At 38.7% G+C, this 288358-nt stretch overlaps 1 protein-coding gene across 1 annotated transcript; it reads right to left on the minus strand.

Annotated features, from left to right (window-relative positions):
- Positions 1-3683: 3683 nt before the first annotated feature.
- Positions 3684-225079, minus strand: SPAG17 (sperm associated antigen 17). Its single transcript, XM_057553166.1, has 48 exons — positions 224993-225079; positions 198320-198460; positions 197629-197712; positions 168157-168288; positions 154678-154864; positions 152975-153169; positions 151102-151283; positions 146849-147010; positions 145561-145651; positions 145239-145351; positions 141143-141280; positions 140941-141054; positions 140190-140340; positions 136533-136760; positions 136219-136437; positions 128868-128929; positions 128228-128341; positions 120704-120858; positions 108565-108746; positions 106896-106987; positions 98233-98472; positions 96598-96709; positions 94355-94510; positions 92886-92999; positions 85081-85256; positions 82999-83116; positions 79201-79379; positions 78452-78611; positions 73621-73838; positions 69566-69710; positions 67733-67887; positions 52411-52599; positions 50618-50763; positions 50383-50513; positions 48467-48594; positions 40071-40253; positions 38994-39107; positions 38412-38457; positions 36344-36443; positions 36078-36125; positions 33459-33558; positions 32627-32729; positions 27348-27479; positions 19344-19480; positions 11460-11644; positions 9417-9477; positions 6523-6667; positions 3684-3823 (listed from the first exon to the last, which is right to left on the minus strand). The coding sequence occupies exons 1-48, from the start codon at positions 225077-225079 to the stop codon at positions 3684-3686; spliced, it is 6690 nt and encodes a 2229-aa protein (XP_057409149.1).
- Between the last annotated feature and the right edge of the window lie 63279 nt (positions 225080-288358).

The raw sequence follows: 288358 nt of genomic DNA on the forward strand, positions 1-288358 counted from the left end.
CAACATCACAAATTATCAGAGCAATGCAAATCAAAACTACAATGAGGTACTACCTCACATCAATCAGAATGTCCATCATCAAAACGTCTACACACAATAAATGCTGGAGAGGATGTGGAGAAAAGGGAACCCTCCTACACTGTTGGTACCACCACTATGGAGAACAGTATGGAGGTTCCTTAAAAGACTAAAAATAGAACTACCATATGATCCAGTAATCCTACTCCCGGGCATATATCTGGAGAAAACCATAATTCAAAAAGATACATGCACCCCAATGTTCATTGCAGCACTATTTACAATAGCTAAGACATGGAAGCAACCTAAAAGTCCATTGACAGATGAATGGATAAAGATGATGTGGTACATACATACAATGGAATATTACTCAGCCGTAAAAAAGAATGAAATAATGCCATTTGCAGCAACATGGATGAACCGAGAGATTATCATCCTAAATGAAGTAAGTCAGACAGAGAAAGACAAATATCATACGATATCACTCATGTGGAATTAATTTAAAAATGATACAAATGAACTTATTTACAAAACAGAAACAGACTTACAGATATCAAAACAAACTTATGGTTTCCAAAGGGGAAATGTGGCAGGGAGGGATAAATCAGGAGCTTGGGATAAACATACATACACTACTATATATAAGGTAGATGACCAACAAGGACCTGCTGTATAGCATAGGGAACTCTACTCAATGTTGTGTAATGACCTGTATGAGAAAAGAATCTAAAAAAGAATAATATATGTATATGTATAACTTAATCACTTTTCTGTACACCTGAAACTAACACAACATTGTACATCAACTATACTCCAGTAAAATTAAAATTAAAAAAAGAAAAGAATGCCATGTGAGGACACACAGGGAGGGAGGCCACGTGACAGCAGAGGCAGAGATTGGGATTGGAGTGACAGCAGCTACAACCCTAGGAACACCAAGGATTCTGTCTACCACCAGAAACTAGGAGAGAGGCATGGAACAAATTCCCTCAGTGCTTCCAGAGGGAACTAACTCTCTAATACCTTGGTTTCAGACCTCCTAAACTGCAAGAGAATAAATATCCATTGTTTTAAGCCACCCAGTGTGGTCATTTGTTACAGCAGCCTCAGGAAACTGATAACAAATTTTGGTATCAGGAAGTGAGGTACTGCTATAGCAAATACCTAAAAATATGGAAGTGGCTTTGGAATCAAGTAATGGGTGAAAGCAGGAAGAATTTTGAGCTACATGATAGAAGAAAGTCTAGATTACCTTGAGGAGACTGTTGGTAGAAATAATGAACAGTAAAAGCACTTTTGGTGAGGGTTCAGAAGGAAGTGATGGGGAAAGTAAAGAATACTAAAGGCATCTTAGAGAATTCCTACATCATGAACAGAATGTTGGTATAAATACGAACATTAAAGGTGCTTTTGCTAAGACCTCAGATGGAAATGAAGAACATGTTATTGGACAGTGGAGGAAGTGATCCTTGTTACGAAGTGGCAGAAAACTTGGCTGAATTGTGTTCTGCTTTTGGGTAAAAAGTAGAACTTATAAACAATGAAATTAGATTTCCAGCTGACGTTTCCAAGCAAAACATGGAAGATGTGTCCTGGTTTCTTGCTGCTTATAGTAAAATACAAGAGGAAAGAGATAAACCGAGGAAGGAAATGGTCAGCAAAAAGGAACCTGAACATGATGATTTGGAAAATTCACAGCCTGTCCATATTGCAGGGAATGCTAAGGCATGCTCTGGAGAGTTCATCAAGGGTGCAGCTGGAAAACCTAGTGGAGAAATTAGGTTTGTGACCATGAGTATAATCAACCATCTCAGCAGAAGCTAGGAACAGAGGTGAGACTATCCAGGAAGGACCTGTGGAGAACCCTCACGTCTAATGGCGTGGATCTCCTTGACATCCACGAAGACTGATGGCTTTTGAGAATGTTCCATTAGCAAAAACTGCCTGCTTGGCATGGGGGACAGAGACAAGAAATGAAGGAAGGCTGCCAGACTTCTGGGCTTCTGTAAGCAGGAAATGGGCTGCCCAGAGGATAAGACTGTATCCCAGGCTAACAACTGAGAGGGTGGGGCCCACAAGGCATCTGTGGGTCTAGAGGGGGGTGCTGATGAAGCCTCTGGCCCAGAGGGCAGATCAAGACACAATTATGCTCAGGTTTTGAAACCTTAGGAAATCTGCCCCTCTGCACTGCAAACACTTAAATCGGTGACTCCTTTATTCTTTCCATTTTCTCCTTTTAAAATGGGAATGTCTTCTTATGCTATTTTGCAAGCTGACAACTTGTTTCTAGTTTCACAAGTCCATAGATGGAGAGGACACCATGATAGGTGAAGACTTTGGGGAATATTGGGATAGAGTGAGTGCATTTTGCATGTGAGATGGGTATGAATTTTGGGGAACCAGAAGGTGGACTGTACTGAGTTTATCCCCACAAAACTCATGTCTACCAGGACTTATGAATGCGATCTTATTTGTAAATAGGGTCTTTACAGATGCAATCAAGTTAAGATGAGGTCATTCAAGATTAGAGTAGCCCCTAAAACCAATGACTATTGTTCTTATAAGGAGAGACATACAGAAATACACAGGGAAGAATGCCATTGGGGACAGAGGCAGAGATCAGAGTGAGTTATAAGCTAAGGAACACCAAGGACTGCTGGCAACCACCAGAAATTAGGAAAGAGGCATAGAACAAATTCTCCCTCAGAGCCTCCAGAAGGAACCAACCCTGCTGACACCTCGATTTCAAATGTCTGGCCCCCCAAACTGCAAGAGAGTAAATATCTATTGTTTTAAGCCACCTGGTCTGTGGTACTTTGTTATGGCAGCCTCAAGACACAAACACAGATTTATTACAGCAGCCCTAGGAAACTAATGCAAGATGCTATTTGCCTTTTTCTCTCATGAGCGTACAGTGGAGTTTTCCAGAGACTATGTGATGTGTGATATGGTGACAGATTGAATACAGAGCAGATGTGAGAATCCAGCTATGTCCTATTAAGCCAGACATTGAAAAGATTTGCAAAAATGTAATACTCCCCTTCTTATTAATTTTTGTTTGGAAAAGTTATTTTTCATTAACAATTTATTTATGGTAATATACTGGGTTTATTTTTTTTAATAAATTATAAGTTTTTCCCAGTTTTAATTCTGATTTGGTAAATATTGATATATATGACCCACATAAATGAAAGGTTTTTGGGGTCCTCAATAATTTTTAAGAATACATGAGGAGTCTTGAGTCCAAAAAATTTAAGAACCACTGGCCTAACTAAATTCTCAAGTCCAAAAGGGCATCCTGCTGTTTGTGTTTGTACCCTTGCTTTTTGGAGAGTCCGATCAACATCAAAAATAGCACTTGAAAGAGTGAATTTTAGAATCACATTGAAGTAGGTTAGATTTTTACTTCTTCAAGATTCTCTCAGCCTCAGTTTCCTTATTTATAAAGTGGGAAAAATATCTATCTTGTAGATAGTATGAGGATTAGATAGTTTATGACTATGAAGGGATAGTTGTTATAATATTTAAAAACAAATGTTTTCATTCCACCAGACTAAGTGGCTCATTGGTTGCTGGCTCAATGAAGATGGGAACAAATGCAAGGTCTAAGGCCTCAAGTTTGAATGGATGACAATCAAATTACAAATTTGTTACTTACCTAACACCTAATGTGGAGAAACTTTACGAGACATGAAGACATGAAGTGCAGAGGAAGAAACTGTAGAAATCTTCTGGACCATAGGATTTTCTTTTCCCTGGGGAAAATCTTTTGGTCTCTTATCATAATTGCTGCTTGTTAAAACTGGTAAAATACCCATTAAGGACTATTATATTCATGAACAAATGATTTGTATATGCAAACTCAGATAACATTTTAGAATTAGAATCTAGCACATTTAGCTCAATTTTAGGTATTTTCTGTCTAATGCAAATTCTACACACCAGGTTTAGGGGATGAAGGATGGCTATTGATCTCCTGTAATTTCTTCTGTTCCCCCTAGAGTATGTTTTCTGCTAAGGGTGACTGGCCTTTCTATAGGTGCCATCAATCACCATAACCAGGTCCCAGACCACATCAACATCCAGATTTCATGGTTTTTTGGTGGGGAGGGGCAGGGGGACAGGCCTTGGGAAATGGACTATGAACTATCATTGTTGTCATTGGAAGTAGAGTAAGGATTTAATAAAACTCTTTTCCCCTCTCTCTGTGCCTGACAGATGGTCTCTATAAGCAAGGAAATAGAAATTTTATTAACATAAATGCAAAATTATTTAATTGCTGTGATCAGCCACAGGGATTCAGTTAGTCTGGATCAGCATCTAATAACTTGTGTGAAGAGGATTTAAGAGGACTTGATTTAATTCCCAGGGTGGGGAAAATTGTTCCCAGTGAGGTCTTCCGTGACCACCCTGCTATAAACTGCAATCCTTAATACTCCCTATACTTCCTTTCCTACTTTACATTTTCTCCCTTGTGCTTATCACCATTGTAGTCCATGTTTCACTTCTTTTGTCTACTGTCTGTCCTCCCACTGGAATGTTAAGTTTACATAAAGGCAGAAATTTGTGTCTTTTGTTCATTGCTGTATCCCCAATGTCTAGCACATTAGAAAAACTTATGATCTTTGAAAGAATGAACAAATGAATCCAACTCCATTTCTATCGAAATCAAGGTCATCTGACACAAGTTCCCCTAAATTTCTTTCACCTCAGAATGTCTGGATCCTTAGCCACCTTTGTTCTCTCCCTTGCCAAGACTAACACTTCAGCTCTGTTCTTGATTATTCTCTTGCCCTCTTTTGGATACTGCTGGTTCAGTCCTCTCATTCATATTTCTAATGTTTCTCTTCTGCTCTACCCTTTCCAGCCCACAAACACACTAAACTGAAAATCTCTCCTTTTCTCTGTTGCCTCCCTGAGGTACTCTCTCAGGTACCATATACTCTTGCTCTTTCCTTTAATAATAAATTGAAAATGTATCCATACTCAATATTTCTGCTTTCTTAACACCCAGCCATTCTTCACGTTCTGCAGTTTGGTTTTTGTCCCAACCAAATCTAGTGATTCTATTTAAATCCGAAGTCTCCTTGATATCTCTATAGCACCTTTCAACTGTGTCCATAGTTTCCTTGAAATTCTTTGAGATATTTCATGTTTTGCTAATTGCTTCTTCTGTCTCCACTGGCGCCTCTTTTTTTCTCCTGCTCCCTAAACAGACTCCAAATTTCTTCTCCTTCCCCATACCTTCTATCATCACCTCTGTAGCTGACACTTAAAATTATTATATCTCCAGCTCTGACTTCTCAATTGAGATCCACTCCTGAATCTCCATGTTTCATTACCTGAGCCCCAAACCTTTCAGATGAACTCTTATGTCCTCTTACATCCTTTTCTCAATGGGTCCCACCTTAGATTTTACAGTACCCCCTGGCAAATGTCTTTCATCCACGTCCCTCTTTCCCAACTATAGTTGCCACACTATAGTTCTTATCCTTACACTTGGCCTGTTGATGTAGCCTTCCAATGGTTCTTTGCATATCCAGTAGCTCTTCTCCTTCAGCATATCCTGTACAATAACACTGGATTCATTTTTATAAAGATATGCTGATTATATCACCCATTGGATCAGAATTTCAGTGATTCACTGTTGCTTATATAATAAAGTCAAGCCAAGGATTCAAAATCTCCCATAACTTGATTCCAACCAACTTTCCCACTATATTACTAATACTCTAATCTCTCAACAAATTGAACTCCCTGCTTCCCCTCCTGAACACCTGGAGACTTCCTATTGCTACACTTTTGTTCATTCTTCCTATTTTAAGTCTCCTTTCATCAAAAGTTTTTGCATTCTATAAGACCCAGCTCAAATATCAAATTGATATGACTGTAACACAAAGTAGTATATGATTCATGCTGTTGGAGTACAATATAGGAATCAAGTGTGAAAACTTTATTTCTGCTACCAGACTATGTAAGTCTTTTAGGATAGAGTCCAATTTTCATTTTTATATTTGATAAAATATTTCATACAGTACCTTGCATATAATAGGTTCTCGATATCTGTATATTCTATCTGCAAGAGACACCAGTATGAAGGAATGTATTGTAATTCAGTGTATATCCATTCAACTTCTATAATAAGGTATCTCCTATCCCCCAACAAGATTACAAGTTGTTTTTTATTTTTATGACAAAGACTTGCTTTTTAAAAAAATTCTGATTGTCTTGATACCCCATAGATGGCCAATAATATTGAGATTTATCCAACTTACAGTCACATGTACTATGTTAGCACTTTGCTAGATGCTTTCAAAGATGAATGAAGATACAAGTCTTTGTCCTAAGAAATTTAACTCTATGGTTTTAAAAAATAGAATAAATGAAGCTACAGAGTACAGATGTGAGGGGATTAGAAAATAGCATTTTGACTTTTGTATTCTCCTTGCTCAAATGTAATTTTTGCACTATATATGACTACTCAAATTGAACTTTAAAGGATATTTGCTTCCACAGGTAAGAACAGGACATCATGCTCAGTCATAATCTCTATATTGTGAAAGATGTGTGCTGATCCCTTGGCACCATCCTCTCCAACAGCCATGGCAAATAACTCCACTTTCAGTTCTGCCTGCAAACCAGCCGCCACCTATAAGACACAATGTAGCTTTAGAATCAGACATGTATGAGTTCAAATCTCGATTTTTAACATGACTGTGGGCAAGTTACTCAAACTCTCTAATCTTGTTTCCTCATCTATAAATTTGGCACAAATGAATGATTGCTGTTCTAGCATTTAGAAGAATTACTTCATGGATTAGTTAGGTTGAATTCCATTGAGTAAGTGGGATCCAGGAAAAATTGCTGAAGGAGAACATCAGGTGCTATTTAGGAAAAAGCATAAGGAAACTAAATGCCAGGATGCTGGAGGGCAAACTTTCATGATGTCTGTAACTGTGCTATTTCTTGAATATCAGTAGCAAGTTTCTATTTATTGTCATCCTTGTAGATAAAGATAAATTTAATCTGAGATAAATATAAGTTTCATCTTAAATTTAATCTAAGAGACTGGGTGAATCCCACAATTCCCCTGCCCTGCCCCTTGGTTTATGGTATTCCTAATGTAGGACCTGCAACGTGGCAAAGCCAGTAGAGGGAGACAGAACTAGTTTAAATGCCAAACTGCTTAGATCTGAAAGCTACGTGGAAGAGGTTTGTACCAACAAAAAAGAAACCTGATATATAAAGAAGAAACACAGCAAGGAATAGGCTTCTTGCCTTGCTCCTTGAAAAGAACACTAGCCAGGAAAGAAAGAGTTGTTTATGTTTCTAAGCTGCCTCTCTAGGAGGTGGGTTAAAAAGCAGACTTGAGAACAGTTATCTGGAAAAAATAAATCAGAAGAAACTACCACATGGAAAGCAGTTAGGTACGAATGGAATTTTTTTTCTTCAATAGAGTTTTATAAATGATAGAATTGAAGAATGTTTCAGTTTTTTCAACAGTGTGCTTGTGAGCATCTATCTGCACACTGGAGAGTATCCAACAGCTCTGTTTTGAGACCCGGGCCCTTAGCCCTCCAAGCCCAACAACCAGAGCAGGGCTGGGGAATGACGACATTCTGCACAAGGGCAGCTGGAGGACTGTTATCACACAGGTTTACCCAGGCTTGGAGTACATTCATTCAGTGTTGGCAACGAACCAAGCTGAACAGTGGTGAGATTTAGATATGGAGAAGTCTAGAGGTTACATTCTTTGCCAGAGCCAAAACCTACTATCAGAAAGAAAAATAAATAAATAAATAACAAACAGTATAGAGTGAGCTTCAAAGAATACAAGCTGGGTTTTTAGTACGTATAAAGGTTCATCCAGCAGTCGTCTGGCTTTTGGCTAATCCCTACTTTAAATGAAAAAGATTTGCTAACTTCCCAGAACAGTGGGAGAAAAGCTTGCTTTAACTGTGTTTTTGCTTTATGTTGTGAAGATTCTGAAATTTTGACACAGTACGACGATGAATTGTTTCGGAGAGGTACTCATGAATTAGTGGATCTAATCCCAAAATGTATTTCTGTTTGGAAATTGCAGCCTGAGTACTACAATTTTATATAGATCATAAGATACGGGAGCTGGAAGAGGGCTAAGAAATGATCAGTCTAAGCTCCTCCTTTTATAGACGAGGAAAGCAAGGTGCAGAGGATTAATTAACCAAAAACATCACTGAGCTGCTTGGTAGCATAGTCAGGACAAGAAGCCAACTTTCTTTGCACTATAGCCAACCGATGCTTCTGTGTCAACGTATAACAACTGTGGCTGCTTTAAGATCTTGGGATTCAGTGAGCACTGTGTGCTGCTTATGGGACTGGACGCCCTTGCTCAGAGTTCCCATGAGCCTTTGGGAACCTCTGGGAACTCCCATGAGTTCCCAGTCCCCATCTGTGACGAATGGTTCATGTACCTACCAGACTTCCTCACATCATCTGTCACTCAATCACACATCTCTCGAGTGCCCACCATGTGTCCTGCTCTGTAAGCTCCTTATGTGTCTCACTCATCTTTAACATCCCCTGTACCCTGGCACTATCACTGGCATATGGGAGGAACTCAAAGCTTGTCAACGAAATGAAAGGCGTGTTAAAACAGCAAGATGATATACTGACCAAGAAATAAAAGTTAAGATTGAAAGTGTGATTTTATTATCTTTTGAGACAAGCGTTTGTTTATAACATACTACACTTCCAAAATTCTAATTTGAAGTAAGTGGCAGTATACACATTTTATACTAAACACCCTATTTGGGGGGATGTATCAAATAAAATCAGAACAGGTTGACATTTTAAAGTTTGTATTTTCAGAGATTTTTGGAGAAATGAGACAGATGGTGATTTTAAATATACTACTATTTCTTAATATGTCATTAAATAATATTCTCTGACAAATACCAAGAGAACAAACCAGATTTACATAAAATATAAACAATGAAATATTTGTTTTTCAAGTGAGTTTTCACTTTGCAGAAGGATTTGTCATAGGATATCTTTAGGTAATCAGTTTACCAAGTGCATGTTAAATCGTATTTAATGTTTTAAAAGGTATTTTCAGACAACTGTATAGAACTGCAGTATTGGGACAAGTGAAGTGAACTTCAGAAATGGTTCCATAGCTGGAAGTTTAACTCTGTTTACACACAGATCTGCTCATGGTTGTTACATGAAGTAAGAGACATCAAGCCACATGTCGAACCAATACCAGGAATCTTTTGTTTATGATACTAGAAAAAGTAGACTTAAACATGGTTTAAACTGAAACAGGTAGAACGACTTAAAAATCACTTGACTGGAAACATATACATATCTGTATGCACACACATGGACACACACAACAGATAGCACATAGGACTTACAGGCCCAGGTTTGTAAGTCACTTTCAGTCCTGTGCTGGGTGGGGGCTGCTTCACCCTAAACCTACCAGGAAAAAAGATGGGAATAAATTGATGCCATAATGAAAAACATGAGCACGAACGAGCTGGGAAGTAATAAAATCAGGAAGGTGTTAATATTCCCTACACAGGAGCAAGGGGTCCAGACTAGTAGAAAAACAACCTAATATCCAGTTGGAAAAAGAATCTGGGGCCTGTTTCACAACTGCCTTTCCAACAGTTTTCATCGGCGTCAAACTGACTCCAACCTGAGTTTCAACCCTTTGTTATCGGATGCTGACGAGCAGCTCGGGTCTGGGCAGAAGGTGGCGAAGGTTTGGCTGGCGCGTGCACTGCAGCGTAGCTGCCAGCGTGAACACACATAGTGACTGCCAGGTCATTAAGCTGAAAAATAAAGGCTCCTTTGGAAAGCAGCAGAGCATGGGAGACAGTCTTTCTCTGCCGTGGTATGGGGTTTGCAAGTTTGGGGAGAAGAGAAACAGAAAAGGCTCAGAAAATGTTGGTTAACTTGAAAAGCCCGGTGCTCACACGTGGTGCCTATTGATCTCTTCCCCTTCCTGTGGTTTGTGGGTTCTGCCTGAAGGTTAAAGACCTGGCGTAAATTAAAATGCCAAGGGAAGCCTACCTCCATCTACCCCACTCCCTCTACCAGCCACTTTGCTGTCTGCCCTGTGGTGGCTGAGTTGAACAAGCTGAGGATTGAAATCTATAAAACTAAAATTCTGTACTGGACACACAGGGTCTGCATGGGTGGTTTTAATTCGTTTGAGGTTGACTCTCCATTTCTCCCCACCCACTTTGTGGCAACAACCTAAAAAAACAATAATGTCTGATCTGGCGGCTTGGGTCCCTCAACAGGTTGTTTGTGAGGAAGTAAATGTGATTCCTGAAGTTGAGAATTCACCTCAATTAAAATGGGACGGTGATCTTTTCAATCAATCAGATGCTCCTGTAGCTTTGCTCCATCTGACTTCCAATCCTGAATTTAGAATCACAAACATTCTCAAACTTGCTACTGACCCTGAGAATAACTCCACACTTGAAATAAACATGTATCCCATTTTTATGGGGGAAAAAACTCGACATAATCCTGAAGCTTAATTCAAAATAGTATAGAGGAGATTTTGTGATTGGGAGTTGTCTTGGCATAGAAATATGGTATATTGACTCAGTGGGAAGGACTGATCTCCCACAAGAAGCAGTGACCACAGCTGTGTTGATAAAGCAAGGTGCTCCAATGAGCTGGTACTCAGGAGATCTGAGATCTACCCTTGCTGTAGCCTACAAGACCTTAAAACAAGTTACTCAGTTTGTTCCTTTATATAATAGTCTCTAAGGTTCTACACACTCTAAAATTCTATTGGTTTTGATCTGAAAATGAAGGGCTAAGGTGACTTTCTTGTAACTTAATGCCAGATACAGTATAGTTCCTATTTGGAGTACAGGCTGTGAGTTAAGGTACTTGTTTATAATTCCAAGTCACATCATCAGAGTCAAAACGACCCTGATGATTAAGGGTTAATTTTTTTTCCTTTTTGCCTCAATTATGCAGAATTAATGTAATTAAAATCATGTTTAGATCACAAAGTGCCAACCACTGTTAGCTGGTATTATAGTTGGTGGTAGATTTGAGAAATAGACTTTCAAGTTTTGTGCATTAGTTATTGTTTTGTGTATTAGTTATTGTAACACTTGTACAACTTCCCTTTCATTTTTTGCTAGTACAGATCAGGTCTTGAGGTGCTTCTAACCAAAGTATGGATAAAAATTAATGGAAAGGCAATGAAATACCTACTCTATAGTTGAGGCTTGGTAAGTACTAATATGTTGAATAATGAATGAATGGATGAATTAGTGAGTAAATGATTGAATGAATGATGTTAAGATTCAAGAGTTCAGGTGTAATTACAATTCAGTTCAATAAACATTCACTGATGTTGGCAACCAAAGAAAAGTCACAGAGTAGGGGAAGGTGATCTGAGCATACACTTGGAGCCTTGGCCTCACCTGCAGAAGTCCACTCCAACATTCTTGAGCTTTACAGTGGTTGCATAGGTGTGTCCTTCTTCGAGCACTCCAAACGTTACTGAGGGTGGGAGAAGATGGAATCCAAAGGGGGATGAATTTACATTATTAATGGCAGCAGATGCAACAGAGGATGTTTTCACTCTTCCTCCAACAGAATCTTGTACCTTGCATTGAGAAAAAAAGCAATAAAGCATAATAAAATGGTTCTATTTTGCATTCCCAAGATAATAAAAAGACTCTGACCCCGCACATCCCCCAACTAGACCATGCAGAAAAGCATGCAAGAAGCTTACCCCACCCTCCAGCCAGCCTACAGCCACTGCACAAGGCAAGGCCTTGCAGCCAACCAAGCCACAGCCAGCTTTGCCCCCAGCATGCCCACAGTAGTAGGCCCTACCACAACAGAAAGGCACCTACAGCCCACATAAGGGCACCCCTTGACTACACAGCTCTGGTGACCAGAGGGGAGCATGCTGCTGGGCCCATGGGACATCTCCTACATGAGGCTTCTTCTCCAAGATTGGGCAATGTAACCATCATTAGAAATAAACACAGAGAATTGGGAAAAATGAGGAGACAGAAGAATATGTTCCAAACAAAGGAACAACACATAACCTCAGAAAAAGAACTAAACAAAGTGGAGGTAAGCAATCTGGCCAATAAAGAGTCAAGATAATGATCATAAAGATGCTCACTAAACTCAGGAGAAGAATGAATGAATATGGTGAAAATTTCAATAAAAAGTTAGAAAAATGAAAAACCAAACAGAGCTGAAGAATACAATAAGTGAAATAAAAACTGCACTAGAAGGAATCAACAGTAGATTAGATGTACAGAGGAATCGATCAGCAATGGATCAGAGGAATGGATCAGACAGTAGTAAAAAATCACCTAAACTGAACAGAAAAAAGAAAAAACAATTTAAAAAAATGAAGACAGTTTAAGAGACCTCTGGGACAATATCAAGCATACTAACATTTGCAAATAGGGGACCCAGATGGAGAGAGAAAGGGGCAGAGAACTTACTTGAAGAAATAATAGCTGAAAACTTCCCTAACCTGGGAAGGAAAACAGACATTCAGGTCCAGGAAGCACAGAGAGTCCCAAACAGGATTAACTCAAAAAGGTCCACACCATGACACATTAAATGAAATTAAAATGGCAATTAAAATGGCAAAAATTAAAGATAAAGAGAGAATCTTAAAGAAGCAAGAGAATAGCAACTAGTTATGTACAAGGGAATACCATAAGACCATCAGCTGACTTTTCAGCAGAAATTGTGCAGACTAGAAGGGAGTGGCATGATATATTCAAAGTGATGAAAGGGAAAAACATACAACCAAGAATATTCTACCTGTTAAGGTTACCATTCATGTTTGAAAGAGAGATAAACAGTTTTACAGACAAAAGCTAAGAGAATTCAGCGCCACTAAACTGGCTTTACAAGAAATGCTAAAGGGACTTCCCTAAGCAGAAAAGAAAAGGCCACAACTAGACATACAAAAATTATGCAAGGAAAAATTTCACTGGTAAAGGCAAACTACTACAGTAAAGGTAGTAGATCAACCACTTATAAAACCAGCAGGACAGAAGGTCAAAGGACAAATGCATAAAATTATATATATCCATAATGAGTAGTTAAGGGATACTCAAAACAAAAAGATGTAAAATATGACATCAAAAACAATAAATGTGTGTGTGGGGAAGATGAAGAGTTGTTAGAATTTAGTCAAACTTAGGAGATTATCAACTTAAAATAATCATATATATGATTATATGTTGTTATATATGAACCTCATGATAGCCACAAACCAAAGACCTGTAATAGATACACACACAAAAAAGAGAAAGGAATCCAAACATAACACTAAAGATAGTAATCAAATCAAAAGGGAAGAGTCTAAAAGAAGAAGGAACAAAAAAGAACTACAAAAACAACATGAAAACAATTAACTAAAAGTCTATAAGTACACACCTATCAATAATTACTTTAATGTAAATGGTCTAAATGCTCCAATCAAAAGACAGAGAGTGGCTTAATGGATAAAAATCAAGACCCATATATATGTTGCTTACAAGAGACTCACTTCATATCTAAAGACACACACAGACTGAAAGTGAAGGGATGGGAAAAGGCATTCCATGTAACTGAAAACAAAAAGAAAGCCCAGGTAGCAATACTTATATCAGAAAAAGTAGATATTAAAACAAAGACTGTAACAAGAGACACAGAAGGACATTATATAATGATGAAGGGATCAATCCAACAAGAAGATATAACAATTGTAAATACATATGAACACAACATAGGAGCACTTAAGTACATAAACAAATATTAACAGACATAAAGGGAGAAATTCACAGTTACATAATAATATATAATAATAGTAGGCAACTTTAATACCCCACTTACATCAACGGACAGATTATCAAGACAGAAAATCAATAACGAAACACTGGCCTATATGACAAGTTATAGTGGATGGACTTAATAGATACATACAGAACGTTTCATCCCTGAACAGCAGAATACACATTCTTTTAAAGTGTACATGGAACATTCTCCAGGATAGATCACATAATAGGCCACAAAACAAGTCTTAACGAAATTGAGAAGACTGAAATCATATCAAGCATCTTTTCCAACCACAACACTATGAGATTAGAAATCAACTACCAGGAAAAAACTGCAGAAAACACAAACATGTAGAGGCTAAACAACATGCTACTAAACAACCAATGGACCACTGCAGAAATCAAACAGGAAAAAATACCTAAAGACAGATAACAACCACACAATGATCCAAACCTATGGGACACAGCAAAAGCCGTTCTAAGAGGGAAGTTTATAGCGATACAAGCTTAACTCAGGAAATAAGAAAAATCTCAAATAAACAACCTAACCTTACATCTAAAGGAACTAGAAAGAGAAGAATAAACAAAACCCAAAGTTAGGAGAAGGAAAGAAATAATAAAGATGAGAATGGAAATAAGTGAAATATAGACCAAAAAACCAATACAAAGACCAATGGAACTAAGAGCTAGTTCTTTGAAAAGATAAACAAAACAAGCCTTTAGCCAGACTCATCAAGAAAAGAGAGAGAGAGAGCCCAAATAAATAAATTCAGAAATGAAAGAGAAGTTACAACCAACACCACAGAAATAAAAATGACCATGAGAGATTACTACAAACAATTATATGCCAATAAAATGGACAACCTAGAAGAAATGGATAAATTTCTAGAAACATAATCTCCTAAGACTGAATTAAGAAGAAATAAAAAATATGAACAGATTGATTACCAGTAATGAAACTTAATCAGTAATTTTAAAAATCCCAACAAAAGTCCAGGATCAGATGGCTTCACAGGTGAATTCTACCACACATTTAAAGAAGAGGTAGCACCTATCATTCTCAAACTATTCCAAAAAATTGAAGAGGAAGGAATGCTTCTGAACTCATTCTATGAGGCTGGCATAAATCTGATGCCAGAACCAGACAAAGATACCACAAAAAGAAAATTATATATCAATATCACTGATAAACATAGATACAAAAATCTTCAATAAAGTGTTAGGAAACCATATTCAGAAATACATTAAAACACTCAAACATCATGATCAAGTGGTATATCAAATTATATGATCATCTCAAAAGATGCAAAAAAGCTTTTGGCAAAATTCAACATCTACGTTTATGATAAAAACTCTTAACAGAGTGAGTATAGAGGCAACATGCCTCAACATAATAAAGGCCATATATAACAAGCCCACAGTTAACATCATACTCAATGATAAAAAGCTGAAAGCATTTCCTCTAAGATCAGGAACAAGAAAAGGATGCCCACTCTTGCCACTTTGACTCAACATAGTACTGGAAGTTTTAGCCACAGCAATCAGACAAGAAAACAAAATAAAAGGACTCCAAATTGGAATGGAAGCAGTTAAACTGTCACTATTTGCAGATGACATGATACTATATATAAAGAATCCTAAAGATGTTACCAAAAAACTATTAGAACTTGGTAATGATCCATATCTTAATAAGAATTTGAGTTACATGAGTATATGCATTTATCAAAACTCAGCAAATACATGCTTAAAATTTGTGCATTTTATTGTATGTATGTATATTATATATCAAAGGAAAAATATAAACAAATATTGAACTCTACTTAGTGATATGTATGTTAGAATATTTAGGGATAAATGTAGTAATCTCTGCAACTTACTTTGAAGTGCACCCAAAACAAGATGGATTAATGGATAGATATAAGGATAGATATGTGATAAAGCAAGTATAATAAAATGTTACTGGTAGAATCTAGAAAAAAATCACACACTATCAGGACTGATAACTTAATTCAGTGAAGTTGAATGTTACAAAATTAATATACAGATATATGTATCTGTTGCATTTTTATACACTAATAATTAACTATCAGAAAGAGAAATTAAGTAAACAATCCCATTTACAATTGCATCAAAAAGAATAAAATACTTAGGAATAAATGTAAACAAAGAGGTAAAAGACTTGTACTCTGAAAACTATAAGGCACTGATGAAAGAAATTGAAGATGACACAAATAAATGGAAAGATATACTGTACTCATGGATTGAAAGAATATTGTTAAAATGACCATACTATCCAAGGCAATCTACAGATTTGATGCAATCCCAATCAAAATACCAAAGGCAATTTTCACAGAAGCAGATCAAATATAACTAGATGATTTAATTCTAAAATGTGTATGGAAACACAAAAGCAATCTTGAGAAAGAACAGAGCTGGAGGTATCATGCTCTTTGACTTCAAACTACACTACAGAGCTATGGTAATCAAAACAGTATGGTACTGGCATAAAAAGAGACACATAGATCAATGGAACAGAATAGAGAGCTCAGAAATAAACCCATGTTTTTATGGTTAGTCAATCTATAACTAAGGAGGCAAGAATTACAATGGGGAAAAGATAGCCTTTTCAATAAATGGTGCTGGGAAAACAGGACAGCTTCACGCAAAATAATCAAACTGGACTACTTTCTCACACCATATACAAAAATACTCAAAATGTATTCAATACTTAAATGTAAGACCCGAAACCATAAAACTAGAATAAAACATAAGCAGTACGCTCTTTGCCATCAATCTTAGTAACTTTTTTTGGATCTGTTTCCTCACACAAGGGAAACAAAAGCAAAAATAAAGAAATGAGACTACATCAAACTAAAAAACTTTTTGCACCATGAAGGAAACTATCAACAAAATGAAAAGGCAGACTACTGAATGGGAAAAGATATTTGCAAACAATATATCTGATAAGGGGTTAATAACCAAAATATACAAAACACTCAAACAGCTTAACATCAAAAAACCAAACAACCCAATTAAAAAATGTTCAGAGGACCTGAGTAAGATTTTTATCAAAGACATAAAGATGGCCAACAGACAACATGAACAGATGCTTAGCATAAAAACATACAAAAAACTCAAACAACTCAACATCAAAAAGCCAAACAACCCAATTAAAAACTGGCCAGAGGACCTCAATAGACTTTTTTCAAAGAAGACATACAGATGGCCAACAGACACATGAAAAGATGCTCAGCAGTAACTAATCAGCAGGTAAATGCCAATCAAAACCACAGTGAGATACTGCCTCACGCCTGTCAGAATGGTTATCGTTGAAAAGACAACAAATAACAAGTGTTGGCGAGGATGTGGAGAAAAGGGAACCCTCATGCACTGTTGATGGGATTGTAAATTGGTGTAGCCATTATGGAAAACAGTATGAAAGGTCCTCAAAAAATTAACAGAAACTACCATATGATCCAGCAATTTCACTTCTGGGTATTTACCTGAAGAAAACAAAAATACTAATTAGAAAGAATATATCCACACAAATATTCATTGCAGAATTGTTTACAATAGCCAAGGTATGGAAGCAACCTATATGTCTAAATGTCCATCGATAGATGAACAGATAAAGAGAATGTGATATATATGTGTGTGTGTGTGTATGTGTATACAGAATATTATTCAGCCATAAAAAAAGAAATCTTGTCATTTGCAACAACATGGATGGATCTAGAGGGAATTATACTAAGCGAAATAATTTTATAAAAAGGCAATACTGTATGATCTCACTTATATGTGGAGTCTAAAAGACAAAACAATCAAAACAAAATGAAAACAGACTCACAGATACAGAGGACAAAAGGGTGGTTGCCAGAAGGGAGGGGATTAGGGGGGACGAAATAGGTGAAGGGGATTAAGAGGTACAAACATCCAGTTACAGAATAAATAAGGCACAGGGATGTAATATAAGAAATATAGTCAATAATACTGTACTAACTTTGTATGGGACAGATGGTTACTAGACTTATGGTGGTGATCATTTCATAATGTATGCAAATGTCAAATCTTTATGTACACCTGAAACTAACATAATATTGTATGTCAACTATATTTCAATTTTAAGAAAAGGCTCCGTCACCAGAAAAAAATAACTGCTTGGTTGGGAGAGGAAATGAACATTTATGGTCTATGTAATCCTTACCACAGCACTGTAAGGAAGTATTTTAGGCTTTGTTTTAAGGATAAAGAAGCTCAAGTTCAGAGAATTGAAAGACAGATAACTTGCTCAAGTGTTAAGTGGCAAAGTTTCAAACTCAAGTTTGCCTGATTCTAAAGTTTGTACTCTTTCTTATGTGCCAGTGATGATCAAACTTTAGCTCCCATCAGAATCACCTGGAGGACTGGTTAAGACACCAACTGCTGACTCCACTCCCAGAGTTTCTCCATTAGTAAGTCTGGGATGGGGTGGAGTAGAGAGTAGGTAGGTGGGGAGGGGAAGTGCCTACAAAGATAAAGAAAACCTGCTCTGGAGAGGAGCACAGTCTACCGAGGACTCCTTAAGATACAAATTGCTGACTCCAACCCCAGAGTGTCTCCATCAGTACATCTGGGATGGGGCCCATGAATTTGCATTTATAACAAGTTCTCAGGTGTTGCCAATGCTGCCAGTCAGGTAATCATGCTTTGAGAACCATTGCCCTACGCTGTTATTTCCTGACCTCACCTGGGAGCCTGTTAAAACTGCAGAATCTCGGGCCCCACACCAGAGCCAATAAGTCGGAATCTATATTTTAACTAAGTCCCCAAATAACTCACATGCACATTAAAGTTTGAGAAGCACTTCTATCACCTGTCACTTATATACACTGCAATACCTTCTCTGATGTAATGAACACAGTGTGCCATGAAATTTCTAAAGGATAACTACCAAAACGTGATCGGTGGGCTCAAGGAAACCTTTACAACAGAACTGAGATGGAATCTTAATCTCAGAGGCGCTGAGGAAGGAGCTTGGTGCTTTTAAAGAACTAAGAGAAGTCCACAACGGGTGAAGTGTAGTGAGTTTGAGACAAGGTGAGGGTAGAGAAGCAAACGGAGCCATGCCTTGGAGTCATGCTAGGTCATCTGGATTTTATCCTAACAATCATGAGAGGGTGCCCAATGATCCCCTCAGCCAACAGTGTGCTGGTAAACTGGCTCTCAGAAAACAGCCTTTATCAGTAGCATTTGCCGATTTCTATGGCATAAGAACTCCCAGCATGGCTGACTGCAAGCTAGTGATGGTTTAACAGCTGGCTCATAAAGTTTCTCTCATGAGTGTATATAAGCTGGCTCCAGCAAAGCACTGCCCTGGGTTTATCTCTGTGTGACCTGAAGGGATTCATGTTGAGATGGTTCTTATATTAAATAGTAGTACACAGTGGCTGGAAATCAATAGCCTCAATCAACCAGGAATACATAAAATGCTAACTGGCTCTGGGAAATTTCTTCCCATGTCTGTTTTACCTTTTTGAGAGGTTGAGACTTGGGCTTGGAACTCAGCAAATAGTGAGGTAACCTCACTTTCTCTTTTCTTGCTTGTCCTGCCACATCCTGCAGCAGTGACTGGGTTGGAATTTTCAGAGGCACACATGATTCTGGTTCTGTTAAGAGAGAACATTGAAATTACACCACGTGGATGTTGCTTCCAAAGACATTCAAGATCATACCAGAGCATAGAAGAACATAGAACCAACTCGGGAAATTTTCTTCTTTCCTTCTTAAAGAGATTATTTACAGGAATAAAGGCTTTTATTAATTCTAGTGTTCTATCTTTGCATTTTACAAAGAGATTTTACCTAAGATTAGTCTTCACAACAATCCTATGAGATGGGCAGGGCAGATGCTATTAGCATCACCTTTTTTTCAATAAATGAGAAAAATCAGATTCTAAGAAATCGAGTGACTTGCCTGTAAATCAACAAGGTGCAGTTCAATAAAATGTTGACTCTCAAAGATTTCTTAAAACTAATGAGGAAAAAAATCTTAAGAATTTCTTTGTTTCAACTAGTAAATTTATAGTTCGAAAAAGTGGTATAGTAATCATAGATAAATTAAGCCAAGGAATTAAATCCCCAGATCACTAAATCTGGTGAAGGAGGGAGTAAAAGTAGATAATCTACACAGCTGCAATTTTATGTATTTCTCCAAATATCCAGGAAGTTTAATAAGAATTGTGTTTTAGATCAGCATATTTAAACATCCTTTCTTGAATTTAAATCATCAAGAGAGGAAAGGGAAGGGAACCAATATCTGAGTGTCCACTGTCTGCAGGCAAGCACCACATGCATGTTTTTACATTTAGCATCTGACTTAGTTCTCATAAAGTCCTCTGAGCTGAAGGTAATGGTAACTGTAATCTTTGTATGTTGAGCATTCTCCCCATTGCCCACCTCCACACCCACCCCTAGCACACACACTTCTAGTGCCACAACATCCCTGGCCCCAGCCATCAGGATGGTACACGACCCAAGCAAAGCCAACACAGGCCCTTCACCTGGATATTTCCTGAAGCTGACCGGGATGATCCCATCTTGTCCATTGGCTTATGGGTCTGGAAGAATCAGAACCTTGGACCTCTCTGATCATGTCCCTGCCACATGGACATAGCTTGTCCTTTGTAGGAGAGGATAAAGCCAAACAGGGCAGCAGTCCCTAATGTTTTGGCACCAGGGACCGGTTTTGTGAAAGACAATTTTTCAATGGACGGCGGTGGCGGGGGTGGGGGGATGGTCGGCGGTAACGCGAGCGATGGGGAGCGGCAGATGAACCTTCACTCGCTTGCCCGCCACTCACCTCCTGCTGTGCGGCCCGGTTCCTAACAGGGGTTTCGGGACCCCTGAAACAGGGACAAGTAAGGATGTGACAACACAGAGGAGGGGAGGATGCCCAGAGAGACAGACAATCAGATGCAAACACTCCCCTGAAAAGCCTGAGTGCCCGCATCCAGTCATCCCTGGGCTAGCGCCATAGCCACTCTTCTGTGGTTTGCTTTTGCGCATCAATAAACACCACCCCACCCACTGGCTTTTTTGTTGTTGTTCAATGGGTTTGAGTTTCAGTTCTCAAATTGAAGAGTCCTGACTAATATAACAGTAGTATCTCTTTTCTACAGATGAGGAAACTCAAGCTAAAAAAACTTGTCCTGGAAACCGAAAAGTGGCAAGGTGGGACGTATACCCAGGCGTGTCAGATTCCACAAGGATCACACTCCTGATAGTGTAAGATAATAGAAAATGAGTATTCGTCTCTGCCCCTGGTTCCTGGCATGGCACTCCTAAATCCCTTGTGATTTCCTAAGTGATAAGGTGTTAGGAGTATCTTTAAATATTTGGTCTTTGACCCTGATTCCTGACACAGAGCTCCTAAATCCCTTGGAAATTCCTGGGTGATAGGTGTATCTTTTGACCTGAATGAAGTGACTCTTGGTGGGCTCCTGGATAGCTTCAGGATGGGGGCTGGTCATCAGGAAAACCAAGCCATGATTAGAAGCTTGGAACTTTCAGCCCCACCCCACCCCCATCTTCTGGGAAGGAGAGGGGACATGGAGATGGAGTTAATCATGCCTACATGATGAAGTCTCCACAAAAGTCCCTACAGCACAGAGTTCGGAGAGCTTCCAAGTTGGTGAGCACATCCACAGGCCGGGAGGGTGGTGCACCACAACACCACAGGGACAGAAGCTACCGTGCTAAACCCTTCCAGACCTTGCCCTGTGTACCTCTTCCTTTGGCTATTCATCTCTGCCATTTATCATGTCGCCTATTATATAATAATATATGAGTTCTGTGAACTGTTCTAGTAAATTATGGAACCATAATAGGAGGTCATGGGAACCCCAATTTATAGCTGATTGGTCAAAAGCACAAGTGACAACCTGTACCTGTGGCTGGCATCTGAAGTGGGTGGTGGGCAGCCTTGTGAGACTGAGCCCTTAACCTGTAGAGTCTGTGCTAACTCTGGTTAGTGTCAGAATTGAATTGTAGGACACTCAGCTGGTGTTGCAGAATTGCTTGGTGTGAGAAAAAAACATGCATATCTGGTCACAGAAGTGTTCCATATGAGTAGTGAGTTTTTTCTAGACAACTACCCAGTGTGTCCCAAATTCACCTGTGCTTCATAATCCCCTGGGCTGACTCCGATAAAATAGAGATTCCCTAGCCATATACCAGATAAGCTGTATTTCAGACCAGAACAGAATCAGAATCTCTGGGAATGGAGCTCAGTGATCAGTGTTCTAATGTATTCTCTTTGGTCACTACTGCCTACATAGGCAACCATTCTAACGACCTGATGTGTCTTTTTGTTTGTATTCTTAGCATATGCATATTACTGTCTTATATGAATGCATTTTACCAGTCTAATGGGTACCAAATAATCTCTCATACTATTATTATTAATAGTAAATACTGATATGGAGTTTCTCATGTGCCAGGCACTGCTGTAAGCATTTTACATATACTAACTAATTTAATCCTCACAACCCTATAATGTATATACCATTATACCCCCTTTACAGAAGAGGAAACAGGAATATATAGAGGGGTTAAAGAGCATGCCCACTGTAACATAGTTATTATATGAGGAGTCAAGTAGAGCCTTACATAAGTTATTATATAAGTCATATTATATATATGTCATTATGTAATTATATATTATATAAGTCATAAGCTATTATATAAGGAGCCAGGTAGAGCCTTAGCTCTGCTGTATACCATACTGTCTCCCATAATAGATGGATTATTATCCACTGAATCCTACCCAGGGCTTCCATAGGGATGGGGGGTGGAGGAGGGAGTACTTGAGGGGCTTGGAACAGCAGCTGGTCACCAGCTGAGACAGAAGTATTTTCATACTTAAACAACTGGGTGACTTCCCTGGTGGTCCAGTGGTAAAGAATCCGCCTTCCAATGCAGGGGACACGGGTTCGATCCCTGGTCGGGGAACTAAGATCCCACATGCCATGGGACAACTAAGCCCGCCCGCCTCAACTACTGAGCTCGCGAGCCTCAACTAGAGAGCCCACACGCTCTGGAACCTGCATGCCACAACTACAGAGACCACGCGCCCTGGAGCCTCCACACCACAACCAGAGAGAGAAAACCCGCACGCCACAACTAGAGAGAAGCCCGGGCACCACAACGAAGAGCTCATGTGCTACAAGGAAAGATCGCGCGTGCTGCAACTAAGACCCAATGAAGCCAAAAATAAATCAATTAAATAAATAAATAAACAAACAAATAAATAAATAATCTTTAAACAACTGGGATGGTCCAACTAGTGGAATCATCTGAAATTACAGCTGAATCCGACACAACTGAAGAACAAGTAATGGTTCCCTGTTTCTATGCTGAGGTCGACTGTGGTATTTATGCACAATAATGTTTTGGTTTTGGTTTTTTGCTTCCTCTCAGAGCATAGCTTTATTTACTTCTTCTCTGAGCACAGCTTCCCTGTAGATGGATTGTATTTCTCTGCCCCGTTGACTCTGAGCTCAGCCTTAAGACTTGCTCTGACCCATAAATATAGGTGGAAGCGGCTGCGCCAGTTCTGAGCAGAGGCTGAGAGCGGCAGTCCGCAATCCATCTCTCTCGATCCTCCTGATTCACCTCTCCTGAGCTCCGACCCTGTGTCCTGAGGACAGCCAGCCACAGAGGGTGGGGCTCCTTCAGCACGGGAGCGGAATACACCTGAGCTCTGCCTGCGGCCGCGGGCGTGCTGAAGAAAAGCTTAACCACTGCCTCCCTGGAGAAAAACCGCCCTGGTTGGTACACTTTGCAAGTGTGTGGCATTTGCTGATTTCTCACGGTGGCTGACTCACGCTCTCAACGTGGTGTCATTGAATGTGGGGCTGGGAAGAGACAGATCTCAGGGGCCTGGTGCCGACTCCAGCACGTGCTGCCTGCAGTCTGGAGCAGGCTGCACAATCAGCTCACAGCCCCCAAAACTGGTTGTTTAGCCACTATAGGATTTATGCAGTGTTATCATAGCGAATGCTGACAAGTTCATTTTTATTTCACCAAATCCAAACCTCCTCTGACTCTCTTTTATTTCCCAAACACTTCTTGTACTATTACCAAATAAGAATACTCTGATCTACTTACAATGGCTCCCAGTTCATTTCTACTCAGGCTTTTGAACACATTCTTTCTTTTTTTTTTTTTTGTATAAAATACTCTTTTCTCTTCCCTACATCTGGAGGGTAGTGTAGTAAACTATAGAGAATTCAGAGTCAAAAACTCATTTTCTGGCCCTGGCGCAGTCCCAGATTTGCTGTATGATTTTAGATGCTGCTTGACTTTCTCTAGGTTTCAGTTTCCTCAAGTGAAATGAGGGTTGTCTCAGGTGATCCAATCTTAAACTTTAAAATCTGTGCAATTGTATTTATTCTTTAAGACCACCTCTCCCATAAAGTTTTCCCCACTGCTTGTGTTAATCTCTTCCTACCCTGAACTTCTTTAAACTTCATTGTTTATATCAAAATTTAATTTACCACTTATAGTAGAATCACATTATTGTCTCTTATTAGCTCAAGTATTTCAGCGTGTAGGGGTGCTGTAGGTGTCCCTCTTGTTTCAAAACAATTTTTTTCCTCCTTCAAACACTCCCATTCCTTTGAATCTCATGCCATCGTACTGTTTTACCTACGACATCTCCAAGTAGTTGTCATTTACTGACCTTCTCAATCATTCCCTTGATTCATTGCAGATCTTGACATCTTGGATGGTCTTCCACTTCATGGCTCTTGGTGACACCCCCTGGATGACCCATCCAACACCCTGTCTGCTCTGATTTTTCCATCACCCTGTTTCTTCATCTCTTCCTCTTCTCCATCTCAGAAATTCCCATGGTCATATCTTTGCCCTTGGCAACACCAATAATTTTACCACTTTCCAAATCTGTTTCAAGCTACCCTCTCTAGATCACTACTTCCTATTCTTCTAGCTTATTACTCTATCATATCTGTCAAGCAATTATTTGACCTTCTTGAGACCTCTAATCAATGGACACTGTCACTTTAAATAATCAGTCACCCTTTCTTGTTTTGCTTTCCTGTTTCTCCGGAATGGATTTTATACTCTTATCGTTATATCCACTCCTTTGCCATCACACTCACTCATCTCCCCAATACCATGTATCTGTATTCTTTCTCCTCTCTCCTGTCACTGTGGATGAGGTGACCCTACTCACATCCGAGGTCAAATCTGCCACTCAGGGTCTGCCCCAAATGTCATGTTCTCTCACCTTCTTTAACACTTTGCTATCCTGCAATCAGGCTCCCTTCTCCTGCATCATAAGTTCTCTCTTCCTACAGAATTATCATCATTTGCAAATCAACATGCTCTAGTATGTCTAATTTTCAAAAAACCTCTCACTTGGCCACACATCTCCCTCCAGCTGCAGTCCCACTACTTTATTCTTTTCCGCAAAACTCTTGGTTACACCTATGTATTCCTGCTGCCGCTGCTTCCTCTTTAGCCATTCTATACATAAGCGGCTTCAGTTGGCTTTGGTCTCCCCCGTGCCCTGGAACTGCTCTTGTCTAGATCACCAGTGATCACTATTGCCCAATTCCATGGTTATTCTTTATCTTACTCGACTTTTGAGGAGCATTTAATATACTCGAAACACTCAGTCATTTTCACACTCCTATTTTTCATCTACCTTGCTGGCTTTTTCTTCTTAGCTGCCCTAACTGGTTCCTCCTCTGCCTGATTTTTACATTCTAGAGTTTGCCTTAGGTTGGTTCTCAAAGCATGACCCTGTTTCAGCAACATCTGCACCATCTGGAAACCTGGTACAACTACGAATTCTCAGCCTCACAACTGGTCACATTAGTTAACTTAGGAATCACCCTTGATTCCTCTTATTTCTCACCCTCGTGTCCAATCGACCAGCAAGCCCTGTTGTCTCTACCTCCAGGATATATTTCCAATTAATTTGCTTCTCACCGTCTCCACCTCGAGCTCCTTAGTCCAGGTCTCTGTCCACACTCACACGTATCTTCTGTTGTTTCCTCCCTGCTTCCACCTTCCCCACTTCTCTCTTCCCTTGCCACGAGCTATTGGCCACACAACTACCAGAGGGATCTTTTTCAAATATAAATTAGTCAGGTAACGACCCTGCTGCTCAAAACCTTCCAGTGGTGTCTGACTACAACTCCACTTAGAATAAAACTCAAAGTTCCCTATGCAGCATCACGGGATCTCACTGCTGTCCCTCTCTCTGACCTCATCTTCTACTTGTTCTGATGCCCATTTTCTTCCAGCTCCATGCCTTATTTTCTGTTTCTTCTCTCCTCAGGGCCTTCATATTTGCTGTTCCCACTATCTGGAATATTCCTTCCTCCCCAGTCTTTGAATGGCTGCCTCCTTCTTGTCCCTCTTGTCTCAGCTCAAATGTCCCTTCACAGAGGGGCCTTCAAACCCCCTAATGGAGTGCTGTCTCTCTGCCCGAGACACTCTCCATACATTATACTGTTACACTATGTGACACCATTTATCATAATCTGAATTTGATGTGTTTACTTATTTATTGTCTAGGTTTGCCCATAGCATGTTCAGCTGTATATGTCTTTGGCTTCTTAATTGCTGTATTTCCATGCCTAGAACAATGCCTGGCATTGAGTAAAATCACCCCCTAAATGAATAAACCTTATAAGAGAGATAAGATTAAAGTCAGGAAGGCAAAAGGCTTGTACAAGGTAAATCCCTAATTCACCCATAAATGTGGCAAGATGCTCCCTCTATAAGAGGTAACTAAGACCCATCAGCAGATTCCCAGCTCACTTTCAATATGGAACATGTCCACAGGAATCAAGGGGTGCAAATGTATCTACACAATTTAAATTACTGTTTTTCTTTCTTTCTTTCTTTTTTTACCACCCATATTTAGTTGAATTAACTGCTGTGAAATCAGTGTAATATGACTCCATGGGAACTAGATATTATTCTGTAGTATTCCACACTTCAGTTTCTGCTACCCCAATAAGACGATGTGCTGTGCAAGACAGAGACTACATCTTACGTTTCTCTTCTAGCACCTGCAGACCAAGGAAGTAATAGGTAAATCTAAGTCCAACTACCAAATCACTGGCTGCTCAAACAAAGCTACCAGGTTCCTGAGTTTCAGTAAATCACACAAGCTCTTAGAACCATGAGGGATAAAATAAAATAATAAATGAATCAAAATAAAATAAAATGAAGAAATAAAATAACAAATCTTAAAAAAAATTTTGTCATCTCTTTCCTTCAGTGCGGGACTTGTAGTCATTCTCAAAATATTTTTTGAGATACTTTGATGTTCTAAGAAGCCTTACGAAGTCCCATAGGTTCAGGATACATGACCCTCTAGAATTTTTTTCTGTAACCTCCAACCATGCCCTCAGCCCCCAGGGCCATCTCCCATACTCCAAAAAGACATGATGTTCAGTGTTGAGAAACAATGAGATGAAGCAAATGACTGCCATACCTTTGATAGATACTGTTAAATTTTCAGTTTGTTTCTGGTTAGCAGACTCCTTGGTACTCGCAGAGTTCTCCGATTTTGGAAGACTAAGCGTATCTGAGGATTCCTGTTCTGAAACTTTATTTTTCTGGGAATCTTAAAAAAAACCCAGAACAAATATTTTAAAGTGATATTCTGGACAATGATACAATGACTACTAATGTTTGTATTACAATGAACAAGGGGCCTTTCCCCCCACCCTCTTTAGAAAGACTAAATGGAAGAAAGCCATGAAGAGGCTGGGATTATCATTATATGACAAATGTTTGCCATTAACAAACAGGACAGTATCTGTAAAACTCAAACTCCCAAGGAGCTAGCTGGTTCTTTCCGGGCCTTATGACCACATAATAGTTGTTACCTTGTTGGCTTATGAAACAGGGACCAGGTAATTTGGCCTACTTTTACTTGGCAAGAGTAACTAAAATGTGATATTTTTTAAAAAGTTTCCACTCTTAAATCCATTTATTACTATGAACATGTAGCTCTTTATTAAAATGCACTCTAAGAAATCAGTGCAATATGAAACAAGTTTTAAATAAATTTATCAAGGACTGGGGATGCAAACACATTTCAACTTGTGTGTACGCCAACCCTGGTTAAATGGTGGTGGCTGCCTGGAGGACTGTGTTGAAAAAATTGTGGCCTCGCCCCCTTTCAAGGGGAGAGTGGGTTTCATTGGTTAGTGTCGTCTGCCCAGGGTGCAGGTGGCAGCACAAGCACCATCAGACTTCATCACATCACATCTACAAGTCATTGTTCCAGCCTTAATCTTTGCTTTGCAAACTCTGTGGTAATTGGCTGTGCTCATTCCAGGCAGCTGAATTTGTGGTATTGTACAGTAGAAAATCCCTCTATCTGGGCATTTTAACCACCCAGTTTGTTAAAGAGAAGCACTAAATTTCATTTCATCCCTAAATTCTTCAACATGCATCTCCTGAAATGAAGACATTCCCCTACAAGTTCACAACACCATCACCAAACCCAAAAAATCTTACAGTAATCCAACAATGCCCTCTCATATAGAGTCTCTAAATCAAACTCATGTAATTCATCCAAAAATTTTCGATAGCTGTTTTTTTCTCAATCCAGCATTCAAAATGAATGTATCACAAGTAGTTTTTATGCCTCTTTTGTCTTTTTTTATTAGAGAACAATCACCTCATCTTCAAAAAAATTTTTAATGACATTTACTTTTTTTTTTAACATCTTGATTGGAGTATAATTGCTTTACATTGTTGTGTTAGTTTCTGCTATATAACAAAGTGAATCAGCTATACGTATACATATATCCCCATAAACCCTCTCTCTTGTGTCTCCCTCCCACCCTCTCTATCCCACCCCTCTAGATGGTCACAAAGCACTGAGCTGATCTCCCTGTGCTATGCAGCTGCTTCCCACTAGCTATCTATTTTACATTTGGTAGTGTATATATGCCAATGGTACTCTCTTACTTTGTCCCAGCTTATACTTCCCCCTCCCCGTGGGTACATCTCTGGGCTTTCTATCCTGTTCCATTGATCTATATTTCTGTTTTTGTGCCAGTACTATACTGTCTTGATTACTGTAGCTTTGTAGTATAGTCTGAAGTCAGGAAGCCTTATTCCTCCAGCTGTTTTTCTTTCTCAAGATTGCTTTGGCTATTCGGGGTCTTTTGTGTTTCCATACAAATTGTGAAATTTTTTGTTCTAGTTCTGTGAAAAATGCCATTGGTAGTTTGATAGAGATTGCATTGAATCTGTAGATTGCTTTGGGTAGTATAGTCATTTTCACAATGTTGATTCTTCCAATCCAAGAATATGGTATATCTCTCCATCTGTTTGTATCATCTTTAATTTCTTTCATCAGTGTCTTATAGTTTTCTGCATACATGTCTTTTGTCTCCTTAGGTAGCTTTATTCCTAGGTATTTTATTCTTTTTGTTGCAATGGTAAATGGGAGTGTTTTCTTAATTTCTCTTTCAGATTTTCCATCGTTAGTGTATAGGAATGCCAGAGATTTCTATGCATTAATTTTGTATCCTGCTACTTTATCAAATTCATTGATTAGCTCTAGTAGTTTTCTGGTAGCATCTTTAGGATTCTCTGTGTATAACATCATGTCATCTGCAAACAGTGACAGTTTTACTTTTTCTTTTCTGATTTGGATTCCTTTTATTTCTTTTTTATCTCTGATTGCTGTGGCTAAAACTTCCAAAACTATGTTGAATAATGGTGGTGAGAGTGGGTAACCTTGTCTTGTTCCTGATCTTAGAAGAAAGTGTGTTCTGTTGGTTTTGGATGGAATGTCCTATAAATATCAATTAAATCTATCTGGACTAATGTCTCATTTAAAGCTTGTGTTTCCTTATTTATTTTCATTTTGGATGATCTGTGCATTGGTGAAAGTGGGGTGTTAAAGTCCCCTATTATTATTGTGTTACTCTCGATTTCCTCTTTTATGGCTGTTAGCATTTGTCTTATGAATTAAGGTACTCCTATGTTGGATGCATAAATATTTACGATTGGTATATCTTCTCCTTGGATTGATCCCTTGATCATTATGTAGTTTCCTTCTTTGTCTCTTGTAATGGTCTTTATTTTAAAGTCTGTTTTGTCTGATATGAGAATTGCTACTCCAGCTTTCTTTTGACTTCCGTTTGCATGGAATATCTTTTTCCATCCCCTCACTTTCAAGTCTGTATGTGTCCCTAGGTCTGAAGCGGGTCTCTTGTAGACAGCATATATATACGGGTCTTGTTTTTGTATCCATTCAGCCAGTCTGTGTCTTTTGGTTGGAGCATTTAATCCATTTGCATTTGAGGTAATTATCGATATGTATGTTCCTATTACCATTTTCTTAATTGTTTGTTATTGTAAGTCTTTTCCTTCTCTTGTGTTTCCTGCCTAGAGAAGTTCCTTTAGCATCTGTTGTAAAGCTGGTTTGGTGGTGCTGAATTCTCTTAGCTTTCGCTTGTCTGTAAAGGTTTTAATTTCTCCGTCGAATCTGAATGAGATCCTTGCTGCATAGAGTAATCTTGGTTGTAGGTTTTTCCTTTTCATCACTTTAAATAAGTCCTGCCACTCCCTTCTGGTTTGCAGAGTTTTTGCTGAAAGATCAGCTGTTATCCTTATGGGGATTCCCCTGTATGTTATTTGTTGCTTTTCCCTTGCTGCTTTTAATATTTTTTCTTTATATTTAACTTTTGATAGTTTGATTAACATGTGTCTTGGCGTGTTTCTCCTTGGACTTATCCTGTATGGGACTCTCTGTGCTTTCTGGACTTGATTGACTATTTCCTTTCCCATATTAGGGAAGTTTTCAACTACAATCTCTTCAGATATTTTCTCAGTCCCTTTCTTTTTCTTCTCTTCTTCTTCTGGGAGCCCTATAATTCGAATGTTGGTGCGTTTAATGTTGTCCCAGAGGTCTCTGAGACTGTCCTCCATTCTTTTTTCTTTATTCTGCTCTGCGGCAGTTATTTCCACTATTCTATCTTCCAGGTCACTTACCCGTTCTTCTGCCTCACTTATTCTGCTATTGATTCCTTCTAGAGAATTTTTAATTTCATTTATTGTGTTGTTCATCATTGTTTGTTTGCTCTTTAGTTCTTCAAGTTCCTTGTTAAACATTTCTTGTATTTTCTCCATTCTATTTCCAAGATTTTGGATCATCTTTACTATCATTATTCTGAATTCTTTTTCAGGTAGACTGCCTATTTCCTCTTCATTTGTTTGGTCTGGTGGGTTTTTACCTTTCTCCTTCATATGCTGCATATTTCTGTGTCTTCTCATTTTGCTTAACTTACTGGGTTTGGGGTCTCCTTTTAGCAGGCTGCAGGTTCATAGTTCCTGTTGTTTTTGGTGTCTGCCCCCAGTCGGTAAGGTTGGTTCAGTGGGTTGTTTAGGCTTCCTGGTGGAGGGGACTGGTCCCTGTGTTCTGGTGGATGAGGCTGGATCTTGTCTTTCTGGTGGGCAGGACCGAGTCCTGTGGTGTGTTTTGGGGTGTCTGTGAACTTAGTATGATTTTAGGCAGCCTCTCTGCTAATGGGTGGGGTTGTGTTCCTGTCTTGCTAGTTGTTTGGCATGGGGTGTCCAGCACTGGAGCTTGCTGGTCTTTGAGTGGAGCTGTCTTAGCATTGAGATGGAGATCTCTGGGAGAGGTCTCACCAATTGATATTATGTGGGACCAGGAGGTCTCTGGTGGTCCAGTGTCCTGAACTCAGCTCTCTCACCTCTGAGGCTCAGGCCTGACACCCGGCCAGAGCACCAAGACCCTGTCAGCCATACAGAATTATCAAGATAGTGGTCACTGGCAAGTGAAACCACAAGAGAATAGGCCCATGCTGTGCCTGGTTCTGCTGAGCAATTTTCAGACATCAGCTCATTCTGGCAACAGGGCGACTGGGTCAGTGAGGCAGGATGGTGTCTGTGAGGTGGGCGGCGCTCAGCAGATGCGAGGCCTGAGGGGCCCTGTTGAAGCCCTCGGGGAAGGCCGACGGCGGCCAGGACTCCGGCCTCCTGTGGCTGCGGCCTCTTTAGCATCTCCTTCCCGGCATCACGTTGCTCTCATTCCTGCTTTGGTGGCCGTGCCTTTACCCTGAGGTTCTTCATGAGGTAAGCATTCCCTGAGGTGATGCGTGAAAAGTGCGGGCCTCGCTGAAGCGTGAAAAACGGGAGTGGAGTCATGGGGCCAATGACATTGACTTTTTTGAAGAGTCTGGGTCAGTTGTCTTATTAAATGTGTCTACATTCTGGTTTATCTGATTGTTTCCTTTTGATTAAATTCAGGTCAAGGATTTTTGGTGAGAATTCTACACAGGTTCTAGGAACAATATTCATAGTGCATTATATGAGAAAACATCTAATGCTAGGTTGTCTCACACATGGTAGAAGTTTGATCACTTGGTTAAGGTGGAAAATGCCATCTCCCTCCATTGTAAAGGCATATTCTACTCCTCATAATTAGCATGAAATACATGAGGTGATACTTCGAGACCATGTAAATGTCCTGTTCTCCAACAACATTTCATTACTCCCTTGATTTTTAAATTAGTCAGGTCTTCTTAATGCTTTTAGGTAAATTTTAAGCACACAGGATGAAAACTAAATTTTATTTACATTTTAGTTTCCTCATATAACTCAGCCAAATCTATAATATATAGGTCACACTGTGTTATGTCATTAGCTGTTACTGAGACAAAAAGTGGTAGGAACTAGTTATGTTCTACATTAACAGGAATAAAAGCTACATGAACATATTACCTGGAGGAAGACTGGATGTATTTTGAACAGCTGTTTTGCTTGCATCCTCGTCTTTCTTGGTAAAAGAAGGCAAGTTTTTGGAAAGGGTGTCCAGATAATTAAACTTAAAGGAAAAATCAAAGATTTATTTTAGACTTACACGTGGCTGAAAGGCAAGTGCTACAAGCATGCTAAGTTGGTAAGCAGTGATAAAAGCATATTTTTTAAGGTCCTGAAAAGAAAGTTTGCAAACTACAAGTTGTTCAAGAAACTGATTAACTCAATTCTGGATTTTGTTAATTAGTCATAATTTCCCATAATTTCTTGTCAGGCAGCCTCTGGTTAATAAAAACATCTGGAATTTTCAAAGAAGCACAAGGAGTTCTCAACACATGAAAATCCTCCCTTTGCTTGAGAGTTTCAAGGTTTCATAGGAGAGGAGAACCATGTTCTCCTTCCATGGGTTTCCAAGAACTCACAATCTCTCAGTGTTGCCTCACCAGCTGATGGGTGAGGACATTTTAATAGAATAAAAACTTCAAAATGGGATTTATCAGTGGATAATCATCATTAGGGAGAATTCAACCCAAAAAAGAGCTTAAAATAGATGGGAGAACGTAATTAATAGTGATAATGCAAGGCAGGGAGGTAGAGCTGTAGGAATACACTGGCAAAGAATTTCCCTCTCACATGCTAGTGAGGACATGATTTGGAGAGTATGGGTTAGTCAATTGGGTTGATGCTTGAAGCAGGAAAGAAACAACATCAAGATAGATAGGTTACATTAAAAGCATAGGCATTGTATCAACTTTTATGAAGACTCATTCAATTTTTGTTAATTACATTCAATTACCTGAGACTGATATAACTTGCTTAGTTCAGATTTGCAGTAGGGCGATATTGTTTTGTTCCTAATTTCCTTTAGATAGTTTTGTGTCTTTTCAATTTCCTTCCTGGTGGATATTTCCATAACGATGTAAAACAAGACACAGAACATTAACAAAAACTGTTATTTTCTTTTGTTTCAGCTCTAAATCCCACAGAAAATGGGGATCACTAACAAAACTGATAAGAATTAACTCAGGCATTTTTTTGTCAGCTTGTTTCAGCTCATTTTCTGCTTCTTCTAGAATCAGTCACATTTCTGACCTCAGAAATTAGACTTTCATGTAAGATAGGAAATAATGATACCAGCTAGTAGTCTGGTTTTACAGTTGATCTCAAAAGGCTACAAACCACATGGATGACCTTTTTGCATGTCTTTCCATTTCTCTGAGGTTTGAATGGCTTATGAATAATGCAATTAATGATCACAAAGTAAAATAAAAACAATCATAATCTTGCTAGCTGACTTTTCATATTAGAAAATGTACTGGGGAGGCAATAGTCCAGCTAAAAACTACACTTCCCAGCCTTCCCTCTATATACGGATAGCCAGTAAGATGTAAACTGAAGTCACTGGGTAAGACTTCAGAAAGCTTTTAAAGAGGGCTAACTCAGCTGGAGGGCTTTCTCTTTGTCCTTGCTTCATCTCTTTTCCTACTTCCTAAAATATGAATGAAATGGCTGTAGCTGCAGCAGTCATTTTGCAACTATGAAGCAAACTTGAGGATGGAAATCATGTGCTAAGAATGATGGAACAGAAAAAAGGAAGGAATCTTAGTTCCTGATGATGATGTGGCACTGCCTGCCATGGACTGCCCACTTCTGACTTCTTTTACATTAGGAAAAATAAACTTCTTTCTTGTAAAGCACTGATTTGGGGGTTGTCCGTTAAATGCAGCCAAACCTAACCCTATCTGAAATAACTTTCATTTTTAAGTGCTTATTGCATGCCAGGGAAACTTTGCAAAGTACTTTACATTTAATCTTACAGTAACTCTATGAGTTACTATTATTATCCCCATTTTATTCGTCAAAAATTCAAGGCATAGAGAAGTAACTAGTAAGAGGTAAAGTCTGAATTAAAATCCAGGTTGCCTGCACCAAAGCCCGTGATCTTGAGAAGTCCTTATGCAAGTCAGCTGTTAGTGAACTGACAGAGATCTTAGATACTCGGTGGTCTAATCATCCTCATTTTATAGATAAGCAAACCGAATTCCTGAAGTAAATTTTACTGAAGTAAAACAACCAGCTGGAATCATACAGTCTGCAAATAATCAAATTGGAGCTGATTCTAGGTCTGCTGGCTCTAAAACCAGTGCTCTTTCTCTTATACTAGATGGTCTCTCTGGAAATACTGGCTGAATGACAATCCTCTTATTTAAACAACTTGAATTTCTCATTAAAATATCTCTACTGCATCACTGGATTCATTCATCAATCTATGGCAGTCTGGCTACTGCCTATCACTCTCTTAAAATTGTTCTCACAAAAGAAATCAATAAACCTTCCAACTGATAAGCACAAATTCCTCTTTTCATTCTCCTTTCTGATTCTTCCATGGCATCTGACATTTGTTGACTACCTTCTATTTCCTTGAAACTTTCTCCTTCCTTAACCCTCCTCCCCTGTGCATTTTCCATGTTGCCAGACCTTCTCTTTCTAGGACACATATCTAATTATGTGTTTCACTTTCTTCTTAAAAAACTTTTGTTGGCTTGCCATTCCTACCTATGGGTTAAAATTCAAAATTGTTAATGTTTCAAAAAATTTTTTAAATGTGAATGGATAACACATGCAAATGTACATAATTCAAAAAGTAGAAAAGAGTACATAATGAAAAGGAAGTCCATCTTGCACTATCCCCTAACCTCTCAGTCTCCTTCTCCACAGGCACTCACTGTCAGCAGGCTCTTGGATATCCTTTCAGGGATATTCTATAGGACAGTATATACTTCTAGTTTGACCTTGTATAGAGGGGTGGCCCATGAGACCTAAGGTCTTATCTCACCACTTCTCCAACACATTCCACAAGGTAGCCCAGACGTTTTTATTAAGAAGCATATTCATCCTGGGAGTCATTCTGGAGAGGAGCCATGCAAATGTGTACAGTGGTACCATATGTACTCCTGTACACTCAATAAATATATCTGGCTTCCTTTCTTTAGGGCAAGAGGGCTGGGGTTGGAATCCTCAGCTAGGATTGAAAGGAAACCAGAGCACATAATGCTTAGAGCACATTCCTCGTGTGCATTATAAGAATCCTTGCATGTTTACAACTATGCTCTGCATTAAGTTCTAGAATATTTATTAGTATATTAGAATTACCAAAGCACAGAGAATACCTGAGAGCTTCCGTGCTTATGAGAGAGAGAGGATCTACCTAATGGTCAAATGGGCTTCCTCAAAAGATAATAACGTCACTGCCCAAAAGATGAATGACTGCTGGGCAGAAATGTAGTAGAATTTAAAGAACATCGGGGAGCCTGGGTGGTAGGACTTTGAAACCCATCCCATTCTAAAATTCTATGACTCCACCAAACTGGGTCTTTCACATGCTTATTTTATGTATAGTTTGGGGTAGAATTACCTCTTTTGAGCTAACTTTTCTTTCCAGTGCTTTGTTGTTTCTTTGTGCCTGTGTAAAAGGAAAGGAAAAAAATATGATGAAAAAGGGCAATGTTCTCAGCTTACAGATGATAAAAGAAAACCCACCCCTGTATGATAAATTGTTAACAGCATGGAAGATGAAAGGCTAATTCCTTGATGTAGTCACCCACTGTATGACACCCGCACCTCTCCATTTCCTCATCATTTCCTTAATACTGATTGGAACACATTATTGGATCAGCTTACCTCCATTTCTTTTCAGAGAAATCTGTCTCAGAGGTTTCTGGTGGACATTCTGTAGTATTAGCCAAAGACTGCTTGAATAAATCGGCTAGGTGGGCTGCAACTTTAAAAACAGATGCATTTAACTTTTATCCTCACTTCTTGACAGCCCAACACACAATCAGTACCTAATTACTCATTTGAGATGTTTTCTAAGAGCCTATATTGAGTCTATCAAGTGATTACTAGAATTTCCATGACCAAGCTATAATATAACAGGAAACCAGGTATCTCTATGAAATACCCTCTTAGAGAACACACATCTTATAGTCAAAATGTAAAATGTAAGTGACACCTCATTTGTCCCACATCACTGGGGGCATCAGTGTTCTACCTAACGGAATTTCTTCACATCTGAAGCACCAAAGCTCAAAAAAATTAAATACTTTATTGAAATTGTTTTTCTAAAAAAATATCTAAAGATCTAAATCTAAGAATATGAATATAATACAACAGTTATTTGATAATTCGGGCAGTGGTTCTCAGAGGTTATTCCAGAGAACATGGTCTTGGCGGGATGTTTAACAGGAGATTAAAAAAGAAAGAAGGTTCCATGTTCCATGGTTCTATGAGTTTGGGAAACACTGATTTTTACAAGGTTAAATATGTTTCATTACTGTAGAGCTTTTCTGGACCCTTAATTAGTTCATGTACCTTGTGGCTGTCTAAGAAAATAAGGCAATATGCAGCATTATGCAAACTTATGTTAGCATAGAACTCACTTTTTTTTTCTGGAGCTGTCTCATAGACTAGTGTTTTAGGAAGTAATTTGGGGAGCAGTGACTTAGGATCACCACTATTAATGTGTCAGGGGCAGCTGTAAACATGCAAGACTGTTTGATTCCTGCATCTGTTTGTCTGTTTGAAAAATACATTAGATTTGTCCTTCACTATTAGGCAGCCTGTGCATTTACCTTACAGTGATTGTTCCCTCACACCAGAGGTTAAAAATTCAAATGCTACAATGTAGGGTCACCAGATAAAGTATAGGGCATCTAGTTAAATTTGAATTTCAGATAAACAACAAAAAATCTTTAGTATAAGTATGCTCCATGTTATTTTGGGACATACTTATAACAAAAAAAAAATTGTTGTTTGTCTGAAATTCAAATTTAACTTGGCCTTCTGTATTTTTATTTGCTAAATCTGGCAACCCTAACATAAGAGGCCACCCAGGAAAAAGAGTGACAACAGAGTGTAAGGACAGGAGACACTGGTGGCTGTGATGGATTCTTTTGTTCATGGCAGTTCTAAAGGGGCAGCTGCTAATCATCTTAAGCTACATGTCACTGTGTGGTAATGGGACATTTCAAGATAAGGAAAATTCAGATACAGAAACAACTAAAGCAACTGTGCAAGACAACACTGTGGGGGACACACAAACACATATGTGGGCTGAATGGAGCCCGTGGCTGCCAGTTTCTGACTTTTGTCATATGACCAAAATAGAAAAGAAAACCCCAAACCACAGAAATTCTCCACTGCTTGTCTTCTGTGAACTATGGAACCATATAACCAAGTTTGTTGGGGCTGTATATATCCCCAAATAAATAAGCTTTCCAAGAGTAGACTGCTTGGGCCACATATAGTGCAAAACAGTGCAAGGTTTTGGTGATACCTGTGTAGTTGCTCCAAAGTTCTGTGTGTGTGTGTGTGTGTGTGTGTGTGTGTGTGTGTGTGTGTGTGTGTGTGTATTGGGAGTAGGGTGTTGGTTGGTTGACTGTTTCCTTCCTGTATGTTTGCTATGTTCTAAATGCAAGTTGAGGCTAACTTAAAAGCCAAATGTCAACTTTTTTCATTCAAAATGTGATAGTTAAAGATAAATTAGAGGCAATCATGGTTTGAAGGATCTCACAATTTAGGCAGGAAAAAAATATATAAATAAATCACTACAATACAACATGGCTAATATGACAACAGAAATATGTACACGGTACTTTGCTATCAGATGAGAGAATAACTGAGAAGTGTATTCAAGATTGTTCCTTTGCAATCTGTAACTATTTTGCAGAAAAATATTAAATATAATTACCTTCAGTAACACAACTTTTTGTAGTTTCCTCCATTTTAGGGAAAGACTGTAATGAAGACAGAATTCCTTAATGATGATGATTATATTACATACAAAATTTACTTTGTTTAGAAGGATTCCTTATGTGATCAAATTGATCTTTTATGGAACTTACTATAAAATGAATTAGTTTTTTAATGCCAATACAAAAAGTGACTTGATTTTTTTTAGTAATTTCTTTCACTTAGCAAATTTCTAAAAATGGAAATCATTTTAAGTGTAGAAATTGATTTTTCTTCCTTCTTCCTATTTCATTCATTAATTCATAAGACATTTCAATGAATGTCAGTTTCTCTGAAGACAATAAAAACTTTTACTTAAGAGCCTTCAGAATTAGTTATGATTTAAGGAAGAGCCTAAAAAGCTTTTGGAAAATTCAATATATATAAGGGATCAGAGTTCCACAGAAATAAGAAATTATAAGGAGGGAGAAAATGCTTCATAGAAGTGGCAGAAACAGCTATTATTTACAATATTTTGTCTCGAAGCATTTAATATTGAAACAATAGTAAAACCACTAGAGTAAAAACATTTCTTTCTCACCATAACTAGCTTGAGGAGATCTGCAGCATTGGCTCTCTCCTCCTCAGTTCTGGAATCTTTAACTGTCATTTCCTGTAGCTCATCTTCTTTCTTTAGAATATGGTTTATATAATCCTAAATCAGTAGAATAAAAGAAATCAATAAAATGCAGAAATATGGTAGAGAGAGACACAGAATAGTCAACATCAGCTTGAAATATTACAAAAAGGTTAAGAATATGTAAGTTTACAAGGCTCAACAACCAGTTACTGGTCAAGCAATCTGGAAAGGCTTTTCATTAATACATTAATAAACAAAGACCTGAAAACTCCAAAAGCAAAGCTTTAAGAGCCACAGGACATTATAATTGTCTGAGGACCTCAGAGAGGCCCAACTTCTCATTCAGTGCTCCAGTGTCCTCATCAATAAAATGGACAGAGTTGGCTTAGATGATTTCTAGAGTCCTTTCCAGGTATAGCCTTTATGATGAGATCTATGAATGTAAGTTACTCAGTTCATGCCTTTGTTTCCAAGAGAAATATACTTTACCTTTTGCATAAATATTTGATCTGTTTTCACAAATAACGGTCCCCTGCTGTAATGCCAGGTATTGGGTATATAACCATAAACAAAACACATATGATACCTGTTCTGAGAGAGCTGACACACTTGACAGTGAGAAGTTATAGATATGCTTATACAGTTAACTATATATGTACAAATTCTTAGACTATTTCCAAAAACCAACAATCCTTTTCTTCCTCGGACAAGTATCAGGTTAATATGCAGTTCTACCTTTTTCCAGAGGTTACTAGATCAGTTTTCCATATAGTGAGAGAGGAGGAGGATGATATTGCAATCACATATAAAAGTTACTTATCTTCTCAATGTCTTTGGGGCCTCAATACTTCCTATACCTTATGGGAACCATTAAGCATTTTCTGCCTTTCAACCTCTTACCCTCTAGAAGATTGACATTTACGTGTTTCATTAGATAAATATTGGCAGAATTACATAATTTCATGTTCCTCAGGAAACCAAGAAGAATGATTGCTCTGTTCCTGATTCTTTTGGGTCAGGTTACCTGAATTCCATTACCTTCAGGGAAATCTGCAGTTTCAATTTCACCTCATTCTTAATGACCTCGTGCTGGATGAACTGGCGTATCTGTAGCACACTGGGGCTCTTCCGTATAGGGGCTGGGGCGCTCACTAACTGTTTGGACCCAACGTCGAGGCCCTTCCAAATCTGAGTGCCAAATGGAGGTCCTGGAGTTTTTTTCTATTAACGAAATAAAGCAAAACAACCACCAAACAAATGAGAATATTTTACCATTAGAATTTTTTTTTCCACCGAGTACTTATTATGTAGACACTGCATGCTAGGAACCACTCGTTAGGGAATACCACAGTGAAAAAATGGATCCCTGCTCTCAAAAAGGTTTGCAAATATAAGGGAAATTGGGAACAGAACTGGGCAAGTTTTCCTCTTTAAATATGTTACTAAGAATAAGGATATTTAAAAATCCTGTTCCCTGATGTCCCACTGGATAGCGTTTAGGGGAATGCTAAGCCATGCTGTTGCCATGGTGATGCAGCAGCAGCATTGTTTATGCCAAATGCATGCAACTATTCCTTAAAATCCACAGGGAGCCTAAGACACTTGGAATTAACAATCTTTAACTTTTTGGTTCCATGTTCATTTTGACCTGGAGAGATCCTTTGAGAGAGAAATCATCCCATAGATCTGGGAGGTCTTTGAGCTCTTTCTAGATTAAGCATGCCACTAGAATCTTCCCAGGATCTCTTGGGCAGAAACATGTGCCTTGAGCAGACTCACATCTCTATGTTCTCTTTGTAATTGATTTTCAGGAGTGGTGTGCTTTGATGTGTTTCATTTTAAATTGCTCTTCAATTTCATTCCTTTTTATAGCTGAGTAATATTCCATTGTATACATGTGCCACATCTCTTTATCCATTCACCTGTTGATGGACATTTAGGTTGCTTCCATGTCCTGGCTATTGAAAATAGTGCTTCAATGAACATTGTGGTACATGTATCTTCTTGAATTATGGTTTTCTCAGGGTATATGCCCAGTAGTGGGATTGCTGGGTCATATGGTAGTTCTGTTTTAGTTTTTTAAGGAACCTCCATACTGCTCTCCATAGTGGCTGTATCAATTTACATTCCCACCAATAGGGCAGGAGGGCTGGGTTCCCTTTTCTCCACTCACTCTCCAGCATTTATGAAAAAAATAAAATAAAACAAAATAAATTGTTCTTCAGTGCCAAATGCCTGGTCAGTGATAACTACTCAGAGGCTTGCCTGGGTGGCCACTCCACTGGGCATAGAAGGTCATAGCTATAGGAGCTGTGAAGAAAGAGAATGAACTTCCTTCATTAATCTCAGGTGTGGTATATTATTTCTCACAGTGCAGTATTTTCAACTTGGAGATAGTTTTAGTAAACCATTTGGTGTGGTCTTTTCATTTTTCAGATAAGGAGTTAGACATGCAGTGTGACTTTTCCCAAATCCCACATTAATAATTGATAGAGCCAAGACTAGAATTCAGATCATCTTCATTCACCATGTTGATTATAGGCAACAAACTGAAATATAGGGTCCTGTGTGCAAGCACAGGTCACTACCCACAACCTGCTGGGAGCCTGTGCATCATGCCAGGGCCAACTTCCCCAGGAGAACACACGGCATGCCTCAGGCTGTTGCAACGTCACGCCAGCCTCTGCTGCTGCAAGCACTCCCAGCATCTCAACTGTGACTACTGTACCCCTCGCTCTCCCCGGCCTGAGTGAGCAAGAGAGCCCTAATTAGCCGCTGCTTTAACCACCTACTCTCTGGCCAGGGAACAGATACCTGAGGGCAGCCTACATGCAGAGATGGGGCCAAAACCAAAGCTGAACCCCAGGAGCTGTGCAAACAAAGAAGAGAAAGGGAAAGCTCTCTGTGCAGCCTCAAGAGCAGCAGACTAAATCCCTGCAATCGACTTGGTAAACCCTGCAACTGTGGAATACCTGAATAGACAACGAGTGCTCCCGAAATTGAGGCAGTGGACTTTGGGGGAAACTGTGGACTTGGGTTTGCTTTCTGCGTTTGATTTGTTTTTGGTTTTATGTTTATCTTAGTTTAGTTTTTAGTGTTTGTTTTCATTTGTGGGTTTGTTTATTGGTTTAGTTGATCTCTTACTTTTTTGTTTCTCTTTCTGTGAGTGTGTGTGTGTGTTTCTTTGTGTGATTTTGTCTGTTTAGTTTTGCTGTTACCATTTCTTTTGGCATTCTGTTTGTTCTTGTTTTTTTTTTTTTCTCTTACTTTTCTTCCATGCCATGCGGCTGTCAAGGCCTTGGTGCTCCAGCTGGGTGTCGGGCCTAAGCCTCTGAGGTGAGAGAGCCGAGTCCAGGATGTTGGACCACCAGAGACCTCCCAGCCCCATGTAATATTAATTGGTGAGAGGTGTCCCAGAGATCTCCATCTCAACACCAAGATCCAGCTGCACCCAACAGCCAGCAAGCTCCAGTGCTGGACGCCGCATGCCAAACAACTAGCAAGACAGGAACACAACCCCATCCATTAGCAGAGAGGCTACATAAAGTCATACTAAGTTCACAGACACTCCAAAACACACCACTGGATGCAGCGCTGCCCACCAGAGGGACAAGCTCCAGCCCCAACCACCAGAACACAGGCAATGGTCCCCTGCACCAGGAAGCCTACACAACCCACTGAACCAACCTCACCCACTGGGGGAAGACACCAGAAATAAAGGAACTAGGAACCTGCAGCCTGAGAAAAGGAGACCCCAAACACAGTAAGTTAAACAAAATGAGAAGACAGAGACGTATGCAACAGACAAGGAGCTAGGTAAAAACCCACCAGACCAAACAAATGAAGAGGAAATAGGCAGTCTACCTGAAAAAGAATTCAGAGTAGTGATAGTAAAAATGATCCAAAATCTCAGAAATACAATGGAGAAAATACAAGAAATGTTTAACAATGACTTAGGAGAACTAAAGAGCAAACAAACAATGATGAACAACACAATAAATGAAATTAAAAATACACTAGAAGGAATCAATAGCAGAATAAGTGAGGCAGAAGAACGGATAAGTGACCTGGAAGATAGAATAGTGGAAATAACTGCCACCTAGCAGAATAAAGAAAAAAGAAAGAAAGGAATTGAGGACAGTCTCAGAGACCTCTGGGACAACATTAAATGCACCAACATTCGAATTATAGGGGCCCCAGAAGAAGAGAAAAAGAAAAGGACTGAGAAAATATTTGAAGAGATTATAGTTGAAAACTTCCCTAATATGGGAAAGGAAACAGTCAGTCAAGTGCAGGAAGCACAGAGACTCCCATACTGGATAAATCCAAGGATAAACATGCCAAGACACATATAATCAAACTATCAAAAATTAAATATAAAGAAAAAATATTAAACGCAGCAAGGGAAAAGCAACATATAACATACAAGGGAATCCCCATAAGGTTAACAGCTGATCTTTCAGCAAGAACTCTGCAAGCCAGAAGGGAGTGGCAGGATATATTAAAGTGATGAAAGGGAAAAACCTACAACCAAGATTACTCTCCCCAGCAAGGGTGTCATTCAGATTCGACAGAGAAATTAAAACCTTTACAGAAAAGCAAAGGCTAAGAGAATTCAGCATCACCAAACCAGCTTTACAACAAATGCTAAAGGAACTTCTCTAGGCAGGAAAAACAAGAGAAGGAAAAGACCTAAAAAACAAACGCCAAACAATTAAGAAAATGGTAACAGGAACATACATATCCATAATTACCTTAAATGCAAATGGATTAAATGCTCCAACCAAAAGACACAGACTGGCTGAATGGATACAAAAACAAGACCCGTATATATGCTGCCTACAAGAGACCCCTTCAGACCTGAGGAAACATACAGACTGAAAGGGAGGGGATGGAAAAAAATATTCCATGCAAATGGAAATCAAAAGAAAGGTGGAGTAGCAATTCTCATATCAGACAAAATAGACTTTAAAATAAAGACTGTTACAAGAGACAAAGGACACTACATAATGATCAAAGGATCAATCCAAGAAGATATGACAATTGTAAAAATTTATGCACCCAACATAGGAGCACCTCAATACATAAGGCAAATGCTAACAGCCATAAAAAGGGAAATCGACAGTGACACAATCATAGTAGGGGACGTTAACACCCCACTTTCACCAATGGACAGGTCATTCTAAATGAAAATAAGTAAGGAAACACAAGCTCTAAATGACACATTAGACCAGATGGACTTAATTGATATTTATAGGAAATTCCATCCAAAACCAACAGAATACACTTTCTTCTCAAGCACACATGGACCATTCTCCAGGATAGATCATATCTTGGGTCACAAATCAAGCCTCAGAAAATTTAAGAAAACTGAAATCTTATCAAGTATCTTTTCTGACCACAATGCTATGAGACAAGATATCAATTACAGGAAAAAAAAACTGTAAAAGTACAAACACATGGAGGCTAAACAATACGCTACTAAACAACCAAGAGATCACTGAAAAAATCAAAGAGGATATCAAAAAATGCCTAGAAACAAATGACAATGAAAACACGATGACCGAAAACCTAAAGGATGAAGCAAAAGCAGTTCTAAGAGGGAAGTTTACAGCAATACAATCCTACCTCAAGAAACAAGAAAAATCTCAAATAAACAACCTAACCTTACACTTAAATCAATTAGAGAAAAAAGAACAGAAAACCCCAAAGCAGAAGGAAAGAAATCATAAAGATCAGATCAGAAATAAATGAAAAAGAAATGAAGGAAACAATAGCAAAGATCAATAAAACTAAAAGCTGGTTCTTTGAGAAGATAAACAAAATTAATAAACCATTAGCCAGACTCATCAAGCAAAACAGGGAGAAGACTCAAATCAACAGAATTAGAAATGTAAAAGAAGTAACAACTGACACTGCAGAAATAAAAAGTATCATGAGAGACTACTACAAGCAACTATATGCCAATAAAATGGACAATCTTTAAGAAATGGACAAATGCTGAGAGAAAAGTACAATCTTCCAAGACTGATCCAGGAAGAAATAGAAAATATGAACAGACCAATCACAAGTAATGAAATTGAAACTGTGATTAAAAATCTTCCAACAAACAAAAGCCCAGACCAGATGGCTTCACAGGTGAATTTTATCAAACATTTAGAGAAGAGCTAACACCTATCCTTCTCAAACTCTTCCAAAATATAGCAGAGGGAGGAACACTCCCAAACTCATTCTACAAGGCCACCATCACCCTGATACCAAAACCAGACAAAGATGTCACAAAAAAAGAAAACTACAGGCCAATATCACTGATGAACATGGATGCAAAAATCCTCAACAAAATACTAGGCAACAGAATCCAGCAGCACATTAAAAGGATCATACACGATGATCAAGTGGGGTTTATCCCAGGAATGCAAGGATTCCTCAATATATGCAAATCAATCAATGTGATACAGCAAGCATATTAACACATTGAGGGATAAAAACCACCTGATAGTCTCAATAGATGCAGAAAAGGCTTTTGACAAAATTCAACACTCATTTATGATAAAAACCCTCCAGAAAGTAGGCATAGTGGGAACTTACCTAAACATAATAAAGGCCATATACGACAAACCCACAGCCAACATCATTCTCAATGGTGAAAAACTGAAACCATTTCCTCTAATATCAGGAACAAGACATTGGTGTCCAGTTTTATCACTATTATTCAACATAGTTTTGGAAGTTTTAGCCACAGCAATCAGAGAAGAAATAAAAGGAATCCAAATCAGAAAAGAATTAAATTTTCACTATTTGCAGATGACATGATACTATACATAGAGAATTCTAAAGATGCTAACAGAAAACTACTAGAGCTAATCAATGAATTTGGTAAAGTAGCAGGATACAAATTAATGCACAGAAATCTCTTGCATTCCTATACACTAGCAACAAAAAATCTGAAAGAGAAATTATGGAAACACTCCCATTTACCACTGTAACAAAATGGATAAAATACCTAGGAATAAACCTACCTAAGGAGACAAAAGACCTGTATGCAGAAAACCATAAGACACTGAAGAAAGAAATCAAAGACGATACAAACAGATGGGGAGATATACTATGTTCTTGGATTGGAAGAATCAACATTGTGAAAATGACTATACTACCCAAAGCAATCTACAGATTCAATGCAATCCCTATCAAACTACCAATGGCATTTTTTACAGAACTAGAGCAAAAAATTTTACAATTTGTATGGAAACACAAAAGATCCTGAATAGCCAAAGCAATCTTGAGAAAGAAAAACAGAGCTGGAGAAATCAAGCTCCCGGACTTCAGACTATACTACAAACTACAGTAACCAAGACAGTATAGTACTGGCACAAAAACAGAAATATAGATCAATGGAACAGGATAGAAAGCCTAGAGATAAACCCATGCACATATGGTCAACTAATCTATGAAAAAGGAGGCAAGAATATACTACGGAGAAAAGATATCCTCTTCAATAAGTGGTGCTGGGAAAACTGGACAGCCACATGCAAAAGAATGAAATTAGAACACTCCCTAACACCATACACAAAAATAAACTCAAAACGGATTAAAAACCTAAATGTAAGGCCAGACTCTATAAAACTCTTAGAGGAAAACATAGGCAGAACGCTTTATGACATAAATCACAGCAAGATCCTTTTTGACCCACCTCCTAGAGTAATGGAAATAAAAACAAAAATAAACAAATGGGGCCTAATGAAAGTTAAAAACTTTTGCACAGCAAAGGAAACCTTAAAAAAGATGAAAAGACAACTCTCAGAATGGGAGGAAATATTTGCAAACGAAGCAACTGACAAAGGATTACTCTCCAAAATATACAAGCAGCTCATGCAGCTCAATATCAAATAAACTAATAACCCTGTCCAAAAGTGGGCGGAAGACCTAAATAGACATTTCTCCAAAGAAGATATACAGATTGCCAACAAACATATGAAAGGATGCTCAACATCACTAATCATTAGAGAAATGCAAATCAAAACCACAATGAGGTATCACCTCACACCGGTCAGAATGGCCATTATCAAAATATCTACATAGAATAAATGCTGGAGAGGGTGTGGAGAAAAGGGAACCCTCTTGAACTGTTGGTGGGAATGTAAATTGATGCAGCTACTATGGAGAACAGCATGTAGGTTCCTTAAAAAACTAAAAATAGAACTCCCATACGACCCAGCAATCCCACTACAGGGCATACACGCTGAGAAAACCATAATTCGAAGAGTCATGTACCACAATGTTCATTGCAGCTCTATTTACAATAGCCAGGACTTGGAAGCAACCTCAGTGTCCATCGACAGATGAATGGATAAAGAAGATGTGGCACATATATACAATGGAATATTACTCAGCCATAAAAAGAAACAAAATTGAGTTATTTGTAGCGAGATGGATGGACCTAGAGTCTGTCATACAGAGTGAAGTAAGTCAGAAAGAGAAAAACAAATACCGTATGCTAACACATATATATGGAATCTAAAAAAAGAAAAATGGTTCTGACGAACCTGGGGGCAGGACAGGAATAAAGACACAGACGTAGAGAATGGACTTGAAGACACGGGTCGGGGTTGGGGGAGGGGAAGCTGGGACGAAGTGAGAGAGTAGCATTGACATATATACACTACCAAATGTAAAATAGATAGCTAGTGGGAAGCAGTTGCATACCATAGGGAGATCAGCTTGCTGCTTTGTGACCACCTAGAGGGGTGGGATAGGGAGGGTGGGAGGGAGGCTCAAGAGGGACAGGATATGGGGATATATGTATACGTATAGCTGATTCACTTTGTTATACAGCAGAAACTAACACAACATTGTAAAGCAATTATACTCCAATAAATTTGTAAAAAAAATGAAATGGCAAATCTGGCAAGATGCAGGACTTTATGATTCTTGCTGAAGATCTTTTCTTTCACTCTTTAAAAACCTTAGGTGGGCCTTTCTCTAAGCTGCCACAATTACAATGCTTACTTTTTAACATTGCAGCTGCAAGTCCCTGTATTTAATATTTCATATTATTCTTACATACTCAGTTTGTGCATTAATAAATTAAGACTTAAGGGAAAGTGAAAGACCTAAGATTGTGTGTTAAAACTAACAAATAAATATTGGGAGAGGGAAGGTTTCTGTATTGCAAAATATCAGTAATGGGTTACTCAAACTGAATATTTTCATACTATAGGAAGACGTTCAAGCCTGCAATGTAGGCTAAAAGAAATAAAACTGAGATAAACCAGTCAGGTATATTTCTCTAAAATCTACAAATATAAAACTCCTTGAGCCCATTAACAATTTACAAAAGAAGGAAAATATGTGAATATACAGGAGAAGAGCTGAACTCTGGTCCATAGGTAGATGGATATGCAAATATAGTTACTTTATAGCAGAAAAATTTATACCTCAACCGAGGGAAATGTCTCCCATGTCCTTGACTGGAGATTAGGAGGAACAATTGTATCTAATTCTTTCTTCATTAGCCATGGTGAAGCTTCATGGAAAGGGCGAAGCACAGTGATGCTCAGGGCACCTGGTTCACAAAGAGTTATCAGAGGATCATTTCTCTTTCAGAAATATTCTGAGAAATTCAATAGGTATTCACCAAATCGAAAACTTTTGAGAAGCCAGACACAATGACCATGCTTAAGGACCTTACAGTCTAACAAGAAAGGAGAGTCTCAGTCATGGTAACACCTAAAAAAGCTGGATTTAGATCACCTGAAAGTACTAATGGACACTTCACTGTCCTTTGGAAACCACAACCAAGTCCTGTCAGTTCTACCACTAAACATTTCTTGAGTTCATCTATCTCTTCCCCATCCAGTGACCCTACCTTAGACTATTCCCCTCAGAGCCATCCTGTTTTGGACTACAACGACAACTAACTTTTCTGCCCACATCTACTCTGAATGAACCTCCCTTTGCAGTCAGGGTGACTGATTATGCTAGCCCATGATGTAAAATCTTCTTTGAGTTCCCATTGCTTATGGGATAAAACAGAGGCCTTAAGGTTTTCTCACCCCTGACTCAACTTGCGCTATTTTCCCTTCTGTACTTTGGCTACTTGAGCCTTTTTTCCCCTACTCTCCAAAGCTTTAAGCTTCCTGCTTGGTATTCTCTCTTCCAAGAAAGCTCCTCCTCCTATTTTAATTAATGCCTACTTATCCAGTAGCTCTTGGCTCCAGTGTTTTCAGGGAAGCCTTCTAGACTATGTCAGGCTCCTCTGTTAGATGTTCTCACAGAATCACATTCCTTTACTTCATAGATCTTATCCCAATTTATAATGATACAGTTATTTGTGTGACTATACATTTAATGCCTATCTCTCTCATTAAAGTCTAAGCTCTGTGAAAGCAGGGTCCATTGCTGTCTTAGCTCACCATTGTATTCCTAACACCCAGCCAGTGTTTGGCACATGGTGGTTTTTCACGTAGATGCTAGTTAAACAACTAACAAAGCAATTTGAGATGAATTCCTATTCTCTTACAGTTCCACACACAGACTGCACAACCAGTCAGAGCTCCCCACTCCCCATATTCACACAGAAAGAGCAAATTTATAACATCATGCAATGTACATTGATACATTCAAAGATACAATTGTACATAGATGCAGGCATATTCATAAATGAGCACAAAATACATCCCACCAACCAGAGAAAAGATAAAAAGGAAACACACACATAAACCTAGATATAGCACATTGCTTTGGTACACAGATAACATGAAAGTTTTTGTTTTCCTGTGTTTAAATACACGTTACATATACAGTGGCTCTTACTTAGTGCAATATATGTCTCTAACCTTTAGTCACACACTAATTTCTTTCAAATTGATGAAAACATGTAAATGCCCAATGAATATAATATGTAACTTATCCTATATTTCAGGCTGATTTTCTAACTGACACGTGAAATGCACTTTCTCCTCTTGTTGTACTAAATTCACCAAGGCAACACATTCAAAATGATAAAAAATGAACTTATGAAAGATAACTCACTTTTTTTTTCCCTACCAAGATGAAACAAACACATAAATAGGAACCTAGGTACATAACTAAACATACCTAACAGATATAAATGCAGATACAAATCTGCTTATAGGTAGGAGGGGGACCATACACAATTTATATAGGTTGATGCTTAGATAAAGCGTGGTACAAACATAAATCACTGTATAAATAGGTTGACATGGCCAGGTGAAAAGTAGAGTTGAAAAGCGAGCAAAGGGAAAAAAGTAGAGACGACACCGGGGTAGATTGGATAGGGAGGATGAGAGCTGGGAAAGGGACACAGCGAGTTCCAGTCTGGATTCTCTACCTGGCTGTTCCTGTACTGGCTCTTGAAGAACGATGGTAGTTGATTCTCCGTATGCCAAGGAGAGGTATTCTTCTATGTCACTGTCCCGAAGAAGTTCCACTCCTGATCCATCAGCATAGATAACAAAAAACCTGTTTGAAGAAATAAAAATCTAATCCCTTGACGTATTCAGCTAAAATGCTCCTTGAACTTGGAACTGAAAATAAAAGTCATGATGTTATTTTTATCATATTACCTGGGGACATGTTCACCATAGATTTGCAGATGATTCTTATGAAGGTGAGTGGATGATAACATGTCATAGCCTTCAGCTTTTGCATTTAAATCATCTTCCAAATTGTTTTCAGGTAGGATAGTTGATGCACTACCATCAGCCATGACCTAAGGGACATAGTATATAAGCAACTAAGAAAAGAGAAATGCCATAAACTTGCATTTCTTTTGATCTCATTTGAGAAAGCAGGTGATCTTTTGGATACTCAGAAAATCAGGGATATTTCTTTGTAAGGAATTGTGCACTAAGTATAGATTGCATTAATAAGAGTGAAAATCTAGTAGCACATCTCCACTTACAAACCACACCTAGACTGTGAAAACAAACAGGAAGACAAACCTGAATACATTCAGAGGAAGGTGACTAGGATGGCAGGGGGCTCACTTATCTTCTGAGGATAAGTTCAGGGAACTGGGAATTTAAACATGGAGGGAAGGCTATTTATGTGACGGCTGTCTTGAAATATTAAGAGTGACAGTATGGATTCTAAGCACAGAATTAGGACTCATGGATATATAGGGAGACAGATTGAGTCTCACTATAAGAACTGTTCTAGCCATTACTACTGTCTAGATATGGTGTGGTCCGGCTGAAAGGCCACTGAAGGGAATGCCCAAGAAGAGCATCAATGTCTAGAATAATGTTTGGCTTGCATGTTTCAACTTAGAGGGTTTGGCCTTTAGGTTTCAATTTCAATTTATTGCACATTGAAATCTCTTAGCAGCCTGAACTCATGCTGTCAAGTCTCACTGACATAGCACAGAAAAACTAAGTTGGATCAGGGCTTGTCTCTATCCCAAACAAAGTTGGGGACTCTGTGGTACGGTTCCAAATCTAAAAAGTAACTTCACTACCCGCCAGCCAACACATGAAATTCCACCGCTGGGTGAGGAGTGAAAAAAAAAGTGCCTAGAGAAGGGGCTGGCAAACATCTTTTTTCAAGGGCCAGATAGTAAATATTTTAGGGTTTGTTGGCTGTGGAGTTCCTGTTGCAACTACTCAACTCTGCCATTATATGCAAAAGCAGCCAGAGATAATATGTAAACAAATGAGCGTGGCTATGTTGCAGTAAAACTTTATAGTGGCACTGAAATTTGAATTTCTTATAATTTTTATGTGTCATGAAATATTCTTCTCCTTTTGATTTCCTCCAACCATTTAAAAATGTAAAATGCAGTCACTCTGCATTTTTAGCTCATGGGCCCATATAAACAAGTGGCCATGGTTTGTCAATGCCTGGCTTAGAGGTAAGAGGAAGGACAGAGAAACAGAAGATGGAGTTCTACCACTGAATAGCTAAGCACCTCTCCAGGCTTCCCAACACCCCATCCTCAGCCTTACTGGAACCCTCACACTAACTGATAGTTCTCACTTTGGATTCTCTGCCTAGTTAAGCAGACTTGCCTGCTGCCCCATGTATTTTCTCTCACTTGAACCCAGATACAGAGCATTTATATCACTCCTCTTTGTTGGCATTATTTTTAGATGGTTAGTAACTTTTTTCCCTTTTGTTCTAATTACTTATTTGGCTTTAGCATTTCAACCATCCTCATTGTTGGACTTGCCATCTGCTAATGAAGTACACTTGAGAATTGAAGATACTGACATTCATTGCTGCTGTCCAAAATATTGGCAGTCAGTGGATAACTAATCCCAAGGCAGCTAAGATAAAATGCTATAGGGGAGCTCTCTTGTGTGAAATATCTCAAAAGCAAAGCCATAGCCTCTCTCTCCATAATAATGATGCACTTTACCTGAAAGGTGTTTCCTTCGGGATCCATGACCTCACAGATAACCTCTGATGTGTGCTTCATGATGTACCTGCTAGCCCTCAGCTGCTCTCGTTTTTGAAAAGGATGGTATATATCACTGCTTGATTCATGGCAATATACAGCTGAACAGTCCCTATCAATATGAAGACAGCCTGTGTTTGGAGGTAACACCTGGAAGGGTAACAGGAAGAGAGATATTATTAAAAATTTCTTGTTTGATTTGAGGGATTTATAAAATCATTTAAGGAGAAAAATTATCCATAGAACCCAGACACAAACTGTGTTTCCAGGAAGAAAACAAGAGAAGACTTAAGTTTTGGGAAGGACCACTTAATAAGGAGTCAAACTGATTAGGATATAATTGCTCCTGTGTCTCATATTTTATCTACTCACTTTAATATTTCTTCCAAGTAATTGCTTTGTGCCTTATTTCAGATGTTTAATATAAAATATTAAAAACATATTTTAACTTAAGTAAACACACTTGGCACTATTCAAAACAATTGGAATCCTTTTATGTTCTTCGGCAAGAAGCATCTCCAAGAGGGTAAAAGCTATGGGACAAATGCTTTTAGAAGCTTTTATTTATCGTTATTCCTATGGTGGCTGACACAGTCCTTAAGTAATAGCTTTTGTATAATGACTTCTGGTTCAGATAGACTCTTTTTTTGAGATATAATTCACATGGCATAAATTCACTATTTTAAAGTGTATATTCAGTGGATTTTGTATATTCAAAAACTTGTGCAAACATTATCACTAATTCCAGACCATTTTCATCACCCACCAAAGAAACCCTGATTCCATCAGCAGTCACTCTGCATCACTCCTGCCCCCTGACAACCACTGATCTGCTGTCTCTATGGATTTGACTATTTCAGACATTTCATATAAATGGAAGCATGTGATATGTGGCCTCTTTTGTCTGGCTTCTTTTACTTAGCATGATGTTTTCAAGATACCTCTATGTTGTAGCATGTATCAATACTTCATTCTGTTTATTTTCACCTGAGTTTAGATGTGTGAGATTTGGAAGTTTGTCTGGTAACATATCCAGACCTCCATAGATTCTATTGTCACTGAGTGCAAGCTTTTTCAATTTAGGTAGTTTGTGGAGATTTGAAACTGAAATCAAGCCTACATTTATTAAACTGAGGAACTCTAAGTTCACAAATTCAGCCATTAAGCCCTCAATTTTCCCATCATTTGATTTGAAATTGTCCCGGACAAGTTCTCGAACAGCTGCCGGGGTTCAGTTCCTCAGCTCCAGATGGATCTTCCTCTTCATGTCCGTGTTTCTCTCTTCCCCCCTCTTCAAACTTAACTTTCCACGGTGGGGGCAGAGCGGGGAGAGGTGTCCCAGCCTGTGCAGTGAGGGCCGTCGGAAGGGGTTGGCTTGTGGCAGACAGATCAAAACTACAATGAGGTATCACTTCACACAGGTCAGAATGGCCATCGCCAAAAGTCTACAAACAATAAATGCTGGAGATGGTGTGGAGAAAAGGGGACCCTCCTACACTGTTGGTGGGAATGTAAATTGGTACAACCACTATGGAGAACAGTATGGAGGTTCCTTCAAAAGCTAAAAATAGAACTACCATATGATCCAGCAATCCCATTCCTGGGCATATATCTGGAGAAAACTATACTTCAAAAAGATGCATGCACCCCAATATTCACTGCAGCACTATTTACAATAGCCAAGACATGGAAACAACCTAAATGTCTACCAACAGAGGAATGGATAAAGAAGATGTGGTACATATATACAATGGAATATTACTCAGCCATAAAAAAGAATGAAATAATGCCATTTGCAGCAACATGCATGGACTTGGAGATTGTTATACTAAGTAAAGTAAGTCAGACAGAGAAAGACAAATATCATTTATATGTGGAATCTAGAAAGAAGATACAAATGAACTTATTAACAAAACAGAAACAGATTCCCAGACTTTGAAAACAAACTTATGGTTATCAAAGGGGAAAGGTTGGAGGAGGGATAAATTAGGAGTTGGGGATTAATATATACACACTAATATATATAAAACAGATAATAAACAAGGACCTACTGTATAGCACAGGGAACTCTACTCAATATTCTGTAATAACCTATATGGGAAAAGAATCTGAGAAAGAAAGAATATATGTATATGTATTCACTTTGCTGTACACCTGAAACTAACACAATATTTTAAATCAACTATACTCTAATAGAAAATAAAAATTAAAATATAAAATAAAAATTGAATTAAAATCAATAAAATCTAAAAAGAACTTCATTCTGCTTTATGGATGAATAATATTCCATTGTATGGATATATCAAATTTTGTTTGTTCATGAGTTGATGGACATTTGAGTTGCTTTCACAGTCTTGTTATTATTAAAAATGCTGTAATCAACATCTGTGTATAAGTTTTGTGTGGATATATGTTTAATTTCCCTTGGATATCTACCCAGGAGTAGAACTGCTGGGTCGTATGAGAACTCTATTTTTAATTTTTGGCAGAACTGCCAAACTGTTTTCCAAAGTGACTGTACCATTATACATTCTCATTAGCAATTAATGAGGGTTTTACATTTCTTCACATCCTCACTAACACTTATTACTATCTGTCTCTTCTATATTTTGGAAGAGTTTGTGAAAGATTGTTCAGTGTTAATTCTTCCATAGATGTTTGGTATAATTTACCAATGAAGCCATCTGGGCCTGGGCTTTGCTGTCTGCAAAGTTTTAAAATTATTAATTCAATCTCTTTACTTGTTTTAGGTCTATTCTGATATTTTATTTTTTCTCGAGTTAGGTTAGGTAGTTTGTGCCTTTCCAGAAATCTATCCATTTTATCTAGGTTATCTAATTTGTTGATGTATAATTGTTCACAGTATTTCTTTATAATCTTTTTTATTTCTGTAAGGTTGGTAGTAATGTCTTCTCTTTCATTTCTAATTTTAGTAATTTGAGTCTTCTCTCTCCCCACCCCTTCTTTCTCTTTCTGTTTGTCTATCTCTCCCTGTAAGTCCAGCTAAAGATTTATCAGAGAACCAACTTCTGGTTTTGCTGATTTTTCTCTATTGTTTTCTATTTTTCATTTATTTCTACTCTAATCTTTACTATTTACTTCCATATGCTTCCTTTGGGTTTAGTTTGCCTTCTTTTTTCTAGTTTCTTAGGGTGGAAAGTTAGGTTATTGATTCAAGATCTTCATTTTTAATATGGGCATTTTGACATTTAAAGCTACATATATATATATACATAGAGAGAGAGAGACATTTAAAGATATATATATGTGTATATATATAGACATTTAAAGCTATATATATATATATATATATATAGCTTTTGCTGCTTCAGTTAAGTTTTGGTATGTTAATTTTATTTTTAGTCATTTTTAGTCATCTCAAAGTATTTTTAAATTTCCTTGTGATTTATTCTTTGTGTTATTTTTCACATATTTGTGCATTTCCCAAACTTCCTTTTGTTATTGATTCCATTGTGTGTTATTTCATTCCGCTGTGGTAGGAGAACATATTTTGTATGATTTCAATCCTTTTTAATCTATTGAGACTTGTTTTGTGGTGTAACACATGGTCTTTCCTGGAGAATGTTCCATTTACACTTGAGCATAATGTATTCTATTACTGAATGGAGTGTTCTATACTTGTCTAGGAGGTCTGCATGGTTTATTCTGCTGATTAAGTCTTTCATTCTCTTGATCTTATCTATTCTTTTATCCATTACTGAAAGTGAGGTACTAATGTCTCCAAATATTATTGTTGAATTGTCTATTTCTCCTTTTAAATATGCCAATTTTTACTATTTAACTGGACATTTTAATTTGTATAGTGCACAACTCTGGAAATACGCATGTGTTTTGGGCTCTGTTGTTAGTGTATAATATGTTTGTAGTTGCCGTCTTCTTGATGGAGTAATCTGTTTATTATTATAACATACCCTCTTTGTTTCTGGTAATATTTTGTTGTAAAGTCTATTTTGTCTGATATTTGTATAGCCACTCAAGTTCCCTTTCAATTACTTATTGCAGGTATATCTTTTTTATCCTTTTACTTTCAACCTATTTGTGTCTTTGACCATAAAGTGTATCTCTTGTTGACAGCATACAGCTGCATCATGCTTTGTAATCCATTCTTCCAATATCTATATTTTGATTGGGTTGTTTAATCCATTTATATTTAATGTAATTACTGATTAGGTCAGATTTGAATCTTCCAAATTTCTATTTGTTTTCTATTTCTTTTTTTTTTAACATCTTGATTGGGGTATGATGGCTTTACATTGTTGTGTTAGTTGCTGCTGTATCACAAAGTGAATCAGCTATACGTATACATATATCCCCATATCCTCTACCTCTTGCATCTCCCTCCCACCCTCCCTATCCCACCCCTCTAGGTGGCCACAAAACACTGAGCTGATCTCCCTGTGCTATGTGGCTGCTTTCCACTAGCTATTTTACATTTGGTAGTGTATATATGTAAATACCACTCTATCACTTTGTCCCAGCTTACCCTTCCCCCACCCCGTATCCTCAAGTCCATTCTCTATGTCTGCATCTTTATTCCTGTCCTGCCACTAGGTTCATCAGAACCATTCTTTTTTTTTTTAGATTCCATGTATATGTGTTAGCATATGGTATTTGTTTTCTCTTTCTGACTTACTTCACTCTGTATGACAGACTCTAGGTCCATCCATCTCGCTACAAATAACTCAATTTCATTTCTTTTTATGAGTGAATAATAGTCCATTGTATATATATATATGCCACATCTTCTTTATCCATTCATCTGTCAATGGACACTTAGGCTGCTTGCAAGTCCTGGCTATTATAAATAGAGCTGCAATGAACATTGTGGTACATGACTCTTTTTGAATTATGGTTTTCTCAGGGTATATGCCCTGTAGTGGGATTGCTGGGTCATATGGGAGTTCTATTTTTAGTTTTCAAAGGAACCTACATGCTGTTCTCCATAGTAGCTGCATCAATTTACATTCCCACCAACAGTGCAAGAGGGTTCGCTTTTCTCGACAACCTCTCCAGCATTTATTCTTTGTAGATATTTTGATAATGGTCATTCTGACCAGTGTGAGGTGATACCTCATTCTGGTTTTGATTTGCATTTCTCTAATGATTAGTGATGTTAAACATCCTTTCATATGTTTGTTGGAAATCTGTATATCTTCTTTGGAGAAATGTCTATTTAGGTCTTCCACCCACTTTTGGACAGGGTTGCTAGTTTATTTAATATTGAGCTGCATGAGCTGCTTGTATATTTTGGAGATTAATCCTCTGTCAGTTGCTTCGTTTGCAAATATTTTCTCCGATTCTGAGGGTTGTCTTTTCATCTTTTTTAAGGTTTCCTTTGCTGTGCAAAAGTTTTTAACTTTCATTAGGCCCCATTTGTTTATTTTTGTTTTTATTTCCATTACTCTAGGAGGTGGGTCAAAAAGGATCTTGTTGTGATTTATGTCATAGAGTGTTCTGTCTATGTTTTCCTCTAAGAGTTTTATAGTGTCTGGCCTTACATTTAGGTTTTTAATCCATTTTGAGTTTATTTTTGTGTATGGTGTTAGGGAGTGTTCCAATTTCATTCTTTTACATGTAGCTGTCCAGTTTTCCGAGCACCACTTATTGAAGAGGATGTCTTTTCTCCATTGTATATTCATGCCCCTTTTATCAAAGATAAGGTGACCATATGTGAATGGGTTTATCTCTGGGCTTTCTATCCTGTCCATTGATCTCTATTTCTGTTTTTGTGCCAGTACCATACTGTCTTGATACTGTAGCTTTGTAGTATAGTCTGAAGTCAGGGAGCCTGATTCCTCCAGCTCCGTTTTTCTTTCTCAAGATTGCTTTGGCTATTCAGGATCTTTTGTGTTTCCATACAGATTGTGAAATTTTTTGTTCTAGTTCTGTGAAAAATGCCATTGGTAGTTTGATAGGGATTGCACTGAATCTGTAGATTGCTTTGGGTAGTATAGTCATTTTAACAACATTGATTCTTCCAATCGAAGAACATGGTATATCTCTCCATCTGTTTGTATCATCTTTAATTTCTTTCATCAGTGTCTTATAGTTTTCTGCATACAGGTCTTTTGTCTCCTTAAGTAAGTTTATTCCTAGGTATTTTATTCTTTTTGCTGCAATGGTAAATGGGAGTGTTTCCTTAATTTCTCTTTCAGATTTTTCATCATTAGTATATAGGAACGCAAGAGATTTCTGTGCATTAATTTTGTATCCTGCTACTTTACCAAAATCATTGATTAGCTCTAGTAGTTTTCTGTTAGCATCTTTAGAATTCTCTATCTATAGTATCATGTCATCTCCAAACAGTGACAATTTTACTTCTTCATTTCAAATTTGGATTTTTTTATTTCTTTTTCTTCTCTAATTGCTGTGGCTAAAACTTCCAGAACTATGTTGAATAATAGTGGTGAGAGTGGGCAACCTGTCTTGTTCCTGATCTTAATAGAAATCGTTTCAATTTTTCAACATTGAGAACAATGTTGGTTGTGGGTTTGTCATGTGTGGCCTTTATTATGTTGAGGTAAGTTCCCTCAATGCCTACTTTCTGGAGAGTTTTTATCATAAATGGATGTTGAATTTTGTCGAAAGCTTTTTCTGCATCTATTGAGATGCTCATATGGGTTTTCTCCTTCAATTTGTTAATATGGTTTATCACATTGATTGTGCATATACTGAAGAATCCTTGCATTCCTGGGATAAACCCCACTTGATCATGGTGTGTGATCCTTTTAATGTGCTGTTGGATTCTGTTTGCTAGTATTCTGTTGAGGATTTTTGCATCTATGTTCACCAGTGATATTAGCTGTAGTTTTCTTTAATTGTGACATCTCTGTCTGGTTTTGGTATCAGGGTGATGGTGGCCTCATATAATGAGTTTGGGAGTGTTCCTCCCTCTGCTACATTTGGAAGTGTTTGAGAAGGAGAGGTGTTAGCTCTTCTCAAAATGTTTGATAGCATTTGCCTGTGAAGCCGTCTGGTCCTGGGCTTTTGTTTGCTGGAATATTTTCTTTTTTTTAAAAACATCTTTACTGGAGTATAATTGCTTTACAATAGTGTGTTAGTTTCTTCTTTATAACAAAGTGAATCAGTTATACATATACATATGTCCCCATATCTCTTCCCTCTTGCATCTCCCTCCCTCCCATCCTCCCTATCTCACCCCTCTAAGTGGTCACAAAGCACCGAGCTGATCTCCCTGTGCTATGCGGCTGCTTCCCACTAGCTATCTATTTTACGTTTGGTAGTGTATATATGTCCATGCCACTCTCTCACTTTGTCCCAACTTACCCTTCCCCCTCCCCATATCCTCAAGTCCATTCTCTAGTAGGTCTGTGTCTTTATTCCCATCTGGTCCCTAGGTTCTTCATGACCATTATTTTTATTATTATTATTTTTAGATTCCATATGTATGTGTTAGCATATGGTATTTGTTTTTCTCTTTCTGACTTACTTCACTCTGTATGACAGACTCTAGGTCCATCCACCTCACTACAAATAACTCAATTTCGTTTCTTTTTATGGCTGAGTAATATTCCATTGTATATATTTGCCACAAATCACAGTTTCAATTTCAGCACTTGTGTTTGTTCTGTATACATTTTCTATTTCTTCCTGGTTCAGTCTCGGAAGGCTGTGCTTTTCTAAAAATCTGTCCATTTTTTCCAGGTTGTCCATTTTCTTGGCATATAGTTGCTTGTAGTAATCTCTCATGATCCTTTGTATTTCTGCAGTGTCAGTTGTTAGTTCTCCTTTTCATTTCTAATTATGTTGATTTGAGTCTTCTCCCTTTTTTTCTTGATGAGTCTGGCTAATGGTTTATCAATTTGTTTATCTACTTAAAGAACAAGCTTTTAGTTTTATTGATCTTTGCTATCGTTTCCTTCATTTCTTTTTCATTTATTTCTGATCTGATCTTTATGATTTCTTTTCTTTGGCTAACTTTGGGGTTTTTCTGTTCTTCTTTCTCTAATTGCTTTAGGTGTAATATTATGTTGTTCATTTGAGATTTTTCGTGTTTCTTGCAGTAGGATTGTATTACCATAAACTTCCCTCTTAGAACAGCTTTTGCTGCATCCCGTAGGTTTTGGGTCGTCATGTTTTCATTGTCCTTTGTTTCTAGGTAATTTTGATTTTGTCTTTGATTTCTTCAGTGATCTCCTGGTTATTTTGTTTAGCCTCCATGTGTTTGTATTTTTTACAGTTTCTTTTCCTGTAATTGCTATCTAGTCTCATAGCGTTGTTGTTGGAAAAGATACTTGATACGAATTCAATTTTCCTAAATTTACCGAGGCCTGATTTGTGACCCAAGATATGATCTATCCTGGAGAATGGTCCATGAGCTCTTGAGAAGAAAGTGTATTCTATTGTTTTTGGATACAATGTTCTATAAATATCAATTAAGTCCATCTTGTTTAAAGTGTCATTTAAGCTTGTGTTTCCTTATTTATTTTCATTTTGGATGAGCTGTCCATTGGTGAAAGTGGGTGTTAAAGTCCCCTACTATGACTGTGCTACTGTCGAATTCCCTTTTTATGGCTGTTAGCATTTGCCTTATGTATTGAGGTCCTGCTATGTTGGGTGCATAAATATTTACAATTGTTATATCTTCTTCTTGGATCGATCCCTTGATCATTATGTAGTGTCCTTCTTTGTCTCTTGTAATAGTCTTTATTTTAAAGTCTATTTTGTCTGACATGAGAATTGCTACTCCACCTTTCTTTTGATTTCCATTTGCATGGAATATCTTTTTCCATCCCCTCCCTTTCAATCTGTATGTTTCCTCAGGTCTGAAGAGGTCTCTTGTAGGCAACATATATATGGGTCTTGTTTTTGTATCCATTCAGCCAGTCTGTGTCTTTTGGTTGGAACATTTAATCCATTTACATTCAAGGTAATTTTCAATATGTATGTTCCTATTACCATTTTCTTAATTGTTTTGGGTTTGTTTTTGTAGGTCATCTCTTCTCTTGTGTTTCCTGCCTAGAGAAGTTCCTTTAGCGTTTGTTGTAAAGCTGGTTTGCTGGTGCTGAATTCTCTTAGCTTTTGCTTGTCTGTAAAGGTTTTAATTTCTCCGTTGAATCTGAATGAGATCCTTGCTGGGTAGAGTAACCTTGGTTGTAGGTCTTTCCCTTTTATCACTTTAAATATGTCCTGCCACTCCCTTCTGGCTTGCAGAGTTTCTGCTGAAAGATCAGCTGTTAACCTTATGGGGATTCCCCTGTATGTTATTTGTTGCTTCTCCCTTGCTGCTTTTAACATTTTTTCTTTATATTTAATTTTTGAGAGTTTGATTAACATGTGTCTTGGCATGTTTCTCCTTGGATTTATCCTGTATGGGACTCTCTGCACTTCCTGGACTTGATTGACTATTTCCTTTCCCATATAGGGAAGTTTTCAACTAATCTCTTCAGATATTTTCTCAGTCCCTTTCTTTTTCTCTTCTTCTTCTGAGACCCCTATAATTCGAATGTTGGTGCATTTAATGTTGTCTCAGAGGTGTCTGAGACTGTCCTCTATTCTTTTCATTCTTTTTTTTTATTCTGCTCTGCGGTAGTTATTTCCACTACTTTAACTTCTAGGTCACTTATCCATTCTTCTGCCTCAGTTATTCTGCTATTGATTCCTTCTAGAGAATTTTTAATTTCACTTACTGTGTTGTTAATCATTGTTTGTTTGCTCTTTAGTTCTTCTAAGTCCTTGTTAAACGTTTCCTGTATTTTCTCCATTCTATTTCCAAGATTTTGGATCATCTTTACTATCATTACTCTGAATTCTTTTTCAGGTAGAATGCCTATTTCCTCTTCATTTGTTTGGTCTGGTGGGTTTTTACCTTGCTCCTTCATGTGCTGCATATTTCTCTGTCTTCTCATTTTGCTTAACTTACTGTGTTTGGGGGTCTCCTTTTTGTAGGCTGCAGGTTCGTAGTTCCTGTTGTTATTGGTGTCTACCCCCAGTGTGTAAGGTTAGTTCAGTGGGTTGTTTTGGCTCCCTGTTGGAAAGGACTGGTGCCTGTGTTCTGGTGGTTGAGACTGGATCTTGTCTTTCTGGTGGGCAGGACCGCGTCCAGTGGTGTGTTTTGTGGTGTCTGTGAACTTATTATGACTTTAAGCAGCCTCTCTGATAATGAGTGGTGTTGTGTTCCTGTCTTGCTAGTTTTTTGGCATGGGGTGTCCAGCACTGGAGCTTGCTGGTCGTTGGAGCTGTGTCTTAGCATTGAGATGGAGATCTCTGGGAGAGTTCTCACCGATTGATATTACAAGGGGCCGGGAGGTCTCTGGTGGTCCAATATCCTGTCCAGAGAGCTCAGGCCTGTCCCGTGTCAGGCCTGAGCTCTCCCACCTCAGAGGCTCAGGCCTGACACCCGGTCGGAGCACCAAGACCCTGTCAGCCACACAGCTTGATGAAGAAGGCTGCAACACGATGATGGCATGGACATAAGTCTCTATTTGTTTTCTATATGTCTTATGTCTCTGGTTTCCCCTCTATTCATCCATTACTGCTTTCTTTTGTTTTAAATAGATATCTTGAAGTGTGCCATTTCAATTCCCTTGTTTCTTTTATATATATTTTTGAGTTGTTTTCTTAGTTTTTCTTGGGTATTACAAACAACATCTCAATTTATAACTATCTAGATTAAATTGATACTAAGAATTTCAATATTATACAAAATCTTTGCTCCATATAGCTCTATTCCTCTTCCCTTCATGTTATTATTATCAAAAATTTCATCTTTATACATTATAAGCACATAAATATACTTTTATAATTATTGCCTTATGCAGTTGACTTTTAAATCCAAATGAAAAAACAAAGTCACAAAAATACATGTATACTGTCTTTTATATTTACCTATGTAGTTACCTTTACCATTGCTCTTTATTTATTTGTGTGTATTTGAGTTACTGTGTAATGTTCTTTCATTTCAGCCTGAAGGATTCCCTTTAGATTTTCTTGTAGGGGATGTCTAAGAGCAATGAATTTTCTCAGTTTTTGTTTTTCTGGAACTATCTTGATTTTTTCATTTTAGAAGGATAATTTTACTGAATGAGTTTTTGTTGATGATTTTTTCTTTAAGTATTTTGAATATGTCATCTCACTGCCTTCTAGACTCCATAGTTTCTGATGAGAAATCAGCTATTAATCTTATTGGAGATCCCTCATATTTGATGAGTCTTTTCTCATTGCTTTCAAGATTCTCTCTTTGTCTTTGACAGTTTGATTATGATGTGTTTAGGTGTGGAACTCTCTGAGTTTATGCTACTTGAAGTTTGTCGAGATTCTTGCATGTATAGACAGTTTTTATCAAATTTGGGAAGTTTTAAGACATTATTTCTTCAAATAATATTTCTGCCCTTCTCTCTTTTCCTTCTCAGACTCTCAATATGCATGTGTTAGTATGCTTTATGGTGTCCCACAGGTCTCTGAGGCTCTGTTCATTTTTCTTCATTTTTTTTTCTCTCTCTTCCTCAGATTGGTTAATCTCAACTGACCTATTTTCAAGTTTGCTGATTATTTCCTCTGGCAGCTAAAATTTGATGTTGAGCCTCATTAGTAAATTTTTCATTACAGTTATTATGCTTTCCAACTCCAGAATTTCTATGTGGTTCTTTTTAAAAAAAAAAATAATTTCTATGTATTGATATTCTATACTTGGCAAAAAACCATTCTCATACTTTGCTTTAGTTCTTTACACAAGGTTTCTCTCAGTTTTTTAAACATAACAGCTGACTTAAATTTCTTTGTCTATTTAAGTGCAAAGTCTGGGTTTCCTCAGGGGTAGTTTCTATTGATTGCTTCCTCCTTCCCCATCCCTGTTTATGGGTCATAATTTTCCTTTTTCCCCCCATGTCTCATAATTTTTTGTTGAAAACTGGACATTTCAAGTAGTATAATGTACAACTCTGGAAATTAGATCCTTTCCCCAGGGCTTGTTATTGTTGCTTTGTTGTTGTTGCTGTTTATTCAGTGATTTCTCTTAACTATTTTTTTAAAGTTTATGTTTACTGTCATGAGTGGGCCTAACATGTTTGTTTGGTTGCTTAGAGGTCTGCTCATAACTGGGCAAATATTTTCTTAAGTACTTTACACTAATAGGTCTTTCAGCTTCTGCTGATGGCTCCATTTGCATATTGACGTATTTTTTCAATGCTCTAGCAGGAAGTTTGTAATTCCACCTTAGCTTCACCCCCTGCTTGTGCAGAGCCTCTTGATCAGCAAGAGTGAAAGATCAGGGCTTTCTGAGTTCTTTTATGGGCATGCACACAGCCCTGTACTTGAGTATGGCTTTCCAGATTCCAGGGAATACCTCAGAGCTTTTCAAAGCCCTCTGTGGACTTCTTGTTCCCCTTCTTTTCCTTTTAACTCTTTTGTTCAGCCTCTTGTTTGTTATTGCCACTTCAACAGCTATAATGTTAAATAATTATCTCTGTTTGGGGAAAAGGCTGTTTTTAGAGAGTGAGCTCAGAGTCGGATCAAATAAAGACTACCCCTGTGAGTGGGTGTTTCCAGGGAACGGCCAGACAGTTCAAACACTGACAATATTTTGTGGAGCTCTAAATCTTTTCTTCTTCTTTCAGTGGCTGCTGGCTTGCTGGCTTTCACTGCTATTTTGCATGTAAGAGCGCTGATTTTCAAGGCTACCATGGAGCTGGGGGAGGGGAGGGGAATATGGCAAGTGAAATCACCACAATTCTTGCTGTTCTTCCCAAGATTCAGTCCTTTTTTTTTTTTTTTGTCTTTAAATAAACAATCCTCAGAATACTGTAATCCTTTGGTTAATTTCTAGACTTCTGAAAAAGTTGATTTTGACAATACTTCCAGGTTTCTAGTTGTTTTTAGGGAGAGTAGATTTTCAGAAGTCCTTACTCCACCCTTCTGGAAGTTTCTCAAACTGACTCTTCACCATTCCCCAGGCCCAGAGAACTCCGCTGGACCTTGATGAGTTCTGAGGCTTCTCTGTGGTTTCAGGCACATTTTAGAGTAGGCACTGGTGGCTGGTTAAATTTTCAGTTTTCCCAGCCTCCACAGGTCCTCATCAAAATGGATCCAAACTGTCAGATTGACTCTGTAATTTACTGAAAGCTGCTCTGGACAGAAAAAGATGGCCTATAACTTCCACAATTAAGACATACCATAGGTGAAGGAACCATATAGAAGAGCCAAAAGGAAAACCTATAAAAAGGAGATGCCCTGCCTTCTAGGAAGTTAATCTGGAGAAACAGCTGTGCTGAAGCATAGAGACTCAACATGAAAAATACAGCAATGACTCATATATGTATGTATGTTAGCAAATAAAATTCTCATGGTTTTACATACCTATACTGCTCAGAATTTACTATAAGATTTGCCTCTTTCAACTGATTTCACACACTGAGTAGAGGAAAAGGCACCCTCCATTATGATGTTTGTTTGTGGTAGTACTGATAAAGACAAGGACTTTTAAAGTCCTTTTCAGTAGTATTCCTAAGAATGCTTCTTACATTTCTCTATCTTCCCCCAAAGGAGTCAGGATCAGACTGGTATAGAAGAGCAGTCAAAAGCTTAGTCTAGCACACACACACATACACAGACACACCTTTCCCCAGAAAGACAGTAGGTCTTCTGGTCTAGGGAAACAGGTTTTAGTTCCTAAACCCAGGGACAGAGAAAGATTTCCCATGGGAGATAACAGACCCATTATTTGTCATCTTGTCTTCTTGAAACCCTCCAGCTGGGTGGATGTTCCCACCCCCACTTGTGGCACATTATAATCATAGAAGATAACAATTGTTACACCCACCTCCTTTTTGATGTTTTGAATAATCTTTTTAGTGCTGCCAAGGTACAATAGTGGCCAATATCAAGCTCTACTCTCTCTTTCATACATTGCCTAAAATCCGGCCTCCCTCATCACACTGCCCAATGTTCTCATGCTGGTGAGTGAGGAAATAAACGACAAATGTGCCAAGTCCAACAGAGGACAGGCAGAAGGTATTTTTGAATGCCAGCTTTCAATTCTATAAAGCCACAGAATTACAAAATAGGTGCAGCTAAACTTACTTAGAGGTTTTTTTTCCAGTTGGGAACTAAGATATGTGTGTTTCTCAATAAGGAGCGATCAAGGTTGATCCTTCCTTAGTCTGTGTTTCAGGAGACTGGGCAAACAAGCGGCTATACAATCGTGTCAGGCACTGAAGGTCTCCAAGTTGGATCTCTTTTCTGTTATGTCTCTTCGTTCAGTGGTAACTGTCATTGGTGCTAAAATTCCTTTGCCCCCATAGTTGTAACGATTAGAGTCTGGGGCCATGATAAAAATAAGGCCTCATCACAGCATCTTAGGAGAGTCTCATCATATCTGGTAGGACATATGATACCGGCATATGGATGCTGCCTAAAAAATTGGACATTCTGAATGCTATATAGGAAAAAAAGCACCCCCTTCTCCAACTGCAACATTTCACAGTCATCTCTCACTTTCAGCACCTTCCTTGCCACACAAGGATCTGCACAGGGTAAAGACGGGGTAGGATAACATTATCGGGAGAGATGGGAGGGATAAACTGGCTTCAACAGCTTTCACAGCAACAAACATTTGTCACTAAGGTCTTTGTCCATCATCTTCTGGCTTCGAGCTCTCAGTATCCTATGACCTTAGATGCGACACCTTGGCACTTGTGTTCCTTCTCCAGCAAGTGGAAAGGCAAAGGCAAATCCTTCTAAGACTGAAGGGACTGCAGGCTGAACCCGGGTGATTGTGTTTAATGGGGAAATGTAAGGAGGCAGAGGAGTTTCTCACAGTGCTCCTCCCCAGCCCTCCAAAGACAAAGCTGTGCTTCAGCTGGGCTAGCTGTCCTTCCATCCTGTGGGGACATGAGGTAGAGTGGGGACAGACTGGAGGTGGCAAGGATGGGAGAGAGAGAATGAATAAGAGGTGGCAGGAGGTGAAGCTGGTCTGGTAGGGACAGGCCAGCACTGAATGCTTCTAACACTCACGGTGCCCATCACCTACCACATAAAGGATCCCCAGCAAATACACTCTGGTTTATAAGCTTGATCCCCAAATACCCAAGAATTTAAAGACAAGCAGGACTATGTTTTTCTGGAATGGATTGTAAAAAGACGGTGAATAAATGAAAAGAGATTGAGAAGCGTGTTCTCAGATCCGCTGAGACAACAGAGCAACAGTCGTGCACGTGGCAGGACTGGTCACTGCCCCCCGAGGAGTGGGTTTTCTTAGTCAAATTGACACTTACCTTTGGCACCCCTCATCCTCCCCCAGACCCACCTGGTACGTTCCCTGTGGCTTTGCGATGATAGACGTCCCATCCCCAAAGGTGGTGCAGCAGCTACTGTCCTCGCAGTTGGTGATGACAGTGGCATAGTGTGAACTTTCAATCCGCATGCACTTCACCTGCCTGGTGATCCTTTGAGGACCTTCGTCTGTGGGCAAATGTAAGGGAAGCAGGTCTGATAGGACGCACACATGGGGAACATGCCTGCCGTCTGACTCTGACTGCGCTCCTGCCTCCTGGCTACCTGGACTCGAAGTCAAGATCCAGTGCTGAGAACTCACTCCTTGGGGCTGGAGTGCGGGCTACTCTCTATGTCAACGTAGTCATTCTTCCAGAATATCTCTTAATTTAGTGTGCTCTTTTGTTCTCACCATTCTTCTTATTTTGAGAAATTGAAAACATCCGGAAAAGCACAAAATATAATTTAACTATTCATGCTCACTAATCAAAATTAACACTTGTTAATATTTTGCCATATTTGCTTCATTTTTAATATGTACATAAGAGAAAAAATACAGATAAAGTTGAAGTTTACTGCTCTCTTTATCTCTGGGTTTATTCCTTTTTCTCACAATCCATTTTTATACTTTTATAAAAATGTATGCATCAAAAACAACATATAGTATTTTGTACACTTTAAATTTGCATAAGTTATATATTACTCTATGTATCATTCTACACCTGAATTTTTAACTTAACAATGTTTTGAGACCTTTAGCCATCTTGATATATATATGTGTGTGTGTAAATAGGTGCATGTATGTGTGTACTTCATTTCCTTTAATTGCTATATAGTACTCCTTTGTAAGCATATACCACATTTTATTTTTCTATTCCGCTGTTGATGGACATTTGTTTTCCCAATATTTTAATATTAAACTTGGTGTTGCAAGTAGCACCCCTATACCTGTTTCCTTGTTCAAGTGTATAAGAGTGTCTTTCTATATATACCCAGAAGTAGAGTTAGTGTATCATATGATATGCACATTTTCAATTTACCAGATATTTTAAAATTGCCCACCCAAGTGGCTCTTTTAATTTTCACTCTAACTAGCAGGGTGGAAATGTTCCTCTTTTTCCAGTCACTTGCCCATTTGTTGCACTTAATTTGGCAATGAAGCATTTAAACAAACTCTGGAATTAAAGAAAAGTGAGTCGGAATAATTTTTATTTAAAAATCTTTTTTAAATTTAGCTTAGGAAGGGTGGTAGGCTTTTAGATAATATGAAAGACTCTGGTTCATTAGTAGCTGCTGCTGGCTTTTCTCTTATATCACCTTTCTGATAATGAGAATTGTCAGAAAGAATTGAAGGAGGACCTACCTGAGGTCACCTATGTATGCAAATTAGATTCCTTAAGGATCAAAGGAAACAGGTCTGAGATCTAATGTGCAGGACAGTTGAGTCATGATTATTAACTTTTAGTTGCTACCAATCCAGGCTGTAAGTTTTTAGTGGTAAAAATGGAAAAGGCACTATTACTATCCATCAGCCAACTAGAGCCGTTATCACTTCCACGTCAGCTTAGGCTAAAGAGCATAATAAAGGGCCTCATTTGGATTGCATGAGTATTCTTTGGTTGACGTGAATTCTTCAAAAAAATTATTTTTCTTATGTGTATTTTCAAAAATCAGTGAGGTTTCTACCTACCTTATTGTAAAGACATAGAATATTGTAATCTACTGGAAAAAGAATTTGAAAAAGAAGAGATACATGTATATGTATAACTGAATCACTCTGCTGTACACCTGAAACTAACACAACATTGTTAATCAACTATACTCCAATATAAAAGAAAAATTTTTAAAAAAGAAAAAAAAAACTTACCTGTCTCTTGATCATCCGGAGAAATAATCTGATCTTCATAAACTTGATAAAAGGTTGTGATTCTGGTACCATCAGCATGATCCACTATCTGAGTACCATCTTTCTTTTCAATGATAATCACTTTGTCTTCTCGAGTTGTCATAACCTGAACATACAAAGGCAGAACACCATTAGTTGGTCAGGTGGTTAATCCCAAGTGTGCTTATTTTTACACCCCATTGATTACCATCAAAATCCTGGTTATTTAGAAGTAAAAGTTTTATCTCATCTACTTGATCTAATATTTATAACAATCCTGGGAGGCAGGCAACGATATCCCCATTTTATGGATGAGGAAATTCAGGCTTAGAGAAGTTACGAAACTTGCTGAAGGTCACTTAGCACGTGCCAGAGCTGATGCTGGACTAAGACTGTCTGACTTCAAAACTGGTGCTTCTTCCATGGTCGCACATTTGTGAGTAAAAAGTGAACGTCAGGACTGATCTGACCCACGTATGTCCAGGAAAATGGTCCCAGGTCCTGCTCCCTTGGAAACTACAGGTTTAAGATAAGCAAGGGACCACTGGTGTCTGTAGTGAGGGTTCTGATGTGGTCTGGTCTCCCCTGAGGAAGCAATGCCAGAGCTTGGATTTTGTGTGTCAGTGCAGGGGGGCAGCATGGGTGAAAGGGTTGCTAGACACAAAGGACCCCAGGGAGCAATGGGCAGAGTGGTGAGAGCAAGGTTAGGAGTGAGGGACCAAACTGGGAAGATTATTAAGGACACAGTCTTTATCCCAAGGCAGGCAAATCAGTAGTAAAGGGTTTTAAGTATGTGGACTAGAGTAAGAAACACAGAAGAAATTCATTTAGTCCTAGCAAGTACTTCAGTCTGAAAGAACACTCAGACCTTTGTATCCTGTAGCTAAATGGTTCACCAGAGAAGCTCTAAACCCCCAGTTGTGTATGTGTGTGTGAAGATGTGGCAGGCATGGAGATGCATAGCCCAGATCTTCCTTCAAGACAGGATTTGCTCCCCAGCTGTGTGGAGTGAAGTTGGCAAACAGCCTCCAGATGTCAGCTCTTCCAGCATCTGCCTCAGCTGCAGAGAGATGCTTTGCCTGACTCACATTGTTCCAGGTGAACTGGGTCCAGTGACTGAGTGAGGCAGGGGTACACCGATATGGTTCCTGCTCCCAGACTTGGGACATTGGGACAGATGACACTGGCTTCTGAGCTCCTGCCAGCTAACCAAGGCTTTGTGGGGTCTGCATCACAGCTCAGCTTCTCCCTCTGTCCAATCCTGCTTTCTCCTCATTCCTTTCACAAATGGTGTCCCTTATAAATATCTTGTACCACAAACTTCATTTCAGTGTTTGCTTCTGGAGACCCCAACTGTCAACAATGTATTAAAATTATATAATGCATATTTTTAAATCATTGTTTTCTAACTTATACTGTCCTAACTGTAAGGGACACAATTTGCACTGAAGTGTCCAGATGGATATGAGAGTAAGTTTGCTAGCTATATTTTGACTCAAGTGTCTAGGGCTTTTGGGAGTAGGTCATAATTACATTTTTATCTTTTTATAGTAGGCAGAAATAACTATAAGAGAGAAGTGCACACTGATCATTATTTTAAGTTCTTATCTTTGGCACTCTCAGCCAGTGGTAGATATAGATATGTATATCTGTCTATCTATCTATATCTATCTATCATCTATCTATCTATCTATCTATCTATCTATCTATCTATCTATCTATCGAATGTGTATAACGAGAAATACTGCTGTAGAATGCAGTGACTGAGAGCATGGACTCTACAGTTAAGCTGTCTGAGTTCAAATTCTGGTTCCACAGCTGGCTGGGTGATTTAGGCAAGTTGCTTACCTTCTCTGGGCCCTAGTTTCCTTATCTGCAAAATGGAGCCAACACTAGTATTCCTCAGAGATGTTATATGAATTAAATGAGATAATGCTGGTAAAGTAATTCACACTTAATTGGTCATCAAGTTAGCAATGATAAATACTAGCTCTTTAACTCGTTTATTTATTTTGGCTGTGCCGCATAGCTTGTGGGATCTTAGTTTCTCAACCAGGGATCGAACTTGGGTCCTTGGCAGTGAAAGTGCAGAGTCCTAACCACTGGACCGCCAGGGAATTCCCTATCTAGTTTAGATATTCACAAATTATTATTTAGAATTATTCCAACATTTTATAACACCACATAACATTGGCATTTTCTGATCACCATAGGGTAAGATAATCATTATTTTTAGTGGTGGCAAGAACACAATAGAAAGAATATTTACTGAACACCTGTTGGTGCTAAATCTGGTATTAATCTTTTCAACTATTTTAGGTAATGACTATTATTTCCATTTTAGGAGTAAAGAAACCTAGATTAGAAACATCCAAAGTCATATATCTAGTAAGAAGTGTAACTTGGGGTTCAAACCCATGATTGCCTCACAGCAAGGTCAGTGCCACTCCTCTAAAATGTGATACTTCATGTCAGATATCATGAAAACACACATCCATTCTCAATTTTGTTTCATATGATTATTGCCCCTTATTTGCATAATGGTTAAGCATATGAGACCTAGAATACAACCTGGGGGTCCACATTCTGAATCTACCACCTGCTGTGTGATCTCGGAAAAATTATTTAGCCTGTCTGTAGCTTAGTTGTCTCATATGTAAAATGGAAACAACAATAGTTTGTTGTGAGAATTAAACAAGTTAGGATGTGGAAAACACCAAGAACAGGGCCTGGCACACAGTGAGTGCTCAATAAATATTATTACTATTGTTGTGATTGCGATTTCACTGTTGGGTGTCTATGCTTGAATCCAGGCTCCTGGATCTTGGTTTGTGCTTCCATAATGGTGCTAGGTATCAGTAAAGGAAATTGAGTGTCATTAACTAAGAAATATTAATCAAATTTGCATATTAAGCCAAATAATCTGTATCAGGGCTGAATTAAAGTGAGTCATTTGAAGTGACCAAAAAAAAAACCATCCTGAGATGATATGTATCTTGAGTCTCACAACAAAGAACTAGCAAACAATGTAAGAGATTATGAAATTATTTCAGAAGTAGGCTGAAGAAGAAAGGAAAACGCATTTGGTTAGATAATGGAATTTATCTCAATAGCAAGCAGACATTTTGCTTTCGACTATCAGCATGTGGTTGTAAACAAGTGCTGGAAGTCCAGAAACCAGAAATAAGGCATGCAGGAAATTCTTTGTCTTGTAAGATTTAGAGGGTGCTGCAAAGCTCCACATAAGATATTAGAGGAATAGCTGAGGAATGGAAAGAGCCCAGTTTTTAGTCCCAACGACTGGTTCTAAACCTGGCTCCAGCACTTCCTGGTCACATTACTTAACTTGCTGAGGTCCAGCTTCCTCATCTGTATAATATACACTGGTGTGAGGCCTGAATGAGAGAATGTATGCAAACCCCCTAACAGAAAGCCTATAGAAAATGCTATTGTGCATCCCAGGGGTTTCCATTTCACATCCACTTGACAGATAAACAAAACCGTTATTTACTATACCACTCATTTGTCACTTTTTCTTAAGTTATAAATAAAATCTTTTTTATAGTTGCTTTGTGGTGGTGTTGAATTTTTGAGTTATTTAATGTGGGCATCTCATTAAATATACCATAAATTATTTGAAGTCAAGGATCATGAACAAATTTCTATAATTCATGTCAGGTACACACAAAAAGTAGGAATAAATCAGAGCCCCTCACTTCTAGAAGATAAGACATATAAACAAATACATTCAACATAAAGAAATATAGGATATCATTAATCATATGTCTTAAAAGTGGAATAGAAAATTCATGATTTGTCTCTCACTTCAAGAATTAGTATTTCATGATACACTATGCTGGTCAAATGAACCACACAATATTTTTAGATTTGGAAAGATGGATCCATCCATTCATCCATACATCCACTACTTAACAAATAGTTATTGAAAATTTATTATTTGACAGGTATTCCTCCATGTGTTGTTTCAGAACCCTAACAATTTAGAAAAATTTGTAATATATAATAGTTTGCCATACCGTTCCATTGACAGGATCTGTGGTTTTAAAGGATAAAAATGGGGCCAAGTCTGCTATTCTTTCTAATCCTTTGGTGCCAATCCGATTTCCTTGAGGTGTAGTTGTAAACCAGGTGCCTAAGTGAACCTCCATAGGAGTTACTGTTTGAATTGTTTCTGGGGGAGGTTCATGGCTTTCATTTTTATGTGCCATTGATGACTGATTTTTCTGACTTTTTCCTGTGGAAGTTCAAGTAAAATCAAATACAACAAATCAATTATACTCCAACAAAAATTTTAAAATTTAAAAAAAAAATTAAAAAATCAAATGCAACAATATAACTATAATATCACTTATATAGAATTATTCATTAAGTTTTAATACAGTGTAGGTTACCTCAGACACATAGAAATTCTAAGTGGTATTCATCAATTATATTATTTCTCAAGAAGCAAAAATTTCAGGTTATAAATATCTTAATCTTGGCACTTGAACCTTGGCTGGATTCCCATCACCTCCCACAAACATACACGTGCCTATACAGCTCACTCTCCATGGCACAATACCCATTCTTGTCAATTTCTGTACACTTTTAGGTCTTGCTTACATCTCCCTAGATTCCAGATTTGGGGTCCTGTACCCTGGTTTTCAAAGCCTCCATTTTCTCCTGTGTATCTCTGAAATTTTCAGATTCCTTTTTTTGACTTATTATATTCTAGTATAATAGAGTATAATTTTAACTCTTCATTCCTCTGATTTTGTCATTTTTTTCAGTCACAGGAAACATCTTTCTTCAGCCCTGGATCTGGAGAACATTACCAATCAAGCATATCCTTTGCCTCTCATATGGAGAGGATTTGTACAGTTTAATTACTACATTGATACTCATCTGATACACATCCCCCTGTCAACCCCTCCCCACCCCCATTCAATTAGAACAGGAAGATAGAACTGAAGAAACCCTCATGGAACCCTGTAAATATTATCTCAATCCCTCTATCAAGGTAGATTTACTCCATTTGTATGAATAATAACGAGTAATCTGTAGGCAAAATTTGCCAGTGTTGCCAAGCCTCGATGATGGAGTAAACTCAGACTGAGAAAAAAATTGCAAAAAATATAGTAAAGGATTGTTGCCTCCAGGAAGATCCTTTAGATTCAGACCATGAAATGTGCATCAGGGCATGGATCTTGGTGTAAGATGCAGACTCAACTAATTGGGGGAACCAAAGAAGACAGATATATTTAGCTAAGCCTTTCCATTGTCCTAAGATTTAATTTGGACCTATTTGTATTTCCAGAGCATTAAAAGAGAACTGAAAGATAGACCTGTAGAAATTATTTAGAATGAAGCTCAGAGAGCCAATGTGATAGAAGTAATGAAAGAGAGGTAAAAGCTCTCTAATACACATTTAATTGGATTTCTAGAAGAAGAAGAGAAAGAAATGGATCATAAACAATATTTGAAAAGATAATATTGAGAAAGTTCCACAAGGAAAGAAAGATACTAATTTACAGATTCAAGAAGCCCAATGTATTCTCACTTGGATAAATAAAAAGAAATCCACACCTAGTTAAATCATATTGATATTATAATAAAAAAGAAAATATTTTAAAGGCAGTTAGATTGTCTAACAACAATTAGACTTACAGCCAACTTTTCAACAGCAACAGTGGAAGCAAGAAAAATATGAAGAATTATTGTCCACATACTGAGAGAAAATACCTGTCAATCTAGAATTCTACACCCGGTGAAATTATTTTTCAAGAATGAGGACAACATAAAGACATTTTCTGAAAATATCTGTTATGCAATAAATAGCTTAAAACTTCCAGTTAAAACACAAAAATGTCTAATTTTTAAAACATACACCTATATGCTGCTCACAAGACACACTTTTAAACACAAATCATAGAAAGTAAAATAAAGTGTGGAAAAAGTTATACTGGAAAAGTATTAAACAATAGCTGATGTAGCTATAATAATATAAGCAAAATCAATATTAGAGTAAAAAAGAATCCTAGAATAAAAAGTCATTGCGTACTGATAAAAAGTTAAATTCCCCATGAAGATAAAACAATTCTAAATTTGTAAGTATCTAAACTCATATCCTCAAAATATATAAAGGCAAATCTGAGAACTATAAAAAAGACACAATTATTTCAGAAAAAAGAAATATGGATTAAACTATAAGGAGTGAAGAGGCTATTCTACCCTTTCAGGAAATTTAAACATACTTCTGCTGAATAAGTTGACATTGTACATTAAAAAGTCCATAAGGATATAGAATAAGAAATGTCAAAGTTTGAATGTGAGGCAAATATGGCCTACTGTCTGTTTTTGTACAGTCTGTGAAGTAATAATTCTTTGTACATTTCTACATAATTAAAAAATCAAAAGAATAATATTTTGTTATGTATGAAAATTATATTAAATTCAAATTTTAGTGACCATATAAAAGTTTTATTGGAACACAACACAGCATGCTCATTTGATTATGTATTTTCTAAGGCTACTTTTACAATAGTAGAGTTAGTAGTTGTGATGGAGACCATATGGCTCCCAGTGTCTAAAATATTTACTATCTTGCCCTTTACAGAGAAGTTTACTGAACCTGGATATAAATTGGACAACACAACTAACAAATTTGATCTAACAGATATAAAGAGAACTCTGTAACCTGCTGTATAAATATATATATATATAAATAAATAAATTAAATTAAATTAAAAAAAAGAGAACTCTGTACTCAATAGCTGTAGGATATATGCAGTTTTCAACTTTTCAAACACAGACAGAATTTTTTTAAAAACTTGACCATATCCATTCCTCTGTCAATGGACATTTAGGTTGCTTCCATGTCCTGGCTATTGTAAACAGTGCTGCAATGAACATTGGGTACATGTATCTTTTCGAATTATGGTTTTCTCCAGATATATGACCAGGAGTGGGATTGCTACTTCATATGATAGTTCTATTTTTAGTTTTTTAAGGAACCTCCATACTGTTCTCCATAGTGGTTTTACCAATTTACATTCCCACTGACAATGTAGGAGAGTTCCCTTTTCTCCACACCTTCTCCAGCATGTATTGTTTGTAGACTTTTTGATGACGGCCATTCTGACCGGTGTGAAGATGTCATACATGTATACCATGGAATATTACTTAGCCATAAAAAAGAATGAAATAATGCCATTTGCAGCAACATGGATGGACCTAGAGATTATCATACTAAGTGAAGTAAGTCAAAGACAAATATCATATGATATCACATATGAAAAGATGCTCAACATTCCTAATCATCAGAGAAATGCAAATCAACCACAATGATGTACTACCTCACACCTCTCAGAATGGCTATCATCAAACAGAACACAAGTAACAAATGTTGGAGAGGATGTGGAGAAAAAGGAACACTTGTACACTGTTGGTGGGAATGCAAATTGGTGCAGTCACTGTGGAAAATGTAATGGAGGTTTCTCAAAAAACTAAAAATAGAACTACCATATGACCTAGTATATCATTTCACTAAATTTTGAGTTATCAAAAAAAGAATTCACTTTGCCTCTATACAATGTTACTGGATACCGTGGTGAGATGTGTGAATCTGAGAGAAAAAGACTAAATCTTAGTCTCACAGATCATTAAAGCCATGTGAGAAATTGAGAAAAATTTGTAATGCCTGAGAGACAGTGTAATTTAGGGGTTAGTTGCCCAGACTCAAATCCGAGCTTTACCACTTACTAGCTGAGAGACTTCAAGGAGGTTAGTTAACCTCTTTGTGTCTCAATTTTCTCATCTGTAAATTGAGATTATTAAGATACACACCTCACAGAGTTGTGTGAGTATTCACTGATTTAATATTTTGAAGTATCCAGAATTGTGCCTGGTACACAAGCACACGTCTCCTATACATACAGATCTCTTAAAATGAAAATGATGAACATCCCACAGTAAACCAAGGAAAGATGTGAATAGAAAATTAACAAAAAGAAAAAAAAAAAAGCAACAAACATCTTTCAATGTTTAATCTCATCAGTAATCAATGAAATGCAAATTAATATAATAATAAGATGCATTAATTGTCTATCAGACTGAGTAACATGAAAAGAATGACAATACCCGGCATTGGCAAGGGTATGAGGAAGCAGACATTTTCATACTGTGCTGGAGGTAGGGGTATAAATTGCAAGTGTCGTGGAGGGGAGCAAGTCTGTAATTTAGATTCTGGCAGACATGGTTGATTGCTTACACAACTCTTCTCCACCTTCCTTTTTCCTTACTAGTAGTACTCATCTCCTGAGAAAAAAGCCAAAAGTTTCAGATGCTGTTTTCCCAGCCTAGGTCCCCAACCAGGTCTAGTCAATGACATATAAGAGGAGACCCACTGGGGGTGGGGGAGACTGGTGTAATCTGGGGCTATTTTCCTCCCTGATAAAGAGAGACACTTGAAAGCTCTTGTGTTCACCCTCTTTCCTTTCTGCTTTGGAAGTTACGACATGAGGCCCTCGTGCCTGGAGCTGATGTGGCCCTCTTGCGATTTCGGGGAAAAGAGTAGGACAGAGAAGCCTACACGGAGACTTGATATCACTGATCACTCACCTAACCCTAAAAGAGTAGTGCAGGCATTAGAGCTAATGTCGTGTCAGAGTACATGATGACGCAGGAAAATGTTTGCTATTTATTACATAGAGATAAAAGCAATTCATGAAACAATGTGTAATGCTGTGATTCCCACAGAAATTTGCATGTATTCAATGAAAAGATAAGTGTAATAATAATAATATTGAGCATTTATTAAGCCCTTGGATTTATTAAATCCATGATAAGTTGAGAGGCTTCGGTTATTACCTTTCTTTGTGATGACAGTCTCTGATGGTGCTGTTTCTGATTTTTGCTGAGAAACCGTGTCCATCAAGTCCCCGCTGTGAGGGCTTGCTGGCGTGTCAGCAGGAAGACCAACAGGCCCTGAATTGGGACTACTGCTCACAGTACCATCTGCGAAGAGAATCTGAAGAAAAAGCAAAAAATTTCAGCATTCTCAGAAACGAGGAAGAAACTGGTTAACAATACTGTGTGTCAAACTGAAATAGGTTAAAAATAACTCAAAGAAATGCTATTTGCCGACATCCAGACTCAGCAGCATAAAGCATGTTATAGAAGGGTAGATTTGGAGCTCAGAGACAACAGATTAATAACCAGCACAATAATATTACTTTGTTTTCCATTTACTTTCTATTTTGTGTCATTTCCTATCTTTTATCAGATTGACTTGTTTTACGTTTTCCCATTCTTCACCCTTCCCCTATGTAATTGGGAAATTATTTACCCTATTTCAATTTTTCTAATGACTACATTTAAAACTTTATCACGTATTTAAATGTTTAGTTTCTATCAATATCTATCTAGTATGTATAGTATGTACAGCATCTAAGGCAGTGTTTTTTCTTCCAACTATATTATTCTTTGCCATTTTAAGGCATCATTCATTTTCAAATGAGTTGTTTCTCTTCTCTTTCATAGTACTGTTCCTCACCTTTAGCTTGTTTGCATTTTATTTTGCAGCAGGAAAGAGTAACTTATCTAACATATTCTTTTACCTGTGTGGATCCATCCAACAGGTATTTGACAACAGTGCCTTGACTGGTGATAACTCTTGATGCCTCCTGCTCCAGAGGTGGCATCACTGTTTTACAGAATTCATAGTGTTTCACCTTCTGGGGGTAGCTCTGTCGGACCATGATGTCCCAAGTGGGTTCCTCGTCTATAACATATTGATCTTAAAAAGAAAAAAGAGCTTACTGAGAACTGTGCAATGCTGTATGGCTGGGATCTTATCTTCCTGCTTCATTGTTTTCATTCTTTTGTCTACATCTGGTTACTAGGGCAGTTTTCATGTCATGACAGATGGCCCAGAGTACTGGTTCTTTGCTGCCTTTCTTATAGTCGCATGTAGTAAATAAGGTCATTTACAAGTACTTAATACATACTTTCTCCATATATAAGCCAGTGTTTCTAATGATGTCCAGAACATTTTAGGGCAAAATTAGGAAGGGAGAGAGTTATTCTGTCTTAGATGTTGCCTTTTCTCCTTATTGGTATTTTTCTCTCACCCTGGATGCACAATGTTCCCCTGGGGTCCCCCAGTTCCCTGGAGCCCCAGGGGAAGTCCCTCACTCAGGCTTGCCCTTCTTAAATCATTTATCATCTTTCAAAGTTAACACAACCCTCTCATCTCTAACCAAGTCCAGATTTTTCTCAGAGTTCTACTCTTAGCTGGCAATCAAGGAGAAAACACCTAATAAATTCCTCCAAAAGAAAGTATTATTATTGAGAATTTCTGGTACACAGCAGCTACTCAGATTTCGCTAACTGAATAATTTCCTCTTCTCCATTAAAAAGTGGTTTAATAACATAAAATCCAATGTCTGTCAGTGATGGAGTCTATTAAAAAATCACAGTCTATTCATTTATGAGATGTTATCTAGATTTTAAAAGAAATACGTTCGATAAATGTGTATCACCTTGAATATCCAAAATAGAGATTGAATAAAAAGGCTATTTGCAGAAAAATATTTACAATAAAATATAATTTATGTAAATTTTGCATTATCTACAACTTAACATTACTTGTTATTATGAAGGCATACATATAGCACATTTGTATAAACCTATTTGCACAAAAATCTAAGTCTTGTTAGTGTTCACTATAGGAGAAAGAGAAGGAATAGACTGTAGAGGGAAATTTGGGGTTACAGCCGTGTCTGTAATTTTAAAAATATATTTTGATTAAAGTGTGACAAAAAGAAATCTTTATTTTGTCTGGTCAGCACATCAGTACTTGTTATATTATGTATTATATTTTTCTGTATTAAAAGTTAAAATAAAATGGCATTGGTTCAGGAGGAAAAAGAAGTGGTTTATTAACATGAAATGACGGTATTTCAAGGACTGTATCAGGCTGGTGGGAAAATATTTTGGAATAAGCACACTTCATGGTACCCTTCAAGTCACAGAAGTAATAATAATATAATAAACATTTGTTGAGATATTTCTATATGTTAATTGCTTTGTGTATTTATTTTATTCAGCCCACCTCAACAACCCTTTAAGGTAGACACTTTCATTTTCCAGAGTTTCCCGATGAATAAATGGAGGCTATCTTCTCCAAGGTCACACAGCTGGTAAGAGCAGAGCTGAGATTTGAACCAAGTCTCTGTGCTTAACTATTTTCTTATGCTGTAAAAACAACCACTGCTACCATGACCAAAAAACAAAAGCAAAAACCTAACATTGGAATAATACTTTCCAAATTAGAAAGTATTTTCTCATTTAATATTTATAGCAACTCTGTTTAGTAGATGACGTTATTTTATAAATGAAGAAATTCAGGTGGGGAGGGGTTATGACTTGTCCAAGGTCACCCTGGCAAGAACTCAAATCTAGGCTCTTTCTTCTTACACCCTGTGACCTTCTCTCCCTTGCCCAAGGCTGACCCTATGAAGACAGTGCTACTTTGATATTTATGCTGTAATTATATTCAGACTTGAATTAGGATAATCATAATATATGGAGGGTTTTAAAAAGATTATTTGTTACAGAGTTATTATTATTATTATTTTTTAAAGGCTCCAACAGCATTTTAAAAACTTTATTTATTTATTTATTTATTTTTGGCTGCATTGTGTCTTTGTTGCTGCACGTGGGTTTTCTCTGATTGTGGCGAGCAGGGGCTACTCTGTTGCGGTGCATGGGCTTCTTATTGCGGTGGCTTCTCTTGTTGCGGAGCACGGACTCTAGAGCTCAGGCTCAGTAGCTGTGGCGCACGGGCTTAGTTGGTACGTGGCATGTGGGATCTTCCTGGACGAGGGATTGAACCCGTGTCCCCTGCATTGGCAGGTGGATTCTTAACCACTGCACCACTAGGGAAGTCCCCAGGCAGAGTTATTATTAACCACATTGTCTACCCTGACATAAAGGTGAAAACATCAGACTAGGAAATGAAACTAATGGAAAAGACCGGTGAAACAAGTATTAAGCTGTGGTTTGCTAACACAATCAAGAAAACAAGCACGGAAACAAATACGTACTTAAACTTAAAAAGAGTATCCCTCTCAGTTCCCTCATAGAATCTGACTTTGGAAGACAGTCAGTGGCCTTCAGTCTTAGCACATACAGTTGGTCCCATCATGGAAAACCTGGATCACTAGGAATCCATGGAAATAGAAACAAGGGTTCATGGTCTATTTTTAATAATTCAGAAAGCCCAGTGAAAAGAAAAATTGAGATGAAATAGATCGACTACAACATCAAGTTTCTTCTCATTTGGCTGGCAAGTGAATACAACATTGAATTATTTTTCAATAAGCATACTCTTTTTCTTTGATACACTTTTTAAATATGGGGTACATAAGGAAATTATAATAAAGAGTATATTTGGTTGTGAAAATAGGATTCACTGATATAATGTAACATTTATCAGATGAAGAAACATGGTCCAAAGACAGTAAGTTACTGAAAGGGCCATACAGTTAATTAGAACTCAAATCCCGGCTCCGTGCTTGCTTTGTTGCCTCTGCTACTTCTACTGAAATAGGGGGTTTTCATTTAAATGATGTTCAAATAAATCACCAATGTGGATGCCCCCCTGCATCAGGTTAATTAAAGGAGTCCTGTTGTACTTATTTATTCATCTTAATATGTTAGGAGCCACGTACAGAATCAACAGAAGTAAGAGACCCTATAAAAGTATATACTGGGGCTTCCCCGGTGGCACAGTGGTTGAGAGTCCGCCTGCCAATGCAGGGAACACGGGTTTGAGCCCTGGTCTGGGAAGATCCCACATGCCGCGGGGCAACTAGGCCCGTGAGCCACAACTATATACTGATACCTGGGAACGAGACTGGTTTTCTTCATCCATTTAACCTGCACTTATCTTTACCTACTCTGTGCTCACTGTCCTTTGTTTTGATCAGACCAGCAAAGTTCTGTTCCTGTGGCCCTTTGTAGAGGAAGGACACAGGACCACACAGTAGTTATTAAGAGCATTGGCTTTGCCACCACTGGACCAAGAATGGCATTTTATCTCTGCCACTTAGGAACTGAGTGACCTGGGGTAAGTTACTGAACCTTCTGATGCCTCGATTTCTTTATTTTGTGAAAGGAAATTATTAGGACTTAGCTTATAGTAGTTGTATTTTGTCATGTATGTTAAGTATTTAGAGTGCCTGGCCCATAGTAAGTGCTCAAAAATGGTGGTCATTATTATTATTAGCCTATTATTCATTATCAACAAGTTTATTTAACTGGTAGGAAAATACACAATTTCAATGGTGATTGAAGTGTTTTCTGTATGACTTTTTTCCCCCTGCCTCCTCATCCTCCTGGCCAGCACTCACCTGGGGACTCTTGCCCAATGAAGGTCACTTGGAGCCCATTGGGGCAAGACACGTTCAGGTTTTGGAAGGTGGGAACATAAAGAGTCTCTTGTAAAACAGGTTCTGGTTCTACTTCTTCCTGTAAATAGTTCAACATGTGAATAATTTCCTGTCATTTTCTAAATGAGATACTGATTTATTATGACTAAACAAAGACTTGCTGAATGCTTAGACTATGACTTGCCCAGGACTAGTGAGCCCTGCAGTGGAGCCCATAAGGATGCATGAGTCTCTACCTTTGTGCAATTGATCTTTTGCCTGTAGAATGGCACCCAGACATATGAAACAGCTAAGTAACAGTACCAAATGGTTAGCACATCTTTCCTCAGAAAAGGGAGATATCAAAGTTAATGAGACTAATTAGGAAAGGATCATGGAGGAGCTGAAGCTTGAACTAGGCCTTGAAAGATGCCTCAGTTTGGACATGTAGGTGTAAGGGCTGACCAAGATCCCCACCACCTTCCTTGTGTGATTCTTACAGTTTGGATGCTAGAGACATTATGCTATTAGGATATGTGTCTTTATTTTTCTATAATGAGCATACATTGCTTTTGTAGTAAGTAAAAATAATAAAAGACAATAACAAAGATTATTTATAAGTTTTAATGAGGGTTTGGGTGTGTCTACTTAACAAATTCTAAATAATTTTATGCTCACTATGCCTGAATCCCTTGTTTGGTTATATGTACTCCAGGTTGAAAATTATTCGGTTACTTCCAGCCCACCCCTAAAGATAATCCTTTCAGTTTTTCCAGTTCACTTGCTTAGCAGCTCGCCACTAAAATCATTCCAACTGATCCCCCAGTGTTGCATCTTTAATTTATTCTCTCTAGTCCTCTATTGTTGATCATTTAGGTTGTTCTGCCTTTGTTATTAATAGAGAATAAAATCTGGATCATTGGCTGAAAATCAATTAAAAACACAAAGCAAAATTAAGAGGTAAAAGCTTATGAAATTCTGTAAAATGAACAATACTGCTCAAAACACAAACATGCCATGACAAATCTATCATTACACTCAAAACCAGTAATTATCCCCCACCCTTTCATTGTCATCAATTTAGAAAAATGTTGGGTGGACCGATTGGTTTGCCACCAAATTGCTTTCAGCTAAATTAATGAGTTACCTGGGGATATTCTACTCAGTACTTGAACATTTTTACTTAAGAGTCAAGTGTCCTAGCTTGAGAAAACTCATCTGGTAAAGCTGTGTAAATATGGTGCAGAGGCTAAGTAACATTCAAACCCCATAACTTTCAAAGGGTCAGGCTCTGAAATCCAGGTCCCTGATCACTTTTTAACACTTTTTTTTCTAATAAGTTGAGAATTTGTACATTGTACAAACTGTACAACTGTACTAGTAAAACTGAAAGAGTCAAGATTTGATCAGTAGTTTCCTTCTTGTCCTTCTTTTAGAACCTCTTTTGATCTATATACTTCTATTAGGAAAATGTTTAGAGTCAAAGAGCTCTCAAGTGTGTGTGTGTGTGTGTGTGTGTGTGTGTGTGTGTGTGTGTGCTTGTTTGCATATGGTGAAGGGTGAGAGGTAGAGGGTGGACTGCTCTTTAACTGGAAGTGGGTTGTCCTTTAGTCTTGCTGAAGTCTTAGTACATCAATATCTAAGTCCAGATCTACCTAACAGAAGTGTTTCCACTATTTAGTTAGAGATCCTTCCCTTCCAATTGTTTTTTATCTCAATGGAATTAAATGCAGTATTGAAAATAAGGAATGGTAGGAACTTGACCATCTAAACAAAGAACATCCAAGATCCAATGTGGGAAAATGGTTGAACTAGTTATTCTGAGTTTGAAATGAATGACCTGAGACAGTTTGTTTAAGACAGTATGTCTCCTGGCGTGGGAATTCAACTCCTGTGTGCAGACCTTTTCTTGTCCATTCAAAACCGAAAGGACAAGGAGTGTTACTGAATCTGCACAGTAAAATATACCCACTGTAATAATACTATTGACATAACTCATGATTTAAAAAAAGTTAACACTGAGGCAGAAGCAGAGTTTGGGAATACATGGCAAGGTCCACTTACCGTTTTCTCTTCTTCCTTTGGGTGCTCCTCTTCTTTAAGAGATTCTTTGGGTTTTTCTTTGCTTTTTGTTTTCCCTTTTTCTTTGCCTTCAGGAATACTCACTACAACAGGAATTACTGTTGGAGTATGTGCTGATGGGATATTCAACATTGCTTCCAAGTTAGGATCCTTATCCTCTATAAAGAGAAAGAGGAGAAATCAAGTAAATTAGACATTTATATTTGATATGTTTGTTAAATAAAATTTACATCTCAAACATTTATGCCACTTGGCAATTTTTACCTTGCTGAGTAGGACTGATCGGTTGGATAGGTTTCAGGGGTAATGTAGTTGATTTCGAAATCAAAATTGTAGCTTAGAAATTTGAGGCACTTAATACTTTGATGTATTTGATTGAGTCATGATTTCACACACTCTTGCCTCCCTATCTAGATTGTCTCCTAATGATAGGGCAGTAACCATCTCTTCATTTTTTTGAGAAATATTTATTGAGGCTCATATGTAAAACGTGTGGAGCAGTGGATAATAATGAAAAAGAAAAATAAAGGACCTTATGAAGTCAAAATAGTCTAAATAAGATCTGTACTAAAATAGTTTCAATACAAGGACATATTAAATAGAAACATAAGGGATACAAACAAGGAAATTTAGAAAAGAAATAGATTATTTCTGGCTGAGATGATAAAAGAAGTTTTCTTATTGAAGACTGATTTTATTCTGGGTTTAATGGATTGTCAGAATTCTAAAAGGAGAGCCAATCCATGGAGAAACTATGTTGGAAACTTCCAAGCATCCCCTTACGTCTTAGGTTATATTCTCTTCTGGGTTCCAGGGTAACATTCCCACCTGGATCTCCTCTTACCTCTTTGGTCATTTTTTTCTCAGTCTCCTTTACTAACTCTTCCTCTTTGTTAAATGTTGGTAGGTCCCAGTTTTTTCCCCCCTTCTCATTACACAACAGATGTTCTCAACTCTGGCTGCCCATAATCATTTTTCATGGAATTAAACGAAATGCTCAGGCCCCCACCTTGACTCTCTGGGGATGAGGCCCAGGCATTTATAGTTGTGAAACACAATCACATGTGATTGTGATACACATTCAGGGCTGAGAGCCTTTATTATCTCTATTAGATCTGAGTATCTTGTTGACTACTGGGGCTCCAGCTGTCATCTACATTTGAATGACTGCAAAATTCACATCTCCGGGCACAAGCTTTCTTCTCAGCCCCAGATCTGTATTTCCAGCTGCTCTTAGACATCTCCCCCTGCTTGTGGTACTGGAGACATTTCAAAATCAGTAAGTCTCTCCTCTTCCAAGCAGATAACCCTCCCTCCTATGTTCTCAACCTCAGTCAATGCCATGACCAATCATGCACTTTGTTTCTCAAGTGAGACATTGAGATTGTATGCATTTTCTCTTTCTGACTCACCCTATACATCCAACCAGTCACAGAGCCCTCAGAAATTTCTCCAAATCATGCCTCTCCTATCTATTTCTACCACCTTAGTTCATATTCTTATTCTCTTGCTTGATTTTTTGTAGCAGTTTCCTAATACCACCACCTCAGTGTACTTTCCAAACTACCACTATGATTATGTTCCTAAAATGAAATCTTTTCATGTCACTTCCCTTTTCATACTTAAAAAACTCTGGCGCTCACAAATCTTATAAGACACACAACGCTCACCCTCCTCCACTCCAGTCACACTCAACTTCTCATTTTTCTGTAAAGATGTCATGCTTTTACCCAATTGTGTATTTATACAAATGGTTCTTACTGTCTAGAATTCCCTTTCCTTGCTGCTTTGTCAGGATAGTTCCTACTCATCTACAAAGTCTCATCTCAGATGCTATGCTTTCTCTCTCAAGTATTTTCTGGCTGTCCCCAGTACTTGGTTTGTATATAATTTCTAGCACTTATGCAGTTATTTCACTATTTATGGTTTCTGTTCCCATTAGACAGTGAATTCTTTGAGTAGATGTAACATGGTTTTATTCATCTTAGTGACTCAGTGCCAGCAAGATGCCTGACTCATAGCAAGTACAGAATATAAATAGTGAATGGCATCTAGTTAGAGGCAGCTGGAAACTCCTCCCTCTCATCCCCATCCATTTACTCAATCAGTAAATATTTACTGAGTACCTACTACTATGTACCATGCATTGGGTAACCAGTGATGAATGAGACATCAGGAACTTGTAATGTAATGAGAAGTTCAGATGAAGAGAACCTCAGGTATTCAGTGTCGTGTGTTAAGTCTGTGATAGGAAAAGTACAGAGCGACAGGGGAACCCAAAAGAAAGGCATTTGCCACAAAACACTTCCATACAAGCTGTACTTTATACAGTTGTCCTTCAGTATACACAGGGGGTTGGTCCCGGGACACCCCATGGATACCAATATCTGTGGATGCTCAAATCCCTTATATAAAATAGTGTAGTATTTATTTGCATATAACCTATGGACATTCTCCCATATACTTTAAATCATTTCTAGATTACTTATAATACCTAATACAATATAAATGCTATAAAATAGTTATTATACTGCATCATTTAGGAAATAATGACAAAAAATAATGACAAAAAATTACATGTTCAGTACAGACAGAATCACGCAACCATCATGGGCTTAACTACATGGCACACGTCAGCAACAACATAACATTATCTTTCTTTCAACACTTACGGACGGCTTTTGTTTAATGACCCAAAAGAGAAATACATGGAATAAAACACAGAATATTTAAAATACATACAGAAAATATAATCATAGAGAAAATATTATTAATTAATTCTCTCTCTCTCTCTCTCTTTCTCTCTCACACACACACACACACACACACACACACACACACAGTGTTAACAATCACCAAAACCCTGGTTCTCCTGTCTTGATTACCCTTGTATGATGATGATGATGATGATGATTGCTATATGGTGTCTATGGTACCGATGTGGCAAGGCGGTGAGATGTGTGGCACTCTAGGTAAGTGGTGAGACATCAGGCTGAGTTAAGTCTTCTGACAGGATGTCAGAAGGATTATCTAGTCAGGAGAACTGGGTTCCAATTGCAGACACTGTCACTTTGGAGGAGACTCAATAATACTAATGTCAGGATATCTGGAGGTTGAGGGCTGAGGATCTTCAAGCATTGAAGTTCTAGGCTTCACAACTGCAGATGCTTTAGTTAGAAACACTGTTATAGGAAGCTGTTTCTTCCTTTTCTTTGCATCATCAAACAAGTCTTGCAATGATTGTTGGCATACTGCTATACCTTGGATACCACAGAGGCTTCAGTCCGTCAAAGGATTGTACTTGAGGATCATATCCTTTAACACTTGCACCTATTGAAAAACCACTGCAATATTTTCACGTGTCCAAATTGATGGCTCTGCTTCCTCTAAATTTTCTGTATTATCATAATCATCTGTAGATGACTTCGGCAGATCTTTGAGTTCCTTGTTGGTAAGGACTCCTCTATACTCTTCTATGTGTTCCTCATGTCCCTAGCTCATGTCAAAGAAGCCTCCTCCCCCCTCACCAACTTCCCTTGCAACATTCAAGATATTCCTGATTTCTACATCAATAGTGGGGAAGCCCCTGAGATCATCGACTACCTCACTCCATAATGGCTTCCAACATGTATTGACTGTCTTAGGCTTTAGGGCACCTACAGCCTCTGTGCAATAAGCACAGTTCCAACCACAATTGTGAAGCTCTTCCATAAATCCACTATTTTTTTTTAATAAATTTATTTATTTACTTATTTTTGGCTGCATTGGGTCTTTGTTGCTGTGCGTGGGCTTTCTCTAGTTGTGGCGAGTGGGGGCTACTCTTCGTTGCGGTGCACAGGCTTCTCATTGTGGTGGCTTCTCTTGTTGCCAAGTGTGGGCTCTAGGCGCGTGGGCTTCAGTAGTTGCAGCACGCGGGCTCAGTAGTTGTGGTGCACGGGCTTAGTTGCTCTGCAGCATGTGGGATCTTCCTGGACCAGGGATGGAACCCGTGTCCCCTGCATTGGCAGGCAGATTCTTAACCACTGCACCACGAGGGAAGTCCCTAAATCCACAATGTTGCAATCAGGGTTAGCACCAAGGGCAGCACGAATCTTCCTGAAGGTGAGGCAGGTATAAGTTGCCTTAATGTCCTTGATGATGCCTTGATTGAGTGGCTGCAGCAGTGATACAGTGTTCGGAGGCAGGAACATCACTTCCACTTCCTTGTCAATGAGGCAGAGAAATTGAGTTAGTTGGGAGCATTGTCAGTTATGAGGAGCACCTTGAATGGTAGCCCCTTCTCTTTGAGGTATTTCTTCATTTCGGGAATGAAGCACTGGTGGAACCATTCCAACAACAAGACGGCTGTCACCCAAGTTTTCCTGTTGTGCTGCCAGAACAGCATAGGCAATTTTTGTTTTTGTTCTTTTGGGCCCAGGAGTTGTTTGCTCATAGACTAGGCTTGATCATGTGACCTGCTGCATTGCCCCATAGCCCGAGAGTAAGGTAAGCTTTCCAGTCCTTGAACCCCAGGGCCTGCTTGGCATTCTGATGGATGTAGGTACGGCTGGGCATCAGCCTGTTTTATCACAATTGAAGACTTGCTCTAGAAGGTAGCCTTTCTCTTCTTGAGCTCTTCTGGGAACACTGATGTTGCTTTGGCACTGGCCGATGTTGATTCTCCTGTGATCTTTAAGTTCTTGAGGGTGTGGCATTTTACCAGCTAACCATCCATCTATTAGTACACTTAAACTCCTTCCTCTCACTCTCCTCACCCCTCACAACAGTGCTCACAGAGGCTAAGTGCTCTTTCATGCATAATTTTGCCATCCAAAGGGACATGTTTCTGTAACATGTCCCCTAGCCACATACAAAATACAAGCACTTTGTAAGCACTTTGTCATCAACCTGCGAGACCATTTTTGCCATTGTAGGGGCAGCTCTAACCCTTCCATGAATTCCGGCTTCTTTCTGCTTTACTGTGAGAATGTTCCATTCGTTCTTAGTGACCTTACATCCCACTTCGGCAAGCCACACGCCACTTTTCAGAAGATCAAAGATTTGTATTTTCTTGTCGAGAGACAGCACTTTCTGCTCCCTCTTGGCGTTTGAGGGATTGTTTTGACCACTTAGCTGCTTTTTGAGAGCCATTTTTCACAGAAACCAAGCATGAACACACAATACAAGTAGCAAACGAACGGGACACCAGACCAGCGATGCTCAGACAATGAGCACCGGAGAGAGTGCAGATCTGTGACGTGATAGGCGGCCACAGTAGGGTGTGCCTACTCATCACTTCATTCACGTGGCTTCAGCATAGTGATCGGCATGGGGCAAATTGGGAGCAAAATTTTGCTTTTTGCAACTTTCTGGAATTTTTTTTTAAATAATATTTTCAATTCAAGGTTGGTCGAATCTGCGAATTCAGAACCCATGGACATGGGATACAGAGGACTGACTGTACTGCACAGTTTGCTTTTCCACAAACGTGTCATGCTTTTATACTACTGAGATTTTGCACATGCTATTCCTGGTATAGAATTCCCTTTCTTTGATTCTTTGCCTAAGCAATTTCCACTCACCTCCAAAGACCCAGTTCACATGGGTGAAGCATTTCTCATAGCAAGTAACCTGTAAGCTGAGTCCTGAAGTATAGGAGGAAGTTCATTGTTGAAAGTGGTGATGTATGTAGCAAGAGAAAGAATTCTGAGCAAGGGGCACAGCATGGGCAATTGGTCAGAGATAAGAGAGAGCACAGTTCATCAAGGAACTGAAAGGCACAAAAAAGACTAGGGTAGCCAAGAGCTGGAGATAACCTAAATGTCCACTGACAGATGACTGGATAAATAAAATGTGCTGTATACATGCAGTGGAATGCTGTTCAGTCTTAAGAAAGAAATTCTGTAATGTGTAACAATGTGGATGATCCTCGAGCACATTATGCTAAGTGAAATAAGCCAGTCATAAAAAAACAAACACTGCATGATTCCACTTATGTGAGGTATCTAAAATAGTTGAATTCATAGAATCAAAGAGTAGAATGGTGGTTGCCAGGGGCTGGGGAGAGAAGGCAATAGGAAGCATAAAGTAATATCATAATCAACGGGCATAAGTTTCAGTTAAGCAAGATCAATAAGCTCTAGAGAGCTGTATATATTGAATTAAGAGGGGGGAATTGAATTGGAAATTTGTTTAGCCGCTAGCAGATAAACGTTCTTAAATATTAGTATTATATGCATCCTTAAGGAATTTATAATATATTTTTTACAAAGACTCATGCCTTCAACTTTTTTAATATACAGGAAGTAAAACATTACTTATTATCTACACTATAAACATTTTCAAGTGCAGTACCTATAAACTGAAATTAGGAACATCTGTATTAAATGGAAAGATTACATATTAATTTAAGGATTAGATCAAGAATAAGTAAATCACTTAGGAAATAGCAGCAACATAGTTGATAGAGAGTAGAATGTAAATATCTTAATGTAAAATAATGATAACCTTGTTCAGTAGGGGTATGGTTTGTTAGTGACTGTGTGTGATTGTGGATTTTAATACATAATTTGTTAGGCAACAAATGACTTTTCCAAGTGCTGATTAAAAATGAATCAACTACAAAATTAAAAGTCAAAACCCCAAATAAAGCAAAAATACTAACAAATTTAATGGGCTCTCTAACTCACTAAAGTACTACAATACTTGGCACAAGGTAAGAAACATGGATTAATGACCCATGGGAATATTGTCTCTAGAGAAATGAAACTACATAGTACGGCAGATAATTGGATCACCACAATTCACATGTAGTTTAAGGTCACACAACATAGGGATTACCTTTTTTTTTTTTTTTTTTTTTTTTTTTAAGATTTCTTTAGTGATTGATTGATTGATTGATTGCTATGTTGGGTCTTCGTTTCTGTGCTAGGGCTTTCTCCAGTTGTGGCAAGTGGGGGCCACTCTTCATCGCGGTTCGCGGGCCTCTCACTATTGTGGCCTCTCTTGTTGCGGAGCACAGGCTCCAGACGCGCAGGCTCAGTAGTTGTGGCTCACGGGCCTAGTTGCTCCACGGCATGTGGGATCTTCCCAGACCAGGGCTCGAACCCGTGTTTCCTGCATTAGCAGGCAGATTCTCAACCACTGCGCCACCAGGGAAGCCCAGGGATTACCTTTTGATTTTATAAAGCTTTTTTTTTTTTTAATCTCTTATGGTTAGATCCCTGTAAAATGCATGAGAACCCACAAGATTTCCTAACTGGTTCTTGGTAAAGTGACAGGTCATTTTGTGGTTTGTAAGGAAATAGCTTCCAGTTGGAGAATTTGTTTATTAAGAGTAGGGTAAATAAATCCTTCAAGATGTCCAATGAATGGCTCCTTTAAGATTAATGTTCTGAAGCACATTGAGGAGTTCCATAAACACAGGATTCATAGAAATATTATTCTGTAGAAAATCAAGAGGATTCTTTGGCAAATCATGTTTTTTTTTTGGTACCAACTAACAGACTTATTTTCATGGGTTAGTTAACAAAGATAACTTATATGTATGTACATGTGGTTATATGTGAGATTATATGTATGAAAAGTGCTGTTTAAAATGTCAAACTATTGTTATTTTCTACATATGAAAGATTATATATGTACATACATATGTACAACACATATGTATGTACACACACATATATTCCCACTGCTCAGGAAATGAGGGGCATTAAATCAGAACATGTTTATCAGCAAGTGAGCTGATGGAGGGTGGGCAGCTGCCCTTGGTCACGGGACACTTATCCTTTCTGTTGTGTTTAATTCACCTGGCGCCATTCCACTCGATCCGTAGTAACTTATTGAGAGGCAGATTCCATTTTCCAAGGTGGCAGAAAAAGATCCAAACTTGCTGACAGCTTTATTCTCTGCATTTGATTCTTCTAAAAGATAAAATCAAATCAAGGACATTTTTGTTTTATCAAAAAGAAATGTAAGCAAAACTCAGTGTGAAGTGGCAATCACCCAAATATGTAAAAGCATGGATATGATTAAGTAAATTATGATATGTACATATACCAATGAATTATTATGAAATCATTAAAAAGTCTTGTTTTTTTAAATCTTTAGATATCTTTTTTTTTAGTCAAAGTATAATTGACTTACAATATTACATTAGTTTCAGGTACACAGCATAGTGGTTTGATATTTTTATAGATTATGTACCATACAGTTATTATAATATTATTTTTAAAAATATTTAATGAATAGGAAACTGATCATCATGAGAAAGTGAAAGAAATACACTGTGAATAGTGGTTGCTGCTGGGGTGGTAGAATTATGAGCAACTGTTGTCTTTTTAAAGTATTCCTATATTTCCTAATTTTTATACTAAACCATATATTCTTATATCAGATAAAACAAAGAAAAGTAATTTTTAAATTTCTGTTTTTAAGTTCTTGGGTACATTCAAACTTGTCAAACATTGTATTCTTACCTTGAATGTAGAAAACACTGCGACTATAACTAAATTTATTAGCAAGATTTAGTTACTGATCTTATTACTTATTACTAACTTGAGTCCAAAAGCATTTTATTAATTAATTCATCTCCATTTGCAGGTATAACCTACACTGGGCAAGAAGCAATTAATTTTTCCAGCTGGTGTTGCCGGGACATGTCAAATGGTGTTATCAGGAAGTTTCATGGTGTATGATCAATGGACATCCACTTGGAACTCTCATCTACAAGCAGGTAGAGATGCTCATGGCCAAATTTAGGATTTTTTTCTTGTTCTTGCAGTTTAAGAAAATTGATACTACATGGAGATCTAAGTGATAGAGCATAGATAGAAACCCTATCATTCACAGTCAATATTGCAGAGAGGCCAAACCTTCAGTAGGAATCAATTAATGAGGACCTGAGTCCTAGAGATTGCACTTGGTACAGTGCATAAAACAAAATTCAGGCCAGAAAGGACATTGCAAACTCAATGTTGCTACAAAAAGGTAGCCAGGCGAGGTAGACTCTGCATGTCAGCTGGAATCAAGAGCTGGGTTCCCAGAGGAGGCGAAACCAAGTAAGCAGCCCACTATAGATGGGCTATGTATACGATGTGTATCCCCTTTACATTAGGGAAAGTGTATATAAACAAGATGGCAAAACACTTCAGTTATCATCTGTAAAAATTACACATGCTACCTACCTTCCAGGGATGCATGTGTTTCTGTTAGGTGGATAGGTTTGAGCTATGGCGGAAGTACTGATACCCACTGCCACAAAGATGCAGCTGCTTACCTTTTTCAAAATGTTGGTCTCCTTCTCTTTCTTCTTTCTCATCTTCTGAAGGATAATCCACTTTTTTCTCCTTTTTCACAATTTTCTTAGGGTCTCTTAAATGAATTAAAAAATTGTGCTTGTCCTTTTTCACTTTCACTTTGATAAAAGTTGGGCCTGGAGAAGAATCATAGGATAGAAAATGGGCTGATTGTGATGCCCCAATTAAGCTCTGTGATAAGACCGTTAAATAATGCAGCATAGCATTTAAGTCAGGGACTAGAAATACCTAGGGATGTCACCACTTTTATAAAAAGATACCTAAAAGAATAAAGTGATGGTGGAATTCCAGGAAGAAACAGCAGGTGGATCAGGGAGATGTTTGCAGACTTTCTGCTCATACCTAAAATCAAATTACAGAAGGGAGAGTAAATTGGCTAAGGTATACCTGTACTCAACTTTATGATCAATCACACATGATGGTTAATGTGAAAGGATTTTGTAATTGATAAAGAATTGCATAAATGTTAGTTACAGTAGTTATTATTGTTAGTAGGAACATATAAGAATTTCCCAAACAACACATTTTCTGCTAGTGTTCTGACTCATTCTTTGTCTCCTCTTCCAGCTTTTTTCTTTTTTTTTTTAGTTGAATGATCATATCTCAAAGTTGATAGAATTAAGATAAAAATATACTTACCATGAACCATCTGAAACATATATATTACATGCATATGCAAATATTGATAAGAGTAAAGAATGGTTACTGAAAATAGAACATAGCATTTTAAAACTTGAGTACAGTGCTTTTCGCAGTTCTGTGACTCTGAGTTCCATTTTTAATTGCTACTATTTGTACCCTACACCCAGGGTTGACATTCAAAATATTAAATATTAAAAAATATGGTAATATAAATAAATATGCACACCTATCTATTAATAAAAATCCCTTTCATGTTTTAAATGTCTTTATTTTTATTTTTATTTTTTGGCTGCACCAAGTGGCCTGGGGGATCTCAGTTCCCTGACCAGGGATGGAAGCCCCGCTCCCTGCAGTGGAAGCACGGAGTCCTCACCACTGGACCGCCAGGGAAGTCCTCCCTTTCATGTTTTAAATAAACAAACCTTATATAATAAAACAGTCTGGCATTTGATATGAGTTGTACCACAAACCATTCTCTAAATAATTTGTAGGCCTTTTCGTTTTAAAAATCATTGGTAGGATCTTTTGTTTGATGTGGCAGTTACTATCTAACGATGCTTGAGCCATGATTCCACATAGGGAATAGCATTCTCACTCTTGTAATGATTTCCTCATTAAATTGATGGTCATTTGATGATAGGAAGGAAGGAAGGGAGGGAAGAAGGGAAGAAGGGAGAAAGGGAGGAAGGAAGGAAGGAAAATTAAGAGAGGGCTGGAGGAAGGGTAGGGAGTGAGAAGGGGTGGGCTGGTGTCACAGGCAGAGTGTGGGTGGGAGGAGCCCTGGCGTCCCTTGTTGGGTTGCATAATCTTGTGGACATTAAACAGGATCCTGCTCACACCCCCTCCCCACTGACTCTTCCCAGCTCTCAGAGACCACAGCTCCCTACTAGACAATAAGCTGTCAAATAAAGCCCAGGTTCTCAAACCCATCCTAAGAAATCTTTAAAGCACAGTGAAAAGAGAAGCTCTACAAGATGTCCCCAATAAGTTCCCTAGAGCCCAGATCTGCTCTTCCTTTGGGGAGAATGAACCATTTCCTTCTTCCAGACTAGGTCCTTCTCAGCTCATGTCCAAGACCTCCCTCCCACTTACTGACTTCTGAATCCAGAGGCAATTTCTTTATAGCAAAAATAACTGGATATCGGCAGCAGGCCCCCAAACTCTGTGCTCCAGAAACCAAATCAGGAATTTGCTCTAAATTCACGGTATGTGCTTAGTTTCTGAGATAACACTATGTGTTGTAATTAACATTATTAAGTAATGATTTGCTTATTGCAGTTACTATTATACTATTTTCCAATCCTATGGAAATATTTTCATATTTTAACAACTAGAATGTTTGTCTTAGTGTGTCCAGGTAACCTCACAGCTGGCCTGTGCCTTGCAGAGGCTATTAGAACAGAAGAGTGTGAAGTCTGAAAGTGGGGAACATTGTGCATAAATGAATCACTGGGGGCACATTACTACTCTCACCTATCATACTCAGGAGTACAAGGCCCCAGGATTATCTGAAATGGGTTAATATCTTCCAAACCATTAACCAGCTGCTTTCAAAATGTACCTTTTTCAAATGTTGTCTTTTCTACTTCAATCTGCCCTCCATCGGAAGGATACAGATAATAATTTGTTCCTGAGATATGGACTGGTGTTTCTCCCATGTTGTATCCACGAAACTAGAAAAGAAAACATCATGCTTTGAGTGTGGAATGGCAATTGACAAAAATTAGGTCATCCATGTGAGCCAGTTAAAGCTGCCATAAGCCTAATTTCTGCTAAATGATTTGTCTGTCACTTTGTAGACTCAGAGGCCAGTGTCCATCTTATCTTTGGCACCTCCTGTAGTGTTATAATGACACGTAGAATTAAAGGAGGTCCATGACTTTAAACTCTGTTCATTGGAGCATCCTCATAACCCAGTGCAAATCAAATCACTGGACTATTGCCAAGGCAGTGTGAAAAGTTATCAATTTCTCTTTCATTGGCTGTTAATTTTCTGTTTAAAGAGAGCTAATATACTGAGGAGTATGGATACTTTACATTTTAGAAGGTCATATGTTAAAGACTTCTTTTTTTTTTTTTTTTTTTTTAACTAAGTGTTGCTTATAGAGAGCTCCAAGTGATACTGATGCATGCTAAAGCTTGAGAACAACTGGCTCAGAGTAGTAACTAGAAAGGACAAGCGCTGTTACTTTTTTTCCCATCTTTTCCTGAGTAGGTTTTTCTCATAAAACGGCTTGAGGGAGAGATTGGCAAAGGGAAGTTTTCACAAAAGCATACAGGCAAGAAACGTGGGTGCATACAGAGAGATAACCCAATGTACTCAGCAAGTCCCATCATCTGAGACAGAAAAAGCCAACCTCTTTGTCCACTATTGTAACTGAGCAGGACCCTATGGGGCCTTCCTGGGACAGACCCCTCCCCCATATCCTCTGCTTTAGCTCCTCTGAAGTACCTAGATAATAGTATTTGAGGCACATTTCCTGAGTTGCCTTACAGATACTAAAACCAGCACCAAATGGAAGAAATGAACTATTGTACTTGATGACCATGAGCACCATAGCCCCCAGACCTACTGGTGCCTAAGGATTGATAATGTTAACCCCTGTGACACTGCCCTGTTACCTCACCATCAACCAATCAGAGAATTCTTCAGGAGATGGTCACATACCCTGCGACTTCCCTCCCTCACTTGGCCTTTAAAAATGCTTTCCTGAAACCCATCGGTAAGTTGGTTGTTTTGAGCACTAGCTGCCCAGGACTCCTTGCTTGGTGCCCTGTGATAAACGCTGCACTCTCCTTCCCCACAACCCGGTGTCAGTAGATTGGAGTTACTGTGTGCAGGCAAGTGGACCCAAGTTTGGTTTGATAACGTGTTGACCTATCACAGTTGCTTATTTACATACACCTAAGTGAATGCTTTTGTGTCAAATTTCCATCTTTACCACCCCTAGAAACCTGGTTTCATGGCACTCAAGAAAAACTGGCCTAAGGGTGTTTCTGTCTTGGTGATCGGCTGCAAAGAAGGTCCTAGGTATCACAGGGTGGACTGCAGGTCTGAGATCTTCTATACTAGAAGAAACCCCAAGTCCTCTGTGGTGGCAGTGAAGACTGAAAACCTTATGTTTCCACAGAAGCTGTGTTCTTCCCCAAACAATTAGGAATGACCCAAAGGAGCTTTTTAGAAAATTGATTTTACCGAGTAAACTATCTCAGGTTCTGGTTCCTGGAGGGGATCCTCTGTTATTTCCGGGATCTTTATTTGCTCTTCTTTCAATTTCTCCTTTAAAAATTCTTTTCTCTTGAAATTCCTACTATCTTCTTTCTCTAGTTTTTCCTTGCCTTTCTTTTTACCAGATTCCTTACTCTTCTTTTCTGCTTTTTTTTCTTCCTTTAAGCGTTCTTCTTCAGCTAACCTATCTTGTTCGTCTTTCCATGCCTGTAAACACATTTAAAAAAAATTAATAGGATTTTGAAACAAATCTGATCCTATTCAGGTTCACTTTGGAGAATATTTAACATGATTTTTATACACTGTATCTCTGATGGATCAAAATACTGAGCTAGAAATTGTGGTGTCATCCTTGACTCTTTCTCTCACCCAACTTCTGTATGCTAAACACTGCCAATGCTCTTCAGAGATCTCTCTTCACTGCAGCTTCTTCTCTCACCCTCTGTTGAAATTTTCTTTACTTCAGGTCTTTTTATCTTTAACCTGAACTATTGCATCAGCCTCTTAGCTGGTCTCCTTGGCTCTTATAATTTTCCACAAGAATCCAATCCCCAGTTTAGGTTCTAAACATGGTTAATCAGCAGTATGGGAGACTAGATGTCCAAAGAAACATTCCTGGCATAAAATATTTCAGAAATGATGGATAAAATATCAAATCATCATTGTAATGCATAGCAGTGCTGGCAGCAAAGTAAAAAATATGAGAAAGCACTAATTCAATGAGGGAAGGAAGCACTGAAAATAGCAGTTTCCCAGGGCTATCTGCCCATCTCTGGAAGCCGAGAACTTGGGTTTTGGGAGTTATAGGGACTAGAGCCAGAACCCAGGAGATCAGAGACCTGTGAATAGCATGGGTATTTTTTTAAAATGACACCTTCACTGAGTGAAGTAGAAAAAAATCTTGCCCCATAGAATAAAATCATGAAACCTAGCCAGCTTCCCTGGCCCTGAGTTAAAGTAGGAGCAGAGAGGGCAGGAGGAAATTGGCCCTGAGAACTCTTAACCACAAGCCTGTCCTCACATAGATTTGTGGTCAAAATGTACATCACCTTAAAAGTATTCTGAAAAGATTGTGGGCAAAATGTGAGTTCACAAAGGAAAATCACAAAATGTGAGGAACTAAGTCAAAATCAAAAACCTGAAGAAGAAACAAGCTCTGAAATTATACTTGCAAAGACTGCAGATATTGGAATTATCAAACAGAGAATATAAAATAAGTATTTTAATATGCTTAAAGAAAGAAAAGGAGGCATCAAAAGTATCAGTAAAAACAAGAGAGTATCAAAAATCAGTGAGTTTGAAGGCCCTATTGGAAATGGAATAGGATTTTTGAAAAGGCAGTATTTGAATAGATAATGGATGAGACATTTCCAGAGCTGATGAAAGATACTAATCCTAAGATTTAGGAAGGCCAGTGAATCAAACCCAGGAAATGATAGTGGTGTGCCGGACCTGGGTCATATTGACTTGGAAGAGTTTACTGTTAAATTTTCAGGAATTTTGCGAGCCAGTTTTAACCACACCCATTATTAAAATCAAATGATACAAATGCACAATAAAATACCATTAAAAACAAAGGCAATAAATACTCAAAACTTACCACTTTCCTAACTATTTTGTTACATTGAACTATGATTTATGCCAGCGGTCCCCAACCTTTTGGGCACCAGGGTCCGGTTTCGTGGAAGACAATTTTTCCATGGACAGGGCTGGGTCGGGGGTGGTTCAGGCGGTAACGCGAGTGACAGTTCAGGCGGTAATGTGAGTGATGGGGAGTGAAAGGGAGCAGCAAATGAAGCTTCCCTCGCTCGCCCGCCCACAGCTCACCTCCTGCTGTGAGGCCCAGTTCCTAACAGGCCACGGACCAGTAGTGGTCCGCGGCCTGGGGGTTGGGGACCCCTGATCTATGCCCTTGGGGTTATCTATGTAAATTGTATCTGTATGGTAGAACTATAACAGTGTGCTACTGCATATTGTTTCCAACTCCGCATACAGTGACATCTTATCAGTAGCTTGAAGTCAGCCATGATGGGAGTATTTACACTACAGAGATCAGCAAATGCTACAAGTCAGGGATTTATTGACTACTCGTTGATTATACAGACTTTAAAAAATGATGGAGAAGATGTTAATAATGCAGTGTGTTGTATTTTGAGATGTTACACTGTAACTAGCACAAAAAAAAATTGAGGAAATATTCTTCCAGTATTTAAAAACTATTACCTGATACAGCAAAGCAGTTGCTAATGTCATTGGTGAACAAGCGAGACATATCCCCCTGTTGTTCACTTTTGTCTTACTTGTTCATGTAAATGAAAGTATCAATCAGCATTCATTGTGGAACTACACTTGTTTGTCAATTGCAACTATAGGCTGGCTAAAGATGTAAGAGCTTAGTAAAAATCAATGAAAGCAATTCTGTGAGAATCAACTGGCTAAATGGAATTTACAATAAAGAGTATTACATATTTTATTATTTGTAAATTGTGTGCTATACATACCATATATCAGTAAAATTTAGAATAAACTATCTATCTATACAGAATTTTTTTTCTTAGAGAGCTAATGCTAAACATTTACCAGCACACCACTGCACGTTTTCAAAGCATCTAGAGAGAAAAGATGAACTGTCTATAAAAGAATGACAAGTTAGATCAACAATCAATTTATTGGGTTGGCCAAAAAGTCTGTTCCATAGCATCTTATGGAAAAACCTGAACAAAATTTTGGCCAACCCAATATTAACAACTACAACATCAGGTAGAAAAATGTGGAACAAAATCTTGAGAGTATAAGAGGATACAAAAAAGTCAACCAAGAATTTTATAAATTAAAACTATGTTTAATGAATAAGGGTAAAGTAAAACCATTTTTCAGACATGTAAAACTGAGGTCCAATAGCAACAAACCCCCACTAAAGGAAGTTCTAAAGGAAATACTCCCAAAATAGAAGATGTGAGAAGAAATGCTCAACAAAACAAATGGTAAGCATAGGGCTAAATCCCAATAGCATTGACTGTATAAAGCAATGACAATAATAATGTCTAATTTGTGAGAACAAAAAAAATCAAGATAAAACTTAAACACAGGTTGGGAGAGAGGAAGCAATTTTAATAATTCCTTGTATTGTTCTGGAAAAAAGATATTTTATTGAGACTTCATTAAATTATATATATAAGTTGAAAATCTAGAGCAACCACTAGTAGAATACAAATAAAGTGTATACATTATAAACTTTTCCTATTAAGGGCCAGATAGTAAATATTTTAGGCTTTTTGGGTCAAAAGACAATATCAAGGATATTGTGTAGGTATTTATGTAACAAGCAAGAAAAGTAATTTCCGAAAATATTTTATTGACAACTCACTGAGTACAATTTTTCCCCATAATACAGTCTACTAATACGAAAAATAGAATTCTTCGGGTGAGGGAGGATAGCATTTTACTTAGAGTTAAAATTAGTGTTCCGTATCATCAAATTGATTGCAAGTAAAAAAGAAAAAAGGATCACAGAAAAGGTAGGAAAATAGAAAACAGATTGAAAATCGAAAATAAACTATATATCTTAATATATAGTTTATTAGAATAGATATAAATGGATTCAAGTCTTCTGCTAAAAGAAAAATCATCAGTATAATTTTTTTTAAAAATCTAGTTTATAATCCCTGTTTACAAGAGACACACTTAAATTATAAAGCCACAGAAAGGTAAAAATAAAGAGATAGAATTTGCCAGTAAAATACTATCTGAAAGACAGCTCCTATCCCTTTGTTTTTCTTTATTAATTTTAGAATCAGCTTTCCAAGGTTCATAAAAAAACTGCTGAAATTTTTTTTTTTTTTTTCTGCTGAAATTTTGATAGGAATATATTTCTACTTCCCATTGTGGTCACAGTGACTCTAGCCCTTGGTGTTATGAGAATGGTGAACAAAAGGGCCATTGTGAAAAAACTACCTATTGTTGAAACTCTGGGCTGCTGTAACATGATTTGTTCAGATAAAACTAGAACCCTGACAAAGAAGAAATGACTGTTACCCACATATTTACTTCAGATGGCCTGCATGCTGAGGTTACTGGAGTTGGCTACAGTCCATTTGGGGAAGTGATTGTTGATGGTGATGTTGTTCATGGATTCTATAACCCATCTGTTAGCAGAATTTTTGAGGCAGGCTGTGTGTGCAATGATGCTGTAATTAGAAACAACACTCTAATGGGGAAACCAATGGAAGGAGCCTTAATTGCTCTTGCAATGAAGATGGGTCTTGATGGACTTCAACAGGATTATATCAGAAAAGCTGAATACCCTTTTAGCTCTGAGCAGAAGTGGATGGCTGTTAAGTGTGTGCACCAAACACAGCAGAAAACAAAATCAACCAATGTAACTAACAAAACCCAAACCCACTGACCTGACTCAGGATCTAGAAGAGGTCAGCCTGGCACAGATATGAAAAATGTACCAATTTAAAAACAACCCCACGGGACTTCCCTGGTGGTGCAGTGGTTAAGAATCCACCTACCAATGCAGGGGACACGGGTTCGATCCCTAGTCTGGGAAGATCCCACATGCAGTGGAGCAAATAAGCCCGTGAGCCACAGCTACTGAGCCTGTGCTCTAGAGCCAGTGAGCCACAACTACTGAGCCCGTGTGCCTCAACTGCTAAAGCCCACGTGCCTAGAGCCCTGCTCTGCAACGACAAGCCCGCACACTGCAAAGAAGAGTAGCCCCTGCTCACCGCAACTAGAGAAAGCCCGCAGGCAGCAACGAAGACCCAACACAACCAAAAATAAATAAATAAATAAATAAATAATTCTAAAAAAAACCAAAAGAAAGTATGAGTATATACTTTTAAAGGTATATGAGTATATTTCACATCCTAAACTGAGTCTTTTCATCCATGACCATGGTATATTTTCCCACTTATTCAGGTGTTTATTGTCCTTCAATAATATGTTGTAATTTTCTCCATAAAGAAAAATCTTTTATTAATTTATTTTTCTTGGCACCTTATAGTTTTTGTTGCTCTTGTGAATGATACTGATTTTATGTTACATTTTCTAATCGGTTATTGCTGGTGAATAGGAACTCCAGTGATTTTTTTCTATGTTAATCTTGCATACAGTAACCTTGCTGCACTTCCTTAATTCATTTTAAAAGCCAACATGCACCCCAATTTCATAGCGGCATTATTTAAAATAGCCAAGATATGGAATCAACCTAAGTGTCCATCAACAGATGAACAGCTAAAGTAGATGTGATATATATATATATACAATGGAATACTACTCAGCTGTGAAAAGAATGAAATTTTGTCATTTGCAACAACATGGATAGACTTGGAGGGTATTAACACTATGTGAAATAAGTCAGAGAAAGACAAATACTGTATGATATCACTTACATGTAGAATCTAAAATATACAAAAAAAACTAGTGAATATAACAAAAAAGAAACAGACTCACAGATATAGAGAACAGATTAGTAGTTACCAGTGGGGAGAGGGAGTGGGAGGGGCAATATAGGGGAAGGAGATTAAGAGGTACAAAGTATTAGGTATAAGATAAACTACACGGATCTATTGTACAACACAGGGAATATAGCCAATATTTTGTAACAACTATAAATGTAGTGATTTTTCTTTTTAGTTACAGTCAGATCTTTATTTGAAAATCTCATCTGCCAACTTAGTGCTTTCCACCAACTCAGGGTGCAGAAACCTTCACAGGCTTCACAATCTTTTGATTAGGTGCTGCCTTTGTAGTAGCCATTGCTGTCTTTATAAAATTGTGAATCACTATATTGAACACCTGTAGCTTATATAATACTGTACATCAACTATACTTAAATTAAAAAAAAGAGCCAATACATGGTGTCTCCCTGGTGGTCTGGTGGTTAAGATTCCACGCTTCCACTACAGGAGGCGTGGGTTCGATCCCTGTTCAGGGAAAGTTCCACATACTATGAGGTGCAGCGCCCCCACCCCCCCCAAAAAAGGAAGCCTAAATAACCTTAATAGTAATGCTTGTTAAGAACAACACAAAAGCCTATTATTTCATTCATCATAGACACAAAAATTCTAGATAAAATACTATCAGAACAAAGCCAGTTGTTTATTAAAATAATTATTAATTAAATATTAAATAATTAATTAAAATATTATTAAAATAATAACATCCCATGAAAAAAATGGTGCTATAATTTTTAATCAATAATGTACATAAAGATGGACCCAGGGGCTTACTAAAAATTAAAATTCCTAGGTTCTATTCCCAAAGATCAGTTAGGATGGAGTGAAAACATGTATATTTTAAGTCTCTCCTCCCCCCAGAGATACCTAGGCAATTATGGCATATGTGGTTTTGTGGGATAAGGACTAAACTTTAGGAAATGCTGAAGAGAAGTTTGTTTTAGAAATACAAAAGTTATTCATATTGTTAAATCAATCTCCATAATTCAATATATCTCCTAAATAAAGGGAAAAAAACCCCAATAGATACTAGTTTCAATACCAACAGACACTTTAAAAATTTAATAAGATTAAGCAGCAAATGATAATAAACTTAAAGATTTGCCATGTAATTATCTTTACCATTAATACCAAGAAGCCAAGGAAGCTCACCAATCTTAACCAACGCTGTTCTGAGGGTTATTGCATACTGATGGAGGTGGGGAAATCAGCTCCTGCCTACCCAATCTATAAGCTTACAACAAAGCTACTGTAATTAAAATAGTATGGTACTTGTATAAGAATAATTAAGTGGGTGACTGAAACAGAATACAGCATTCAAAAATGGTTTAAAATACCATCACATTGGGATTAGGTTTTCAACATATGAATTTTGAAGGACACGAACACTCAGTAGACACTATAGTGTTCAGAACAGTTCAGAATATCTCTTATCATTTTACAGGGATCTTTAAAAATGGATTAAAAAAATAAATGGGTACCTAATATGTGACATATCAACATTCCAATTTAAGGGGTGGGGATTAATATTATATTTAATTAAATGGTACTAGTAAAATGACAGTCCATCTGGGCAGAGAAAAAGACCCTTACATTATGCTACAAAACATGTATTTCAGATAGATTAGATCAAGACCCTTACATTATGCTACAAAACATGTATTTCAGACAGATTAGATCTCTGAATATAAAAAGGATGTCTATGAAAATATTCTAAGAGAGTGCAGGAAAATTAACATACAAACTCAAGGTGGAATCAACCTGATGGAACCAAAAACACAGAAGCCCTAAAACCATAAAAAAAAAAAAAATGACCGATTTTTAAAACCCTTTTTTTGACAAGCTGTAACATACATACAAAAAGAGCACAAATCCTAAGTGAACAGCTGAATGAATTACCACCAAGTAAGTGCTCCTGTAAAACTACCACCAGGTTAAGAAATAGATGATCTCCAGGTCCCCAGAAGCCCTCCTCACGCTTCTCCTCAATTACCACCCACTTGTACTGCCCCAAAGGCAAACATCATCCTAATTTTTAATACATTAGTTTAGCTTTGCCTATTTAAAAACTTATGTAAACGAAATCCTACATAAGGTATATAGTCTTTTAACTTTCTCTTCTTTTGCTTAACATGTTGTGTGTGAGATTCATCCATATTTCTGTGTGTAGCTATATGTCATTTATTTCCAGAGCTGCATAGTATTTCATCACATGAACCATTCTAGGCATTCTACTGATGAATCTTTGAATTGTTTCCAGTTTGGGAGAATTAAAAATAATGCTGCAAGAAAAACTGTGTCCATGTGTCTTGGTGAACACATGCATGCATAAGTATATTAGGTATATATATATAGGAGTGAAACTATTTGGTTAAAGAGAAATCATATGCTTAACTTTAGTAGCTATGTCCAATTTTCCAAAGTAGAAGTACCAACTTATACTTCAATCAGCAGTGTATGAGAATTTGCTTTACTTCACATCCTTGACAAAATCTGGCATTGTGTCTTTTAAATTTTGGCCAAAGATGATTGATTTGATTACATAAAAGTTAAATATTTCTGTATAAATAGAAAAAAATGGTATTTATTACTGAGGAAATTGTTTAATAAATTAAGGTACAACCAAATCATAGACTAATATAATGCTGTGAAAATAAGTTAGATCTCTAGATATTGTTCGGAAGTGATATTCATGATGTGTTGCCAAGAGAAAAAAGCATGTAGCAGAGTTAAAAAGAAACATACCAAACCTAAACCAAAACCAAACATGAATACTCTCTTTATATTTGTGCATGCATGCTTGTATGAGCATAGAACATGCGAAATCATTAATATTTCTGACTTCAGGGTCTTAGGACAGCCAGGTTAAGTTTGAGTTCTTATAAAAGCACGTATTACTTTTGTTATTAAAAATTCCAATAAAAATGCAAACAAAAACAACTCCCTGCAGCAGATGCAGACAGTTTACCAACTATGAACAAGGCACTGCCCTGGATTTTGGCACAATTTCCTAAAGGCTTATCATCTGGTGGAGGAGACAGCTTGGTGGAGAGACTGTCATTTCAAGTTTAGCAAAAAGATTATTTCCTATTACACCACACAAAGTAGCACAAAATAACTTTGAACGTGTGATTTGTCAGTGTCATTTGTCTTTCCTTGGATTACCTTCAGAGAGCCTTCTAAAATAAAAGGAATCTTTTCCTTCTCTTTTTCTTTTTCTTGATCTGATATCTCTGTTTTGCTCATTCCTTTGTTACCTATAACCAGAGAAAATTAAACTTCTTTAGTAAAACTCTCTAAAATAAGGTTTCATAGAAGGACCAAGCGTCTGGCTTGTAGGGGATCCCCATTCACTCATCTCTGAATTCTTTTTTTTTGCCATCTCTAGAGCGGACATCTGAAGTGGAACTGAGCTCTTTCAGGGATGAACAACTCACCATCTGTGGGGGCAGTACATTCCATTCTCAAAGTGTTGAGATTTTCAAGCTTTTAGTGAACTGGACTCTCTCTCACTAGAGTTTTAACCTAATTAATCCTAATTTAACCCCTTAAGACCACACAGAACAAATTTAACTTTTCTTTCTATACTGAAGCCCTCCTCTTGCCATTATAGTTATTCTGTTGTGAAGATTTACATCTGTCCTCACTTGAGAGGCCTCAAACTGAATGCAATACCTACCAGGTGTATTCCAATCCCAATTCCAAATAAACCATTTTCTGAATTCGGCCCATAGACACCCAGATAATTATTAAGCTTTTGGTTCTGCTCAGAAGCAGAATAAAGAAAAGGCAGTCAACCCACAATTTTTGTTACTAACAGTAAAGTATGGCCTGGACACGATTGTGAGAGGGCAGCCCTACCTGTCTTTTTAGATAGTCCCGTCAAGTATTCCAATGACCTAGTACTGTCCTGCTGCACCCCCATCAGGAGGAAGGCTGAGTTGATGGATGGATTATGTAACCATTTTGGTGAAAGGTGAATGCTTCATCTTTGACTTGGTTTTCCAAGTTTTATTTTAGAATCAACCAAGCACAAATTCCTTTGGTAGTTTACAGAGGTTGCAAAAACTTTGGAAATTATATAGTTTTGCTTCTTTATAGGAAATCACTCTCAACTTGGTTATCAGAAACAATGAGTATTATTCACACAGAGTTAATTTCCTTTGTATGAACCCAGTGAAATATCTTTATTTTCCAGATGAATTACCTCGACATTTCACTTATTTATCAAGTATCCTTCCGCTTTTTCTCACCCTCTTCTCTCTGACTGACAGCATCAAAGCCATGAAAATTGACAACAACAAAAATGAAAATATCTATTGATCCAACATCCTGTTGAGTCCATGTCACAGGCCCCCAATAATCCATTTTTCCTTCATTTTTAAATTCTAACTCTCAGTTAGTCTTGGGACTCTTCTGTTTATTCTTCTAAGGAAGGTCTTGTTTTAATCTCACTTTGAAAGCCATAATGATTCTTATGGAGACATACTGACTCTGAATCTAACTCATGTATTGCCAACAAAACTTAGATAGGCAAACCTATCAACCCCAGCAAAATAAAGACACTTGGCATTTCTCAGCATCACACTGGCTCTGAATAGATTGAATCTTTCAGATCTGGCAGGAAGTGTGGTCAATATAAGACAAGTATCAATCAATATACAACAAATATTCTCATCATATTTAGAATGCAGCTATTCTATTTTTTAGGGAAAGTGAAGAGTCACAGAAATTTTGTGGACAACTCTTTTTAATCCTGAAATGTTCACTGTCTTGATTAAATTAATAAATAGAATGTCTTTGGACTTATGTATAAATTCAACTGGTTACTTATTTTTAGATTTTTTAATAGAATAAATTTTGCTAGTAGAAGAAATTTTGGTACCAGCAGAAGATTTTATTTCCAGCTCATTCTTGGTCCTACTGATTTCCTCAGCCATTTTAGCTTCCTGATATACAGCTTCTTCTTTTATGATCCAATCTTGAATGGATTTTGCAACAAGTTCCAAATAATTCCTAAAAAAAAAGCAAAGAACAGCAGGTGACAATTGAGTTAATATTAGTTAAACAAGTGCTTAAGATACTGATTGTGCAAATAACTTTTAAAAAATGAACTGATTCTAAATTGCCCATGTAACAAATGTAATAGCAATATATCCTAGAATATATTTTGTACAAATATATTTTGTACAAATATATTTTGTATATTTATATATATGTCATATATAAATATCCAATAAACATTTGAAAATTTTTCAGCTTCCTTCATGATTAAAGATGTATAAAATTAAAAATTAGATATTTCCATCCAAACCAAAGATTAAAATGCTTGATAATACCAAGAGTTGATGACGGTTTGGAGAAACAGTCATTCTCAATGCTATTAATTGGAGAGTAATATGGCAAAATCTCTTTTAGGGCAATTTTATAGCACAATAGGTACTATCTTAATTGACTGACAGCTAAGTGACTCACTGAATTAGCTGAAACACTGCACTCTTGCTATAAAACTTACTGGCCCTTGAATACCTACATCCTAAATACTACACCCTAAGCTGCTTGTGCATTTATGTATACATCAGCATCTTATTGCTTACCAGGATTCAGTAATATTTGCTCCCAAATCCATTTATTCTATTTATACTGATTATTGTAATTATTTTAACTAAATGTTATGTACACTTACAATATATGAATATCCAAAGAAAGTTGTTGCTAGGGAAAAATGTTGAAATATTTAGGCTTGACAATAAAGATTAATGTCAAATTGTATGAAAGTGAGGAAAAAAGTTTTGAAAAAATAAAACTAGGTGAATTCTATACTCAAGTTGCTTCATTATTTTCTTTAATTCTTGATCTCTTTTAAAGAAAAGAAATGCAAATTGGAAAAGAAGTAGTAAAAGTGTCACTGTTTGCACATGACATGGTACTATACATAGACAATCCTAAAGATACTACCAGAAAACTACTAGACCTCATCAGTTAATTTGGTAAAGTTGCAGGATACAAAATTAATACACAGAAATCTGTTGCATTTCTATACACTAAAAACAAAATAGCAGAAAGAGAAATTAAGTAAACAATCCCACTTACCATTGCATCAAAAAGAATAAAATACCTAGGAATAAACCTACCTAAGGAGGCAAAAAACCTATACTCCAAAAACTATAAGACACTGATGAAAGAAATTGAAGAGGACACAAACAGATGGAAAGATATACTGTGTTCTTGGATTGGAAGAACCAATATGGTTAAAATGACCATACTAACCAAGGCTATCTATAGATCCAATGCAACCCCTATCAAATGCCCAATGGCATTTTTCACAGAACTAGAACAAAATTTTTAAAATTTGTATGGAAATACAAAAGACCCTGAATAGCCAAAGCAATCTTGAAAAAGAAGAATGGAGCTGGAGGAGTCAGGCTCCCTGACTTCAGACTATACTACAAAACTACAGTCATCAGAACAGTATGGCACTGGCAGAATATAGACCAATGGAACAGGATAGAAAGCCCAGAAATAAACCCACACACTTATGGGCAATTAATCTATGGCAAAGGAGGCAAGAATATACAAAACAATGGAGAAAAGATAGTCTCTTCAATAAGTGGTGCTGGGAAAACTGGACAGCTACATGTAAAAAGATGAAATTAGAACACTCCCTAACACCATACACAAAAATAAACTCAAAATGGATTAAAGACCTAAATGTAAGGTCAGACACTATAAAACTCTTAGAGGAAAACATAGGAAGAACACTCTTTGATATAAATTGCAGCAATATTTTTTTGGATCTGTCTCCTAGAATAATGGAAATAAAAACAAAAATAAACAAATGGCTCCTAATTAAACTTAAAAGCTATTGCACAGCAAAGGAAACCATAAACAAAATGAAAAGATAACCTATAGAATGGGAGAAAATATTTGCAAACTATGTGATGGAGAAGGGATTGATTTCCAAAATATACAAACAACACATACAGCTCAATATAAAAAAAAACAAACAACCCAATCAAAAAAATGGGCAGAAGATGTAAATAGTTATTTCTCCAATGAAGACATACAGATGGTCAATAGGCACATGAAAAAATGCTCAATGTTGTTAATTACTAGAGAAATGCAAATCAAAACTACAATGAGGTATCACCTCATACCAGTCAGAATGACCATCATCAAAAAGTCTACAAATAATACATGCTGGAGAGGGTGTGGAGAAAAGGGAACTCTCCTGCACTGTTTGTGGGAATGTAAATTGGTACAGCCACTATGGGGAACAGTATGGAGTTTCCTTAAAAAACTAAAAATAGAGTAACTATAAGATCCAGCAATCCCACTCCTGGGCATATATCCAGAGAAACCATACTTTGAAAAGACACATGTGCCCCAGTGTTCACTGCAGCACTATTTAAAATAGCCAGGACATGGAAGCAACCTAAATGTCCATCAACAGAGAAATGGATGAAGAAGATGTGGTACATATATACAATGGAATATTACTCAGCCATAAAAAGGAACAAAACTGGTCATTTATAGAGATGTTGATAGACATAGAGAGTATCATACAGACCGAAGTCAGAAAGAGAGAAACAAATATCATATATTAATTCATATATATGGAATCTAGAAAAATGGTATAGATGATCTTATTTGCAAAGCAGAAATAGAGACACAGACATAGAGAACAAATGTATGGATACCAAGGGAGAAAGGGGTGGGGTGGGAGGAACTGGGAGATTGGGATTGACACATATACACTATTGATACTAGATATAAAATAGACAACTAATGAGAACATACTGTATAGCACATGGAACTCTACTTAATGCACTGTGGTGACCTAAATGGGAAGGAAATCCAAAAAAAGAGGGGATGTATGTATATGTATAGCTGATTCATTTTGCTATACAGCAGAAAGTAACACAACATGGTAAAGCAACTATACGCCAATAAAAATTAACTTAAAAATAATAAAAAAAATTAATAATACAATACCTTATTTGCCTAAAAAAAAAGAGAAAGAAATCAACTGAAAATTGTAGACTATGAATTATGGTTACACAACATCTTCATTTGGAAGGTAAAAGATATCTCAAACTCAACATGCCCCAAATCAAACCCCTGATCTTCCACTCCAAACTGCTCATCAAGCCCTTTGGCCTCTTAGCTGATGGCAAGTCTGCACTTGTCATCAGGTTGTGTTGAATAGGTCAAATACCCTGAAGTTATCTTTGACTACTCTTGTTTCTCATGTTCTTCTTCCAATATGTCAGGAAATCCAAATGATTTTTTAAAACATATTTGAAATACATTCAGAATCTGATCACTTCTCACTCCCTTTACCACTATCGTCCTGGTCTGTCACTACCACCTTTTGCTAGGATTGCTGCCATAGACTCCCAACAAGTCTCCTTGTTCCTACCCTCGACCCCCTGTAGTCTATTCTAGAGAGAGTGAGTAGGAAGATCCCTTTCATCCTTAAGTCATATCATGTCTCTCTTATGCTCAGGACCTTTCAATAAGTCTGCATTTCAAACAAAACCCAGAATCATTAGTACTAATCTGTGATGAGAGAACACAGATATGTATATTTCAAATGAGATAACAAAATAAGGAATATTTTAGCATTCAATGATTCAGGAAATTTGCCACCCACAGATACTTTCTGAAAGAATTACTCACAAATGTATTCCAGCTGCGTTAAGAAAAAACATGCAAGACAACACGGGATATAAGTAAGAGTTGAGAAATAATAATACTTACAATTAAATGTAGGTAACTATGTATGCCACTTATTTATGATTAAAAAATATTACTTTACAATTGGAAATAAAATTTTTCAGCAATTTCTAAATGGGAGGTAGGAGATTTGTTGGGAGTAAGTGAAAATATGTTAAAGATTTTAACATTTTCTGTGAAATGATATTAATATTCTTTAACCCTAGCTATTATATAAAAATGTTTAAATATGTGATTTAAAAGGATAAGTGTAACTTCTAGAAGAATATAAATACAATGTATGACTTTTAAAAATCACATGCTAAGAATGAACTAAGAAAATTGAATCTAGCAAAAGGAAGGAAAGGGATTAATCCTGAAGTAAAAATGTGTGTTTATAAATTTAATGGTAAGACACGGCCCCCGGCTGCCATCTTGGATGCAGTGTCTTTTGTCTCACTTCTACAGATGGCCCGCCTGAGCTGAAGTGTTGGTGGCAGCCATTCGGCACTAGGAACTCTGGTCGGAAGAGCTGGGTGCAAGGCCTCTGCACGTGGCCCCCTGTGAGCAAGGGAAACCCGACTAAGCACAAAGGAAAAAAAAGCCATCTCAGAGCTGTGACTATTTTCAAGGCTATTGTTTTTCTCTGTGGAACACTGCCTTTGGGGCAAAACAAAGAAGCAGCAGCTGATTCTAATGTGCAGCGCAGAAGGAGAGACACTGCAAGCCAGCTTCTCCAACTCTGAAGGCACTCCAACCGTGTGGCTGACAGGGTCTTGGTGCTCTGGCTGGGTGTCAGGCCTGACCCTCTGAGGTGTGAGAGCCAAGTTCAGGACACTGGACCACCACAGGCCTCCTGGCCCCACATAATACCAATCGGTGAGAGCTCTCCCAGAGATCTCCATCTCAATGCTAAGACCCAGCTCCAATCAAAGACCAGCAAACTCCAGTGTTGGACATCCCACGCCAAACAGCTAGCAAGATGGGAACACAACCCCACCCATTAGCAGAGAGGCTGCCTAAAATCATATTGAGTTCACAGACACCCCAAAACACACCACCAGATGTCGTCCTGCCCACCAGAAAGACAAGATCCAACTTAATCCACCAGAACACATGTACTAGTCTACTCCACCAGGAAGCCCACACAACCCACTGAACCAACCTTAGCCACTGGGGGCAGACACCAAAAACAACAGGAACTATGAACCTGCAGCCTGCGAAAAGGAGACCTCAAACACAGTAAGTTAAGAAAAATGAGAAGACAGAGAAACGCACAGCAGATGAAGGAGCAAGGTAAAAACCCACCAGACCAAACAAATGAAGAGGAAATAGGCAATCTACCTGAAAAAGAATTCAGAGTAATGATAGTAAAGATGATAAAAAATCTTGGAAATAGAATGGAGAAAAATACAAGAACCATTTAACAAGGACCTAGAAGAACTAAAGAGCAAACAAATAATGATGAACACCACAATAAATGAAATGAAAAATTCTCTAGAAGGAATCAATAGCAGAATAACTGAGGCAGAAGAACGGATAAGTGACCTGTAAGATAAAATAGTGGAAAAAACTACTGCAGAGCAGAATAAAGAAAAAAGAATGAAAAGAATTGAAGACAGTCTTAGAGACCTCTGGACAACATTAAATGCACCAACATTCGAATTATAGGGGTCCCAGAAGAAGAAGAGGAAAAGAAAGGGACTGAGAAAATATTTGAAGAGACCATAGTTGAAAACTTCCCTAATATGGGAAAGGAAATAGTCAATCGATTAAGTCCAGGAAGTACAGAGAGTCCCATACAAGATAAATCCAAGGAGAAACACGCCAAGACACATATTAATCAAACTATCAAGAATTAAATACAAAGAAAAAATATTAAAAGCAACAAGGGAAAAACAACAAATAACATACAAAGGAATCCCCATAAGGTTAAGAGCTGATCTTACAGCAGAAACTCTGCAAGCCAGAAGGTAGTGGCAGGACATATTTAAAGTGATGAAAGGGAAAAACCAACAACCAAGATGACTCTACCCAGCAAGGATCTCATTCAGATTGCACGGAGAAATTAAAACCTTTTCAGACAAGCAAAACCTAAGAGAATTCAGCACCACCAAACCAGCTTTACAACAAATGCTGAAGGAACTTCTCTAGGCAGGAAACACAAGAGAAGGAAAAGTCCTACATAAACAAAACAAGTATGAAAATGGTAATAGGAACATACATATCAATAATTACCTTAAATGTAAATGGATTAAATGCTCTAACCAAAAGACACACACTGGCTGAATGGATACAAAAACAAGACCTGTGTATATGTTGTCTACAAGAGACCATTTCAGACCTAAGGAAACATATAGACTGAAAGGGAGGGGATGGAAACAGATATTCCATGCAAATGGAAATCAAAAGAAAGGTGGAGTAGCAATTCTCATATAAGAAAAAGTACACTTTAACATAAAGACTATTACAAGAGAAAAAGAAGGACACTACATAATGATCAAGGGACCAATCCAAGAAGAAGATATAATAACAATTGTAAATATTTATGCACCCAACATAGCAGTACCTCAATACATAAGGCAAATGCTAACAGCCATAAAAGGGGAATTTGACAGGAGCACAATCATAGTAGGGGACTTTAACACCCCACTTTCACCAATGGACAGATCAAGCAAAATGAAAATAAATAAGGAAAAACAAGCTTTAAATGACACCTTAAACAAGATGGACTTAATTGATATTTATAGGACATTGTATCCAAAAAAAACAGAATACACTTTCTTCTCAAGAGCTCATGGAGCATTCTCCAGGATAGATCATATCTTGGGTCACAAATGAAGCCTTGGTAAATTTACGAAAACTGAAATCGTTTCATGTATCTTTTCTGACCACAACGCTATGAGACTAGATATCAATTACAGGAAAAGAAACTGTAAAAAATACAAACACATGGAGGCTAAACAAAATAACCAGGAGATCACTGAAGAAATCAAAGACGAAATCAAAAAATACCTAGAAACAAAGGACAATGAAAACATGATGACCCAAAACCTATGGGATGCAGCAAAAGTAGTTCTAAGAGGGAAGTTTATAGCAATACAAGCCTACCTCAAGAAACAGGAAACATCTCTAATAAACAACCTAAACTTACATCTAAAGTAATTAGAGAAAGAAGAACAAAAACCCTAAACTTAGCAGAAGGAAAGAAGTCATAACTATCAGATCAGAAATAAATGAAAAAGAGATGAAGAAAACAATTACAAAGATCAATAAAACTAAAAGCTGGTTCTTTGAGCAGATAAACAAAATTGATAAACCATTAGCCAGACTCATCAAGAAAAAGAGGAAGAAGATTCAAATCAACATAATTAGAAATGAAAAAGGAGAAGTAACAACTGACACTGCAGAAATACAAAGGATCATGAGAGATTACTACAAGCATCTATATGCCAATAAAATGGACAACCTGGAAGAAATGGACCAATTCTTAGAAAAGCACAACCTTCCGAGACTAAACGAGGAAGAAACAGAAAATATAAACAGACAGATCACAAGCACTGAAATTGAAACTGTGATTAAAAATCTTCCAACAAACAAAAGCCCAGGACCAGATGGCTTCACAGGCGAATTCTATCAAATATTTAGAGAAGAGCTAACACCCATCCTTCTCCAATTCTTCCAAAAAATAGCAGAGGGAGGAAGACTCCCTAACTCATTCTACAAGACCACAATCACCCTGATACCAAAACCAGACAAAGATGTTACAAAAAAAGAAAACTACAGGCCAATATCACTGATGAACATAGATGCAAAAATCCTCAACAAAATACTAGCAAACAGAATCCAGCAGCACATTAAAAAGATCATACACCATGATCAAGTGGGGTTTATCCCAGGAATGCAAGGATTCTTTAATATGCGCAAATCAATCAATGTGATACACCATATTAACAAACTGAAAGATGAAAACCATATGATAATCTAAATAGATGCAGAAAAAGCTTTCGACAAAATTCAACACCCATTTATGATAAAAACTCTCCAGAAAGTAGTCATAGAGGGAACTTACATCAACATAATAAAGGCCACATATGACAAACCCACAGCCAACATCATTCTCAATGGTAAAAAACTGAAACCATTTCCACTAAGATTAGGAACAAGGTTGCCTACTCTCATCACTATTATTCAACATAGTTTGGAAGTTTTAGCCACAGCAATCAGAGAAGAAAATGAAATAAAAGGAATCCAAACTGGAAAAGAAGAAGTAAAGCTGTCACTGTTTGCAGAGGACATGATACTATATGTAGAGCATCCTAAAGATGTTACCAAAAACTACTAGAGCTAATCAATGAATATGGTAAAGTAGCAGGGTACAAAATTAATGCATAGAAATCTCTTGCATTCGTATACACTAATGATGAAAAATCTGAAAGAGAAATTAAGGAAACACTCCCATTTACCATTGCAACAAAAAGAACAAAATACCTAGGAATAAACCTACCTAAGGAGAAAAAAAGACCTATAGCAGAAAACTATAAGACACTGATGAAAGAAATTAAAGATGATACAAACAGATGGAGAGATATACCATACTCTTGGACTGGAAGAATCAACATTGTGAAAATGACTATACTACCCAAAGCAATCTACAGAGTCAATGCAACCCTTATCAAATTACAAATGGCATTTTTCACAGAACTAGAAGAAAAAATATCACAATTTGTTTGGAGACACAAAAGACCCCGAATAGCCAAAGCAATCTTGAGAAAGTAAAATGGAGCTGGAGGAATCAGGTTGCCAGACTTCAGGCTGTACTACAAAGCTACAGCAATCAAGACAGTATGGTACTGGCACAAAAACAAATATAGATAAATGGAACAGGCTAGAAAGCCCAGAGAGAAACCCATGCACATATAGTCACCTTATGTTTGATAAAGGAGGCAAGAATATACAATGAAGAAAAGACAGCCTCTTCAATAAGTGGTGCTGGGAAAACTGGACAGCTATATGTAAAAGAATGAAATTAGAACACTCCCTAACACTATACACAAAAGCCAACTCAAAATGGATTAAAGACCTAAATGTAAGGCCAGACACTATAAAACTCTTAGAGGAAAATATAGGCAGAACACTCTATGACATAAATCACAGCAAGGTCCTTTTTGACCCACCTCCTAGAGAAATGGAACTAAAAACAAAAATAAACAAATGGGACCTAATGAAACTTCAAAGCTTTTGCACAGCAAAGGAAACCAGAAACAAGATGAAAAGACAACCCTCAAAATGGGAGAAAATATTTACAAATGAAGCAACTGACAAAGGATTAATCTCCAAAATATACAAGCAGCTCATGCAGCTCAATATCAAAAAAACAAACAACCCAATCCAAAAATGGGCAGAAGACCTAAATAGACATTTCTCCATAGAAGATATACAGATTGCCAACAAACACATGAAAGGATGCTCAACATCACTAATCATTAAAGAAATGCAAATCAAAACTACAGTGAGGTATCACCTTATACCAGTCAGAATGGCCAAAATCAAAAAATCTAGAAACAATAAATGCTGGAGAGGGTGTGGAGAAAAGGGAATCCTCTTGCATTGTTGGTGGGAATGTAAATTGATACAGCCACTATGGAGAACAGTATGGAGGTTCCTTAAAAAACTAAAAATAGAATTACCATATGACCCAGGAATCCCACTACTGGGCATATACCCTGAGAAAACCATAATTCAAAAAGAGACATGTAGGGCTTCCTTGGTGGCGCAGTGGTTAAGAATCTGCCTGCCAATGCAGGGGATATGGGTTCGAGCCCTGGTCCGGGAAGATGCCACATGCCGCAGAGCAACTAATCCCGTGCACCACAACTACTGAGCCTGTTCTCTAGAGCCCGTGAGCAACAATTACTGAGCCAACGTGCCACAACTACTGAAGCCCGCGTGCCTAGAGTCCGTGCTCCGCAACAAGAGAAGCCACCGCAATAAGAAGCCCGCACACTGCAACGAAGAGTAGCCCCCGCTCGCCGCAACTAGAGAAAGCCTGCACCCAGGAACGAAGACCCAACACAGCCAAAAATAAATAAATAAAATAAATAAATTTATTTTAAAAAAGTAAATAAAATAAAATAAAATAAAAAGAGACATGTACCATAAGTTCATTGCAGCACTATTTACAATAGCCAGGACATGGAAGCAAGCTAAGTGTCCATGGACAGATGAATGGATAAAGAAGATGTGGCACATATATATAGAATGGAATATTACTCAGCCATAAAAAGAAACGAAATTGAGTTATTTGTAGTGAGGTGGATGGACCTAGAGTCTGTCATACAGAGTGAAGTAAGTCAGAAAGAGAAAAACAAATACCATATGCTAATACATATATATGGAATCTAAAAAAATAAAGAGGTTCTGAAGAACCTAGAGGCAGGAGAGGAACAAAAACTCAGATGTAGAGAATGGACTTGAGGACACGGAGAGGGGGAAGGGTAAGCTGAGACGAAGTGAGAGAGTGGCATTGACATATACACACTACCAAATGTAAAATAGATAGCTAGTGGGAAGCAGTTGCATAGCACAGGGAGATCAACTCGGTGCTTTGTGACCACCTAGAAGGGTGGGGTAGGGAGGGTGGAAGGGAGACGCAAGAGGGAGGAGATATGGGGATATATGTATATGTATAGCTGATTCACTTTGTTATAAAGCAGAAACTAACACACAATTGTAAAGCAATTATACTCCAATAAAGATGTTAAAATAAATACATGAATAAGTAAATAAGTAAATAAATAAATAGAAAACCCAAAGAGTCTAATAACCATGACAGACGTTGTATCAGTAATTAAACATTGTCCCAGGTCCAGATGTTCTTATTTGGAAGTTTTACCAAATGCCAAAGGAACATATACCTTAGTCTTGCACAAACTCATTCAGAAAATCAAAATATAGAAATGAAAAAGGAGAACATCTGCCCATTAATTTACGAGGCTAATAAAATCCCAATATGAAAGCCAGACAAGAACGTTTAAAGAAGGGAAAATTATAGCTGAGTCTTACCCACGAATACAGATCCAAATATTGTAAATAATCTATTAGCAAACCTAATGCAGTAATTTATAAAAAAAGATAACATAATGGACAAATTGGATTTTCACAGGAATAAGGTTGAACACTAGAATATCTATTAATAAAATTCAGCACTTTAACGAATAAAAAAGAACACCTAAATTGATGCAGAAAAATCATTTGATATGATTTAATAGTCACTTATGATTAAGAACTCAGAGTAAACTAGTAACAGGAGGAACTTTTCTAACCTAATAAGGAGTATTTACATAAACCCTACAGCAGAAAAACAAAAGCAAAAACATACTTAATAGATGAATATTCAAAACCTAGAGCAAGACAATGATGTTCTCAAAATTGTATTGGAAGTCCTATTCGGCAAAGAAATGAAAAGTATAATTACTGGAATGAGAAACAAAACAAAGAAAAGCACAGTTTAAGATATTAGCTTGGTACATCTGTTGTGTGCCTTAATTTTGAAAAATCATCTCATGACTTTAAAATGTGTGTTCCCATGTATGCATATATGTGTGCACACAACCTATTTCCCCAATTATTCTATAAGACCATGTTCGTCCTCTCTATTTTTCTGTATCCCTTAGACTAAAACAATTCTATACAAATAATAAATACTGAATATACATTAACCAGTATTGAAAAATAATTAAAAGTCCTCATTATTAATAAGAAGAGAAAGCAAAATTTTAAGTTAGCAATGGAATAAGGATCTGGGAAGAAAAAAAAATCACTGATTCCTAGAGGCCTCAGTTTGCTGGGAACCTGACTGCATGTGTCACTCAGCTGCCCTACTTTTGAGTCTTCCCTAGATCAAGTGGAGTTACCACAAACCAGCATGCGGAATGTCATGTTTTGTATTCCTACTTTAAATCTTTCAGAGGCTGTTTTATTGGAGTCTAAATGAATCAAATGTAATTTAATAATATCCCCACTAGATTCAACGGGATAGGGAATGACGTCTGTCTTCCTCAGGGAGATAGTTTCAATGCCTATCACAGTGCCTGGCACACACATTCAACTTGGTGAGCTGAATTGAATCTATAATATCACACAAATGTTTTTATCCAGTTGAACCACCCAGCTTAGGCTATAAGAACTAAAAACTAGGTAACTAACAAACTAAGCTAAGACAACTAACTAACCAAACTATCTAAGTTGGTTACCTGAATCCAACATTAGAGTGAAGAGCAATGTTCCAATGTTCACAGCGCAGACGTTGCAAATTCATTGGATTATGAAAGACCAACAGTAAAGAGTTATCTTGGGTGTGGTAATAAGAATCAATACACCTGTATTGCTCATTGGCTTCTTGAAGAACCTGAAAATCAAAACAAATCCATTGTTGTGTCTTTTTTTCCCAAGAGAAAGGTCTCCTGCTAGGGCATTTCTCTGCCCCCTTCTTTTTCTCCACTTATCTCCATGATGTTAGTCAAGGTGAGAGCATAGATGGCAGACATTTTCAGGAGCATTTTAGCAACTTTTAAAGAAAAACAAATCCTAGGCTCCAGGCATAGAGGCATTTGCTCATTTGTTCTTCATTAACGCTGGGAGATAATAATTAAGTCTAGGAGTTATTTATTTAACGTTTTCCATGCCTTCAAATAGATCATCTCATTTTGTCATCATAAAAGCCCCAGATAAATAGGTATGATTATTTTTTCCATTTCAAAATATTAAAAGCTGCGTTTTTCAGCATCAGTTGTGGCCAAGAGGGGATAAGATACTTGTCCAAGAATATGGAGTCCCTAAGTTCTGGTGCCAGGGCTCATACCAGTCTTTCGGCTCTACATGTCACATTTCACACTCCACACAGTGCTCTCCACTACACCACGCTGTAGTACAGAGACATGCTGTGAGTGGTCCTCTTGATACATATTGTTTCTACACAACTTCTATCCCTGGCCCTTTCCAAAACATTCTATCTTCAGCATTGCAATTGCAGCCACAGAGGGGCAGAGCAGGTAGCTCACTGTCCTGTTGCCTTTTCCTTATGCCAATCAACATAAAGAAATATGTGCATAGGGAAAGCAATTAGACAGCTGTGGGCTTTTGTTTTTGTTTTCCTTGTCCATATCAATTCGGTGGCAGCAGCTTTCTGTTCTCTACCTTTTGGATGATCTGAAGGCATGGAATTGCATATTAGGTCAGGAAAGGACTGCTTTACTTTTGCTTTCAATTTTACACTGGTAGCATAACTAAAATGATACATGTACTTCCCCAATCTAGTCCCTTCTATGAGTATCTTTATGAAGTGGAATTTAAATTTTTACATCTGTTCCCTGAGAGCCAATACAAGAAACACACATGCGGTAAATATTTTTGCGTTAAAAAAATTTTGCTATGTGGGGTGCTATCCATTACTTTACTTTTTTGGCAAATTCCTTTCATATTTTAAGTCCAAAAAACAAATATTTTTATTTCTGATGAACGTGTATTCTTCCTTGTATTAGAGAGCTCCACAATCTTTGTGTTTTCACATTTACTTTGACTGCTGGGGTAGACATCTATTAAGTATGTTTTTGTTTTTGTTTTTTTTGCTGTAGGGTTTGTGTAACCTAATACTCCTTATTAGGTCAGAAAAGTTCCTCCTGTTACTAGTTTGCTCTGAGTTCTTAATCATTAGTGACTATTAAATCATATCAAATGATTTTTCTGCATCAATTTAGGTGCTCTTTTTTATTCTTTAATCTGTTAAAGTGCTAAATTTTATTAATAGATATTCTAGTGTTCAACCTTACATTCCTGTGAAAATCCAAATTGTACATTATGTTATATATATATTTTTTTATAAATTACTGCATTTGGTTTGCTAATAGCACTAAGTTTCTCAGAGCTGTAGTTGTTCTTAATATTTGATAAGCTTTCATACAATGTATTTCCTGTCGTTTTTAGAAACTTGGCCACAACACTGTAAATCAACTATACTCCAATAAAATAAATTTTAAAAACTTGGCTTTTACCTATTATTCTGCATTAATATTGTTGTTCTCATTAACTACTTTTTTCATTAAAAATGAAGACCTACTATGTGCCAGGCACCGTGTAGGTTCTAGAAAAACAAAATGAACAAGATAGGTAAGATTCTTCTCCAAAATCTGATTAAGATTTTTATAGAGAATTCTGGAGTTCAGAGATGTGTGTCTAAGAAGATGAAATTGATGGAACATCTGATATGGACAGAATGGATTGGCATGGACCAAGAGTGGAGCAGGCTGATGACTAGGAGGATATTACAGTAGATGGAGAGGATGGTATTTGAATTAAAGTAGCAGCAGTGGAGATGGTGAAGAGCTTGAAGATATATTTTGAGGTTGTACCCTCGAAACTTGATGGATCAGACATGCAGGACAAAGGAAAAGCTCAAGTAAGGAATGACTCTTAGCCTTTTGGCTTGATGGTGACATTTTCTGAGATGGATGAGGGGAGAAACATGCTTAAGGTGGGAATATTATCTGCTTCATGTGGGACACTAAATATTTAAGAGGCCTATCAGAAATTCAAGTGGAATTTAGAGGTAGGTACATTAATGTGGAGCTCAAGATAGAGATAATTTGGAAGATAAAATTTTATGAGTCATTAGGGTTAGACATATGTAATAGATGAAATCATTAAAAGAATGTTTACAGAGGAAAGAAGACAATTCAGGACTGAGACCTGAGGCACTTCAATATTTAGATATTAGGTGGAGGAGAAGTATTCGACAAAATTCCAAGTGGAGCACTGAGGAGGAATCCAGTATGGTGTCTTGGAAACCAAGAGTGAAGAGTGTTTCACAGGGAATTGATCAGCTTTGTGATGAAGAGGTCAAGGAAGATGAACAGAGATAAGTGTTCATTTAGGTTTGGCAGGACAATTATGTGTGACCTTGAAAAGTGAAGCTTCATGGAGTGGGAAGGACAGAGCTAAATTGAAATAAAATCTGAAGTGAACTTCCAGTTAAAAATGGAAGATTAAACACATGTACTCCCTAACCCCTCAGTAAAGGAACTAAAAATCTTGAGTTTTAATATCATGAAGTTGAAGGCCACAGAAGAGGAGACAAAAGCAACAGCATTTTAGAAGCTAGAAAGCAGAAGGATAAGTGGTAACTGATTTAGCAGAACATGGAAAGCCAAATCCTAAGAGTAGTTTTAAGAGAGACCAGACGGAACTTTATTTGTGTGCAGAAATACAGAAAGGCTAAAGAAATGGCAGAGTAAGTTACCTCTGAAAGTGGAGTGAAAGTGGCATTGAAAATAGGAAGATTAAAATCTTTTAAGAAGCCTCAACAGTTCTGAGCAGCCGGGGGACTGTCCATCTCCCACCTCAGCAGAAGGGAGGATTATTAACAACAGAAGGTGACCCTGTGGATTCTAAGAAGAGGGACCCTAGCCACCACTGAAGGAGACCTATACCACAGAAAAAAGAGAATTCTGTAAAAGTCTAAATTGGCATGGTCCAAGAGAAATATAAGGTAAGCCACAAATGTGAGCCATGTGTGTAATATAAAATTTTATAGTAGCCATAGTTTAAAAGTTAAAAAAAGGTAAAATTATAACTGTATATTTTATTTAACCTAATATGTCAAAAATATATTATCATTTCGATATGTAATCAATGTAAAAATTGCTAATGAAATGTATCACCTTCTTTTTCAACTAAATCCTTGAAATCTGGTGTGCATAGCGTTTATATAGCTATACTTATGTAGTGTATAGCCTACTTAGAGCCCATCTCACTTTAACTCGCAACATTTCAAGTACTCAGAAGCTACATGTGACTAGTGGTTACCACATTGGACAACGCAGATCTGGAGGCTGAGTGGGAAGACACCTTAAACTCTTTCCCTCTATCACTCAGCTCCTAAAACCCTACTGGTACGTTATATCTTGAAGACAGGAGATTAGATTTTTCTTTTTTTCCTGGAGACTCTAAATGGCCCAAGAGTACAGAACTCAATATATCAACACTGATGGGTCTCCCAAGAAAACTCCCCAGCCAAATCACCCAACAACGAAGTCCGGTTATTGACAACTTCCCCCCACCCTGACCTCAGGTAGCACTTCCTACCATATTTTTAGTATCTCATTATTAATATGAACAAAGAGGCAAATATCACTAGATATTATTCTCCAATATGAAAAATGAAGATCTCCCCTCCTCTCCCCCAAAAACAAGAAATTTAAAAAAAAATTTGAGGAAAAGAGACAATGCAGGGAGAAGACACTATGACTTCAAAGGACTTTAATATCCTCATAGAGATAAGAGAAGATATGGTACCAGAGAATGTGAACAGTATGCTCTATAAAGGTAATTTTTAATTATAAATAGAACTTTAGGAAATTAACATTATAACAACAGACACAGAAGATGCAATAGAAAAATTGAATGAAAGCAGAGCCATATTTCCAGAATAAGAAGAAAAGGTGTTGTAAACTAGGAGGTAAAAGGTGAAGAAACTGGAAGTTCAGTCCAGGAAGTCCAACACCAGAATAATAGGAGTTTCAGGAAGAAAGACTAAAGAAAACAGAGGGGAGATGATTATTAGAGTGATGATTGTATAACATTTCCCAGAATATAAAGACAGGAGCCTCTGGATTATACTGGGCTCCCCAGTACAATATGAGGAATAGAACCACACACCAAGACACATCAACAGGAAATCCAGAACACTGGAACAAAGAGAAAATCTTAAAAACCTCACAGAGAGAAGAAAAAAAAACAACAAAAACCAGACTCAAGTGATCAGGAATCAGAATTTCATTGTTTTTTCTCAAGGACAATCTGGAAAGCTAAAAGACTATTGAGGAATGCCTTCAAAATGTCAAAGGAAAATATTTTTTAACTTAGCATTTTATATAAAGCCAAACTGGCAGTCAAATGTAAGGATAGAATTAAGATACTTTCAAACATCCAATGCCTCAAAAATTTATGGAAGCAACTTGAAGAGACGGTCCCCTACAAAAAAGAGAGTAACCCAAGAGAGAGGACAACATGGGATTCAGAGGACAGAGTATCTAACTGGAAATAGAGGCAAAGGATGTGGCCATGATAGTGAAGGGAGATCGCAGGACCACAGCTGTGTAGCAGGCTTTCTCTGAAAATTGGTAGAATTTTCTTTGCTGCTTTGTAGCTTCTGGCAGTGGCCATCAATCCTTGGTGTATTTTGGCTTGCATCTGCATCATTCTAATCTCCGCCTCTCTGGTCACAAAATATTCTCCCTGTGTGTCTTTGTCTTTACTTGGTATTTTCTTCTTCTTACAAGGACGTCAGTCATATTTGATTAGAGCTCACCATAATGCCCTCATCCTAACTTGATTACATCTTTTAGACATCCTAATTCCAAATAAGGTAACACTTTTAGGTCCTGGGTATAAAGATTCTAAAAAATCTTTTCAGGGACACTGTTCAACACATAACAATCCACACTGTGGCCTCTCAAATTCATATCCTCCCCATATGTAAAATATATTCACCCAATCCCAATATCCCTCAAAGTTTTAACCCTTTCCAGCATCAACTCTAAGGCCCAAATTTTATCTAAATATCTTCTAAATCAGTTATGGGTGAGACCCAGTTCCTGGTCCCTCCTTGGGCAAAATTCCTATTCATGTGTGACCCTGTGAACCCAGAAGACAAGTAGAGAGCAAGCAGAGGTTGACAGCACACAGGAAAGGCATTGCTTAGGCAACAAAACTGATAGAATACCTGTTAGGTTTGAATGTATTGAGAGGAGATTTACTCTTTGGTAGAGAATTTGGGGGGTAGTAATGATAAATGCATAACAAACTAAACAAATGAAAAGGAAATGTAATCATAGAATACTATACAGTTCAGTGGTGAATAGTTTTTATATAATTGAAATAAGGTAAATCTTGAAATCTAACCAAAAATTATGATATAGTTAACAGTGTTGGAGAATGGCAAGGAGAAATGCTGCTGTGAGTGTAGGAGTGTATGAGTGAGTGTATGTGCATGTGTGTGTGTGTGTGTATGTGTCTGAGTGTGTGTTATATGCGGGGTGGGCAAGCTGTTTTCTCAAGAAGGAGTTAATTGATGATGATGCCCCAAACTAAAACTAAGACTAAATATACTTGTTATTTAGAGACAATTAACTAACAAAAGAAACAGGTAAATACCTTGAAGATTTTTACCTCTGGGAATTTTGGCATGGGAGTGGGAGGGAGCTGCTATTTTTCATAAGACTCTTTATACAATTTTTTGGCTTTAAAAATATGTGGATGACTATGGAGAACAGTATGGAGGTTCCTTAAAAAACTACCATACGATCCAGCAATCCCACTACTGGGCATATACCCTGAGAAAACCATAATTCAAAAAGAGTCATGTACCACAATGTTCATTGCAGCTCTATTTACAATAGCCAGGACATGGAAGCAACCTAAGTGTCCATCAACAGATGAATTGATACAGAAGATGTGGCACATATATACAATGGAATATTACTCAGCCATAAAAAAATGAAATTGAGTTATTTGTAGTGAGGTGGATGGACCTAGAGTCTGTCATACAGAGTGAAGTAAGTCAGAAAGAGAAAACAAATACCGTATGCTAAAACATATATATGGAATCTAAAAAAAAAAAAAAAAAAGGTTCTGAAGAACCTAGGGGCAGGACAGGAATAAAGACGCAGACGTACAGAATGGATTTGAGGACACGGGGAGGGGGAAGGGTAAGCTGAGACGAAGTGAGAGAGTGGCATGGACATATATACACTACCAAATGTAAAACAGATAGCTAGTGGGAAGCAGCTGCATAGCACAGGGAGATCAGCTCGGTGCTCTGTGACCACATAGAGGGGTGGGATAGGGAGGATGGGAGGGAGGGAGGAGATATGGGGGTATATGTATAGCTAATTCACTTTGTTATAAAGCAGAAAGTAACACACCACTGTAAAGCAATTATACTCCAATAAAGATGTTAAAAAAATATGTGGATGTAAAACTTTGATAAAAGTAAAATTGAAATTAAAAAGATAAAACAAAAGAGTACAGGTTTTTGCATAAAACGTAAAAGCAAAAAAAGAGTTCATTTTAGCGTTACTCATTTTTTGGCATAGTGGTTAAGGGCACAAGTTCTGGGGCCGGATTTCTTGGGTTCGTATCTTGCTTCTCTCACTCATCAGCCATGTGACCTTGGACAAAAGTTACTGTTGGTCAAGGTGCCTCAGTTTCCTACTATTTAAATAGTTTCTACTTCACAGGATTACTGAAGAGATTAAATAAGCTAATAATACCCATTAATCATTGACTAGCATATGGTAAGTGCTCAGTAAATGTTAGCTATCACAGCTTCCATTGACCTGTTAATTGTATCAGAAAATACCTTGAAACGTTGTGAAAACTGAAGAGAACTGACAGGCAATATGGGGAAAAATAAGGTTGCTTCCCAATGTCTTACTTTTATTACTATGTTTTTTTTTAAAAAAAAATGTGCAACAGTCATGCATATATTTTTTTTTTTCCTTAAAAGACTTTATAAAAAACATCCTTTTAGAAAGTATATTTTAAACTATTTTGGGCATGCAAAGCTCAATCTGGGATTAAACTTACTTTATAGGTGAAGTAAATGGGAATATTGATCTGAACTAGATCTGAGAGTGACCTAGAAGTGAACTGTTCTAAATCACACCATGCCTCTCCAGACCCATCTGACCGTCTTCCAGAGACTCACAGACCATTAATACCTGAAGCAGAACTTTTGGCTTGAAATGTTCAGTAAAACTCCAGTCCATTAGATTGCGTTGCTGCATTTTCTTTATGTCCTGTAACTCTGCTTCCACAGTCATCTTCTTGGGTTTCTAAAAAATCATAGGAATCCAATTTCAGCCTTAATTTGTTTAAGTCCAAATGGAGTCCATCTAATTGGGGAAATCTGCATATGTATAAATCCATATGGCAACACTTTAAGAGAACTGCTGCCAGAAAGAGTATGCCTTTGACTTTTTTTTTCATGGGCAACATAATCTAAATATTTTTATTGTTAGGTTATACTCTTCTGAGTCCTGTTAGCAATTATAGGCAGGTTTTCTGAACTCACTTCAAGACAGCATTAGTTCTACATGGCTGTATGGTCAGCAGGTGTTCGTGAGGTTGCCAAGCCACACTGTCTAGAGAGGAGCATGGAGCCTGGAAGTTTTGCTTGAGCGGCTGGTGAAATTAACTCCTTCCTCTCCAGTTGGAGCTGGTCAGGGGATGTCTGAATAGTCCCTTCTCCTCTAGCATCAGCATTCTCCTGCTAAGCTTCTCTCTCTCTCCTTTTTTTAGTTCATGGTTTTCTCAGATCATCTTACTTGCATCTACACGTTTAGAATAATAATTTCCTACCTTTTCAAGAGGATCAGCATTTGTGACCGCTTTATCTTTGATCTCATTGTTCATGGTCTGTTCTGTAAATCAAAGACACCAACATCCAGTTGTGTTTGGGCTTTGTTCTCATTTTAGTCAACGTTGCGCATTTTTGTTGCCATATGATCTAGGTTTTTGTGCTGAAAAGGTAATTCCTAAAAGGCATGTTTCATGCCTCCAAAAAGGTGTCTGTGTCAATAATTCTAAACCAGTGTCTACCTAGAAAATTTATGCTAAGTCCGTTGAAAAGAACCCAGCTTCCTATACAATACATTCCTAAATCATGTTAGATAGTCTGCCTTCAGACTGTATGGCTCACTTCTAACAATGTACCTTTACCTTACAAGCTGCAAATATTTACTGATTAAACTATGTCAACTGCTCACTACACACTGTTGTGTCTTGTCATGCTGGCAACTATCACAAAGGCTTTTCAGACTTCTTGGTCATATCTTATGGGTGACAGACTAGGACAGGGGCAGGGGATGTATGGAAAGGATAACTACCAGATAAAGGCAACTCCTACCAGAAAAAATAATACTATACACCATCCTGTAAAGCTTTTTTTCCATTCATTAATCATTTATTAATTTTAAACCCATTTAATGGGCATCTGCAGATTTATAGAGTTTTTAAAAGTTAAATGAATAAAATGAATCGGGAGCTGGACTCCACGGCCCCATACCATGGACCAATGTGAGTCATGCACATTAGTTCTCCCTGTGACCAAACAGTAGACTTATACAATAATTGGGATTGTGATATCCTTGAGTACCGAGCAAACAGCCATATAAATGGACAGAGAGGAAACAGAATCATGCTGTTGATTTCTGAATCACCATGCTTCAGTAATTACTAAAGTTAACAAATGTTACGTAGAAGAGTTCCAGGATATATGTTTCACATGGATAGACATCTTTACTGTGAATGTCTCAGAGTTTGTAATATGCTCTTGTGACTGTGAATCTCTAACAAAGAAATGGATAAAGTACATAGCATATTCCAAATTTGACCCAAGTAATAGAGGAAGGGGAGGAATCTTGTAACATACCTGTCATTCTGCTGAATAACAGCCAGCCAGACTTTTTAGCACCCTTAGAATAATAGCAAATTAATCCCTACAAAGTCATATATGAAATGGCTCCAGCTTAACTCTCCAGTCACATCTCCTTCCACTCTCCCTTGCTCATTCCACACCAGACTCACTGGCTTGCTTGTTGTGTCTTGAAGTTTTTGAACTTGCTTTTCTCTGTCTGGCATGCTTTGCCTTAGATAGTCATCTGTTTCAAACCCTTACTTCATTCATATTGCTGCTCAAATGTCACCTCCTCAAGAGACTTCTGCTTCTTACCCTGCTTTAGTTTTGATCATGGTATTTATCAGTGCCTAAAAATATTTGTTTATGTCTGTCTCTCCATATCAAATGTGAATTCCTGGAGAATAAGAACTTTATCTTATTTTCCCTAACTGTATTCTGAGCAACCAACACACGGTAGGAACTCAGTAAATATATATATATTTTTTGATCAAATGAGAGAAATCTATACCATATACTGAAACTGGAAATAAATATAGAGCCGTATAGAGAGAGCAGAAATGTGGAAGAAATCCTACAACAAAAGCTTATTTGGGGGTAAGCATAAGATTTAAGTTTTCATTCTGTGACAAAGAGAACCATATCTGGGCTTCTAGAGGGAGTAGTTAATTACGTCTAAGCAGGATAGGCCAATGTTTTCCTTGCTTTTAGGAGCATAGCTACATATATTTTTGCTACTAGTTCCACCTCGCCTTGGGCTGGTGAGGGTGACAGCATGAATGTTCCATTTTGATTTAGAAGAAAACTATAAAGACAATTCAGTATTTATATAAATACAGCCACTCAAGAGGAAACTCAGGCCAACTATAACTCTAAATAGACCATGATGTCCCATGTGTCCTTGAAGCAATTGATATGAAATCTGTGGAATAAAAATTATTCTATTCTGTGGGCTGCCAGATTTCCAGGAGATTTGATATTCCCTCTTGTGTCTAAGGATCAAGCAGAAAAAAGTCTCCAGTTTAAAAAATATGTTCTAAAAATTTGTGCACCAGTTATTTCGTCAAAGGAAAGAACATTCTAAGACTAATCTAAACTCTCTATTTAATAGTAAAGCAACAGTCATTTTTTCTTTCTTCCTGATTTCTTCCTTCAACTGCATAATCCCTTGACAGTGTGATTCAGTAGTTTTTGACACATCTGGAAAGGGATGCATTCTCATCCCTTTGAAAAACAACTTTCCTAATCTGTTTTACTTTAGAGATAACAAGATCCCTCTGCAAAGCAGTTACTTTATTAAAAAAACACCCAACAAGCATAAAGGACACATCTAAACCTATAGCCTCACAGTTATCAACTCTCAGGTTTTTCATAAATATCCAATAGGCCCTGTCAAGTTCAAAAACAGTCTCAGATGGATGTTTGGTTGAGGAAAGCACAAATACTCAGCCCTTCATGTCCAGGAACAGGCTTTTATATATATCTGATGTTAAGGTGGTTGTGCAGGAAATACATGAACAATTTCTGCTTTGTTTAAAGAGATCTAAAGTCGATGCTTTAGAAATGTGACTCAGGGTTAGGGGAAAAAGCAAAAAAAAAAAGATTAGCAACAACAACAAAAAATTCCCTTACATATAACAGCCGCAGTGAGGCACCAAGGCTCAGCTGCCCTCCCCCACCCAAATGTAACAGTTTCTTGATGTAGGCCAGCCTACACCCTGTAGAATCCCTTACAGGCCAACCCTTACAGGGTTCAGCTCTCAAGATTGCTCGGCCTCTAGGATACATTGTCCATCACAGCATTTTCAGTCTAGATGATTTAGGGAGTTGCTATAAACATTCACTTTGCACCAGGATCCAGAACACCAACTTATGTGGTTTGACCACCAGGTGGCAAAAGTTGCCTGAGAAAAAACTATATACCAACTGATCTAAAAAAAAAAAAAATTAAAAAAATTAAAAAAGCAAAATAAAACAAAAAACAACCCTCAGGCCTTATATCTCTCCTGGCTTATTCTGGCTCTACATTAACTCAAAATGACTTCTTTGGAACTTCCTTGGTGGTCTGGTGGCTAAGACTCCGCACTCCCAGTGCAGGGGGCCCAGGTTCTATCCCTGGTCAGGAAACTAGATCCCACATGCTGTAACTACGAGTTCGCATGCCCCAACTAAAGATCTTGCATGCCGCAAGGAAGATCACGGATGCCTCAAGGAAGATCCTGCATGCCACAAATAAGATCAGGTGCAGCCAAATAAATAAAGTATTTAAAAGACAAAATGACTTCTGTGTCATACATGTACATTCCCATAGGATTCACTAATGCCATAACATCTCAGGCTAACTTATTTGGTTTAATTTTTTGTGAGCTAGGCTAATAGGTAAGGGTATTTAGAACAGAGAAATAGGGAACCAGCCCTAATGGTAAGGAACCAGCCTTAGGAAGACCCGAAGGCAACAAAATCAGGTTAAGTATTACCATGAAGAAGAGACTATGAATATGGCTAAACTATCAGATGCATCGCAAGGAATTTCTGGAACTGAGGAAGCCACAAGACACAGTGGAGGAAGCACTGATTTGGAGTTAGATAGTCCTCTTTGGAATCTTGACTTCCTGCTTGTATGTGGTTGAAAAAGTTACTTAACCACTCTGAGTCTTTGTTTCTTTGTCTTCAAAATTAGGCTAATAGTAACTTCCTCATAGGCTTGATGTTTATATAAAGTATTAGTTAATATATGTAAGATAGCACAGTGCTTGGAATATAGCAGGCAATATTAAATAAATGTTAACCACTGAGTCTTTGTTTCCTTGTCTTCAGAATTAGCCTAATAGTAACTTCCTCATAGGCTTGATGTTTATATAAAGTATTAGTTAATATATGTAAAATAGCACAGTGCTTGGAATATAGCAGGCAATATTAAATAAATGTTATCTCCCTCCCTCCTCTGTCCCCCTCATCCTCACTTAGCTGCTCTGCTAACAGGCAAGGAGATTTTCCCTAATTCCACTCCATTGATGACTTTCTCATCTACCCTCATTTAAGTAAATGAAAATGGTAAGATGACCATTTAGTCAATACTGACTTAACACCTATTCTTCTGTGACACTGACCATTTTTTAATGCTTTTTAAAATTACGAAATATAACAACACAGAAAAGTACAAACAACATAAATGCTTGGTATAATGAATAATGATAAAGAAAAGTCCCAGCACTCCAGACATCTTATGCATGTTCTTTCACAATCACACTTCTTTATTAAACTTTCATATTATTCCTGATTTTTTTTGTGGATTATTTTGGGTTTTCTACATACACACTATTTACAAATAATAACAGTTTTGTTTCTTCCTTTTCAACCTTTACAATATTATCTTTTTCTTGCCTTACTGAGTTGGCTAGCATCTCCAGTGTAATCTTAAATATGAGTGTTTTTAGTGGATAGCCTCCTGATCCATGGAAATCTTTCAACTTTTCATCTTGATATATGTTTATTATAGTAATTTAAAAAACCTTTGTAAGGTAGAGAAATTTTCTTTCTATTGCTAGTTTGTTAAATTGACTTCATAAATTGCTGTAGAATTTTAAGTGCTTTTTCTGCATCTATTGAGATTATATTTTTCTTACTGTGTTAATTGATAAATGATGTTGATTTTACAATGTATGTTTTTTCCTTCAATCTTGTTATAAAAACTTGTGCTTGATTATTATCATTTTGTATATTGCTAGATCAGTTTGCTTATGTTTTATTCAGGATTTTGGCCTATATGTTCATGAATAACTTTGATTTATAATTTTCTTTTATTGTACTATCCTTGACAGTTTTATTATAAGGCTGATGTTAGTTTCATAAAATGAGTGGGAGAGAATACCCCTTCTATAGTTCCTGGAATTAATTTTTGTTACGATTAGAACTATTTCTTTTTTTGAGTGTTGAATATCACTAGCCAATGACATTATTTGGGTTTAGCATGCCCTATTTGGGAAGATTTTAAATTACTGACTTAATTTATTTAAATAGTTACAAGACTATTCAGGTTCTCTATTTCTTCTTGAGTGAATGTTAGTAAGTTATACTCTTCTAGGAATTTGCTCATTTCATTTTTAAACTTAGTGGAATAAAGTTGTTTATATCCTTTTACTGTCTTTTAAATTTCTATAGTATTAAAAGGAAGTCCATTTCTTTATTCCTAATGATTTTTATTCCTGATACAGCTTTATTTCTAATATGGTTATTCATGCTTCTTTTTGTGATCAGCCTTTTGTAAAAAAAATTCTCAATTTAAAAAATCTTTTCAAAGAACTAAACTTTTTCATTTTCTTTGTCCTACCTATTACATCTATATTTTCCATAATTTCTTTGTGGTTTGAGAGCATACTCTGTAGTTTTGATCTGGGAAAATTTGTTTTAGGACTTGTTTTCTGATGTAGTATATGATTAATATTTTTAAGATAAACATACTTATGACCTCTAAGAAGCTATAGTATTAAGGAGGCCTTAATATAGGAATATATGAATAATGGTAGTAAGTAGTAGGAAATGATAACTGATGCCATAAAGGAAGCATAGATTAATTATGACCATGGGAATGGTAAGGGAGGCATTTCCTGGTGAACGCATGTAACAAAGCTTCATGGAGGTGCCATTCAAGCCTAATAATAATCAAAAAGAGAACTCTAGTTGGAGGGTATTGCGGGGAAAAGTCACAGAGATTGAAAAGAGCAGGCTGCCTAGAGGAAATAGGGCCTAATTCTGTTTGGCTAGAGCATAGGATAAGTGAGCAAAAGGGAAAAAGTAGAAAGGGTTTGGGAAAAGTAATTTGGTACTGCTGAAGAAGCACATAAAGCAGGCCAAGAAGTTGGGTTCTATATTGCAGGTAGCAGGGAGCCACTGAAGGTTAGAAGCAGGGGCATAACAGAAGTGTATTTTAAGTAATTAATCTGACAGTTGTGTGTAAGATGGCTCAATAAAAATTTAGCCTAATATTCTTCTATGCTTCTATACCTCCTAATATAACAATATTTATTATGCTTTATTCTAGAATGAGAGTAACTGCCTAAGCCATGAGGAGGAGGGAAGGGAACTGATGTTCATTGAGCACTGATTTTGTACCAAGCTCTGCACTGGGCAGTTCATTATGTTACTGCAGGTAATTTTTAAGAATTTTTGCAAATAATCACAATAGCCTTGTGAAATACTAATGATGAAAGTTTTAATTATGTTCACTGTACTACATTTATGAAGGTAAGAGTGGACTAAGAGGCTTTATGATATTTTGGAAAATAAAGGGTTGAAATAATGAGGACTTACTCTACAAATAATAAATGCTGGAGAGGGTGTGGAGAAAAGGGAACCCTCCTACACTGTTGGTGGGAATGGAAATTGGTACACCCACTATGGAGAACAGTATGGAGGTTCCTTAAAAAATGAAAAATAGAGCTACCATAGGATACAGCAATCCCACTCCTGGGCATATACTGTATCCAGACACAACTATAATTCAAAGAGATACCCACACTCCTATGTTCATAGCAGCACTATTTTCAATAGCCAAGACGTGGAAGTAACCTAAATGTCTATTGAAAGATGAAAGGATAAAGAAGATATGGTATACACACACACACAGACACACACACACGGGAATATTACTCAGTCACAAAAAAGAATAAAATAATGCCATTTGCAACAACATGGATGGACCTAGATCGTATTAAATGAAGTAAGTCAGACAGAGAAAGACAAATATCATATGATATCATTTATATGTGGAGTCTAAAAAATGATACAAATGAACTTATTTACAAAACAGAAAGAGGCTCACATAGAAAACAAACTTGGGGAGGGGAGGAATAAATTAGGTGTTTGGGATCAACAGATACACACAATTATATATAAAATAGATAAACAACAAGGACCAACTGATAGCACAGGGAACTATATTCAATATCTTGTAATAACCTATAATGGAAAAGAATCTGAAAGAGAATATATATATATATATAAAACTGAATCACTTTGTTATATATCAGAAACATTGTAAATCAACACTACTTCAATAAAAAAAAATTTTTTTAAATAATGAGGACTTATTAACAACACTCAGTAACAAAGTTTAATTAAGCAAATAATTTAGATATTAAACAGTTTTTCAACTGAAATAGGGAGGCATTTAAATAATGCATCTTGAATCTTTTTTTTTTTTTTTTTTGGTTTATACATTCTCTAGTAGCGTCTATACACACGCACGCACACACATACAGACACATACACACACAGAGACACAAGTTTACTTACTCAAAGGCTGAGGTTGGAGCTGCGACTTCAAGCTGTTCTCCTGCTCTGACGGTTCTCTGTAATTGGAGTCTAAGGATTTCCTATTATCCAGGTCAGAATACTTCATATTGTTAGTATGAGGCTGACTAGGATCGGAAGGTTCTTTGTTGATCTCATCATCTTGCATAGATGTTGACCAATTCTGATCCAAAAATAAAATTCTGTCTTTGATTCCACTATCTAGGCAGTGTAAAGAGGATCCATAAGATACAATGCTAGACAAATGGACAATCATACAATGCGAGAATGCTTTTTGTTCCTTCCAGGCAGTGTACCTGTTTGCTGTCTGGTCTCTTGGGTATTCATTTTCATGATGTATTTTTGCCTTATCTGTTTAGCAAATCTGGCAGGGTTGTCCCATGGTATGTTGAACATCTCAGAATCTGTCCCATACATCATTCTAGAATGCTTCAGTTTCCCTTCTTCATCAACCTCAGAGAGTTTCAGGCTCTCAAAAGTAAACACTTTGAAGGCTCGTTCTACTTCATTCCAGCTCAAGACTTCTGTAAGAAAGTAGGACAAGTGCTGCTAGGAATGCTCTTTATTACCACATGGTACAGGGCTAAAAGAGGGACAACCAGGGAGTCAGTCCACCAAAATGACAAAGGAGTCACGCCATGATGGGTGTTGACCTGACTTTACACACGGGCTCCACAATTCTGCAACAAATACCAAAGGTAACTAATAATAAGAAAGCTGCACAATCAAGATATAATTTATCAAGATAATGCTCACAAACTGCTTCATAGCTGAATGAATATTAGGTGTCCAGATTAATTCACATGGACTTTCCGGGGTATCATATTGGTTGAATATATTTAAAACTTGTCATTTTTCATAGAGAGCAGACTTGTGGTTGCCAAGGGGGAGGGGGTAGGAGAGGGATGTACTGGGAGTTTGGGGTTAGTAGATGCCAACTATTACATACAGAATGGATAAACAACAAGGTCCTACTGTATAGCACAGGGAACTACATTCAATATCCTTGGATAAACCATAACAGAAAAGAATGTAAAAAAGAATGTGTGTGTATAACTGAGCCACTTTGCTGTACAGCAGAAATTAACATAACATTGTAAATCAACTATACTTCAATAAATAAATTAAGAAAACGTCATTTTTAAGCAAAAGCACCTTTTGCTGCTGTTGTAATTAAAAACAGAGAAATCACTCACTCGTGTCTAACATAGGCTGTTATGTTCAGTAGGCTTTTCTGTTCACTCAGGCTAAGAAAAGGCCTCTTTCCACCCAATGAACTGGTACAGTACCTTTCATAATTTTACTTTAAAGGTTATGAGCCTTCCAGGGGCTATATTAACTTGTGTATTTATTCTTCTATAGCATTTATTCATGCATTCAATTACTCACCTGTTTGTTTTCTATGTATTAGGCTTTGTACTCTATGTATTTTTCTTTGCCTGAGATTCAAAGAGAAGATTTGGTTCTTGTGCTTTAGAAGTTCAAGATAGAGAGGTGGGAGGTAGGTGTTAACAAATAACCATTGAATTCAGTGAGGGAAGGTGAAATGATAGTGACAGATCAATGAATCAGAGGTCACCGACACTTCCTCTCCAACAGAGGTGAGGGCAGCGGGAAGGTTCCTTTTGGAAAAAATACAAGGAAATTCAGAAGGGAGACAGGAAGGAGGTAAAAGTGACAGAATTAAGTTTGTTCATTCATTCATTTCAAAAATATTTTTTGAGCACCTACTAGTTGCCAGTGACTTTAGTAAAGGGACCACAGCAGTAAACAAATCAACGAACTCCTGATTTTATGGAGTACCCATTGTAGCAGTTAGAAACAGAATAAACAGGTAAGTGTATAGTATATCAGAGATGATAAGAAGAATAAAGCCAGGTGAGGGGATAAGAAGTGATAATGGTTGGGGAGAGGCTTCTATTTTATATAAGGTAGCCAGAAAAAAGCCCTCTGAACAAGTAAAGCAAAAATGTGAAAGAAGTGGGGGAGCCATATCGATATCTGGAAAAGAGCAAATGCAGAGATGGAGGCAGGGGTGCAAGTGACTTGTCCAAGGAATCACAGTAAGGCCAACTAGATAGAGTGGAGTAGAGCAACGAGAGCTTGACAGATGATGAGCTCCAAAAGTGGGCGGCAGAACAGTTTAGATTTTATTAATACTTTGAGGGAAATGGGTGATCACTAGAGGGTTTTGGGCTAAGAAGGCACATGATCTGACTGACATTTTAGAAGGGTCATTCCCATTATTGTGTGAAGAAAAGACTGTAGGTAAAATGGGGAAAGCCTGGAGACCAACTGCAAAGCTATTGAAATAGTCCAAGTGAGAGGTGGTGCTGGACTGGCCTGGTAGTGAGGGATGTGGTGGGATTGGTTGTGGGGCGTGAGAAAAAAGAGGAACCAGGGATGACTCCAAGGTTTTGGTAGAAAATAGACGCCATTTACTGAAATAAGGAGGACCATGAAGGGACACGTTTTGAGGAAATCAAGAGTTTGGTTTTGGACGTGTTAAGCATGAGGAAAGAGAAAAGGAGAAGAGGCAGAGGGACAAGGGTTTGGGAAGGGATATGGGAGCAGGATATGTGGGCAGTTTCAGTGGTGGCAACACAAACAAGAATCTTGTGTATTGTATAACACAGGGAATATAGCTCATATTTTGTAGTAACTGGAGTGTGACCTTTAAAAATTGTATAAAAAAGAATGTGTACATATTCTCCCATAAAAGACAAAAGCAAATGTGAGCATACGAATCATACTCTTCTTATCTTTTGTTTCCTTTCCTTTTATAACTTAATTATCTGGGAGACTGTTCCACATCATGATATAGATATGCCTCATTGTTGTTAAGTCGCATGATTTTGTACCACATAGGTGTCTGATATTTTAATGAGAGCTTTTGATGGACATTCAATTTGTTTCCAGTATTTTGCTACTGTAAAAAAAATGATTCAATAAATGTGCTTGTTCATATAAAAAACCCCCAAGAATCCTGTGCTGTGGAGGGTAGAACTGAGGTGGAGAGAGAATGAAATCATATCACAGGGCAGAAGGAGAATAGGAGTGTGGCAGGATAGAGGTAAAGGCCAGATGTTCTCAGGACACCAGGAAGAGGGTGATTATGTAAACAATAGACATGACATACCCAGGCCCACTAGGCTACACCCCACATTTCCATGAGGTGAAGGCATGGCAGTATTAAAAATTTTAGCTTTTTCTATTACTAAGCCTACTAAAAAAATGAGAAAAGAAATCAAGATTAAAATATTTCATAATTTGCTTAGAGTTAGAAATGAAAGGAGAAGGAAGAATCTGCACATGCTTTTTGCTTTTCTAGGTCAAATCAAGATGTCTATGTAATTTCATATTTCTTCTTATAAGCAGGAAGGTATTTGCATATCGCCTCAAGTGGAAATAGGATATGTTTTAGGAAATGATTGTCTATATCATAAAATTCCCATGAACTCTGCAATGAGAAGCTGATTTTTGATATTTTTAATGACCCCTCTTTCCACTGTCCTCAAAGAGCAGAAAATGGCCCTTCCTGCTTTGAGAGGAGGTGAACTAGTATTAACACTCTCAGCACCACACCACAGGGGGTACTCTAAGTTCTCCTCTTAACCAGGATGGGGACCACCATGTCATCTCCAATGATGTCAATGAGGGGATGTGGGATTGGGAGGCGGGGAGGAGGAATAAAGAAGGGGATTATGCTTGCTGTAGAAACACAGTGGAAAGAAAAGCCAGGGCATCAAATTGAAGAATGTTATGCATCATAGCTATCATCCTATTGCTAATGACATTATTCAAGATAAGAAAAGTACAGTCAATCAAAATACCCACCCCAGCCTCTGAAAGGTCAATAATCAAAATACTTTTTGCAGATGGGGGTGTAATCGTTAGAGGCACACGTGACCATAAATGAATGAATTTAAGCTACGACAAAGCAATGTACTCACCACTTGTACAAAATTGCATGAGCTCATGAATTGTAGCTAGACGTTTCGTGCTGTTCCATGGCGGGGGCAGAGGGAATTCAAGGAATTCCCACAGTGGCAACTTAGACTGCATCTTCTGCTCAATTTGAACCAGGTCAAAATTCTTTAGGTCCTGATGAAAAAGAGCAACATGACAGAAGACATTAAAATAAGCTGTCAAGTGCCTTATGCATATGGAGAAGGCAAAACATGATACCCTTGCTCTCATTATTTGGGAACAGGGGAAATCAAAGGTAATTGGGGAAGACAAACTGTTGGTATTTTGCTGAAGGTCAAAAAAGCTAGTTCTCACTTTGCCAGAGGTTCTTGGTGCACACAAATGATGGATTCCTCATTCACAGTGACAAACTGCCAAAGTCTCAAATGTATTCCTCCCTCCCTTCTGAGATCCTTTTCTGGCCTCCACTAGTTTTTTCATATTAGCAGATGTATAAAGCAAATAACTACAAGGCTTTAATGCAAATTTGGTGTAGTCGCAATCAATTTAATGGTCCGTTGGACCTCTGTACTTAGGCCAGTTTTCTTGGCTGATGTAATTTCTCCTTTATTCATTTCCATTTTCTGAGATCTTACTTTGCAAGCAGGTATCTACTTCGTACATTACTGGTTATTAGCATTGGTAAAGCTATCTCATTAAGATTTCTTCAACTGAATAATTACTAATGAGCTTTTTTGCATCCATTATCCTCAGGGTAACCTGGTTACTTATTACCTTTAGCACGTATTTCTTGTGGGCGAGGGCATCGTGATAGTTCAGTAGAAGAGGGCCTCTGGGCACTGGTTTGCTTTCATTTTCCTCTTCAGATAAGAATATTTCATGGAGATTCTATTCAAATTAAAACAGTATTGATGTAAAGAGACAGTTCATACTTTTCAAAGCACGCACACTTTTTGGTTTTCTCACACCATCTGACCTTTTTCTCCCTCTCTGTCAGACAGAGAGAGGGCAGGATGGACATGATGTGAGCTGCGATTCTGTGGTCCAGCCCATCTGCTCTGGGAGACGGCTCCACCAGACTCGGTGGGACAAGGTCTTCTTCACTTGCCACAACCTGTTGATATAAAGAGTTGGGAGGAATCGGTTTAATGGTCAGTTCCTTACTGATAGTCATGTATTTCCATTGCTTTTAGTAAAAACAAGGCAGTTTCTACCAAAAAGTTTGGTGATTATACAAAGTGGCAGTATAATTACCAGTGACTACCAAAATAAAAGGGAAAACGTTTATAATCCATTAAAACATTAATTTATATATAATTATATATATATTAAATTATTAAAGTATATATAATTTTCATACATGTACTAGAATAGATAACACAAAATGCAAATGGTAAACAGGAAAATTTACCATGGTAGAAATCAAACTAACAATATTAATATAATTTTCCTTAATGATTTACTCTTTCTTCTAAAGCACTCAAAACTGTGCTCTCACATCTTTGGATTCAATAAGTATTTATTGAGTGCCTACCACATGCCAAGCACTGTGTGGGCCACCCTCACATACATTATCTCATAAGCCTCACAGCAATATTGCTGAGTAGCTATTATTTTCCATTTTACAGAAATGGAATTAGGGTGAGGGAAATTATGTGACTGCCCCAAGCCCAAGGCTGCTTACTGGGAGGAACTGGGGTTCAGGTCAAGTCCTTAAGATAGAAAAGTTATACATGGTGAGATCAGTGAAGGGTAATATTCCCCTTAATACGGAGAAAATGAGGCCTAGAAATATTAAATGCCTTGTTCAGTTTTACGTGGTAAACAAGAAGTTGAAATATAATCAAGATAGGCACCTTTTATAATTGTTCTCTTCACCTTAAATACCAAAATCATCCTCTATGATTTCACACCACTCTACAGGATTTTTCAACCTTGAAATTTAAAGACATTTGGACTAGATTTTTGTCATGGGGGCTATCTTGGGCACTACAGAATGTTCAGCAGCATCCCTGGCCTCTACCCATTTGATGCCAGTAGTACCCCTCCAATTGTGGCAGCCAAAAGTATCTCCAGACGTTGCCAAATGTCCCCTGGGAGGCAAACCCCCCTGTTGAGAACAATAACAAAATAGTCGTATACTCTTCCCTGTTTATCAACATATTACCTTTAAAAGAGTCACTCCTGTCTCCACTTTCTCTCTTCCTACCATCTCTTGGACCCTCTCCAATCACAAGGGACCATGCAGAACTCTTCCATCTCTGAAATGTTAAACTCTAATATCCCCTCCTATAAAATCCCACCTGAGTCCTCTTACATTTCAATTTTTCATCCCTTTATTATTAAGCACTTATTCAGTCAACATGTATCTCTTATTGGAGCCTTCTATTTGTCAGGCACTGAGCTCATCAACTGTCCCCTTTGGTACACAGAATACAGTAGATGGTTAAGTTAATAAATATTTGTTGCTTTGAGTTGAGTTGAATAAAATAAGTAAGATTAAGATAAATAAAATGATGATACTGTAAGCCATATAGGGCTATTAAACTTTTACAAATTTATTGATATAATAAAATTATTGATCTTCCAAAAGCCTTACAGGGTAATAATTAAAGGCAAATATGAGTGTGCTTACCTAATTGGTTAGAAAACTAAAGAAGTCAACAAGCATAAAAATGTATGCTGGAGGTAACAGATGATTAGAGTCTAAAACTATTTTAATATTCAGTGAGATAAAGGAATATGTTACATACATGAAATAAGAAGGACAGTTATTAAAAGAAATTAAAGAATTTATAAATTAAAAATGTTATTGTTGAAACAAAACTTCAGTAGCAGACTAGACTCCACCTAAGAATAAATTAGTTGGAAGTTAAGCTGAAATTCCCGAAGGGGTAAAATTGAAAGAAAATTTAAAATACATGGAGGAAAAAACTAGAAATTCCAACATCTGTCTAATAATAATTAGGATAAATCAAAAGAAATAATATTTGAAGATATAATTTAATTGAACAAATATATATTCAGGGTCTACTATGGGCTAGGTGTGGTTACTGTGTGCTGAGCAGAGAGCAATGAACAAGACTAGATTAGGTCCCTGCTTGCATGGAGCTTACCTTCTAGTGAGAAGAAGGTAATACATAAAGCAAATAAACATTCTTTTTTTTTTAAAGAGCAGTTGTTGATAAGAAAATAAAACAAGGTGAAGTGGTAGAGAGCACTCTGTGTTGTTGTGGGCCTTCTTTAGATCAGGTGGTCAGAGAAAGCCTATCTCAGAAATGCCACTTTCACTGGGGACTGAATGACAAGGAGTATCCACCAGGCAGACAGACATGTGGGAACAAAACTTTCTAGGAAGAGAAGTTAGTGTAAAAAAACTAAGGTGTAATTAGTGAATGTGAGGAAAAACCAGAAGGTCTATGTAGATGACCAATAGTGAGAGAGAGAGAGAGAGTGTGGGAGAGAGGGGGAGAGATGGGGGGTAGGAGATGAGATGACAAACATCCCAGAACCATATTTTTAGGATCTTTATGAACCAGCACAAGGAATTTTGATTTAACTCAGAATGTGATCAGAAACCAGATTATAATCCTTTAGATCACAGAGGCAATGAAAAAACAAAGCCATAACTATACGTAGCCTTGGAGGGAGGAGATATGGGGATATATGTATATGTGTAGCTGATTCACTTTGTTATAAAGCAGAAACTAACACACCATTGTAAAGCAATTATACTCCAGTAAAGATGTTAAAAAAAAAAAAAAAAGAAAAAGAAAAAACTCTAATAACTGCCAGAAAGAAAAAATAGATTACCTACAAAGGAAAAAGTATCAGATTGACATCAGACTTCTCATGAGCAGCATTAGAAGTGAAGACCACAACAGAGCAATGCTATCAAAATACTTTTCCACTTAGACTGACGAGGTTCAAAAGCAGTTTCTGTCACTTACTACTTGGATAATTTACTTAACTTTTTAGACCTCAGTTTCCTTATCTGAGAAATGAGGAATAAAAATAGTTCCTGCTCCATAGGGCTGTTCTAAGGATTAAATGAGTTAATTAACAGCAAATTCTTTTCAAATGCATATACAGTACTCACAAGAATTGACCATGTACACCAGGTCACACAGGAAGCCCAGGAAATTAAAAAATATTTTTAACATCCAGATCATGCTTATTGACCATAATGAAATAAAATTAGAAATGGACAATAAACAGTGGAAATTAAAAGATTTAGAACTGAATACATTGAAAGCATCATGATGCAGCCAAAGAAATACTCAAAAGGAAATGCATAGCCTTAGGTAAAGTGAAATAGACTAAAAATAAACAAAGTGAGCTTTCAGTAAAAGTGAAATACGAAATAAACCCAAACAAAGTAGGAAGAAGGAAATAATAAAGATAAATGAAGAAATTCATAAAATAAAAAGTAAAAAGGAGTGGATCAGTGAAACAAAATGCTGGTTCTTTGAAAAGACCAATAATCGATATACAATTGACATCCATGATCAAAACAAAGAGGGCACCAATAAATAACATCAGTCATAGGAAAAGAACATAACTAGATACAGAGGAAAACTTTTCAATGTATATTAGTGAATAAAGAACTTTTATGATATTGAAAACAAATAAAATGGACATGTTCATTTAAAAATATGAATGACTAAAATTGCCCTCAGAAATAGAAAAATCTGATTAAATCTGCAAGTGTAAAAGAAATTTTAAATGCAGTTGAGGACCATTAACCACCCCACCCAGCTGCCCAACTCCTTTCTCTTTCATTAAAACAACACCTGATAGTTTTAAAGATATGCCTACCAAAACTTCAGTGAAAGTTATATAAAATCATTCCAAAATGTAGCAAGAAAAAGAGGATTGAAGCTGATAAAGCAGATTTTAGCTTTATCTAAAATGTTGTAATCTTTGCAAAGGAGAATGCATTCAGGTATTATGAGCGTAATTTTAAAACAGTTAAAAAAAAAACAAAAAAAAACCCCAGAAGCAAAGAGAGATGAAGTGATTGACTCAAGGTTGCCCACCTGGGAAGAAAGCTTCAGCGTGTATCCACTTACCTGTTCCAGCATACAATGCAGTATCAAGGGCACAGAAATGAATTCTTCTGGAATTGGATTCAGCAAATCATTGTAATATCGCATGTCTACTTCATTTGTGATGACGGAAGCCACTGTAAAAGATACAAAATACCGCTGTTCAATTAAGATGTGTTCTCTGTTTCTCCCATCAAAATTTCATCCACATATTCAAACTCTGATCATGCACTGATAAATGTAGGATCTTGAGGTGGAGAGAGATGTGAAAGCAACACCAAGGACAGTCATTCCTCAAAGCACCAGCTCCTGGCACTGATCCTCCAGCAACAGGTTTCATACATGCCTGGTGGTGGTGGTGGTGGAGCTGGAGCTTGCAGCTCTTCACATTGTTGTGTTTTCTTCTTTCCAGGGGTTACAGCAACAGTTTGTGGGGGCTAAAATAAGAATAATTAAAAAAACAATTGAAACATCCAGCTGAGAGATGCTTTCATTCAATGCTGGTATAATGGGACTCTGACGGGATTCTGGGATTCTGAAATTGTATGATTATGTTCACACCACAAAATCATTTGCTAATATTAGGATCAAATCAACGGGTTTTGTCTGAGGAAGGAAAGAAGTTAATGGGTATGGACACTTTTCAGTTTTTCCTAACAGAGCCCACTGAGAAATTGCCAGGAAAGAGATGGGAAGATGGGGCATCTTCTCTTCTCTTCTGTGTCACCCCGGGGTGACACAGAATCATGCCATTCTCCCTCTAAGAATCCTTCAATGGTTCTCCCACAACCTTCAGGATAAAACCGAAACTCTTGAGCTCAGCACCAAAGAACATTCTGGCTCCCGCCTTTCCAGCTCGTGTTGCTGCTCTCCACTTTGCATGTATGACCTGAGAGCACTGCCCTACCCCGTGGTGTGGTCCTGGACGCAATACTTCTTTTCTTTGACCTCCATGTCTTTGTACGTCTTTGCCCCCTTCTTGAGAATACCACTCTGTCCCTCTCCCCAGTCAGGTTTTGCCCAGGCAATTCATCCTCAGCCTTCAGCACATTACTTACCCTGCCTGGTAACATCTTCCCGACTCCCGTCTCTCCATCCTACTCTGCTCAGGAGCAGGTTAGGTGCCGTATTTATAGCTTCTCCTGCAAGCTCAGCTGACTGTCCTCACAGCGCTCATCATGCTAAATTGAAACCACCTTTGACTTGACTGCCATTCCCCTTTAAAGGTTAACCACAATGAGGAGGAGAGAGGATGGGTCTTGTTCATTACAGTATCGCCAGCACCTGGTACAGTGCCAGCACACGGTAGGTGCTAAAATAACATGGTGATTAAGTTATCAGTAGCCCTCCTTGTTCCAGATGTTATTTATTGCTCCATGGCTGAAAAGTGGGTTCTATCATCCCCTCTGTGTGTGGCAGGTAGTTGGGGGTTTCATAAAGCCCCCATCACATGGATGCCCTTTAATGCTGTGCCTGGGGGCCTGGATCCCACCCTCATCCATTAAATCCCAGCAGGCAGTGTTCCCTTGCTACCAGTATTTATGTGATTTTTTTTCTTCATGTTTTATAAACGTGAAAATTAAGTTGTTCAGCAAATCATTCGGCCAACTAAAGACATTCTAGCATATGCCTACCTCAGAAGTCAACGTAGCTTCTAAGACAGGTTTCTCACTAACCACCTGTGGGACGTTAATAAGCTGCATGTTTTCCAAATAGTGCTGGTGCTGCCTTTTCCAATCCAGGCTGTCGTACATCAAACAGGCAATATTTTCAAAAATGTTGGTGCCCAATTCCAGCTACAGGTGAGAGAATTCATAACAATTAGTCCTTAGTTTCATATTGTTGGAATCAGATGCATGATTTGTATCTCTCTTATAGCCAAACCTATCACTTTTTACAGGGAAGCCCTTCCCCAGCTGGTCCCCAAACCACTGAATCCCAGTCATGGCGACCAAGTCTTCATTTGCTGAACCCTTCGGGCCCTTCTTGTTCACCACAATGCAGACTGTTCCCTTTGGAGGGCCTATGGCTGCCTAGTATTGTTAAGAGCCTAATTAATGCTTCAACGAGGTGAAAAGTGCCCTATTCATTCATTTCAGCAATGTGGCCTATTTTCTAGGTATCTCCATTCCTAAAGCAACTCATTAGATAGGTAATTTCCATATCCTCAGCCCAAGACAAGCTGGGGATGAGCTCTTGCTTGGCGACAGACACAAGAATCGCAATGGAAATCACCCTCTCGGCTTTGCACACTGTCCCCACAAGTCCACTGCAGTATGTGTGCAATCAGGATTTCTTCCTGTCCTCACCTGTGCTACCTTTAGGGAAAAAAACCCTAAGACATCCTGATAGACTAGTACTACTATAATACCCACAAGTTTTATGATCCGGCAAGCGGGTTATGGATCAGATACTTCTATTACCTAGGCTTTCATTTCCAGAAGTGGAAAAGCACTGTTATCACTAGGTGTGTCTGCTTGAAAGCAAAGAAGGATTAAATAGGCTCCTCCTATGTCCGAGCTGCAGCGGTAAGGTAGAGCGAGAAAGCACCTTGTGGGGGCCAGTGAATCACAGTCTGGCGTGAGACCAGGGAAGTGCCAAACCTCGCCCATCCTCACAGCACAGCTGTCAGTCTGGACTTCACGTGTCCCCTCTAAGACAGGATTCTTCAGTTAAGCTTCAAGCTGATATCCTTTGCCCACATTCTGGCATATGAACACATTTTGGTTTGTTTGTATTTATAAGAAATATAGTAAAAACTTCTGCCCTATTATCCCTTAGGGTAACTAGCTAATGTCTTTTTAAATCAAATAGCAACTTGCATGTTAAAAGCCAGAAAATTATTTCAGCAGCCAAGGGCTTAACTTGAGATGTCGCAGATGTCGTTCATAGGTGGTTAGCACTTCTTGATGGGCATTTATTTGATATAAAGCTTTCGTTACCTGGGCTCAGCAGAAATATAGCTTGCCTGCTTGCAGCCAAGGGTACTAATGCTTTCCTTCTTCCAGAGAGGAAGAAGGACTACGAATACTTGGCTGGCTCCTGGCTCGGATATGAGGCCATTATCGACTTACAGATATAGCGGAGAGTGCGACACCATGTATCTACACCATGTATTTAGGCTACTGGCATTAGAAATAGGTTTATTACTTTTATATTTCGTAAGTAATCCCAAGCTGAAAATGAATTTTGACCTTCAATATTAAATCCAATGGCCTTTTCTTCTGTAACCCAAGTCTATTACTGAATTACTTTCAAGGCTTTCTTTCCCCGTCATCCTCCGTGCTGGGCTGTTCACTCACAAACCATACCTTACAGAGGCATGCCTTGGCCGAAAAGTCTACTGCAGTTGGACCCAGACTGCAGCCCTGGCGTGAAGGAGATGTTCAATAAATATTTGCAAAGTGACCGATAGAAGATCGGTGTGTCCAGTTGGGCAGCATAGCTAAATGGTCTCATTCCTCACTTACCTTCATGGCCCAACTAGAGACCCTAGACATTAATCCTCTAGTTCTGAAGTCAGTATTTCAACGAAGCTGATACTATTTTTTTCAACATGAAATTTATGAATTTTAATTGCCATTTAAACTCTTCCACTCTCTATTTTTAAAAAGGAAAATATAGTCACATTTACTGTCTTTAAAAATGGAGGGATTAAAATCTTCTGATGAACACTAAGTTGTTAACATTGGAATAAGAAACAGGATGCTGGGAATGGTGCTGGGTCTTTTGGAGCTGCAATTGTGTGCCTTGCTGTTCACATCTATGTACTGATGATGCAACAGAATGTCTTCTACCTTGGGCTCAATGCACATCAGCTCTTCTCAGTCTATGCCTGGGGAGTAAATAAGACACATGGAAGGCAGCCCTAGTTAGAGCAGGAGCAAAAGGTTCTTGGTTTGAGGCTGCCTTAGAAGACTCTTGGTATTGCCTCCTCTGAATTAGGATTCAAGATCTGTATGGCTGGGATCGCCTAGGCCTTACTGAACCAAAATTGCATATAAGTTCTTTACAAGGTATGTGGCCAGAACTTGGCCCAAATGAGAGGAGGACTGTTTCCACAAAACTTAAATTTGTGGATGTGGGTTTTTAAGTTAGGCATAGATTTTTATGTTCTCGGGAGAAGAGCTGGTCTATTATAGAGCAAGAGTAGAAAGCTGTCTTTCAGGCGGTGTTTCAGGATCCCAGGGATATGACCTCTTTCTCAAACATATCTCATGTTTGCTGGGCATAATCTGGAATTCCAATAAAATAGGATGGAATAGTCATAGTATGACGGTACCTGGTATGCCAGTATCTCTGGGATAGAGAAACACGGCCCAACTTAACACGAAGTAGTAGAGGACAGATGGACTCTTTTCTGAGCTCAGGTTTAGAGGCAGGGGAGTGAAAGACAAAGCAGGAAAGAGGAAGGTATCTAGATGAAGGAGTGGGACGACACAAAGCAGTCCACAGTAACCAGTTCTGCCTACGACAAGCTCTGCCTTCAGCCACAGCTTTTCTATGTTCAGCGTTGCTTCCACATATAGGTCAAGGCTTATATTTATTCTTACTATTGCCAAGGTATCAGACTTAATTGTTCTGTTTCTACGTGGTGACATCTAACGCCTTATGTTGACAGTCTCTGTAACTCAAACTGATCTCTCCATTGCTACTTATTCAAATCCTGCCCATCCTTCAAGGTTCAGATCTAGGCTTCCCCCCTCAGTGTTTTCACTTACTTCACCCGGTGCACATCCATTTCAAGGTAACAGAATCAGGGACTCTCATAGTGAGAACTGTCCATGCTCCAATCCATGGCCGTGGGCAGCCTACCCTTTGGCTCGGAAACTGCTCCCGGCTTTGGTGTCATTCTCCTCCTCTTACACAAGGTTTGGTTGTTTGTTTGGCAGCTACCCACAGTCATTGCCCACAGACACCTATCCTCCTCCTCCACCCTGCTTTTCCCGGCTCCCTTCGCAGCATACTTGATGTGGTCCATCTCCAAGACTCTGCTTTCAGTTCAATTCCCTTTAATGCTGATATATATCACCCTGCAAGGGATTCAACACTCCTGGGCCCCTGTTTGTTGGGACAGGGGGTCAACCAGAAAGAGACCTGAGAGGTCTCTTTTTTTTTTTTACAACAGGAATGCCTGGATAACTTCCCCAACAATGATAAATAAGTTACTCAACGTTCTTTTTAAAAACACCCTCATGTATTTAGCATTTGTTACTTTTCAAAGCATCCCATGTCTTCTTTTTCTGAATTAACAGGAAACAGAGTTTGTTTCACATAACACATAGGTGCGTGGCACCTTGAACACTGCCTCTCTGTTTCACGGTTTTGGTCTTGCCTCTCTGCGAGCACCTCAATAGCAGGGGCCAATAAATACTCTCAGGAAATGTCTACTAACTGTTGGGCTGGGGTCAAGTCATTCTATTAAGATAGACCTTGCTGGGAAAATACATGAAAAATACAATTTTGGCAATAAAAGCAAGGGCCTAGAAGAACAATGTTTTGAACTGATACATAAAAAAAAAGACAATGTAATTTGACAAACTGTAAAATTTACTATCTTCACAATTAATGTATATTAAGACTCTACCGCCTAGAACATTGTTAAGGTATGAAGCAAAGCCACGTCACCAAATAAAATAACTACCATTCTTTATCTTCATCTCATCTTATTCCTTTGTCATTAATTCATACACTAAAAGCTGAAGAATCAGGCTATAGCCATTATTGGGCGTCCAATGTGATCACTGTCTTGGAGATAAAGGAACCTAGCACAAAGTCTTCTCTGTAGACAGTGATTAATAAATATCTGTTGAATGAATGAATGGAGTAAATGGAACCGCAGTGTCAAATGTTCAAACTAGTCACTCTCATTAATGCGTGTACTAACCAACATCTCGCTGTCCGACCAGTCGGAAGGAAACTTGTCAGCCTTGACCATGTATTCAAGCCGAGCGACATCAAAGAGATTTGTTTCCGGTTTCTCATTATTCAGGATTGGTTCCAAGTACTTCCAGAAGATTTCAAGTTCTTTTATGTCGTTCTCTTTCTTCAATTTTTCAGCTTCTATATCTAATAAGAGCAACATGTTTATACTACAAGATGAGAGTGTCGAATTTCTTCCCACTTTAAGTGTTTGTGGTGAGTCATATGCATTGCACGATGTCTGTACAGTACCAGAAAATGCAAATAAAGAAATGTAATTTTGGGAAGTGTTTGGACCTAGACTATATAGCTAAATATCAGAGGATTTTACTCCTGAAATTGTTATTAACTATGAGCTTTTCCCACCCCTTTATTTTATAGTTGAGGCCCAGAAAGATTATAAGGTCACACATTTGGGGAACTAAATATGGTCAATACTTCCATCACTCTGAGATTGTACCTATATAGGAGCAGTTTTTCTGCCAGATCACTTAGAAATGCAGTTGATCCAGTTCTCCTTCCCACGTGGGTAAAAATAGACTGGATCCATGATTTCTGCTTCAGTTAACTTTTGGTCACATTGAAATAGTTACTGGCTTCTCTGGGCATTTGTGCTCTGACTGTATAAAATAATGACAGTTTTCCATAAAGTTACACTTGACAATTTGTCTGACATGGTTTGGTTTTTCCATCTATAACTAAATAGGTTCTACTACTAAGATCTCACTATTCTACTGTAAAGTCTCTTTTTCTATGATTTTATTTTTATATATTAAATATTTTTAACACAAAGACTATGGAGCTTATGCAGCATTTTCTCACTGGCTTCAATAATAAGTTATTGAATGTTACAACTAGCCTTTGAGATAGAAATAGCTAGGTTTGAATCTCAACTCTTTTACATAATAGCTGCCTCTAGACAGGGTCGTTTTTGGTAAAATGGAAATAATAAAACATACTTCCGAGGGTTGTCATGGAAACTACATGAATCAACACACTTAAAGCCCTTAGCATTGAGGCTAGTCCCAAGGCCTGTGCCCAATAAGTGGTAGCTATTATTATTATCAGGGGTAGCCATTTCTAACCTGGAACAGCAATTTAAAAAATGTTGTGTTATAGAAATCCGGATGCGGCTGTATAAGTTACAAAGCCCTGTGAAAGGATATTACTAATAAATGACAAAAAAGCACAATAGCATATGGCAAAAAGAGCTTGGACTTCCAGGTCACACATGCTTATACTGCATCCTAATTTTACTATCTGAAGTAGACAGTAGACTTTGTTCCCATCCCACAAAGGGAGTCTAGTACGATTCCCTTAGATGAAGACCCTGAGGTCTGAATAGTAGTGTAGTGGCTGAATAGTAGTGTAGTTGGGACTTCATCCCACAGCTTCCTGGTCTAAGGCCTGGAAGATAAGCGTCCCCTCTGATTTATCAGAATAAGCCAGTAGCAAAGCTGAGCAAGAATCCAAGGCTATGACCTCCCTTGGGCCATTTGGTGACTGTGGCTTCTGGCAGAATAGATTATCTACAGATGATCCATCCCATTCACGCTTTAGGTAAAAGTTATAGAGCAAAGTTCCTGAGAAATATAGTTGGATAACCAAGTCTATGTTCTCTGTGGCTACACAGGGATAGAAACACAGGGTATGATTTGAATTTGCAAAATTTACAACACCTGGCTAGTGCAAGTGGCATAAATAGCAACTCAAAGTCTCGAAAGGATTTAATAATGTATGTATTGTATGACTATGGTTTGGGCAGAAAATTGTATTTGTACCTTAAGGACAGTGGGTAATATTGAAGGATTCAGTCAGTTGTGTAGCAGACTGCATACCTTTTGGCTGAAGAAAACTTTCCTGCTGCTGGCTAACTGCTGCCAGGTGTGTCTGCAGAGGTTCATAATTCTCTGATGATATTTTAATCACGCTGCTTATGGGAATGCCCAGCTCAGTTATGATCGCTAATAACTGAGGGTTGTTGAAGCCCACAACTATAATGTAATGCTGGGCACCGTCATCTGGCTCATCATCTGTTCAAAATACCGTAGAGAAGAGCAGCCGTCATTTTAAAAGAGAACAGGTTGCACTCAGCCAGTTCAATGGCTCTATACATTATGCATGCGTTTGTCATCCCTTGGGCTTGCCAAAAGCAGTCCGGTTGGCTGGAATGCAGTCATGTTGACTGGTTTTCATTATTGCCCTTCCAGTAAGAAGGCTGTGGCCATTTTACAAAATATTAAATCACTTTTGCAAATGAGACATAGGCGTAATAGGAGGACAAACATACAGAGGGCCTGTCGTCATGGAAAATGGGTGCTTGGGTTTTTCTAAAAAAAAAAAAAAGTCTAGGCTGTAATTTTTCTTGGTTCTAATCTCTTTTGAGCAACATCTGGCTTTACTCCTGAATTACAAGTAGCTGCAGCTTTGTGGTATTTTATATGCAGAGGTGTTTACAGAAGAGGGAAATATTGACTATGAACAAACTCCCTACCAAAGCATTCTGTGTGTTTATGCCAATAGGTGTGCATGCTGAGTATGGGTTATGTAGCAACTATATATTTATTGTATTCAAATTAAAAAATATATATTGCTCATTTTCCTAAAATTTTTCTCCTCAATTTTGTCCTGGCTAAGTAGTTCTATAAGTGTTAAAACATGAGTTTATATTAGAATGTGAGATTCTGGGGGGTGATGATAATTGTTGTACTTTAATATCAATACTAGATGGTACACAAAAACATTATGTCTCACAATGGTTCATCAAGATCAATTTAAAAATAGAGCAACAGATGCACAAACTTTTTATCTTCAAGTAGTGATTTTTCTTCAGCCACTAAAACAAATCAGTATTGATACTGCTCACGGAACCCATAATATAATTGCTTCTATGTCTAGTGGGTTTAGAGCAGAGATATATTAGGGGAGTCAAACTGTCAAAGGATGTGAAGAGGTGCCATCTCATTTAAATACGATGCAAATAAAAAAACAGCAGCTCCACTTGGGTTCATGGGAAGGTGGCAACGAATTACTCATAGCTGCCCAAGTCAAATCATTTTTTTATATCAATAATCTAAGTGAAAGAAAATTCTGGTTGTTCTATCTAGGACAGATGGTGGGAGAAGCTGAGGTCAGGAAGACACGTGCTCTGAGTCACAAATTAACAGGTCTGATTTTATTACCACTGTATTACACTCGTGACAATAATCACTTTTTACTTTGCCTTATAAGTGTTTCTGACTTTCTCAAATGTTCCCAACAAGATAGTAAGCTCCTCGGTGGCACAGTCAGCTAGTTAATTCATCTTTTACCTGCACTATGAAAATGTGCCTATAGAAAGACACATGCCAAAGAAATATTGGCTGAAAACAAAAATGTATTGCAAATAGAAATATTTTTCTATTAGGGTGTCATGGGGAGTATAGGATTTATGCTTTTAGAAAGGTGAAAAGGCTGGGGAAGATTAAGCATAGTGTTTGGAATGATGAATTTTCAAGTTTGTAGGTCATCAGGCAACAAGTGAAAGGAGCATCTTACTGACCAATGTAATGTTTGGTGTCATCCTCTTCTCCCCTTCTTACTAACTGGGTGGTCTTTTTTACTGCTGTGTTTGCCTCAGGCTGGTCCTTTCCCTTTCCTTTGGCAACCTTGGCCATTGGGGACTTTTTCTCCTTGGGAGATTTTGGTTTCCCTTTATCCTTTTCTACCTTAAATCTGTCTTCTATCACCTGGAAAGACAGAATACTTTTGATTAAACCATACAGTAAGCAGGCAATGGCTTTTCTACTGTCAGGTAAATTAAATCTTTATTTCATTCAATCACTCCTTTACTCACTGATTCATTCTTCAAGCCAGGATAGTGGAGATTCCAGGTTGAGCCTAAGCTGTGAGAAGGCACATCAAGCACAAAGACTAGAGGGGTGGATGCTAGGAGACTGTCACACACACACATCTTTCTGGAAGGGAATTCATCTTAAAGGAGCCTCCCTTGGCCTAATAAACAACCTCAGTTAGTGGCTGGCAGGGAGAGTGGTGGATTCTGAGTACATTGTGATGGCAGGGACTTAAGTTTATCAAGTAGCCTAACCCTGGGGTCGCTATCTGGGTCTAACAAAGGTTTTCCTTTCAAACAATTGCCAAAACCTTTGTACATTATGTCATAATGTAATTACACTTTCCATTCATGTGTTATAAATACATATAGGTTGAGTTCATTGAAATGACGTGGTAGTATTGGACCATACAGAAGATCCAGAATATGCTTATGCTATTTATTGTCCCATGTTCAACAAAGTTGGGCACAAAAATAACTAAACTAAATTACTGTAGCAACATTGGGGGTTCTGTATTTTCCTGAGGTCGTGAAACCAAATTTGAAGAACTCAGTCCTAAGACGTTAGAGACAAGGAAAGTAGAAGATATATTGCTTTGGCACCCAGCTAACAGAAGGTAGCACAGGAGGGGAGAGAAGCATCTGCCTCCTGTACGTGGCTTCTGGATGTTGATGGTTCCAGAGAACCCAGTTGTTGTTTTTTTTTTTAATCTTTTTCACCACTCTGCGTGGCATGTGGGATCTTTGTTCCTTGACCAGGGATCGAACCCATGCCCCCTGCAGTAGAAGCGTGGGGTCTTAACCACTGGACTGCCAGGGAAGTCCCAAACCCAGTTTAGCTGTAGCACCCGGAGGAAGCATCAGCGGTGCCCATGGACCCTCCGTGCATGCCTGGCACCTGTGGCTCCAGTGGTGGGGAAACTTGACCTCCCCACCACCTGCTCCTCAACAGAGGGAAATATCAGTGGAGGCTGCAGATGTCACTACTAGCCTTGGATAGAGGCAGCAAGGAAAGCACAAGGGAAAGTACAGAGGTATGAAAAGCCCCAGTGTTTCTCTCTGCACCAGATACAAATCGGCCCATAAAAATAGGGTTGGCATATGCCAATGCATAAATATGGAATCTCAAAAAACGGTACTGATGAATCTAGTGGCAGGGCAGGAATAAAGATGCAGACGTAGAGAACGGACTTGAGGACACAGTGGGGAAAGGGGAAGCTGGGATGAAGTGAGACAGTAGCATTGACATATGTACATTACCAAATGTAAAATAGATAGCTAGTGGGAAGCTGCTGCATAGTTCAGGGAGTTCAACTCGATGTTTTGTGACCACCTAGAGGGGTGGAGTAGGGAGGATGGGAAGGAAGCTCAAGAGGGAGGGGATATGGGGATATATGTATACATATAGCTGATTCACTTTGTTGCACAGCAGAAACTAACACAACATTGTAAAGTAATTATACTCCAATAAAGGCATGAAAAAAAAGTAGGGTTGAGCTCTATCCCCTTGAGTTCCTACTCTACTGGGGAAGAAAGAGAAAAAAGCATATGAACAGAGAAACAAAAGTATGACTGAAAAATTTCATGAATTTTATGAAGGATAAAACCCAATGTAGTAATAGACACACAATTCACCACTCGCCAGTAAGCTGGTGATGGAAGGCCTCTGAGGGAGTGACATTTGAGTGAAGACCTCAAGGATGAGGAGCATCCATGTGAGAAGCAGGGGAAAGGTGAAGTGTGTGCCAGAGGCCCTGAGTTATACAGGAGATGGGTATGTGCAAGGAACTGAAAGGAGGTGAGTATAGCAGGAGAATAGTGGGCAAGGGAGAGAGTGGCCAGGATGAGGTGGGGAAGGCAGGGTATGGGCCAGGGCTTTGGTGGGGGCTGGTTCACAAGTTTATATTTTATTAAAAATGCATTGGAAAGACCATAAAGGGATTAAATGGAGGACTACTGTGATTTTGCAAGACAGGAAACCAGAAGACCAGTAAGGAAACTCTAGCAGTAGTCCAGATAAGACCTAACAGTAACTCAGTTTAAAGTATTGGTAGAGTGGAGAAATGTAGATGGATTTAAGATCTATTGTGGATGCTGAAATTACAGGGGTTGAAAGATTAGAGACAAGGAATGAAGGAGGAGGCAACAACGATAATGCTCTGGATTTAGTTTGAATAACAAGTTGGTTGATGGTGACACTCACAGAGAGAGAAGCATTGGGGTGGGAAATATTTTTTACTTAAGGTGGGCGGACTATTCAGAAAGATCTTGTTAAATCCGAGATGCTCCTGAGAAGACAAGGAGACAATTGAATACACATGTTCTCCTCTCAGAAGAGAGTTGTGGCTGGAGTTACAAATTCAGGTGTGGGTAACATAGAGATAGTAGTTAACTGCACAGGAAGAGATTAGACCCCCTGGGGAAAGAGGTCTCAAGAAATATGAGAATTGAACCTGGGATCATGCTGGAAACTCCAATACTTACCAACTGGGTATAGGAGGGGATATGGGTAAAAGAGAGAAGTGACTTAGAAGGTAGGAAAAATTACAGAGTATGCAGCTAGAGAACCAAGGGACTGAAAAGTATGGGGAGTTATAGGCGACATTATGGGAGCAGTTATGGTGGAGTGTGGAGGTAGTGAACACAGAGGCAGGAACAGTTGGGCGACCACTTGTGTGGACAATGGTTTCAAGAAGTTTCCTTTTGAGCACTATGCACAATAGCCAAGACACGGAAACAATGTAAATGTCCATCAACAGATGAATGGATAAAGAAGATGTGGTGCATATATACAGTGGAATACTACTCAACCATAAGAAAGAACGAAATAATGCCATTTGCAGTATGGATGGACCTAGAGATTATCACGCTAAGTAATGTAAGTCAGAAAGAGAAAGACAAATACCATATGATATTACTTATATGTGGACTCTAAAATATGGCACAAATGAACCTATCTATGAAACAGAAACAGACTCATGGACATAGAGAACAGACTTGTTGTTGCCAAGGGGGAGGGGGTGGGGGAGGGAGGGAGTGGGAGTTTGGGGTTAGCAGAGGTGAGCTATTATATAGAGAATGGATAAACAACAAGGTCCTACTGTATAGCACAGGGAACTAGATCCAATATCTTTTGATAAACCATATTGGAAAAGAATATTAAAAAATGCATGTATATATGTATAACTGAATCACTTTGCTGTATAGCAGAGATTAACACAACATTGTAAATCAACTATACTTCAATAAAAAAGTAAAAAACTAAACTAATGTAAATGCATTAAAAAAAAAAAGAAAAAGAGAACAGCCTTAAAAGGAAAAAAAAAGACGTTTGCTTGTAAAGGGGAACTGGGGATCTGAGATTGTTCAGTGGATGAGTGGGCAGAAGGGGAGTATAACATCAAGCTATGTACGTATGTAAGTAAATTCAGGAGATATTGTGTTTGCAGGCTGATGGAATGATCCAGCAGAGAGGGGGACACTGAAAACATGGGGGAGACTAAAGTCCTTGAGGAGAAAAGATGGGATAAGATGAAGAGAATGTGTCAATAACTGGACTTTGATAGGAAGAAAGGCAATTTCTCAGTTTAATGAAAGGAGCAAAGAGGGGATGAGTGGCTGGGTGTAGGTGCAAGAAAGAGAGAGGTCTTGATGGTGTTTGGGGAATGTTTCAATGTTTTCAAGTGAAGGATGAGGCAAGGTTATCAACTCAAGATGGGCAGGTATGAGGTAGGAGGTTTGACTAGAGAAGATAATGTGAGTCATCTCAGAAAGTGGGAGAGCAAGCTTACTGAAGAAATATGGAAGAACTCTCTGCCAGCGTGGAGAGCTTATTGGAAATTTTGAGATTGTTCACTGAAAATGAAACCAGAGCCCAAATTAGTGCCCCTGACTCCAATCAGCTCGGAGGTACCGGTGAGACTCATGCAAGCAGGCGCTCTCCCAGCCACACCTTGAATCATGGTGATTCCACTAGAGGGAAAAACACCTGTGCAGCTGTGAGGTGGACAGCTAGCCTCACCACAGAGAAGTCCCAACTTGGCCAAAAAAAATCTGCCAGAAACTTCTACAGCTATCATTTGAAATAAAATCGCAGGGTGATCTTTAGAACTGAAGAGAAGAAACTCTTTTACATTAAATTATTGTGAAGTTCACCCTCATTCATTTCATTCACCTTTATACATGCATTCATATTCCATCATTCCAAAAAACATTTCCTGACTGCAGGGGACATTTGTGTCCCAGTAAGGCAGTAAAAGGGCCCTCTGGCCCTGCAGGCTCTCCTAGGTGGGGTGTAGGACCTGTGCAGACACATAGCTCTCATTCCTTTGGAGTCTCTCTAGCAAAGATTGGGGTTCTATAAGGTAAGCAACTTCCTGAGCCCTTTCTCCTGTAAGGTTTCTTAGGATCCTAGAGAAAGCAAGGCTGATCACAACCAAAATTTCAAAGTAAGTGGTAACTTAGCAGAGACACAGCTATACAGTGTGATACGTGCTTTCCAGACGTCATCGTCTTTAGTTTGTTCTCACAAAGCAACATGCCAAATCAGTAATTTTATTCCCATTGTATAAATTAAGACCCACAGTTTCCCTCACAAACACACAGCTGTGGTAGAGACACAAGTTGGTGTGACTCCAAACCTCAAACTCATTTTATTTCCATGGTTCTCCTGTAGCCTCAGCCTTTGATGTCCTCGCAACCTTCTTTACCATGCTTGTCTGCCCTCTCTCTACTCCATCTTTCCAAGGGCTGAATAATACTAGCTGAATGCTCTTCTGTTTCTCCGTGTGCTTCACCTCCCTCAGCTCCTTTTTCTGCTCCGTGCCCTCTTTCCCTCTCTTTCTTTTTGCCTTTGTATTCCCTTAGCAAGGCCACACTTGGTACCCTGGAGACAAGCATCTTTTAAACTAATTTCCAGTAACACTGAAATTAGCAATATCAATCTCCCTCCTTTCACAAAAGCATTTAAAAAGTACTTCTAGACCTACTAGAGAATGGACTTGAGGACACGGGGAGGGGGAAGGGTAAGCTGGGACAAAGTGAGAGAGTGGCATGGACATGTATACAGTACCAAACGTAAAATAGATAGCTAGTGGGAAGCAACCGCATAGCACAGGGAGATTAGCTCGGTGCTTTGTGACCACCTAGAGGGGTGGGATAGGGAGGGTGGGAGGGAGACGCAAGAGGGAGGAGATATGGGAACATATGTATATGTATTACTGATTCACTTTGTTATAAAGCAGAAACTAACACACCATTTTAAAGTAATTATACTCCAATAAAGATGTTAAAAAAGTTTTTTTAAATAAAATAAAATAAAATAAAATAAAAAGTACTTCTAAATTCTGATTTACTTCTTTAAGTATGTTTTTAAATTCTAAAAATAATCATTATTGAAAAATTGAAAAAAAACATAGAGAACTTACAAAAATCACAATTCCACCATCCAGAGAAGATGAGTGAAGAGGCTATTATAAATGCATTCTTTCAAATTATGTTTAGGCATCATTTTAATGTAATCGTTATTGTTGTCTCTATATAACCTAGTGTTCTGCATTTTCCATTTAACAGTGGATGTATGTTTAATTGGTAGCATATCAAGAAGTACTGCTATGTAAAGTATTTCTCATAGCGACTATATATGCGATTTCCTGGTGTGCAGAGACACTAAATGGTGGAGAACAGAAGCAAATGGAAGCACCTGGGTCCTCCTGGGTGCCAGGGGCAGGCAGAGAAGTCCTTGGTAAATTTCTGAACATGTTCTTTGCCCTACCCAGTCCCCACTACTCCCCTGTGCCTGACTCTAGTGGTGGTCTCCCTACTCCTCTCCTGTATCCAGTCTGTATCTCCCAACCTCCACACCTGAGCTGAACCAGGACAGTCCCTTTGTTCCTCTGCTTCTGAACAATGATTGACTACTTGGCCCCTTAGAATTCTACTCTGGTCAAAAGGTCCATCCTTTTCTACTAAGTCCCAATTGCAGGAAAATCACCTCCTATCTCCTTCCCTTTCCCTCTCTTCTCTCACATTCTGAATAAGCCCCTCCCCTCTATGGGTTTATGTCTTGGGATTTGAGGGCGGGAGTGGGGAGAAGTGAACCAGGTTTGCTGAGGCCCCTCCTAAATCATAAGCTAAAATTTGTTCAACACCAACCTCTTTTGCCTTTCTTGCTTTTGGGTAGCATAACATGCGTGTTCCCATTTAGGGTCATCTACTTACAACTGAAAGAACTCAGAGGAAACTCTTGCCAATTCAAGATAAAAATTTAGGAGGTGTGTATCTAACAGGCCCCTCTTTCTACCGTGTTTGGGGAACACATGCTCCCCAGCATATGAAGGGAGAGTCAAGTTCATTACAGAGTACATTTTCTTTAAAATGCACTGTGTACCAAAAGCATCTGGATGCCTCCTCGTCCTGTGGGAAGGCTTTGGGTAGGCATGGAGATTTCTTACCAGTTAAGCTACATAGCAGATGTGGGGCTCTTGTCTTAGCAACAAACAAAAATGTATTAGGGTTTCACACACTCGCTTGAGTATTAATGTGACACCTACCTAGAATCCTTTATCTTGTTATTCTCACCTCTTAAAGGGAAAAATACAAAATTCTCCCTCTCTGGAATTGGGCAACCTAGTTATTTGATGCTTCAAAAATATTTTAGACTGTATTTTATTTCTAAATTACTTCTTAATATCAAAATTCAAATACCTCGATGGGTATTCATTCTGTTGTTCTTCACAGTGAAAGGGAAGTAAATGGTAAAAGTCAGTGGAACTGGTGGTAAATACCTATACTTCCTCTTACTTTTATAGATAATAGCACATCTACATATTTGTGTATAACTTTGTGTTTCATATATGTTCTATCATAAGATTCCCACAATAATATTATTAAGGATATAGATAAGAAAAGATGTCACAGCAGTTAAATGACTAAGTCACTCCACTATTATGTGACTTATGAGAAACAGGGTCTATCTTCTGAGTGCTACTCAGTTCTCTTTCAAGATATCACTCTATCTCATAAACAATCTATTGGTCACAGATGATGAGAGGACAATAGATGGACTGAAAGAAATGTATGGTGTCAAGTAAGTTTGAGAGACAATAGATTAAACAATATTAAAGAGATTTGTTTTCATGAAACTCCTCCATCTTTAATAAGCTAATATAAAGTTAATTTGAACAGGGGGTCATTTGTTATCTTTTTTAATGGAGAACTGGGTCTAAATGGTTCCAGAAGCTATTTTGGAAAGAAAAGGTTGTGGGAACATTTGGGGGCCCAATTAATCCATTTCTATAAACGTATGCTAAGGAAATTATCCAAAACATGAAGAATTGTATATGGTAAGGTTGTTCATGACAACATTGTTTATTATGAAACAACACAGAAATAATGGAAATGTTCAACAATAAAGGAACTTTAAGAAAAGTATGGTAGTCAGTAGAATGTCACCTAGCCAATAACAACGATAGATGTGGATGCTGTGATAATGAGAAAAAATCATGGTATATTTTAATTGAAAAAACTGGATTAAAATTTCTTTTTACAATGATTACAGCTATGTAAAGAAAGCCACAGAAACAAAGGAAATATACCAAAATGTTAACATTAGTTATAACAGGGTTATGGCATTATGAACATTTTGTTTTTCCTTTTCTATATTTTCTATTTCTTTCCCCTCCCTGCTTACCTGCCACATAGAAAATATAACGTATGGGATTGAGTTAGGAGCTTGCTTTTCTAGAGAGTGGCTGAGGTGTAGAAAACGTAAGCCTACGAATATACTGGGTTCACTTGACCAAATGATGCAATCTAAAGATTGCACAAAGTCCTGGGGTGCCACATTGCCATCTTCAGGGTGCAATTCTTCATCCACAGACTCTGAACATGGCCCTGTCTGTGTGTGGTGGTGGTGAGGGGGTGGGTCTGAGGTCTACCTGATGTCTGTCTCCCGCACGATCCTACGTGATTTAGAGGTTTTAGCAGCGGATCAGCCAATGCTACCCAACTTCAACATCCAGAAGGGCAGAGAGAAGGGCTAAGGATGTTTGAAATAATCCCAGCAAGTCTCTTTCTAAGAGATTCCCCCAGAGACCAGCTCATTTCTGGGCAGGGGGTTGGGACTGGATAAGAAGTCAGGATTCCCTTGGGAATTGGTGGTTGGTTAGCTCAGTGGCCTTTGTCTTTGGTGGGCTTTGTTCCTTTCTTTGACCAGTCCCCCCCGCTTAACCTCAGGATGCTTTATGCAACATGGAATTACATGATATAATTAGCGAGCTGGTAGATCCTACTGAGCAAAGCCATTTGCTCCTTTAAAGAAGCGTCCCTGGGAAGTTCTCTACTGATTGTGAGCCAAGAGTGCTGTTTTGCGTAATTATTGAGACACACTCAGAAGGGGTATGTACAGTGGTTAAGAACATAATCTTAGAGTCTGACAGTTCTGGATTTAAATCCTGAGTAGCTATTTAGCCTTGGGAAAGTTACTTAGCTTTTCACACCCTCAGTTTCCCCATCTGCAAATTGAGAATAATACTCTGTAACTCATAAAGTCATTTAAAGCATTAAATGTTAAACCATATGTAAAGAGCTTAGTATAGTGGCAAGCAGTCAATAATGGTAGCTAATTACTATTATTAGCTGCTGTTAACTGTAGCTATTTGTATTTCAAAATACTGCTCTGGGGGCTTCCCTGGTGGCGCAGTGGTTGAGAATCTGCCTGCTAATGCAGGGGACACGGGTTCGAGCCCTGGTCTGGGAAGATCCCACATGCCACGGAGCAGCTGGGCCCGTGAGCCACAATTGCTGAGCCTGCGCGTCTGGAGCCTGTGCCCCGCGACGGGAGGGGCCGCGATAGAGAAAGGCCCGCGCACCGCGATGAAGAGCGGTCCCCGCACCGCGATGAAGAGTGGCCCCCGCTTGCCGCAACTGGAGAAAGCCCTCGCACGAACCGAAGACCCAACACAGCCAAAAATAAATAAATAAATAAATAAATAAGAAAATCCTTTAAAAAAAAAAAAATACTGCTCTATTTTAAATGTGTGTGTTTCTTTACATTTTTCCTGAAGTCTGTAAAAAGGTTTCATTAATTAATAGCATCCCAATTAGGAAAGCACTGCTCTAGTTTACAGATAAGCCAGCCAGGGAATCAGTTATAATTTACCCTGAATTGTTGAATTTTGTAGCTCTTCAGATCCAACAGTTTTGTTGGTAGTATCCTCATTTCGATAATCCAGCCTCAAAGAATTCCATCCAGTTAGTGAGGCAAGTTATTCCTTTCCTGAAACCACACGGGTCCCTCTAAACTGAGTTTCTGCTCTTCCTCTATTTGATTTCTTAGAATAGTTTCTGAAGATTTTAACCACAACTGAATCAAAACTAACCAGCCTGTAATTTCCTGGTATGTCCCTATGGCCTTTCTTTTAAAACAAAACACACATACAAAATGGCATTACATTGGCTGGTTTCCAGTGTTTCGGGGTTTTAACTGGAGTAAGCTGGAAAACGTCTGTGAAATTTACCCTAATTTCTCTTTGTCGGTCCTTTGGAGCAGGCTCTGGGTTGTTTGGGCTTCATCATGATATCTGATCAAATTTAGGTGCTTTTAATTTTGAGATGTTTTAAGAAAAGTTTACCAATACCATCTGTCCATATTCTTTACTGCCTGTCTTCCATCTATTCAATTCTAGGACATTGAAAAATAAGGCAACTTGTACTAAGTAGATAAGCCAGAAAGAGAAAGAACTGTTCTGCTTTTATATAAAAGATATGCTAAAAATATCCAAGAAAATATGGACTGGTTATTTGAATTCACAAATTAAAAGCACAGTTAGAATATATTTGGATCTTTTCCTAAAACCTATCCAAATGTTCTGAACTCAGCTCAGAGGCACAGACTAGATTTAGTTTGGCTGATTATTTAAATGGGTTAATTTTGCTCTTATTATAGCCATTTTTAATTTTTTGATGATTAAATGTTTTCTTTTAGCTGAATTCTCAATATATTTTAAACATTTTGATTCACAATGAAGTGTTTTGGTTTTAAAAAATGTTTATAATTAATATATAACATAAAAGTTGGAGTTAAAAAGAAGTAAAAATGTGAAAAATACTGTAATATTCAGATAATGACTAAATTAAAACATGGTCAGAATAGAAACTAAGCAATTTATTTTAAAGTTATAATGAACCTTATGAAAATATATGTGCCCAATACATTGTTTCTCTAAATGTTTGTTAAGTTAATGAATTAACAACAAATTGATAATGATATAACTAAAAATGCAGAATAAATGTTGATAATGATGTGCGCAAGGAAAACTTATTTCTAAACAAAACACTCTTATGCAGATTTTAAGATATAATAAAATCTAATTCGGGATTAATTATATGAAAGAATCATATTCAGAAGTTCTGAAATGCTGAAATACATTTCGAGAAATAAAGTGTATTTTCTTCATTATATGTATATTTGGAAGTAATCAACAAGATGTTTCTGAATATATAAAAGTTTTGAAATATATTCAACTTATTACAATTAGAGGCAGGGATTTGCATCTCAGAAATTTATATGCTAAAGGCTTCTAAACTGTACTTCTAAGAAATATCTTCCTTGTGTTATTTTTTATAATATTAATTATCCAGCAAACTTTCTTCATGGACAAAGCAAATGCAATGTTAAGCGTAGCCTGGACTAAAGTGTTATAAATTATTAAAATTAGTGGAATCTAAAATAATGATATTTTCACTGTATCTGGCTATTGTAACTATATTCTTAAGAAAAGTTTTGATGGTTAAAACAGAATCAAATATGTAGTATACATTACATTTTTTTCCATTGGGTTAAAAGGACAAGGACGTACTCATATTAGTAGCTTTTGTCCTCACCGTCTCCCTAGTATTTTCTGTAATTACTGCTATGGATATTTTTCAAGCATTCATTTTTAAAAATTCAATTCCAAAAATTCAACAGAGAAGATACAAAACACCCTGGGTTGTACAGATGTAAACATATAACTAGTATTTGAGAGAAAGCAACCACATATATCTCATGTTGATGTTAAAAAGCCGAAGAGACAGTCACTCCCCTTGCAGGAATCTCAGAATCTCACCCGGGGTTCAGAAAGAGGAAGAAATTGGGTAAAGTCCTCTTTCCTTTTTTTCCATTTTCTAAACCACAGCGTGGTGTCAGTTTTACATACTTTATCCTTATTTTGCTTTCTGCTAAACTCCCTGGCTGAGAAGCATTAACCTCCGTTGTTCCAAATGACCTGCTGGGCAGTGTTGTTGAAATGAACACAGATTATATCATCCCTCCAACAACTCCCTTAGTCTTGCTTTTACCGAGAATATTTTTCTGGAGAGTTCTCCTTTCCAATCAGTTTTCATCAATTTATTTAGTACTGACTCGTGTGGTTGCAATTCAGAGATTTGGGGCTGGTGTTTTGGGAACCCAATCTAATGAAGACATCAAATTAGATTATGTAATTGCTGGCTCTTAATTGCTCAAAGAGTCCTCTTATGCATCTATTACTTTTTTATTTTTATAAATCTAAAATTCAACTCCCAATTCCTTAAGACTCTTGAATTTTCAACAAATAAAGATTATTTCCATATCTTCAGAATCTCATAACTGTATTATATTGTTCACATTTCAAAAAAAAAATGCTGAGCAGAATAACAGTGCAGAAATATCTTTATACTGTTAGTTTTAAAAACGTTTCCTCGGTTGCCAGGATATTCCATTTATAGTTACTTAAAATTTGTTAACTGAAATCTAAAACCTACTCCTATTACAAACAATTACCGACTTAAAACAGGTGGCAAACAAAGAAATTGACACACTTAATGTGTTATGTATATTTGTAGGTGCTGTGGGAAAGCACAAAGCAAACACAAGGTGCAAGAATTTTTGCAGGACTCACAGTCTACTTTTTGTAATTCAGATTCCCATGTGACATTTGAATTTTAAAAAGACAAGAAAAGATCTTTCTATACTAGTTTCAAATTTTACAATTTTTCTTCTGCCAAGTCTTAACGTCCCTGAGTATTTTTTAAGGTACGAATCTCCTGTACACATTGGAAAGAGCTTCATATAGATGGAAAACTATACCATCAACTGTTTTCAAATAAGTAGAATTTTTCTGGGGACAATATACACCACCCTAGTAAGATGCTAAATCCGGAATCTCTTTGAAAAACATAAAGCCCTATATTACAAATTTAAGGTGGCATTATTATTTTTTTCTACAGTTACCCTGTCAAGAGTTCAATTCAAATAGGAAAGCCAGATTTGGGGGGTTCTTACAAAGGGGAAGTAGGTATTATTGGAACATGTTCACTTTTCTCTTTCTTCTTCCATGACTTGGTTTTGCCTCTCCCACTTAGAGGCATAAAGAAACAATTTACTTATAAATCCATTTCATACATACACACGCACACATACACATTACACATGTACATACAGAAGCATTTGGCTTTCCAAAAGTATTTCAGCATGATTTGGAAAATAAGAAAAACATCTCTCATTTTGACTAAGGTTAAATAGCAAATGGACTTGAAACTGGCATCACTTTGCTAAAACTATTTTAAAATACTTTTTCAGATGAAAAATACAAATCTTTGGAAAACACACAGATTGATTTCCATAGGCAAATTAAACGAAAAATCTACACATGAAGAAATAAGCAGGTATATAATATAGGAGTAGAAGTAATGGAGCGCTGCTGAAATATTTAGATTATTAGGAAGGTGCAGATGTAGCCCATTATTTTACTAGGTACTCCTATTGAATATCATGTAAAATATTTAAAATAGTTAGACCCTAACTTTGTGGGGTTTTCTCACCTTTTTGTATTTACTTCTCCTGACTCTGTGTCTCTCCTTTGGTCCCCTAATTTGTTCCTAACATATAAATAGACTACCATAAAAACAACCTCAGCCACATGCCCTGGGATACTGCCACATTTCTGCATAGGAGCACTTATTTTTAATGGGTTTGTCTTTGAGAAAATGTAATTCCTCCAACAGCTCTTTGGATAGGCTTTTCCCTAAAAAGTTGAGGCAACAGTTAAATGTGCTAGGTAACACATCGTGGCAGGCTTACGGAGAGAGGAAGTGCTCCAGAGAACCTGGCTGCAGTTCACTCACTCCTTGCCATCTTTAGAAAACCCACCATCGCCCTCCCAGTACCTTCTTCTCGTTTTCCCGTTGCTGTTGGTCCTTCAATTTAACCTGGAGAAGCTGAAATTTCAAGAGTTTCCCTATCAGTGGTAAGGTGAATTTCTCTCCGCTGTCCATAATTGCTTTTGCTGCCGTTAAAACCTATGAAGAAACACAATTATTAGGAAAGTGGCATTTTATAATCTTTGGCATGTCTGCCAGTGATGAAAAGATGAAATGGTATTTTGAGTTTTGTAATATTTGTCTTGCCGCAAAGGTGCCTCATTGCGGGCCAAAAAAATTAGGGAAAAATGCCCCAATGCCATAAAGAGAGGCATTTACCCTCTACTCTAAGTAGATTGGGTTGTCTGAAAATGAACTTTTTCCAATAAGTGCTTCCCATGATGGTGCTAGACTCAGACTCCCAAACATGGGTGGAGGAAAGACAGGTGGAGCTCTGTGTTAGGATGACCGGTAGGTCAGTTTCATGCTACAGAAAGTCTGTTGTTTGGCACAGCCAATAGTCCAAACTGTCAAACCCTGACTTCTTAGGACGCTATAAATTAAATAGGGTTTTATAAAAATGGAAATGGCTATGTTAGCAGTCTTTCATTTCTTGGTGACCAAATTCAAACGAAAGATAAAAGCTGTTTGACACAGAGGCGCCGTGCGAACGCTGCTCCCCACCCCACACCCCCCTTGCAATTTAAGGTTGATCCTGTTGGTATGCAGCCTAATTGGGGTGAAATAAGGTTACTGAGTTTTCTTTGGGTGACGACAGCCACTAGGAACATACAGCTGTATTGTCCAGATGTGTGGTACTGACAGCCTGTTTTATAACTGCATTTTTTACAGCTTGTTTCCTCTGAATTTCACACAACTTCTCTAACATCTGGGCCCTTTTCCTTGGAGCCCTATAACCACTTTATTTACTGCAAAAAAATAAAAAATAAAATCATGTAAAATATACCGTAAGAAGTTGTTATGTATTTCTCTTTCTTCATGTTGTCTCCCTAATAAAGTTCACCTCGGCCAGAAGCACTGTCACAAAAGTAATCTAGTCAAACTGTTTTTCGACTTTTGTTTTCAAGCAAGCATCAGATTTATTTATAGCCTCGGGATGAATTAGGTGTTACTAAAATGTCCTGACATGTTGCTTTTCTCCCCCCTTGGTGCAATTACTCCTCCCGGCGCATATGGTGTCAATTTCACAGCCTCAGTCTCAGATAATGACGGCGCACACTGCATCTCATCGGGCTGCGTCTTGTCTGAGGTTCATACCAGCCCTTGGTCAGGGCTTTCCTGACCAATCCGGTTCCTTATGACTTTTCACCTTGCCAAGGGAAATAGCTGAAAGAAAGGGAGATGGCTATTTTGCTTCTAACTGCAGATGGCCCTGTGGATTATCATATGCCAAAATGTAATCGGACCGCCTCGAGACCACATCGGGGTTTCCTGCATTGCAACGCAGGAGGGGAAAGCCAGGGAAAGGACTCCTTTAAACCTGCCGTTTCCAAAAACCAAAGGAACAAACCAAATGTCAGAAAGCTTTGCATGTGTCTAAGCAAACACCCTCCATGAAACAGAGCTCTTTGCTTTTTATGGCAGTTCTGCTCCTGCTAACACGATTTAGGGAAAGGGACATGACGGCTGTGATTTCTGGGAGCTGGAAAACATAAGGGTACACCTGTAGAATCTCACCACTTAATGATGACCAGACTCAAGAGAGAAGGGAATCCTAAGGGGACGGACAGTCACACATAAAATGAAAGCTGTCCGATTGGGTCCAGCCTCAAAGGGTAGGTGTATTTGGTTTGAAATGTTATTTTTCAATACCAGCTAAACAGTGTGTCAACTATCAGGCTTCTCTGTGACATCTGGTTCAAAATATACAGCTTTGAGTTTTGAAGCTCATAGCAGTCTAGTATGGGGCGTTTCCCTGTGATACAAATATAATGACAGCGTTGAAGGGAAGTCAACACTGGACTGGGTCTCTTTTCCTGATGACCTGTGAAAACAGGATATTTACCTATGTCTCGGGTGGTGTGGGTGAAGCCTGCCTGCCGTCACGGTGATGGATGGGATGTCTCTGGAGTTGTTTTCTATCCCCATGTCCCTATTAGGCTACGAATGTTACCTCACTGTGTTAAAATATACTCAAAGCACAACAAAATGTCCCAAGAGAAAGGTGTTTTGCGGGCCATAAATGTTATTTCTGGTCAATCGAAAACTGTCTGTAGAGAGCTGGGTTTAAAACAAAAATCTGGCACAGCCTCAAAATAAGAATGATACCCTACTGTGAAATGGGGAGATTAGGAATAGCTGGGCACCCGTGATCTCATGGACACAGAGCCAGTAAGAGCAGTGGCGGGGCGAGCCCGGAGGACGCTCCCTCCTCCCTGAGCAGCCCAGGGCGGCCCAGTCGGAGGCAGACTCAGTGCCGATGCCCACAGTCCCGGAGAAGGGCACAGCGCTGCACGTGGCACTGTGGCAATGGCAGAAACCGGCACGCTTGTCCTTCTCAGAGGAGGTTGCTCGGAGGAGGTTTGACTCCCACGCATGCCATTTTCTCTCTGTGCTTCTCCCGAAGGGAATGGTAATGTGAATCCTTGGGATAATTAATGTAAATGAAAGTCCCTGCTGAAAAACATCTTAGACTGAAATTTTTTAATGGAATGTGGGTCATCTCCAGGAGAGGCAGAAAAAGAAAAATGTTTATAAGTGAATTTCTACTGAAAAGCCTTTCTTCTCACACCCCCTAGTTCACACTTCCAGCCAGTCAACAGCCAGTAGTTTGGGCTCAGATGAAAAACAAATCCTTAGAGGGCCTTTGTTTGAAGGATACGTCTTTGAGGGAAGAAAAATCATCTGCAGAAGACACAGATTTTAAGAGGTAGTGCAGCTTCTCACGTGACATTCCACAAAGGCTTCCCTTCCCTTGCCTTACTCGTATTAACTGAGATAATAATCAAATCTTCAACCTTCCAGCATTGTAAGGGTTACTTGTCCAGTATCTAGTCCATGTGTGTGTGTCTCTGTGTGTGTCTGTGTATCTGTACATCTCTGTGTGTGTCTGTGTATCTGTACATCTCTGTGTGTCTGTGTGTATCTATGTGTCTGTGTATCTGTGTGTCTGTGTATCTGTGTGTCTGTGTGTCTGTGTATCTGTCTGTCTGTGTGTCTGTGTATCTGTATGTCTCTGTGTGTCTGTCTGTGCATCTGTGTGTCTCTGTGAGTGTCTGTGTGCCTGTGTGCTGGGGAGGCAAGCCGACAAGGGCAGTAGGTCTTGGGAGGATGAGGGATACAAGAGAAAAAGGGAGCTGTGAGCTGATCAGGGTTGAGGAGTAATTAGACAAACCCCAAAGTTTCCAGAACTAGGCAGAAAAACAGCCCTAAGTGGGTTAAAACCTGGGTACTCAACAAGCCAAAATACCAAATAAATGAGTCTGGCATGAGTCAGAAACTTAAAAAATACATCTCATGGGCAAATGAGACTTATTAAATGGAGAAAAACTGTTCCCAGACGAGGCCTGTACATGTCTCCTGGACCTACTCAGGCCAGGCCTCGGGGCCTGCCAGGGCTGGGGGGACATCCAGGCCAAGCTACCCAAGGTGCTTAGTTCTGGGAAAGACTGGTGTAGGAGGAAATTTAGCATCCAAGAGTGCAGCTGAGGCAGGAAGACACGACTGTAAAGATCTTATTTTGAGGGTGGATGCCCTTTGTCTGTTCGGAAGTTTGTGATTCTGAGCACACTAAGAAATAAAAACATTTCTCTCTTTATCACTGACCTGATTCAAAGACTTATGTCATATTTACTATCTAATGATCTGATCCAACAAAAATACACCAAATGAACCAAATTCTTTCCTTGCCTGGGGATCAGGCCCACCCACAGACACTAATGCCCTCCCTTCCCCTCTTCCATCCTCCTCTCTGTGGATGCTCCCCACATTAGTAGTAAGCACGGCATCGGTTGGGACAAACACTTAGAACTCCTCCACAGATTCCCATGAAAACCAAATGTATGTGTGTGCACAAGTGCATGTATACATACAGACATATAAACACATATGCATACATATGTGTATGTGTATACATGATACATAAATAGATAGATAGATAGATAGATAGATAGATAGATAGATAGATAGATAGGACTTCCATGAGGTCTGCAGGTCTGCTGCCTGGCTTCCCTGGTGTGCTTACAACGAGGCACAAGGACCAGCTTGAATCGTTGCTTAACTTGCTGCATGTTCAATCCAGGTGAGTTCTCAGGAAGGGTAAAGATTTTGGATCTGCATTTCTCTTGCCTGGAACAAACCAGGGAAAAGAGGTGGTGGAGGAGAGGGAAAGGTGTGGTTATGTGGGGCAGAGAAGGGAAGGATGATGGGAGAGGGATGGGATGAGGAAAGGCTTTTCCTCCAGGAACTCCAAATATAGTCACCATTTTTCCTAAAAGTCTTTTGGTTTCAGGGCCCTCCTTGAGGGTCCATGGTATTTGTTACAGTAGCTGTAACAATGCATAAGATATGATTTCACATTTAACCCATTATTCTTGGGTCAATGACTTAGGATTGGTTTGGATATGTAAAGACCTCAGCAAATAGGAGCAGAATCCATAAACTTGGCTCAGTCCAAACTAGCCTAGGGCTGAGCAAACAGGTTTTTGACATGCAGATCTAATTCGCTTTGTTTCTTTCTTCGTTCTTTCGTTCATTCATTCATTTGGTACCACATTCTTTTTTTTCTCTCATTTCCTTAATATATGACCAAGTGCAATAGTTCCTCATCATGGTAAAAAGTGCAAGCAGTACCAGAAGGAAGTACAATGAAAAGAAAATGCTTCCCCAATCTCCTGCATTCCATTAACCAAATTCTTGTGTATCCTTATGTAATTTCCTATGCATATATAGACATATACTTATATCTTTTTATATTTTAATACAAATAGTATCACACTTTCATATTGTCAAGTGGTTTGTGTTTTTACATCCAAAGTTATCTAGGACACCTCTGTATGAGAGAAGAGACCATTTATTACTCATAGCCCAAAGGTAGCTGTGTATGTGTTTATGTGTCTTCATGTATAAATAGTCTTTGCATAAATGTAATTATGACTGTTAATAGAATTCAGGCCAATATCAAGGTAAAAATCAGTGTATAACATTATATTTGGGTTTCTTGAAATTATATTCTAAAACTAAGCATTAAAGTATGCCCAAATAAATATGTTTTTTAAAAAAAGTTATCTAGGACAGCTTTCTGTGCTGACACGTATTGTTTACACATGTATTTTTAAATTATTGGCATAACCTCCTATTGTATGGGTGTTTGGTCATTTATTTATAACCAGTTTCCTATTGATGGACATTTAGGTAATTTCAGGGTTTTTTCCTACTAAGTGCATGTGTATTTTAAATATTTATTGATACTTCCAAATTGACATTTGAAAAGTTAGCAGCATTTTTATTTCCACCACCACTATACGAAAGGGTCTGTTTCCCCACTGCCCGCATTAACGCTGGATATTCTCCAACTTTTCTTTGTCTATATCACTGCTGACAGATCTTCCTGTGATCATGGAAGTGTTCTTTACCTGTACCGTACAAAAGAGTAGCCACCAGCCACTCGTGGTTATTGAGCACTTGAATATTGCTAGTGTGACTGAGGAACTGAAGTTTTAATTTTATTTTTTAACGGATTAAATTAAAACGTAAATAGCCACATGTAACGAGTGGCTCCTGTTTTGGTCAGAACATGTCTGTGTGATAGTGAAAAGTGATTCAGTTTTATATATATATATAAAAATGAATCACTCTGCTGTACACCTGAAACTAACACAATACTGTAAATCAACTATACTTCAATATATAAAATAAAATAATGTTTGTTTAATCATCCCATCACTTTGTCCCTTAGATTTTATGCCAAAACTGAAAGGAAAGATATCCTATTCGGCACCATCCTTGGCAAAGTTTATTAATGTAGGAAATGCTTACCTGCCTTATAAAATAGTAATGGTGCACTCAGATATTACACAGTGAAAGGTAATGGAAATCTGTGACTTCCAGGCTAAGACATTTTTTCCCGGTCATTTAAGAAATGTGCCCTTGTACAGGTGAGGATAAACAGGGCTGGTCCAAGGCAAAATTCAGGAAGATACAGAGCACCGTTTTGCTTTCTAAATCCCTCCTGCTGCTAAAATAGAAAAGATTTAACTTGGTAACTCACTTTGAATGAATTTTACTCATACCAGTGAGTAAGCTGTATTATAAAATTTTATCCCTTATTTATAGCATGAACGGGACTAGCAACTGATGATAGAATTTCAAGCAATAAGTCACAGATGTGGCATTTGAGAACTTAGGACGGGAGGTAGCTATTCTCTCTAACCTGAAAGCTTGCAATGCCTAGGGCTGGCTCTGAAGATAAATATGGTTTCACCTTTGTGGCACTGGGAGGCTGCAGTGTGACAGCAGTCTTGCGGCCATGACTAGTTTCCCATGCATCCAACTCCAAGTTTCACTGCCTGAAGTTGCTCTTATACACCAGGGCTAGGTCATTCAGAGGAAGGGCTCTGAAGGGAAAATGGAAATACCCTTCAGATCACGGTCAGAGGAGAAGCATCAGAGAGGGTGAGTGGGTAGGTGGGGCAGAAAACCGGTGAGACAGCAGCTCTGTATTGTGAGGGAGGAGTAAAGGCAAAGGAAACTGCTCTGGGGGGTAAGACCTGGGACTTGTCTGTGTGTGATTGTGTCCAAGTGTGTGTGGCTATGTGGTGTGTGACTGTGTGTGACCACGAGACTGTGCACAGACTCATGGGTCTGTGTGCATGCATGTGCCTGTGTGTGCATGTCTGCACAAGAGTATGTGTGTTTTGGTAGCTGCCTTTGGGGATGATTAAGATTATTAAAAGATACTCAGTTTCTCAAAACATTGGCAAAACTGAGATTGTAGATACTGAAGAATTAATAAAAAGAGAAGAATACTAACATCTTTGATTGACACCTTAAAAGTAATACTGCTGTTTACCATTTTTAGCTAATTATTCTGCAGAATACAAGTGCTTATGTTTATCATTAAACACGTCAGATTAAATATGTATAATCTATTCATCAAACTGTAACTATATATGCCATCTTCAAAGTTTGTTGCTTATGCATTCTGCTTTTGTCTTATATACGCTATATCTGCTTATAAAATGACAAAGTCAGAGGAAGTATTGCCCTAGTGTGTGTGTGTGTGTGTGTGTGTATGTACGAGTGTGTTTTTCACAAAATTTTCAATGTTTAGAGTGAAGGGCTGCTTTAGATGGGACTGATTCTGCATATTTGATGAAAAGGATGGATGAGCAGGTGATTTCAAGTGACTGAAACGTGACATGTGGAGATGCCCTCATAGGAAAAGATTCCTGTTGGGAATTTTAGGTCCTCTGGTACAAGGGATGATGAACCAGCTGCTGAAGCCATAACTACTCACGGGCAGCGTGAAACAGAAGCACAGGCTGCGTCTGTATTCCAGTCTTCTCAAATACCACTGGGTGGCCTTGGGAAAGTTACTCAACTCCTTTAAACTTCAGCTTTTTAAGCTACAGCAGGGTTTCTCAACAGTGGCACTATTGACATTTTGAGCCAGCTAATTCTTTATTGCAGGAGGTTTTTGCATGCACTAGAGGATGCTTTTAGCACATCCCTGGCTACCCCACTGTGACAACCAAAGGTGTCTCCAGACATTGCCAAATTTCCCTGAGGGACAAAACTGTCCCTGGTTGAGAACCACTGATGTACAGAAAGAGAATATGAAGAGTGCTGATCTCACAAGACTGTATCGAGCACAGCATGAAGAAACATATAAAAAGACTTAGCATGGAATGGTCTATGCACAGTAAACCCTCACTAAAGTGAGCTCTTACTGTTGTTATGCTTACATCCAGGGCAGGATTGGAATTCTTGAAGACCTTTCAGCTCAGGCTGGGGGAAAGACAAAAGTAATGGTGGAGAGATGTGCATTTGGGCAGGCAGAAGGGGAACCTTAATTTATTATCAGCTGGTGGTAACCTGGTTGCTTTCATTTAACCCTTTCTCTGCTCTGACAAGGACAGATCAAGATGCATTTAGGGAAAGCAGAGATAAAAAGAAAAGGTGTAAAACAGATTCCGTCATGGTGCAGTGTATTCTGGGAGGGGGAGAGGAGGAAGTCTGTTATTCTTTTTTTTTTTTAAAGGAATTCCTTTATTTTTATTATTTATTTATTTTTAGCTGTGTTGGGTCTTCGTTTCTGTGCAGGGGCTTTCTCTAGTTGCGGCAAGCGGGGCCACCTCTTCATCGCGGTGCGTGGGCCTCTCACTATCGCGGCCTCTTTTGTTGCAGAGCACAGGCTCCAGACGCGCAGGCTCAGTAGTTGTGGCTCACGGGCCCAGTTGCTCCGCGGCACGTGGGATCTTCCCAGACCAGGGCTCGAACCCATGTCCCCTGCATTGGCAGGCAGATTCTCAACCACTGTGCCACCAGGGAAGCCCTGTTATTCTTAATTTCTTCTAAAATGAGACAGAGTAATGATCTGAGTGTTCTGCAACTCCTCAGCGTCCCTTCCTGTTCCCTCCACTCTCTTCCCTCCTTCATTCCTCCTGCATTTACTGGGTGCCAACTACATTGCAGTCATTGCATTGCTTGATCCTTTATGTGTCTAGTCTATCCAGTTCACATTCTTTAAGTAATGAATAATTTCCAATGAGGCATAATTGGAAAAACAGCTGGAAGGAGCAGGGTAGCAGTGAGAGAAGGCAATGGAGAGAGACAAGAGGAAAGAAAAAGAATAGGAATGACTGAAACATATTTTCTCACTTTGAGCAGAGGAAAAGAAAATAATCAAGCAATATGAAGCTGTCCCTACATCAATTTCAAGGTGACAGAAGATCTGGGTTCCATGTAGGTCATCCTGTCTGTCGAACGCAAATGGAACGTTATGAAAGGGCTCAGACAACAGCTTGGTGAGAAGTTCATAATGATGATAAATATCCATAGCAGGTGACTCCTGGATCATTTTCAGCTGTCCATAATTAAACTGGTATCCATCTCTCGACAATGTCAGGGCTGTGAAATAATTCCAGTCATTGGACCCCTTACATCTGGGCTGAAATGAAATAATATTTGGCAGTAACAAGGAGTCACTGAAACTAAATAAACAACCCCTTTCAAGACTATATAAAAGTCGGTAACATAATAACATTTGACAGGGATTAAGACCTCTTTGGGGCCGTAAGGAAGTTTCAGAAGCAGCAATAACAAATACATAGAAGGTAGAACAGATCTATGCTTTAACAGACATGTATAATTTGAAATGTGATGAATTTCCCAAGGGAGAGGTGCATTTTGAACATCTAGTATGCTCATGTCAAAAAGCACAGGACTTATCTTAGAAACGTTTGTTGGACTTACTCTTCCAAAGAAGGAAAAAGCAAAAGCTTTCCTTTTTTTTTTAATTTAAATTTATTTATTTTTTATTTATTTATTTTTGGCTGCATTGGGCCTTTGTTGCTGCGCGCGGGCTTTCTCTAGTTGTGGCGAGCGGGGGCTACTCTTCGTTGCGGTGCACGGGCTTCTCATTGCCGTGGCTTCTCTTGTTGCGGAGCATGGGCTCTAGATGCGCGGGCTTCAGTACTTGTGGCGGACAGGCTCAGTAGTTGTGGCTCATGGGCTCTAGAGCGCAGGCTCAGTAGTTGTGGCACACAGACTTACTTGCTCCATGGAATGTGGGATCTTCCCGGACCAGGGATCGAACCCATGTCCCCTGCACTGGCAGGCGGATTCTTAACCACTGCGCCAACAGGGAAGTCCCTCAACCTTTCCTTTTTTAAGTAGCGTTTGAGTTTTTGTATACCCACAAAATAAAGGCACATGAAGCTGAATGTGATAATATGGGGAAGGATGATATAGAAAGTTCTGATATATATTAGCTTTAGGTGTATATTAGCAGCATATGATTCTATTATCATGGTAATCCTTTTTTTATTTTAGATCAAGCTCTTTTCCTCAGTCCCAAGATGCCCCCACCCCTCTGAAGTCATTCTTGGTTCTTTCAGCTTGTCATGAAAGCTACAACTGAACAACCCTATGACTTTTTTGAAACTTCCCTAAGGGAGTTGGCTCTCTTGTTTTGGAATTATTTGTGTGCAGGGTTTGTAATCTCTAGGAGCTTGGAAGTGCTGATCCTGATCTGATCCATCTGTCTTCAACCCCGCATAGAATCGATGCACATGTCATTCAATAAATTTAAATGGCTTTTGGAGTTATTTCTTGTTTGACTTGAAGTTGGGTGTTTTCCAATATTCATAGCTACCATCACAAAGGTCTAGGAGTAGACTGCAAGTAGCAGTAGGTTCTCAGGCTAAATAAGTAACACACAAGCGGCTACCTAGCACACACTATGTGCCAGATAAGGACTGTTCCAACAGTGGCACTAAAATAATCTAAGGATTGCACTTTAGACAGTCTACCTCATTTAACTCTCACCTTCCCTCCGAGGTGGGGACTCATCACCCCATTTTATAGATAAAGAAACTGAGGCCTGGTGATCACAAGTAAGTAGTAGCTGTGGGATCTGAACTCAGGCCACCTAGTTCCAAGGTCCTACTCCTCATCACCATATTCGGTGGCCTCACAGAAGACTTTCCACCCCTGAAATGGAGCTACTGGGCTTCCATCTAGTATCCCAGCCCCTCCCTAGTCTCTATACCCAGTCCCCATCTTAGCTGGAGGGATGTAGAGCTTTTTAGCTTTTTTTTTTGTATGTTTAAATACTCTTGACTCTCTTACTAGTTTTGCCTTTACCTGGTGCCTCCACTCTAGAGAGCTGTGCTTCTTTTTTTTCCTGAGACCTAGTGGGGATCTGAGACCCCTCAGATCCTAAAATAGCTCTGAAAGGTGGCAGAATGTGCCACTTTGGCATAAGGATTATTCTGAACCAAAGGCACTTGAAAAATGGCAGATGCAAGAAGGGCATTCTAATCTCCCTTTTTCTTCACGAAAACAGGAGATAAAAACTTCCATGTGAAAGATGCCCTCCCTGTACCAGAAGGAAATTAACATCATCGTCACTGAAGACCAGAAGTTGACACAGAGAATTCTATACACGAAGACCTCGCTAAAATAATTCTTAACTTCTTTTAACCTCCCCACATAGTTTACCTACTTTTTCACACTGCCTCTCTCTGTTCAACCCAATATAAAGGTCCATAGTTCTTGCCATTTCTTTGGGAGTGGGGCTTCATTTCTTTACGAGGGCTCCTGTGTCAGGTAAAACCTAATGCAAATTTGCATGCTTTTCTCCTGTCCGTCTGTCCAACGTCAGTTTAATTCTTGGACCCAGCCGAGAAGAAGCCTAAAAGGGTGAAGGTAAAAAGTTACCTCCCCTGTACTTCATCTGTCTCTCGTCCCCTGGCCTGAGCTCATGTCTTAGAAACTTAGAAACTCAGGCTGGCATCCACCTTCCTTTCCTAGTCGTCTTCTCCTTCGATCCTAGACCATTCCCCTAAAATCCTGCCTCAGTCTGAGTCCAGTGACTGATACCCTGCTAGTCACTGACTGGCCTAGATACCCGAGTACGGCTGGTCCCCGAACTTCCTGCACCCCAACGCCAGACCACTAGGTGAGTCATTTGCCATTTAGTTAGAGTCTACGTTCCACTTCCTAGACTGGAGGTTGCTGGGTGCCCCACCCACACCTTCCTTCCTTTCTGGGAGAATCTGACTCTTTTTAGGCATTCACCCCTCTCCCAATTGGCTTGTGTGTCTCTGGGGACTTGCAGCTCCAGGGGTGGACCCCTTTGCACTAGAAATAATCCTTACCTCCCTGGTCCAGATGGTTCCGGATGAGCTTGTGACCCAGTTCAGGCCAGTGGGATGTGAGGAGTGGTCTCCTGGGGTTGCCGGATCCCATTTCCTCAGTCCTGACGCTTTCGGAAGAGGCTGCAGCCATCCCGCCTCCATAGGAAGCTGGAGCTGCCACACAGATGGAGGAAGGGTCGTTCCTCACAGATGCAGGAAGTGGGGCTGGAGCCTGCGGGCCAAGCTGACCCCAAAACCTGTCTAGACCTCTAGTTACACAAGCCAGTACACTCCCTTTTGTTTAAGCCAGTTTTAATTTTTTTCTGGTGAACTTAGAAGTAAGGTGACCAAGCTGGTACCCATATGGTGCGATTCATGCCTTCAAACTAATAGGGACTTTTTTAAAAAACCAGTGATTATGTGTCTTTCAGGTCAGCAGCATCAGCATCACCTGGGAACTTGTTAGTTATGCGAATTCTTGGGCTCGGCCCAGACCTGCTGCATCTGAGGCTCTGGGGGTGGGCCCAGCAGTCTGTGGTTTAACAAGCCCTCAGGTGATCCTCGTGTACTCGAGGTTTGAGAGCCACTGCTTTCTGGTTTCTTTGGTGGCCTTTCATACTAACGTATTTAACTCACATAGTATCAGCACCCCTGCGTCCCTTGTTCTTAGTAATGTGCATCTATCTTGCTTAATTTTTTATATCTATCTTTCTAAAATATAGAGTCACCAAGCTGCTCATTTCAGAGGACAGCCTGGAGTGGGATTTCTGCTAATGTCCTGCTGGGCAAAGAATGTATTCAGTGTGTCAACTGTCTCCTCTTTCCCCCTCAAAACTCTACTCCTTTGCAATTATAAAAAAGGTGTAGTGTTTCTCTAGCTTGGTTGTGGACAGTATTCTTCAAGGCTATTGCTGTCTCCTAACTTTCAATCGATTCCAAACCTGTCCCATAAAGAGGCTTGCTTTTTAAGTTTCCCATGTCCTCTGCTAATCTCTTGGACTCATAGAGGAAGCATACAGGGTACTGATGTCTCCTGGCTGGCTACTGGGAGAGCCCTTTGTGGGCAGACGGATGCTGCCTAGTTTCCCATAAGTGTTCCTCTGTGTGCCCTGTGGACCACCTGCCCCATAATCCCTGGGACCCTAGTTAAAGATACAGATTACCAGGGATCTACTCCCAGAACCACCAAATCAATCTCTGGAGGTGATGTTCTAGGAGCATAAAGTTTCAACAAGCATTCTAGAGATTCTTAAATACCCTTGAGTTTAAGAACTGGGGCAAAGGTCATTTACATATTGACCCCAGGATGACTAACCGAGGGTTTTCCCAGGGCTTGGTACTTTCAGGGCTAAAACTGAAAGCCCCTGGCACCCAGGACAGTTGGTCACCCTAAGATAGCAAGTTCTCAGGGCAAACCATTTTGAGACTGTCAGAGCTGAGGTGATAGTGTCATTAGTCTGACTTTATCCCTTGCTTTGCTTTCCCCAGTCTTTCTAGCCCATAGAACAGTTGTGTATTCCGGAAACTGAGAGTGATTGAAAGCACTCGATGGGTGTGGGGGGCCAAGAGTGGCAGGTGAGGGGACAGGGAGGGGAGAGAATTAGGGGAAACTTGACATTGAAGAGGTAAGCAGGGGTGAGACCACCAGCTGCTCAAATAACATACTACAGGAATTTGGATTTTATCTTGCAAGTGATAAGGAGACACAGAGTTTTAAGCAGGTAAGAGACATGATCAGATGTACAGAGGTCTCCTTCTGAGTCCTGGCATTTCATTTATCTTCAGTGACTGTTATTATGCAGCAAAAAACCCCAGGCTTTCTTAGATGTCTTGGTAACGCATGGCAAACCTCAAAACCCTTGAATGTGTATTTCAGGGCTTAAACTCTGTACCCTCCCCCTCCAGCTTTGTTTGACTGTCATTTGCTCCTAGCGCCAGAGGCATGTATGTTGATCAGAGGTATTCTGATTTGCTCAGAGGCTATAGACAAAGAAGTGGGCAGGCAGGCAGTACCATCTGCCTTGAAGAGCAGGGGAATGAGCAAAGCATGAACATTCTCTGGCCCTTCTCAGATCACTGTTACTTTGGCAGAACTCAACAGATTGGAGAATGTAAGTATCCTAAAGGCAAGGGCCTTCAATGGTACTTCTGTTTCTCCAGCTCTGGGAACAGTGCCTGGCACAAGTGCTCAAAAGTGAAAGAATGGATGGATGCATGAACACTGGGCAATGGAGAATGGGAGGAGGAGAATAAGTGGGGCCATTGTCCTGTTCTGGGTGGTGGCGAGGGGGAGCCAGAGTACAGATGGAGAGTTCACCTTTGGGGAGGATGGCCCCTCTCCCGGCCCCGTGAGCAGCACGTGGACACAGGTGTGGCTGCGTCTCTCCAAGTGCAGGCTTGGGAGTGCCGGGATGCTTGTTGAGAAGGTGCGTTCCTGAACTTTCCTGAAGACACACCCGATCCCCATCACTGTGGCTGGGATCTCGCATAGGCATTTTTAAATGAGCTCTGCAGGTGATTTTGAAGCTTGCCACTTTGAGGACCACTGACACAAGAGGCAAGAAGAGGTTTAGCAGTCGGAAGGGCTCACACCAAAGGCCTTCCTGCAACAACCCTTCCCAGATTCCCCTGTCTGAGACAATTCTCCCTGGTCCCGCTCCCCGGCCCTTGTTCATATTTCCATCCAGTCCCCTCCTGCAGGTGCGCCTGTATTAGCAGCCTTGCACGTGTGTCCTTTACCTGCAGGGCACCTTGAGCTTGGCAGGGCCCCCACTGATGGCTTCTTCCTTTTTGTAACCCTCACAGCATCTAAAATCTGCTTTGAAATCAAAGCAAATATTCCTCATTCTGAATTTAGACAACAGCGGGTCCCCTCCCATTATCACAAGAAATCCGAAAACAAACTTACATAATCATTTCACTTTCATGAATTCTGTAATCACAAAACACAGCCAATAAAAATACGATTATGGGGCTTCCCTGGTGGCACAGTGGTTGAGAATCTGCCTGCCAATGCAGGGGACACGGGTTCGAGCCCTGGTCTGGGAAGATCCCACATGCCGCGGAGCAACTAGGCCCGTGAGCCACAACTACTGAGCCTGCGCGTCTGGAGCCTGTGCTCCGCAACAAGAGAGGTCGCGATAGTGAGAGGCCCGCGCACCGCGATGAAGAGTGGCCCCCACTTGCCGCAACTGGAGAGGGCCCTCGCGCAGAAACGAAGACCCAACACAGCCATAAATAAATAAATAAAATTAAAAAAATATATATGATTAAATGTTTAACCCTACAATTTTTGCTTATTAAATTGACTAAGATAAAAAATACAATGTTGAAGAGGGTGTGGTTAAATTGGAACTGTTAGAAGGAATGTAAATTGGCACAAATTATCTCGAATGCATTTTGACAATGTATGTCAAGAGCTTTACAAAGATGTATATACTTTGACTCAGTAATTACACTTCTTGAAATTTTTCATAAGGAAACAATCAGGGTCCTCACTATTGGTAAACAGTCTAAATTTAGCAAAAGGGGGAGTGGTTAAATGAATTATTGAATAGAGACATGCTTTCTATTATATAGACACTGTATATGGATTTAGAAAAAGGCTAATGTCATAATATATGAAAAGAATATGATAGAAAGTATATATAGTTCCTATTTTTTAAAAAGAAGCATGCATCTCTGAATGGTGGAATAGTCTACAGATACTTAAGCGCCTACTACTATATGGGCTATGCTCTTTCTACATTTCCCAAATTTTCTACAATTAACATTTACTGTATTGCTTTTTTAATAAAACAGCTAATAAATGAAATATACAATGTAAATGCTATATAGCAATGGACTGTTTTTAATAGTGCCACCCTTCCATCCTCCTGCAGAATTTTTCCTGCACGCTGATTCTAATATCTTCACCTCTCATATTACTTTCCAGCTCAGAATTCCTCAATGGATCCCATACCGAAAGGATAAAGTGTTCACTCCTTAGCAGGGCACACCAAGCCCTTTATGACCTAGTCTTGACACACTTGTCTGGCCTCGTTCCTAGCTGCTCCTTCCACTTTCCCTCCTATCCTTCAGGGATGCCCACTATTTGGAATTTCTTGGTTATGCCGTGCTGTCTATGTCTGCCTGATTTTGCCTGGGCTGATTCCTCTGCCTAGAATTCCCCCTCCTCCTTCCTTACTTCATAAATTTCCCATTCAGCTTTCTAGCCATTTTCCTAAAACCTTTCCCTCAAAACTTTAGAGAGATTTAGGCATTGCTCTGTGCATTCAATGTACCCTTAACAACGTTGTTGTTATCACATGGTAATAAACTGCTCATTTCCATATCTGTCTTTTAGGTTGAAGGCTGGAATTAACTTTATGATGGGCACATGGTAAACAACCAATACACTACATGCTGAATGAAAGAATCAGCACACAAATCACAAAGCCCTTCACAAACATCGTGCAGGTTGTCCCTTGTAAAAGGGTACCCTGTGACGGCCAGCCAGCCCTCCTCTTGCGAAGCCAGTGTGCTCAGAGGCTGGGAAAACACTTGGCACTAGCTCACTAATTGAGAAAGTGACTGGTGTCAGGGGAAGTGCCTGATGTACCAGAGACTCATTCCACAGACCCATTGCACAAACATTTATTGCGTCCAGCCAAAGTGCAAGAATCAGTGGATCCGGTCTCCAAATGCACCCCTGGGCATGAGCAAGACTATCCACCAAGAGGGGGGAAAATATTAGAACCCCTGATTGCATTTGCCTTTATTTTGTCCTTTTTAGTTCTTAATTTTGAGGATGTTCCATGATATTTGTAATATGTTCATATACACACGCACAATGTACATGGAACAAACACTTAATTTTTTTTTTGAACTGATGGGATATGTGATCAAAATAACTTGGGATTGCTAGCCTAGAGCGCTGGGGTTTTAGTGATGAATACCACATGTCCTCTAATGCTCATGCCGTTCACTACAAAGTAGGGGGAGGCAGATACAAACAAATAACCACAATATAACACAGCAAGATGAACTTTGCCTGCGGGAATCCAAGAAGATTTCACAAAAGAGATGGCATTTGAACAGGGTTATTTGGCTGCTAAATGGGAGCATATAAGTCTAAATTTTACATAATTCTATTTAACTCGGTGCACTTTGCACTTACTGAGGAAGGAGTATAAAGTGAATGAAGTGCAAAATGGCTAAAAAGGGATGAGCTAGAGCCGCTACAAAACTGTGGCTTCATCACCTAAAGGGATGGAGATGTGTGGGTGTTTGCTTACGGTGCAAGGTAGACGTGATTTGATACAGAAATGTTAGATTTACAGTCACTTCATCATTCTTGATCAAGTTCTACCCCAACCTTTTATCTCCTCAAAAAAACCCCAGGTCTCAAGGGCTCTAGAGAAAATCCTAAGTTAATATCTTCCAATTTGTATTTGTATTTTCCCTATCTAATTTGGTTTATTTATATTACAATTTTTGCAGAGGGGTCAGGTGTTCTAAGTGGGGAATGTCTTTAGCCCTGGGAATGATGTGAATGACTGATAAAGTCTAATCCAAAGTCTGAGGCCAAATGTGTGCCTGCAGAAGCCTGTGTTTGACACAGTTCTTTTAGAAACTTAAAGACCAGGGGAAACACTTCCTCGGTAACAGCACCAGAGAAAACTCCCAGAGAGTTTGCTCCTTTGTTTAGGTGAATTACTAAGCAGGTTAAACTTAACTGTCAGCTCCTTGACTGTAGGGACTGTGTCTCAAAGAGCTTGAAGTAACAGGGTGAAGCCTGAATTTGGAGCCTGCGTTCCAACATGGGGCTCTGACATTACCAGCTGTGGGCGCAAGGGAAGTCACTTAACCTCTTCGAGACTCTTTGCTTGTTTGCTACATGAGAATAATAAGATGTAAGTCAGCTTCACAAGGTTGTTGGGATCAAATCTACATTGTGTGTGAAAAGTATTTTATACTCTAAAAGGCATCTTCCAAATGTGAGTTGTTGTTACTATTCTTGTTAATAAAGTCCCAGCAAAAAGCATTGCCTGTTTGAGAAAATGTCACATTCCATAAAATACTGATTCAAAAAAGACTGACTGAGTGAATGAATGTGGAAGAGGTTTAGTTTCAAGAAACTCACTCAATGGTGATGCAGAAATTGCTTCTGGGGACTCGCATTGTTACCCCGCGCCTTGGATCTTGCTAACTCCTTCCCCTACTCTCCCTGTCCAAATGAACATTCCCTCCAAGGTCCAGCTTTTATTTCTGATAAATAAATGCATGCTGATAGGATAACGGTATAATGGGTTAGCATTCTGAAAATGCCGTTTCATTTCATCTGAACCAGGGTTTTACTGACCCTGCGCCTGAACCCAGGCCTTGCGGGGGCTATTTTTGGACAGGCAGAACTTCCAGCACCTCTTAAATCACATCTCACGGCAACTGCCCTCTCCACCTACACACAGGGTGGGCCTGCATACATAAAACAGGACACTAAAACCTCTTTCTCCCATCTGATGACTAATCTTCGTCTCTGCTTTCGGAAAGGGAAAGCACCATACGTAGACTTGACCAATCCAATACATTTTCCTTTGCTTGCTCCAGAAAGAGGAGAAAGAGTATGTATGTGTGTGTGTGTGTTTGTGTGTGTGTGTGTGTTCCTCCAATGACTGAGGAATCCTGAAATGAACCTCTATAAGAAACCCCTGACAGTGTTCTGTGGATGGTTTTGCACATGGAATTGAAACAAGTTGGCAGGAAGAAGAATTCTTTCTGCATAATTCAAAGCAGACATTTTACTAGGGGAAAAGCAAATCAGAAATTTGCTGTCAGTCCTTGAAATTTTATTAGTTACAAAAAGTAATATATTAGCCCCTTGCATTAAATCCAGATAGGATCTACCTTTTTTTTTTTCCCCCTCTCAATGATATTCCTAAAATGAATCTTGGAGAATGTACTACAAGACTAGCTCCTCATAAATTCGTAGGCCTCAGCAGTGGTGGCCTGTGACTGTGTTACATGTTATTAGCTTCTCCTCTGCTTCTCTGCAGCTCCAGCGACAAAGGATAATATTATAAGACTTGAGAATAACTGAACTAATTACATGTTCCTTCCGATGAAGAGGATAATCTAATTAAATATTTCCCCATGAGTGAGTGAGCCCCGGGTGAGTTTATCTTTTTCATATCAATTCTTGATCAAGGCTAACATGGATAATCATAAACTTGTCCGTTTGGGAATGTTTGACGTAGTACAGGGTAATCTGCAGGGCATCCTGTTGGCCTTGCTCACTATCAGCACTCCACAGATTTCAAATGGTTATGAGCACTGTAATCCAAATAAGTATGAAGCCGAAAGATGCAATTTTAAAGGAAGGGGTTTATTGAACAATTTCACTTTTTCTGGGTAAGAATTTTTGTAGGACCGGTTTTCTATTTTTCAAACCTCTAAACTTGCAATGATATATTTTAATATATTTTGGAAGCAATATAGAGATCATATCTCAGTTAACTTACATTATCAGGCTACTTAATTGGGTTTGAGGGGTTTTTCGGCCAGTCAAGTTTGTGAAATAGAAAAATGGATGGACTTCAATACATAAATATCTATCTGAAATTCACTTATTCAAATTAATATTGTGTGAATTAATATGCACAGTAGCTTTTCAGTAACTATAAATGAATTTCTATCTAATAGTCAATTCTCTCACCTTTAGTTTGGTATTTCTTCTTCCTTTCCTTGCTACCAAAGGTGGAGGAATGAGTTAGAATTTCAGAAATAGAGGTCACGCTAAAAATATGTAGAAGCATGAAAATTGTTACCATACTTCAATGCCAGCTACACATTCTCTCCCTCTCAGGAAGCAAGGCCATCTATGTCTTTGTTGCATCTCTGACTGTTTTGGTGACGGCTCTGCCCCGCCCTCTCTCCTCTTTCCAACATACCCTGTCTGGGGACCATTACCCTTTTGGCTGAAAGTTGTGAACAATACGTGAGGTCAGCCACAGGGCTCAATGAAGAACAGACTCAATTATAACCAAGGATTAAATCTATAACTTTTACATCAGACTTGCTACAAAGTATTAAAATGTCATGAAATAGCAGGAAACAAACATATTATTTACAACATGATGGACTACCAGCTCTTGAGGGCAGAGACCAGGTCTAACTGAATCTTGTGCCCGCTCTCCAGCCTGTAATAGAAACTCTGTAAACATCTGCTGAGTGAGGACTGAACTAGGATGAGTGTCTACAATACCCTTTACTCCAGGGAGATGCAAAAGGAAGATAACACAAAATAGGTTTAGAGGACTCTAAGGTATTGGTTTTTCAAACTTTTTCGGACCTATATTTACAGCAAAAACTGTTTACATCACAAACCACACACATACACACACAGTTGCCACCAACTAAATATCTGTGTAAATCACTGGGTTGTAACCCACAATTAGAAAACCACCATATGGGATACGGAACCAAAGAAAGAGAAAAAAGAAGGGACCAAAACTGCTAGTACCCAGGAAATATTACTGAACTATCATTGTTGAAATGGTCCAATGTGTCCTGCTTGTGGTCTTTACCAGTAACTCTCACTAGTCCTTCATTAATAAATTAGTTTTTTCAGACAGCAAACACCTCTTCAATACTTATTATGTACCAGCACCACACCAGGCACGTAAAGATACAAAAAATGAAAAAGACTAAAAAAATCTGACTTCCGGGCTTCCCTGGTGGCGCAGTGGTTGAGAATCTGCCTGCCAATGCGGGGGACACAGGTTCGAGCCCTGGTCTGGGAAGATCCCACGAGCCGCGGAGCAACTAGGCCCGTGAGCCACAACTACTGAGCCTGCGCGTCTGGAGCCTGTGCTCCGCGACAAGAGAGGCCGCGATAGTGAGATGCCCACGCACCGCGATGAAGAGTGGCCCCCGCTCGCCACAACTGGAGAAAGCCCTCGCACAGAAACGAAGACCCAACACAGCAATAAATAAATAAATAAATAAATAAATAAATAAATAAAATTAAAAAAAAAAATCTGACTTCCTTTTTTGACATCTCTCCTCTTAGAATATCTCTCAGACGTATCAAATTTAACCCAGGCCAAACTGTACTTCCACATTGCCCCCAAATTTAATCTTCTTCAGTTTTTTCTATTGGAAGATATTTTTACTCAGTTTCTCAAGTCAGAACTTTGGAATCACTCCTGAAACTCACTTCTTCTCCCTCACCCCTCACATCTCACTGTGGCATCATTATGCTGATTCTTCCTCCTTAATATACTCTGAATCTGCCTGCTCTCTCCATCTCCACCTGGGTACCCCAATGACCTCCTAACCGGTCTCCTCACTTCCATGTTTATCTCATGACCCCATCCCAATTTATATTTCACTCTGAAGTAGGAAAATATTCTGAAAAAGAACTCAGATTGTGTCACTTTCCCCTTTAAAAGCCTTGATGGCTTCCTATTTCCTAGGAAGTAAAAATGCAAACTCTTTCTTAACAAGGACATACTAGTTCCTGCAGATCTGGCCTCTGTCCTCTGTCTCACACTCTCTCTCTAATTAAATTCTAGGCACATTGGCCTTTTCCATTCCTCTGAGAGGTTGACATCTTTCCCTCCCGCCTCAGACTCTTTGCACGTGCTGTTCCCTCTGCCTGAATATTTTCCCCACTCTTCTCACTTGGCCTTTTTTTCATCTTTCAGTTTATCTCCAAACACTCAGTTTAAAGTATTTTCCGATGTAATTCCTTCTGATTTAAAGCAATCGTCACAATTTTAACTGTGTATATATTTGTTTGCGTCTCTGATTTTTGCTTAATGTCTGTCTGCCTTCCCCATTCAAATATAAGCTCTGTGAGGGCAGGAAATTATATCTGTTTTATACACTAAGATAAACTCAACCATAGATTTGGTACATGATAGACATTCAAATATTTGTGCAATGCATGAAAGTGAAACATTTCTTAAACCTTAGTTATTGTCACTTGATCATTTAGCCAAAGCCGTGTATCTGTGCATCGATGACTGAATAGATAAACAAAATGTCATAGACACATACAATGGAATATTACTCAGCCTTGAAAAAGAAGGAAATTCTGACGTATGCTACAATGTGGATAAACCTTGAAGACATTATGCTTAGTGAAATAAGCTAGTCACTAGAGGACAAATACTGTACGATTCCACCTATATGAGGTACCTAGAATTGTTTAATTGTTAGAAACAGAAGGTAGAATGATTGTCAGGGCTGGGGGCAGGGAATGAGGAGTTGTTTACTGAATACAGAGTTTTAGTTTTGTAAGATAAAAAAAGTTGGGAAGGTTTGCTGCACAACAATGTGAATATATTTAACACTATGGAACAGTATGCTTAGAAATAGTTAAGACTGTACATTTTATGTATTTTTTTTACCACAATAAAAAATTAAAAATAAAAAACCCTGCTCATAGATGTTTCTTTTCTTTCCTGCTTTTTAAAATACAAAACTGTAACAATCACTGAGACTGAGAATAGAAATTTAAAAAATAACATTAATTATAATAGCTAAACCTTATTGGACACTTACTCTAGGTCAAGAACTATGCTAAGTATTTTATATTTACTGTTTCATTTAATCATCATTACAGCTTTATGAAGTAGATAGTATTATCAACGCTGAGTTTACAAAGAACTGAAGTACAGCAGAGTTATGTAACTTGTCCAAGATTACATAGCTAGTAAGTAGTAGAATCAGCATATAGCCCAGGCAGTCTGGTTTGGATCAGTGCATCTAACTCCTGGGTCTAGGTCTCATCAAACTAGCAGAAGGCACTCTGAAAGACTCGGTCACCTTAACCATATAAATCTTAACTCTAAGAATTAAAAATTCCTGTTGATCCAAACATTTGAGCAGAAGCCACTCATGAACATGGCTCAAAAATAACTAAAATTGTTTGACACCTTCATTATCTGCTGATATACCTTCACTGTTTTCGCCTGAGTAGTAGGAAAAGTAATAACCATATCACAGAACTACTGAGAGATTTCCAGCTTAATTCTAATTACTAACAGTAGCTTGTATTCAAGAAATGTGAAACCACAACCACCGCTTGTAGAATCTAAACTATTCTAAATTTTTGTGTAAAGACAAGGAGAAGGAACAAAGGCTTCCAAATCAACCAGTTACTTAAACTTCCTGAGCTTCACTTTCATCATTTGTTAATTATCTCCTGGCAAGTTGTTGAGAAGATTAGGTTAGCTAATATATACGAGGCACCCAGCACACAAAACTTGGAATAAACTAAGTGTTCAATGAATGGTAACTATTATTACCATATATAAAGGGGGGTTAGTCACAGTCTTAGATACAGGAATAAGATGAGATCGTCTTCATGATTCTTTCTCCAGTATCCTTCCAATCATGGTGGGAGTGTAGTGTAACATGTTGGAGAGGCTCCAAACCCGACCCAGTTAAGACAGTGCTGGCCACTCTTCACTAGCTGAACCTTGCTTTATTCTTGTGGCTGCTCCTCCACTGATATCTGTGTATCCTGGAATTCTTGACTAGATTCCTGCCTTGCCCAGCAGTTCTCCCACTGGTCAAAGGTCCTAGCCAGCACCCCAATCCTTGCACAGTGTGCATTTCGTGCTGATGAATCCCAGGGTCCTCAGCTTCAGGTACCATTCTTCCCCAGTGACTACTGGCCTCCCCCTGGACTGTTGACTATTTGCCACGTGGGCTTGGCCAGCCGCCTGTGCCTCAGGGTGGAAAAGAGCTGGGGGCACGATTTGGATGTCTCTGAATGCCTTTGCTTGAGTTGTGCTTTTCTCTGAAAACAGAACTCCAGGTTTCTGACATGAGAAGCAAACATACTTCACCCCAGGAGCCCTGACCTTCTGCTCCTCAGTGACTAGCTTGGCCTTACTTTCTCTGCTGGGCTGCTCAGGCCTCCTCCAGAAAGAGGAGGCTCAGGGTTGATAACCCATCTGACTGCTCTTTTTCCCATTTCGACAAAATTCATTCGCTTGCAACTCTTCATAACCCTTTATAAACATTTCTAGCACTGTGATTTCTCCTCGTTTTTCCTTCTTTGGGTGAGAAATGCCTCCAAGGCCCAGCTTTTGACACAACAACTCCCAGATTGTTTTTATAGTCCCAACGTAGTACTTCTTTGTTACAGCTCAATATTCCTAAATTTTGTTCCAAGTCATTATTTTACATTTATAAATATCAGGTTGTATTAATTGGTTCCAGCTTTAAAAATGTTCCATCAGAGGTTATTTTCTTCTATTTTGATAGTGGTTTCTAAACCTGGAGCGCCAAGGCCCTGATGTGGGCCATGTTCTGCAAGCATCCCTGAAGGACTGATGTGGAACAGAAAAGATACTCAGACCCTGGGCCTCGCTGTGTTCTTTGAAGACTGTACTGGCCATAATAGCTTCAAAGAATTTCAACAAGTTCCTAAGACATGACCTTCCCTTTCCGAAAACCACGTTGGCCAGGCTTGTCTTAATCAAGCTGTGCTTTTCTAAGCATCCTTTTACTTGATCTCCTGCAGCAGTTTTTAATACTTTCCCTACAAGTGAAGTTAAACTAACTGGTCTGTAATTTCCTGGTGTGTCCCTAAGCTCTATGAAATAACGGCATTAGGTTGGCTACCTTCCAATTCTTCCTGACTTTTTTTGTTTTGTTTTAAAACGCAGGACTGAAAAGGCCAGAGAATGCTTCCTGTCTCGCTTTCCCTTCGTTCCTTCCATGACATACTGCTCTTTCTGTTCCCAGTAGATCTGCCATTTTAATAACTTCAAACCTCTTAAATGTGTTCACTTATTATTCGTTCCTATCTCTGAAGCATGAGCTTTCCATTCTTCATTTTGACAAGGGCCACCCCCAAAAATAAGGGTTTACAATTCTACTGAATAGATTATTAATTTGAGGCACTGTTTAAGAAATGTTTCATATTAGGAATCTGGAAACGGGAGGCAACTAGATAATAATTAAGTCTGTGTTCTTACTTGTGAGTTATTATAAACACATTTTGGGGAAAGAGCTGAGAAATATGTCTATACACCCAGGAATAGGAACCAAAAATGGAACTATTATATCTGGGAATTCTAATCCAAAGTACTAGCAAAGTGTTTTAAAAATGTGGTGAAACTAATTTGATCAGAAGATATAAAATTTGCATCTTATAGCTGTTTTAACTGCATTTGGTTTATTACTCTCATATCTAATACCATAAAAGTCTTTCCACTTTTAATAATCTCCCAGAATTATCTCCCAATGGAAAAGCCCATTTTAATACAATATTTTAATATTTAAATAAAAAGTTTTATTTTTTACTGAGAGGAGCAAAGAGGAAAATTAATAATTATTTGTATTTGTAAAATTGCAATGTATCACATAATCTTTAGGATTGTCCAAGTTCTTTATTGGATAGAATTGACTATTCTTTGAAGTAAGTGAGACATAAAAGAGAACATAAAAAACTTTCTTCTTTAAAGATGATTTTTGTTTCAGCAGACTATTGGGTTTTGTTTGTATAGTGACCCAATTTGTCTTTTCTGAATAAGTCACAGACAGGCACATAAACCACAGCCTATGTGCGGATAGAGGCCCATTTCCCGATAGGGAGGCATGACGATCACCCTTATGGAATGAGAACTACGCAGTGGAATATATAACTTTTAAGATTGTAGACTCTGATTTCAGATAAGTTGGATAAACAACCCCCTTGCCCAGCTGGTAGTTTTTTCTTTCTAATTTATCAAAACTACAATGTCAAAGTCTGAAAATTTTACATCTCTCATAGCGCTCACATACCATGTATCAGATTTAACCATAAGAGGGATAATCTTTGCATGTATGATATACTTAGACCTCTCTCATAGGTAACAGTTCAGTTGGCTTTGAATGACCATTAATATTTTCCTTTTTGGTTTTGGTCAGGACTGAGTATACCTGCAAATGAACAGGTCAGATTCTCTATGTGGACCATAAAGCACACACAAAAATATTTGTGCATATTTAGTTAATTAATTAAAGTGCAGCCATGACTCTTAAAGCATGGATTTTTTTCCAGTGTTTGAAATGTTTTCTCATAGATTTCCACCTTTAGGATCTTAAAGTTGTAATTAAGATACGTACAGGGTTTACCTTTCCTATTTCGTATATATTGTACCATGTAACTACAAATTTCGTACATATGTGTTCAGTCTTCTCTCCCACTCCTATGCCTTTGCTTGAGCTGTTCCCTTCTCAGAGGATGTGCCTCCTCCCGCATTTGAAAGTCAAGACCTATCCATCCAAAGGGGGGACAGCTTTGAGCCCAGTGAAAGAGTACTGGGTTTGTGGTAAAGCGGAAACATCTGAGGCTAGGTATTTAACTATGGTTAAATCCGAGTTCTTCAGTTTTCTAATTAGCAAGCTTCCTACCTTCTCTATGCCTCCATCTTCCCCTGTGTAAGATGGGGATATATACATTTCCTTTTAGAACTGTGATATGGGTCAATTGGGATAACATGTTTAAAAGATCAAACTTGTCAGCTTCCCTTCTTTTCCAATGCCACCTTCTCCGCAAAGCTCCTCTAGATCTCACCCTTCCCCAACCCACCCAGGCTAACAGTAACCTCACCTTCCTTTAAATGTCCAGAACACTCCACCTCTCCCTCATAGACTTCCCTGACTATTTTCTGCATTGTTACTCAATTTAACAAACATTTATTGAACACCTACTATGTGTCAGGCATATATATATCTCTTTTTCTTTTTTTTCCTAACTAGTCCTTAAGCTTCTTGAGGTTAAAGTCTTTATAATATTCATATTCCCCTCCCTCCATTGTCTAGATAGTGTTTGACACCTAGTGCTTGAACAAGAATGTACTGGTTAATTGTTTGGTATCTGGTAAAACTGGTCACTAATAATTCAGGCAACATCTGTATATCCATTCTCATATGTGTACACTTCTTCAAATAGGATTGCATGGTGAAAATTATGCTTATAAGTAATGCCAGTGTATGGGATCATAATCATATTCATCCTCATTAAATGCTACTACTATACCTACTACTACACTACTACTATTACTATAAGAAAAATAAAGTGATAGCTAATATTCCTGAGACAATAGGCAAAGGGGAAACTTCTCTTCCCATTCCCACATAGGTCCTTGGAGTAGTTCCTGCTAGAGCAAAACTTGTTTCCAAAAAAAGAAGGTGAAGGAACACATGGGTAGCTATGTCTCTGTGGAATCACATTAGCACAAATCTAAGCAGGTTTTCAAAGAACTGTGGTTTATAAATAAATATTCTCTCATATATACAATACCATGGCTAGATGAAATTCTAAAGTTTCAGGGGAAATTACACAATTTCAAAACGAGGCTGTGTGTACACAGGACCAAGCCATCCAAATGAAAGCTTGAGCAAATCACTGTGGAATGTGGTCTTTGCTAGCCCAGACATTTCAAGTCGTTATTGGAAATATGTAATGCGGTTCTGACACTCTTTTACTACTCATGGATCAACTGCGCTAGAATGAAGTTTCACTCGAATTCTCTGCTCCTAATCGACCGCAGGCTGGGAAACCAGAAAGCCAAATTGGTTAGAACTGTGTTTAAAGTAAGAACGATGAGGCTCTGATCTAAGGCCAATGAGAGTATCCTACAAATAGAAGTCAACGTAAGTGCGCGGCCTTTGTAATATCTATTTTGAGTTCTCCTTCCTCCAAAATGGAGATCTAAAAGGAAACAGAACTCTATGAATTTCCCATGTAACATAAGTAATTTTGTTGGATTCTCTTTTCTCCCTCCATCGCAGAGTTTCCTTTGAGAAGGAAAATATAAGACTTCCTAAACAGGCATCTGAGGAATTCACCTATGGCCACTGTCCTAGTTGCTACAGACCATGCAAGATTTGAAGCAGAAATAGAGTCAAGAGCTGGCTGTCTGCATGCCTGGAAAGTCCAGAGGTCCCCAAAGAGTTTGGCTTGTGGGTCTCTTTCATGGCCACACTCCTAACTGCCTTGGGGCTCTCAGTAGGCACTGCTTGTAGCTTTTCACTTCTCTTGGGAAGAGGGACAAAAACGGGTCCTAAGTGTGCAGGGACTGAGGTTGGATATGTGCCCTTCTTCTCCAGATGCGCATTCTGGCCTTGGCTGATGCTGCCCAGGAACCCAAATTTGTTTTATGTTTTTGATCCATTTTTGCTACAGTGATTGACATGAATGCACGTCTGGTGCACCCCAGGTCCATCTCTGTGGTGCTCCTGCTGCCTTCCCTTTTCTTCTGGAACCATTCAGAAAAGGGTATGTGAGCGGGTGTGGGAGGCTTATTGCCCAAATGCTCCACTGGAAGAATGCAGGGGAGCCAGATGTGAAATGGACCTCCCCTGAGTGAAGGCTACGAGGAGTCACAGCACATATTGGAGAGGAATGGCTTTCTAATCGAACTCTGGATTTGTAACATCGGGCTATCCCACATCCAAGTCAAAATGCCTGTCCACATCAGACGTCAAAACTGGCCCGTTATCATCTCTGATTTTCACTGAGCAACTCTGAAGAAGAAAGAGTCCTTTGGAGGCGGGGGCTAATTGATCCCAGGCCTGAGAATTGGACATGGATTTCTATGGCTACTTCAGAAGAAAACTTCCAATATTTTAAATCCAGGTACCACATAATGTTTCAACTGGGGCATGCACATGCAGGACATCATAACAAAAGCTAGAAGGCTCATTATTTGACTTCATCAGTGCAGAATGAGTTTGCCATGATAGCGAGAGTAGTGTAGCAAGAGTTAATGCTATAAAATCCACAGTATTGGCAATTGTAAATAAGTCCAATGGAACTTGTTCAGATAGTACTCAGGCAACACTACAGAGTCCATTATGAAATCACCCAAGAACCGAGACACATAAAAACTTTATTAGTTATCACTGAAATAAAGTACAAACAAGTTCGTCTTGAAAGATCCCAAAATCTTTATGCTTTCGGTCTGCAGAGTCATAAAATAGTGCCTGACAAATTTTAAGTGATATTCTAATTAATCACTGGATTTTTATAGTTTCTTGTAAGCTGTAAATTGGATATGAACAAGACAGGGTAAGAGGAAAGCCCCTGTACTGAGCCTGAGTTCTAAGTCCTTTGCACGAACCCACTGGTCAGCCAGGCCAGACTTTTGCATCTGCTAGAAACGGAATGGACCATTAATCTGAAGATTATCCTTACTTTCACACTGATTAAAGTAGAATGTAAAATGGACACAAAGTTCACAAAAGGATGGAAAATTATTCCAGTTGTTTCTCTGTCATGTGCAGGAAGCACCTTCTGGGGCATTTTTACATTGTTTCTTTGGTAAAACTAACACTTTGTAATACACTAATAACACAACCCCCTTTAATACCATCACATACTCAGTAATTACCATGAAAAAGTATGATCCAACACTTTCGTATACACACATTTCTGATTTATATTCTTCAACTGGATACAGTGACAGTGTAGACAATCTGGGGCAATTTTGGTCCTAAAGGGGGATTTTGTTAAAAGGGAAGCAGATTTTTTACACGCTCACCATCAGGAACAAACAGCTCCAACAATGAGTGGGGATTTGCTTTCAAAGAATGAATTAAATTTTTTAAAAAGTGACTATAAAATTATTACTTCAAGTCTTGTTTTCTAAAAATTACAAAAATCTCTTCAATCAATACGTTCACCTACCTCATAATATAAGGGTGCACTACCGCCTACAGGTTTCTTTGCCTTTTTAGATGTACTTCCAAAAAGTGCACTTGTTCCATTGATCTGTAAGAAAATTCATCTATAATGAAAAAGAAAGGCTTTCTTAAAGAATCCTTAGATATATGTAACTTTCAAATACCTCGGTGACTTGAGGGGTTGGGGAACCTAGCAAGGAAGAGATAGTCATCAATTAGTTCAAATATTTACAGTCACTTTGGCAAGCTGTTAGTAATTACATGAGGATGTACCATCTGACAGAACTTCTCTGTGTCATCATTGCCCTCTAACCTCTGACAGCTAGGATTCTCTGGAGGCTTCATTCTTCCAGTTAGTTATGGGCTTCCTTGGAATATTAAATCATTTTTTTTCTTTTATTGTTATTGAGTCTTTTATTAAATAATTCCTCACAGAGCCTAGCATGGAGCCTAGTATGACCTCAGACATTTTTGTTGAATGAATGAATGTTGAAAGGGCAACATTCACCGACAAAAAAATAATCTTTCCAGATTACATGATTCAAATTTATTCTAGCTAAGTGCTTGTGCAAAGTAATGCACCAAAACTTGCCAAACAGCCCAAGAATATGATAGTTTTATTTATTTCATTATTTTATTCTATTATTTTAAGAAGAAAGTCTCCAAGGGGCTTAGGGGTGGGAAGAGACAGGTACCTGCTGGAGAATGTCTTGCCAGGAAACCAGACTGAAGGGTCTGCGCTGAGGAACTTGGACAGCGAGGGTGAGGGCTCGAATGAGAAGTTCGTCCTCAACTCGGTTTCCAACGACAAAAGCGATGGAGCTCTTCCAGTCATTCTGTGACAAAATCAGAAGGCATTAGATTCTAAGTACTCCTGGCTAGGTAATTTTGTATCAAAGGCTTCCATTGAAGAGCAGGATAATTGTCCTGTAAACCTTACTTTAAAGACAGAGTGGACCTTAGAGTGTATGTGGGTTTCTGATTCAAGCAGCCGCAAGGCGGCAGTATTGTGACAAATTTCATGCAACTTGCCCAAAAAGCAATTTTCTTGAGAAATGAGGCCTTTTATTTTAAGGAAGACAATTAAAAAAAAAAAAAAAAAAAAAAGACATGCTTTCATTAGAATGCTGTGCAAGAATAATTTGGTGTTGGAAAGTAATAGTTCATTCATATGTTACAAATGTACATGAAGATACAATCTCCAAGGCAGAAATCTTTGTTTTGTTTCCTGATACATCTTAAGACTCTAAATACTGCTAGGAACATAGTAGAGGCTTGATAAATATTTCTTGATTGTTGGGTGATATTGAACGAGTTGCAAAATGGGCTTTTTTTATAGGAGGTAAAATTCAATCCCAGAGTTTTCGTAAAGCACAGAACTAGAACACATCTTTTCCTCCTAATGTAACACAAAATTCTCATTGCTGATTCACATATGGGTTCTTTCCACCGTCAAGAAATAGGCTGCAATATTAAACTTGGACATGAAATTCTTTGTCAAATAGTGTAAAGAAATAAGTTACTAAAAGACAATATTCTTATTCAGTAATCCCTTTCCGTCTATTATAATTTCTGTTGGGAAGAGGCAATTCTCTGGAGGAGATTAAGAATGGAATTTACCGACTTTCCCATTGTGTGGTGCTGAGGAAGGCCAAACTCATGCAAATCAGGTCTAGTGCTTTTGAACACTCACCACCTTATGGGAAGATGGACCAAGCAAACATGATACAGACAACAGGAAAGAGAGATAATAATAAGGGAGGGCACTCTGGCCCTGTGACCTCTTTAGACCTTAGTTTCTCCATTTATAAAATAAAGGGGTTGGACAGGGCAGTATGTAACCTTCCCTCTAGTTCCACTCCAGAGATCTGATACAAATAGAGTAAAACTCCCCCTTGGTCAATTCCAAAACAATGTCTAAGAAGATTTGGAAAGACTTTACACAAATTTAATGAAATGCATAATTTTACGTGGTTCTCTCTGGTTTCTGTCCAATTCATAGTCAGGGTAATGACAGAACTAGAGTATAGATGGGAGGAAAGACCTTAGTACAAATTCTTCCTTACCATCAAAGGTAAGGAGGAATTTGTCCTTAAACTTAAGAATTTGTTCTTAAACTTCTCTTACTTCTCTCCATGGAAGGAAACTCACTAACCCTAACTACCTAACAAAACCCACACAATTTTCAATGCTATCACCAAAACAAAAAACACACATAAAAGCATAAAAATGTCTATTTAATCTACAAAGTATGTATTTGTGTTTGCACACATGTACACGCATGCATGTAGGCGTGGCTCTGTGTTTCCCTCTGTTATACTGAGTTTAAAATCTTTTTTTGTTTGTTTACTAATTCACCATAGGAAGACTGAGCATCTGTTTTTCAAATAGCCTGATTCTGAAAAGCAAGTATGATATTTGTAACACAGTCTTCTGAAAAAAAATTCCATGATCACAAAATGACCTTTCCCCATACTGGATGCCTTTCTTTTCTCTTGTCTGCTCCCTCAGTCAAAACTGCAATTACAATCATCATTAAAGAACAAAAATCTTTCATTCCATAGTAAAGTAGACGTGGTTCCATAACAGGCAATACCTTGAAGTTCCTGTCAGTTACAGTTTTCAGCACTGAAGATTTTAATGACCACCTCTACCCCCTTATCCCACTCCCTCTTGCAAATTTCCTTGCCAATATTCAAAAGCTAATAGTGGGACTTCCCTGGTGGCACAGTGGTTAAGAATCCGCCTGCCAACGCAGGGCACATGGGTTCAAGCCCTGGTCCGGGAAGATCCCACATGCCGCGGAGCAACTAAGCCCGTGCGCCACAACTACTGAGCCTGTGCTCTAGAGCCTGCGAGCCACAACTACTGAGCCCACGTGTCACAACTATTGAAGTCCGTGTGCCTACAGCCCATGCTCCGCAACAAGAGAAGTTACCGCATTGAGAAGCCTGCACACCTCAACAAAGAGTAGCCCCCCCCCCCGACGCAACTAAAGAAACACGCGCAACAACAAAGACGAAACGTAGCCAAAAATAAATAAATAAATTTATTTTTAAAAAAAAGCTAATAGTGACAAGAAATGGCTGCCTCTCAGCTCTTTGGGGGACAATTCAGAAAGAGGGCATCGTAATCCACCATCTACCCATTAGTATCTGGTATCCAGGATGGGCGTTGACTATTTCAGTCCAGAAAAAAGGGGTGGGGGGGGGGAGGAGGAGGTAGGAACTAACAATTATTGAAATCTGCCATGTGCCAGGCATATGTTATCTCATTGAATCCCTAAGTAATCCATTTAAATAGGGGCACTAATACTTTATAGATGCAAAACCAGAGGCCCAATGAAGTTAAACACCTTGTTCAAGGTCATTTTGGCAGAACTTCATGGAGACCACATACATGGCTCACAATTTGGTGATCATTTCAGAATAGTTTTGAGAGCAAGCCTTTAGGGTCAGAATGCCTTTCCATAATCCTTAAATTGCACCTAATGGCTACTTTGGCCACAGTAAACCTAATAGAAGAAGATTTAGATCACATGTTAAAGTGTATAGAACCTTCAAAAACAGATGAATATATTAAAACCTTAAAACGTCTAAGATTACTTTTTATCAATAGTCGTTTTACAAAGGCTAAAAGAGTTTGAGGGAATTTCCCAAGGTTGTCTCTCTCTTCAAGCCCGTTGCTCTTGCTACTTTGCACTCTAGGAGTGTATCTTAACATAAGATCAGTTCCTCTGATTCTTGGCACTGTACTGAAACTTATGGGCTCCCTGAGATCACCCTGTGACAGTCTGCCTGCATTAGAGCAGGTCCAGATTTGTTCATGTTCAGAGCTCTCTACAAGGCCCATTGGGAGCTGGGCCACGTCTCCCCATTGGAAGGGGTCTCAAGAGTCCAGCCCACTTTCCCATCTGTACTCTCTAGCCCACCAAACTCCTGCTCCAAAAGTTAGGTCTATTTGACAAAATAGGACCCATGGAGGACTCTGTTGGAGCCGTGGATTAGTGTTTAATCACATTGCCAGAACCCAGTGAAGCATGAAATGGACTGATCAGACGGTAATAATGCAGAGATTGCTTGCAGGGAAGGATGCGCTCACTGGCATGTTGCACTAGGGGGCAGCGAGATGCCAGGAAATGCACAATATTCTCATAACGGAGAGCAAAGTCACTTCTCTGTGTCTAACTAGGGAGACTCGTTAAGTAAATGACACTCTGCAAATATAACTTTTGGGCTTTTTTCTTAGTATTTCAGGATAAGGGTAGATGCCAAATCTCTCCTAACTGGCAGCAGTTTTAGAAATAAGAAATTATTTTGGAAAACATTCAACCCAATTTAAATTTGGCAAAATACTATTAAAATACACCCTTCCACCCATATCGCACCCCAACACGCAGCTAAACACAGCCTTTAAATTTCAGTTCACAGGGCAGCAAGAGAAATGAGTACAGAGAAAACAAATGTTGACCAGAGGGGAGAAACGAAAGCATATTGCACAGAACCTGATTCATCACACTCGTGAGTCCTGCCGGGCTCCTACCTGTGTGTGAATTTGCTTAAGACAGTTCAAGAAGCTTGGGTGTAATTAGTAGCATAAGCCTAGAGAAAGAAAACATTAATCATTTCAGGAAAACTACACACTAGATGTATCAGTGAAGGAAGAGGGTTTTAGTCTGGCATACCTCAAACACCTTAGGAAATAAAATCAGCTTTCTATTGCCTGGAGACATCTACTGTACATGGTTATTGCTGAGTCTTGCCCTCTAGCAGTTATTGATAAAATCACTCAAAGGATGGAATGAAGTCGTGTATGGACACAATCCATTACCTTTTATTTACTTTATCAGCCTCACCTAATTTGAAGCCTGGCAGGAGGGCGTCCTAACCTAAACACTTACACCCTAGACTTCTATGGCAAGAAAGTACTTACGTAAATGCAGAGAATCTGGCTGGCTCACGCGAGCCCACTGTCCCAGAGACACAGGGTAGATCCATAACTAGTTTTCATATACTGCAAATTCTCCAAATTTTACTTAGGCGTTCCTATATTCTAATAGAATTACCAAAACCCTCTCAAAGATAAGTGAAACATTGCACAGGGAACTTTATTCAATATCCTGTGATTAAACCATAATGGAAAAGAATATGAAAAAGAACGTATATATATGTATAACTGAATCACTTTGCTGTACAGCAGAAATTATAATAACACAACATTGTAAATCAAAAATACTTCAGTAAAATAAATTGACAAGTGAAAAGTAGCTTTTGGATGATGAGAGTGAGATTGCTTCCTTCTATTAGCACAAATAATCAGCTGATACAGGGGAAGACAAGGGCAGACACATATGTCTGCTCTCTTCTGCTGCCTTTGCTAGCGTGTCAGGGGGTCTGTTGCCCTGGATGATCAGAGGTGAGATTCCCACAGTCATCTACCCTGAACTGATCAGAGCCTATAGAGCTCTATGAAGCAAAAGCCCCTATAAAAGCCCCAAATAAAATCAATGCAACATTGAAAAAGTCAGGTTCTGTCAAGAGTTATTTAATACCGTGCAGATATGCAAAGCTGTACTTTGTCAATATTCTGCTGAAAGGATAACCTTTTTGTTAAGTAGATTTACTGCCAAATGGACAGGGATTTGTGAATGTCTTTCTCATACCGGGTTTTTCCTTCAAAAGGAGTCTTGGATCTCCATCAGCAAAGGAGTGTTAGTATGGGCTGTTGGCCAGCAGAAGAAATATTTTTATTACATTGAACTGGCTGCTCTAATCGTATGTGTTAAAAAGGGATTCTAACTGTAAAATGAGTCGGAAATATGTTTAAAAAATGGGTACACATTACGTTAACAAACAAGAACAATATAAAGGACCAGGATATGCAGTTTGACTGTCTTTACTAAATAAGTTCTCATTATAGACTCTCCTTTAATTATAGGTTCCTCACAATTTATTATAAAGACTATTCTTTGATGTATCATCATCATGCTGTTATAAGTGCTCCTTATTTAGGAATTAGTTCACATGGCTGTCACATTTTCTCAACGAGATTGTAAGCTCTTTAGGTTGGAAAAATTGTTTTATGTGCTTTTGCAGCTCATAGTGTCCAGTAGTGAATGGAAAACAGAGCAAGGCTCTCTATGTAAATATCTGTTGTTCAACAGAGAAGATGCTTAGAATGACAATTTTGACCCTGGGAATCATAAAGCACTAGAATGTCAGGAAACTGAGCAGGGCATACATAGCCTTGAAGTCCTTTGGGAGGAAAACAGACTGTATCTGATCTAACACGGTTCATACCAGGGTCATTAACAAGGGTGTGAAGAGTTAGACCCTGCTAAGCCATTCCTCTGCTAAAACATGTTTCCTGGGAGTGACTCAGACTAGCAAGCAGACTGGCAACCAGGGGAATGAGGCAGCTCTTCCTGACAGTAGGGAAAAGCCAAGGACTCACATACACACACGTGTTGATTATAAAACCATTCCTCCCATCTCTTTCCTTCTTCCTTCTTTCTCCCATCTCCCATCAAGAGATGATGTCCTGCTCCCTCTTCCCTTCCACCTACTGCCTACGGGCTGCAAATTCTATGATTCCTTTCTCTTTCAAGACCCCTTTGATATTCTTAGAGCTTGATTCTACGGTGGAAGGTATCCGGGTAGGGTGGGGAGAGAAGGAGCCACATATAAAATGAGCCCTCTAGGTCCAGAAACTGAACCTGACCCTTGCTCCCTGCAGCAACACTACCACCAGGTCTGTCTACCCTAATCTTCTGACCTCGCCCAAGAGTGTGCTGGATCTGATTGCCCACAGCTCTTCCTGACTCTGTTCAGTGGGGCTGTGTTGGTAACCTGAAACTTGCTGTGGTGGGAGCATACAAACTAAGGCAATGGCAAATGCTACCAGTAAGAGCTTTCCTCCTGGAGAGCAGGTGATTAAACATTTACCAGCACTTTGAGGGCCCCCATCCCAGGAAGGCCTGTTGGTCTAAGGCTGACTTAGAGATGAATTTGATCTAAAAGGCCAAGGCTGTCTCTGCGAAAATACGGAGGGCAAAACAGATTCTCTCCATCTATTGCCCCTCCCAACCCCAATACACATTGTGCAGCAGCGTGCTATGTGAATTCATAATCAAGTGTCTGCTGATGTTGTTTCAGGTGTGGCCCAGCCTTAAGCACTATCCTTCAAAATGGGCTCTATAAAAACAGGTGACAAGGTAAGGACAGAGAGGTCACTGTGGGAAGAGCAGGGCCAACCTACTCCAAGGTTCTCCTTTCCTCTTGGCCATCTCAGGGGTCTACTTCCACACGCAGGATCTGAGCACTGGGGTCATTGTCATGGGAGGGCCCCAGCACCCCTTGCCCATAGGTGACGAGGCTCCCTCATATTTTGGTGGCCCCTTGGAGAAGCACAGGTCATAGTAATTAAGAGCCTGGACTCAGGAGACAGAATGCCTGTTTTTGAATCTCAGCAAACCAGCTGTGTGTCCTTGGGCAAGTTACTTAACTTCTCTGTGCCTCATGTATAAATGAGGGTAACTACAGTACCTACCTTTTGGGATTGTTGTGAAGATTGAATGAGACAATCTACAGAGAATCTTTCTGAGCACAGCACTTAGCAACAATCATAGCCATCATGATGGATATTATTTTGGGGGCTTCTCCTTGGGTTAGTCATTAGAACAAACATGGTTGTTCCATACATGCTGTTTCAAGTGTGGAAAGTTTAGGGGTGAATGAAGAAAAAAATATTCAAACAGAGTATCAACAGCTGCCTCATGAGTGACAGTCAACTTGTAAAATAATTTTCTCTATATTTTAAAAATATTTTAGGTCTTTGGAAGAGAGGCCAAAAATCATGAACACAGGATATTTAAAATGCTACAGGTATAGAATTCTCAGAGCTGTGGGAGAGGATGTGAGAGCGAGGCAGGAGGGAACTTTAAATCCTTTTGCACCTGGTGCAGGTTTGTCAGCGATGTCAACCCATCATCGACTGTGAAAAGACATCGATTAGAGTTAAGTAAGGAGTACAGAGGCTGACTAAGGAGATGATGAGTTCTGAGGTAGCCACACAGAGGACCAGCTACCAGGCTGATTTTCATTAGAGATGGGAATTGCTTACTTGGTTTTAAACAAATAAGAACTTGGCTTTGAAATATATCAGGTAGGGCTAGTTCTTAAAAACAAAAGCAAAGTGACTGAAGTTTATTTTTTTTTATTTTTATTTTTTTTTATTTATTTATTTATGGCTGTGTTTGGTCTCCGTTTCTGTGCGAGGGCTTTCTCCAGTTGCGGCAAGCGGGGGCCACTCTTCATCGCGGTGCGCGGGCCTCTCACTATCACGGCCTCTCTTGTTGCGAGGCACAGGCTCCAGACGCGCAGGCTCAGCAATTGTGGCTCACAGGCCTAATCGCTCCGCGGCATGTGGGATCCTCCCAGACCAGGGCTCGAACCCGTGTCACCTGCATTGACAGGCAGATTCTCAACCACTGCGCCACCAGGGAAGCCCTGAAGTTTATTCTTGATAGAGAGCCTTAGTGCATCCCTCTCTCCAGATAAGATGGGCTCCCTGACCTGCTGCTATATCCTGGCTTCCCTGGGCCCTTACAGGTGAATTTCTAGAATTCACCATCCCCTTCTCCTGGGTGGAATAAAATTTATCCACATCACCTCCTATTCAACTCAGGGCCTTAATAGTTGATTTTGGTTACTGGATGAATAAATATACCTCAAGGCTTTAGTGAAATTTAGTATTTAAAAAAATACTTTAAAAAGTATTTTTTTAATTAAAAAGTATCTTTTTCTTTCCAAACTATCTTCATTTTCAAAAAGGAATCCCAGTGACTCCTGGACTAACTCAAAGGGATGCCCTGCTAAGGAGAGTATTTTAGGCAGTGGGCTGGGCCAGTGTAAAAGGCTCCCCTAGAATCATACCACCTGGATAACTTCCTACTTTGCCCATGTGCCTGGCATATAGTAGCATTCAATAAATGTTTCTGGAACTTAGCAGCCAAAACCACACACTAAAGAGAATTTTTACACATGCTTAGTATGAGAATGCCAACTAAGTATGTGGCATTTTATCGGCTACACTAAGCACTTTGGAAGGAACCATGTCTGAATCACTGAGCATTTGAATGAAAGGAAGAGCATATTCTCTGGACGTTCAGACAACACTGTAATGTCTTATATTCACTGATGAGAACTCAGAAGCCTAGAAGCATCTTTACTGTGTATGCACATACTACCTGTCTGGCGTTCCTTGTCTTCATGAATATTAAACATGATCACTAATTAAAATTACTGAAGTTCTGGTGTAAAGATGCAGAGCTCTGAAGTGGTATGAACTCTGCCTCTGTAGTTTCTCTGCTAAATGACCTTGGATCTATCTTTGTGACTCAGTTTTCTCATTTATAAAAATGGGGCTAATAATAGAAACTTCCAAAGGTTGTGGGAAGTCTCTAAAGATAAAATATATATATTGAAGCGTTTTGTAAATTGTAAAGCTACATGCAAAGGTAAAATATTAATGCATGCAAAGAAAAGATTATGATTCTCCTTAGAAAATTTTGCAAAAAATGGGTTAAAACAGGTGATTATTTCTGTAATTTTGAATCTGGATATGTCCTGAGGATCTTCTTTGGACAGTTTAGCCTCTGAGCTTAGGCTGCTTGATTGTTTGTCTTTTGTTTTTCAGGGTTCTTGGCTCATCCCAGCAATCTAGTACATGAGTCTAATTCGGTTTTGCTCCATGCATCAGAGAGTTTTAAGACAGCTATTAAAACACCACATGGAAAAGCTTTGCAGGGAATTCTACTCCACAGAGAAACCACAGAAACCACTACACACCTTAACTATCTCCCCACCCCCAGAGTTGGCTAAAATTACAGCTCCATTATGTTAGTACAATCCAACCAATTTTATTGCTTGGAGCAAAATCTGAGGTCCAAAATGAACTTCAGAACATAAAAAGTAAGGCAAACCTCAAAAGGAAACAAGCTTCTTAGGGTTTTCAAACAAATATTACATATCAGAGGCATTCTTCTAACGGAGGAGACCAAGCAAAGCCAAGAGGAGTCCTGCTAATTGCTCCACGAATGTAAAGTTGGAATCAGGGACTCACCCCAAAGAAAGGAGATCTCTTTTCATCATCAGATATTAAAGGCTACAACCTTTCATCAACTCCCTCCTCAGACATGAGACCTCTTTGTGCCTTCCTCGAGTCCCTTCAGTGTTGAATTACTATCTTCCACGTTAAAAATTAAGATATATTTTCAAGACTCAATATGAGCTCATTAGTTATCCTAATTTAGCGCTTTCCTTTTCTTCCCCCCCACCTTTGTCTAATTAAATGTCATTTTTTCGCTAAGCATTGTGACATAGTCCATGAACTTGTATGGCTTTGGCACTACAGCTACACAAAGGAAACAAAATAACCAACCAATGCTCTTTCTAATGAGCCATCCATGCCCCATAGCTGCTGCTTGGTTTGTTACATCTCACTTGTCATTTGTTCACTACAAAGCCACCGATACAGTTTAATTTCTACATTCATCTTGAGTGAGTGTGGAACACCCAAGGATACTTCTGACTATCACAAGGATATAAGACTGTCCTGATTACAAGCACTCTATCCTATTTGCCCCAAAATTCAATAAAATGTCTAAGAAATGCCAATATTTTGGTAACCAAATTTCATTCCCCATACGGTCTCTAATACCTGGAAGCAGAACAAAAATTCTTTGTCTGACAACCTGCTCTGATTGTTAGGTCTAAAGTTATGGTCTTCAAGTTATGATGTGGGAAAGAAGGGACATCCAAGGATGATCCCAGGCAGTATCCGATCTTCTAGATACCTGAGTTTGTGTCACGTTAGTAGGGAACGATGAGACTATCCAAACACTCCCTGAGGGTGTCAGGAAAACTATGAGAGTGTACCTTGAGCAAGAAGTGTGGTAGAGAATCTGTGTTCTGCCTCAATTCAACAAAAAAAAGAGGCGGACTTCAACTCAACCAGCATTTATTAAATTACTCTGGTTAAATGTCCGAGATGTAACAAACTGTAAAGGGTACCCAAAAATGACTAAGATAGGAGTTCGAAAGTGAGCAAATAGTGCTTATACATGAAAATAAGTTCCTTAAAAGGTCTTTTCCTTGTGCAAGCTACTTGGCCACCCAGTTGATTTGACTAGCCTGTCAAAGGAGTTAGGGTGTGTTGCTCCCCAGAGCTCGTTCTGTGCAGCAATCCTGACTTTTCCAGCTGCCCAGGACCCAAGAGTTGTTCCAGGGACGCAAGAGGTGATGGAGATCTGCCTCTGAGTGAGGAAACTGGGGTAAAACCTCCAAACCGTCAAGTGAAGGGTTAAATGTATTGATCGGTACCAATCAATCCTAGTGGGAGGGCAGATTGGAGTGTGGGTGGGTATCTGAGGCAGTTCCTGAGATCTTTTTCCTAGACTGCTTGTAATTTCCTTCAGATCTCCACTCAACTGTCCCTGTTGTAGGGAAGGGTTTCTAGGAGGTGGACAAGGTGAGGTGAAGGAGAGCCGGGAGGGGAGGTGTCACTGAAGCCAGAAGAGCAGTGCTGTATGGCGTCAAAGGCAATTAGAAGGTTACCATTGACCTTAGCAAAAGCAGTTGTACTTGAGTGAAACTGCTTCCTGCTCGTTCCTTCACTCCTGCAATCCTGCATATACGCCCTCATAATTCACATATCTCCTTTATAATATGAACCTCACATGGTTTAAGGACCACATGACAATATATTCTAAGTTAATGATTATGATAAATTTCAAGCCCTAGACCTGGTTATGGTTATTAATGTTCCCTAACTACATAGGTACATGGAGTCTATGTATTGGTTACATCAGGGCAGTAATTCATTATAATTAGTCCTTTCCTATTGATTCCCTAATATAGTCCTTACAATAGCTCTTTCAATGTTATAATGAAAAGACCACTGGATTTAGTATCAGAAAACCTGATCATTAGTCCTGATTCCAACCACGTGGTCTTGGAAAAACACTCATGTACTCAGAACCTGGACCTTAACAAATTAATACTTACAGTAGGGAGTCATTCATTCATTCAATAAATATTTACTGAGGAGTTACTATGTGTCAAACATTGAAATGGGCATTAGGAATAGAATGCATAGGCATAAGGCATAATCACTACCCTTAAATAGCATCAGCCTGGGGAAGAAAAATCCACAAATAACAGAGAAAAGAGATTATAGTTAAAAGTATTTCATAAGAAAGTGCTGTATAAAGTATCCATTTCTTTTATTATATTGTTTATCCTAATTTATTCACTAATAACTTTTGCTATGTGGGTACCTATGCTACGCTGGAAATGAAGGATGCAAAGATTAATAAGACAAGGGAAATTAAAGGAAATGAAATAAATCTGTATTTCTCAGCATGGTTAGACTTCAAAACATAATGATGAATTTAAAAAAAGATAAATTGCAGAACTGGTAAGTACAATATGGAACCATTTGTATAAATTAAAAAAATCATAAACAATATTACATAATATTCATGGATATAGATAAATAGATACATAGACAGGCTCAGAGGATATGCATTCATGACAGTGTGTGCTCCTAGGAAGGGAGAGAAAGGAACGGAACAGGGGCTGGGGGTAAAGACAAAGTGTTCTTCCATTTTTTTCCCAGTGTTTATTTTAAAAAAAAGAAAGAGAAACTAGCAATTGTCATGATGGTACAAATGTCCCTGTTATATTACCCTTTGTGCTTTCCTGCATTAAAAAAGAAGGAAGTCTCTGCTCTCAAAAGACCCACATTCTAGTAAGGGAGGCAGATATGTGCACAGTCATAACGTAAAATGATACGGGTTTTACTGTAGACCGCATCTCTCCCTGCGTCTTATGTCCCTGCCTCATGGGCAGATGCCGCTTGAAGAAAGAGTCGAAGGAATTCTTTGCCTATGTCTCTTGCTTGTCAACCTTCTATCTACACAGTGGCCACACCTCCACCTCCTCAGAAGAGCAAGGCTCTCTTGCTTAGGTTTCTTCCCCTTTTCACATTTTCATCTCAGTATGTGCTTCACCAGTCTCAAGAACTTGCTCCTTTTTCTCTGGCTGAGGGAAAGATTCTGATCCTTTCTCTTTTGTACTAGAGCAAATGACCCACTTTCCTTTGACCTGCTTTTCCAGATTGTTCCTTCAATCCTATCTCTCCCCCTCCAGTTTTCAATCCCTTCCTCCCCTCTCCTCTCTATCCCATTTCACAAATGCGCAGCTATCTTCACCTAATCCCAGTCTCCCCGCTAACCATTTTCCATAGGATCTTCTTTTCTTCATAGTCAAACTCCCCAAACATGGGACCTAGCACTTGAGGCCCTGGATCCTGATAAGCCACAGTATTGCTCCCACCTCCCTCCCTCACCTCCACCACCATTCACTCTATTGAAACTGCATCCTTTAAGATCACTAATTGTGTCCTCATCACCAAATATGGTTGCCTTGCCCTGTTCTCCCTAGATCTCCATAGGTGGGGACTTCAAATGCCACTTCGTGCCCTTCTCCCTGGCCTGATTTCCATGACACAGCACTGTTCTCATTCTGTCTTTATTCCTTTGGCTGTTTCTTCTCTGACCATCAGGCTCTTTCCTTTCTCTCTACCTCGTAAATGAGGACCTTTAGATATTCTGTAGAATTCTGTGCTCAGCCTTCTGTTCTCCTCCTGGCACATTCTGTCTATTGGATATTCTAGGTCCTCCCGCAGCATCCACTCCGCTTCTCTGCTGACAATCCCTAAGTCGATGTCTCCAACCATGGACTGTGAGTTATGGTCCGTGGACTTCCTGATGAATTTCTACTTTGATGTTCTACCATCATCTCAAACTCAGAATGTCTGAAAGCTGAGTCCTTTACCTCTCTGTATACCCTAAAAACAAAACAAACAAAATCCCCCCATCACAAACAATAAAAGGCATCCAAGTTCATTTAACTGAATTTGTCAGTTTCTGAGACTTTCCATTTTTCCCAGTCATCATACTTCAAATCCTCCCTAATTCTCCTTTTGTATATGCAATCACAGTTACTTTCTTTCTAGAATTTCTTGGATCTGTCACTTCCTTTTTATTCTCATGGTGATTCTGTTAGTTCAACCTATAACTACCTCAAACCTAGACCACTGAAAATACCTTCTACAGGGTCTATTCGAGCCTCCAGCTTCTTCCATCTCTAACCTATTAATTTTTTCTAAGACATCAATTTAATCATTTCACGCTTCCCTCACAGAAAGTATTTTAATTGTCTAACTCTTAGACTCTAATGGGATAAGTCCAAACTCTATCTTACTAGAATTCAAAATCCTTTACATTCTCTTCCCCACATATTTTAAACACCGTATCCCCCATTATTTCTAAACTCTCACAGCTCTCAAATTGTTCTATGTAAGTTCTTGAGCCTTAATTTTCCCATGTATATGGGAATAATATTTTTAGAGCTGTTGTGAGGATGAACCATGATAGTGTGTGTAAAGCACCTAATCCAGTGCCTAGCGAGTGGTTAATTATGTATCACAAACATGTCATGTGTTTTCTCAGCACTCTGTTTGCTCAGCATGGTCCTTTTATACAGAGTTCCTTGCTTCCAGGCGAAATTCCTGCTTCATCTGTGGCTCTTTCCCTAAACATCTCAGCCCAACAGTGACCGCTGTGTCCTCTGCTTGCCTGTGAAAACTCATTATCAGTACTATACTAGTAACATAGTACTTACACTGAGGTCATGACATTAGTGTGGGTCTTCAGCTTTAGTGTGCATCAGAATCATGTTTGTTAAAGTACAAATCTAAGTACAAACTAGGCTCCACCCCGAGTTTCTGATTCAGTAAGTCTATGCTGGGGCCTGGGAATTTGCATTTCTTATAAGTTCCCAGGCGATGCTGTTGCTTCTGGTCCAGGGATTACACTTTTAGAATCACTGGTGTCTATGTTTTCTCAGATTAGCTCTAGGTGGCAGGGATGCTGTATTGTCCCTTTTTCCATTGACCCATCCTCCCCTTTCTATACATCCCAGATAGTACATAGGGCAGTAGTTTAATACAAAAGGAACAAATGTTTTTCAACTGAATTTAATCACTTACTGAAGCTATGGTCAAACTCCATATTCACTAGCTGGTTGTACTCAGTCTTAAACCATTTCCAATATTTAAAAATCTACTAAAGGAGAATGTCTTAGTGATGGCAGGTAAATGACATATTATTTGTGTATAAAAACCACATTAGATATAGATATAGCCTCAAGCTTCGATTCTTCATGTTAGCAGAGAGGTATATGGACTCTAGGAATTTAATAAAGGAAATTATTTCTATTTTCCTTTGGAATGCATTTTTAAAGTTATATTTTGGGATGGGCCCATCTTACATTCTAGAAATTCATAATGCTTTAAATAATTCCCCTTTGAAAGTATGTTTCTGTGTCAAGGACCACTCTCTGCTTCCTCTGAAGCCTAGAGCTGGACTGGCAGTGAGGGGGATTAGAAGGAAGGTGTCCACACCAAAATAGGACAGAGGAAGAAAAAGAGGGAGAACTTTCAGAAGACATTAAAAGGGTAATTTTGTCCCCAAATCTGGGGAAGATAATGGTTGGCAACTTAGTAATTGCTATTCTCCCCCTGGCTCACCCATGACTCAACTGCTACTGGGCTAAAGAAACATTACAGAAAGAAGCTCCAGCTCCACAGCTGACAATGTTTAGGTCTTGGAATTGACCAGTGGGGTACGTCTACTATAGACTTACATAAGGAAGATCTAGGAAGGCATCCATCTTTCCTAGCTTGATTTTATTTTAACCCCACTTTTTCCAGCTCAAACTGAACAATTCAAGATGAACAATCTTTCCTACTGAATTCATTTAAAACATTTAAATACAGTTCTTTTGTTTCAAGATGCTTGTTCGTTTGACTGAAAATTTTCATTGACCAAATTAAGTTGGATAATTTTAAAGACTTTTTCTAGCAGCTAAAATTCAAAGTAGAGAGGAAACTTTCAACCTCCTTGATTTTGGAGGAACACTGGCTTCTATAAAATAAGACTAATTAGAGATGCTGATGAGGTCAACATGGACATAAAGCTAAAGAAAAAATGCTGCCAAGGAGGCTGAGAACAAACTTCCAGTGAAGCCACCAATAGACTCTTTGTGTGGTATACGCTGTGTAAAATGAGAGAATTTCCTCAGCTGCTTTGAAGACAGTACTGATGAGGGTATAGCCAGAGGTCCAGTTCCCACATGGACTTCACGTGACCCCAAATTCTGCTCCACATGACCAAAATCTTTGGTCTCTAGACATGATTGCTCTTAATTACTGAACACAAGAGGGACTAAGCAAAAAAACTTTTTTCAGAAAAACAGATCATCATTGCTTTAAATATGTTTTAAAGTGTATACCCTTCTGAGCAAAAGTGACATCTTCATCACAAAGAATAAAATAACACATTCACAGTTATTTCCATCTCAAAGGTTGAAAATATGGTCCTAATAAATCATTTTTCCACAAACATTTTCCTAGGTTGGTGCTAAATTTATAAGATATGCATGACAAGTTAAACAATAAACATTCTCTAATGCTTCACCTTTATGATTACAATAACAAGTGTGAATAATGAAACGTTTTCTATCCTTGCTCAGCCATCTAAATACTTGATGTGAAGACAGAGGTAGCTGACATAATGGAAAAGAATATGAGAAAGAATGTGTGTGTGTGTGTGTGTGTGTGTGTATAAAACTGAGTCACTTTGCTGTATAGCAGTAATTAACACAACATTGTAAATCAACTATACTTCAATAAAAAATTCAAAAAAAAGACAGAGGCAGTTGAAGTCAATATTCCTAACCTTAAACTAGTTTAACCAAAACTCAATTATTAAATACATATATGGAGTCATAGACAGTTTTAGAGATCACTTGATTTTTCATTGGTGCTTATATAATTTGGGGGATTTCCTCTCCATTTTTTTTTTTTTTAATTATTTATTTATTTATTTATGGCTGTGTTGGGTCTTCGTTTCTGTGCGAGGGCTTTCTCTAATTGTGGCAAATGGGGACCACTCTTCATCGCAGTGCGCGGGCCTCTCACTTTCGCGGCCTCTCTTGTTGCGGAGCACAGGCTCCAGATGCGCAGGCTCAGTAATTGTGGCTCACGGGCCCAGCTGCTCCGCGGCATGTGGGATCTTCCCAGACCAGGGCTCGAACCCGTGTCCCCTGCATTGGCAGGCAGACTCTCAACCACTGCGCCACCAGGGAAGCCCCTCCTCTCCATTTCTATTCAATATATCCTGCCTGAGTAACTGTTATGCTGTCTGTACCACCCAAGGCCACACACTATAGTCATATTCAGCAGAAAACACAATAAGAACAACACAAAGAATCATGATTGTGAGGGGTGAGGACAAGGGGAAGCCAGGAAACAATTTATTTAATTTTAGAAAGCATTTCACAAGTTTACATACCAAAAACATTGAGTTACCATGGAAGGAGAGGAAATGTTTTGTCACAGAGAACTGGCTAAAAAACAAAGGCGAAGTTAAGCAGACATCTCTCTGGATGGAGAGTGTTAACAGCAGGGAGCCCTGGGAACCTTCCTTGTATATGTCTTATTTAACTGCCTTTATACAAAATACATAACTAGTTACAGTGAAACACAAACTTTCAGAATTTAATGCTAGGTGATTTCTTTCATTGCCATTTAGTCCAATTCCTTCATTTTGCAGATGAGGGTAAAGAATCTATGACATGGAGACTTGGTCAAGGTGACACAGCTAGCAAGAAGCATGTCCTGATTCCTAGACAATGGGCCTTCCTCTGCCACCCTGCCTTGGCTTCACTGGCAGATGTTGTGACAATGACATTGTGCCAAGGGGACAATTAAACACTGCAGGGAGATTTCACAAAGCCTTCTGAGTTGAGCAAGCATGTGTGTCAGATGAGATTCAGTGTGGAAAATATAAGTAAATGTGTTGAAGAAAACATAATCTAAACTCCAGTCAGAAGTTTAGAGGCTTTATATGACCCAGCAATCCCACTCCTAGGCATATATCCGGAGAAAACTCTAATTTGAAAAGACACGTGCACCCCAATGTTCATTGCAACACTATTTACAATAGCCAAGACATGGAAGCAATCTAAATGTCCATCGACACAATAATGGATAAAGAAGATGTGGCACATATATATATAGAGAGAGAATACGACTATATTAGTAGAATTCTACTCAGCCATAAAAAGAATGAAATAATGCCATTTGCAGCAATATGGATGGACCTAGAGATTATCATATTAAGTGAAGTAAGTCAGAGAAAGACAAATACCGTATGATATTACTTATATGTAGAATCTAAAATATGATGCAAATGAACTTATTTACAAAACAGAAACAGACTCACAGACATAGAAAACAAACTTGTGGTTACCAAAGGGGAAAAGGGGTGGAGGAGGGATACATTAGGAGTTTGGGGTTAGCAGATACACACTACTATATATAAAATAAACAACAAGGTCCTACTACACAGCATAGGGAACTATATTCAATATCCTGTAGTGAACCATAATGGAAAAGAATATGAAAAAGAATATAGATATATAACTGAACCACTTTGTTGTACACCAGAAACTAACACAACACTGTAAATCAACTATGCTTCAATTAAAAAGAAAGAAGTTTAGAAGCTTTGATGATCAGTTACAGGAAAGGTGCCTATTTGTAATCCTTCCCCATAACCATCAGCTTAATGTGCTGCAGTTCCATTGAAATGCCTTGGCTCACCAGATCTAGAAAAAAAGTGGGAACAAAATAGAAAACATTACCCTACAACTGTACAAAACCAGAGGGTCTAAGTACTTGGAAAGTTGTGTTGAGTTTTAGGCATAAAACCTAAAAAGAGATTGAATAGCTGGAAAGAGTCACAAAATGGCAAATAAACTGGTCATAGGAAAGGAGGGACTTCACTGGGAGGACTGACTGAAACAAATTTAGGAGAGAGAGGGGAAACTATTACTATACAGTAATATAGTACTGAGTACAGCCACAACTACTGAGCCCACACGCCACAACTACTGAAGCCCACACACCTAGAGCCCGTGCTCCGCAACAAGAGAAGCCACCACAGTGAGAAGCCCGCACACCGCAATGAGGGGGAGCCCCCGCTCGCCGCAAGTAGAGAAAGCCCGCGTGCAGCAGCGAAGATCCAATGCAGCCAAAAATAAATAAATAAATTAATTAATTAAAAAATAAAAGATAACAATCACTGAAGTAATTTAGTGGAAGGAGAAAAGTCAGTAGGGACCAGAATAATGTGATTAAGCTCCCTTCTGGAAGATATAAGGGAGGGTTTTAATGAGAAGGAGTTGGATGGAGGCAGGGAGATCTTCAGGCCAGGAAACTACATGGGAAAAGTCAGTATGTGCCTGGGGATACTACGGAGACCACTCAACTGGAGTAAAGGAAGATAAAGACGGATGGGCAGAGAAAGACCAAATTAGGCAGGGCCATGAAAGCCAGGCAGAACATCTTGCATTTTATCTCGTGGGTAACTGGGAGCCAATGACAGTTTCTATGGCTAGAGCTGAAACATGGTCAACATTCACCATTTTTTAACATTTCCCTAGTATGTTGCCAAACTCATAGTGGCAACACTTATGTTTTACTTGTATTTAATATTTTTCATTTGCTATAAAAGCGATCACGTATAACATCTAGGTAGATATTTTGACATGCGAACTCCCTTTGGTTCCAAACTCATTCAAATAATACATTTTTGTCTAAAAAGAGAAATTATAATGTGAGGTTATGAAAAGTCCATTTCCCTCTTAACATTCTTCCTAGCAACTCAGTTGTTTTCATTGGCCTTTATTAAAACAACCTTTGTGTGAACTGGCAATTTGTTTGGTAAATATCAATGAAAGCATATTTCAGAAAATATAGTAATAAAAACCAACCCAATTTCAGAAATATGCTTGCTGCCAGACATCAGTCTTCAGCTCATATTATGAGTATTTCCAGTAAGTCTTATACATTAACATGAGAAATAGCTTACTGTTTAAGATCAAAAAAGTTGAAAAACTCTTCACCGCCTCTCAAAAATTATCCAGGGATTCTGTCCATAAAATGTATTTCTCTTTTGATAAACTGCATTTATAATGGTTTCAAGCACTTCAATTCAATTGAACATTTTTCCTCCCAAACCTACTGAGACTGCTTATTATCATCCTAGTATCTATATACTTTACAACTTTAAGAGGTCTAGAATATTAATATTTCAGCAATACCTATCTGGAACCCTTATCTACTTTCCAAACCTTTATAAGATAGAAGCTTTGTTCACGACTCCAAGGAAATTCTGTTACTATTTTTCAAGTGTGCACAACTCAGCTATTGTCACCAAGCTACATTTAATAAGAGAAAAATATTATTCCTCAGCTGAAGTATAATGAGGAGGAGAAACTGCTAACTATATGTTCTAAAGAGCGTTCACTTAAATGCCTCCTGGTTGGCAGATAAAATATCTCTGTGAAGTGAAATGGAATCATTGCATAGTTCTTTTGGGGGTACTGTTACAATCAGCCTATATATCTGCCATGATGCTTTTTTATATAAATGTTTTCTGTCCCTTCCTCTTCTTTTAGAAAACATCTCCTCAGTCTAACTGTCCTGGTTTCTACAATAAAGGTTTCTTCATATTTCAAAGTTAATCAGTGAATTAACTTCGTATAGAGTTTGAGTGTGGTTCTGTGTGCCTATAAACATGCTGGTCGTTGTGGAGTAGATATAAGGAGTATAAGATATGATTTTTCTGTGAAGCAGCTCACATTACATCAATACTTGTGCTCTATAAAACATGAAATGATAGCAAATAATTCAAGGCATTCTCACAACCAAGGACTGAGCTGTAAAAGACAGAGCCTAGATCCAAGGTGGGGGAAGATAAATGTGGGTTAGGGCATTTAGGAAAGCTCACTGCAAGGCATGGCTTTATGAGAGTCTCGAAGAATGGGTCTGACAAGGGGAGGGAAGGTGGAAATTCATTTCAAGCAAAGAGACTAATATGAGTGAAAAAGCAGGATGCAGGGAGTGAACTCTCTTACTGAAGGGTTATTAGATGCCAGATGTGATAAAATATTTATGAATGAAATAAATATCATTTACTCCTCACAGCAAATCTTTGAGGTGGATATTATGATCTCCATATGACAAAAGGAGAACGAGGCTCAGAGAAGGTAAGACATTTGCTCTAGGTCACCCATTAGGCCTTTCAAAATCAGGATTCAACACCTAGGTCTACCTGGCCCCAGAGCTGGGGCTTTCTCCAGCAGCTCATTGCCTCCTTTGTGTGTCTATGCTTCAAGGAAGATAATGTCTTGCCTCTAGCAATTCAATGTGATGGTTAAATGGGAGCCAGTTTAGGGCTTCCCTGGTGGCGCAGTGGTTAAGAATCTGTCTGCCAATGCAGAGGACACGGGTTCGATCCCTGGTCCGGGAAGATCCCACATGCCACGGAGCAACTAAGCCCGGATGCCACACTACTGAGCCTGTGCTCTAGAGCCTGCGAGCCACAACTGCTGAGCCCGTGTGTCACAACTACTGAAGACCGCATGCCTAGAGCCCATGCTCCACAACAAGAGAAGCCACCGCAATGAGAAGCCCACGCACCGCAAAGAGTAGCCCCCGGTCGCCACAACTAGAGAAAGCCCGTGCAGCAACGAAGACCCAACATGGCCAAAAAAAAAAAAAAAAAAAAAGAATCATTATTTAAAAATATGTGGATATTTATATTAAAGAAGAGTTGAAGGCTTAATCAAGAAGCAAAATCTTAATGATAAATATAAGGCAAATGACAATGAGTAGCCATTCCCTTAAGCTGGGTATTAGGGACCTAAAATCATCATTACAAAATGAAATCAGTGAATTGGAATAGTGAGGCTGGCTGGGTTAGGGAATGTGTAGATTGCCATGATTTTTTTTCTGTTTTTTTTTTTTTTTTTTAACATTTTCTATGGTGGGTCCCAGTAAGTGAATGAAATAATTGCTGTGCCAATAGTTGGTCTCACAAGTTATGGCTGCCTTCTTGCTACACCTAAAAAGGAGAACTTAAACTTGGAACAAATGAAAAGAAATAACCATCTTGGATAATTTGAAAATATGGAAGTACTTAAGAATTAAAACTAACAAAATCCCAAACCAAATCAACTCAAACAAACTTTGGAGAACCCTCAAATTCTGAAGAACATATTTGGGACAAAAGTCTATAATACCTTAAAGAAAAAGACAAGGATTTGTATCTGGCTTCTGAATATTCACTATACTGGTATCATGCTGTCATTTAACACAGATAACATTGTGAGGATTTTCCCCACTGCATTAACACAAAAGTCTTGATCATAACACAAGATTCCATTTGAAACATGTAGCTCACTCATTTTGAAGCCACGTGACAATCTGTAGGCTTCTAAAAGGAATGGCTATGCTGTTTGAACAAGTTTGGTAAATTTTCCTAAATTTTCATGAGCAAAGCTTCTACTAATCCCCCCTTCCCCAGCATCACCTGCTATGTAGGTTTGTAAGAAATGGAAAAAATCAGAGTTGATTACAAAATCTCTCAGACCACAGTAAGATCAGCAAAATGGCCAACTAGAAAGCTCTAGGCCCTCTGTCCTTCACAGAAACATTAGAAAAACAACCAGGGCTTCCCTGGTGGCGCAGTGGTTGAGAATCTGCCTGCTAATGCAGGGGACACGGGTTTGAGCCCTGGTCTGGGAAGATCCCACATGCCGCGGAGCAACTGGGCCCGTGAGCCACAACTACTGAGCCTGTGCGACTGGAGCCTGTGCGACTGAAGCCTGTGCTCCGCAACAAGAGAGGCCGTGATAGTGAGAGGCCCGCACACCGCGATGAAGAGTGGCCCCCGCTTGCCGCAACTAGAGAAAGCCCTCGCACAGAAACGAAGACCCAACACAGCCAAAAATAAATAAATAAATAAATAAATTAAAAAAAAAAAAAAGTTAGTTTGTGAACTAGGTTCCCACTTCTCCATTCTTTGAAAAAAAAAAAAAAAGAAAGAAAAACAACCAGAGATTGACTAAAATAACTTTATAGGAGCTCTGAAACCAGTCAAAGATCTAAAGCAACCGAATGAATGCCCAATCAATAAAAAGCCACATTCAATACGGTAGGAAGTTTTGTGGCACTCCTACTCTCCCTTGCCCCACCCTTTCTCTGGAGAAAGGACAATCTTTTCAATAATTCGTGCTGGGAAAACTGGATATTTACATGCAAAAGAATGAAGTTGGACTCTTACCTCATACCACAAATAAAAAATAACTAAAAATGGACCAAAGACCTAAATGGAAGGCAGAAAACTCTTAGTAGAAAACATAGAGTAAAATCTTCATGACTCTGGGTTTGGCAATGATTTCTTTGATATGACACCAAATGCATAGTAAACAAAAGAAAACTTAAACTGAACTTCATCAAAATTAAAAACTTTGTACATCACAGTACACAAAGAGTAAAAAGGCAACCCATGAAATAGGATAAAATATTTGCAAACCATGTATCTGATAAGGGATTAATATCCGGAATATATTAAAAAAACAACTCAACAATTTAACAATAAAAAACCAAGCAACTTGACTAAAAATTGGCAAAAGAAGATACACAAATGGCCTAAAAGTACATAAAAAGATGTTCAACATCAAAAATAATCAGGGAAATGCAAATCAAAACCACAATGAAATACTACTTCACACCCATTAGGATGGCTGTTATATAGAAGTATATAAATAAAAAACACAGATTGTTAAAAGCATTTGGTGAGGATGTGGAGAAACTGGTGGGAATATAAAAATGTTATAGCTGCTATGGAAAATGGTATGGCTGTTTCTCAAAAAATTAAACATAAAATTACCATATGATTTGGCAATTCTACTTGTGGATGTACACTCAAAAAATTGAAAGCAGGGACTCAAACAGATTTTTGCACACTCATATTAATAGCAGCATTATTCACAATAGCCAAGAGTTGGAAGCAACCCAAATGGCCATCAACGAATGAATGGATAAATAAAATGTGGTCTATACATACAATGAAATATTATTCAGCCTTAAAAACAAGGAAATTCCAATACATGCTACAACCTGAATGAAGCTTGAGGACATTATGCTAAGTGAAATAAGCCAGTCATAAGAAGACAAATACTGTATGATTACATTTACATGAGGCACCTAGAGTAGTCAAATTTGTAGACACAGAACGTAGAATGGAGGTTGCCAGGTGCTGGGGGGAGGGAGGTGGGGGAACTAGTTAATGGATGTATTTTCAGCTGGGGAAGATGAAAGAGTTTTGAAGATGAAAGGTGGTGATGGTTGCACAACAATGTGAAGATACTTAATGCCACTGAATGGTATATTTTAAAATGTTTAAAATGGTAAATTTCATGTTCTGTATATTTTACCACAGTAAAAAATACAAATAAGAATATCTTAGACCAAAATGTTTCCAGATAGCACTTTCTGTCACTGAGCACCTGGGTTAACATATCCTCCTCTCACTGTGGCCAACAGAGGCTGCCTTGAGAGTTTCATGAAAAGATTTTAATTTCTATGACACCACATTATCTTCTTAATGCTGCTAGATATCATAAATATGTCTATGTCATATAAAGCCCACACTAAGATGCATTTTTATAATCTTGTACCAAAATATTTCCTGTATATCTAATCTGAGGTGTGATATTTGGCATATGTTAATAATACAATATACTCACAAATAATATTATTTATTCACATATACAATAATAAGCTAAATATTTGACACATGGATAGCAAAGTTAGTAAATGACCATTTGATTGACAGAATTAATTTATGAGCAATGTACCCCCAGGAGCCGTCTAACCTACATTTTCCTCTCTCTCAATTTAAGTGTCCCAGATTTATTTAAGGCACATGCTGGTCTCCTTTCCTAAAATAATTGTCCTCCTTCCTTCTACCCACTCAAATTCTACCTATTCTTTAGAGCTCAGCCAAAGGAAAGTGTTTTATAAAGCATTTCCTGGCTATCCCAGCCTACTTTCATCCTCCTAACGTCTAGACTCTATATAATCATTTAGTGCTTAGTAATAGACTGCCTTGTATTATTTGCTATCATTTTATGTTTTAGAACCAACTAAAATGTACTGAGAAATTGATGATTATTCTAGCCTGAAAGGACAGCCCAAAACAGTGATACAAGGTACATTCACTAAAAGCAAATTGTGAACTTGCTTATTCTCTGTCAACTCTAGTGCAGCTCAATATGAATATGAGTTCAAAATCACTATTGATTAGGATTACTAAACTGGCTTATGGAAGACTGGGAGGAAAAATTCCCTCTCTGCGACCCCCAATACACACGCAACACACACACAGTAGCACACACATACTCAACCACGTACACTGGAGCACAGTTTGCATAGAAGTAGCAACTTTATGGAAAGAAACTCTGGAAACTAAAGCAGTAACATTTTTTGAGCACCCAATATGTGCAAAGCACTTTGCTGAGCCCTCTGAATAAGGAATTCACACATCTATAGTCATCTTTAACCAAAATTCAGAGTCTATTACATTGGTGGTTAGGGCATGCTTCTGGGCATTGGCTTAATCTGGGAATTTTCCTCTTGGATCAGACATGAAACCAAGCTGAGAAAAAAATATGAGAGGAGGTGGAGGGTAGTTGTCTTCCCCCTGCAATAAAGAACCCATATTTCAACAAACTGAAGAAGTTTACTTGTTGTAGTTAAAACTACACATTGCTTTGAGTTCAAATTCTTTCTATTAATATATAAGATTTATTGAAATTATATTGTTTAAGCAGGAACAAGAAAGCTGAAAATTATTTCAGGTTTTCAAGCCATAAGGAAAAATAGTGCCTTTAGGTTTTCCACTCAACTAGGAAAATTATAGCTTCATATTTGCAGCACTAAAGCTAATGCAATGTCAGCAGCTCCATCAAACTCTGTTGTTCAGCAGTTTATAATTCAAGCAGAAATGTTCACTCCAAGCCCAAACTTGGCCTACACAATTTCAAAGAAAATGAAGAAAAAATTATTTTGGCTAGTGCTAACTTATAAAAGCAAAAGAGAGGGTGCTTTTATAGAGTATTTCAAAAAACATCTAAGAATTTGAGAACGTAACTGAGAATTACTGAGTTGACATCCTTCATTCCTAAGGTTATAGAAATAACCCCAAATTCCATGACATCATGTCAGCGTCGGCAGTATCTTAACTATTTTCATGAAATTCTTCATCTGGTAGAATTTCATATCAGACAGAATTACTGTTCATAGGGAAAAAACAATTATAGTGGAAAATAGGACAAATAGGTAGACGTTTCTCATGAGGGCATCATAAGACTTTAGATGTATTTTTCCTTTAAGTACTAACTCTCTAGTGAAACATACACACACATAGAAAATGAAAAAAAAATTCTAGTTTTTAAAGTGTTTTGCAATGGCAGGCTGGAATTCCCAGAATCTAGCTTCCTCCTTCCAAATGTCATCTTAGGAACAACTTAGTGTTGAAGTGAATTTCTGGCAGCGGACGACAGGAACTATTCGGCTGACCAGCTCCCTGGAGGTGGGTGGGTGTGAGTGAGGTGGGGAGCTAGCCAGTTCTGGGACGGCAATTTGAAGTCATGTGGCAGGTGGGTTATAGATTGCCTTTGTATCATCCTACAGATGAGTCTAGCAGCCAACCCCTCATTACTCTGATCTCCTACAGTACGTTCAAAATACATCAAAACTTTTGATATTGTGGTATCAGGGCATTACATAAGAAAGTCATCCTTTCCTATCTGTAGAAGGCTCACTTGTATTAAATATGTTGATACCTTAGGTACTGCATGTCTGTTTTCATACAGCATTTATTAAAGCTGTACTATGCACCAGGCTACAGATGATCCAACAGGATTTCTTTCTTCAGGAGAAGTCAGGAGGAAGCGAGCAGTTCATAAAGACAACTCCAGTACAATTGTGGAGTGCCATCTGGATGACTTCACTGAAAAGGATGCTGAGGTGTCAGAAGGACACCTCGTCTCTTCCCCACCACGCACCTTTCACCACCTTTTGAAATCCGCTTCCCCTTCCTTCTTCCCTTAACGCTCATTTGGTCAAGCACTCCCTGCGGATGGGACCCTGGGTCGTTTTGTGTGAAACCATCAGGCCTGGGAGAGCAGTACCAAGTACAATTTTCGGAGGGGACAGCGGTGGCGTCTGGAAGGGAAGGCTAGCCTGGCAGAGTTGCCTGCAGGGTCTGGTCGGGCTTTAGCATTGCGGGGGCGCAGAGAGGATTTACGGGGTTCTGGGCATACCTGGTTGAAGGGTGCGGCGATGAGCGAGGGTTCCCATATCTTAGAACCTGTGGTCGCCGTCCCGCCTTTCTCTTTTTTGGGTGCCATGCCGAGAACGGGAGGAGCATTGGCCTCTAAACAGGCCTTAGGCCTGGACTAAGCGTCCCCGCTGCCATAGTAACCGAAGCCACGCCCAGTTCCTGAAGGAATTGTCTCCCCTCTGCCAAACCTGTTCTGAATCCTCAGGTCAACCGCTTCTGTCGCCATGGCAACCGAGTTTCCTGGAGCGCGCTGCAACTTGTGGGCGGGACTCCAGTCCCCTTGGTGAAATCTTAGGATTTCCCAGCAGAAGGAATGTGCCAAGTGGAGAGGGAAAGGACGAGGCTGGCCTCGAGCTGGTCAAGCTTTCTTTTAGTCACTTCTACATTCTGCTTCGTCTTAGAGCCTTCTCTGGCCCGAGGCATTGTCTTGAAATTCAAGGGCTTCCCTGGTGGCGCAGGGGCTTCCCTGGTGGCGCAGTGGTTGAGAATCTGCCTGCCAATGCAGGGGACACGGGTTCGAGCCCTGGTCTGGGAAGATCCCACATGCCGCGGAGCGACTAGGCCCGTGAGCCACAATTGCTGAGCCTGTGCGTCTGGAGCCTGTGCTCCGCAACAAGAGAGGCTGCGATAGTGAGAGGCCCGCGCACCGCGATGAAGAGTGGCCCCCACTTGCCACAACTAGAGAAAGCCCTCGCACAGAAACGAAGACCCAACACAGCCATCCATAAATAAATAAATAATAAATAAACCAATAGATAACCAATAAATAAATAAACCAATATATAAACAAACAAATAAATAAACAAACAAACCCTGGAATCCCGTCCAGGACTTCTTCACCAAGATTTCTTTCACCCTGGGTAACCTAGAATGAAGAACTGACTCTCCTCAGAAGACAGCCCATGCCAGTTTTCTCTCCCACTCTAATCTGCCCAAGATGCTTCACTATGTGAGCCAAATTAGTCTCCCGACCTCCATCCTCTGCTTTGGTCTCGGTTCTGCCTCCCAGGGAGCCTTACTAAACAAGTCCAATCACTCTTCCACAGGACCCTTTATATAATTATAGTTGGGATTACTGTCTTTATAAACCTTTTTCTCTGCCTGAGTAGCCCCAGTTCTTTTACACTGTCCTCCACTGCTAACTAGAGTCTTTTTCCCCTTTCCCCACCTGCAGCACCAATATCTAAAATATCCTGATCAGACAGAGTTCCCAAAGAAATAATGATAGTAATAATAATAATGGTAATAACAACTCTTGTTTATTGAGCACTGGTTATATGCTGTACACAGTTATATTATTTAATTCTTAAAACAACCTTGTTCCAAGTCCTACAGTGTATCACTGATGGCACCGGATTTAGAATCCAGGATTATCTGAGTCTAAATTGTAATTTAGCAAATGATTTTAAAGAATTAAACATTTTAAGATTCAAAAACTGAAGATTTCAGGATGGAAGAATGCACTTCCAGTATAATCTTTTATGGATCCCTTTGTAAAGTCCTACCAGGATAAATTTAAATATAGGTTTTCCAAAATTGATTTAGAGAATTGAAAATAAAGCTTTTATTACAGAATGCTTTTTGCCAGTTTTGGCCTGTTTCATTATTCCAGAGAAAGTGGTACTCTAGATAATTTATGATACAAAAGGGGAAGACATTATCAGTAACCAAATTTATAGGGAGTTTCATCTTAGAATTGGTCTGTTTAATTTCAGAAAATAGGTGTGAATGACAATGTTCCTAGTTTTAAGAAGCAAAAGCCATTCAGCTAAAAGGGGACCCTGGCAAGAATAGAAAAAAAATCATTACCATCTGTCATACATTTATGCTCTTTTGGTATAATAAATTGTTTCCCCCACTAAATATAAGTTGAAACTTTATAAGCATATACTTTACTACATAAATTTTCCCATATGTCTGTGGCTGAAACAAAGCTATTTGGAGAATTTTCTTTCACATTGGCAGAGTCACTCCTGGTTTGTTTCAGTTTTTCCAGTAAGATTTTGCATTTAACATTATTTAGCTAACCAAGGATCGTCTACTTTTAGGGATGCACTGTTTCTTTAGGAAACAGTGATTACGGAATTATTTTTTTCAAGTTTTACACTTTGATCTTATAGTAAGTTCAGTGAACTCTTATTCAGGTGTAAAGTCTGAGGCATGACTCTCATACATGAAAGGTTCTAGGCAGCTATTGATGTGTCCAGTGTTTCCACTGTTACCAGGTAACATCAGGAGCTATGGACCAATTTGCTTCTAGGCCAAGATTGCAGGCATTCAAAGGACATTTAGCTGCAGCAACCTGCTTGCCCTCAGCTCAGAAGGCCTCACAGATGTCCTCTGGTTTCTCAGATTGGCATCCTACATCTAAGAACACCTTTCACTATCTGGTTGTGCTATTTACCATCATGATTACTGTGTTTCTAACGTTCCAAATAGAATGTTATAATGCATTGTCCTGGAGTTTTTATTGTGTGTGATGCAGAGGGCTTGATCTCTTTCAGCTACAAGGTCCAAAACATATGGAGAATATTACACCTGCTTTCAATGGTCAGCATTAGCTTCCTATTCCGTCCTGAGTGCAATTTAAAGTGCTGACTTTAATCTTTAAAGCTCCTCATTGTTTAGAAGCCAGTTACTCCAGATATCACGTCTCTCCTTATGCATCATTGTGGCAATTAAAATCAGTTGCAGTGCTTGCAGTTCATAATCCCCGGTGAATTGTGGGGAGCCTGGGAGTAGATCACTTTATAAAGAGGAACTTCCTAGGAACCCTGTTTCTGTCAATGATAAAAGCAATATTCAAAGTTTACCGTTTTGGCCTTGAATGTCTTGTCATATAACTATACATCTCTGGAACCATAATTAAGTGCTGCTGATTTAATTTTTATGTTATTTTATGTAATTTGTGGCCAAGCATTTAGAATATCAATCTACGTTTTAATGAATCAGATAAATAACAGTTGTATATATGAAAAAATAGGAAAAGCTACAATTCATCTGTTTCATATTTGTTAGTGTGGGAGTTTTTACTCGAGTATTCTCTCATTCAAGTTTTTCTTTGAATCTAATTTTAAATGTCTTCAGTGAAGGGATTTGCTAAAAATCCTTTGGGGACTATTTCAAAATCCATAACTCATGGTAAGTCATTTCTCTAAATGCTTAGCTAAATGTTTGATTTCTTAATGTTTTATCAGATGTCTGTTACTTATATATTTGCACTATATTAAATAATAACTTTTTAAAATTGTGGACAAAGTTCAAAATCTATGGTTGAGGGGAACCTATACCAAAGTGTATTATGCCAGACCATGGAGCAATCTTTTAGGGAGAAAAGATGATTTGTCATGGGGTTATGAGGAGCTGGGAGAATTATATATGGTGGTTTAGACAAACAGTGGTATCTGCTGCCCCTCCTTCCTCAACTTCTATCTTTCTCTTTTCCAGCTTGACACTCTTTCTCAACCTTCCTAAAAAATGCAGGGTACCACTAGGGAGATGTCTGAATGATTTCCAAGGAAGTTTGTCTCTGACTATGATCTTGTACATCTTAAATGCAACTATGCAGAGTTGCTTTTTTCTATCTTATACATGCCACTCCTTGTTTCCATGAATTAAAATCTTGCTTTTGCTGGCTTCCAACTTTTGTCTAACATTCTGCTGTCAAACGCACCCAAATCAAGACGATCTGTAGGCACCATACTGCTCCACTTACTGAGAAAAGGGGTCCTGTTCAGTGGGACGAAGCTGCTTCATTTCCTCTTATATTTCAAACTCATAGATCATTTGTTTATTCAATGACTTCTAGTGTGCTTGCTTAGGTTTCTTCTGCCCTCCAAATGTGGTATTTTATAACATATCCATCTCTATGAAAGAATATGAATTTCTCTGATTAAATATCATTTTATTTCACTGGCTGATTGGTGTTTTTATTTATAGGGATAGGGAATACCAGAAGAAGAAGGGTCTGGGAGTGGGCTGGTGAGGAAATTAGGACTTTGGAGTTTAGAGAAGTTCAGATTGTATACACCTGAGACATCCAAACATGTAAAGTAGGTAACTGGATATGTGGGCCTGGTACTCAGAGCAGGGGTAGACATGGGTGAGGCATTTACTTATATGTAGCAATCGAGCCTGAGTGGATGAGTTTGCCTGGAGAGACCACCCAGTGAGCAGGGGAGCAAGGCCTAAGGCTGAGCTTTAGGCGTCCAATGGTCAGTGGCTGTGAGGAAGAGGATGGGCCTGGGAGTGGAGGTGTGGCCAGAGAGGAAGGAAGGAATCCCAGCGGGGCTCAAGTCACTGGAGCCAAAGGCTGCGGGTATTTCCAGAATGAGGGAGTGCCCAGTAGTCCTGACTGCTACTGAGAAGCCAGGTAAGAGAGTCTGAAAAATGCCTGCTGGATGTAGGAACAAAGAGGTCAGTGGTGGTTGGCTGCTTTACTTCGAAGTCTTCGGAAAAGTCCACTGATAGACGAATGGATAAAGGAGATGTGGTAGATACAATGGAATATTACTCAGACATAAAAAGTAAGATCTTGCTATTTGCAACAACATGGATGGATCTAGAGGGTATTATGCTAAGTGAAATAAGTCAGAGAAAGACAAATACCTTATGATATCACTTATGTATGGAGTCTAAAAAAACAAAACAAAAAAACACACTCATGGATACAGAGAACAAACAGGTGGTTGCCAGAGAGGAGGAAGGAGAGGGGAGTGAAACAGGTGAAGGAGTGATTAAGAGGTAGAAACCTCCAGTCATAAAATAAGCCACAGGGATGTAATATACAGCATAAGGAATATGGTCAATAACATTGTAATAATTTTGTCTGGGGACAGATGGTTACTAGACTTATCATGGTGATCATTTTATAACATATGCAAATGTTAAATCACTATGTAGTACACCTGAAATTGTATGTCAATTATACTTCAATATAAAAAAAGAAAATAGCAGCAGTGTTCATTTGAATGTAATTCCTATGCAGGTAATTTTTCTTACTGTTCTTGGATCAAACTAATTGTGGTGGTTGTTCATATGTCAACTTGACTGGGCTAAGGGATGCCCAGATAGCTGGTAAAATACTATTTCTGGCTGTGTCTGTCAGACTATTTCTGGAAGAGATTAGCATTTGAATCGGTAGACTGAGTAAAGAAGATTGCCCTCACCAATCCTGTGAGCATCACCCAGTTGACTGAGGGCCTGAATAGAACAAAAAGCAGATGAAAGACAAATTTGCTCTCTGCCTGAGCTGGGACATCCATCTTCTGCCCTCAAACATCAGTGCTCCTGGTTCTCAGTCCTTTGGTTTTGGAATGAAACTGCACACCACTGGCTTTCCTGGGCTTCCCAATTTCAGAGAGCAGATCATGGGACTACTCAGCCTCTAAAATCTCATGAGCCAAACTCTCATTTTTTAATATCTATCTATCTCTTTATCTATAGATATAGAGATATAGATATAGATCTCCTATTGGTTGTTTCTCTGAAGAACCCTAATACATTAATCTTAAAGAGTGCATCTTTTAAAAGTTACATTTCCTATGGTTTTATATGCAGAGAGTTCTTTAAAAATCATGTCAATACGCAGTTTTTATTGTGGCATTTTTTGACCTTTTTTGATATCGATTAGTATTGTCTTCTATGTGAAATATAAAGAAATATTTACAACACTGGCATCTTTTATGTTTTTAAGAAATTTAAGAGGGGATTTCATTGAAACCTAAAGATTCTTTCTAGTAAGAATTTAATAGAAAAAACACCATCTTACTGAAATCTACTTTAACTATGTTTTGTGAAAATGTCAGTCTAAAAAAGGAAGAAGGATTCCCTGATGTTAGGAAAAGGTCCTACACTGAATTTCTGTCCCCTTCCAAATACATATTCTCAGAAAACTTCCAATGAAAGCTCCATCTTATGGCTGATGTAAGTGGATATAAGGAAAGAATATGAGGAAAAAGAAAACATTTGAAGTCAGATATTAGGAAGAAAAGGAAGACTATAAGAAAATACTCATTCAAAAATAAAATAATTTCAGCCGATGCACAAGTCAATCAGCAGAACAAATATTGCTTTTAAAGGTCATATTAGGGGTTGCTTTCTCTGCCTCACTCCATTTCTGAATGAATCTATTCAGTTCTTCCACTATTTCCTTTACAGGAGCCAACCATTTCTAACTTCACCTACCAAAATAATGGTTTCATTGACTCTTATATTTCAACTCTTTGCTATATTAAACAAAACCTCATTCTTTGTTATGCTTTGATTGTTACACTTTTTCTTTTGTGCATAGCAGTGCCTTCTTTATGCTCCCATAGTTTCCCCGCCCCCCCCCCCCCCTTAGGCTGGTTATTAATCTCTAAGCTTCTATTTTTGTTCACAATCAAGTTATACAATTTGTCAATCATCCACATTTTAAAACTTTTATGATTATTTTTGCCTAACAGTATGCACACCCTCTGAGCCAGCTGTCTTAATCCTTTAGAGTGTGGCCATTTTTCTCTACTATACTTTTGGGTAATAACCATTGCCAATTTATCCTGCTAAGTAAATTCCTCATTTTATTGAAATTGTTTATATAAAGCTTTTTTTTAAAAAAAAATTATTTATTTTTGGCTGCGTTGGGTCTTTGTTGCTGCGTGGGCTTTCTCTAATTGCGGTGAGTGGGGGCTACTCTTCGTTGAGGCACGAGGGCTCAGTAGTTGTGGCTCGTGGGCTCTAGAGCGCAAGCCCAGTAGTTGTGACACACGGGCTTAGCTGCTCCACGGCATGTGGGATCTTCCTGGACCAGGGCTTGAACCCGTGTCCCCTGCATTGGCAGGCGGATTCTTAACCACTGTGCCACCAGGGAAGTCCCTATATAAAGCTTAAGTTACTCACATGTATGCGCATAATCTCTTCTCCCTCCCACTTCACTCTGGTAGAAGTCTGAAACCCTATTAATCTATTTATTATCATAGTTTCCCAAACTCCTCCATATTAGCTTTCTGACTTGCCATACTCTCCTTCCTCGATACAACAGAGGCTTATTAAAACTCAGAGAATCAAATCGTGTGCCAAGAGGCACTTCCAGAGATCATCTTGTACTGACAGGACAAAATTCTTTTTCCTGGTTCACTCTCTGCTGGCTGTGTCACAACCTTGACCAAATCACTTAACCCTTCTTTGCTTCAGTTTCTTTTTGAAATGGGGATAATCATGTTTGCACTAAAGGGTTGTTGTGAAGATTAAAATAGTTAGTAGATATAACTGCTTAGTACAGTTCATGGCATATACTGTGCCCTCAATATATGTTAGCTAATATTTTTCAAATAAACTTTTTATTTTACAGTAGTTTTAGATTCACAGAAAAGTTGCAAAGCTAGTACACAGTGTACCCATATACCTCACACCCAGTTTTCCCTACATCTTAAATTAGCATGTTAAATTTGTCACAACTAATAAATCAATATTGATATGCTATTATTAACTAATGACTTTTAACCTAATGTCCTTTTTCTGTTGCAGGATCCCATCCAGGAGGCTGCAGTCCATTGAGATATCGTGTTTCCTTAGGCTCCTCTAAACTGTGACAATTTCTCAAACTTTCCTTGTTTTTGATGATTTGACAATTTGGGGTTGTAAAATATTTTGCAGAATGTCCCTGGATTTTGGTTTGTCTGATGTTTTTCTTATATTGATACTTAGGCAGGAGTCATGGGATTTGGGAGAAAGACTGAAGACATAAGGTACCATTCATGAGAATCACATCACATCAAGAGTACCTGCTCTCGACATGCCTTATCATTGAGGATGTTAATCTAGATCACTTGGCTTAGGTTTCTCCACTATAAAGTGTCCCCTCCCCCAACTCTCCACACTATATTCTTTGCAAGGAAGTCACTATGTGCAGTCCCAGCCCACATTTAAAATCTGGGGAGTTATGTTCTACCTCCTTGAGGGGGACAGTATCTACATAAATATTTGAAATTCTTCTGTATCAGAAAATTTCTACTCTCATTTATTTTATTCAATCAATCAATCATTTATTTACATCAGTAAGGATCATAAATATTTATTTTATCCTTTGGGTTACAATCCAATACTACATTATTTATTTTGGCACTTAACTCAGTTGTTCCAGCTTTGGCTGTTGGGAGTACTTTCATTTGGCTCCTGGGTCTCCTTGATATACCCCCTCATTGTTTTCCTTTTTCCTTTGAGCACTTCCTTACTTCCTGGCATTACAAGATGCTCCAGGCTCATGTTGCATATTCCTGCCCCAGCCCTAGAATCAGCCATTTCTCCAAAGAGCCCTAGTTCCTTATATTGGAGAATTGCGTTAAAAACCCAGATCTGGGCACTGGGCATGCTCTTTGCTACTGGAGTGTGTTTTGTTTCTAGGCTCTCTCAGTAGAAAGAATTAAGAAATAGCACATGTATATACACATACACACAATTATTTCTATATATACATATGTGTCTCTATTAAGGTAAACATGAGTTCATACTGATGCTTACCACTCTAATCCAATACCACACAGTTCCTTCTAGCCTGCTAATGTTTTATTAGCTATTCATTCATTCAACAGATTTTATTGAGGCCTATTAGATGCCAGGCCTTATGCTCAGGACTGAGGAATAGAAAGTATGGTGGATACTATCCCTACTCTCATGTGGCTTAGAATTCAGGTGACAGCTTAAATTTTTACTTTAGTTCTTTGGTACTACCAAGGATTGACATCACTCATAATAGTCTATTTTCACATCTCTCTGTTTTTCCCACCATACTTCATTCCCCCACTTCCAAGACTGTACTACTTTCTATTCACCTATTTCCCTCTCTACCCTCATTTCTCTTCCAACTCCTTGTCCTCTGCAATTTTTCATCTCTCATAAAACACACTCCAGCAGAAAAGAGACTATAATATGATAAGCATATTACTACTTCCATTCCAAAGCTCTTTCACATCTCATTTTTGACTACAGAATTCCTTGAAGAAGATAAGTTTATTGCTAAGGTGTTTTGTCTATAGTGGTATCTTATGATTGCTACTGACATGTATGAACTTGTATGGGATGCTGCACAGAGGAGGCCCCAAATGGTCATGTATTTCTGTGAGAAATTGCAGGGCACAAGCTATTCTACTGGGCAGATAGATGATCTCTATTCATGCAAGACACTATAGGGTCACTGATTTTAGTGCCTTTCTTTGCTGCTTACTGAAAAAAGTTCAATGACATTTTTATAGATTCTTATACTTAGTAAATATTTTCTTTTATGTTAAATTCAACCCGATCCTTCTCACCACTTGAGGGAAACTAAGATTATCTCTGTCCATGAAGGAAACTCACTTGTAATTTTATTTCTCATACTGTCCTAGTTTCATTTGGATAACAAATTTATACTAGACTGTAAAATGGACTGTGCCATATATTCTTTTTTCCATTTGCTGATGGAGTTTATATAAGACTGGAATGAACAATTCCTAGATTATTTAGAAGAGATCACCTACAAAACTATATGGGCCCAGTGATTTAAATTTTTTTGTTGTTAAAAATTATTCAACTACTGATTAGATTTCCTTAAGGTTTTAACATTATTTAGGTTTTCTAGTTATTCTTGAGATAGTTTTAGCCAGTTATACTTTTCTAAAAATGTTTTCATTTCTTTTGTTTTAAAATTAATGATATAAGGATGTCCATTGTCACCACTTTTATTCAACATAGTTTTGGAAGTCCTAGCCACAGCAATCGGAGAAGAAAAAGAAATAAAAGGAATACAAATTGGAAAAGAAGTAAAACTGTCACTGTTTGCAGATGACATGATAATATACATAGAAAATCCTGAAGATGCTACCAGAAAACTACAAGAGCTCATCAGTGAATCTGGTAAAGTTGCAGGATACAAAATTAATACATAGAAATCACTTGCATTCCTATACACTGACAATGAAAGATCAGAAAGAGAGATTAAAGAAACAATCTCATTTCCCATTGCATCAGAAAGAATAAAATACCTAGGAATAAACCTGCCTAAGGAGGCAAAAGACCTGTACTCAGAAAACTAAATTACTGATGAAAAAAATCAAACATGACACAAACAGTTGGAAAGATATACCATGTTCTTGGATTGGAAGAATCAATATTGTGAAAATGAATATACTACCCAAAGCAATCTACAGATTCAATGCAATCTCTACCAAATTACCAATAGCATTTTTCACAGAATTAGAACAAAAATTTTACAATTTGTATGGAAACACAAAAGACCAAGAATAGCCAAAGCAACCTTGAGAAAGAAAAATGGAGCTGTAGGAATCAGGCTCCCTGACTTCAGACTACACTACAAAGCTACAGCAATCAAAACAGTATGGTACTGGCACAAAAACAGAAATATAGATCAATGGAATAGGACAGTAAGTCCAGAGATAAACCCACACACTTATGGTCACCTAATCTATGGCAAAGGAGGCAAGAATTACAATGGAGAAAAGACAGCCTCTTCAATAAGTGGTGCTGGGAAAACTGGACAGCTACATGTAAAAGAATGAAATTAGAACATTCTCTAACACCATACACAAAAATAAACTCAAAATGGATTAAAGGGCTTCCCTGGTGGCACAGTGGATAAGAATCTACCTGCCAATGCATGGGACACAGGTTTGATCCCTGGTCTGGGAAGATTCCATATGCTGCAGAGGAACTAAGCCTGTGCACCATAACTACTGAGCCTGCACTCTAGAGCTCGCAAGCCACAACAACTGAAGCACGTGTGCCTAGAGCCCAGGCTTCACAACAAGAGAAGTCACCACAATGAGAAGCCTGTGCACCACAACAAAGAGTAGCCCCTGCTCACCACAATTAGAGAAAGCCTGTGTGCAGCAACAAAGACCCAACACAGCCAAAAAGAAAAAAAAGAAAAAAGACATAACTTAAAAAAAAAATGGATTAAAGACCTAAATGTAAGGTCGGATACTAGAAAACTTTTAGAGGAAAATATAGTGAGGACACTCTCTGACATAAATCGCAGCAAGATCTTTTTGGGTCTACCTCTTAGAGTAACGAAAATAAAAACAAAAATAAACAAATGGGACCTAATTAAACTTCAAAGCTTTTGCACAGCAAAGGAAACCATAAACAAAATGAAAAGGAAACCCTCAGAATGGGAGAAAATATTTGCAAATGAATCAACTGACAAGGGATTAATCTCCAAAATATACAAACAGCTCATGCAGCTCTATGTCAAAAAAACAAACAATCCAATCAAAAATGGGTAGAAAATCTAAATAGACAGTTTTCCAAAGAAAATATACACATGGCCAAAAAGCACATGAAAAGATGCTCAGCATCACTAATTATTAGAGAAATGCAAATCAAAACTATAATGAGATATCACCTCATACCAGTCAGAATGGCCATCATCAAAAAATCTACAAAAAATAAATGCTGGAGAGGGTGTGGAGAAAAGGGAACCCTCCTACATTGTTGGTGGGAATGCAAACTGGTACAACCACTATGGAGAACAGTATGCAAGTTCCTTCAAAAAATGAAAATAGAGCTACCATATGATCTAGCAATCCCACTCCTGGGCATATATCTGGAGAAAACCATAATTCAAAAAGATACATGCACCCCAATGTTCACTGCAGCACTATTCACAATAGCCAGGACATGGAAGCAACCTAAATGTCCATCATCAGAGGAATGGATAAAGAAAATGTGGTATATATATACAATGGACTATCACTCAGCCATAAAAAAGAATGAAGTAATGCCATTTGCAGCAACATGGGTGGACCTAGAGATTGTCATACCAAGTGAAGTAAGTCAGAAAAAGACAAATATCATGTGATATCACTTATATGTATAATCTAAAGAAAGGCTACAAATGAACTTATCTACAAAACTGAAATAGAGTTACAGATGTAGAAAATAAACTTATGTTTACCAGGGAGTAAAGACAGGGGAAAGGATAAATTGGAAGATTGGGATTGATACATACACACTATTATATATAAAATAGATAATTAATAAGGACCTACTGTATAGCACAGGGAACTCTACTCAATACTCTGTAAGGCCTGTATGGGAAAAGAATCTAAAAAGTGGATATATGTATTTGTATAACAGATTCACTTTGCTGTACACCTGAAACTAACACAACATTATAAATGAATTATACCCCAATAAAAATTTTTTAAAAATGAAAAAAAAGAAAGAGAAATTAATGAAACAATTCCATTTACCATTGCATCAAAAAGAATAAAATACCTAGGAATAAACTTACCTAAGGAGACAAAAGACCTCTACTCTGAAAACTATAAAACACTGATGAAAGAAATCAAAGATGGCAAAATCAGATGGAAAGATATACCATGTTCTTGGATTGGAAGAATCAGTATTGTCAAAGTGACTATAATACCCAAGGCAGTCTACAGATTCAATGCAATCCCTATCAAATTACCAATGGCAGTTTTCACAGAACTAGAACAAAAATTTTCACAATTTATATGGAAACACAAAAGACCCTGAATAGCCAAAGGAATCCTGAGGAAAAAAAACCCAGAAGCTGGAGGAATCAGGTTCTCTGACTTCAGACTATACTATAAAACTACAGTAATCAAAATAGTATGGTGCTGGTGCAAAAACAGAAATATAGATCAATGGAACAGGATAGAAAGCCCAGAAATAAACTCACACACCTACAGTCAATTAATCTATGACAAAGGAGGCAAGAATATACAATGGAGAAAAGACAGTCTCTTCAATAAGTGGTGCTGGGAAAACAGGATAGCTAAATGTAAAAGAAAGAAATTATAACATTCTCTAACACCATACACAAAAATTAACTCAAAATGGATCAAAGACCTAAATGTAAGGCCAGACACCATAAAACTCTTAGAGGAAAACATAGGCAGAACACTCTTTGACATAAATCGCAGTAAGATCTTTTTTGATCCACCTCCTAGAGTAATGAAAACAAAAACAAAAATAAACAAATGGGATCTACTTAAACTTAAAAGCTTCTGCACAGCATAGGAAACCATAAACAAAATGAAAAGACCACCCACAGAATGGGAGAAAATATTTGCAAATGAAGCAACCAACAAGGGATTAATCTCCAAAATATATGAACAACGCATGCAGCTCTGTGTCAAAAAAATAAACAACCCAATCAAAAAATGGGCAGAAAATCTAAATAGACATTTCTCCAAAGAAAACATACAGACGGCCAAAAAGCACATGAAAAGATGCTCAACATCACTGATTATGAGAGAAAGGCAAGTCAAAACTACAATGAGGTGTCACCTCACACTGGTCAGAATAGCCATCATCAAAAGTCTACAAACAATAAATGCTGGAGAGGGTGTGGAGGAAAGGGAACCCTCTTACATTGTTGGTGGGAATGCAAACTGGTACAACCACTATGGAGAACAGTATGGAGGTTCCTTCAAAAAATGAATATATGGGGAGGGTGGGAGGGAGGGAGATGCAGGAGGGAGGAGATGTGGGAACATATGTATATATATGACTGATTCACTTTGTTATAGAGCAGAAACTAACACACCATTGTAAAGCAATTATACTCCAATAAAGATGTTTAAAAAAAAAAATGAATATAGAGCTACCATGTGATCCAGCAATCCCACTCCTGGGTATATATCCAGAGAAAGACATAATCCAAAAGTTTACATGCACCCCAGTGTTCATTGCAGCACTATTAACGATAATCAAGACATAGAAGCAACCTAAATATCCATTGTCAGAGGAATGGATAAAGAAGATGTGGTACATATATACAATGGACTATCACTCAGCCATAAAAAAGAATGAAATAATGACATTTGCAGCAACTTGGATGGACCTAGAGATTATTATAGTAAGTGACATAAATCAGACAAAGACAAATATATATCACTCATATGTGGAATCTAATTTAAAAAGATACAAATGAACTTATTTACAAAACAGAAACAGATTTACATCAAAAACAAACTTATGGTTACCAAAGCGGAAACGTGGAGGGGAGAGAAAAATTAGGAGTTTGGGATGAACATATACACACTACTGTATATAAGATAGATAACAAACAAGGGCCTACTGTATAGCACAGGGAACTCTATTCATTATTCTGTGATAACTTATATATGAGAAAAGAATCTAAAAAAAGAATGAATATATGTATATGTATAACTGAAGCACTTTGCTGTACACCTGAAACTAACAAAATCAAAATCAACTATACTCCAATAAAATTAAAATTAAAAAAAAAAGAATGATACAGTGGCCCATCAGCCTGGTCTCTATTTAAAACAAATCTGAAAGAAAATAACAAAGAAGAATTTTCATGTCCTTTGGGTTTATATTTTGCTCATTTCTCATTGGGGAAGACTATTATCTAAATAAGAAGGGACAAGATAACTACAGTGGGCAATTTTAGGAACAAAGATTGGTGGAAGAGTAAACAAAAAGACAATACAGTAAATAATTTGGGAAATTATGTAGGAAAAGAAGAAAAGAGAAGAAGAGGTAGACAGGAGAGTTATTCAAACAATATACAAAGAAAAGAGTTAGATTTAGGGGTTCAGATTTAACAAATATTCTTTAGCCTCTATTATGGGCCTGCCTATATCTTAGGCTTTAAACAAAATGTAAAAGACCTCTGCTTTAAAGGAACTTACATTCTAGTGTTATCTATCAGTTAAGATTATGTTGTCTGCATTAAAAAATGTTTAAAAAAATCACATTTTCCCCTCTAACATAAAAAAAACTGAATATAAATAAAATTAATGACATAAAGTTGTTATAATATTCTCCATTATTTTTATCACTGAAAGAATGTAATTATATCTCTTCCTTCATTCTGAAGGTTGTATATGTATGCTTGCTCTCTTTTGTCTTGAGTAATCTTTCCAGAGGTTTGCCAATTTTATTAGTCTTTTCTAAGAACAACTCTGAGATTTTTTATTTTCTATTGTATTTTCTTTTTTATTATTTTTTGCTCTTTGTTATTTCCTCTATTTTCTATGTTGTATTTGATGTTATCAAATTTATAAAGTTGAGTGTGTAGTACATTAATTTAACCTTTTCTATTTACTAATAATTTAAGCCCTCATATTTCCATCCAAGTGCTATTTTAGCTTTATATCACAAGTTTTGATTAGTATTTTACTACTGTTATATTTTCTAATTGTCATTGTAATTTCTTTTTGACCTGTAAGTTATTAGAAATGTGATTTTATGTTTCTAAATGTATGAACTTTTTAATATTTATTTTTAACTTAATTGTATAAAGATTAATTTGTTCTAAATGATATTTATTCTTTGAAATTATTGACATACACTTAATGGCCAAATCTGTGTTTTATTTTTGTCAATGTTTTATGTGTACTTAAAATTGAGTATTCCTCAATTGGTGGAAGCAATGTTCTGTGTAAAGGTAAGATTGAGCTTGTATTTTCATTTTTTTTCAAAATTCCTGCTGATATTTTTGCCTGGTTAATCTATCAATTATTTAGAAAGCTGTTAAAATCTCTCTCCTTAAAGGTAAAATCTCTCCTTAAAAGGTATAATCTCTCTCCTTAAATTCATCCTTGAAGTTTGATCATATTTTGCTTTATATATGTTATATCATTTGACTCATACAAGTTTAGAATTATTATGCCTTATTATTATTTTCATATTAGTGATATTGTCATATCACTAGTTAGTAGTGATATAAAACTTTCTATCATTATGCAGTGATTCTGTTGCTTTTGCAGCATGATTTTTGCCTTAAAGTCTGTTACTTTTTATGTTAATAAGGCTAATCAAACTTTCATTTGGATAGTTTTTGCCTGGTTCACCTATTTTCACCCTTTTCAAGCTTTTTGTATTCTTTTTGTTTAATAGCAAATAATCATTTAAGAAATTCAGTCCAGAAGTCTTTGTCTAATTTTAGAGCATATACACTGATTATTATCAACAATTTATTTAGGTTTATTTCTACCATATTATTTTGTACTTCTCTTTGTTCTGCTTTTCTAACTATCTGTAGTTTCTTTCCTCCTTTCTTGGCATTTTATTTTTATTTTTATTTGCTGAGGCTTTTCTTGATTGCTTCATTTTTACCCTCTACTAGTATGTAAGTTACACACTCCATTTTTATTCTTTTAAAGGTCACCTTAGACATTTTAACATGCATACTTGAATTATCAAAGTCTCCTCCCAAACAAAACAAGGACTTTAGACCACTTTAAATTTCATCAACACTTTGTCATTTGTACACTGCTGTTGGGCAGTATTTCATTCCATTTTGTCCTCTCCCCAACAAGATTGTCAATGTTTGTTTGCTTAGATACTTAGATTTATGCACTATTTGGGTTATTCTTTGACCATCATTTCTTCTTTTAATTAAGATCTTTCCTCTTCTATTTTCCCTTCTTTGTGCAGTTCAACCCTTATAATTTATTTTAATGATAATCTGTTGGAGATAAAATAGATTTTATTTGTATGAAAAAGTATTTATGTTACTAAATTCTTAGAAGATAATTTCATTTGGCATATGATTCTAAGCTGATGATAACTTCCTTTCAGAATGTTGAAGTAATTATTCTTCAGTTTTCTGATTTCCATGGTTACTGACAAGTCAGCAATAAGATTATTTTTTGCTTCTTTGTATGTAGCTGTTATGCCCTCTCTGGTTTTATCAGAATCTTCTCCTCATATTTGATTTTCTACAGGGTCATTATGATATATCTAGTAATGACTGCTTTTTATTTATCCTGCTTGGGATTCATTCTGCTTCCTGAATCTGTCAATTAATATCTTTAATAAATTATGGAAATTTTCTCAGCAAGTATGTCTTCACATATTTCCTCTCGTCCATTTTTTCAATTGTTTTCATTTGAAATTCCAAGATGTATGTTTGATCTTCTTACTCTATCCTTACATTTATTACTTGTCTTATATTTTCCATATCTTTGTTTTTCTTTGTAGGCATACCTCAGAGGTATTGGGGGTTCAGTTCCATACTACTGCAATAAAGCAAATATTGCAATAAGCAAGTCATATGAATTTTAAAACTTCCCAGTGCATATAAAAGTTGTGTTCACACTATACTGTAATCTAGTAAGTGTGCAGTAGCATTATGTCTAAAAAACAATGTATATACCTTAATTAAAAATAGAGCTACCATATGATCCAGCAATCCCACTCCTGGGCATATATCCAGAGAAAACCATAATTCGAAGAGATACATGCACCCCAGTGTTCATTGCAGTACTATTCACAATAGCCAGGATATGGAATTTACCTAAATGTCCATTGACAGAGGAATGGATAAAGAAGATGTGTATATTCCATATACAATGGAATATTACTCAGCCATAAAAAGAATGAAATAATGCCATTTGCAGCAACATGGATGGACCTAGAGATTGTCATACTGAGTGAAGTAAGTCAGAGAAAAACAAATATCATATGATATCACTTATATGTGGAATCTTAAAAAATGGTACAAATAAATTTATTTAAGGAACAGAAATAGAATCACAGATGTAGGAAACAAACTTCTGGTTGCTGGGGGGATAGGGGGGGAAAGGATAAATTGGGAGACTGGGATTGACATATACACACTACTATATATAAAATAGATAACTAATAAGGACCTACTGTATAGCATAGGGAACTCTACTCAATACTCTGTAATGGCCTATGTGGAAAAAGCATCTAAAGAAGAGTGGATATATATGTATATGTATAACTGGTTCACTTTGCTGTACACCTGAAACTAACACAACATTGTAAATTAACTATACTCCAATAAAAATTTTAAAAGAAATACTTCATTGCTAAAAAATGCTAACCATCATCTGAATCTTCAGCGATTTGTAATTTTTTGCAATAGTAGCATCAAAGATCTTTGATCACAGATCACCAAAAAATTATAATGATAATAAAAAAGTTTGAAATATTGTGAGAATTACCAAAATGTGACACAGAGACAGGAAGTGAAAAAATGCTGTTGGAAAAATGGTGCCGATAGACTTGCTCAACACAGGGTTGACACAAACCTTCAATCTGTAAAATACATAGTATCTGAGAAGCATAATTAAGCAAAGTGCAATAAAACAAGGTATGCCTGTACTAAATTTTCTGTAATTCATTCAGATTTATCTTGTATTACACTAATTTTCTCTTCATCCATGTCTAACTTGCTGCTTAATATTTCATTTTTATGAAAATAAAAAAAACTATGCAATTTTTTTCGTAAAAAAAACCTATGTGAATTTTTTTAAAAATGTGCCTGGTAATTTATTTGAGTGTCTTATTTATTCCTTGATCTATTCAATACTCTTTTATTTCTTTTAACATAGTAAGCATGCTTATTTTATATTCTTACCTGACAATTCTACCATTTGAAGTAGTAAGTGTCTCTGAATACATCTTTTGTCACTCATGGAGCATTGTTGCTTTGGGCATTTTATTATTATTACTTTCTTTGAGTACATATTACTGAAATATTTAAGGCCTGGATTGGAGGTATCTTTCTCTCATAAGCATATGTATGCTATTTCTAGATTAGAAATTTTGCGGATTACAAAACTACAAAACTTTGAGGGTGGGCTTGCAGTTTTAAAGTCTCAGAGAGATTTAGTTTTCACCCTCTGCCAAGGCTAGGACAAGCAAGTTTCTTTGCTGTCACCCTCTCCGGAGTGGACTTTATATATGCACACATTTGGACTATTTCAGCAAAGCTGTACTCCCTTGCAGTTTCAGCTTTACGTGGGGGCCTACTATTCAATGACCCACCTCGAGTAAGCCCTAGGCATTCTCCCTCGTCCTTCCACTCCTCACGGGATTGTCAGAATGGAAGCACATGTCACTTTGGTGCTTCCTTACCTTCCCGGTTCCCTGCTTTTACAGATACTTTGTTTTTGGCCTCTGAGGATTTATCTTACATTCTTATCAGCTCAATAGTATACTTTAATATATTTTAAAATACAACTTTAGTCAGAATTTTAAAGTTTTTTGTAAGGAGAAGTTGTTCACTGTACTTAGTGTAGCATACTGTCAGAAGTATTATAATCCATTTTTAAATAATGTCTATTCTAGACAAGGCAGCTTTCAAAATGAAAGTGCAACAGGTAACCTCTTTCCTCTTAAATTATCCCTGCAGTCAAGAACTCCTGTCTGATCAGGTGGTGGACGTCTGGCAATTCTGCTTCAACACATGCAGCCTCATTAGTATTTGTATCTTTTAGGAAGAACATTCTTTATGTGAACAAGTTTTAAGAACTTATTTTCCTGAAATTGATATTTATTTTTTGCTTATATGTACCAAAAATGAACATAACCCATTCAGTGATAGAAACACTTGAATGTAAAGGAGAGAACCTACGTGAGGTGGTAAAATCTCTAAAAAATAGGACCATTCAAATATTCTCAGGAAGAGCCAAAGGTAATGTCCTTTACCCTAATCCCCCCACAAAGACTTTGAAAACTAGTGTAAGCCAAAAATGCAACAGAAGGATCTTCTGAGAGTGAGACGGAATAAATCTTCCAAGCATGGAATAAATGTCATTGCAATCAAAGGCATTGTCTACCACATGAGAGGAATACTGAGCACATAGGCAGAGCATAGGAAATCCTCTAGTCAAAGGTCACACATTAATAGGCAACAAACTGTACAAAATCACTTACTGGGGGAACAGCATAGATATAAAATGCAGATCTGAAAGGAACCACACCCTACATTTACTCCTTTTTCCTGGTGTACAAGGCCCTATACTGCCCTTGGGAAATGAACAATGCACTAAGAAATATTAAGGAGGGGCTTTATGGATGGAAACAGATGGAGTGGGCTGCTGGCAGTATAACGGCTCTGTGAATTGCATTTCTCGAGCATTTTGAAGTGGGATGGGGCAGAAGAGGCAAGCACAAAGAACAAGAGGAAAAAGGTACGGGGCTTAGGTTTTCAACAGAAAGACTAGTTGTGGCAGCCAGATGGAGAGACGGTCTGGGGAGCTTGTTTGGAGTTTCTTTGGTTCTTTAAAGGGAAAGCAATTTTGGCTCTGAGATTCAGAGCCTCTTTATGATTGTAACTCCCCTCACATTTTTATCCAGGGACAATATGGAATAATGGAAGAACTTTATATGTAACTTCCTGTCAAACTGCTTTAAAGAAAAAATATGACTTTTCTCAATGAGTTACATTTCCAATGCCCACGGAAATGCTGATGCAAAAGGATCTGTTCTGAAAATAATCAATTTGAAAATCACAAGTATAATAAGAATAGTTTTATACTAATTAAATTCTATTTAGCAGCCCAGGAAAGGAGAAGGGGTAGATATTTTCCAAACCTCCTAAGTTAAAATTCAGAATGTTATCAGATTTACATGAAGTAGAATTTTGTTTCTATTTTACTTATCTTTTTCATTCTCATTGGAATATTAAGATAGGCATTTGTCTGAAAAGATGACATGTACTTTACACAACTTAATCCTTGCTGATTGGAATTCAAGCTGAAATAAATACATGTGCTGAAACTTTGCAGAAATTCCAAACACTTACATCCAGCTCAAATATCTGATCTAGAATGTTGTGCCTCTGAAATCAAGAGTTAATTATCCCCTCCCCATGCATTACATATTGTCACCATGATTCTGATTAAAATCATAATTCTGATCATAGTTGATAGTTACAACGAGAAGACTTTTTTGTGTTGGCAGAGAGATACAATCACCGAAAATGAGACAAAATTACCGATTCTTGCTCTTGTAATTATTCCCACAAAGACTCATGTCATGTACTCGATGGTTCCAACAACAGAGCATAAGAAGTCCTGTAAAATCAACGCTAGCACAATGATTGGCACATATAAACATCAATAAATGGTAGCCATTATGGATTTCATTTCATTATTATGATTATTGGCCTTATAGAATAGATGTTACCAGTAACTTATAACATCTTTGTGCTGATGGTCTCTGATAAACAAAAACCAACTCACTCATATAAAACACCCATGGCTGTTTTCCCTATTATTTTATTCTGGCCACTAATGCCTATGGTTCATCTGTAATATTAGATAGAAACCTTGCATATTAATTATATCTCCTTTCTTGACCTCTCACCCACTGGAATCTTTAACTTATTTTTCTGCTGCTGATGTTGTCTTAATGTTAGGAAACAGAAAGGGTCCTCTCCCTTCTTCAGCTCAGGAAAGGAGAAGGAATGGATATTTCCCAAATCTCCCAAGTTGAAATTCAGAATGAACTTCCCTTAGAAACAAAATCCAAGTGGAAGTAACCAAATGAGTCAGCGACTTTCAGGCCTGTGAAATGTTTTCCATGCTATGACAATAAAGAAGCTAGTCAATGAAAGGAGCAGGTGAAGCTGTCCACTGATTCACAGCAAGGAACCCTTAAACCTGGCCATTTCAGACAAGAGTTGGAAAGCACCTGGATGAAGAGAGAGAACATTATAGGTGAGAGAGTGGGCAAAGGCAAAACATCAAAAAGGAAAACTCTGTGCTGTGTGTGTGCATGTGTGTGTACGTGTTATGTTGGTCAGTTGGGGTGGGTTGGGGGGCTACAGCAACAAGACCAACAAGATTGGAATCAAGAGTGTGTTAAAATAAAGATGTGCAGGATATAAGGTTGGTAGCCAGTATTAAGCCAGATTACAGAGGCTCTCCTTAGAAAATTTCAGAGATGTAAATCATGATCGGTTTGACTCTTGGGTCTTGAACCTCATTAGGTTTTCCAATAAATCAGTCTCATCTCCATCCATAGGCTCAGTCCTGACCCATGTCAAGGGACAGGCAGTCATGCTTCGGGGCCAAACTGATTTTGTACTCTGATTCAATCATCAAGCTTTTGCCTTGTTTCTAGTTCTGAACTCTGCCACTGTGCCCTGATCCTGTTATTTGGGTTTCTACCCCGTTTCCCATTCCTGGGTTCTCACCTTGTCCAGATTCTAGGTGATGAAGCTTTCCTCTCACATTGGCATCCTTCCTCCCCCTTTGGCATCTCTGTCCCTTATTCTGGCCCTCTTTATCTCCCTACACATTGGATTCTTTCCATGAAAGCTAGTTCCTGTCACTCACACTAGAACCCTTTTATATAGATTTCTTTGAAAATACTACCTGTAACCTGCCCTATGTACTATCCTAATAACCACACTGCCACCATAGGTGGGTCTGTAACAATTCTCTTGCCCTCTCATTTCTTCTCGGTCTGCTGCTTAAGAGATTATAGCTATGTGGAGATAATTTTTTATTTTGTCACTACTTCACTCAAGAACCTTTTTTTTAAGATTTTTAGAAATTTCATGTAATATCTGAAACAATTATATTAACATATTTCCACACAAATAATCCAAAGAAAGATTAGTATTAATTGTTTTTTGTTTGTTTGTTTGTTTATACTGCAGGTTATTATTAGTCATCAATTTTATACACATCAGTGTATACATGTCAATCCCAATCACCCAATTCAGCACACCACAATCCCCACCCCACCGCGGTTTTCCCCGCTTGGTGTCCATACGTTTGTTCTCTACATCCGTGTCTCAACTTCTGCCCTGCAAACCGGCTCATCTGTACCATTTTTCTAGGTTCCTCATACATGCGTTAATATACGACATTTGTTTTTCTCTTTCTGACTTACTTCACTCTGTATGACAGTCTCTAGATCCATCCACGTCTCAACAAATGATTCAATTTCATTCCTTTTTATGGCTGAGTAACATTCCACTGTATATATGTACCACAACTTCTTTATCCATTCGTCTGTCGATGGGCATTTAGGTTGCTTCCATGACCTGGCTATTGTAAATAGTGCTACAATGAACATTGGGGTGCATGTGTCTTTTTGAATTATGGTTTTCTCTGGGTATATGCCCAGTAGTGGGATTGCTGGGTCATATGGTAATTCTATTTTTAGTTTTTTAAGAAACCTCCATACTGTTCTCCATAGTGGCTGTATCAATTTACATTCCCACCAACAGTGCAACAGGGTTCCCTTTTCTCCAATCCCTCTCCAGCATTTGTTGTTTGTAGATTTTCTGATGATGCCCATTCTAACTGGTGTGAGGTGATACCTCATTGTAGTTTTGACTTGCATTTCTCTAATAATTAGTGATGTTGAGAAGCTTTTCATGTGCTTCTTGGCCATCTGAATGTCTTCTTCAGAGAAATGTCAATTTAGGTCTTCTGCCCATTTTTGGATTGGGTTGTTTGTTTCTTTAATATTGAGCTGAATAAGCTGTTTATATATTTTGGAGATTAATCCTTTGTCTGTTGATTCATTTGCAAATATTTTCTCCCATTCTGAGGGTTGTCTTTTCATCTTGTTTATGGTTTCCTTTGCTGTGCAAAAGCTTTGAAGTTACATTAGGTCCCATTTGTTGATTTTTGTTTTTCTTTCCATTACTCTAGGAGGTGGATCAAAAAAGATCTTGCTGTCATTTATGTCAAAGAGTGTTCTTCCTATGTTTTACTCTAAGAGTTTTATAGTGTCCAGTCTTACATTTAGGTCTCGAATCCATTTTGAGTTTATTTTTGTGTATGGTGTTAGGGAGTGTTCTAATTACATTCTTTTACATGTAGCTGTCCAGTTTTCCCAGCACCACTTATTGAAGAGACTGTCTTTTCTCCATTGTATATCTTTGCCTCCTTTGTCATAGATTAGTTGACCATAGGTGCGTGGGTTTATCTCTGGGCTTTCTATCTTGTTCCATTGATCTATGTTTCTGTTTTTGTGCCAGTACCATATTGTCTTGACTACTGTAGCTTTGTAGTATAGTCTGAAGTCAGGGAGTCTGATTCCTCCAGCTCCGTTTTTTTCCCTCAAGACTGCTTTGGCTATTCGGGGTCTTTTGTGTCTCCATACAAATTTTAAGATGATTTGTTCTAGTTCCATAAAACATGCCATTGGTAATTTGATAGGGATTGCATTGAATCTGTAGATTGCTTTGGGTAGTATTGTCATTTTCACAATATTGATTCTTCCAATCCAAGAACATGGTATATCTCTCCATCTGTTGGTATCATCTTTAATTTCTTTCATCAGTGTCTTATAGTTTTCTGCATACAGGTCTTTTGTCTCCCTAGGTAGGTTTATTCCTAGGTATTTTATTCTTTTTGTTGCAATGGTAAATGGGAGTGTTTCCTTAATTTCTCTTTCAGATTTTTCATCATTGGTGTATAGGAATGCAAGAGATTTCTGTGCATTAATTTTGTATCCTGCAACTTTACCAAATTCATTGATTAGCTCTAGTAGTTTTCTGGTGGCATTTTTAGGATTCTCTATGTATAGTATCATGTCATCTGCAAACAGTGACAGTTTTACTTCTTCTTTTCCAATTAGTATTCCTTTTATTTCTTTTTCTTCTTTGATTGCCGTGGCTAGGACTTCCAAAACTATGTTGAATAATAGTGGTGAGAGTGGACATCCTTGTCTTGTTCTTGATCTTAGAGGAAATGCTTTCAGTTTTTCACCATTGAGAATGATGTTTGCTGTGGGTTTGTCGTATGTGGCCTTTATTATGTTGAGGTAGGTTCCCTCTATGCCCACTTTCTGGAGAGTTTTTATCATAAATGGGTGTTGAATTTTGTCAAAAGCTTTTTCTGCATCTATTGAGATGATCATATGGTTTTTACTCTTCAATTTGTTAATATGGTGTTTCACATTGATTCATTTGCATATATTGAAGAATCCTTGCATCCCTGGGATAAATCCCACTTGATTGTGGTGTATGATCCTTTTAATGTGTTGTTGGATTCTGTTTGCTAGTATTTTGTTGAGGATTTTTGCATCTATATTCATCAGTGATATTGGTCTGTAATTTTCTTTTTTTGTAGTATCTTTCTCTGGTTTTGGTATCAGGGTGATGGTGGCCTCATAGAATGAGTTTGGAAGTGTTCCTTCCTCTGCAAGTTTTTGGAAGACTTTGAGAAGGATGGGTGTTAGCTCTTCTCTAAATGTTTGATAGAATTCCCCTGTGAAGCCATCTGGTCCTGGACTTTTGCTTGTTGGAAGATTTTTAATCACAGTTTCAATTTCATTACTTGTGATTAGTCTGTTCATATTTTCTGTTTATTCCTGGTTCAGTCTTGGAAGGTTATACCTTTCTATGAATTTGTCCATTTCTTCCAGGTTGTCCATTTTATTGACATAGAGTTGCTTGTAGTAGTCTCTTAGGAAGCTTTGTATTTCTGTGGTGTCTGTTGTAACTTCTCCGTTTTCATTTCTAATTTTATTGATTTGAGTCCTCTCCCTCTTTTTCTTGATGAGTCTGGCTAATGGTTTATCAATTTTGTTTATCTTCTCAAAGAACCAGCTTTTAGTTTTATTGATCTTTGCTATTGTTTTCTTTGTTTCTATTTCATTTATTTCTGCTCTGATCTTTATGATTTCTTTCCTTCTGCTAACTTTGGGTTTTGTTTGTTCTTCTTTCTCTAGTTCCTTTAGGTGTAAGGTTAGATTGTTTACTTGAGATTTTTCTTGTTTCTTGAGGTAGGCTTGTATAGCTATAAGCTTCCCTCTTAGAACTGCTTTTGCTGCATCCCATAGGTTTTGGGTCATTGTGTTTTCATTGTCATTTATCTCTAGGTATTTTTTGATTTGCTCTTTGATTTCTTCAGTGATCTCTTGGTTATTTAGTAACGTATTATTTAGCCTCCATGTGTTTGTGTTTTTTACATTTTTTTCCCTGTTATTCATTTCTAATCTCATAGCATTGTGGTCAGAAAAGATGCTTGATATGATTTCAATTTTCTTAAATTTACTGAGGCTTGATTTGTGACCCAAGATGTGATCTACCCTGGAGAATGTTCCGTGCGCACTTGAGAAGAAAGTGTAATCTGCTGTTTTTGGATGGAATGTCCTATAAATAGCAATTAAATCTATCTGGTCTAGTGTGTCATTTAAAGCTTGTGTTTCCTTATTTATTTTCATTTTGGATGATCTGTCCATTGGCGTAAGTGAGGTGTTAAAGTCCCCCACTATTATTGTGTTACTGTCGATTTCCTCTTTTATAGCTGCTAGCAGTTGCCTTATGTATTGAGGTGCTCCTATGTTGGGTGCATATATATTTATGACTGTTATATCTTCTTCTTGGATTGATCCCTTGATCATTATGTAGTGTCCTTCCTTGTCTCTTGTAACATTCTTTATTTTAAAGTCTATTTTATCTGATATGAGTATAGCTACTCCAGCTTTCTTTTGATTCCCATTGGCATGGAATATCTTTTTCCATCCCCTCACTTTCAGTCTGTATGTGTCCCTAGGTCTGAAGTGGGTCTCTTGTAGACAGCGTATATATGGGTCTTGTTTTTGTATCCATTCAGCAAGCCTGTGTCTTTTGGTTGGAGCATTTAATCCATTCACGTTTAAGGTAATTATCGATATGTATGTTCCTATGACCATTTTCTTAATTGTTTTGGGTTTGTTTTTGTAGATCCTTTTCTTCCTTGTGTTTCCCACTTAGAGAAGTTCCTTTAGCATTTGTTGTAGAGCTGGTTTGGTGGTGCTGAATTCTCTTAGCTTTTGGTTGTCTGTAAAGTTTTTGATTTCTCCATCGAATCTGAATAAGATTCTTGCCGGGTAGAGTAATCTTGGTTGTAGTTTCTTCCCTTTCATCACTTTAAGTATATCATGCCACTCCCTTCTGGCTTGTAGAGTTTCTGCTGGGAAATCAGCTGTTAACTTTATGGGAGTTCCCTTGTATGTTATTTGTCGTTTTCCCCTTGCTGCTTTCAATAATTTTTCTTAGTCTTTAATTTTTGCCACTCTGATTACTATGTGTCTCAGTGTGTTTCTCCTTGGCTTTATGCTGTATGGGACTCGCTGCTCTTCCTGGACTTGGGTGGCTATTTCCTTTCCCATGTTAGGGAAGTTTTCGACTATAATCTCTTCAAATATTTTCTCTGGTCCTTTCTCTCTCTCTTCTCCTTCTGGGACCCCTATAATGCGAATGTTGTTGTGTTTAATGTTGTCCCAGAGGTCTCTTAGGCTGTCTTCATTTCTTTTCATTCTTTTTTCTTTATTATGTTCTGCAGCAGTGAATTCCACCATTCTGTCTTCCAGGTCACTTATCCGTTCTTCTGCCTCAGTTATTCTGCTATTGATTCCTTCTAGTGTAGTTTTCATTTCAGTTATTGTATTGGTCATCTCTGTTTGTTTGTTCTTTAATTCTTCTAGGTCTTTGTTAAACATTTCTTGCATCTTCTCGATCTTTGCCTCCATTCTTATTCTGAGGTCCTGGATCATCTTCACTATCATTATTCTGAATTCTTTTTCTGGAAGGTTGCCTATCTCCACTTCATTTAGTTGTTTTTCTGGGGTTTTATCTTGTTCCTTCATCTGGTATATAGCCCTCTGCCTTTTCATCTTGTCTATCTTTCTGTGAATGTGGTTTTTGTTCCACAGGCTGCAGGACTGTAGTTCTTCTTGCTTCTGCTTTCTGCCCTCTGGTGGATGAGGCTGTCTAAGAGGCTTGATGGGAGGGACTGGTGGTGGGTGGAGCTGACTGTTGCTCTGGTGGACAGAGCTCAGTAAAACTTTAATGCACTTGACTGCTGATGGGTGGGGCTGGGTTCCCTCCCTGTTGGTTGTTTGGCCTGAAGCAACCCAACACTGGAGCCTACCTGGGCTCTTTGGTGGGGCTAATGACAGACTCTGGGAGGGCTCATGCCAAGGAGTACTTCCCAGAACTTCTGCTGCCAGTGTCCTTGTCCCCACGGTGAAATAGAGCCACCCCCACCTCTGCAGGAGACCCTCCAGCACTAGCAGGTAGGTCTGGTTCAGTCTCCCCCAGGGTCATTGCTCCTTTCCCTGGGTCCTGATGTGCACACTACTTTGTGTGTGTCCTCCAAGAGTGGAGTCTCTGTTTCCCCCAGTCCTGTCAAAGCCCTGCAATCAATTCCCACTAGGCTTCAAAGTCTGATTCTCTAGGAATTCCTCCTCCCGTTGCCGGACCCCCAGGTTCGGAAGCCTGACGTGGGGCTCAGAACCTTCACTCCAGTGCGTGGACTTCTGTGGTATAAGTGTTCGCCAGTCTGTGAGTCACCCACCCACCAGTTATGGGATTTGATTTACTGTTATTGCGCCCCTCCTACCATCTCATTGTGGCTTCTCCTTTGTCTTTGGATGTGGGGTATCTTTTTTGGTGAGTTGCAGTGTCTTCCTGTCGATGATTGTCCAGCAGCTAGTTGTGATTCTGGTGTTCTCACAAGAGGGAGTGAGAGCACGTCCTTCTACTCCGCCATCTTGGTTCCTCTCCACTCAATGACCTTTAATAACTCTCTCTTGCCTACAGTGTGGAATCCAAGTTCCCAAGACTGGGAGCAGATAACTTTTGATGAAAAGACACCATGATTTATTCATTTTTATTTATCCCTATTGTTTAGCACATAGAAGGCACTCAGTAAATCTTTGTTAAAGGGATGGATTTTGTTTGCTTTCTAAGTCTTCCTCTATAACCTGGTCTCATTCTACTCACCCACTTTTTCTTCTTCTTTTTAATACAAACACTATATTCTAATTAAACTTATCTCTGACTAGCTTTCTGCCCCCTCCTCCTCATCTACCCACAAAATCATGGCTAGTCATTATTTCCATGTCTTAACTCATTATGACCCACCACTGAAATGATCCCTTCTCCTCTGTAAGTTTTTCTTAGATCAAGCCTTGCCTCCTTTAGGAAAGTGTCATTATTCTTCTAGCCAACTCTAACAACTTCATTTCAATAACTGTTTTATGTCTCTTAATAGGGTTCATGCTTAGGCAAAGGATCCCCCAGATATATTCTATTTCTCTTTTAGTTTCCACTGTGCCTAGGTCAGTGTTAGACACACAATGGAATTCGGGACTTACTGTCCGTTATTGACTACTGGAGGCCTTTGTCTCAAGCACAGAAAAGATAGTTTCCTCCCCACTGGCCTTTCATGCACTCTCTCTACGAGCTTTGCACTTTCATGTCTGCCTTGCTGGCAGGGTCTTGAACTGAGTAGGTACCAGAGGATTTGGAGTCAAGAGGCCTGTATTCAAATTCCAGCTCTAGCTATGTGTATTGGTCAGGGTTCTCCAGAGAAACAGAACCAATGGGAGACATATATATATATATATATATATATATATATATATATATATATATATATATCACATTAAGGACTTTAAAAAGCACACAACAAATACAGATTTATATATATATATATAATATATATATTTGATGAATATATATGTATACATATATTATATATATATTTTAAAGAGATTTATTCTAAGGAATTGGCTCTCACAATTCTGGAGGCTGAGAAATCCCCCAGTCTGCCACGTGTAGCTCCAGTCTAACCCAAAGGCCTGAGAACGAGGAGAACAAACGTAAGGTGTAAGTCCGAGCCTGAGGGCAGGAGAGGACTGATGTCCCCACTCACACAGTGGAGCCAAGAGCACAAATTCTCCCTTCCTCTGTCTCTTTGTTCTGTTCAAGCCCTCAACAGGTTGGATAATGCCGCCCCACCCCACATTGGGGAGGGCAATCTGCTTTATATCGTCCACTGATTTAAATGCTAGTCTCTTCCAGAAACGCAGGCACAGACAGATCTAGAAATAACGTTTAACCAAATATCTGGGCATTCCATGACCCAGTCAGGTTGACACATAAAATTAACCATCACAGTGTATGCTTCTGGATAAGCTACTTCAGTTTGTTAGCTTCAGTTTACTCACAAATATTAAGTAATAGTAATAATTGCTCCACATGATTGTTTGAGGATAAGATGTGATAAATGTGTATGAACAGAGTTTTATAAACTATAAAGTGCTTGGTAAATAACAGTTAGTTTTAGGGGCTCAATAGAACATCCTTGAATGAATGTGTCAGAGAATTACTCATCATTCCTCGTGTGGTGCCCAGATGGGGAGGTTCATGACAAAACGGTTTGACAGAAAACTCATAGGATACCAGCCACCTCATCTGTATTTGCTGTGTTATTTCTCAAGGTCCTTCTTAATGTGTTATTTTCTAAATTTCTTTCTTCTTCACTTTAATTAGCATACAGAGGATTCTCCAGCTATCTTCACCATTTTAATAAATACTTAAGACATACTTTTCTGTTTATCTCTATGTTTTTCTCACTTGGATTATTTTACACGGTCTCCCTATCATAAGTGAGGTTCACCACCTCCGAAGGAGTGGCTTTGCTTATCCCCTCCCCTGAATTCTCCAAGGAGATGCTATGTAGGTTAATGGGCAGGTTAGCTTATAGGGATCCCCCTTATACCTCTCCCTCCAGGACCTTTCTGCACCTCCCACTTCCTGCTGTCATTCCTTTGGTAGGAATTCCAAATGGGAAGGGGTCCCATGTTGATGAGACCAACTGCTGAACTGCAAATGATAACTCATTCTGATGTGGCATTGATAGAGGAGAAAGGCTGAGGGAGGCGTGCACCTGAGCAGTAGGCGGTGGCACTGGTCCAAGGAGAAGTATCTGGACAATCTTTGACAACAGCACATGCCTGGCTTAGGATGGTTTTTCTTTTCCTCCATTTATTATGATCAGGTCTAAGAATAGGGAAGAACTTGGCAGAAAAGCCCTAGAGGGCAAGCTGTTCTACCTAATATCTCTAATGATCAACAACTGAGATACAGCAGTCCTCTGTTATTCATGGGGCGATACGTTCAAAGACCCCAAGTGGATGCCTGAGAAACCACGAATAATACCAAACCCTATATATACTATGTTTTTTCCTAGACATCCACACCTATGATGTTTAATTTATAAATTAGGCACAGTAAGAGATTAACGACAGTAACTAATAATAAAATAGAACAAATATATCGATATACTGAAATAAAAGTTATGTGAACATGGTCTCTCTCTCAAAATACCTTTTTGTACAAATTTAATGCCTTTTCCATCTTAACTAACCTCAAGCTTAACTAACCTTAAGCAACCACAGCATGTGATTTTTGTTTCTCTCCCTTTTAAAGTCAAGAACTTTTACCTTTTCACTTAAAGGAAGCACTTTACAGCTTCTCTTTGGCAAATCCAAGTTGCTGGCATCACAACTCTAGTGCTTTGGGGTTTTCATTAAATAAAATACGGGTGACTTGAACACAAACACTGTGATACAGGATAGTCGATCTGATAACCAAGATGGTTACTAAGTGACTAACGGGTGGGATACACGAGACAAAAGGATGGTTCACACCCCAGCAAGAAGCGTGTGAGATTTCATCGCGCTACTCAGAACAGCACACAATTTAAAATTTATCAATTATTTATTTCTGGAACTTTCCATTTAATATTTTCAGACCTCAGTTGACTGCAGGTAACTGAAAGCATGGAAATCAAAACCATGGATGAGGGGGAATCTACTGTACAGTCCATTTATGTTTGAGCTACACTGGAGGGTGTGGATGGTGGATATGTGTAAATTTCTTACCTTTCAGCCAAGTGATTTCAATTCTAAGTTGTAAACAAAATTTCAGTTATGATGTTCATCACAGTGTGCTTATAGTAGGTTGGAAAATAATCTAAATTTCTGCCAATAGGAAATTGATTAATTCATTAATAATGGCTCATAAATATGATGAAATTTTATGCACCTATTAAAATGATGTTTCAGAAGAGAATTAAATTACATGAAAAGTTTTCTAGGTATATTATTAACTACAAAAAAGCAAGTTACTAACATAGTTTGTACAATCTGATCTCAAGTTTATGTGTGTGTGAAGCAGTAGATCTTAAAATAAAGCACATTCTTAAGAGTTACGCTGCTTTGGTTCAAATCCCAGCTCTACCACTTAATATATGTATGGCCTTGGGCAAGTCAGCCTCTCCTGCCTCAGTTTCCCCATATGTTAAGCAGAGGTAATAATTATGCCAATCTCATGAGATTGTTCTGAGGGTTAAAATTAATCCACATAAAGTGCTTAGACCACTGCCTGCTCACAGCATTTATGCAGTAGATATTAGCTATTGAAATAGACAAATATACAGAGGAGAGAAGTCTTATGGAGAACTCTGAAGAATGAGGTTATCAGTGCCTGAGTGAAAAAGAGAAAGGACCCACATAATATTGTAAATCAACTATACTTCAATTTTTTTTTTTTTTAAAGGGAGAATGAGAGCACAGTCACATCTTTGATAGACTGGGGAGCATCTTGGGTTGAGTATGGGATGGTAGAAGTCTTGTCTGCTTTGGAATCAGAAAGATCTGAGCTCAGTCCTTGTTACCCTCTCCCTTTATTCCCTTCAGTCCTTCTCTCCTCTCCCCTCCCCTCCCCTTCTCTTCTACTTTTCTCATTCTTTCACTTATTCAACAAACTTTCTGAGCTCTGCTTTGTTTTAGGTATTATGGTAAACTTTGGGAATACAAAGTTATGTAAAATACATTGTGTATCTTCAAGGGGGATAGGGTCTGATGGTGGTGATGGTTACCTCAACAGACAATTACATGATGGTGTGCTCAGTGCTTTGGTTTAGATATTCATCAGGTATTGCAAGAGCAAGAGGACTGGTAATTAAACCTGATTTTGTGATGAGGGGGTTGGTGGTGGGACATGTGGGGGCAGGTGCTTCCCAGAAAAGGGGCCACAAACTGAGTTGTAGGAAGGTAAAAGTAGATGAAGATGGGAAGAGTGAACAGCACATATGATGCAAACAGGGTTGAGACACTGGTTTGAGGAACTGAAAAGAGCTCCATATGGTAGGGGAGATTGGCGTCAATGGAGGAGCAGTAAGAAAGGTGGGCAGGAGCCAGACCATGATGGGCCTGCTGTGTTAAGATGAGGATACACTTTTATTCTGAAAGCATGGGAAGTTCTGAGGAGCTCTTTATCCTGGGAAGTCATGGAAAGTAACTGATAGATTTTGGGCAGAAAGCATCAGAATCATTTCTGTGTTTGGCTATGTGATCTTGGGTAATGTAACCTTTATGAGCCTCATTTCGGTAATGAGGCTTGTAAATCTTCAAGCTAACAATATTAAAACCTACCTTGTTGGACGACTGTAAAAATGAGAGAATGTCCATAGGGCACATAGTATAGTACCTGGGTTTATACTTATAATATGGTGGATAGCTTCAAAAACAAAAAATGAGGGCTTGATAAATCAGAGAGAATGCTGGACTTGAAATAAGAATCTGTCTTTAAATCTTGGTTCTGCCACTTCCTGGTTCTGTGACCTTGAGTACCTCACTTGACTTCTCTGAGCCTCAGTGTTCTCACTTATGAACTGGAAACAAAATCTCCCTCATATTAAAGTAGGATAGTGCTCGCCATTAAAAAGTTCCCAGTACAAATGATTTCTCTCCTTTCTCTTTTTTTTTTTCTCTCTCTCTCACTGTCTATCTTTGTTCTCTTTCTTTTGAGGCTGCAGGCTTTTGTAAATTAACCCTCTGCTTCATGAGGAAGGACACCCTCAGGTGGGATCTCACATCACCGGTACCTTGACTCGTAAACCAGCATACTGGGAGCACCATCTGGAGGTTCCTGCAGCCAGGGGAAGGAGGAGAGGCAGTGGCTGGCCTGCCAGGGAGGTGAGCAAGTGTGTGCACAGAGCGCAATCTCACCTAGCGGCCCGCTGAGCCATTCCTTGAAGGCCTACACGGGTGTAGACCAAAGTCAAGGCCTACATCAAGGAAAAGTATTACCACATGTTCCCGCATGGAGACTAAAGGAGAGAGGGCTGCTCATGGCAAGGTGGGGAGGAGGGTAGAGGTGGGAGTGAGTAACCAGGGGAGGAAGGGAGAAAAACAGAAAAGCTGCCAATATAAAGAATTCATTAGAGGAGAGTCATGTTGTGACCGCCAAGATGAAGATGAGTGAAAATTCTTGTATAATTTAATACTCTCTGGAAATACACCAAACCACATGCTCTCTGAGCAGGTTGCGTCTTTTACCTCATTTCAGGGAAGTCCTACTCCCGACTACTCTGCATATTGCTTACTTAGTCTGAGCTTTTGGAAACGTGCTGGCAAGTTAGAGGGAGAGGCGGCAGTTAGAGAAGTCTGGCCAACAATCTGTGTGAGGGAGAGAAGCGTCCTAGCAGAGTGCCACGCGGGCCATCAGGCAGCCTTACCTCTGGGGACAGAAGTGTCATCTGTCTATGTCACTTTCTCCAGCTCGCTCAGGTAGTTAGATGAGTCCAGTGGCTTTGAAACGTTAAAAAAAAAAAGTCTTAGAAATGTGTTTAAGAACTCCTATGAAGCGATGGCACCCCTTTGGAAGAAAACCAAACAAACCAAACATCTGCTCTTAAATCTAATACATTAAAAATATATACATATCTGCTCTGGTTGGAAGTTAGAATGGGGTCCTGGGGTCTTGCCCACAAGCTTCTCTCTCCTGTGCAGATCAGCCCGGAAGGCTTCACAAAGAAAGTGTGAGCACTGTAGTTCCCGTCCTACTCCTCCAGTGTGTGGATGAGGAAATGGAGACGCTGGAGATGAAGAAACTTGTTCAGCTCCGGTAATTAACTAGGGGCTGAGTAAGGGTTGATATCACATTCTTCTGGTACCCATTTCAGTGCATTTTCCCAGCCCTAGACGCATAGCTATTTGCTTTCAGAAGAGAGGTGTTTAAAGTGATCTTGCGTCTAATCAGCTAATACAGATAGAGGAAGGAGTGGGAGATTCGAGGAACCTGATGCCCTCCCCTCTGCAGAAGCCCTGGGGGAAGCCTCCACACCTGGTTCTCCCTGGGCACAAAATCCACATCTGTTGAAGCAAAATGAAATGCTGCGGTCTTAGGCAAGAGTCCCTGGGAGTCCCCACAGTCTTGGACCTTCCCTGTCTCCAGGGGACTTGGACTCTGAAGACCCGCCTCCTCCCAGGAATGCTCTGTGCTCCTGGATATGGGCTTTAGACTCTGCAGAAAAACCTCAAATTGCTAGTCTATTGTTTAGACAAGCAAATTCATAACAACTTATCGCATCTCTCACGTGTGGCAAAGAGGACCGAGCAAAACCCCCACCTGGGGATTTTGTTGAGTTATAAGTCTCGTTCCTGGTCACAGAACTATTGGTTTGGCACATTAGTATTTATTAACAGTAAAAAAAAAAAAAAAAAAAAAAAAAAAAGTTGTTTGAAGATTCTTGTTGAGCTTCTGATTTCCCCAAGGCAATAAAGGATCGGGTCCTTTATTTCTCCTTAACCCTGCTGGGTCCCCTGACTCTGGTATGCCCTGAAACATCAAGAAACACTGATGCCTACCGAAACCATCATGGTTGCGATGAGACTGGGGTACTCACCAACATTCCATCCGCTTCCTCACACTTGCCAAAACCCTTGCAGATAGGTGGAGCTGTGAGACTAGTTCTGACTAATGAAACGTGAGCTGAGATGATGAAGGCCCAAGTACAAATCTCCAGACTCTCCTTCACTGACACCAGCATTGTCCAGATGAAGCCCTATCAGTCTGGAACCTGAGTAATTTTGATAAGCAGAGTACCCTCCTGCAGTGGACCCATGCTGGACAGGTATCATGAATGAAACATAAACTTTTGCTGTTTTAAGCCACTGAGAGTTCAGGGCTAATTTGTTGTGCAGCATAACCTCGCTAATCATGGCTAATATAGAGGAATTTGGGTTGGAAGCAAGGAGGGCCTGAAGATCTGCTCTGGCAGGAGCGACACAGAAGACTTCTCTTCAGATCAGGCAGCCCCAGGGTTTCAAGCAGTGGTGCACTGGAGCTGCCTTGCACTGGCTTTGAAAAGCTGACTGTGCACACATCTTTTCCCAACTCTGCAATCTGTGACCTTGGTGACTTGTAATGGGCCGTGGTGGGAGTATTTACAACACAGAAATTGGCAAATGCTACAAATCATGGCATTGTTTTCCCCTGACAAACTGGCTGTTAAACATTTACCAGCACACCACTGGTTTCAAGTCTCTACAGAGAGATTCAAGGTGGGAGTAGGAAATGGGACAGGGAGATCTTCAGTAAATAAGAACCCCCTCAGGTACTTAATTGTTTCACATTTTCTGTAAAGGGAAAATTTGGTAGAGAGAGGGCCTGCTAGATATGGTTTTCTCCACATCATATAATAAGTGGTAAAATAAAGTTTATGTCAGCATCAAAATTCTAAGCTCATTTTATTTAAACAGTTATCTTGGCACAGGGTAGAAACGCCAAAATCATCTTTTACCGTTAATTGACAACAAATAGCAGCATCCTGTGCCTTTCAGATTTTCAAGTGAGGCAGCTGATAAAGAAGCTTTTATTATGGCTTTGCTAATTGCTGGCATGTACACTGGAGAAGGCTCTCAATTTAGCATTATTATTTCTCCAGCATTCTGTTTTTCTTTTTTTAAAAAATATACTTTCCATGTATTGAATATTTCTTTCCCCTTTCTCACCACTATCCTTCTTCATGAATATAAAACAAACAGATTCAAGTTTGATTTGTTTGGAGTTTGATATTAAATTTCAAAGCCTAATGAATTATCATTTTGTTAAATGATATTTAGCATAACTGCTTGAGCGCTCCAAGTATGAAGAATTTAATTCCTTAATATATTATCTAAAATTTCATGTACAGAAATAAGTACCACCTAAAGAAACTCCTTGCCTTGACTGCCCACTCATGACAATCCCCACTCCTTACAAGTTCATGGCTCTAAGAACTTTATAGAGGAGATGTTCAAGAGATTGGCAGTGCCATCCGTCCTCTCCTCTTCAGAAGTTGAGGGAAAGGTCTTGCTTAGTAAGTTACATAGTATCACAAATTAGTAAACACTCTTCTTTCTAGTTGCATTTTTACTTATTCTTTCTAGCATTTTCCCAGTTGTTCGACTGTGAAATGTGGGTGGTTTGGAGGGGGGAGGCTAACTTACTGACTTAAGAAAAATATCTCATGAAAACTTGATTTATTTTATTTTATAAGGAGTTATAAGATCATTTTGAGCGCCATATTACATTATTTGGCTTGAATATTAAATGTCATTGGTGAATAGCTTATGCTTCACTTCACTGACAACTCATATCTGCTAAAAATAAAATAGTAGAATACTTTTCCAGCTTATGTCATTCTGAGAAACAGTCTTGCCCTAAGTTTCTTGACCTCAACTTCTTCATTTGTAAAATGAGGGGTTCAACCTGATGATTTATGGGGTCCCTCTCAAGTCAAATTTTCTTTGATTCTATAGGTATGCTGTCATATCAAAGACATACAGGGCTGAAAGTATATTCATTTATGCAAAGCACATTAATTGCCTACTATTGTCAAGTGCTATGACAAGGAAAGTTATACAAGGTCCCTGCTCTCAAAGCACTCACAGCTTAATGGGGAAGAAAAACAAGCAAAAAGCAATTACAATACAGGAGAATAAATGTTACAGTACGGGGGAATAGTGGATGCAAACGGACAAAGCAGGAGAGGCACCTAATCCATTTTGAGGAAAGAAGATAATATGGATCAGGAAGAAAGTGACATTAAGTGTACATAGGGCTGGAACTAGGGTGAGGCAAGAAAGTCACCTATGGTGTAAAATTGAAGCAGGTGCCCACTCTTGGGGTCATGCACGTGTACTCTTAGTCCCACGCCCTGAGTATGTAATGTGACAGTATGCTTGAGTTCAGCCATTAGAAGCTGTTCCAGGCAAAGAGAACAGCGTGTGCAAAGGCTTAGGGGCAAGAGACAGAAATATAGGAAACTGCAAATGCCTTAGTATGTCTGGATTTGGGAGTAGAGTCATAGATGTAAGAGTTATAGCCGTGAAAGATGAGAGGTAAACAGGGCCAGCCCATGAAGTATCTTGTATTGATAGAATATGTTAAGGTATTTGAACTTTCTTCTTAGGTTAATAGATATCCGTCAGGGAATTTTTTGAAAAGGGTTAATATGACTAGACATGCTTTTGAGAATATTCTCTTTGGCAGCAGTGTGGAAACAAGGATGGAGAATTAGATAGGGAAAAAGATTGGGGGGCAGACAGACCAACTGGACGGTGGTGGAGGTGGGGATGGAGAGAAGTAAACCAAGCAGCTTCTAGAGGTGCTTACAAGTAAGAACCACCTGGAACTGATGACTGATTGAACAAGTTGTGTGTCGAGAGAGGGAGAGAAATAGGATGCTCAGAGTTCCTGGTTTGAGAAAGTGAGTGGAAAATGGTGCTGGCCACTGAAATATGGAGCAAACCAGAATGAACTGGGTTGAGAGGGAAGGTGATGAACTCGGGCTTTGACTTGTGAGGTTTGACGTCTGAGGGGAGATTAGGAGGTTAGGTGGTTGCTGCAGGGGTTGGCACTCAGCAGAGAGACATGGATGTGAATATGGATTGGTCAGTCATTTGCTCATAAGTGATAAGGAGAGCAATGGGAATGGATGAAATTGCCCAGGGAGGGAAGGCAGTGAGAAAATAAGGCCTTGTGGGTATTGAGACCTCCTTGCCACCCTTCAGTAAAATTACAAAATATCGATAAAAGCACATCTTCAGAGTCATCATTGGGATGTGAGAGAGGAAAGGATACGTAAGCATCTGCGTTGCTGTGCCCTTGCTGCAATGGATTTCCAAAGCCACTAAGAAATTTGTGTTAGTTTGTGGATACAGAGACTGTTAGCTGCAGCTGGTGATTCTGTGCTCTCCCTGCAAAGAAGGAGCACGGGGTCCCCCTCTGCCTTGTGGTTCTGGAGAGCACAGCGCTGCTCACTCCTGAGGAGAGGGGGGAAATTGGGAAGACTTAAATTTCTCTTTCCCTCTAAGTTGCAAAAGCACAAAATTAGTGACTTTTTTGGATGTCCCCGTCGAAATGTTCACACTTGAGAGAAAATTGCTCTCTCCAGGAAGTAAGTAATAAATCTCTCTCACCAATGGAAGTCACTACATCCTGAAACAACACTCTTCAGCTGAAAAGGAGAAAAAAATAAAACATTCCTTCCCACCATGAAACCCTCTTTCTCCAAACATGTGTCCATCGGACTATATAGAGCACCATTATGCAGGCATCTCAGACTTCTTCAGGACTTGCCCAGAAACATAATTGGCTGTGACCAAATGACCATGGCAAACTGCCCAGAGTGTGAAAATGTTTAGTCAGGGTCATGGCTGGAGGGACTCTGCTGGGTAAGGCAGGTTGAATGAGCAAACCAGGCCAAGCGTATGCAGATGTGGCCAACATTTAACGTGAAGAGAGAGTGGTTGGGGAGGGGAAGTGGAGGGACATATTTGGACACGTGCCCTTTAAATTATTTATACATCTTCATTTTGCAGGCTGTGTGTGTGTGTGTGTGTGTGTGTGTGTGTGTGAAACACCTGAGTGTGTTACTTCTTATCCTTTACCTGTGTTTTGCCCTTATTATCAGGCTTTCTAAATTTTCCCCTCCCTCTCGCCTTGCTTCTTTCACATCCATCTTCCAAACTGTTGCCAGAATGAAATGCCCCCCAGAACCTGCTCCAGACTTTGCCAGGGCTCCCCTGCTCCTACCACTGTGAGTATATACACCCTGAATGCAGAAGAGAGGACATGCCTGACTCTCAGGAGACTTGGGGCAATTCTCCCAGAAAGGGTAAATCTCACTTTTAATTTAAAACTTCAATGGAACTTTTTTGATTCATTCCATAATATACTCATGTTTGTTTTAATAAAATGTATTGCTTTAAACTACTTATCATTGAGGAAAAAATAATGCCCCCCAGGAAGATACACCACTTTGTCCCCAAAGAAACACAGCCCTGGGGGAACCAGTCTCAGCTCCTATCCAGGGCTCCTTCAACCGGCCTCCCTCTACTTGAAATTCTACAAATTAACCTAAAGCAAGTTCCTACATGGACATGTGGTGAGGTATTTATTTTCTGATCAATTGTGTCTATTAACATATATCTGATTTATAGATGAAATCGTTCTGCTTGATATTAACGTGGTGTAGAACAGAAGTTAGGAGAGAGCTAAGCAGTTCTAACCTTGATCCCTTGCTCTGTCATTTACCAAGTATACAACTTCACGGAGCCTCAGTTTCCTCATCTGTAAGATGGGCATTATAGAGACAATTAACTCCCGAGGTTGCTGTGAGGATTCAACGGGAGGTCTGTAAGGTATTGTGCATATGCCTATGTTGACTTAAAAAGAATGCACAATGTGAGAGTTGTGAGTTAAGTTTTATTTGGGCAAAATGAGGACTGCAGCCCGGGAGACAGCATCTCAGATAGCTCTGAGAAACTGCTCCAAAGAGGCAGGGGGGAAGGTCAGTATATATGTGATTTTGGTGAAGGGGGAATATATGCAATCAGCATTTATTTTTTACAGAAGTTTTCTGCTAGTCTCGTGCAGGTTACTGCTAGTCACGAGGAGCGGACATCACCATGAAGGATTTTAGTGCTTTTCTAGATATGAGAAGATACAAGAATTTGGCTCATAAAATCGGCTCCTGAAAATATCTAACTATCTGAAGACCTTTTCTGCCAGTTTTTCTCAGAGCACAGGATGCCTCATTTCTGTCCTCCGCCCTGAACTCCTTTCATGGGGTGTTGAAAGTCAGCAGCTGCAGCAGCAGATGATTTAATCCTTGTAGAGGTAGATGGCAAGTGCCAATGGAAAATGCCAATTTGTAGTTGACACCTGTCACAGAGTAAGAGTTCAATACATATAAACAATTTTGCCATGGAAATAATTTTAGAGGTAATTCAGATACACAGTCTGCTCTCCATATCTTAAGGTATCATATCCACGGATTCAACCAACTTTGGATCAAAAACATTTGGAAAAGTCCAGAAAGTTCCCAAAAAACAAAACTTGGATTTACTCCACATCAGCTCTATTTACCTAACATTTACACTGTATTAGGTATCGTAAGTAATCGAGGGAGAATTTAAAGTATACGGGAGGGTGTGGGTAGGTTATATACAAACACGACATTTTATAACATGGACTTCAGCATCTGAGAGTTTTGGTATCCATGGGGGGTCTTGGAACGAATCTCTCTGGATACAGAGGGAGGACTGTAGTTACAGGCACTAAATGATCACAGAGAGATACAATTGGTTTGATTATATTAGACAATTTGCAGGAATGAAACAATTTTAAAAAGGTTACTTTGCATTGTGCCAGTGGATACGTCAAGACTACTAAGACTTAGAATATGAAATAAGAAAGGATTTACGAACTCGTTATAAGTATGTTTTTAAGAAATTATAGAACATATCACTTTTTTTTGTTATGTTCAATTCTGGTGAGCACACTATTTTGACATTCTGTGTAATATAGTTTATTGTACTAATATGTCTTTCCCCAGAGCAGAAATATCTCAAAAACTTAAGCAAAGAATATAAATAAATAAGAACATCTGGTAGAGGAACTGAAGCAGATGTGAAGATTGAGGTACATCAAAGAAAAGCTCGTTATTATCTTAGTGACTGACTAGTCCTGCATAATATAAACAACTTACAGAAATGGAAATTAATGGTCCAGAGGTGTCAGCTCATATAAAATATATCCTCAAAGCAAGAAATCTTATTTAAACAATAAATGATTACAGTGTATGTAGTTAGTGCTCAGATTGATAAAGGGCATCAATAGAAAATGCATTTAAGACAAAGAAATACCAAATGTCTGGTTCTGTGTACAGGAAAATGGTTTCCTTAAATGTGGAGATAAGAGCATCTCTCTGAGATTTTCTCACACAGCACTGCACATGCTGGATAGATTACTGTTCCTGAATTGATAGGTTACATGTGGTGATTAACTGACACATTTAATGCTATTCTGTACACACAACTATGTATCCGTGGGATTGCAGAGTGAGAATGATCATGCAACATGCCATTTTTTAATTCAGGAAGCAGTGGAATGGCCTTATTCCCAGAGTGATTCTGTCTGATGTCATGTAAGACAGAGTTAAAGACCTTCAAGTCTGAGGTCAGAAAATTGGACAGAATAATAACAGGACTTCAGATTTATTGATAGAAAATCCAAATATATTAGTTTTCTTTGACATACTGCAGAGAGAAAGGGTAGTGTGCCCACTGTTGTGAGTAGTTTCTCTAATATCTTATTGACTTTTATAGATTCTTTCTGAAATCCTCATAAGCAAGTTATGCACCAAGTACAAGGTGTGATGTCTTTCTTCTGATGATTTTAAAGGTGACAAAAGGTCCAAACCCTGAACTTTGGATAGGTGGAAAATTACCTTCAAATGCACTGAGTCTTCACTGCAGAGGAAAGATAAAAGCCAGCCCTTCAAACGTGAATCTTGCAAGGTCTGTGTCATGGAGTTAGCAGTAGAGTCTAAAACTCCTTCTTCAAATGTCACAATCTGACTGTGAAGGCTAAGCACAGTCCCAGGAAGTATTAGATAAAATAGTTGCAATCCAAATAAACTTGGGTATCCAGAGGCACAGTGCAATATCCCTAAGTGCCACAAAGACTCCGTAAAACACTGAAATAGGGCTTCCCTTGTGGTGCAGTGGTTGAGAATTCGCCTGCCAATGCAGGGGACATGGGTTCAATCCCTGGTCCGGGAAGATCCTACATGCCGTGGAACAACTAAGCCCATGTGTCACAACTACTGAGTCTGCGTGCTGCAACTACTGAAGCCCACGCGCCTAGAGCCTGTGCTCAGTGACAAGAGAAGCCACTACAATGAGAAGCCCATGCACAGCAACAAAGAGTAGCCCCCGCTCACCGCAACTAGAGAAAGCCCGCACGCAGCAAAGAAGACCCAACATAGGCAAAACTAAATAAATAAAATAAACAAATTTATAAAAAAAAAAAAGAGGTGGTTACTCTTATTATAAAAAAAAAACAACAACATTGAAATATAGCAGGAGGCTTCTACTGAAGATTTCTTGAACAGGTAGCAAAGGAGAGTTTTTTAAATTCAGAAAACTTCCTAAAATCTCCTTTACTTCTCTCTATCAAACTCTAGACCAGCTGGCTCTCCTATTTAATTCATCACCAGCCCCTCTTTCTCACCCTCTTTTTCCCACTTTCTGGATCTTTCCTTCTGTTCTCAGGGTATAATAATGTTTTTCTTATTTATGTAGCGTGACCTATAGCATCTCTCTGCTTTTTAAGTTCCGTTGCGACTGTGCTCAGCACAGTTAGGGCTCAACAGTCAAGCAATGCAGTTAAGGATCTTCCCGGGAAGGGAAGGGAAGGGAAGGAAAATAGTGTCCATACCGAGGGTTTTTTGTGTTCATCTACAACATTACAATGTCACTTAATAAAACAATAGAAGAAATGCCACAAGATCCTATATAATAAGTGCCAAATGGGTGGCCTAGGCAGGCAGCAAGAGATTTAATTCTTCATTTTCATCCAGGATGATCAAGAAAGAATTGATGGGCAAGGTGAACAGGAAGTGGGTTGAGCTTGGACTGGGAAAGAGAAAAGACCTAAAGGATTCTTTAGGTAATCAAATATTTTAAGCATGTATACTCAACATTATGCATGTAAGCTCCTTGAAGGCAGAGGAATTTGAAAAATTCTTGACACATACAGTAGCAGAAAATAAATATTTGTCAAACGAATATAATCTGCATTTGTGGAACGGACATAGTATGTGAAATAAATTATATGTATATGTTTATGGAATGTGTAATTTCAATATAAACTTAAGGAAGACCTTAATCCTTCTGAGATACTCTCTAGAGCAGTGCTCTCCACACTTTTTGGACTACCACCACAAGAAATGCATTTTAAATTTGTACATATAGTCTATGCATGTGCATGCATGCACACTCATATACATGTGCACACACAGGTATGCACACAAGGTGGAAGTTTTATAAAATACGCTTACCTTTATCTTGTGATGCACTGCTAATTTCTACCTATTCTAGTTTGTGGAAAACAGTGCTGATCCCAGACCCACTGAATAGATTTCACAGCCTCTAATGACTGGAGACTGGCATTTTATAAAATAAACTGCTCTGGAATAGAGATCAAAGCAAAACCAAAATAAAACAAAACAAATTAAAATGTACATATAAACCAGTTACTATAAATTTGTTAATTTGCCTGGGTATGACAAAAGCTGGCCTGTGGATAAACTGATATAATGTGTGACCCTTGTAAGGACATATAAAATGTCTTTAAAATAGGAACAACCATAATCACAGCAAAACAAGTGCAAAATAAAACAAAATGTACTGTGTAAACCAAATAAAGCTAGTCTGGGCCTAATTTGACCCGTGGTCACTTGGTTTGTCACTTTTTGCTCTAGGGGGTAGAATGCAATTTCAGAAATTTTAAACAAATCACAAATGTCTTAAATGTGAGGGTTTAATTTCACTCTTAGTCATTGAGTTTCCTCATCTACCTTCAATTTCTTCTCTCTTCAGGCACATTAGCAGTGATCAAAGGAATAGGACCTTTTAATAAAATAGAAATGACTATTAAGTTTTGAAGAGATGCCCAGATCAACTTATCCAATTAAAAGCTACTCACTGACAACTTTCCCATTCAATGCTGTGTGTATGTAACTGTCGTTGTCATTATCATTATTATTACTTTGTCTACAGCTCATGTTTGAAAATATTTGAAATTTTGAAATCTGAGTTTGTCCTTATGATATGAAAATATCTTTTTTTTTTAAATGTTCAATTAGGGCTACATATGATCTTAAATTCTGCTTTCTTGTCCCACATATACACCCAGAGGCTGGTTTTTATTTTGCACAGAAATAAATTTTAACTTAAAATAATTTCCACACCTACTTTGTTTAGTTAAAGAAGAGCTACGAAACATTAAATTTAATTTATGAAGCCCTCTATTTGTGTTCCAGTTCTCTGCACATACACACTGTGGTAATGCTGTGTCTCTATATGCCAATGACATTAGAGTTTCTGGCAAAACTCAATATGTAATCAATTATCACCTGTCATGAATGACTTTTAAGATCCAGCCAGATATTTTAGAAACACCGCTTAGCTCCACTGAGAAGGGAAATCTCCCTCTGAAAGTGGTATGGCCCTCATCCTTAAATCTCTTATTCAAAGGAGTTTGGACAACTTTCAGCTTAGTCAATATGAAATAGAGTCCAGCAACTTACATCTTAAAAAAGCATTTCAGCTATTTCAAAACTGCTTCAAGAGTATGCTTGTTGCTTAGAAAAGAAATGATAACAAATCTTTAATCATTTTTTTTCTCTGTAGGGGAGCAAAAATCTTACATGCACCAGTTACAGGCCAGCACTTCCTTTTTCACCCCTTGCTTTAATGCTTGTTTTGATTTCAAACTCACCAATTGAGAAGAACTGGAATCTGCCTCCTAGGATTCCAGTAGTGTTGTACTTTCTTTTCCTTTTCTTTTTCTTTAATTGGTTTTCTCAGAGAAAACAAAAATCTATCATTATCCTACCAGCCAGAGACAATCACTAATATCCCAACAAAACAGCTTTTCTAGGCTTAGACACATATTTTTACTTTCTCAAATATTATCAGATGGCTTTGTGACCTGCTTTTCTCCTAATTAATAACATAATGTGATCATCTCTTTGTGTCACATTTAATTGACTCCTATCTCTATCAATAGCAGGGAGCTGTAATGAGGAGAGTTTCCACATGCTCCCCCCAAATTGCACAGATTTTCACATGCAGTGAGATAACTCAGGGTGGTCCATGCTCATCACTATTTACTCTCTCAGCCTCACACACTCATTCCTACATATTCAGCAAGTGCCCATATTCAGCATGAGCTGTTTGACTCCACTGTGTAGAGTTTGGGGGAACCAGCTGGCTGAAACTGATTATGCAGAGATACAAAAAGCATGGCCTGTTTACTTGCATTTGCCAGAAAATAAAGAGGTCAGAGGATTACTGCTTTTAAACATAATCATTTTCATAGCACCAGAAAGTTGAGCAGCTACTTTGGATAATTTATTTCCTGAATTTAGGTATATTGGGATTAACAGGTTAGTTATAGTGATCAGGAAGCAAGCGACTAATGGATAATGCCAAACTCATTGTCTTGTCTTCAGTAGATATACAATAAGTGCCATCAAGACATGAATTATCTTCCTGAACAATCTGGATACTAATAGATAAACTTAAAGCCCTTTTCCCCAGTTTCAAAAGCTGCAGTAAATTCCCTGATGAGAAATTTACTATGAATCCCACTGTCTTGCATTGCTGGGAGGGATCTCCGAAAATGATTGCATCTGTGCTACTTGATTCCCAATGTTGAAGCTGCTCTATCCTATGTGAGGGGTCAGATGATCTCTTCCAGATTCAATATCTGAAATGCCTCTCTGGCCTGCCTTTAAGGGAACAGGCTTTCTTAAACCTCCAGGGGGCAGCCCCATACCAGTTGTGATGACGGATAGGGTTGGACTGTCGGGAAGAAGAGGTTAGAATGTCTACCCTTTGTTCAGACAGACAGCAGGCTGCACAGAGAGCTGCTGACATGGACATTTGCCTGAGATTCACAGCACCTTCCAGTGACATGGCATGGGGTAGGGTGAGTGTGGGGCAGAGGTGAGTTGTCTTTACTGGTGGCTAAACAGTCAAGGCTCCTAGCTGTGAGTCTCAGTTCTGACACTTTTAGATATGTTCAGTGAGTTCTTGTGAAGTGTGGTAGTTTGTGTTCACAAAGCAACTACGGGTGACTGATCACATTACAGCAATCTGTTTCCCAGGGTTTGAGGACATAAAAAGCATGTGTATTCACTGTAAATTTGTATGTGTGAGTGTGTGTTATTAAACTTGGGAAATTAATAAATATTAATCAAATATCTGTTTGAATACATACCTGAAGTTCTCTTAACTGTCCATGCCTCAAGGCCAATCAAGGCTATACATCCACCAAAATTTCCCCGCATCTGACGTTGCCCTCCCCACCAAAAAATAAGAAAAAAATGCAGTGATTTAGATGCTTATTTTGTGCTCTTGGATTTTCTGCTGAAATATAAACTCACTGAAAGCAAAAGAGACTCACTAGTGTTTTTGAAGCCTCTACTGGGAAAGCTTAATTGTCAAAGTTGGTCAATGGCAGGTTCTGGAATCTACAGGAGCCAGGGGTTTGTGAGGAATTAACACTTGGCTTGGTTCATTTTTGGCTTGATAGATTTCCATTGCTTTCTTCAGGGAGATAAGACCAGAATGGATTCTCTGTTGATAGACCAACATTTTACAGTGGATCACACTGTAAAAATACTTGTTAAGCATTTCATGGAGGGGTTACAAAAACACTAATGAGTCTCTTCTGCTTTCAATGAATTTATTTCAGCAGGATATCCAAGAACACAAAATAAGCATCTAAATCACTGCATTTTTTGCCTTTTTGGGGGAGAGGTGTTGGATTCTGGGGAGGTTTGCAGGATGTAGCTACACTAAGAGAGGCCTGTTCTAGAGAACAATGTTGGAGGTGAATCGAAGTTTCCCCTCTCCCCCTGATGCTTGGAATCCCTGGTTCTCAGCTGTAGGAGAAAAACATCAAGCAGAGTATCAAAAAAGTGGATCACAATTGTTCCCAAACCAATTCTATACAGAAGTAACACTCTATGCTTTGCTGATCATTTAAGGTGAGGCAAAGGTTAAATTTTCAGCATTCCTCACACCCATTTCCCTGAGAAATACTTCCTAGAGGGATGCACTCATTTATGAGTTCCAAGGACTGTCAGAGCTGCTTGAGTAGTAGTTGTGTGTTTCACATGGACACGCACAAGCACACGCATGCACGCATGTGCACAACAGCTTGCTAAGGTGGTCCCACTCGAGGAATCCAACTGCGGGGAAGCACCTGATTGATGCTATCTTTAAAAAAAACAATTCGAATGTTCATTACTGCACGTAACAAGAAGTCTAGAGAAAAGTCAGTTCTTAGAGGGAACCTCTCTTGGAAGATGCTGCAGAAGAGCAGCTTAAATTCTCCTCTTCATAAATCCCATGGTACCTAACATGTGCCCCTCATGACTGCCCTCTACTGGATGGAAGCTGAGCCAGCTAGTCTTGGAGGTCTCCCAGCTGAGGGACAGAGTGACAGCTTAGCAATGGGTCCCTAGGCTGGACAAAGTGAGATTTAACCTCTCAACTAGTATTATCCATCTCTAAGTTGAAAGTTCATCCATCTATGATTTTGTTTCATAACATTATTTAGTAATACTACTTAATGCTCAGCATTTTGAACTCATTATGTAATTTAACCCTCACAACTACCCTGTTATGGTATTATTAACTCCATTTTCCAGAAGAGTAGTCTGGAGCTCAGAGTGTTTAAATTTCCTGTCCTATGCCCCACAGGTGGAAAGAGGCAAAACCTGACCTTGAGCTCGGGGGTACCTTTCACTATAAATCCAATGTTCTTTCCCCTGCATCATCCTAAATGCCCATAGGCCTGTTCTGGATATAATTTCTTGGTAGGTTATCATAATGTGTACATGAACCCTCAGACAAAGAATGGCCATGAAATATGATTAATCAAACAGGCACATTAAAAATTATCCTCACCACCATATGGTCACACCTATACACATACTTAGCCGACACTCTTTGGAGCTGTTACCTACGCTCACTGTTAGTGTGTTTATGTGATTCCCTAAGAATTCGGATAAACATTCCCTGTCCCCGCCCACCTCCTCCACCATGGTTCTCTAGGCCCTGAACAGCTGGACCCACATTCCACCCCAAACACAGCATCCCCGACCTTGGTACTAGAGACTGTCAGGATTTCTCTCTTCCCTCCCCATACCCCTGTATCTCAGTCAGATGGGGTGTCCAAGACTCCCAGGTCATTCCTTGTCACCAGACTCTCTTCCCCTAAACTGACCCATTGGCACAGATGTCTTCAACCCCCGACACATTCACCCGGAACTCACTGTCTGTCTTCAGCAAAAACCTCCAATCCTCAACTCTTTCCTTTTATCTTAATCCAAACCTGGCTCTTCCCTGAGGGTACTCTCTCTATAGCCCTCTCAGGCAGTGCCTGTTTCTTTCCTATACCTGGAGTGCTTGAGGTGTTCCCCTTACTCTTCATTCATTGGCCTTCATCGTCTCCTCCAGACCATTCTCCTGCCGCCTCTCTACCCTCTTCCCTGCCCAGCTTATGGTCATGCTCTCAGGCTCTACTGTCTACTACTCTTTCTTGCTGCAGTCAGCTACAGACCTCTAGGGCTCTCCCCTTTATCCCTTGAATATTTCAGCACCTTGCTGATACCCCACTCTATAAAACAATTCCTGTAATATATTCATGATGTTTTCAAATCCCTAGGGGCAATGAATGCCCTGAAGGATCTGTTCTTTGGCTCCTCCTACTCTTACTAAACCACTCATTCTTAGTTCTACTCTCATTCTGGAGTTCTACCCCAGTTTAGTCATGACCAAGAACTGCAGCTACTCTAGATCTCATTTCAAGCGTTCCCCTCCATGACTAGCATTTCCTATCTTTTAAACTCACTCTGTCTAGTCTCCTGTCTCCAATAGTTCCCCAGCTCCACAGAAAGCTACAAACCTATGGATCCTACTCCATTTGCACTATCAGTCATCCTTCCTTATCTCCTCTTTTTCCTCCCACCTTTGATTCCATGGTTCATCATCATAATCACGACCTTGTACACAAACTCAGCTCTTTCATTCCTCTCTCCCATCACCATACTCATCTAGCAAAACCGCAACTTTAATTAAACTAAAATCTCTACTCCATATCATTCCCAGGAAGCTGAACATAACAGGAGAAAAAAGCTCTCAATCTCATGGATGGAGCTCACATTTAAGCCATGGCAACTTAGTTCAGGTGGATCCTGGTGCTGCCCCGCAAGTCTACTCTATTTCCCTTTACCAGTCACTCCATCACTCTCCTAGATGACTGCTTTACCTCTTTTCCATTCTTCTTAAACCTCCATCATCTCCTCCAGCTTCTCCCTTGGACATTACCTGGCTTCTTATTTCATGAAGAAAACACTAAACCAAGGAAACTCTGTATATCTGTTCCCATGTTTTCTTCCTTCCAGCCTCTTTTTATGGATATGCTAAAAGCTTCTATATATGCACTTCAGCCCATCCCCTCTCACCTACCCAAGGGCATCTGTTATGGGCTGAATTGTGTCCCTCCAAAGTTCAGATGTTGAAGTCCTAACCCCCAGTACCTCAGAATGTGACTGTATTTGGACATAAGGTCTTTAAAGAGGTAATTAAGGTTAAGTGATGTCATATGGGTGGAACCTAATCCAATAAGACTGGTGCCCTTATAAGAGAGATTAGGACACAGACAGGAACAGAGGGAAGATCATGTGAAGACAATAGAAAACAGCCATCTACAAGCCAAGAAGAGAGGTCTTCAGCAGAAACCAATCTTACCAACACCTTGATTTCAGACTTCTAGCCTCCAGAACTGAGACAATAAATTTCTGTTGTCAACCACCCAGTCTGTGATACTTTGTTATGGTAGCCCTGGCAAACTAATATAGCACCTCTCCTGAAATCCTTTGTATGTTTCTATATCATCTACTTTTTCCTTTCTACTAAACTATTCACATCACAAACAAGCTAAATACTGTACTCCATTGTCGAAAACAAAACAAAACCCTGCCTTGGCCTCACACTGCCTTCCAGCTCTGCTCCTTTACAGGAAAACTCCTCAAAAAAGTTGTCCTTATTCACGGCCTCCATTTATTATCCTCTTGGGGGCTTCCCTGGTGGTGCAGTGGTTGAGAATCTGCCTGCCAATGCAGGGGACACGGGTTCGAGCCCTGGTCTAGGAAGATCCCACATGCCACGGAGCAACTAGGCCCATGAGCCACAACTACTGAGCCTGTGCGTCTGGAGCCTGTGCCCTGCAACAAGAGAGGCCGCGACAGTGAAAAGCCCGTGCACCGCGATGAAGAGTGGCCCCCTCTTGCCACAACTAGAGAAAGCCCTGGCATAGGAACGAAGACCCAACACAGCCAAAATAATAAAATAAATAAATAAATAAGTCAGGAGCTCTTAAAAAAATAAATAAACAAATATTATCCTCTTGGACTCCTCTCAACCAACTCTAGTTGGGCTTTCAGCCCCATCACTCTACCAAAACAGCCTCTTCCAAGTTCAGCTATGACCTCACCTTGCCAAAACAAGTGGGCTCTTCTCAATCCTCATCTTTCTCACTTATCAGTATATCTGACATGATTACTTTTGAAAGAATTCTCTTGGCTTCTGGTACAATTTTTTTCTGGTCTGGTTATTCTGTTCGCTGTCTAGTACTTCTTTTCTGTATTTTTGCTTGTTTCTCCTGATTTTTGCTACCTCTTTTTATGTTATGGTTTCCAGGGCTCAGTCCTTAGATGTCTTTTCTTTTTCTAGTATCTTTTTTTTGGCTGTGCTACACGGCTTGTGGGATCTTAGTTCCCCAACCAGGGATCAAACCCAGGTCCAAGGAAGTGAAAGCACCAAGTCCTAACCACTGGACCGCCAGGGAATTCTCTTAGATGTCTTTTCTAACTACACTCAACTCAAGTAAAATATCATCCTGTCTTAGCTTCAAGTGTCTTAGCCTCAAAAGTCATTTCTATGCTGATGACTCCCAAACTTGTCACTTTAACTCAGACTCTTCCCTGAACTATAGACTTCTCTATTTGGATGTCCATAACGTTTTGAACGTGACTGGCTCAAAACAGAACTCTTAAACTGCCTTCCAACCTTGCTCCTTCTATATTCTTCCTCATTTCATAAATGTTGTTCCTGTTTCTCAGGGAAAAACCATGGAGTCATGCTTATCTCCTCTCTTTCAATCATATCACATCCAATTCAAAGCAATTTCCTGAAGGTTCTTCCTTCAAATATACCTGGAATCCAACAACACCTCAGCACCTCCACAGCATCTCCTCTGGTCCAAGCCATCATCTTCTATCCCTTGGACTAGTGAGGTTGTCTTCTGCAGCTTACCTTGCTTTCATCCTTGTCCCTAATGATCAGTTCTATAACCAAAGTGGTACTTTTAAAACTTGTCAGTCCATCTCCCCCCATGGCCTGGCAAATCCTTAACTAGCATCTCATCTCACTCAGAGAGGATCCAAAATCTTTACCACAACCTAAAGGTGTGATGTGATCTGGCTCCTTGACACCTCTCTGATGCCCTGTCTCCCAGGCTCCCCTTGCCTGTTCTGTTCCCTTCGCATGGGCTCTCTCTGTTCCTACAACATGTCACAAACCCTCTTGCTGCAGGGCCTTTGCAGGAGCCATTTCCTCTCCCTCTAATGTTCTTTTGCTGATTATCTTCATAACTCTTTCTCTCATGTCTTTCAGGTCTTTATTTTTCAATTGTCTCCTTAGAAGAGAGACCTTGCCTGTACTCTGTGTCTAAAATTGTTCCCCTCTCTCTCTATCTCTATCTCTCCCTCTCTACTCTGCTCTGTCTTCATAGGACCCATCATCATCTAACTTTTTTTTTTTAATTAATTAATTAATTTATATATGGCTGTGTTGGGTCCTCGTTTCTGCGCGAGGGCTTTCTCCATTTGTGGCAAGCGGGGGCCGCTCTTCATCGCGGCGTGCGGGCCTCTCACCATCGCGGCCTCTCTTGCTGCGGAGCACAGGCTCCAGACGCGCAGGCTCAGTAATTGTGGCTCACGGGCCCAGTTGCTCCGCGGCATGTGGGATCTTCCCAGACCAGGGCTCGAACCCGTGTCCCCTGCATTGGCAGGCAGATTCCCAACCACTGCGCCACCAGGGAAGCCCTCATCATCTAACTTTTAATGTACGTATTTGTTGACTGAATAAAAAAAATAGAGATATTTATGAAAATAATTTTGGTATCTTTATTTCAGATAATTTTATAAAAAGAAGAAACATTTCCTGAACACTCATTTCCTTTAGTTAATGACTGCTGAGAATTTTTTGCTTGAGAAAATAGGCCCTGATGCACTCCCCAACTTTGGTAGAAAAATTATTTTGAAATATAAAGGGGACACAGCTCCTTCTTTATGGCCAAACTCCTATACATTTAACACTGACTTAAATGACAAGGAATCTAAAGCTAAAGGCTCATGTTGATGCAGAAATCAGACCAAGTCTAATGATATTCAGGAAACAGCTGAAATCTTTAGACCTTTATTCAGTCTATAGTGAAGAGGAAATGTAACAGTAATGTCTCCTATGCTTCATCTCAATGCTCAAAGCTTTCTACACTACTTTCTAGCTCTTCCTGGATTTGCTTTACTATGAATCTATAATTATAGGGAATGTTTTGTAAATAGATGCTCACTTTTATTAGATTTGCAATTTAAAAAAAAATGGACAGAGAAGTAGAAATTCCTAGTAGTAGTAGTAGTAGCAGCAGCAGAAGGGTGTGGCACAGGTGAATGTAGGCAAGGCCAAAACAAAATTAGCGAATGTCATTTTTGTAGGCTTGGTGAAAACACACTGCAAAGTGACTTGCAAGAACATTTCAAGTTAGGGGGTTCATAAAAAAATAAAGAAATTACTAAGTAAGGGAGTAAAATACTTACAGAGGAAAGTAGATATTTTCTAAGGGATTTCTGAAAAACTACTGTTGACGGAGATAAAAATCACTATGGACTTGTCCACTTTATCTTTAGAGAAGAAATGAACCTTCTGTACGTATGTCATAAATATTAGCGACAAGGAGCCCAGGAATAACCTTATGACTAATCACCATTAGTGACTGTTATTGTCTTTTTATTGAAAAAACAAATTTAAATCTCATCTAGTGACCATTTACTTTCCAAAGCTGTATGCTTATGTCCAAACTCATCTAATTGTATATATTAAATATGTACAGGGTTTTTTTGTACATCAATTATACCTCAATAAAGCTTCAGTTAAAAAGGAAAAAATCCTTAGGGTGTAATACACTTCTTTTTTAAACATTAATAGTAACTAATCTTCTGAATTCCTATTTAAAACTCTATGGAATAGGATAACACTCTGGTGCATAAAGAATATATTTGATGACTTTGATTATTCTTTGTTGTTAAAAGATTTCTGCCACTTTAAAAATCTCTAATTTGGGGTCATCTTTTCCTTGCAAATAAAGAATATTTAATATTTTTATCATAATGCATAAATAATATTTTCACCATCACTTCACCAACAATACAATAATATTTTACATTCACCTGGTTCTTCTGAATGCTGCAGGAACTGCAATGGTTCCTAATCCTTTCTTGGACATAATAACAAGAGAAACTTGGAAAAAAGGAATATACTCCTTAAAAATATACCCTCCAAGAATCCCTCTGCATAATAAATAATAGTAATAAATTGCTACAATAATAATACATAGCTTACATTCATACAATACTTTATAATTTACAAAGTCCATCATTAACTTTTTGTCAATTGATCCTCATAATAATTATATGATGTATGGCTTAGATACATTTTGTAGACAATGAAATATAAGTTCACAAGCTTAAGCTACTTGTTAGAGAAACACAACTAAGCAGAACAAAGTTAAAGTCTATACTTATTCTGTTTATCTGTAGAGGTTGTACCCCTATAATTTTCCAACCTACTATAAAGTAACCTAAGAAGTTATAAGTCCTAGGCTCATGTTGCCATCAATGTGTTCAAAGTAGGCAGGAAGTGGAAGGACAAGAAAGACTGTACTCCCAAGACAGAAGCCCAGATGGGAACTCCAAATCCTGGGGTAGCAGCAGCATGAGAGCAAAGAGGATGGAGTTAGGCAGGGAAGACATTTAAAGACAGGCATTTGCTCTCTGAAATGTTTGATTTTTAGACTTGAGCTCAAAAGCAATGGAAAACCATTACTCAAATCCTGTCTTTCATCAAGTTTCAAGTCTCTGAGATCAACAATTGCAGGGCTCTGACTTTCTACTTCTAGCTTGAGGTACTGTATAAATATTAGTTTCCAACTTCCACCTCCCTCTGACAAAGCCTCACAGATGAAGTGTAAAATTGAGGCTCTGGCCATTTGTGCTTAATAAAGGCTCCCTGGTACCTTTTACAAGAATTGGGTGATTAACATTCACAATCTTGGCCTATTTCCAACAAGGAGAGAGAAATTGTACTTCAACATTGCAGGCTTGCTTGCCCCTGTCGATTCCACTGGGTGACACACAACACAGGAACTGCAACCCGGGTAGCTTAGTCAGGGTAGAGTTGTTGTGAAAAAGCCATTCTCACTATGTTTAATTTACGACATATGAGGACCACCTGGATTAAGGAAACCAAATTTACCACTGCCTTCAAAAGAGGGGAGAATCAAGGCTTTAGGAGTAATTTACTTCAATCAATTTCAACTTCACTTCCCTGGGCTGTTTTTCTCCTCACTCTGAAAGACACTGGCCCTGGGCAAGGATCAGATGCATGTTTCAGAACACCTGGTAGATACACACCACCTATAGCTGAGTTTTCCGCTCTGGGTTCTGAATGGCGGCTTCAAGGCTAAAATATCACACCCATATTTTAGCTTGGAAGTAGACAGCACAAAATAACTCATGACTCTAAGTTACTGCTGCAAGTGTGGAGGAGGGGAAGAGAGTAGGCAAAGCAGGAGAGAAATTTTGCTCTCTCCTGCAAAAGTTTTGTTTGTGCTTTGTGTTTCAAACCTTCCGGTATTCTGGTTGGCATACCCTTGGCAAAAAGGCAAATCACTCTCCCTAAAATGCTTGGTGGACATCAACTGGACCTTATGGAGTGACCTACGAGTTGAGTGTAAATGGTCTGAAGCATATAAGTTTCAAATGATCCAAAGTTCACAAACCAAGAGAAAACAATCTATAGAACCTGGAAAGAACCTAAACATATTCCTAGGAATAAAGTATCCCCTTGGCTGTAGTCAGTAAAATGTTCACAAAAAAGCATGGGCAACCCTAAGGCTTTGACTTTGAAAAGTAAGTGGTCACTAGGAGAGGGTCTAATTTGTAGACACTAATAAGAAAGACTGACGGTGGTCAGTCAGGGGGTTAACTCCCTGGGCTTTTTCATTGCCAAAACTTATGAAATACATACAAAAAGCACAGTTCTTCTCTAAAGATAAAAAAGTGGACAAATCTACATTGCTTAAAGTCTTAAAAACATGTTAGGGTCTAAGGCTACAGAGGGGAGGCAGAGACAAATGTTTGGAAACATAAGTGAAGTAAAAGAGGAGAACAGGTTTGTGGATTAAGCCATTGCTTCCCATGCTTCCTTAGTCTATTTATTTTAGGGCGAGGCCTAGCTATTCTTGATTCTGAGGGGATTCTATTTCCTTTCATTTTCCAATCACAGGCACTGCCTAACACCACTTAAGCCAATAACTCTCTAGATCTTACCCCATGGGCCCAACTTCTCGCAAAGCCTATTCGTGCCACTCTTCTGCTAGGCGTTAGGTCATTTTAGCCATTTCAAAGGCCAGAAGAGGTTGCAGATGTATGGCGAGTCATTAATTACTCAGAAATTGGTTGTCATCATAGAAGAAAAAACAGCAACACGGAAACAGGCCCCAAACAGCTGATTTGGTCATAGAATATGAATGGGAAAATTTGAGTAGACATAGTCATAGGCTGGACAAAATTAAAATGTTTTTCATACTATTTCTCTTTTCTTCATGTTCCTATATTCTAGTGAAAGGGCCAAAGGAAAGCTTGGTTGAAAAAGTGAAGGGGCATCTCTCTTGTGTCTCAGAGAACTACCACTGCTTATTAATGCTCTATTTTTGGTGCTTTAATTAATTAGTTAAACAGATATTTCTTGAGCAATTACCATATTCCAGGCACTTTGTTAAGTGCTGGGAATATAATGAAAAGCAAAGACAAGACACAGGACACTAGAGAAGGGACCATTTGGGACAGGCATGGGCACCAGGCAGCTCAGAAACAATCTCTAACAAGGTCAGCAGAAAGTTGAAAGTAAGAAAACAGGATTTTACCCGGCTTTTCCCCAGAGCAACAGCTGTGGCCTTTTGCAAAGCAACTAAGCCTGTGGCTAGCATTCCAGTTCAATCTCATGTCAGCAGCCTGTAGCCTTGGAACGTTCTTGAAGGGAGACTCTTAATCGATTGCATTCCTTTGTTTTTGCCTTGGCATCTCAGATGGTGGCATTCCCAAGGCTGATTAGCTTGGAGTTCCTTCCCTGTGAAGCTAAAGTCACCATGTAATTTCCATTAGACCTGAAAATGATCCTGATTTAAGACATAGATGGAGCCCGTAAGCCACTGTCTAATCATACTTAAGAATTAACAGGCCTGGGTTGCATGTTCTTCATTTCTCTAGCAGTAAAATTATTCTTAAAAATATGCATCACTCTTTGTGGACAATCAAATAAGCATGATGACAGCCTAGTTTAGAACTGAGTACTGTGCTAAATGTCATAACTCTGATGCTGAATTGCTGTGTGACTTTGGGTAAGCCACTTAACTTTCCTCCTTGTGTTTTCTCTTTTCTGTTCTTTTAGTATCTTTGACGTGCCAATCTTTAAAACTGGACTTGGGGTGGGTTAGAGTGTAGGTAGGCGGGGAGGGGAAGGGTCTACAAAGATAAAGAAAACCTGCCCCCTGCTTTGGAGAGGAGCGCAGTCTACTGTGGAAATTGACTTCAACGTCAATAATTAGAGCCCCACGGTCCAGGACTGTCACTGAGGTGTATGCAGGGTACTGCAGGAGCACAAAGGAAGGAGACTCACTGCTTCCGGGAGACTAAGCAGGGGAGTCTGACAAGATGTCCAAGAGGTATTACCAGTTAGCTGAATTTTGAGGGATGAGGAATTCCCTGCATGGAGAAGGGGGAAAGACACTCCTGCTCTATCCCTGAAAAGGGATGATAGTGTTTGATTCTGCTTACCTCTCAGAAATATATTGACAACATATACATAAAACACAGAAGAGTTGGGAGTCCAACTCCTCCATGAATGCCAAAGCACTCAAGCCCCACCAGAAAAATGATGCCACGTGAGTCTTTGGAACTTCGGAAGGCTTCTCTGCCCCGTGTCAGGAAATGCTTGTTAATCTTTTTTCCCTTGGCGAGTGAGTGAAGACCTGCTCACAGCCGGCTCCTTCATCCTCTCCTGGCTCACGCCGACGCTGGGACTGACACAGCTTGTGGCAATGATGGCTCTCAGAGCTGCTGTGGGAGACCCAGTGCAGCGCCGAAGGGGTGAGCACCTCCCTCCCAGGGGCGAGGCTGGGACCTCCTTCTCCCACCATTACAGTGGGAGGCCTTTCTTACACAGCTTTCTAGAAGCACTCTTAGCTGTTCAGTTAGCTCGAAGCTCTCTACCCAGTAAAAGTCCCCATATAGCCCTCATGAGCTTATAGCTGCCATGACACTCATTACCTCTGTGTGCGCATAGCTTCCCTGAGGATCAAAGGCACATCGGTGTAGTGGCAAAAGAACATGCAGACACTATTAAGGCCATCCAAAGCCTCAGTGTCATAGGGATTTTGTGTCTAATCAGTCAATAGTGAAAAGAGCAAATATCAGGTAATGCCAGCTGGGCCCTGCCATGGTACTCAAAGCTATGCTAAGCACTGGGGTTCCCACAAAAAGTCTAGCAAGCAAGAAATGGGAATGTTGCCCATATTGCACCCCATGCCATGTGAAATCCCTGGGCTTCTGCGTCCTTATTTAAGACGTGATAAGGAGGAGAGGACTTAGATTACATGATTTTTCGGAGCTGTGATTCTCTAACTTCACAATATATGTAAGATTCTCAAACCAGGAGAAGACTATGGTTATTGTAAGCGAGTGGGGATTTTAAAGACTGATGTAATAGAACATGGTTCTAAGAAAGCATATATAAAAAGGGTGTTACATTTAATATGCTATGTTGGTGAGTACTCTAGTCATCTTCATAGACAGTATTATCAATATTAACTTTATTGTATAAAAGTGGGAATAAAAGGGTCACAAGTAGATTAAGTACAATGTGCATTACTCAAAATGGTATAGTGCTAATGTCTCCCCTTCCTACCTACTGCAAAAACCACAATGGCTTCAAGAATAAGCATCAAAGAAAATGTAGGAAGCAGCTGGATTGAGAGATACCGTTGGTTTATGAGGCAGGGAAATCAGGTTTTCAGTTTCTTTTTTTCTTTTTCCCCTTTCTGACTGTTTTGTGACCTACAGCACCTTGTCATTACTTTTAGGGCATTTATTTCTACACCTCACAAATTAAGGGTGGCAATGCTGTCCTCCTATGGATGTCATAGGGACAATTTAAGAATAATGACAGGTGTGCATTAAGGGCTCTTCTGAAATAAAGGTGCAAAGGGGTGGTCCACACTCTGTCTTGGGGCTGGTGGGGAACATATGTTTAGCTGTGGGGAGATGTTTCCCTGAATGAGGCTGTTGTGTGTAAAGCTCAGTAGGGCTCATTGCTCATGTAAGAGCCTCAGTCATTATTCTATTGTTGCTTTAACCCCAGTGGGGAGCAACCTCCCTGTCCCTTGGCTGCCACCCTCACTCATACTGCCTGAGGATCTCAGAGCATAGGAATTAGGCTCAGTTTGGCTTCTTCACCAGGGCAGGCATCCTGAACCTCCTTTCTTTCTCCCCATCTCCCTTCAATTCACCTATTCACTTACCCAACAAATATTTATGAAGCCCCTGCTATGTGCTAGGCTACTGTTCTGAGCAGGGAGCCCCTGCTCCTTTGGAACATCTCCTATCATGGGGAAGACAGGAAACAAACAAATGGATGATACCACTTCAGATCATCATTTATGTGCAAAGAAGACAATACATGGGATGATGTGAGAGAAAGTGACTGGGGAGGTGGACTATCCCACCTACAGAGATTCAGATTCTCTGTATCTGAATGGGGTCAAGGCATCTGCATTGTGAACCAGAAGGTCAGGGGATTCCACTGAAGCTGGTCCCTGGATGACCCTTTTAGCATCACTGCTCTAGGGAATGTTCTGAGTGCATGACCTTCAGGGTTGTGGTCTCCTTTGTGAGTGGTGCGAGTGGAGTGGGGCGTGTTTCAGGGTGAAGGTTAATTGCTCTGTGCGATTCCCACCTGGAGCTCCCTTTTCCTGGCATCCTTCCTCACTTCCAGCAGCTGCCTTCTGTGCAGGAATGGGCCTTGCCACCTGTTGGCTACAGCCTTGCTCTCAGAGGATTAATATGTTCTTATCTGAAATGACAGAAAGAGGAGGAGAGGGAAGCAAAATTGTTAACATGGTTCTCCTTATCTCTCCTCTCCCAGATCTTTTTCTGATCCCCCCTTCCTGGGTTCTCCCCCAACCCTGTCAAATCCGCTGTGAGCAGCTGCTGACCTCCTGGCCTGATGGGCCTCCTTGCCAGCTGTCTGACGTCACATGTCAATCTTCCATCTTTAGTGCAAATCTCTACTGATCAAATTTCACATTTCCAGGACTCTGGTCATAAAGCCCCTTTCTCTGGTATAATTAGTAATTAGAGGAAAAATGTTAGCTAACAGACACTCAATCCCCATCTGTCAAGTGAGGAAATTCCCATTCAAGTGAGGCCTGACCACTCCATCCAGGTGATGGACCCCTCATGGTCTGCTCTTCTGAACTAAGCAATTCTAAGGGAATGAGAGAGCTACATTTCCAAGTGTCCATTTGGCTGTGCACAAATCTCTCTGTATCTGTATAATTTAATTCATAACTTAAAAAGAATCCCTTCTTCCCTTCTCTCCTCTTCTTTCCCACACTGCGTTTAATATTAAGTCAATGGAAACATTATTAAAAGAAGTTCCTCTTACTAAGGCACACTTCCTGTGCTGTCACTGGAACCTCCTCATGATTCCCTCCTGAAAAGCTGGCTGCAGCTTCCAGTTGGTCAATGAAGGGTCCTAACTGTGAAAATGTGAGGTTTAGGAAAAGCCCCGTGTGAGGCCGATGTGATACTTGCAGATTTGCCTAAGTGGAGACAGTTTTCGTTGAGGGTAGTCTTTCCTTATTAATTGTTTCTGTCACTTATAAAAGGATCTCATGAAATATTCCCCAAACCCATGCTTTGCAGAGGTTTAGTTATTATTTAGCTAAACATGGGCCACTGGCACAGTATGGATACCCCAAATCAAGACACAAATAAAACTCCCCAAATCAAACGTGTTTCCAGAGAGAGACGATAGTTTGCTGTTCTTGGTGGTGGTGCAACCACATCCGGCTGGCTGTTCTGAGGCATAAGCTGAATGATGACACAGAATCACAGAGGTGGCTCAGAGGCCAATCATCAAGAAGGTAAAAGACTTTTAGACCTCATCATTTGAAGAATGGTTGAAGAATTGGAAGATTCAGAGAAGAGAGGCCTCAGAAAGAATGTTAGTTGTGTTCAAATAGTTAAATGGTTTGCATGTTGTAAGAACTTGGACTCATTCTGTAGCACCCAGAAGTCAACATGGGATTACAATTACAGGCAGTGGCGTTTTAGCTGCATGTACAGGACACTGGAGTCAGGTCTGGGATTGAATTCTGCTTCTGCCACTTATTAGCTGTTTGATGGTGGGCAAATTCCTTAACCTCTATACCTCAAATTTTTTCTCATCTGTAAAATGGGAATAATAATTGTACCTTATGGGGCTGTGAGAATTAAGTGAGTTAATACATATAAAGCATTGCAACAGTGTCTGACACACAGTAAGCACTGGCTATTTACATCACTACAAGAAGGTGTGGCATGATCGCCTGGTCTAGAAGCTCAACATATCTCAAAGAATTTTCCACAGAACACGACTCCCTGAAGATGCCTCATGAGAAAAGAGTTCTGAAATCAAACTGGTCAATCCCCAGCCTTGAGATTCATGAGACAAAGGACAGTAAGAGAATGCAAGTTACTTTTGTTTAACTAAGTATTTCCCATTTATTTCACCATGGAACCCTCCTTTAGTGGAGAGATATGGTGAAATACAGTGTTACACAAAACACATTTGAGTGAAGACTAAATCACAGAATTGACCAATCAGTTGTGCCTGTGGGAGAGTGGTTACGTTTTGATGGGCTGGGTAGATCTGATTTCTGGAAAGGACGTCTGCTGATAAAGCATCAGGTTTCTGAGGGGAGCAAGTGAGGCATTTTAACATCAATACTAACAGTGTGGAAAGACCACATGCATCACCTCCCCAAATCGCTCTGCCTTGAAACAGAAAGAAACTTAGGAAGTGAGAGGTGGAGAGGAAACAAACCACTTTTTCATTTAACATTCATGGAAAAGATGTTTGCTTATCTCAGGCCTTGCGATAAGCAACGGAGACACCAAGATGACTAAGACACCATCCCTTCCATCCAATGTAGGGATATGACCACAGGAGCTGAGCACAGGGGCTTGCAATACGGTATGATCATTGCCTTAGTGGAAATTTAGAAATAAAAGGCCCAAGAAAACAGACAGGAGGGAAAACTAATTCTGTTTGAAGGAGAGAGGTTTCTGGAGGTGGGGGTGACTCCAGATCTCCTCTGTGAGGGAAGAAGAGGTACATATTATAGGTAGAGACATGGGCCAGGGGAGGGTACTCATTAGAGAAAGGAAGACCAGGGAGAGGGACCTGGGGGAAAGGCACCAGAACAAAGAATGAATTTATGCTCAAAGATAAGAAGATATCAGAAGTGACGCCACATTCAGAAATGGCCAGGTTAAGGGCTTAATAACCAAGAGCTCAGAGTTTTCAAATTTACTTCTATTGCTTGAGAAATCACTTTAATCAACTACACCCTTTTTTTAACTATTTGAGTTGGCTTCATTTCTAAAACGTGGGAGGGATGCAGTAGGTTTCTAAGACCCCCTCCTTCTCTAATATTCCCTGATTCCATGAAAGTTTATAAACTGGGATCCACCAGGCTTTATTTTCCTATCAGAGCCTGATACCAGCCAGCCCATTCTGTGAAATTTTAAAATCTTCGTCTTAAATCAACCACCTTTAATTACCTAATTATTAGTTTTGCACTTTCCTGACCTCTTCGTTTTTCTTTCTCATCCTTTACTTTCAAAGAGAGAGACCTGAACTCAGAATTCCAAGTGTGGCCTCCTCTTGGGGTAGAGAGATCACCTATCTTCTTTTTTTAAAATTTTTATTTATTTATTTATTTATGGCTGTGTTGGGTCTTTGTTTCTGTGCGAGGGCCCTCTCCAGCTGTGGCAAGCGGGGGCCACTCTTCATCGCGATGCGCGGGCCCCTCACCATCGCGGCCTCTCCCGTTGCGGAGCACAGGCTCCAGACGCGCAGGCTCAGTAGTTGTGGCTCACGGGCCCAGCTGCTCCGCGGCATGTGGGTTCCTCCCAGACCAGGGCTCGAATCCGTGTCCCCTGCATTGGCAGGCAGACTCTCAACCACTGCGCCACCAGGGAAGCCCCCTCACCCATCTTCTATTCACCAGCACGATGATTCTGTCTCGAGTTAATTTGGTTGCCACAAAACATTGCAGACTCGTGTGTTTCTGGTTACTTGCTCCCAAATGCATTACTTTGCATTTTTCAAAGCTGACTACCATTTTACTTTTTTCTACCCATATTTCGATAATATCTTAATATCATTCATGTGTTCAGTGCCTGCCCACACTGGGGTCTCCTTCTTCTAGTCTGGTACCATCTGCATG

The sequence above is a fragment of the Balaenoptera acutorostrata genome, chromosome 1, assembly GCF_949987535.1.
Source record: "Balaenoptera acutorostrata chromosome 1, mBalAcu1.1, whole genome shotgun sequence".
In the NCBI taxonomy this organism is placed as follows: domain Eukaryota; kingdom Metazoa; phylum Chordata; class Mammalia; order Artiodactyla; family Balaenopteridae; genus Balaenoptera; species Balaenoptera acutorostrata.

What these genes read in the sequence shown, in the direction of transcription:
- SPAG17 (XM_057553166.1), bottom strand. Translation starts at nt 225,079, where the DNA reads ATGGCACCCAAAAAAGAGAAAGGCGGGACGGCGACCACAGGTTCTAAG. An exon ending in ACAAGAAATACGTGCTAAAG is followed by an intron (nt 140,341 to 140,940) that starts GTAATAAGTAAC and finishes CTTTTTCATCAG; the next exon opens with GACCTAAAGAATTTTGACCT. An exon ending in CAAAGGAAGAAGAGAAAACG is followed by an intron (nt 83,117 to 85,080) that starts GTAAGTGGACCT and finishes AACTATTTACAG; the next exon opens with GAAGAAGTAGAACCAGAACC.